The 268,939-nt window shown below is 37.9% G+C and overlaps 49 protein-coding genes and 1 long non-coding RNA gene across 88 annotated transcripts in view; 26 read left to right on the top strand and 24 right to left on the bottom strand.

The window, feature by feature from the left end:
• Positions 1-1,135, top strand: part of LOC18770258 (pentatricopeptide repeat-containing protein At4g30825, chloroplastic) — a 3,183-nt gene extending 2,048 nt beyond the window's left edge. Inside the window, exon 1 of the mRNA XM_007203646.2 lies at positions 1-1,135. This exon is cut by the window's left edge and continues 2,048 nt beyond it. Coding sequence (XP_007203708.2) covers positions 1-1,012 — 1,012 coding nt within the window. The 3' untranslated portion in view covers positions 1,013-1,135.
• Positions 3,595-13,139, bottom strand: LOC18771786 (DNA-directed RNA polymerase 3, chloroplastic). Its single transcript, XM_007203163.2, has 19 exons — positions 12,253-13,139; positions 11,310-11,513; positions 11,043-11,176; positions 10,672-10,741; positions 10,110-10,168; positions 9,781-9,898; positions 9,275-9,388; positions 8,801-8,932; positions 8,019-8,435; positions 7,770-7,820; positions 7,269-7,339; positions 6,474-6,558; positions 6,075-6,227; positions 5,818-5,892; positions 5,634-5,723; positions 5,398-5,445; positions 5,211-5,325; positions 4,753-4,856; positions 3,595-4,355 (listed from the first exon to the last, which is right to left on the bottom strand). The coding sequence occupies exons 1-19, from the start codon at positions 13,030-13,032 to the stop codon at positions 4,245-4,247; spliced, it is 2,931 nt and encodes a 976-aa protein (XP_007203225.1). The 5' UTR covers positions 13,033-13,139; the 3' UTR covers positions 3,595-4,244.
• Positions 15,008-18,259, top strand: LOC18769994 (putative leucine-rich repeat receptor-like serine/threonine-protein kinase At2g24130). Its single transcript, XM_007204724.2, has 2 exons — positions 15,008-17,561; positions 17,666-18,259. Exons 1-2 carry the CDS (start codon positions 15,008-15,010, stop codon positions 18,067-18,069), a joined length of 2,958 nt encoding a protein of 985 aa, XP_007204786.1. The 3' UTR covers positions 18,070-18,259.
• LOC18769702 (coiled-coil domain-containing protein 96) lies at positions 21,135-24,519 on the bottom strand. 4 transcript variants are annotated; one of them, XM_020568562.1, is made up of 5 exons: positions 24,089-24,519; positions 23,838-23,922; positions 23,415-23,497; positions 21,694-23,213; positions 21,135-21,451 (listed from the first exon to the last, which is right to left on the bottom strand). In XM_020568562.1, exons 2-5 carry the CDS (start codon positions 23,906-23,908, stop codon positions 21,428-21,430), a joined length of 1,698 nt encoding a protein of 565 aa, XP_020424151.1. In that variant the 5' UTR covers positions 23,909-23,922; positions 24,089-24,519; the 3' UTR covers positions 21,135-21,427. The 4 variants fall into 4 exon arrangements, with proteins under 4 accessions (XP_020424151.1, XP_020424153.1, XP_020424152.1 ...); XM_020568564.1 differs by having other exon boundaries at positions 23,415-23,479; XM_020568563.1 differs by lacking the exon at positions 24,089-24,519 and having other exon boundaries at positions 23,838-24,058.
• LOC18769828 (calcineurin subunit B) lies at positions 31,714-34,967 on the bottom strand. Its single transcript, XM_007202594.2, has 6 exons — positions 34,551-34,967; positions 34,317-34,441; positions 34,035-34,131; positions 33,810-33,919; positions 33,179-33,253; positions 31,714-32,208 (listed from the first exon to the last, which is right to left on the bottom strand). Exons 1-6 carry the CDS (start codon positions 34,618-34,620, stop codon positions 32,158-32,160), a joined length of 528 nt encoding a protein of 175 aa, XP_007202656.1. The 5' UTR covers positions 34,621-34,967; the 3' UTR covers positions 31,714-32,157.
• Positions 35,668-39,050, top strand: LOC18771261. Of its 4 annotated transcripts, none has more exons than XM_020569522.1 (5): positions 35,668-35,915; positions 36,963-37,022; positions 37,607-37,806; positions 37,969-38,008; positions 38,725-38,835. In XM_020569522.1, the coding sequence occupies exons 2-4, from the start codon at positions 37,020-37,022 to the stop codon at positions 37,994-37,996; spliced, it is 231 nt and encodes a 76-aa protein (XP_020425111.1). In that variant the 5' UTR covers positions 35,668-35,915; positions 36,963-37,019; the 3' UTR covers positions 37,997-38,008; positions 38,725-38,835. The 4 variants fall into 4 exon arrangements, with proteins under 4 accessions (XP_020425111.1, XP_020425109.1, XP_020425110.1 ...); XM_020569520.1 differs by having other exon boundaries at positions 35,674-35,915; positions 36,949-37,022; positions 37,607-37,792; positions 38,725-39,050; XM_020569521.1 differs by having other exon boundaries at positions 35,674-35,915; positions 36,935-37,022; positions 37,607-37,792; positions 38,725-39,050.
• Positions 39,435-44,382, top strand: LOC18771609 (uncharacterized protein Cbei_0202). Of its 3 annotated transcripts, none has more exons than XM_020569239.1 (13): positions 39,435-39,838; positions 39,946-40,008; positions 40,198-40,647; positions 40,794-40,865; positions 41,099-41,224; positions 41,337-41,546; positions 42,096-42,143; positions 42,261-42,416; positions 42,531-42,692; positions 42,926-43,019; positions 43,108-43,226; positions 43,317-43,377; positions 43,531-43,745. In XM_020569239.1, the coding sequence occupies exons 1-13, from the start codon at positions 39,500-39,502 to the stop codon at positions 43,533-43,535; spliced, it is 1,905 nt and encodes a 634-aa protein (XP_020424828.1). In that variant the 5' UTR covers positions 39,435-39,499; the 3' UTR covers positions 43,536-43,745. The 3 variants fall into 3 exon arrangements, with proteins under 3 accessions (XP_020424828.1, XP_020424827.1, XP_007204241.2); XM_007204179.2 differs by having other exon boundaries at positions 39,436-39,838; positions 43,333-43,377; positions 43,531-44,382; XM_020569238.1 differs by having other exon boundaries at positions 43,317-43,645.
• Positions 48,342-54,029, top strand: LOC18771610 (AUGMIN subunit 8). 3 transcript variants are annotated; one of them, XM_020568114.1, is made up of 8 exons: positions 48,348-48,650; positions 48,932-50,134; positions 50,237-51,697; positions 52,173-52,292; positions 52,849-52,965; positions 53,047-53,136; positions 53,342-53,449; positions 53,608-54,029. In XM_020568114.1, exons 3-8 carry the CDS (start codon positions 50,390-50,392, stop codon positions 53,710-53,712), a joined length of 1,848 nt encoding a protein of 615 aa, XP_020423703.1. In that variant the 5' UTR covers positions 48,348-48,650; positions 48,932-50,134; positions 50,237-50,389; the 3' UTR covers positions 53,713-54,029. The 3 variants fall into 3 exon arrangements, 2 of the variants coding, with proteins under 2 accessions (XP_020423703.1, XP_007204598.1); XM_007204536.2 differs by lacking the exon at positions 48,932-50,134; XR_002272481.1 differs by lacking the exons at positions 48,932-50,134; positions 52,849-52,965; positions 53,047-53,136; positions 53,342-53,449; positions 53,608-54,029 and adding an exon at positions 51,812-51,880 and having other exon boundaries at positions 48,342-48,650; positions 52,173-52,248.
• On the top strand, positions 54,031-57,391 carry LOC18771677 (pentatricopeptide repeat-containing protein At4g30700). The gene is made up of 2 exons (XM_007204537.2): positions 54,031-56,785; positions 56,913-57,391. The coding sequence occupies exon 1, from the start codon at positions 54,399-54,401 to the stop codon at positions 56,763-56,765; it is 2,367 nt and encodes a 788-aa protein (XP_007204599.2). The 5' UTR covers positions 54,031-54,398; the 3' UTR covers positions 56,766-56,785; positions 56,913-57,391.
• Positions 57,391-62,221, bottom strand: LOC18769490 (cellulose synthase A catalytic subunit 7 [UDP-forming]). Its single transcript, XM_007204608.2, has 12 exons — positions 62,003-62,221; positions 61,449-61,913; positions 61,276-61,372; positions 60,983-61,118; positions 60,641-60,907; positions 59,996-60,341; positions 59,591-59,854; positions 59,287-59,499; positions 58,984-59,197; positions 58,697-58,893; positions 58,251-58,604; positions 57,391-57,972 (listed from the first exon to the last, which is right to left on the bottom strand). Exons 1-12 carry the CDS (start codon positions 62,075-62,077, stop codon positions 57,391-57,393), a joined length of 3,210 nt encoding a protein of 1,069 aa, XP_007204670.1. The 5' UTR covers positions 62,078-62,221.
• LOC18770805 (translation initiation factor IF-3) lies at positions 63,614-66,746 on the bottom strand. Its single transcript, XM_007202362.2, has 9 exons — positions 66,395-66,746; positions 66,259-66,298; positions 66,044-66,103; positions 65,865-65,917; positions 65,430-65,485; positions 65,291-65,324; positions 64,432-64,504; positions 64,246-64,338; positions 63,614-64,035 (listed from the first exon to the last, which is right to left on the bottom strand). Exons 1-9 carry the CDS (start codon positions 66,670-66,672, stop codon positions 63,883-63,885), a joined length of 840 nt encoding a protein of 279 aa, XP_007202424.1. The 5' UTR covers positions 66,673-66,746; the 3' UTR covers positions 63,614-63,882.
• On the bottom strand, positions 67,080-69,414 carry LOC18770162 (heat shock 70 kDa protein). Its single transcript, XM_007203712.2, has one exon. The coding sequence runs from the start codon at positions 69,292-69,294 to the stop codon at positions 67,330-67,332; it is 1,965 nt and encodes a 654-aa protein (XP_007203774.1). The 5' UTR covers positions 69,295-69,414; the 3' UTR covers positions 67,080-67,329.
• LOC18769285 (eukaryotic translation initiation factor) lies at positions 71,603-77,344 on the top strand. The gene is made up of 9 exons (XM_007204216.2): positions 71,603-72,395; positions 73,377-73,448; positions 73,617-73,712; positions 73,950-74,159; positions 74,360-74,457; positions 74,755-74,842; positions 74,946-75,296; positions 75,387-75,629; positions 75,756-77,344. The coding sequence occupies exons 1-9, from the start codon at positions 72,201-72,203 to the stop codon at positions 76,812-76,814; spliced, it is 2,412 nt and encodes an 803-aa protein (XP_007204278.1). The 5' UTR covers positions 71,603-72,200; the 3' UTR covers positions 76,815-77,344.
• On the top strand, positions 77,743-81,721 carry LOC18771908 (protein MULTIPOLAR SPINDLE 1). The gene is made up of 10 exons (XM_007202144.2): positions 77,743-78,203; positions 78,299-78,356; positions 78,497-78,646; positions 78,757-78,816; positions 79,046-79,125; positions 79,230-79,284; positions 79,761-79,874; positions 80,113-80,305; positions 80,931-81,001; positions 81,333-81,721. The coding sequence occupies exons 1-10, from the start codon at positions 78,036-78,038 to the stop codon at positions 81,521-81,523; spliced, it is 1,140 nt and encodes a 379-aa protein (XP_007202206.1). The 5' UTR covers positions 77,743-78,035; the 3' UTR covers positions 81,524-81,721.
• Positions 84,130-84,833, top strand: LOC109950252. Its single transcript, XM_020568648.1, has 2 exons — positions 84,130-84,412; positions 84,494-84,833. The coding sequence occupies exons 1-2, from the start codon at positions 84,277-84,279 to the stop codon at positions 84,721-84,723; spliced, it is 366 nt and encodes a 121-aa protein (XP_020424237.1). The 5' UTR covers positions 84,130-84,276; the 3' UTR covers positions 84,724-84,833.
• Positions 85,036-87,827, bottom strand: LOC18769952 (F-box protein SKIP1). The gene is made up of 3 exons (XM_007202265.2): positions 87,805-87,827; positions 86,441-86,860; positions 85,036-85,881 (listed from the first exon to the last, which is right to left on the bottom strand). The coding sequence occupies exons 2-3, from the start codon at positions 86,782-86,784 to the stop codon at positions 85,308-85,310; spliced, it is 918 nt and encodes a 305-aa protein (XP_007202327.1). The 5' UTR covers positions 86,785-86,860; positions 87,805-87,827; the 3' UTR covers positions 85,036-85,307.
• LOC18769410 (UPF0057 membrane protein At4g30660) lies at positions 88,734-89,384 on the bottom strand. Its single transcript, XM_007202857.2, has 2 exons — positions 89,209-89,384; positions 88,734-89,093 (listed from the first exon to the last, which is right to left on the bottom strand). Exons 1-2 carry the CDS (start codon positions 89,296-89,298, stop codon positions 88,953-88,955), a joined length of 231 nt encoding a protein of 76 aa, XP_007202919.1. The 5' UTR covers positions 89,299-89,384; the 3' UTR covers positions 88,734-88,952.
• On the top strand, positions 89,782-92,417 carry LOC18771751. Of its 2 annotated transcripts, XM_020568646.1 has the most exons (3): positions 89,782-90,084; positions 90,247-90,512; positions 91,377-92,417. In XM_020568646.1, the coding sequence occupies exons 1-3, from the start codon at positions 89,991-89,993 to the stop codon at positions 92,163-92,165; spliced, it is 1,149 nt and encodes a 382-aa protein (XP_020424235.1). In that variant the 5' UTR covers positions 89,782-89,990; the 3' UTR covers positions 92,166-92,417. The 2 variants fall into 2 exon arrangements, with proteins under 2 accessions (XP_020424235.1, XP_020424234.1); XM_020568645.1 differs by having other exon boundaries at positions 89,783-90,512.
• On the bottom strand, positions 93,002-95,955 carry LOC18769660. 2 transcript variants are annotated; one of them, XM_020568647.1, is made up of 4 exons: positions 95,016-95,955; positions 94,096-94,166; positions 93,742-93,991; positions 93,002-93,499 (listed from the first exon to the last, which is right to left on the bottom strand). In XM_020568647.1, the coding sequence occupies exons 1-4, from the start codon at positions 95,130-95,132 to the stop codon at positions 93,302-93,304; spliced, it is 636 nt and encodes a 211-aa protein (XP_020424236.1). In that variant the 5' UTR covers positions 95,133-95,955; the 3' UTR covers positions 93,002-93,301. The 2 variants fall into 2 exon arrangements, with proteins under 2 accessions (XP_020424236.1, XP_007204750.2); XM_007204688.2 differs by having other exon boundaries at positions 93,598-93,991; positions 95,016-95,944.
• LOC18771517 (nucleoid-associated protein At4g30620, chloroplastic) lies at positions 97,067-100,394 on the top strand. 5 transcript variants are annotated; one of them, XR_002272652.1, is made up of 8 exons: positions 97,067-97,586; positions 98,074-98,219; positions 98,704-98,804; positions 98,898-98,937; positions 99,328-99,399; positions 99,625-99,782; positions 99,987-100,043; positions 100,144-100,394. XR_002272652.1 is itself a non-coding variant. In XM_007202550.2 (7 exons), the coding sequence occupies exons 1-7, from the start codon at positions 97,487-97,489 to the stop codon at positions 100,210-100,212; spliced, it is 585 nt and encodes a 194-aa protein (XP_007202612.1). In that variant the 5' UTR covers positions 97,277-97,486; the 3' UTR covers positions 100,213-100,393. The 5 variants fall into 5 exon arrangements, 3 of the variants coding, with proteins under 3 accessions (XP_007202612.1, XP_020424738.1, XP_020424739.1); XR_002272653.1 differs by having other exon boundaries at positions 97,263-97,586; positions 99,632-99,782; positions 100,144-100,198; XM_007202550.2 differs by lacking the exon at positions 99,625-99,782 and having other exon boundaries at positions 97,277-97,586; positions 100,144-100,393.
• On the bottom strand, positions 100,563-104,470 carry LOC18771612 (serine carboxypeptidase 24). The gene is made up of 9 exons (XM_007204443.2): positions 104,156-104,470; positions 102,788-102,895; positions 102,458-102,553; positions 102,274-102,366; positions 102,070-102,155; positions 101,545-101,945; positions 101,350-101,445; positions 101,119-101,224; positions 100,563-100,949 (listed from the first exon to the last, which is right to left on the bottom strand). Exons 1-9 carry the CDS (start codon positions 104,427-104,429, stop codon positions 100,803-100,805), a joined length of 1,407 nt encoding a protein of 468 aa, XP_007204505.2. The 5' UTR covers positions 104,430-104,470; the 3' UTR covers positions 100,563-100,802.
• Positions 108,333-112,506, top strand: LOC18771370 (signal recognition particle receptor subunit alpha homolog). The gene is made up of 10 exons (XM_007204539.2): positions 108,333-108,551; positions 109,251-110,256; positions 110,474-110,558; positions 110,731-110,826; positions 110,947-111,099; positions 111,177-111,284; positions 111,390-111,509; positions 111,775-111,900; positions 112,014-112,097; positions 112,218-112,506. Exons 2-10 carry the CDS (start codon positions 109,274-109,276, stop codon positions 112,341-112,343), a joined length of 1,881 nt encoding a protein of 626 aa, XP_007204601.1. The 5' UTR covers positions 108,333-108,551; positions 109,251-109,273; the 3' UTR covers positions 112,344-112,506.
• LOC18770318 (glycerate dehydrogenase) lies at positions 112,823-116,007 on the bottom strand. Its single transcript, XM_007204292.2, has 13 exons — positions 115,734-116,007; positions 115,553-115,636; positions 115,310-115,450; positions 114,999-115,120; positions 114,833-114,914; positions 114,250-114,322; positions 114,081-114,172; positions 113,914-113,988; positions 113,688-113,795; positions 113,514-113,591; positions 113,360-113,404; positions 113,131-113,245; positions 112,823-113,042 (listed from the first exon to the last, which is right to left on the bottom strand). Exons 1-13 carry the CDS (start codon positions 115,839-115,841, stop codon positions 113,020-113,022), a joined length of 1,146 nt encoding a protein of 381 aa, XP_007204354.1. The 5' UTR covers positions 115,842-116,007; the 3' UTR covers positions 112,823-113,019.
• On the bottom strand, positions 116,287-117,319 carry LOC18769584 (early nodulin-like protein 3). Its single transcript, XM_007203223.2, has 2 exons — positions 117,114-117,319; positions 116,287-116,751 (listed from the first exon to the last, which is right to left on the bottom strand). The coding sequence occupies exons 1-2, from the start codon at positions 117,286-117,288 to the stop codon at positions 116,396-116,398; spliced, it is 531 nt and encodes a 176-aa protein (XP_007203285.1). The 5' UTR covers positions 117,289-117,319; the 3' UTR covers positions 116,287-116,395.
• Positions 118,120-122,611, top strand: LOC18771371 (CDP-diacylglycerol--inositol 3-phosphatidyltransferase 1). 2 transcript variants are annotated; one of them, XM_020569171.1, is made up of 13 exons: positions 118,120-118,613; positions 118,768-118,850; positions 118,938-119,175; positions 119,341-119,476; positions 119,592-119,676; positions 120,063-120,112; positions 120,678-120,717; positions 121,016-121,060; positions 121,320-121,385; positions 121,487-121,601; positions 121,694-121,750; positions 121,823-121,921; positions 122,190-122,611. In XM_020569171.1, the coding sequence occupies exons 4-13, from the start codon at positions 119,404-119,406 to the stop codon at positions 122,247-122,249; spliced, it is 690 nt and encodes a 229-aa protein (XP_020424760.1). In that variant the 5' UTR covers positions 118,120-118,613; positions 118,768-118,850; positions 118,938-119,175; positions 119,341-119,403; the 3' UTR covers positions 122,250-122,611. The 2 variants fall into 2 exon arrangements, with proteins under 2 accessions (XP_020424760.1, XP_007202523.1); XM_007202461.2 differs by having other exon boundaries at positions 118,125-118,613; positions 119,076-119,175.
• On the bottom strand, positions 123,448-125,686 carry LOC18771363. The gene is made up of 2 exons (XM_007204293.2): positions 125,088-125,686; positions 123,448-124,462 (listed from the first exon to the last, which is right to left on the bottom strand). The coding sequence occupies exons 1-2, from the start codon at positions 125,391-125,393 to the stop codon at positions 123,626-123,628; spliced, it is 1,143 nt and encodes a 380-aa protein (XP_007204355.1). The 5' UTR covers positions 125,394-125,686; the 3' UTR covers positions 123,448-123,625.
• On the top strand, positions 126,139-128,100 carry LOC18771532 (APO protein 2, chloroplastic). The gene is made up of 3 exons (XM_007204285.2): positions 126,139-126,388; positions 126,476-126,816; positions 126,915-128,100. The coding sequence occupies exons 1-3, from the start codon at positions 126,215-126,217 to the stop codon at positions 127,747-127,749; spliced, it is 1,350 nt and encodes a 449-aa protein (XP_007204347.1). The 5' UTR covers positions 126,139-126,214; the 3' UTR covers positions 127,750-128,100.
• LOC18771275 (1-acyl-sn-glycerol-3-phosphate acyltransferase 1, chloroplastic) lies at positions 130,100-133,668 on the top strand. 2 transcript variants are annotated; one of them, XM_020568523.1, is made up of 8 exons: positions 130,100-130,495; positions 130,601-130,644; positions 131,022-131,094; positions 131,536-131,730; positions 131,827-132,233; positions 132,318-132,419; positions 132,520-132,820; positions 132,945-133,138. In XM_020568523.1, the coding sequence occupies exons 1-7, from the start codon at positions 130,459-130,461 to the stop codon at positions 132,733-132,735; spliced, it is 1,074 nt and encodes a 357-aa protein (XP_020424112.1). In that variant the 5' UTR covers positions 130,100-130,458; the 3' UTR covers positions 132,736-132,820; positions 132,945-133,138. The 2 variants fall into 2 exon arrangements, with proteins under 2 accessions (XP_020424112.1, XP_020424111.1); XM_020568522.1 differs by lacking the exon at positions 132,945-133,138 and adding an exon at positions 133,232-133,668 and having other exon boundaries at positions 130,101-130,495.
• LOC18771247 (probable cyclic nucleotide-gated ion channel 5) lies at positions 134,781-140,633 on the top strand. 3 transcript variants are annotated; one of them, XM_020569293.1, is made up of 8 exons: positions 134,781-135,361; positions 136,298-136,384; positions 136,815-137,388; positions 137,597-137,809; positions 138,231-138,535; positions 138,809-138,920; positions 139,386-139,622; positions 139,783-140,633. In XM_020569293.1, exons 2-8 carry the CDS (start codon positions 136,326-136,328, stop codon positions 140,479-140,481), a joined length of 2,199 nt encoding a protein of 732 aa, XP_020424882.1. In that variant the 5' UTR covers positions 134,781-135,361; positions 136,298-136,325; the 3' UTR covers positions 140,482-140,633. The 3 variants fall into 3 exon arrangements, with proteins under 3 accessions (XP_020424882.1, XP_007204256.1, XP_020424883.1); XM_007204194.2 differs by having other exon boundaries at positions 134,781-135,391; positions 139,783-140,612; XM_020569294.1 differs by having other exon boundaries at positions 135,131-135,391; positions 136,340-136,384; positions 139,783-140,612.
• On the bottom strand, positions 140,967-145,434 carry LOC18770689 (transmembrane 9 superfamily member 10). The gene is made up of 7 exons (XM_007204165.2): positions 144,333-145,434; positions 143,472-143,636; positions 143,266-143,375; positions 143,069-143,177; positions 142,847-142,959; positions 142,588-142,738; positions 140,967-142,478 (listed from the first exon to the last, which is right to left on the bottom strand). Exons 1-7 carry the CDS (start codon positions 144,441-144,443, stop codon positions 141,321-141,323), a joined length of 1,917 nt encoding a protein of 638 aa, XP_007204227.1. The 5' UTR covers positions 144,444-145,434; the 3' UTR covers positions 140,967-141,320.
• On the bottom strand, positions 145,453-148,650 carry LOC18771231. The gene is made up of 7 exons (XM_007203595.2): positions 148,247-148,650; positions 147,838-147,879; positions 147,151-147,233; positions 146,944-147,045; positions 146,623-146,837; positions 145,990-146,084; positions 145,453-145,913 (listed from the first exon to the last, which is right to left on the bottom strand). The coding sequence occupies exons 1-7, from the start codon at positions 148,386-148,388 to the stop codon at positions 145,660-145,662; spliced, it is 933 nt and encodes a 310-aa protein (XP_007203657.1). The 5' UTR covers positions 148,389-148,650; the 3' UTR covers positions 145,453-145,659.
• LOC18769601 (leucine aminopeptidase 1) lies at positions 149,145-153,877 on the bottom strand. Its single transcript, XM_007204144.2, has 10 exons — positions 153,586-153,877; positions 152,719-153,127; positions 152,424-152,618; positions 151,974-152,199; positions 151,433-151,559; positions 151,189-151,284; positions 150,818-150,895; positions 150,282-150,342; positions 149,773-149,960; positions 149,145-149,649 (listed from the first exon to the last, which is right to left on the bottom strand). Exons 1-10 carry the CDS (start codon positions 153,799-153,801, stop codon positions 149,521-149,523), a joined length of 1,725 nt encoding a protein of 574 aa, XP_007204206.1. The 5' UTR covers positions 153,802-153,877; the 3' UTR covers positions 149,145-149,520.
• On the top strand, positions 154,049-156,481 carry LOC18771814 (26S proteasome non-ATPase regulatory subunit 9). Its single transcript, XM_007202480.2, has 5 exons — positions 154,049-154,355; positions 154,468-154,528; positions 154,785-154,889; positions 155,216-155,558; positions 156,105-156,481. Exons 1-5 carry the CDS (start codon positions 154,215-154,217, stop codon positions 156,124-156,126), a joined length of 672 nt encoding a protein of 223 aa, XP_007202542.1. The 5' UTR covers positions 154,049-154,214; the 3' UTR covers positions 156,127-156,481.
• On the top strand, positions 157,405-161,744 carry LOC18771125 (probable GMP synthase [glutamine-hydrolyzing]). The gene is made up of 5 exons (XM_007204752.2): positions 157,405-158,941; positions 159,879-159,936; positions 160,041-160,124; positions 160,280-160,421; positions 161,099-161,744. Exons 1-5 carry the CDS (start codon positions 158,458-158,460, stop codon positions 161,465-161,467), a joined length of 1,137 nt encoding a protein of 378 aa, XP_007204814.1. The 5' UTR covers positions 157,405-158,457; the 3' UTR covers positions 161,468-161,744.
• LOC18769337 (probable WRKY transcription factor 32) lies at positions 162,352-166,762 on the bottom strand. Its single transcript, XM_007204037.2, has 5 exons — positions 166,376-166,762; positions 166,189-166,238; positions 164,128-164,924; positions 163,854-164,012; positions 162,352-162,990 (listed from the first exon to the last, which is right to left on the bottom strand). Exons 1-5 carry the CDS (start codon positions 166,611-166,613, stop codon positions 162,633-162,635), a joined length of 1,602 nt encoding a protein of 533 aa, XP_007204099.1. The 5' UTR covers positions 166,614-166,762; the 3' UTR covers positions 162,352-162,632.
• On the top strand, positions 167,661-170,664 carry LOC18769735 (probable purine permease 5). Of its 4 annotated transcripts, XM_020568202.1 has the most exons (3): positions 167,661-168,235; positions 168,929-169,057; positions 169,402-170,664. In XM_020568202.1, the coding sequence occupies exon 3, from the start codon at positions 169,410-169,412 to the stop codon at positions 170,469-170,471; it is 1,062 nt and encodes a 353-aa protein (XP_020423791.1). In that variant the 5' UTR covers positions 167,661-168,235; positions 168,929-169,057; positions 169,402-169,409; the 3' UTR covers positions 170,472-170,664. The 4 variants fall into 4 exon arrangements, with proteins under 4 accessions (XP_020423791.1, XP_007202258.2, XP_020423790.1 ...); XM_007202196.2 differs by lacking the exon at positions 168,929-169,057 and having other exon boundaries at positions 167,661-168,230; positions 169,397-170,664; XM_020568201.1 differs by lacking the exon at positions 168,929-169,057 and having other exon boundaries at positions 167,663-168,235.
• LOC18770737 (eukaryotic translation initiation factor 5A-2) lies at positions 170,904-173,372 on the bottom strand. Its single transcript, XM_007202630.2, has 5 exons — positions 173,050-173,372; positions 172,076-172,198; positions 171,912-171,968; positions 171,419-171,493; positions 170,904-171,322 (listed from the first exon to the last, which is right to left on the bottom strand). Exons 1-5 carry the CDS (start codon positions 173,170-173,172, stop codon positions 171,218-171,220), a joined length of 483 nt encoding a protein of 160 aa, XP_007202692.1. The 5' UTR covers positions 173,173-173,372; the 3' UTR covers positions 170,904-171,217.
• On the bottom strand, positions 175,842-180,812 carry LOC18771020 (probable LRR receptor-like serine/threonine-protein kinase At2g24230). The gene has a single exon (XM_020568697.1). It carries the CDS (start codon positions 178,671-178,673, stop codon positions 176,100-176,102), a length of 2,574 nt encoding a protein of 857 aa, XP_020424286.1. The 5' UTR covers positions 178,674-180,812; the 3' UTR covers positions 175,842-176,099.
• Positions 181,386-189,281, bottom strand: LOC18769206 (ubiquitin carboxyl-terminal hydrolase 23). The gene is made up of 11 exons (XM_007203931.2): positions 188,656-189,281; positions 187,909-188,023; positions 187,246-187,356; positions 186,695-186,867; positions 186,191-186,517; positions 185,449-185,574; positions 183,819-184,454; positions 183,586-183,708; positions 182,831-183,506; positions 182,460-182,553; positions 181,386-181,966 (listed from the first exon to the last, which is right to left on the bottom strand). The coding sequence occupies exons 1-11, from the start codon at positions 188,983-188,985 to the stop codon at positions 181,807-181,809; spliced, it is 2,871 nt and encodes a 956-aa protein (XP_007203993.1). The 5' UTR covers positions 188,986-189,281; the 3' UTR covers positions 181,386-181,806.
• Positions 189,978-196,788, bottom strand: LOC18771515 (choline/ethanolaminephosphotransferase 1). 7 transcript variants are annotated; one of them, XM_007202061.2, is made up of 21 exons: positions 196,609-196,788; positions 195,732-195,773; positions 194,863-195,064; positions 194,278-194,287; positions 194,142-194,192; positions 193,839-193,916; positions 193,613-193,688; positions 193,492-193,514; positions 193,310-193,410; positions 192,923-193,017; positions 192,699-192,767; positions 192,179-192,248; positions 191,944-192,007; positions 191,818-191,858; positions 191,654-191,738; positions 191,409-191,471; positions 191,102-191,160; positions 190,942-190,994; positions 190,604-190,676; positions 190,311-190,355; positions 189,978-190,211 (listed from the first exon to the last, which is right to left on the bottom strand). In XM_007202061.2, exons 3-20 carry the CDS (start codon positions 194,997-194,999, stop codon positions 190,334-190,336), a joined length of 1,170 nt encoding a protein of 389 aa, XP_007202123.1. In that variant the 5' UTR covers positions 195,000-195,064; positions 195,732-195,773; positions 196,609-196,788; the 3' UTR covers positions 189,978-190,211; positions 190,311-190,333. The 7 variants fall into 7 exon arrangements, 6 of the variants coding, with proteins under 6 accessions (XP_007202123.1, XP_020424399.1, XP_020424398.1 ...); XM_020568810.1 differs by having other exon boundaries at positions 194,863-195,061; XM_020568809.1 differs by lacking the exon at positions 196,609-196,788 and adding an exon at positions 195,927-196,167 and having other exon boundaries at positions 194,863-195,077.
• LOC18770288 (BTB/POZ domain-containing protein At2g24240) lies at positions 201,487-203,774 on the top strand. Its single transcript, XM_007204441.2, has 2 exons — positions 201,487-201,966; positions 202,133-203,774. The coding sequence occupies exon 2, from the start codon at positions 202,167-202,169 to the stop codon at positions 203,490-203,492; it is 1,326 nt and encodes a 441-aa protein (XP_007204503.1). The 5' UTR covers positions 201,487-201,966; positions 202,133-202,166; the 3' UTR covers positions 203,493-203,774.
• On the bottom strand, positions 204,835-208,341 carry LOC18771470 (omega-6 fatty acid desaturase, chloroplastic). The gene is made up of 10 exons (XM_007203193.2): positions 208,076-208,341; positions 207,889-207,943; positions 207,562-207,800; positions 207,021-207,164; positions 206,745-206,896; positions 206,224-206,346; positions 205,908-206,085; positions 205,644-205,762; positions 205,388-205,502; positions 204,835-205,265 (listed from the first exon to the last, which is right to left on the bottom strand). Exons 1-10 carry the CDS (start codon positions 208,112-208,114, stop codon positions 205,104-205,106), a joined length of 1,326 nt encoding a protein of 441 aa, XP_007203255.1. The 5' UTR covers positions 208,115-208,341; the 3' UTR covers positions 204,835-205,103.
• LOC18770536 (PTI1-like tyrosine-protein kinase At3g15890) lies at positions 210,289-213,507 on the top strand. Its single transcript, XM_020569049.1, has 8 exons — positions 210,289-210,610; positions 210,797-210,838; positions 211,159-211,293; positions 211,398-211,621; positions 211,705-211,842; positions 211,960-212,136; positions 212,217-212,372; positions 213,247-213,507. Exons 1-8 carry the CDS (start codon positions 210,289-210,291, stop codon positions 213,505-213,507), a joined length of 1,455 nt encoding a protein of 484 aa, XP_020424638.1.
• On the top strand, positions 218,710-227,786 carry LOC18771844 (formin-like protein 13). 2 transcript variants are annotated; one of them, XM_020567990.1, is made up of 17 exons: positions 218,786-219,308; positions 219,853-220,553; positions 221,478-221,699; positions 221,783-223,548; positions 223,633-223,756; positions 223,967-224,038; positions 224,827-224,925; positions 225,002-225,043; positions 225,343-225,423; positions 225,508-225,558; positions 225,652-225,733; positions 225,943-226,037; positions 226,251-226,322; positions 226,400-226,516; positions 226,600-226,668; positions 226,751-226,817; positions 227,175-227,786. In XM_020567990.1, exons 1-17 carry the CDS (start codon positions 219,236-219,238, stop codon positions 227,345-227,347), a joined length of 3,906 nt encoding a protein of 1,301 aa, XP_020423579.1. In that variant the 5' UTR covers positions 218,786-219,235; the 3' UTR covers positions 227,348-227,786. The 2 variants fall into 2 exon arrangements, 1 of the variants encoding a protein (XP_020423579.1); XR_002272475.1 differs by lacking the exons at positions 226,400-226,516; positions 226,600-226,668; positions 226,751-226,817; positions 227,175-227,786 and having other exon boundaries at positions 218,710-219,308; positions 225,657-225,733.
• On the top strand, positions 228,167-230,305 carry LOC18770804 (probable threonine--tRNA ligase, cytoplasmic). Its single transcript, XM_020569048.1, has 3 exons — positions 228,167-228,291; positions 228,960-229,209; positions 230,216-230,305. The coding sequence occupies exons 1-3, from the start codon at positions 228,167-228,169 to the stop codon at positions 230,303-230,305; spliced, it is 465 nt and encodes a 154-aa protein (XP_020424637.1).
• On the top strand, positions 233,137-237,646 carry LOC18771361 (reticulon-like protein B21). The gene is made up of 9 exons (XM_020567991.1): positions 233,137-234,849; positions 234,974-235,042; positions 235,141-235,243; positions 235,348-235,422; positions 235,530-235,674; positions 235,776-235,845; positions 236,214-236,279; positions 236,963-237,085; positions 237,201-237,646. Exons 1-9 carry the CDS (start codon positions 233,505-233,507, stop codon positions 237,407-237,409), a joined length of 2,205 nt encoding a protein of 734 aa, XP_020423580.1. The 5' UTR covers positions 233,137-233,504; the 3' UTR covers positions 237,410-237,646.
• LOC18771894 (RNA polymerase II C-terminal domain phosphatase-like 4) lies at positions 239,503-244,453 on the top strand. 3 transcript variants are annotated; one of them, XM_007204283.2, is made up of 9 exons: positions 239,503-239,764; positions 241,206-241,348; positions 241,469-241,554; positions 241,981-242,096; positions 242,397-242,577; positions 242,849-243,138; positions 243,258-243,443; positions 243,530-243,568; positions 243,741-244,453. In XM_007204283.2, the coding sequence occupies exons 2-9, from the start codon at positions 241,206-241,208 to the stop codon at positions 244,047-244,049; spliced, it is 1,350 nt and encodes a 449-aa protein (XP_007204345.1). In that variant the 5' UTR covers positions 239,503-239,764; the 3' UTR covers positions 244,050-244,453. The 3 variants fall into 3 exon arrangements, with proteins under 3 accessions (XP_007204345.1, XP_020424927.1, XP_020424926.1); XM_020569338.1 differs by having other exon boundaries at positions 239,546-239,764; positions 242,858-243,138; XM_020569337.1 differs by having other exon boundaries at positions 239,549-239,764; positions 241,194-241,348.
• On the top strand, positions 250,894-252,917 carry LOC18770476 (CBL-interacting serine/threonine-protein kinase 6). The gene has a single exon (XM_007204832.2). It carries the CDS (start codon positions 251,323-251,325, stop codon positions 252,619-252,621), a length of 1,299 nt encoding a protein of 432 aa, XP_007204894.1. The 5' UTR covers positions 250,894-251,322; the 3' UTR covers positions 252,622-252,917.
• On the bottom strand, positions 254,234-261,319 carry LOC109950447. Of its 6 annotated transcripts, none has more exons than XR_002272650.1 (7): positions 259,303-261,319; positions 258,816-258,941; positions 258,547-258,625; positions 257,163-257,262; positions 255,529-255,633; positions 255,152-255,344; positions 254,234-254,958 (listed from the first exon to the last, which is right to left on the bottom strand). It is a non-coding gene; the product is annotated as an uncharacterized LOC109950447 (long non-coding RNA). The 6 variants fall into 6 exon arrangements; XR_002272649.1 differs by having other exon boundaries at positions 257,151-257,262; positions 258,547-258,595; positions 259,303-261,318; XR_002272647.1 differs by having other exon boundaries at positions 258,547-258,595; positions 259,303-261,316.
• On the bottom strand, positions 264,163-267,550 carry LOC18770505 (AP2/ERF and B3 domain-containing transcription factor At1g50680). Of its 2 annotated transcripts, XM_020569437.1 has the most exons (4): positions 267,459-267,550; positions 267,124-267,290; positions 266,848-266,891; positions 264,163-265,497 (listed from the first exon to the last, which is right to left on the bottom strand). In XM_020569437.1, exons 2-4 carry the CDS (start codon positions 267,158-267,160, stop codon positions 264,376-264,378), a joined length of 1,203 nt encoding a protein of 400 aa, XP_020425026.1. In that variant the 5' UTR covers positions 267,161-267,290; positions 267,459-267,550; the 3' UTR covers positions 264,163-264,375. The 2 variants fall into 2 exon arrangements, with proteins under 2 accessions (XP_020425026.1, XP_007203443.1); XM_007203381.2 differs by lacking the exon at positions 267,459-267,550 and having other exon boundaries at positions 266,848-266,928; positions 267,124-267,328.

Raw genomic sequence — 268,939 nt, 5'->3', positions numbered from 1 at the left:
TATCATCATGGGTCTATTCACTGAAGCAGAGAAAATTTATGTTGAGTTGAAATCTTCTGGAGTCGCCTTGGACATGATTGCCTATAGCATTGCTGTAAGAATGTATGTAAAAGCTGGTGCTTTGGAAGATGCTTGCTCTGTTCTAGACACAATGGACAAACAGGAGGGCATTGTTCCAGACATTTATATGTTCCGAGATATGCTTCGTATTTATCAGCGATGTGGAAGGCTTGATAAGTTGAAAGATCTCTACTACAAACTCTTGAAGAGTGGAGTGACTTGGGATCAGGAAATGTACAATTGTGTCATAAACTGCTGTTCTCGTGCTTTGCCAGTTGATGAGATCTCGGAGATTTTTGATGAGATGCTTCAATGTGGGTTTGTTCCTAATACCATCACCTTCAATGTCATGCTCGATGTATATGGGAAAGCAAAGCTTCTGAAGAAGGCTAGGAAGTTGTTCTGGATGGCCCAAAAGTGGGGTTTGGTTGATATGATCTCTTACAATACTATTATAGCTGCTTATGGGCGAAATAAAGACTTAAGAAACATGTCTTCGACATTTGGAGAGATGCAGTTTAAAGGATTTTCAGTTTCCCTTGAAGCATACAATACTATGTTGGATGCTTATGGGAAAGAGAGCCAAATGGAGAGATTTAGAAGCGTTTTGCAGAGAATGAAGGAAACAAGCTGTGCTTCGGATCACTACACGTACAACATTATGATCAATATCTATGGAGAGCAAGGATGGATTGATGAAGTTGCTGACGTGCTGACTGAGTTGAAAGAATGTGGACTCGGACCTGATCTGTGCAGCTATAACACGTTGATTAAGGCATATGGAATTGCAGGAATGGTCGAAGATGCTGTTCATTTGGTCAAGGAAATGAGAGAAAATGGTATACAGCCTGATAAGATAACCTACATCAATCTCATTAATGCACTGCGAAAAAATGATGAATATTTGGAGGCTGTAAAGTGGTCCCTGTGGATGAAGCAGATGGGGTTGTAAAGTTTACATTGCTCATTGCTCATGTATATAATTTACGGCAATTTTCCTTTTATGCCTCTCAATAATACTGATAAGATGGCTTTGTGGTCTTATAAATAAATAAAATCCGTTTTGTTTTACTTATTTATTCGCTAGTTGAGCTAGCCATCGTGCCTTCTCTTACAAGATACGTCATTCTTGAATTAAGTTACGCGGTCCGAAACCACTGTCCTGCGATTATGTATTTTTCTGGCCTGAGCTGTCTTCCAAACTTGCCCTTGCAAAACAAGCTTGGAAGGAAACGGTGCCCGCTCATATACTAGCCCAAGATGTTCTGAATGAATGAGTAGATTTAAAGTGATTCACAACATTTGGATAATGATGCTTGGTAACTTTCAAGCAAACGGGAAGAGGCAGAGTTATCCGGAAATCAATGGAAATAAACAAACAGTTTAATTCAGGTCTACATATAAAATGTGTGTAAAGCAACTGTCTAAATGCAAGTTTTCAAAAGAGGTGCCACGTATAGCCGGGCGGCTATACTATTTATTTAAAACAAATAGGAGCCAAGTATGGCCTCGCGGCCAGACCATTTTTTAAAAAAGGTAACACGTATAGCCGGGCGGCTATACTACTTATTAAAAAAAAAGGTGCCAACTAAAACCGGGTGGCTATACCTTATCTATTTTTTTTTAAAAGAAAAGCACAGTATAGCCGCTCGATTATACTTTTTAGGGAAATTTGCATAAATACCACTTGAACTTTGAGGCATGTGCGTCATTGCCACATGAACTTTTAATTTTAATTTTTAACCACCTAAACTTTGTAGAGTGTTGCAATCCATCACCTACGTCTAATTCCGTTAAAATTTCCCTTAAATGTAAGAGCATTTTTCTCTGTCTCTATAATTAAAAATAATTATAAAACAACATAATTTAAAAAAATGAAAAAATAAAGTTAACCTAACTATCACGAATGTAAGGGCAGAATAGAGTTGCGCACATATTAGCATTAATGGCCAATTCGAGGGTGAAATGGAATTGATGGTGTGTCAACCCCCTCCCTCACTGGTCCAAGTTCTTTCTATTGATGGCCTTCTTGGCCCCCCCTAGTTTTTGTTCTATTGTGCCCTCAAGCATCTTCATAGGCTGGGAAGAGTGCTTTTTTCCCTACTGGTCTAGTCGAGGTGTTGATGCGTGAGGTGTTTTGATGTGTATCGGATGCTTTTATGGTTATCTGTTACGTATTTTGTTTGGCTTGTTTTAGCCTTTTGAATGATATTGATGGTGTATGCACAGCGTTGGGTGAGGGGGAGGGGGAGACAAATTCTCGTTGGTTTTTTTTTCTTCCAAGATCCATGAAAACCATATGAAGAATTTGCCTAACTTTTTTTTTAATTTCCCAAGATCTATGAAAACCATAGCTCTACCTTTTTCAAATCTTCCAAGAACTATGAAAATCATGTGAAAACTAAGGCCTGAATCTTTGTGTGTTTTATAACCTACCAAAATCTCATATTTCTTCCAATTTAGAGGGTTATATTCAATTGGGATTTTAATTTCACAAGTAATCTAACTTCTCATTATTGTTGGTGATTGATATTTCTATTTCTTTTTCTTTTTAAAATTTAGTTTTTATTTATTTATAATTCTCTTTAAGTGCGGTGAATTGACTGAAATACCTTTGCATTTAACAGAAACTTTAACGGCGTTAGACATAGGTGGTGGATGACAATACTTTATAAAGTTCAGGTGGTTAAAAATTAAAATTAAAAGTTCAGGTGGTAATGGTGCACATACCTAAAAGTTCAGGTGGGATTTATGCAAATTTCCCTACTTTTTATTTTAAAAAGGAGCAACGTAAAGCCACGCAGCTAAACTATTTAATTTTTTTTAAAATAGAAGCCCAGTATAGCCGAGTGGCCGTATGATTTATTTAAAAATAGAAGGTGCAAAGTATAGCCGACTATACTATTTATTATTTTAAAAAAAGGGCCCATATACAGCCGTTCGACTTTACGATTTTTTTAAAAAGGACCCAAGTATAGCCGATCGGCTATCCTATTTAACGGCTATACTCATATTTTTTTAAAAAGGAGCCACATATAGCCGATCGGCTATACTATTTATTTATAAAAAAGGTGCTAAGTCTAGCCGACCAGCTTTACTATTTATTTAAAAAAAATAACCAAACAGGTCTAGCCGCGCGGCTATACGATTTATTTTTTAAAAATAGGACCCAAGTCTAGCCGTGCGGCGATACTATTTATTTATTTTAAAAGGGAAACCAGTGCTATACTACTAATTTTTTTTTTAAAAATAGTATAGCCGGGCGGCTATACTATTTTTTTTAAGAGGACCAAAGTATAGCCGTGCGGCTATACGATTTATTTTTTAAAACGAAACAGGTATAGCCTACCGGCTATACGATTTATTTTTTTAAAAAAGGATCCAATGATAGCCGCGCGGCTGTGCAATTTATTTAATATAAACGAACCCAGTATAGCCGCGCGGCTATACTATGGCAAAAGAAGCTTGGAAGGAAAGGGTGCCCATGCTCATATACTAGCCCAAGATGTTCCGAATGAATGAGTAGATTTAAAGTGATTCACAACATTTTGATAGAACCATCAATGAAGTTCCTTCATTTCTTTACAGTTCTTGCCCAAAAATTTGCAAGAACTTTTCACTCACAATTTTACATGTATTTAGAGAGTGAGCTTTTCCCCCTTCTATAGATACAGCATATGTAATGCATCGGAATACATAGAAAGGAAACAATACATGATTTTTGCACCATTAAGATGAACTCCACAAAATTAGCTCCAACAGCCAGGACGCACTTGCCGCCTTGTGTCTGCCTCTCTTGCCTCCGAAAAAATTGTTCCACATTAAAGAACTTCTAAACAGCTTTGAATTTCAGTAGAAGCGTCTCCTTTACTGTACATGGGTCACTTCTAAAATAGAGCCAGATCATTAACATTTACGATGATCACCACCCCATCAGAATCAGACTTGCTGATCATGGGAATCAGAATTTGTTCTTTCACTTTTCAAAAAAGGAACCTTAGGCTTCTGTTTCCCAGCTCAACTTGCTGCCCCTATCCAAATGAACTTTTAACAAAGCTTCTTGGTCAATTTGGGGGTATCCAAATGTACTCTTAACAAAGCTTCTTGGTCAATTTGGGGGTGCATATGATACAAGTGACAATGCTTTCCACATACTGTTATCATCGCTGCTCATGACTGGAAATTCAGTTGAAAAAGTATGGAGATTCTAGAACCTGTAGCAAGTCAAAGTCGCCTCTTTCTGGGAGTGGAGGAAAAGTCAATGCTGGATATGATGCTTGGAAACTTTCAAGCAACTGGGAAGAGGCAGAGTTTTCAGGAAATCAATGGAAATAAACAAACAGTTTAATTCAGGTCTACATATAAAATGTGTGTAAAGCAACTTTCTAAATGCAAGTTCTCAAACAATTAGAAGCAGTTTGACCATTTCATTATATCATAAAGTAAAAATTAGGGAGAAGCTGAAAGGAGTCTTTCAATGCACAAGTTTTCTACAATGAAGACGCATTCGTAACTTCTTAAACTTCATCTTGAAACCTTGTGAGGAGACATCAAAACAAACTTAAGTAGCCTCGAGAAATCATTGTGTCAAATACAAGTCATTCCACTCAAGTTGCTTTTAAACAAGCCAGAGAAAGATCTGAATTTATGAGACCTAATTTTATGAAGAGAAACAGGACGTAGTTCACTTACACTTTCAAGTATTGGCATGCTATAAAGCTCCACAAATTTTTCCCGAAGTATCTCGTTCATTTGGTCCACATCACACGGATGAGTCCAGAAGGAATCATGCACCCCTGCAAGCACATTTTAACACATATGTGAGACTTCAAACATACTTCAATATGTAAGTGAGAACTTAAACCAATATAAAAAAGAGACTTTATTTTGATGAATCTATGCCCTCTAATCCTCTAAGTACAGATCACTTCAGCAGGATGTAAGTTCCAATATCTTCTGACAAAAGTTCAATGGTTTAGGAAAAATTATCTTCTTCCATTTTATTTTATTTTGGGTCAGTGTCTTATCCTCATATTTGAAAACCATTACACTGAGACTTTGGTTTTGAGCATGTATTTTACATCAATGACTAACAGTATATTTCAAGCCCAGTCTAATGCAGAGTTACAGACTACACTACTGAGACAAACCTGCAAAACGTAGGCCAGCGTCCCTGCAGGCAAGAGCTGTCATCATCATGTGTGAACCGTCAAGTGAGTGTACAAAATTTGGAGGAAATGCAGTTCTCTGTTTTCTAATATCTACCTGGAGTTGGAGAATATATCAAATCTATAGCAATTCATAAAAGATAAGGCAAGAGAAGATTTGTAAGCTTACTGAGTTACTCTCCCGTTGCAAGGCTAAAACCTGAAGAGATGTTCTTATCTGCAACTCCAGGGGAAGAATAGTTAATAAAAAAGAGGTACATGATCCCATTAGAGACAAGAAGACAAAGACCAGATGCAACCTATCCAGATATCGTGTACTAAACAATTTCATCTAAGAGGGAATTCAGCCAAATGCGGGTTTGCGTGTCAATGAAAATTAATTTTTAACTAAGCTGTCAAACTTACAAGATGCCTTTCACTTTTACAATAGGGTTGCACAACAGGAAGACCTAGAGGAGTAGTCCAGCGCACAGGTTGATTTTCTGAAGCAATTACCTGCAAAAGTTTCATAACGCAACTTAACTCTCAGATCTACCAGGCAGTCCAGCCTATCATTTAGTGTCTGAAACATGACCAAAAAATTGCATACCTTAGCACAATCACCAAGCCAGCTCATTATGCCACGGGCAGCTTGGAATATCTCTCCGAGGGCAGCCAGAGTAACCTGTTGCAAAGATGAAATTTAGTAAAGATAATCTAGATTTAATAACAAATGTTGCAGGACGTTTTTTAATTTTAGCTAATAATCCAAATGATAAAACCAAGAAATTTCTGCAGTTAATTCTTGATTCACATATATAAGGATGAAATTTGGTGGCTGGAACGCTTAGGAGGTTGTTCCCTTACTTTAGCAGCATAGCAAGCTGCAGTGAACAGTAGTCTGTCATCGGTAATAAGACCCTTCTCTTCTAATCTTCTTTTTATTTGTTCACGTGCCCCAACATAAGTAACACCATATACTGAAGTCATTACAGTCTGCTTCACCAATTTCCTATCAATCTGAAAGATTCCAAAACCATACCTTGTCAGATATACATATGCAATATGGACTTATTTATCTACAAATATTACCCATATTTAATTTTTGTTGTCTATGTGTATGTTTGTATGCATGTGTGTCTGTATGTACATGTATGAATGCATACATACTTGTACATGAAGTTTAAGTATCCACAGTTGACAAGTAAAAGTCCATTTTATAGTAAATTGGAACTCTGAACTCGAGAAGAATCCAGGAAGATCAACCTGATTGACTAAGATTCTGGCTAATAAAGCATTTGGACTCGTAGTTGGGTCTTTATTGCTGTCTCTTTTCATAATCTCATGTACCCTGACAACATATACATAGAGAAGATAAGCCTGAGTAAGAGGAGCTTGCAGAAGAAAAGACTAATAAACCGATCAGGAATGAAGCAGTTACATGGATGGAGTGCACTATGTGCACCTCTAAAAAAGAAATTATAAAATCAATGTGCAGTTCATACATCGTGTGCAGAACTAGTGAGGCACATGCATGCAAGAGTTTAGTACCAGGTGAATCTTTCTCACCTTTTTTATACCTTGGCTTGTAAGAAATGGTCTTTTGTTAAAACTATTTACTTCATGTAAAAGTACTGAAATGAAAAGTACTGAAATGTTCTTATTTCAGTACTTTTACATGAAGTTGTTGCTTTGGAAATTGGACCCATGGATTATAAATTGTATGTATAATAATGAATGAATTGTATGTATTGAAAATCTTCAAAACATGTTTCTCCTTTTCCCTTTTTCTGAATTAACATTTCTGTGTACAATCATTGCTTGATTCAATGTTATTTTTGTATTCTGTTATGCACTCTATCTGAAAGATATTTGTACATGCTTTCAAATCTTAGTAATTGAATTCTTACCAATGAAAACAAGTTAATGTAAACAAAGGAGTAAAATGCAATCAAATACAGTTCATATGACAGAACAACATTAAAATGAGTCATCAGATTAAATATTTCATCAGTTTCAATCCCATGATAGAAGATGACAGAATTTTTCTTTTTAATATACCTCGCAGCAATTTCTGAGTAAACATCAGCAGGTTTATCTCCATCAACTAAGTTGACTGCAGCTGCTTCCAACTGAGAAGCAATTCAAATCAATCAGCAGAGCAAGACATTTACATCATAATAAGAAATAAGGGGAACTTTGAAATATAACAAAACACGTTGAATTTTTTTACTACGGGAACAAAAAGAGTGTTAGGAAAATTTAAGAACGTCAGCACGTAACAAGCCCTATAGATCGAAAGTGCTATAATAAGCAAAACATATAACAGAGAGTTCTTGAACAGAAATAATATTTTCCCTCAAACAGTTAATGTTGAGGGTAACCAAAATAAAAATTTCCCCACTGTCTACTGCCAACCAAAGCACTAATATTGGCAGAGATTATAAAATTTTCTAATACAACTATAACAACATGATAAGTTCTTGAACTACTATTCCAGAAACATTGAAAAAAAAATCAAATTTAAAGTGCAATGACATTAACATGCACAAACCCACGTACGCTATCTCTTCCCAAGGCTGCATAGTGCTGTAAGCCATTGCATGAACCATCCTAAAAAGATTAAGCTCATTAGTAAGATAAACATGGACAAGGCAAGAGTTAGGAATTATGCTCATGGAAATTTAAAGACAGCCAATGAAAGGAGAACAATATAAAAATGAGTAACAGATCATCATCATGCATCATATATATATGGGTTTGAATATTAAATAAAAGAACAATCCTAACAAGCTTGAATAAGTAATTTACCTGATGGATGGGCAAATGAGAAATGACAGTATGTGGTGATGGGCTATTTAAGGCTTCTGAGAGATTGATACAAGCAGCTAGGCACTGTAAAGGATCTTCAGCTGTTAACCACCAACGGTTTCCATTAACCGGGTTTGTTGCTGAATCAAATATATCATCAATGTGATTATCCACAAATGCTAGTCGCCCCTCATATGAAAGCTTTTCAACACCGCCAGCATACAGGTTTGCTAAATGAATCTTCAGCCAACGTAATCCAGACTTCCCTAATGGTCGTCCTTCAGCAAATTCAAGGACTCCTCGACAGAGATCAGAACTCAAATGATTCAAATGTGGATGCATTGGGTATGCTCGGCCTCGGAAATCAAGATTGTGGGGATAATAAAAGCCTTCCTCATCTTTCATTTTGCGAGCAACCTATATTAAAATCAGTTCACTCGATATTATTTCTCACATAGTGAAATCTAAAGGTGGTGAACATATATATGTTCCAGAGATCGTCCGGAGGTGATATATTGTCAAATGTCATTACTGTGGTTATAGTTTCAGAAACCAAAAGACCCGTCAAAGTTATTAAACATATGTACGACCTGGTGGTTCACTAATATCTAATTGAACCTATATATCTTTTGTTCACTAGTGCACAAATATTAGGCAAGGGTCACAAGAACATTACTCTTGACTAGTTCAATGACTGGATCAAACAGCACTGCAAATTAACAGGGTACTAAAAAATTGCAACATTACGAAATAAATATTATATAATCAGAAGGAGACCTTACAGAGAGCTTAAGTTCAGTGTCACATCGTTGAGAATGCCTCTCTTGGTTAATCTTCTTTGCTTTTCTGACACTCCATTTCCATTCCTGAATTTCTTTTAAATCCTCAGATGGTGATTTATCCGGTACAGGAACCTACAAGCCCATGAGAATATTCAGGCCACATGATTTTTACAAGCAAAAGGTGAACATAATAATGTTAACAACCTAAAATAGTTAGCCGTAAAAGAAAACCCACCACAAAGGAAATTGACTAAATTATCCATAATCTAGGTTTTTTTTTTTTTTTTTTTTTTTTCTTTTCCATTTTCATCATTGTAACGTGAGGCAGGTATTTCAAGAGTAATATGTTACTTGGGAGAATGTTGTAGAGATCATTCAATTTAGTTACTCTTAAGAGCTATCTCTGGAGAAAGTAAGAAAAAGGTAGGACACAAACAATTTTTTATTAAATGTGAGAGATCATTATGTCCTCACGTCTTCACGATTAACCAGGCCTGCAATGTTGCCACCTCTAGCCCAGATGCTCTCCACCACACTAAGTACTTTCTTATTCACCCTCCATTTGGTGCTTCCAAGCATATCAAGGGCCTGCACACATGCCATATCAAAAGCGGATATCATTTTCATGATACAGGGAACAAAATATATGCTGAAGAACTAGAAATTAGAACCAAAGTATGCCTCTATGCATAAGAAAAAGTTCAGTTCATCATCTAAAATCCCATCACAGTCTCTATCTATAATAAAATATGATAGTTTCTAATGCAGCAGTGAACAAATACTAGTCAAATTGTAACTACTTTTGATTAATAGTTTTTGTTGTTGTTCATAACTGTATCCTGAAAAATCATAGTGATTATTCTATCAGAAAGGGAAGGGGAAGCAACAACGGTGCTCTCACCATGTGGAAAGCTCTGGCCTTGATCTATTCACAAGGAAAATATGAAATGGAACAATAAATGGAACTCTAATTAATGTACCTCAAATACTTTCTGCATCTGGTTTCTAGAAATGTTCCTCATTGCATCTACCTGCTTCCTAGATCCATGAGTACGCATGACATAAGAAGGTAAGAACAAATGCCCACCCTTGTCATACCTGGAAAGATTTTAAAAAAGATCTTTCAAAATTAAGTAGCACAGTATAACAAATGGGAAACTGAGTGCAGGCTTCTAATTTATTCAACATTTATTAGTCAGTCACCAACTTCAATACGATCTCATTTATTTGTCAACTTTTCTTTCATGTATTTAAAAAAAAAATGGAATGCAGAAAATGCTAAATAAATATCACATATTGTATCTCATACCCTTTCCATCTTTTGGGAGGCACCAACATTGGCACATAAGGAATCAACATATGTTTAGCCTGTAAAGATACAAGAACATAAAATAACCGTTAAGTAGCACAATCAGAGTAAAGACATGTACAACATACAAAACATACTCGGCATATACAATAAGTTATAAGGCCTGGTAAATTTAGCAGTAACCCAATGATAGTAGCAATCACAACCACACAAGAAAGCAGTGCAAAAACAAACAAAGTGAACAATGAATTATTCCACAAAAAACCTTCACCCCTCACCCCTAGAAACTCCTTTCTGGTAGGACTCCACAATTGAAGTCTCTTCATATTTGACATGATGTTCACAGAGAACAATGCAAAGCAAGAATATGTGGCCATTAAAATTACGCATAATGAGGTCTAATCACGGGGAACAAATAGGTGAGCTTTGAATTGATATGCATTCCTTTTTATATCATAACCCAGAAACTTGACAGCAGATTTGAATTTGTATTCACAATGCAAACTAATTTCAAGTGTATTGAACAGGTAAACTCAAACAGGAAAGAGATATCTCAACTTACAGTTTTATCAAGGCCAGTAAGAACCAGGGGATCACATTCTATAACTCCATAGTTCTTCACAATTTTCTGCCTATAAGGATCAAAAGAAATTATATTATCACAAAGGAAAAATACTAGAGTCAAAGCACATGATTTCCTATCCCTTAAAAACCTATGAAATATAGGGTTGCATACCACTACAAATATTCTATAATCAAAATATTTCAATTAGGTAGATCAAGATACACCAGGATAATTGAATAAACTAACCTGACATATCTAACTAAAGTAAACAACTCCTGCCCAAGAAAAGCCAATTAAACTGTGATCTATTTTCCCAACAGTGAATTTCTGAAGGAAATTTGGGGCTATAAAAGGTTTAAAAGTCTTACCCTGGACTTTTTGCCACGGCTTTAAATCTGTGCCTAAATGCAGGTCTAACATCAGGTGGACTATCTGCCAACTGGCTAAGTGGAGGTTGTACATAAGCTGTTTCGGTTAATAATTCTATCAGACGACTTCCCAGCTGCAAAATAACATGACATGAGAAGAAGAAAAAAAAAAATTAAACCCTTTATATACAATACAATCTAAAACAGAAAAGAAAAAAAAAACACTCTGCCATAGTGAAAGAATACAAAATACTCAAAGCAACAAACCTTAGCCTGTTTATCACGACCCCAGGGCTTCATTTCTTCCTTTATCAATAGCTTTTGCACCTCATTCAGCCTTTTCCTTCTAATTAAACCATTAACACGTTTCCGGAGTATCTCCTTCTCCTTGCTCAGACCATCTTCATCAGCAACACCAGTCTTCTTTTTCTGGAGATTTTTGGTTTTCTCCAAGAAACTATGGATCCTGACCTGAAATATCGAGAGGTAACAATATATAATTTCTCATTTTCAATTAAGTGATACTGGTGAAATGGAGTATAAACAGGGAAATGTTGACGTTAAGCTTGAATTGCACGGAAATTACAAAATATGAATAAAAATAAGTATAAGAATGTCCAATCAACAAGGTTGCTAATGGATAAGCTTTGGTCAGACCATGTCTAATGCACTCTACTCAAGTGGTAAAGGGGTCATTGGGATTATCATTTCAAGCAAGTGTTACAGCACAAAAAAGCTTGATCCTGAATCTTCACTCCAAAATTTACCATGAAGGACTGCTTTCTAAATTAAGCCTTTAGTATCATGATCCTCCCAAATCTGCAAAGTTTTCCTCTTTTAAAAAAAATAAATAAATCAAAGTTCCTAAATAACAATTCATATTATAGTAGTACTAGTATGATAGTATGATATATACACCAACTAAAGCGAAATGATTCTCTTTAGAACGAAATAAAAATAAATGAGCTAACCAGAATGATTAAAACTAGAAACTAGTACATACATATACCAATTAGAAGTTCCCAATTAACACACAATCCCCATCATCAAGGCATCACTTCAGGGATGAAATCTCCTTAAACCGTAGCTTTTATAATGCACATCATGTCGCATTGACTTAGTAACTATGAAAGGTCCATTTCAAAACCAATATGCAAACAATTATCTAAAACTCCAAACACACAAATGAAATTAGGACTTTAGAACTCACCTCCTGCTCTATGGCCATGCCAATATGAACAGCAGCTTGAACAACTTGAACACACCCATCTTGATTCCCCACCATAACCAACCCCATCATCTTATGCATAACAATAAGCGCCATCTTGTCAGCCGGCAACAAATCAATGTGGGGCGCAAACGCTGCCTTGTGTTTTTTCGTTTGCTGCGTCTTCTGTTCCCTCGCTATCGCCTCCCTCAACGGCTCAAACCAACCCAAAAACAAGGCCTTTACATAAGGCAAATTCGGAGCTAACTTCTTCTCACGCATTACTTTTTCCAAATCCTTATATTCGTCCACCATTCTCTCCCAAGCCTCGGTCTCGGCCTTTATCTGCCTCCTCCTAAGTACATTATAGTTCCTCCTCTCAATTTCCTTAGACTCCAATTTCAATTCTTGGTTGGCTCTTTTGTAAATACCCTTCAAAAAGAGTGAGGCAATCCATGGCGGGTCTTGGATAAAAATCCTCGGGGCCGATTCCTGAGGTGTAATTAGATGAAATTCGCTCATGGGTATCTGAAAATTCATCGAATTTTCGACGATATTGTCTTGTATTGAGTCTCTCAACGGGGGGATATGAACAGGTTCTGGAGGGGGTTTAAGGTTTAGCGGGAAATGAGTGGAGGAAGAGTGTGAGGGCTTGAAGAAGAGACTGTTGGAGGTTGAGCTGAAGAGAAACTTGTGGTTAAGCTTCGGAGCTTTACTCCATCTGGAACTGCATGTGTATGTTTGAGCTTGAGGGCTCGGAGAGAATGAGGCTGTGGAAGCCATTTCAGAGAGAGGCACAGCTCAATGAAGAAGAGATGAAACCTCGCTTAAACCTTTTTGGTTGTCCATTTTGAGGATATTTTCCCATGTACGTTAATAATTTTTTTTTTCTTTTGGGGAGAAAAATTTAAATAAAAAAACAAACAAACAAAGAGGCCTCCCCTACATTTAGAAAAGCCCACTTCTATTTGCAACACAGAAGTAAGGCCCATACTTAACACGTTAGAAGTGAGAAAGGGCAAACTTGCAAACTCTCGTGAAACTGAGCCCATTTTGATTGAACAAAATAAAATCTGAAAAACCTAAATTGTCCTTTCTGATTTCGTCGTTTGCTAGCTGGGGTAGATGTGACATTATCTATTTCTAGCTATTTATGGCGAGTTTCTATAACGAGGGACTATGTTGAGTAGTTACAATGAGAAATTTTAATCCAACAACTCCGCACTAGATTGGATGACGATTAAGACCCTCATTCTAGCCTCCTTGTTGGCGTCGAGGTCGATTAAGGACCCACTCATATATGAGTTGGTCTCAAGGCCGTTGCTATGAGATGCTGCCACGTGTAACAAAGGCAACATGTTAGTTTGATGACTGGATCTGATTATGCGTTGACAATAACGAAATATCCCTCTACCGCCGATCTGATGTTTGGTTCTCATCTCCACCGTGGCCGACGCCTCCTCCTCTAGTTCCTTATTCGTTTGGTGAAAAAGGGAGGGGATGATTGCGAGGTCTGTGACGAGACGAATATGAAGCTGTTCAAACTTTTGTTACTTTTTCTTTAAAGCAAAATCAGTTCAAGTTTTTTCCACAATTTAATGATTAGCCTTGGCATGTGACGTATGATCTTCTGATAACTACCGGCTCCTACAAGATTATTCAGTAATTGATGTCTTAATCAAATCTGGCTTTGTCCAAAACCAGACCTAACTCCATTTTCCGAACTTGTGTGCACAAATTTGATGATCATTGATGCTGCTCTCCGATCAGCTAAGTATAGAACTTTGGGCATATTTGGTGGCTCTCAGACTATTTCAATTAAATTAGGTAAGTATTTTGACAGCTGTTTGATGAATTTATAAATATTTAAAATCGAACTTATTACATCATACCCCAATTTAATATTCTTACAAGTTTTAACTTCAATCCAGTCCAATCTCGAGATACTTGAGTTTACAAGCTTGTCTAAAACTTCAGCTACAAATGCTTAAAAGAATGTACCTTAATTCTGGCCAACTAATAAGTAAACATTTCATTTATTTCTCATACAACACGTTAGAATTTATAATCAAAACTTTTTATTTGTTTATGTCGGTTGCATGTTATTGTGCTGCTGTACATTTCTTAATTACTCTTCTTAAATTAGTGCTACAATACCAATTGATGAACAGCGTGTGTATGCATGAGCTGAGGCGCTGGGCCGACAAATATACCGAAACCCAAACACCCACTTACCACATCAGCTTCCTCAAGCGTGCTTATTAACCAATATTATATCTTCCCCACAGCACACCATCCACTAATCTCTGCGCTCACATCTCTAAACCAACAACATAATACTAATATGATTAGATAAATTCATGAACAAAAAGCTGAGTATAAAATAAAATGGTTAGGCCTGCCGGTGCTGACATGTACTGCATTAACGTTGCTTACTTGGCATGTTACACGCACACAATTGTATGAACGCTATTGGTGGGATTTAAAGTCAAAGATCACAGGCGCCAAACGTACATCCACTCCATCAAACGGCAGTTAGGCACAAGATTTTCAAAATTTTCCAAGCATTGCTTTGCTTACTTATTGGCATTGGACATCTCCAAGCTTTCATTATCTTAATCTCAAGCTCATGCAGCTGGTGCATGCATTTCTCCTGTGCCATCCAGAACTACTCTTTTATATATATTTTTTCTTTTCTGATCACTTTGTTTTCATCAATTTCTTCAAAAAATTTAGCTCGGAGAAGATTGATATGATCATGATTGGTGTTCAAAGGGTTTCCTTGTTTAATTTGCTCTGTTTGATCATTTTCTCGGCTGTGGTTTTGGGCCAAGAAAATGCTCAAACAATGAGAGATAAGGCATCGTTGCTTTCTTTCAAGACAGCGATTGTTTCGGACCCCCAGCATGCTTTAGAGGACTGGAATTCTTTGGGTGTTCATGTTTGTAATTGGTCAGGCATCAGGTGCAACAAGGGTAGAGACCAAGTTGTAGAGCTTGATCTTAGTGGAAGGTCTCTCAGGGGCCCCATTTCTCCGGCTCTTGCTAATCTTTCTTCCTTGTCCATTCTTGACTTGTCAAGAAACTTTTTTGAAGGTCACATTCCAGGAGAATTAGGCTCTCTGTTTAACCTTAGACAGCTCAGCTTATCTTCCAATCTTCTAGAAGGAAACATTGCTGCTGAACTTGGTTTTCTTCACAAATTAGTATACATTGATTTGGGAAGCAACCGGCTCGAGGGTGAAATTCCAGTGACACTTTTCTGCAATCATTCTTCTTCTTCTTTGCAGTACATTGACCTCTCTAACAATTCTTTAAGCGGAAAAATCCCTTTAGCAGATGGCTGTAAGCTTAAACAGTTGAGGTTTCTTCTACTGTGGTCCAATCATCTTGTAGGTCAGGTTCCTGCAGCCCTTGCAAATTCCTCAAGACTGGAATGGCTTGATTTGGAGTCTAACATGCTAAGTGGGGAGTTGCCGTTGGAGATTATACAGAAAATGCCACAATTACAGTACCTCTACTTGTCCTACAATGGCTTTGTGAGCCATAATGGTAACACTAACCTTGAACCTTTTTTAACTTCTTTAGTTAATGCCTCTAACTTTCAAGAGCTTGAATTAGCTGGAAATAATCTTGGGGGAGAGATACCTCCTATTATTGGTAATCTTTCTACCAATCTTGTACAAATTCATTTAGATGCTAATCTTCTTTATGGTTCAATTCCTCCTCAAATTTCAAACCTTGTCAATCTCACCCTGCTAAACTTGTCTAGTAACCTTTTGAATGGAACCATCCCACCCAAACTGTGCCAAATGACAAAGCTAGAAAGGGTGTATTTGTCCAACAATTCAATCTCTGGTGAGATTCCACCCGCTCTTGGTGACATTCCCCATTTAGGCCTTCTAGATTTATCGAAAAACAAGCTTTCTGGTTCAATTCCAGATAGTTTCGCAAACCTTTCCCAGTTAAGAAGGCTCTTGCTCTATGAGAACCAACTCTCAGGAACCATACCACCAAGTCTGGGAAAGTGCATCAATTTAGAGATTCTAGACCTTTCTCACAATCAGATTTCAGGGGTAATTCCTAGTGAAGTTGCAGGACTGAGGAGCTTGAAACTATATTTGAACCTGTCTAGTAATCACTTACATGGACCATTACCAATGGAGTTGAGCAAAATGGACATGGTGCTAGCAGTTGACCTATCTTCCAATAATCTTTCTGGTACAATCCCATCACAACTTGGGAGCTGCATTGCCATTGAGTACCTCAACCTTTCGGTAAATTCCTTACAAGGACCTCTTCCGGTTTCAATAGGAAAGTTGCCTTATCTTCAAAAACTTGATGTATCTTCAAACCAATTGATTGGAGAAATACCAGAATCTCTGCAAGATTCTTTAACTCTGAAGAAAGTCAACTTCTCTTTCAACAACTTCTCTGGGAATGTGTCAAGCAAGGGGGCCTTTTCTTCACTCACCATAGATTCTTTCCTCGGAAATGTTGGTCTCTGTGGATCAATAAAAGGCCTGCCAAACTGCAGGAAAAAACATGCTCATCATTTGGCTATTCTGTCAATTCTCCTGTCATTACTTATCACTCCCATCTTTTGCATATTCGGGTACCCCCTCATGCACAGGTCAAATCTCCAAAGGCACTTGGAAATTTTCGACCATGGGGATTTGCGGGATGATGAAGAAGAAGAGAAGAAAGAACTCAAGTACCCAAGAATCTCATATGAGCAGCTCATTGAAGCCACTGGTGGTTTCAGTGCTTCAAGCTTGATTGGTGCAGGCCGGTTTGGGCATGTCTATAAGGGTGTCCTTCAAGATAACTCAGTAATTGCTGTGAAGGTATTGGATTTGAAGACAGATGGAGAGATTTTAGGAAGCTTTAAAAGGGAATGCCAAGTCCTGAAGAGGACTAGGCACAGAAATTTAATTAGAATCATCACAGCCTGCAGTAGGCCGGATTTTAAGGCTCTTGTTCTGCCGTTGATGTCAAACGGGAGCCTGGAGAGGCATCTTTACTCAAGCCATGGATTGAGCCATGGGTTGAACTTGATTCAGTTGGTGAGCATCTGCAATGATGTAGCTGAAGGAGTGGCCTATTTACACCATCATTCTCCTGTTAGAGTTGTACACTGTGATCTCAAACCAAGCAATATTCTACTAGATGATGACATGACGGCTTTGGTTACTGATTTTGGAATTGCAAGATTAGTGAAAGGTAGTGGTGAGAATATTCCAACGAATGACTCAACATCCTTCAGTTCAGCAGATGGCTTGTTATGCGGATCCATTGGCTATATTGCTCCTGGTATGTACTTTTTTTTTTCTGTCATATTTTAGTGTTACCGCTAAAATGGTGATTTACATTTCTAATATGTACCTATTTTCCTTCAATGACTTGACCAAATACAGAGTATGGGATGGGAAAATGCGCTTCTATTGAGGGAGACGTATTCAGTTTTGGGGTCCTTTTGTTAGAAATCGTTACAGGAAGGCGACCAACCGACGTCCTTCTTCATGAAGGTTCAAGCTTGCATGAATGGGTAAAAAGTCACTACCCCAGCAGGGTTGATTCTATAGTTCAACAAGCGATAGATAGGTGTGTCCCAGATTCAATGCCTAAGCAATATAACAAAATATGGTGGGATGTTGTTCTGGAGTTGATTGAGCTTGGCCTTATGTGCACACAGTACAATCCTTCAATGAGACCAAGTATGCAAGATGTAGCTCATGAAATGGGTCGGGTGAAGGAATATATCTCCAATCCTTCATCACTGTTGATTGAAGAAGTTGGCCTTAAAGTTGATGCACTCTGACTCTGGGATGGTGATGGAAGTGGTTTCATTGAATTTGAACTTTCATGTCTGATAATTGAATTCATTTGTTTGATTTTTATTTGTAATTTTTGGTTAAAGCAATTGGAAATTGTTTTCTTACTTGTTTTAACTTTTAACCATGTCTTGTACTTATTCGATCGTATCATTATGCAACTCAGACTACATTTCACTGCCTTCTCGTAACCTTTTGTCCAAGAGCTGACATGAAAATTCAGTAAAATGTTATACATAAGCTAACCATAAAGAAGAGTTTCTTTCACTAGTCAACAAACTAGTGCTTGCTTCATATCAGAACCATCCAAACACAGACTTTGTTGCTCATTATTTCAATAATAGAACTAATTCATGTAATAAGATTGATATCCACAGTCCAAAAAGGCATTTAGTTCTCTTTTTGGCCTACCCTACTACTAATGCTTTCATACTTTCTTTCATCTGTTCAAATATTTTATGTAAAAACTTTACTGAGTCTGATGATTCGATATCCACTACTTGCAGCCTCTTCAATTGGATCACGTACCTCTCCTCCTCCTTGGCATTTCTGCATCATATTCGTACATGTTAGAAATGCAGAACTTTTGTAGAACTGCAGGAACTCTTCACTTGATTGCAGATACTGTTGCAGAAAGTGAGAACTTCAGGCACTTTCGTTTAACTATGAATAAACGATGTGCTGGTCAGATAATAAAAGAAATGAAAAGAAGCTTTTGGGGTGGGTAGGTGCAAATGATGATAAAACACAGTGCTCGTTCCACTTGCAGTAAAGAATTACATGCCAAACTCTTCTTTGTGCATGAAAGGGGAAGGCCAATGTGACATGGTGCTCCAAGATGGTGACCTCCACAAGCAAATATTACTTCAAGCATCCATCTGTTTTTAGGTGATCTCCATAGAAAACTACCCCACTAATACTATGTGCAATGCAAGTGAAACTCCTGTCTCTTCATTATAAATTAACTCTTGAATCACTGCAAAATACTTATTTTATGCAATGCATAATCTAAACTTTTGGAACTCAGCAATCTTTCAGTGGAAGTTAATCAAATGATGTAATCCTCAAATGAAGAATCTTTATTTTACGTCTTGGATATGAAAGCGCTTGCGAAAAAAAGTTAGTTTTTTGGTAACAAGTTATTCAGTTCCATGCGAAGAATTCGAACAAGTTAAAGACTTACAAACCCGTTTGGGATTGTTTTTTTCCGCCAAAAACCTGCTTCACTTTAAAGTTAAGCAGTTTAAGGTGTTTGGTACAAATAAAATATCCCAATTATTTTAAAAGCAATGGCCTTTTGACATCAGATTTTAAAAGCAGACTCTAGGTTGCTTTTCAAAGCTGCTTTCAAAAGAAGTAAAGATGAACATTTAATGAATTTTTTTAATTCCCAAAATACTATCATTCATTTTTAAAAATGACACCACCTCCACTTCCACATCCAACTCTACCACTTGCACCACCACATTCACACCCTTCACAACCACCGCCTCCGCCGCCACCACCACCACCACCACCACCACCACATCCTTCTCCTCCTCATCCTCCCCCACCACCTCCCCCACCTCCACCACCACCATGCTGCCATACCACCACCTCCACAACCGCCATCCCCACCACCACCACTACCACAACAACCAACTCCACCTTCATCACCACCACCACCTCCACTCCATCACTACCACTACCACCATCACCATATGATTAGTACATAACACTTTTAACATCATGTCTATTTTAGTCATTATTCACAGTTACAACAATTTTATATTAAAATTTACCAAACGGTTTTGACACTGCTTTTTGTACTAACAGCACTTTAAAAATATTGTTTACCAAACATGGAGCTGCTTTACTTTACAGCTAATTATTTTCAAAGCACAACATAAGCAACTTTTTTAAAAAGTGACACCAATCCCAAACTGGGCCTTACAAATCCATAAATCCAATATGCAACCTTCACAACTTCAACTTCCCTTCATCAATGGTTGGAACGTTGTGAAGAAATCTGGAGTTTTAAAATGAAAGATCTATATATGACTACATGCCTAAGAAAGCATTGCAATAAAGGTCAACAATACTGAAAATAGAATTAGTCCTATCACTTATGTAATGTCCCGACACAAACTATTTTGGCAATATAAACACGGACCCTGTAAAGATAAGTCTCACTTTTTATTTTTTAACTTTTAAGTAATTGTTCTTTTCACCACGGTGAAATCCTTCTTATGATCAAACAAGGTGACAAGATGAAAACATGCAAAATAAATGATGTTCCTTGGAGCAGTTCTGCTTGTTCTATACTATCTTCCTCCAACATATCACCCACTTTCATTAGCCCATGTGAGCAAAGAGATGAATGTATGGGCATACCTGCAATTTAGATTGTCTCCCTTCTATACCTATCCTTGCTGTGCTAGGAATCCCAACGATCTTGAAGGCATAACTTCTAAGTTAGAACGTTCGTCGAGATACTTAATCATTTGGGAGGAAATGAGATAACAAATAGACTATGGAATAGCCTCCTTTTTCTGAGTTCTTCTTGATCCTCATAGGAAAGCACCTCTTGCATTAAATTTCTCCCAATATACTAAATTCCCACGCGTTTTGTTAATATCTTTCCACTATTAAAAGTTTATCACTCCAGTTTTCTGGAATTAAACATACATTAGATTTCCTGGGAAATACTCCAGGCCATGGCTTGCCTTGAAATCTGACATAGTGGTTATGCATGCTCAAAATGAGACACTGTCTTCTAAGACCTAATTGTGGTCACTATTACATTATTACTCTTTCATGGAAACACTCCCTATCGCAGAGTTGGTTTTAATCTCATGAAGATTGTATAGAAAACAAAAGGAGGTAGGGAGATTTCTGCCAGAAATTCTGATACACCAAGGGCACTCAACTGATTTCCGTTATGATCTAATGTTGAATGTATGCAGAAGCTTTCTTGCAGTTATGCTCAAAAGTTGAACGTGTCATGTAACTTTTTTTATATGGAGGGAAAATGTAAAACATGGTATCTATGTTGAGAAAGAACTCCTGATATCACTTAACAACCTGCATCTCAATTTCAAAATAATAAAATGTACATGGAAGCATTCCTTGTACAATCCTAATTCGAAAGAAAGATTTGTTTGTACTGTAGTAAGACTCAATGTACAGATTGAAAATTTTACAATGTATTAGGAGCTATACAAATCAAATCAAAGAATCTAATTTATTAGTTCACACCACCCACTGGAGAAGAAAAGGTCAAAGATATTCTTACGGAATCCTTTCTGCATAGCACCTTTAAAACTGATGATGCATGAAGTTCATCAGCGACACCGAATTGCTGGGTCAAAGCCAAAAGTGTAGCATTGCCTGTTCCATAAAATTGAGATTTGGGAATAAGTCATCAAACTTTGCATTTAACTTTGCATTCAAGGTGAACCAACATTCCAGCTTATACTTAGCAAGCCATGCTCAAAGACCCTCACAACTAAAAGTGTATGTGCATGTGTATCACAGTCCACAGCAGAGAGAGAGAGAGAGAGAGAGAGAGAGAGAGAGTGAGAGTGAGAGAGTGAGTAAATACCCTAAGGAAAAAAGCAAGAAGGTCATACCTCCATAACAGAGTGCAAGGGCTCGTCATCCTGCGGAGGGGGTTTCTTAGGCTTCCAACTACGCATTTCAGACTGTATTAAATTAAGATGCTCATGTATCTCCTGAAACAGCTTCAACTCCTCCTCTCCTGCATGACTAATTTCTTGCCTTATACTATTTCTCTCTCCCTCAAGCTGCTCTATTCTCCTCCACAGCTGTTGAAATTTGGCTTGCTGAGATTCAGTAACCCCAGCCAATCTCTCCCTCAAATTAGAGTCAGTAGTACTTATTCCATCTCTTGGTTTAAATATTTTATTCTCTTGCTTCTTGCAATGCAAAATTTTCCTTACCCTGTCTGTCTCATCTTTAGCATATATTTCACTGGTCTCATCCAACACCAAATCTGGCTTTCCCAGCCTGTTCTCGACTTCCACAGTCAACTTACTAAGTTCTTTCTTCTCACCTTCACAAGCTCTAGCATTCTCATAACTTTGTGGGACTTCAAAAACATCATGGACGCTTGAGGAGCATGAAGGACTAACAATTGCCTCCCTTTCCTGTAGAATCTCACTTTGCTTAAGCTTATCCAAACTGGCAATAATTTCTTCGCTTGTTGGGTTACGTGATGTGTTTACGCTTACTTTTGGAACTGAGGGTAATGAACAAGTCCTGGACAGACCCTTCAAGAGTAAAGATTTCTCCCTACCAAAATCTTTACAATCTGATATCTCTTTCACTCGTGCATCTAACTTCTTAATCTGCTCCCAGATTGTATTCATGTTCCCACCTGCATAATTTATTGATTTCTTCTCTACATCTAAGCTCTGGAAATTGACTTCCTGGTCCACCTTTTTCTCTGCTTTTTTTTTAACACATTCTGGCTTAGGGATCATGGGTCTGTCTCTTTCTCTCTCTCTGTCTCTTTCTCTTTCTCTTTCTCTTTCTCTGTCTCTGTCTCTGTCTCTGTCTCTGTCTCTGTCTCTGTCTTTATCCGTAGTGCTTTTTTTGTTGAGGAATTCCTTGAGTTCAAGTGGAGGCAGAGAGTTGATTCTCCTTATAGTCCCACTAACACCTGTTTCCGCATTGCCAAGATCACTTCTTTGAAACAACAAATTCTCTGGATATACATTTTCACCGGCACCTAATTCAGTGCTGCAACCCATGCTTAAAAGTTTGTACCTATAAGCCTGAAGTTGGAACTCAAGAGAAGCAATTTCCATTTCTTTCTGATAAATGAGATCTTCAAATATTGCAAGAGCTTCCTCAGCATGACATATCTTTTCCTCTGCCAATCTCTTATATTGACTTGCTTCCATCTTCATGGCAGACTTTTCTCCTTGCAGGCGCAGTATCATGGATAGAGCTTCATCAGCTGCAGTTGATGATGCTTCTCTTTCCTGATCCAATTCAGAGTAAAGCTTTTGCAGTAGTTGTTGTTGAGCATAAAGCGCTTCGGTTAGGGCAGTTATATCAGTTTCAGGCATCCCAGGCATACTACCCTCGGCCATCTCAGTTAACAGAGGAGAAATCAGACTGGATTCTAGGAACAAAACAAGTGCAAATTTATCAGCTATTCAGAATTACCATTATCTTCTTCAAGATTCACATAGCAAATGGCAAAATTGAATCAATCATATGCCACAGGAACAATGAGATAGACACTAGTGCCTAGAATAAAGTGAATACAACTCCAGTTAATTTTCCAAATCCAAGAACCTGATTTCCACACAAAAAACATTACCTGATGGTTGTGCAGAAGAAGGCCTAAACTTGATCCTCAGAACAAAACCCAGTTGAGAAAAATCACTGCAGAAAGAATCAAACCTGTCAAGTTTTTATTTTTTCTGCTACAACAACAACAACAACAACAACAAGAAAACAAATTACATGAAACTTGTTTCTCCGGACCAATGAATTAAGAAGATAACAGAAATGGACAATTCTATGGTTTACAAAATGGAATGAAACCCATTCATGCTTTTCCCTTATGGAAGAGGCATAAAAACAAATCCAACTTTTTCTGATGTGCACTCAATGACAAAATGGGAAGCAGCACAGAAACATCGCGAGTGCTTATAGCTTCCCAGGTTTTAAATTCTTCATTCATTTTTAAATTTTTAAATTTTGTTTATGGAAAGTACAGAAAAGGCTAAGGTATACATACCAAAAATGAATGTTTGTGTTTGCCAGCAACAACTTGGCGCTTGGTTTGGCTTCCTTATAAAGCAGCAGCATTCATTTTGAAATATCTGAAACAGAAAGGCATTGAATTGAATGAATAGGTTAAGAAACAAAACTGCCCCTTGCCTCCTTGTAACCACGAAGGTGGTGGATGATTGATACATGACATTGCCAAAGACAATCTCTTTTCTACCAACCAAATACTAAGATCAATCGAAACGAGGTCGTTCTTACCTTTTTGTCCCTATAAAAACATATCCAGTCCGATTAGAGCTCCAATTTGTCCACCAATCAATCACTGTCTCCTTAATGGACTAAAATCCAATTGTATTAAGGGATTCTTTGTATTAATCATAGCAAGGTGGGCCCCCACTTCTTCCTTTTGTCCCGCAACCGCCATTAAAAGGGTCCTTTTGTTCCGCAACGGCTACAAATTAGAATACATGGGCCAGCAGGCGAGGCAGAAGGTCTTCTTCTTCTTCTTCTTCTTCTTCTTCTTCTGCCGACTACACACCGACCATCTCATATCTGTGTTATATATATATATATATATATATGTTATAAAAGTCTTGAAATGGAGCCCACACATACTGTTCATTACTGTTCATTACTGTTCATTTGGCGGCTTTGATAGAGTTTGTCTGTCACGGGTGAACAGTGATGAATAGTGATGAATAGTGATTATTTCAGCCTATAAATAAGAAGAGAAACGGAAAGAAGAAGGGAAAGAAAAAAAGGAGAAAGGAAGAGAAGGAAGAAAGAGGAAAGAGAGAGCAGAGAGAAATTCTCCTAGAGAGAAAATTCAGTGAGCCACATATATTGTAAACACTAAACTTGTAGCTCTATCCTTTTACATAGTGGAAAAGTTACTGCTGCTGCTCTCCGAGGACGTAGGCATAGCCGAACCTCGTTAAATGCTGTGTCTCATCTACTTTACTTGCAGCTCAGAATTATCGCACATATCCCAGGTTATTTTTATAACACGTTATCAGCACGATAGTCTCTCCTTTTATTTCTGAAATTTTTCAACTAACACTTTACTTTATGTAATTACTAACCATTAACAAAAATGGACCCTTGGTAATACTAAACATATTATCAGTGGGAGACCGTTACTAATGCTAACACTTTACTTTATGTAATTACTAACCATTAACAAAAATGGACCCTTGGTAATACTAAACATATTATCAGTGGGAGACCGTTACTAATGCTAACACTTTAATTTATGTAATTACTAACCATTAACAAAAATGGACCCTTGGTAATACTAAACATATTATCAGTGGGAGACCGTTACTAATACTAACACTTTACTTTATGAATTTATTTTACCGCACATTTACATTTATTTTAAAGGGTGGTGCGGGTTTATCGTCCACGCCTTTGCTTTTATTTAAATGTATGGAGCAGAATTAGTGCCCATACAAGCACACTTACTTTACCGCACATTTAAGGTATGGTGCGGAATTAACGTCCATACAGCAAGCAATTTAATTCATGATTTTATTTTTATCATCAATTAATATACCTGAATAATGAAATTCCTATTAATAAGTGGCTTAATATCTCAGATCTCGAACCTAAAATTTTGGACAGCAAATTCATGACACTTTATCATCAATTAATATACCTGAATAATGAAATTCCTATTAATAAGTGGCTTAATGTTCCAGATCTCGAGCCTAAAGTTTCAGATGGCAAATTTGGCAAAACTGGAGTTTGCTGCCTTGGACCTTTCCGGGGACAACTTTTTATCATGGGTCCTGGATGCCAAAATTCATCTACGAGCCAATGGCCTCGGACAAACAATTGTAGATGAGAATGATGCTTCGCCTGAAGAGAATGCGAAGGCCATGATCTTTCTTCGCCGCCACATCCATGAAGCGCTGAAAAGCGAATATGTGGTGGTTGATGAACCGTTGGTTCTGTGGAAAGCTCTAGGTGAAAGATACGATCACCAGAAGACGATGACTCTCCCAAGAGCTAGATACGAATGGACCCACTTGAGATTTCAAGATTACAAGTCAGTGTCCGAGTATAACTCTGCTATGCATAGAATTACCTCATTAATGAGGCTATGTGGGGAAAATATATCTGAGGAGGATATGCTCGAAAAAACTCTGAGCACTTTTCATGCTTCAAATGTCCTCCTTCAACAGCAATACAGACATAGCGGTTTCAAGAGATACTCGGAACTTGTATCTTGCCTCTTGTTAGCTGAGCAGAATAATGAGCTCTTATTAAAGAATCACCAATCTCGCCCAACGGGCTCAGCACCACTTCCTGAAATAAATGCTGCATCTCAGGAAGTGAATGCCACTTCATCTCGTGGTAATATCCATAAACGTGGGCGATGGGGCAAGCGTGGCCACTGGCAAGGAAGTAGAAAAAATCATGGTGCTCGTTTAGAGGGTTTAGGACCAAGGAGTGGTCCATCCACGAATGGCAAATATGCATCCCGTAATAAGGGAAAGGCACAGATGAGTCATGTGCCTAGAAATGTTGAAAGCCCTTGCCACAGATGTGGAGCAAAGGGACATTGGGTGCGCACTTGTCGTACGCCCAGGCATTTGGCGGATCTCTATCAAGCTTCACTTAAGAACAGGAAAGTGGAGATAAATTACATTGATCATGCTCCGCCAGCCACAGATGGCTCATCAGAAATATCACGTCAGCAAAACAAGACGCATCTAGATGTTTCTGATTTTGTTACTAAAAGAGGGAATGAAGGTTATGAGTCCGAATTAGATTAAATCCCTTAATGTACTATTTGTATTAGCTGTACTATTTGTATTAGCTGAAGTGTTGTTTAAATTTCAATCCAATAAAAGTTGTAATGTTGTCTTCTTTTTGATCCCAGCTTATTTTACTTATTTGGTGGCATGGATGTAAATTATGGATGCCCTCAAAACAAAGGCTATAGCAGAGATATTTGTCTCGCAGACAGCGCAACTACTCATACGATCCTTCAAGATCGGAAGTATTTCTCAAAATTAATGCTTACAAAAGCAAAGGTAACAACCATATCAGGTCCTGCAAATCTGATTGAAGGTTCAGGAAGAGCCCAAATTATGTTACCAAATGGAACAATACTGTCCATTCCAGATGCTTTGTATTCATCTAACTCCAGAAGGAATCTGTTGAGTTTCAAAGATATACGTTTGAATGGCTACCATGTTGAAACAAAGATAGAGGAAAACATGGAATATCTTTGTATTACCTCCAGTGATACCCAAAAGCGTATACTGGAGAAGCTTTGTGAGCTCTCATCAGGGTTGTATTACACAACCATACGGACAATTGAGGCACATAGTGTCATGGACCAAGAGTCCACTGGCTCAAATGCTTTTAAGCTTTGGCATGACAGGTTGGGTCATCCTGGATCCACCATGATGCGCAGGATCATCACCAACTCTAAAGGACATCCCTTATTAACTAAACACATTATGTTATCAAGTGACATCTTTTGCCAAGCTTGTTCACAAGGGAAGTTGGTGATCAGACCATCACAACCAAAGGTTGATGTTGAGTCTCCATCATTTTTGCAAAGAATTCAAGGGGACATTTGTGGACCTATTCACCCCCCATGTGGACCATTTCGGTACTTTATGGTCTTGGTGGACGCATCTACCCGATGGTCACATGTTTGTCTTTTATCTACTCGGAACATGGCATTTGCTAGGCTTTTGGCTCAGATAATTAAATTACGAGCTCAATTCCCAGATTATCCCATTAAGTCAATCAGACTCGATAATGCTGGTGAATTTACATCTCAGACTTTTGATGACTACTGCATGTCACTAGGCATAGATATTGAACATCCTGTTCCCCATGTGCATACTCAAAATGGCTTGGCAGAAGCTTTAATTAAACGCCTTCAATTGATAGCACGCACTTTGCTAATGAAAACAAAGTTGCCAGTTTCTGCTTGGGGATATGCCATTTTACATGCAGCATCACTTGTGCGATTAAGGCCCGTTGCCAACAATCAATGTTCTCCCATACAACTCGTATTAGGAAATCAACCAAACATTTCACATTTAAGAATTTTTGGGTGTACAGTATATGTGCCCATTGCACCACCACAACGTACTAAGATGGGCCCTCAACGCAGATTGGGAATTTATGTTGGTTTTGATTCACCATCTATCATCAAATACTTAGAACCCCTGACGGGTGATATTTTTACCGCACGATTTGCGGATTGTGATTTTGATGAGACAATCTTCCCACCATTAGGGGGAGAAAAATCTGTGTCTAAAGAACAAGGCAAACTCATTCCTGAAAAACGATGTGAATTATCATGGAATGTATCCACATTGTCTCATCTCGATCCTCATACTGCTCAATGCGAAAACGAAGTAAGAAGGATTGTTCACCTCCAAAGTATTGCAAATCAGATGCCAGATGCATTTAATGATGCAGCAAAGGTGACAAAATCTCATATCCCAGCTGCAAATGCACCCGCACGGATTGATGTCCATAATGGACAAAGCAATGTGCCAGCAAACGGTTCATCTGCTGCACGCCTAAAACGTGGCAGACCACTAGGCTCAAAGGATTCAGTTCCTCGAAAGAGGAAGTTGATGGACAAAATGAATCCAAATGAAATAAATAGAGAGCCCACAATTCATAATTCAAATGCCCCTAAAGAGGGACATGTACTTCTTGACAAGGAAAACGTCATTGGTGAGACAAGTGCCCCTAAAGTGGCAACCGTACCTGAAAGTCAAGAAATCTCCATAAATTATACGTCCACTGATGAATTGTGGAGTAGAAATGAGATGATCATCGATGATATATTTGCATTCTCAGTGGCTGCTGAAATAATAAAAGATGATGATATTGAACCACGCTCTATTAATGAATGTACACAGAGGCAAGATTGGCCCAAGTGGAAGGATGCAATCCAGGCAGAATTAAATTCTTTGGAAAAAAGGAGTGTTTTTGGACATATTAGTCCAACTCCACCCAATGTGAACCCTGTAGGTTACAAGTGGGTATTTACAAGAAAGCGCAATGAGAAAAATGAGATCTCAAGGTATAAAGCGCGACTCGTTGCGCAAGGTTTTTCACAAAGGCCTGGAATTGATTATGTGGAAACGTACTCTCCAGTAATGGACACAATTACATTCCGTTACCTAATAAGTTTGGCGGTTTCAGAAAAACTTGAAATGAGACTCATGGATGTTATTACCGCATATTTGTATGGAGAATTGGATACAGATATATACATGAAAGTTCCAGAAGGATTCAGGTTGCCTGAAGCAGCCAGAAACACACCACGGGGCATGTTCTCAGTTAAATTGAGAAGATCATTATATGGGCTAAAACAATCTGGACGAATGTGGTACAATCGTCTCAGTAAGTATTTACTGAAGGAAGGATACACAAATGATCCTGTTTGCCCATGTGTGTTTATTAAGAAATCAAAGTCTGGATTTGCGATAGTGGCAGTATATGTCGACGACATGAATCTAATTGGAACTTCTGCAGAGCTTCAAAAGACTGTTGATTATCTCAAACGTGAGTTTGAGATGAAGGATCTTGGAAAGACAAAATATTGTCTTGGCTTGCAGATTGAGCACAGTGCTAATGGAATTTTGGTGCATCAATCAACTTATACTGAGAAAGTATTGAAACGGTTTGGCATGGATAAAGCCCATCCACTTAGCACTCCAATGGTCGTTCGATCGCTTGACACTAAGAAAGACCCATATCGTCCAAAAGGGAATGATGAAATGGTCCTTGGTCCAGAAGTACCATATCTTAGTGCAATAGGTGCTTTATTGTACCTCGCACAATGTACCAGACCAGACATATCATTCTCAGTAAATCTGTTAGCAAGGTACAGTTCTGCTCCAACAAGGCGACACTGGACCGGCATCAAACATGTTCTACGATACCTTCGTGGGACAACAGACATGGGGTTATTCTATTCCAGTGAATCGACCAACGCCCAGAGTATTATTGGTTATGCTGATGCAGGATATCTCTCTGATCCACATCAAGGACGATCACAGACTGGGTATGTATTTACATGTGGAGGAACTGCGATCTCATGGCGTTCAACAAAACAAACATTAGTGGCCACATCTTCCAATCACTCGGAAATACTTGCCCTCCATGAAGCCAGTCGTGAATGCGTTTGGTTAAGATCGGTAATCCATCACATCCGAAGCACATGTGCCCTACCCTCAATAACAGACACTCCAACAATTCTGAATGAGGACAATGCCGCTTGTATTGCTCAGATTACAGGAGGATATATCAAGGGTGACAGGACCAAACACATATCACCAAAGTTTTTCTATACACATGAGCTCCAGAAGAGTCAAGAAATCAAAGTCAGACAAATCCGCTCAAGTGATAACCTGGCAGATCTCTTCACTAAATCATTGCCGAAATATACATTCCAAAAGTTAGTACATGGCATCGGATTACGACAACTCTGCAAGCAATCAAGTTGGAGCATGCAAAATCAGGGGGAGCATTCAAGAGTCCTCTAACATAGGACATATGCACGTTGTACTCTTTTTCCTTTGCTTAGATTTTCCCACTGGGTTTTTCCAAGCAAGGTTTTAATGAGGCAACCAATCTAGGGTCATGTGGTCTCCAAGGGGGAGTGTTATAAAAGTCTTGAAATGGAGCCCACACATACTGTTCATTACTGTTCATTACTGTTCATTTGGCGGCTTTGATAGAGTTTGTCTGTCACGGGTGAACAGTGATGAATAGTGATGAATAGTGATTATTTCAGCCTATAAATAAGAAGAGAAACGGAAAGAAGAAGGGAAAGAAAAAAAGGAGAAAGGAAGAGAAGGAAGAAAGAGGAAAGAGAGAGCAGAGAGAAATTCTCCTAGAGAGAAAATTCAGTGAGCCACATATATTGTAAACACTAAACTTGTAGCTCTATCCTTTTACATAGTGGAAAAGTTACTGCTGCTGCTCTCCGAGGACGTAGGCATAGCCGAACCTCGTTAAATGCTGTGTCTCATCTACTTTACTTGCAGCTCAGAATTATCGCACATATCCCAGGTTATTTTTATAACAATATATATATATATACAAAAAATAGATGACTCAAATAGGTTGGTCTACTCAGTTTTCTTTCTTATTTTTTCCCCTTTTGGGTAAATCCTTATCTCCTTTCCCATCTGGATGGAATCTCGTGGGGGGGTCAACTATGCTATTTTAACAATCATGATTTATCAGAATCCAATGGGCACGATGGTAATAGTAAACACACCCTGGATCTTCATTTCACATTGTATCGATTCTTTTATCGCCCTGGAATTTTAGTACATGTGATGCGACACCTAAAATTTTAAATCTCAAGTTTAGTCTTGAGTCCATACAGGGAAAATAAATGATAAAAATAGCTTCTTGTACGTGGTACGTACGTTTTTTTTTCTTTCTTCTTCTCCGTTTTATTGGTTATGCACATGATACCTGCCCCTGCATCATATTCTTATTATGTAGGACATGTTACATTAAGGATGGCTGGATGGGATTAAAATCTCTTTTTTCATATTTAATTTACGCAAAAGTAATTAACAAAGAAAAGAAAGAAGCACAGGCGTGCTTGACATCCTCATTAATGGCCAACAAAGTATAAAGAAAAAAAGGGGAACAATAATTCAAGAATAAGCATGGCCCAGAAAAAATTCATCATGGCGGGCTTCAGTCCGATTCAGATTCCAGGCGGTCATACTTTAACCAACTCACTGATAAAAGTACTAGGATTTAGTACGAGAGGGAGACGTTACGCCAAAGACAATTTTCTTTATACAAGCGATATTGGGAGGGGGACTCGAACTGCGACCACAGACTCTTAACCACTTTGCTAAGCCTTGCTTAAGCCAAATCTTATTAAGGGAAGAAAAAGGATACACGAACAGAAATGATTCAAGAAGAAGAATATCTAATCACCATAGCTTTATCTGAATGGTGGACACGGACTTGAAAGCCAATGCCATGCATGATGATACATCTGAAAATTAAGGAACCATTTGTCCCTAAGTCCAACGGCAGAAAACTGTCCATAAATTACGTTATTCAACAAGCAGAAGAACTAGCAATCAACCATTTGCCATCTACCACGTAATTCTAAAGGCTCAAAGCTGTGTAATAGAAATACATTGTGTTACTGTTCTCTGAACTAGTAGGCAAAACAAGCAATGCCACTCCCGCATAAGTGCTTATACTGTTCTACAGACTTACAAGGAACACACAGTGGACGTTGTGCCTCTGGCTTTTAAGCCTGGCCAACTTTAACTTTGAGATTTGTCAGTCTCATTTCAATCCACAGGAACCTCAACATCCATCTTCAAATCAGAGTTCCAAAGAGTCTGTAAACAATGAGGAATAAATTTTTACATTGTTTACTTATTTTCAGCTAATATATATGCTTTCTACAAAATTTATTGCATAAATAGGAATTTAATGCAAGTATAATCATTTCATAGACAGATGAAGAAAAGTCCCTTCAGATGTGAATTGGAAATGATAAATCAGCTGATGCATACTTCAAATAATGTTTGCAAAAGTATTTACTAGTCTTATTAGAAAAGAAAAAGGTAAAAATAGAAAACTACGTTGCTTTACACTCTTTGGTACTTCCAAGACCATAACACATAGGAATATCAACAAAAGTTTAAAAAACGTTTACAGAAAAGCAAACCAGAGGGGAAAAAAAAACATCTCAACTTCTTGGGATATAAACCTTCAAATCATTCTAGCATGACACTAAGTTTTATCACATTTATGCTAGACCCAACAACAGTGTGACTTCAATGAGGATAACTTAATAACTTCAGAAAAAATTTAGAGGGACCTCCATCCCCAGCAACCCAGCCCCTCTCATACGTAAAGATATCTCTCTGTGTGTGAATAACCTAAGACCGTTGCAAAGGTAAGTGCAGCTATTACTTCTAGCCTTAATGAAAATCTGACAGGTTAATGCCATACCCATACCCTTGAACTCCATGCATGGCAATGAAATGAGAAATCGAAGTTCTCTTTCCTTTATTCAATCCATGGTTCCATGAACATTGTAAAAATTGCTTCCAAAAGCAACCCAAGTTATACTAATCAGAGCACATCTCATTGTCTTCTATGGCATGATTAGAAAGGGCAGCGTCAAACAGAGTGATACAAGTCAAGCGATTCAAATTTCATAACACAATCACTAAGATGAAACAAGCTAAGTGGAGTAATGAAAATCATACAAGTGAGGTCATGCAAGACAAAGACCAGACTAGCTATATATCTACAATAACATGCATTAATTACTAGACAGAACTTATAATGTTGTGGTACCTTCATAAAGTCAGATATGCTTAGCAAAGAATCCTTTGTATAGCCTGATTCCTCAAGGACATGGGTCAACACTTGCTGCAGAAAGATGTAAACGCATAAACACTATATCAAACACATAAATAGGCACCTTCTCAGACTTTGTAATGAAAAGTTTCAGAGCAGTATAAATGTATTAATCTTGTATGAAGAAAGATGAAAGTCATGTTTTCAACAGTTACTTCTTATTTTTTCTTGTATTCAGAAAACCAATACGTAGTATTTGGAAACTAGGTCTCAAAGAAGGTACTTTCATGAAGGTAGTCAGTCTTCTGATTTCTGATTATAATCATTTTCCCCTACTTTGCCCAAGAACCGAGTGTCACATCATCCCTGAAATGAAACCTGAATCCTAGATGGAAAACCAGAGTACTTTTGATTGATAACTTTAAAACAAATGGTGAACAGCTAATAACAGGTAACCTCAACATAGTCCAAATAAACATATTGGCGATGAGTAAAGATACTTCACAAAAAGAAATTTTTTGAACTATTGAATCATTGCATAAACTCAAGCGCCTCAAGCCTTGTTACCAAGCCCAAATCAGGCATAAGAGAAATAAAATATGGATACAAATTTGTGATAGAAACCAACCTCCCTCTGTTGCTCAGATATGAACTGCCCCGTCAAATCCCGTAAAACATCCAACATATCACTGAATGCGACTTTCCCATTGCAGTCTGAATCATATACCTTAAAAATAACTGCAAAACAGATAGACACCCCAAACTGCAACTCAGAAATAGAGAACAAAGCAAGCAAGGAAAGCTCATAGTAGCCACATACTTCTGAAGTGACACATTAATAAAGAAATATTACACTCAATTTTTTGCTGCAAGGTTGCACGAGAACTGAATGCTGACAAGAAAGCTACGAATTCCTTAAAGTTCAATCCATACAACATCTTCAGCAATCTCTGAAAGATTTACAGCACTTAATTGTTACTCATATAAAAGATTTGCATCGTTCGGCAATACATGATCACATGGTGTGCTCTATCAAAATAAAGCATCAATCTTTGAAATCTACTGCCCAAGTTTTCAGTCAATGATCTACGTCACATTATAAAAAGATTTAACCTTTAATCCTTTGTGTTTGTACCTGAGAAAGAGGATTGACGGCGAATTCAGGTACGGACAAGAACTCATCGGCGGAGATGAAACCTCCGCCACTGCGATCGAGCTGACAAAACCTCTGATACAGAGAAACTATCTCCTGCTGCGAAACTTCAAATCAAATCAAATCAAATCAAATTAAATCCAACAGCTCAGAAATACTAAGCTCCTTGATCCACAAGGGGGAACTAAGAAATTGGCGAATGCATTAGCAACTTACATGTGTGGTTACAGTGGTCCTGGACTTCTTCGATGTCGTACTGAGTGAGCATCGAGGATGTGTTGCCCATGGTAGCGAGGAAGAGGCGATTAGGTGCGGTGAAGTCTACAGAAAGCCGAGTGGAAAGCCCGAACGAGAAGCTGCTGAGCTGACAAGACAAGCACTTGTAAAGCCGCCGCCACCTTTGTAGGTACAACAGCCAGCCGGGCAGGTCACAGGTTGACCGGTGATGGAGTTAATGTGGTTTACTGGTTTTCTCTGGCTTGTTTGGATGGAAGTTTAGACTTAATCCAGCCGAGAACACCAGGCACCGATTGATATTTTTACTGTCTACCTAAACACCAACACGGAGAGATGCGAGATTTGCTTAAAAACAATTAATTAAAGAGAAACCGTTGTTTTAGATTAGGGAAGGTAGCTGGCTCCTATAATAAATAGGGAAATTTTATTGACATCCCATTATTTACTTTTTGCACTCCATACTAATTTTAACTATAAATTAAATTTACTTTTCAACAATTATCATGTTTAAAATCCATTTTTGTAAAACCAGATTTGAACCATACACCTACAAAATTGAAATTAAACTTTGGCTTTTCAAAATTGAAATCAAACCTTAGTTTTTCGGAGGATTTTAAAGTTAGATAAGATTGTGAAAACTGGACAAATCAACGATGGAGGTTTGCGATGGCTGAGGCGATGGTGGTTTGCGATGGGGTTAGTGATGGGGTGTGCGATGGGGGTTTGTGATGGGGTTGGGGTCTGCTGCGATGGGTTGTGCGATGACTTTGTTTCAAATGAAATGGGGTGTGTGATGGAGTTTATTGCAAATTGAATGGGGTGTGTCTGCAAGAGGAGGGAATTTTCAATGGGGTGTGTCTAAAAAAGGAGGGAGTTTTCAATGGGTGGGGTGAGATTTACATAGTAAGTTAGGGAATGGAATTTATGAGGGCAATTTAGAAAGAAAAAAAAAAGGAGTATAATGAGTATTTTTAAATTTTGGGAACATGGGATTTAAATAGCAAATAATGGGCTGTCAATAAAATCATCCTAATAAATAAGAGATTAGGGAAGGTAAGCTGGCTCCTATAATTAATAAATAAATAAATATTTTCTGTGTGACGGTGAAAAAATATACCCTTTTGTGTTTTCTCTAGCGTCTGAGATAACAACTCCAGACTCAAAAACGAGAGAAGAATCAACCTGACCGGTGGAGGGGTAAGTCTGAGTCAGCAGCCAAACACAAAAAATTCGTCAGACGTAGGAGAACCTAATTCGAGTGCAGCCAGGGACAGCGAAAGAAAGAGGCTGAAGTTGATTTCTGGCCGTAGACTTTGGCCAGCAAAACTAAGCCACCGCTTCGAGGTAGGAGAATCTTAACTCATTACTAGCAAACAATAAAAAGATTAATATTTCTCAAAATCGATCCTGTCGTCTCTCTCTTTCTATGTTCATAGTGGATACAAAATACCCAGATTCTTTTTTAATGTTTTAACTTCTTTTTTTTCAATTCAATAAAAAAATAAAACTTTGGTGGCGGAGCCACCATGGGGTCGCTGGGGTCAAGCGACCCCTTGGCAGCCATGAAAGTGGCTGAATGGCTGTGTAGGTCCTGGTGTGGTGTGACCCCTTGGACTTGCCCACCAGCGGTTCGACGGGAAGCTCCAAACCATGTTTCAGCAGCAGAGTGAAACATGTGCGAAAGAGTGAGAAAACGCGAGACAAATGCGGCAGAGTGAAAGAGTGAGAAAAAGTTATGCAAAAACAACAATTGAAACATATGCGGCTTTGTGTTATTGTGTTCGCCTGAATTCACTACTACCTGAATCCTTGTCTCTTTGGATTTCTGTAGTGGTTTGAATTTGATTTTGTTTCATGAATTTTTTTCAATCCTTTACTTTCTCTTTATTGGTGTTTGACTCTCACTTTTCGACGTGTCCACACTGCAAATTTAAGTTTGTATCTGTTGTGCACTGAGCAACTCTAGACTCTAGAGTAATGTTTGATTTTGTATGCTTGCTGATTGCTCTTGGGGTCTGTATCATCCTGAAAATACCAAGTTGAATCAATAATTTGTGTCTGTAATCTATGGAAATGGTTCAGTTACCAACAAATTTACCTTTCACAATGTACATGCTTCGGTTCCTTCATCCCTCCCTTCCATACGTAAGAGGTTGTATATGTTTGTTTAGTTATGAGTAATTAAGGAAAAGTATAAGGGATGGAATTAATTAATACTATGTTTTAACAATCCTGGATCTGCCACTATGTTGAAGTGAAAAATTATTAGGATACAATTGCAAGTGAAATAAATCAAATAGTTATCTTCTTGTTAGATTATTTGATTAATTTTGTGATGCATAACATCAACATGTCATATTTAGTTCTGATTTAACAGGATTTCCTTGGCAGTGTATTGAAGAGAGATTTCCTGAGTCCTCCTGCCCCTATTCAGTTCAGAGTTGAAGAATGGTGTGTACATGATTCTCTTTATCCCTTTCGTTTCGTTACATTGTTGGAACATAAGATAATTGATAAATTAATCCTGAAGTGAGTTAAGGGGATAGGGACTTTGTTTATTTATTTAATTGCTAATAAATCATTATATAGTAAGGAAATTGTGCTTAGAGAAAACTTGGGGGATCGTTTTGATCGTCTGATTGAAATTTTGGCGATCAAAGTTACATGATATATAATAGAGTAGGAATGTATTGAAATACAAGGTTAAAACCATTACAATGTGTGAACAACCTTCAAATATGGCTTTCATGTCTGACTTTATAGCAGATCCACGTCTTCCCCTATTGGAGGAAGCAAATGCTGCCAACTTGTGGAACATGATACAATGTGTCTTTGTTTAAGTAATTTCACATGTAAAGCAATGTTAGTCTTGCTTTTGGACTAAAATTGCTGTTGATTTTGGTCATTACTTCGGTTTGATTTTAGAGAAAGTTGTATGGAATATAAGACTAAAGGAAAAGCTTAGTGGTTTTCATTGATTATTAGTGGAAAAAAACTGTATGCTGATTTGTTTTGTCTCTTTTTTTCTTTTCCAGGCCATGTATATCCGTGTTAAGCGTAGTAAGACAACTTACTTTATCCAGTGTGAACCAACTGAGACAAGTTTAGATATTAAGCAAAAGTTGCATGATCTTATTGATCAACCGGTAAGTGATCAGCGCTTGATCCTAGTCAGTACTGGGGAAGTACTGGAGGATTCAAAGTCATTGGCAGATCAGAAGGTACAAAACAAAAAGTACAGTTCACCTCTCTCTCTCTCTCTCTCACACACACACACACTTGAACTTAGAGATTCACTACTACAACCAATTTTCATCACATCGACATTCTAAAATTTTATGTTCATTGAGCTCCAAAAGTGGATGATGTCTTCAATGATATCTTCATGTCTTTTCAGGTTGAGAATGATGCCGTTGTGGCACTGACCTTGAGAAAAGGTTGAATCTCTTATCCTTTTGGTTTTTTGGTCCCTCTAGTTTTATGCATCTTACTTGTATTATTCTCACTGCTGGCTCATCTAAGTTAGTATTTGAAAACAAGGATTAGAAGGTTGGATTATCTAATATAAAAGAAAAGTATAACTTTGCCTAGTTTCATGGGCAGAAGGCATCTTACCATGAGTTGAGTTATGTGACATCAAAGATTGAGGAGTTGCCTATTTTGATGGGAAAAAGTTTAGGGGGGGTGCTCTTTCTTAAGAGTTGGGTTATGGTCTGAAGTATTTCAGACACTGTTTGAGGACCATTTTCATTTAGTCATGTTTTTGTAATGTTCTGATGAAGTTGGCTTTTCCTAATTAATTAAGCTTTCATGCAATCATTATCGTATGAGAACGGCAATTGATGATGTGTGAAAATGACAAGGAGTAGGCAGTCTTTTCTCTTTTTTCTTTGCTATAGTTTGATTAATTTGTATACGATTTTTTGTACAGTTCTATCATTGCTTGAGCTTGGATTTATTCATAAGACACAGTTACAACGTCTTTAGACGGCTTGTTACTGATTTTTATTATCCGCCCTACTAGTTTTTATGCTTGAAAGTTTGATGGGAGCGACTGCTCTACTTTTATATTAGGTAGACCAGATTGTGTCTTGTCTTTTATCTTATGTTTGCTTGGGAGCAGCCTAATAAAACTTTTCTCCATTGCCTCCAGATGACAATGAGTTTGAAGAGGTCAACATTGTACGGGCAGACGACTTCTATCAATCTCGTGATGCAGATGCAGGCAATTGGTGAAGTCGGAAATCTTGCTCCGGAAAAAGCTTACGAGCTGCAATGCAAGCCTGCAACCTATCAATGGCCGCCATAGTCCATCTGCTTAGATTGTTTCCTGCTCGTGCTGGGATTTGTGGGACAATAATTTTGAAAAATGAGTTCTGTTAAAAGTCTGTAGATGAAACATTTCATCCATGAAATCGACAGCATGAAGTAGTATTTATATGAAATAAAAAAAGAATATTTGCAATGATACAAGAAAAACTTGCTCCCGCTCATTGGAAATAAGATAAATAGAGAAAAGTTGTTGGTCCAACTTTAAATAAACAATTAAGAAAAAAGTTGACTTTTTTTTTTGGGATATACAGAAAGATTCTGACTTTAAATGATGGAGAATAAATAATTAAAAATTAAAATTTGAGAGTCAAAAGTTCTTTAACCAATAAAAAGGAAGAATACTCTGTTCACAAACCCGCTAGGCGCTAGTCGGGTCCTTTTTATATAAATAGTATAGCCGCGCGGCTATACTCCCATTTTTTATTGTATAGCCGCTCGGCTGTGTTGTCTTTTCACTTCTCACGTGTGGGTCGTACTGTACGTGTGGCATATGGGATAAACGCCATGTCGTATTAATTCCTTATCCCAAACCATAGCTCACTACTCAGAAGCGCGAGACTTTCCGGTCTCCACAGAGCTCTGTGTAAACTAAAGCCATGTCCCTCCTTCCCTCCAACTCCAAGCTTGGCTCTGTCCACCTCCATGTCCAGTGTCTCCACCCTCCAAACCCTATCCCTATGCGTGCACTCCCTTATCATCGTCGCCAAACACTCCGAGTCCTTAGCGCCAAGAGGACCGGCAAACAGAGGTACCCATCAGAGAAGAAGGAACTTAAATTGAAGCACCAGGAAATCGTAGGGGAAGTGAAGAACAAGTTCGCGGGTATTTGGAGGCTTTCCAAGCTCGGAGTTCCCGTCCACAAGGACCCTGGAAAGGACTTTCTCGGCGTCTCCGAGGGCTTGCTTGAACAGATTGCCAAAGTGCTCGAGTTTCCGGTAAAAGCATTTGGGGCAGCACTTTTGTCTATGTGAAGAAGCATTTGTGCAAGTTGCTACATTTTTTTTTATATTCATCATATCTTGTTGCCACTCTTTCATTTCAGGTTGCTTCAATGCTGCCGACAGAGGCGTTCACGGTGGTTCGGAAATCTTTTGATGCAAGGAAGGTATGATATGTTGTGTGTCATGGAAATTTTTTTTATTGATGTTAGGAGGTTAGAGTCTTGCAGAGTGGCCATTTGCATCCTATCTGTCTGTGAAATTGTTTGGTAAAAGCATAGTTGGACTAGTTTCAATTTGGTTACCCATCAATCAAGTAATGCGCTTTTCTCTTCCTCTTATTATTTCTTATGTAGAGGCTGAAAGAACCCAAATTCGTGTACGTTGTGGAAATGGATGTCAACAAACTTCTGAGTCTAGAGCCTCGGGCTTGGGATTTCATTTCTGAGTTGCAGCCTAAAGTTGGGCTGGTAGAACACATGCCTGAAGTAAATAAATCTGGAGATTTGATCAGTATCATACATGGCTTTGAAAATGTACATCAAGGTACAGTTTCAAGAGAAAGTGCGCACAACATGAACAATGGGTCCCAAGGATTATACACACATCCGACGGCTAGAAAACCAAAAATTGCAGTGGTGGGTAGTGGACCATCAGGGTTGTTTGCCTCCCTTGTTCTTGCGGAATTTGGTGCAGATGTCACCTTAATAGAAAGAGGTCAGCCCGTTGAACAAAGGGGCCGCGATATTGGTGCTCTGGTTGTCCGCCGAATATTGCAAACAGAAAGCAATTTTTGCTTTGGGGAGGTTATACTTATAACTTGATTCACCTTGTGCTCTTACTTATCTCTGTTTTCCTGCCTCGATAAAAACATGCGCCTTTATGTTACACACAGACACGCGCATACACATGTTTACCATTGAGTCATTTATCGAGGACTTATTCATGGCAGGGTGGTGCAGGTACATGGAGTGATGGAAAGCTGGTGACTAGGATTGGAAGAAACAGTGGCAGTGTTTTGGCGGTCAGAACCATTCTCTATCCTTTTGATTGTCTTGTTTCGACAAAAAAAAAAAAAAAAAATCCTTTTGATTGTCTTCCCTTTTTGTAATTTGGACGGTGAAATACAGAGCTGTCAAGGCATAGATAATTGACAATGTAGCCTTTTCTCTCTCTCTCTCGTCTTTCTGTTGACTAGTATCACTTAGCCATTACCCATCCTTTATGTGGGTTGATTCAGATTTATTTACTTCTCAGGTTATGGAAACTTTAGTTCACTTCGGAGCTCCTGAGGGAATCTTGGTTGACGGAAAGCCTCATTTGGGGACAGATAGATTGATTCCATTACTTCGCAATTTTCGGCAACATCTACAAAATCTGGGTGTTAGTGACACTTTTTTTTCTTTCTAACTAAATCAAATGCATATTGTTAGATTTATGTTGCTTACGGCTTACATTTCTTATACTTTTAATAATGGTTTTTTGGCATGCTCAGGTGACTATCAAATTTGGGATGAGGGTAGATGATCTCCTTGTAGATAACGGACAAGTTGTGGGTGTCAAAGTTTCGGAATCAGTTGACAGACAGTCTAATACCCAGAAATGGGAATATGATGCTGTTGTTCTAGCTGTTGGGCATTCTGCACGCGATATATATCAAACTCTTCTATCTCATAACATAGACTTGGTCCTAAAAGATTTTGCTGTGAGTTCATTTTCTCCCCCTTTCATACAGATTTTTATTTATTTATAGTCAAAACCCCTTTCATAGAGATTATTCAAAGAAACTTTGTTGTTTATCTATTTATGAATCTATTGTGTGCATGAATCCTCCAAATCAACTGGCCACTGTAACCTATATTTATCCAATACTTTGTCTTCCAGAAGTTTCTGGCACTACTTTTGTGTCCAAAGATCACATGAGATAAGAGTGTAGGATTAAGGAAGTTGATGACATAATTATATCCATTAAATATAGCCGAACATGAGGGAAAGGCCATTTATACCGATACTGACATAGTGTAGTTGGAGGAGTAAATGCAACAAAGGAAAGCTGTTTTGCCCTCTCGATATGGTGTTCCTGCCAGAAGCTTGAGATGTCATATTTCCATATTTGTTCTTGGAATTATGTACACCATCCTTTTGGTGGCTAATTTGGCATGTATTAGTGGGAAGTCACTTTCCTTGGTATTAGTTGTAGTGCTTGGTTCAAAATATTTTGTTAGCTTAATAAAAACTTAAATTGGCTGAACAGGTTGGCTTGCGGATTGAGCATCCTCAAGAAGTAATAAACAGCTTACAGGTTGGTTGCATTGTCAGCTTCATTTGAAATTTTTGGATGTATTGTTATTAAGAGAAGCAAATTATTTTTCCCTTTGTAACTATTTATTGATTTTTCCTTATTACAACAAATATGCAGTATTCTGGATTGGCAACTGAGGTCCGCAGAGGACGTGGTAAAGTACCAGTGGCAGATTACAAGGTTGCCAAATATGCAAGTGGAAAGGATGGGGATGAACCTTTACAGGCAACAAGTCGTAGTTGCTATTCCTTCTGTATGTGTCCCGGTGGTCAGGTATGTTTTTCTGTTTTTGAATTTCTGGTGGTCAGAACCATATTTGCATTGCAAATGTCTGGTGAAGAATGATCATATATATTACTCTAGGAGTCACTGAGATGGTATTTGCAGGTTGTTCTCACTGGTACAAAGCCATCTGAAATCTGTATCAATGGCATGTCATTTTCTAGACGTGCGTCAAAGTGGGCAAATGCTGCACTTGTTGTAACCGTCTCAATGAAAGATTTTGATGCATTGAATCTCCATGGACCTCTTGCAGGGGTTGAGTTTCAGGTAACTTTTCCCTTAGTATTTCTGATGTTCTTTTGTCTGCAGTTTTGTATTCCTTTATTTACCTACCAGCTGTTATGACTAAATTTTTTTCTTCTGTATGATATGAAACAAACTCTTCTGAGTGCTGTGCTAATGTCATAGAACATGCAGAAAAGGGTCTTTCAGCCTGGTTGGACATTCATAATTTCAGCTGAAATGCATTATAACATGTTCTAATGTTGTAATTTTTTTAGAGGGAATTTGAGCAAAGAGCAGCTAGAATGGGAGGGGGAAATTTTGTGGTGCCTGTGCAGACAGTTACGGATTTTTTGGACAATAAGTTGTCAGGTAGGATTGCTATGCCATTTCTTATTAGTTTTGCATCAATTGTTCAGCAAGCTAAGCTTGGCTCTCTGGGTTTTTTTTTTGGTTCCAGTGACATCTGTGCCACCTTCAAGTTATCGACTAGGAGTGAAGGCAGCAAATCTCCACGAGATATTCCCCATTCATATAACAGAGACTTTGCAACATTCAATCTCAGCGTTTGACCAAGAGGTTTTACTTTACTTCTCTTGTAATTGCTAACTGCCTTTAATACTTTTGATGAATGCACAAAAGATTACTGATATACTTGGCTTGTTGCGGACTTTGGAGCCTTCAGTTACCAGGTTTTATCTCCAAAGAGGCCCTTCTTCATGGAGTGGAGGTAATCCCAGTTAATTATATTTGTTTTCCCCTTCTAGTTTCTTTTTATGTCAACAGGATGTAACATAATAAATAGTCTGTACCACCACCAAGGAATTATCGTTATTGATGTCAGTATCTTAATCAATTATAAAATCATTAAATCTGCTTCCAGACTAGGACTAGCTCTCCCATCCAGATTCCCCGTGGAATTGACACTTATGAGAGCACGTCGTTGAAAGGTCTTTACCCTGTCGGTGAAGGAGCGGGTTATGCTGGAGGGATTGTAAGTGCAGCTGTGGATGGCATGTATGCTGGTTTTGCAGTGGCAAAGAATTTTGGTCTGTGTAATGATGGCATAGAGTCAATTTTGGGCAAGGCTCGGACTGCTGGATATTTGGAGTACTAGAAACATATTTGGTGTTTCTTAAAGTTGGTTCCAAGTGCCCTGCAAAAGAAGCTCACTCATCTGCATCGAAGAGCTGAGGTAGATATTAACATTGGTTTCGCATTAACTCAGACTTCTATGGAAACTTGAGCTAGTATGCGCTTACATCTTTAGAAACAAGCCATGAAGGAATTAGTACGTTATTCAGCAGCTTGATAAGATTTATTGTTCCATCAGATATTCAAATTCGGTACTGTAGTAGAGCAATCTGGTTGATGCATTTGGAAGAAAAGTGATGGAAAAAATGTAATTTTGCTGCCCGCCAGAGACCGGTTTGTGTATGATGGGTTACTATATTTTGCATCGGATATAAAGCTGAAGTGGGATTTATGAGTTGTCACAGAAAAGCAGCTTAGAGGAGGTTGATTGCTAACATGACATGAACGTAGTTCTCTAGCCCTGTGTAAGGTGGTATAAGAAGAACATTTCAAGCAACATTAACTTGTTTGTACTTCCAGTGTGAGCTTTATTTCATAAATCTAACTCTTCGATTTGTTCGGTCGCCAAGAAAAGAAAAAAAACTCTCCGATTTGTAAGATGTGGTTCAAATGAATGAAAGAGAGATTTCCGTTTGGTGTATCTTTGTCAAATAAATGAAATCAACCAGTCTGAATTGACTCCGTCATGCATAGAGCCTGGAGGACATTATAACATGAACATGTTGGAGGAGAGGAGAAAAATATCCCATATCAAGTAGTGTTGCTGCCAAGGCATCCAATGTGAACCAGAAAGAAACCAAACAAAACTAGAATCGGTGCATATATAATAATATGAGAAACGACAAAATCATCCATGTGAATTATTTATATTCCAAAATAATAAACCTTTACTCGCATCGCATGTTATGCCTATAGAATAAATACTACTACTCTAACCACATGGGAACACAAATATATTCAATTAGCAGAGTTTTCTTTTTCTTCTTCTTAGACGCATAGCATTGATAGCAACACAACACTAGGGGAGGACATGACAAAGAGCATGGAAATGGAACATCATCATCATCATCATCATCATCATCATCATCATCATGGGTTTGATTCTCCTCCTTGATTTTATATTATTATAATTCCACCACACCTCACCACATGATCATGATTATGATTATGATCATGAATCATGATGAGAGTGAGCAACCATCATTTGGTTTGGTCTTTGTAAATTGTATTCATTATTCATAAAAAATGGCATCATATATATATATATATATATATCCATTAATTTGTTCTCATAATCCATGCATAATTAATTCTGTTTCCCGTCAAAGCAATTGTTTCTGAAGGGTATAAATCAATCAATAATCATAACGAAACAAAACAAGATCATTTCTTTCTGATTTTCATGCTCGATAATTATAGCAATAGGATTGCCTTGCTTGTGCAGCTGCATGCATGTTAAGAAATTATTGCTTTGGACGTATCCTCCTCAAAACATTGTCTCTGTTTCTGACCGGTTGTTCTCATTTGGAGGTGGAAAAGATAAGAACAATTAATATTAATTAATTCAGAAAATAAAAAAGAAACTAATTAAAGCAAAATGAGCCAAGAAGAAGACAGTCGACAATAAGGAGGAAATTTGGTAGACCCAAAAAGATATGGGACAAATGTTGATGGTTTTTAACTTTTTAGCAGACATGGTGTTGCATAGCATATGATGTGTCCAAATCATCACACGTCCCAGGCTCCCAGCTATCACAAGAAAATTCTGTGTGCTTTTGCTTCAGACTTCATAATTGTCAAGTTTATTGTTTTTGTTTTTCCATAGATTCGTCATACATTATGCATTGCAGATCAAATGGTTAGTCGTACTCTTACTGTTGAAGATTAATTAAGAACACAAAACCATTTGTGAGTGTCACAGTGTGGCTTCAGTATTCAATCAAGGGTGGTAAATTTTCTTTTGATTTTTTAATGGCCTTAAATGCAGTGCAGTGCATGCAGGCGAGTACATATATATATATATATATATATATATATGGAGATGATGAGCTTCCACTGCTTGAAATGATTTAAGTGGTTCTTCTGAGCTGTAAATGGAGGTCCCAGCTTTCGGCTAAAAGCAGCAGATATATATATATATACACATACTGGTTTGTGTTTACCTTAGACTTGTAAGGTAAAACAATATCATAATTTAATGATCTTGCTGCTGTCAATGTCATGGTCCCTGCTTGCTTGTAGACTTGGGTTTCTTTAGAAGCAAAAAGCAAATTAAGAAGAGACACAAAAAGCAAATTAAGAAGAAAATGAAGAACAAGCAGAAGTTGCTTTTACCTTTAATACAAATTTTCTGAACTGGAGGGAAAATAAAGATAAGGGTAGTTGTTGTAACTTGTAATCATCATCATCATCATCACTCTTTTTCTTTTTCCTTTTTCCTTTTCCTTTTTTCTTTTTCTTGATGCACGATGCATCTGCTGCACTACAGAAACAGATGATTGTCTTTCTATTTTAGGTTTGGCGTCAATTCTTCTATTTTTAAAAGTGAAATTAAGATTGAAACCTTCTTTTTTTTTCTGTTCTTTTTCTTGATTTCTGGCATGGAAGGTTACCCTTGATTTTGACTCTTAGAAGCTCTAATGTCCTAGTCGTCTTGTTGCCTGTTTGCCTTTTGGTAGGTTAAAAACATAAACCCAAGTATTAATTTCTTCCCAAAACGTAAGGAAGGAACCATACAAATTAGCAGAGGAGAGAATACAACAATAATATTCTTGCTCTTGGTCTGTATATATAAATGATGGTGACACAGAAGACAGCCGTCCCAAGTCTTATTTAGGTAGTGATTTGTTCTGGACGGTCAGCTCAACTGCTACGGTCTCGCACAACCTTGTACATTTCCAAATTAGATGGGACGGCATGCTTTCTTTTTTCTTTTTCTTTTTTTTCCAAATTATATTTATTGAGGAGCAAATTAGGTCATGAATTTTTACAAATATCATTAATGTTTAATAGACAAGATAGCAACACTTTTTCTATTTGTTGGTTTACTACCGCATGTAGCAGACTTGCGGTTGAGTGCTTTATTATATTTCGATTGCTTAATTTAGAGATGAAACATCTTAATCTAACTTCATCCTCTCCGGAAATTCAGAAATACCTATAGATTAAAGGTTTGAATGAATAGACTAAGCTCTGGCTCTAAAAGGAGTTACCTTAAATCAAGCTCTATTATATAATTAATTCCACAAGGCTTCCTTCCATTTCATTTTTCCATATCTAATAATTAATCTTTCTTTCACATAAGTCCTTGACCATTTCTAGCTATATAGAAATGTGAGACTCATAGTGTCACATAAGTAACTAACGGGGAGATCTGACAGAAATTCTAACGGTGGAATCACATTGTGACAAATTTTAAAGCCCACTGTGAGTAATCGTAAACATTGAGAAAATAGGAACTAACATGTCTTAAGAGTAACTACAGGGTACTAAACCGTCATTAACCATAGAAATAATATCTATACATATTTGCCCTTGGCATAACTCACTCATAAGTTTCTAGAGACAAGGTTATCTCATTGGCGCATTGAGGCCTTGGAATAACTAAGTAATGCTCTCTATGTCATCTCCCAAAAGAAGATTAGAGGGGGTTGGTTTTTCTTTTGCCAGCGTTGTTTTAGTTTTTTTCTTTTAGTTTAGTTTATTCAATAAAGTTCAGAAACTCTACGAGTTTTATGTGTTTTTCTCTCTCTTATGATTTTAGAAACTTAGTTGAGTTTGCTTAATGTTCTTAGTCTCTTTAGGAAAGTCATACCCCGATTAGTAGCTAGTTTTGTCCTTAATGTCATTAGACTAGATTCGAGAAAATTATGGTGGTTGAGAGGGGTTATAGAAAAGTTATTTTCGAGAGTGATTCTCTCCAGATCGTTTCAGCTTTTTGCTGGCTTAGGTCATTGGGGAAGTTTTACCCATTTCTACCATATTATTATTAGGATGACTCCCTTTATATTATGTGCCATTTGTACTATTATTCTATTGATCTAATAAAATTATATCGCCTTTTTATATAATTTTAAAAAAAAACCATTAGTTGGTGTTGGTGAGATAGATTAAGAGTTGCTAACTTGCTATTTAAAATATGCTTTTTTATTTTCACTCAAATTAATGTTTAATTTGCTTACCTAGCCATGCTAGGTGGCAGAAGTGTTAATATAAAATTATTAAAAAAATTATTTCTTATCATAAGAGCATTGATGAAAGGAAAAACTAATCAGTTACAGCATCACAATCTTGACCCGGACCTCTATCAAGTGTTCTTTTTAATTAATTAATTAATACAGTTGGGGCCAATACATATTTTTTTGTTGGAATTTAAAAATAAAAATAAAAGATCCAAAAGGAGTAATACACACATTTATCTCTCAAAATTTTGATTAAAAAACCATTTACATAAGAAGAAAAGAACACGTCTGCAATTCTTTGATTTGCGCCATGTGGTCCTGAGTCATGCATGATTACGTGGGACTGCACGCAGCAGATAGGGCCCCATGTAATATAATGAGTGCTTAAACTTAACTAAAAGCCTTATCAAAGTAGGTGGCGCGAAATCAACGACCTCTCACAGTCCCTCCCTCCAAACTATAACCGTCTCTTCGCAATTTTTTATTTTTTTTTCTTCACAAAACCCATTTTTTAAATACAAAAAAAGAAATAATAATATTTAATTATTGCCTCAAATACAGATTCCTTTCTCCCTCTCCTTCTCGGTATTTGCTTCAAACTCTGACCTCCCGCCGGAAAACTTTGAATCTCAATCATCTTCCGGCTAATTCCTCAGTTTCCGGCGACGCATCTCAGCCACTACCGTGGCCTTTCGATTCGAATTCTCAAAGAGATCAACAAAATTTGGTGAGTTTCCGATTTTTCTGGGGAGTGCCAATTTAGGGTTTTGATAATTTGAGGAAGTTTTGCAATTTCTTTTAATCTGAAAATTTAACTTTTTTTTTTCCTTTTCAGTTTTATGAAACTTAATGCCAAATTTTTTTATTTATTTGAATAAACGAAACAGAAAATTAAAAAAGAAAAGGAGAATATTTGCTTGTTTGATAACTCTTTGATTCATTTTGCTCTTTTTTTTATTGAGGGTTATATGAGATTCATTGAACTGTCTCTCTCTTCTCCATGTTCAGAAAGACTGAAACTTCGGTGTTGCGAGAGAGAGATGGCATGAGCAGTGAAACACTGAACGTGTCTTCCATATCAGGGACACGACTCTGTCGACTACAGACTTATGTCATGGATCCCTCGTTGCTTTCCATTTTCTCTTCCAATTTTAAATTTTTTAAAAACATTTCTGCATTTTATCGATTTTTTAGTTTCTATAAATCTTGAAAGAACTCCCATATTTTTATCGAATTCCTACATAACGATGTGTTTGCATTACCTCTTTTCTTTTAATGCATGTTTGCTTCTAAATTTGCTTCTAAATGTTGTCTTGTATTTTGATATTTTACACCAAAAATTCATGGGGATGGACAATGATCCTTCTTCCACGTGGACCTCCATGTCTTTTCTCATTTCCCAAAGAACATTAGCACCTGCAAGTTCAACCTTCGAATAAATGAAGATTTAAATATTGTGCATACAAACAAAATCCACAGAAGTAAAGGATTTTAGTATTATTTTTGCAAATTTATTTGTGAGACAGTGAGAGTAAGAAATGAAAAACCCATAAAACATTTTAGTAAAGTAAGTAAATGTGTGGCAGATGATCCCAGGATAACTATGTGTATTTTAGATTTTTTTCCTTTATTTTTGTTGGAAAAAGTTGGAGCGAGAGAGAAAGCCTGGCTTGTTTTTTTGCAAGTTTTGTGATCACTTTCATTGAATTCCCTTTCGTGAAAAAGAGTTGTGAGAGAAGAAAGGAAACTGTTCATAGTGGGGTTTTGTGAGAGTTGAGTTGACCCATTTCCAGCCCAACCGACCATGGCACTCCCGTGAGAGGGACCAGAGGAAAATTAAAAGGACACTTTATCCAGCACACATCCTTCTTTTCTCTTATCCTACACCCTCATCCCCACTGTCTACTCTCCCAATCTTCCCAATATTTTCTTAGGGATCACTACCCTACCCTACCAGGCTACCTTGCATTCAGTTTGTGGGTTATTCAAAACCAACCTCTAACCATAACCGTTTATGCCCGCTTTGACACTTCCCGCAGTTCTCTGTGACCCCATTTGCACCAGATGTTGTTTACCCCCTTCCTAATTTCATTGCCATGGCCTGATCTGCTTGGATTGCGGCTTCTTTCCATGAAAACACAATACCCTTTTGAGATTGTTTGTTGTAATTCTCAAATTCATTCTCAGTTAGATCTGAGTCTCTGTAAAGATGTATGCTTTTCAATGTTCCTTTTCCTTTTTTATGGGTTTATTCTATGCTTTTCTTAGCCATCTCTCAGCTGCCTCTTACTTTTGGTTGTGCGTTTGTGGCAGATTTATTGCAGAGAAAGGTATCTTCTTTTCAAGCAACAGGCGGTATTCCATTGATTATTGAATGTGGGATTAAATGAAAGCCTAGGCTGTCAAGTATGTAAATTTAGCTTAGATGAAAGAATCCATCAATGTGGTCTAATTCGGATAGTGTGGATGGATGCTCGTGAACCAGAGCTAGCAGCACTAAAGAAGCCAAGACCACCGTTGGTTCCGGCCGAAAAGAATAATGCAGTCACCACTCGCCGTCCTCGAACGAGGGAAATTAGTTCCAGGTATAAGTCACCCACTCCAACTCCCTCAACACCTTCTGGTACTCGGCGTTGCCCATCTCCAAACCTTACAAGAACATTGCGTCCATCCGCACAATTGGTGCCCAAGAGATCCCAATCTGTGGATAGGAAGCGTCCTTCCACACCCACTTCCCCGCCAAGTCCATCAACGCCGGTCCAGGATTCTTCTGTAGATGTGCAATTATCATCCAGAAGAACAGGGAATGGTCGGACGCCGGAGAGTTTATGGCCTTCCACTATGAGAAGTTTGAGTGTCTCCTTCCAGTCTGATACCATTTCGATTCCTGTCAGTAAGAAGGAAAAACCAGTTAGTAGTGCTCTGTCCGACCGCACTCTGAGGTCATCTTCGAATGTGGCACATAGACAGGCCGAAACACCTGCTCCTCGAAAGCTTACACCAGAGAGAAAAAGGAGCCCTCTTAAAGGGAAAAATGCTGCTGATCAATCGGAGAATTCTAAACCAGTCGATGGTTTGCATTCCCGATTGATAGATCACCATCGATGGCCAAGTAGAATAGGTGGGAAAGTATCTTCCAATTCCTTAAATAGAAGTGTGGATCTTGGTGCTAAGATTGTCAGGCTTGCTACACCGGTTCCAGGAGTCGGTTTGTCTGCGCTGAGGAGATTGCCCACGTCTGATGCTTTGGGTAATAAATCTTTACAAAAATCTTCTAGTGATGCTGCCGCGTTATTATCACTTAATGAAAGTGGTAGAGCAGGACTTCGAGCAAATTTAGTTGATGATAATTCCCTGCATGTATCTGGACCTCACAAGCTTGTCTTTAGTAGCTTATCAGACAGGTTATCATTAACAACTCCTGCAGTCAGATCTCAATCTTTGCCTGCTACTGCATCGCGACCATCCTCACCTAGTAAGAGCTCAATGTTTTCATCCTCTGTTACAAGAGGCCTTAGTCCTTCTCGAACAAGACCATCTACTCCTCCTTCTAGAGGAGTTAGTCCATCTAAGACAAGGTCGTCCAATAGTTGTAGTCAATCAAGCAGTTCAACTTCTGTGCTTAGTTTCGTTGCGGATTTTAAGGGGAAAAAGGGTGCAATTTACATTGAAGATGCTCATCATCTGCGCTTACTTTACAATAGATATTTACAATGGCGATTTGCTAATGCCAGGGCTGAGACTGTACTTTATATTCAGAAAGTAACTGCAGAGGTGGGCTTTTGTTCTCTTTAAAACTAGCAAGCTTTTAGGCATATGTCTCTGCCCTACTAATTTCTTTAACTATATCCTGGTATTGTTTATCATGTCCTGTGTTACTAATTTCAGTTAAATAAGTATTGATGACTTGAGAGCGGGAATGGACATACATACCCACGCATTTGACCACATAGTGAGGTCTTTGCAGTTCTCAACTACTATGGTTTTTTTTTTTTTTTTTTTTTTACATGATGCAGTTGAGGAATATCTTATTAGTTGCTCATGAGTGATAGTTAAGGTTACAAACTGAAAAATAATTATTGCATTATAGTATATTGCCCACTTTGTACAGAATACTAAATGGTTTATATATTATTTTCGATTTGTTGCATGGTCGAGGTTGTGCATACTGCATTCCCAGTGAAGAATATATCTTCTATTTTTTCACAGTACATGTCAAATTACATTGGAAATTTAATTGATGGTGCAGAGAACACTTTTGAATGTATGGAACACTACGCTGAGCTTGTGGGATTCAGTAATCAGGAAAAGAATCATTCTCCAGCAGTTGAACCTTGAGCTTAAGCTGAACTCAGTATTGAATGATCAAGTAATGCCTCTTTTGCACAACAGTGATATCATTTTATCGGCAATATTTTTATTGATTGCATTGATCCATTAAGGATTTCTCCAAGTCAAAGACTAGGTTATAATGTGGACTAAAATATATGACTAAGAATTAATGTGGCCTTCAGATTATTCTGCAACAGGAAGACGTGATGCATTCTAAGATTTTTTCCATGTGAACGTTTGAAATTGTTTGAAATAGCTCTTAAGTGGCCTTGTTATCAGGGAATAAATATTTTAAGCATCCATCTGTCAAATGGAAGAGGAGTTGATGATGAAGGAAGCCAAAATAATTATCATGTTGTGTTTTTAATCGTGTTCAGTCAGAAACTGATTGAAGCCAAACTCAATTGTGCTAAGAGTGACGTTTGTTGGAAATAATAAATCATGTTGGGCATATCTTAGTTCACAAACTTTCCTGTTAACTTGTGGTCCCATATTACATCTCTGTTATTTCTGAACTCACACCTTTACTGTCCGTGATATCAATTCTTATATAATACCGTTTCAATGTCCTTGCATGAACAATGATTGTTCAGATGGCCTACCTTGACGACTGGGCTGTACTTGAAAGCGATCATATTGCTGCTTTCTCAGGGGCTATGGAAGATTTGGAGGCAAGCACACTCCGTCTTCCAGTGACTGGAGGGGCAAGGGTATGTTGGTTTGTAAAAGATCATTAAATCTGATTTATGAAAGAGAGATTTTTGCATGACTATAAGTTTATGCTTTTACAGGCAGATATTGATTCTCTGAAGGTAGCTATCTGCTCAGCTGTTGATGTGATGCAGGCAATGGCATCCTCCATATGCTCTTTGCTCTCAAGGGTGAGATTCATGTTTCTATAGTTTTATGCTGATCATGTTGTCATAGCTTTCAACTGCCAACTGTTTCCTGCACTGTTCATGACATATGGAAAATGATCAATGATGTAGAGGTTGCATATCTTGTGCAAGCAAAGTTTGTGTTTTGAGGATTCTATCATTTGAAAGGATGTACCTAATTTTGCAGAACTTTATATTTATATGATAGGTGGAGGGCGTGAACAGTTTGGTTTCGGAACTTGCTGTTGTAGCAGCACAGGAGAAAGTCATGCTTGACGAGTGTGAAGCGCTATTGGCTTCAGCAGCAGCTATGCAGGTAAGACAATGAGACCATGAGTTATAATGAACAAAACGTAATCAGGAAAGTGCAAATCGATGAAATCTGATTTCATTTCAACTGATTTGATTTCGATTTATTTTTTTCTTTGAAGAGTTTTATTGTTTTAGTTTTTGATTACTGTTGGGTCAAAGCAGGTAGAGGAATACAGCCTCAGAACCCATCTCATACAAATGAAACAAGACTTGGGAAGCGTGAGCGTCCAATTTTGGCAACCAAGACAGCTTCTTGACCCTGACTAGTTTCTAAGGCAATAATAACATCATAAGTAAGCTTTGTCAATTCTGAAGGGTTAAAATACCTGGGCAGAGAGAGATAAATGTCTCTCCTCGGTTCTCTCTGTGAATGTAAATTGATTTTTTAGCCTTGGAATGTCATCTTGTTCCATTCCATTTTCCCCCTTCTTTTCTGAGCAAAGAGCCATTGGCTCCGTGCTTTCCCACTGTAATTTTTTTGTATTACGCAGATGAAAAGAAAATGCAAAGGAAGCAAAGGATTTGAATTCCATGTAGAAGCAAAAGTTTCACAGGAAATGAAATAGGAAAATACTCGTAACCAATGTTGCATCTATGTTGTCTTGGATTTGAGTTTTGCATGTTTTGGATGGAGGGGTACTTCTTAACAAATCATATCTTGTGTTGTCGATACTTTCTCTACTTTCTCTAGTTGCAGTTGAGAAAGACGAAGAAGATAAAAAATAAAGCCACCTCCAAAGACAACCTCAATTTCTACGCTTTCACTTCACGTGTTGTTTTCCAGAAAATAAAAATGCTAATGCTTTGGCTACAATAATTTGTTAAGAAGGAGAGAAGGATTCCCGCCATTTTTCGGAAGAAACAAACCAAACAGTTAAATATAACTGCGACGAGTGCCACCTAAATAAAAAAAACATCAAACTCTCCGAAAAGCAAAGCACAAAACACGACATATGATTTGCAGAAACATAAGCAGCTGCTATGCGCAACGTGATCGGAACTTCTTCCTTAGCCTCCTCAGCAAGGCTACCTCTCTCTCTCACCTCACTCAGACCCACGCCCAAATCATCCTCAACGGCTACCAAAACGACCTCGCCACCGTCACCAAGCTCACTCACAAGTTCTCCGACCTCAAGGCCATACGCCACTCACGTGACCTCTTCCTCTCCATCCCAAAACCAGACCTTTTCCTCTTCAACGTCCTCATCAGAGGCTTTGCCAGCAATGCCTCACCTTTATCTTCGCTTTCTTTGTATACCCATTTGAGGAAAAACACTAGTCTCAACCCTGACAAGTTCACTTACGCATTTGCTATATCAGCCGCTTCGGGTTTCAAGGACGAAAAATATGGTCTTTTGTTGCACGCGCATTCGATTATTGATGGGTTAGGATCAAATTTATATGTTGGATCCATTATTGTTGACTTTTACTTCAAGTTTTCTCGGGTTGAGTTAGCACAGAAGGTGTTTGATGGAATGCCGGAAAAGGACACGGTTTTGTGGAATACGATGATATCTGGGTTGGTGAGGAATTGTTACTATGCCGATTCAATGCGGATTTTTAGAGATATGGTGGTGGGTGGGACAGCTTTTGATTCGACGACATTGGCAACCGAATTGCCTGCACTGGCCGAGTTGCAGGAGTTGAAAGCAGGGATGGGGATTCATTGTTTGGCTCTGAAGGTCGGCTTTCATTCAGATGTTCATGTGCTTACTGGGTTGGTTTCGTTGTATTCAAAGTGCAAGGAGCTAGAGACGGCAAGGTTGTTATTTGGGCATATTACTCAGCCGGATTTGATATGTTATAATGCCATGATTGCTGGATATACTTGCAATAATGAGACCGTATCATCAGTTAGTCTTTTCAGGGAATTGCTTGCTTCTGGGGAGAAAGTCAACTCAAGCACAATTGTGGGGTTGATTCCTGTGTCTTCTCCTTTTGGTCATCTGCAACTCACTGGCTCTCTTCAAACTTTCTGTGTGAAATCTGGGATTGTTTCGCATCCTTCAGTCTCTACTGCCTTTGTTACCGTTTATTGTAGACTGAATGAAATTGAATTAGCACGGCAGCTTTTTGATGAGTCTCCAGAGAAAACTTTGGCATCTTGGAATGCCATGATCGCAGGTTATACCCAAAATGGGCTGACAGAGACTGCCATATCTCTTTTCCGAGAAATGATGTCTGAATTCAGTCCAAACCCTGTTACAGTTACAAGTATTCTTTCTGCCTGTGCTCAGCTTGGAGCTATAAGTCTTGGGAAATGGGTCCATGGTTTGATTAAGAGCAAAAATCTAGAGTCTAACATCTATGTATTGACTGCTCTAGTTGACATGTATGCGAAGTGTGGGAGCATTGTGGAAGCTCGGAAATTATTTGACTTGATGACAGAGAAAAATGTGGTTACTTGGAATGCCATGATATCTGCTTATGGTCTCCATGGTGACGGGCATGAAGCACTGAAGCTCTTTACTGAAATGTTGCATTCTGGGATTCAACCAAGTGGGGTTACTTTTCTCTCTGTTCTGTATGCTTGCAGCCATGCTGGCTTGGTGAGAGAAGGTGAAGAAGTTTTTCATTATATGGTTCATAACCATGGCTTTGAGCCCTTAGCTGAGCATTATGCCTGCATGGTTGACATCCTTGGCAGAGCTGGAAAGTTAGAGAAGGCCTTGGAGTTTATAAAAGAAATGCCGGTTGAGCCAGGTCCTGCTGTTTGGGGTGCCCTGCTTGGTGCTTGCATGATTCACAAAGAAACAGAACTGGCTTGTGTGGCTTCTGAAAGGCTATTTGAATTGGATCCAGAAAATACAGGATATTATGTCTTGCTCTCTAATATATACTCAGCTGACAGGAACTTTCCAAAGGCTGCTTCAGTACGACAGGTAGTCAAGAACAGAAATTTGGCAAAGACTCCTGGATGCACTCTTGTTGAGATTGGTGAGACCCCACATGTGTTTACATGCGGTGATCAATCTCATCCTCGAGCAACAGAAATCTATAGGATGCTAGACAAATTAACAGGAAAAATGATGGAGGCTGGATTTCAAACTGAAACTGTCACTGTTTTGCATGATGTGGAGGAGGAAGAGAAGGAATTAATGGTGAAGGTTCATAGTGAGAAGTTGGCCATTGCTTTTGCCCTTATCGAAACTGCACCTGGGACAGAAATTAGAATCTTTAAGAATCTCCGGGTTTGTTTAGATTGCCATAATGCAACTAAATTTATATCCAAGATCACGGAAAGAGTTATTGTAGTCAGGGATGCTAATAGATTCCATCATTTCAAAGACGGTGTGTGTTCTTGTGGAGACTATTGGTGACACCACAGTTTTATACACTGGTATGCAAGCACTTAGTTCTGCAATTTTGTACTGTTTAAGTGGAAACTAAAAGGTGGACGCCGGTTTGATACTATGGGATGGCATTCCATAACAACATTAATGTTATGTTTCCCAACTGCCTTGCAGGAAATACAGGAAACACTACTGTTTCAACACTCTTCTCCTAATATACACCCGGCAAGCTCCTGTAGCAAGTCCTTTTTGCAACTGTATTCTGATTCATCTGGCTATCCAATTCAATACAAGTCTCAATGATTTTCAAGATATTACGTTATTGATAAGCTGGATGTGAAGGTTCTGCAACATAAGTACACAATACAAAAAATATATATATATATATATATCTGCAGTTTTAAATGTATAATAAACTGAGAATCAATTCAGATCCATTGTCAGTTAGCACAAAGTATCACACCAACACTTTCCAATTCACTTACAAAACTGGGTACATTGCACTTAAGCTACGCAAAAATTTGTAGTCTGCCTTTATTCATTCTTGCATCTCCTTTTTGTTGTTTAGACATCATACTCTATAAAGACAAGAATGCAGCATATATTTTCAGGAGATGCACATTTGAAAAGGGTGAAGGGGATACAAGTATTTTCAGCAATTGATTCCGCATTGCTTCGTGTCAGGTCCCTTGGTTTTTAACACAAATGGATCAATTCGGACCCAGAGTAAGGAGAAGATAGAAGCCAGGAGCACTGACCAAATGACAACAATAGTTGGCGTCCGGTTCTGCCGCCCCATGAGACCTTTAAGGAATGGATAGAGATGGAGAATCACCCAAAATGAAAAGAATAGCTTTCCAAATAGAGGTCCCCATGATTGGTACCCATTGTTTATGGCGTCTGAAATCCCAGCAACTACTCCAACAAGGTTAATGACTAAGATAGTGGTTGGAGGGATTAGGAGGGTTGTCCATTTAAAGGCGTACAATTCTCCAAAATCCTCATCATCTGATGACTTAGCAGTCACAGTGAAGTTGGTGTCAATTCCAGCCAAAACCTTCAGAAGGCCTTGGATAACAGCAAAGAGGTGAGCTGACACACCACCAATCACCCAGAATTGCTCATTTCTCCACCATTCTTCGATGCTTACTCCACTCCATCGCAGCTCAAGAATGCCGGTGGCAAAGATTGAGAGGAACAGAGCTATGAAGAAGAGACTTGCAAAAGTGCTTATCTGGACTTTCAGAAAAAGCAAACAACTTATATCAGATGAAAAAGTATATATATTTGAAAGTCATTGTGGAAGAAGCACAGGGAAAAGCTGTTAGAACTAGCATAAGGTTCAACTTCTTTCTATGTTTTTCAGGTGATGATTACTATCAACGTACTCTTTCTTTGCCTGTAAATGCATGAAGAAGTGGAATTATTTCCATTTTCGTTTGTGTCTAATCATTTGTTATTTATCATCTTCTACCATCCAGTGTAATGTAAAAGATAACTAGAAATTGTTACCGATGGCATGATGAATTTATCGGTGAGCAAGCAGACGGCAGGTAGGATACAATAGGCAAGGAGAGGAAGGGAGGTGAAAGGGTAGACAGTAGTGTTGACATAAGCGAACCGCTCAAGCCACTTGAGCTTCCCTCCTTTGTAGCCATACCAGAGTGGACTGTGGCGACTGAAAAAGATCTCAATGGAACCAAGTGCCCAACGAAGCACCTGGTTGAGCCGATCTGACAAGTTAATGGGAGCTGTTCCCTTGAATGCAGGTCTCTCTGGCATACAGTAAATTGACCTCCAACCCCGGCAATGCATCTTGAAACCTGTTAGGATATCCTCTGTGATAGACCCGTAAATCCAACCCAGCTGCATTTGAAAATAGTAGCAATATATTCAATAATGAATCAAGAGAATCTACTCTATCTTGACCAATAAAAAGGAATTGTTACAAACTTTACCTCTAAACCCCATTCAGTTTTGTCTTCATAACCGCAACTGATTACGTGAATGGCTTCTTTAAGCATGGCCGCAGGGCTTGAGGAAGGAGGGACACCACCTTGTTCCATTAAAGTTGAAGTCACAAAAACTGCGGACTGTCCGAATTTCTTTTCGAAATTCATTTGGGACATCAATAGCTCTTTGTCATCATCCACTCCTGCACAATATGAATACAGGTTTAGTTTTTACTCAGGCAAGGTAGCAAATTGGTTAAGAAACAAAAAATCGTTTGATTATTGATACCCACCTTGTAGGTTTGCACCTTGTCCATTTGCAGCATGCTTGGAATACTTTGGAAGCTTCTTGCGGCGTCCAAAACATGGGCAGCAGTCACAGCTTACCATCTTTGGGCGCTTAGGACCCTTTGGAGGATTATAGCCATACAAAGCTTGCCTTCTGAACACACATCCTGTGCCCACATACACAGGACCTTGAATTCCATCAAGACCTTTCATGTTAATCTGAAAACCAAAGAGAAAGAGAACATAATTTCAATTCATACTGGCACAGTTTATTCAAAGAAACAATATCTAATATGTTTCATGCTTACATCGAAGAAGACTGTATTTCTGTTGGCATAACGATCGTTCCTGTCAATACCATCAAATCTTTGAGGGAACTGGACATAGCAAACCTTCCTTCCAATTTGGGGATCCATCAAGAAACACATGGCCTCTCTCGCAGCCTTGCTGTTGTTCACATAGTGGTCACAATCCAAGTTGAGCATGAAAGGAGCATTGGTAAGCACTCCAGAGACACGAACCTGTTACCAAGGATTCATGGCACAATTTTAATTGGCCAACCAAACCAAACAGAAGAAAAGGAACGCTTCAATTAAAATATCATATAATTACCAGGGCATTCATGGCACCGGCCTTCTTGTGATGTTGGAAACCAGGCCTCTTTTCACGAGACACGTAGACAAGACGAGGAAGCTCATTTCCTTCAGTATCAAGGCCTCCACTGTGACCAAGAAAGACTTGAATCATACCAGGGTGATCCTTTGTATTGTTTCCAGGCCATGGTGTCCCATCTTGCATAATCCACCCTTCTGGTGGAACCTTTGTGGCTTTGGCAACAAGCGCATTTACCCTAACCTTGAATTCTTCATATTCTCTCTGCATGCATTTGGCCATTCACCAAAAGAAAATTTATATATCTATAACTAACTACTTAATTAATCAGCCTTCATCATGCATCTTAATCAAGTAAGCAGGTCTGTTCTAGTATTGATAATATTCTGTAGCACATATACACACCTTCATAGCTCGACGCTCCTTCACAAATGTTGGCTGGACTTTGTCCTTGAGATAATCAATCTTCTCAGAGAAGTACATCTCGGGGGCTCGAGGCTCAATGGCAAATTTCTTGCAAAAAGGAACCCATTTGCGTGCAAATTCTGCAGTTTCTGACAAGGCTTCAAAGGTGAGCATGGAAGCTCCATCATCAGAGATGTAGCATGAGATCTTATCAACAGGGTAGTCCATAGACAAGATTGAAAGAACTGTATTGGCTGTATTAAGTGGAGGTTCCTTCATCGGATCCACAGTACTCACAAACACATCTACTGGGCAGAGCATATTTGGTTCGCCCTCTCTCTCATACCTGCATCCATGAATTGATTTTATAGAGGTTTAAGATACATCAGACATCATAGTACTTCATCTCAAGCATTATGTCATGTCATATTATTAACTGCCAAAATGAGAGACTAAGGAGGCAGAATATCAGGCTTCAAGTCCTTGAATATTTTTTGTAAAAACAAACATTTGATAGTTGACCTGTGTAGGCAGATGACATAGCTGAAATTATGTTCGCTTGCAGTAACATATGTTATATATTTATTAGTAAATTGTGTGTTAACCATTGTCAGCAGAGCTTATATATAATATATGTATGTATACCTGAGTGAAAGGCGATCAAGGTAGGTCTCACGATCAATGGGGTACCACTTTGGGAACTGATCAAGGATCCATGAAATCGCAAACCATATTTCACAGATGACAGAGGCTAACCAGAGACCAAATGCATCAAAGACTGGATTCAAAAGCCTATACCGAAGGAAGAAGGCCAAAATAAAAAGGCGAGCCACAATGATCATCCGATAAGGGTTGATCTTGCTTGATGCAATTGGTACTTTCCTTGAGAGTGGCTGCCTAGCTTCATCGCTCCTGCAGGCAGTACCATATTGTATGAGGTTCATAAATAAATGAAATTAAGGACTTATTGTATGTATATGTACGTACATGGACATGTCTGCATCATTCAAGTCATCAGGTTGATCAGGGCCCCCCAGGTTGCCTTGATGCTGCATTTTCCAGTCATCCATTCTTTCTTTCCACCCAGCTCCCTCTTTCTTCTCAGCATCCCATCTTTCACTTCCTGTATAAATTGCAAAACGTACATGTGATGGAAGTTTGGAATTACTATTTTAGGAATGAGTTTAATCCACAAACTAATACATCTTTCAAAAATTAACAAGATAGATAGATAGATAGATAAAATGAGTGAATGAATGAATATAGTATATATATCATACCTGGCTCAGAAACTGGGTAGGGATGCACTCGCTTATGCAATGAAGAAGATGGCATCTGCTGATCTCCATGAGATAAGAATGTGAGCTCGCCGCTAACCTGAATGCATATATGTACACATGAGTTAATTTATTCACAGAATGAATATGAATTAGTGGGGTTTGATTAAAAATACCGGGCGGGATCTGCCACCAGCGATTACAGATGGGAATTGGGAGTCTTGATCAGGATCGTCAGGGCCTCTGCCATAGCTCATCTTGCCATGGAGCATGGCTTCAGCCAGATGCTCATTATTAATATTGTGCTTATTATAAGTTGATGATCTGGTGTTGCCATTATTAAGTTGATCATCATCTTCTGGATGATGGTTACTATTAATGTTGAATTCATGTTCAATGTCATCCACGTCCTCTTCGTCATCATCTCCTTCGACGCGGGGGCTGCCTTTGAGACGCTTGTATCTGGTTTTGCACTGAGGGCAGTTCTGGGAGCCTTCTCTGCGCTCGTACTCATAGCAAGGCCTGCAAACGGGGAACCCACACTCATTGCACGCCACAAACAAATCTCCATCCACCGTCAACCCCACATCGTCCCCGCATATCTCACACACCTGCCCATCCAAGTTCCTCAATGGTTTGTGCTGCAGGCATCAAACATCAGAAAACATCAGAAAAACATCAAACACATACACTTATAGTTCATTCATTAATTATATGATTTATTAATTACCTCTTCATGGCCATGAATGACGACGAGTTCATTGCGGTTGTGAGAACCGGCAACAAGTCCGGCGCTGGCTTCCATGGTGTTTGGATGAGGATGTCTAGATGGTGAGGTTTCGTTTTTATGATGAAGAAGGGGTGGGGAAGTAGTAGGAGTACTAGTAGTAAGATAGCTGGCTAAGCTTAGAGGTTGGCATGAGATATTTGGTGCGGGCCGTCTCTCACCTCACCACCTAATATTCTCAAACAAGTTTCAAGGCCAGATGGATGTTTGTTGCAGGGTCCCCATTGCCATTGCCTTCAACCTAAGCTTCCGTCCATACCTTCAACTATACTCACCTTCTCTCCCGCCTTTTTATTCAACCCTCACTGTCACCTTCCCTTATTTTTCATTTTATTTATTTATTTTGTGTGCTATTAAATCATTGATGTACTAGTACCCAACGAAAACTGTTTCTCTAAAATTGTTTTTTTATTTTTTTTATTACCTACGAATTATGTAACAGGGAAGGTAATTAATTGGGCAATTAGGACATTTTTCCTACTTCCACTCCCACTTTGAAGATTATTCTGTTTGAGATTCACAGTAGAAATCAAAAGTTCCTTTTTCTTTTTCTTTTTTCCGATCTGCAATTTTCTGGTCCAAAAAATCTTTTATTCCGTTTGAGCTCATAACTTGTTTATCATTAGTGGGTGAGATAGCGGGATGGTTGACGATGTATTACAAGAAATCATTGGCATTTGGATCATTCACTTTTGTTGACTTCTTTCATAGACCGTGACATTGTAAATTTACACCCGAACAAAAAAAAAATGAAATTTGGTTACGTTGTCATCAATTTATTCATAAATCCAAGTAAGAATCAATATTCAGATTGGGCATTACAACATAAAATGTTGCACAAGACCACATTTCCCCTTTAAGAAAATACAGTTGAGTTTGTTGTTGATTGATATACCTGGGTCACAGTGGGCCCATATCTGATAAGAAACACAAATCCCCCAACAGCAAAATACTTAAACTAGTGCAAAAACATTGCTTTAAAAAACTCTAGTGGTTACCCAGTTATATATAAGAAAAATATGCAAACGAGAAGACTTGAGTTCTAAGAACTTAGAAGCTAAGCCAAGTTCAAATCGTTAGGTAGGTGAGTTGAAGCCTCCCCATCTGGGCACACAGAGAGAGTCAGATTAGCAAAACACCCCAACTTCTATATAATTAACCAGCAACCTATAACAACTCACTAGCACACGCTCTGGACGCTTTGCTTCACTGGGGTCGAATTAACATCATGCCAGTCTCTCCTACTTTCCATATGCAAAAGAACGGTAGATAATAATAATAAGCATTTAAATAACAATATGCATAACCAGCTTTGATCACTTAATCTGCTTCAACAGCAATCATCCAGCACCTGGCCAAATAAGCAATCAAGACTATCTGATGATGCAATCGCATATACTTTCCCCTGGCCATATTCCTTGTCTTCGAAAGCACGTGTCCCGAGAGAACAACTAGAAATAAGAGAATATATCTCAAACACAATCACTAAATTGTTTGATCAGACTGCCTACAAGACTAATTGTTGCTATGGAACTGTTAAATGTTCATCTAGGGTGGACCAGAAATGTTCGCTTCATATGAAAGCTTTACATTTTTGTTTTTTGTTTTTTTTTTTTTGAAGATTACAGTCTACAAAATTCTGCAAGTTTGTTAATTGAAAAGACAGTCTTGATATCAAAATCTATTATACATGTTCTTCCTCGTACAACACTATTACACTACTACTATACACAACCTCCGAGATTCCCAACCTAGTTGACAAACAAAATGAAAATCCAAATGATTTACCTACATGTAAAACCTGCTTCAAACTCTAAGTCCACTCAGACACCAGCTGATATTTCATTCACTGCAGGTGCAGAGTTTTCTTTCTTCTTCGGCGGTGGTTCTTGAGCTTTCTGTAGAATAGCCTTGTTGGGAACTAAAACTATAAACATGTTCTTGTCGCTGAAGCTTTTGGCTTCCTCTGTTGCCAGCTGCAACCCATGGAAACAAGCAAACAATTGTAGATTAAAAAATACCTGAACAGCTGACTTACTCCTAATGAAAATAACCAGAACTTAAAGGAGCTCTAGATTGTAAACTCCTTCCACCCCCCTCCAAAAAAAAAACTTCAGGCATTTGAAAAACAAGCACTTAGTATTTACTATCTGTTCATGATTCTAAACACAAAAATGCATCATTACCTCCCCAACATCATTCTGGAAGCGTTTGATAAGTGCAATAGCAATATTTCGGAAATCATTTTCACGGCCTTTCAAGTGGACAATAACCTTGACCTACCAAAATTCAATACAGAAAAACATAAGAACAATACAGGGAGTTTTAATATAGGAAGGCAAATCCTGACATTATTGAGAAATCTAAGCAACCTTATCACCATCTTTCAAAAACTTCTGGGCAGCTCTCAAACGCACAGAGTAATCATGTTGGTCAATGTTGTAACTGTACAGACAATAATAATTATCAAAAAATTTATACATACAAATAAAGTACAGCATCTAGTTCAAATTAGGAATCAAGGCCCTTTATTAAATAATAGAATTTAGAACATATAAGTAAATGCCACACGCATAAACATCTGAAAACCTAATTTATGTTACTGGTTTTACCACTCGCATATTCTAATTAATATGAACAGTCAACACCATTGCAACCAGAGCCAGTCACATGACAAAAGTACCAAGTCAGATATTGACAGCTAAAGATTCACTCAATTGCTTAACGTCTAGCAAAAATTTGAGAAAACTAACACTGAAAAACATTATTCATAAAGCACCATGGACAGATGACAAATAGTAGCTGCCAATGAGGCTTTGTTCGGTTGAGTTGACTATTTGTTGGAAACAATCCAGCCAAGTTCCATTTAAGATCCTCTCATGATAGCACAGATAAAGTTTTTTTTTTGTGCTTAGTTTGATGTTTTTTAAAATTAACTATGAGTGAGTTCGACTTTTGCTTCATACTTCAAACATACTCTCATTTTCTTTGGTGGAAGCCATATTAACACTACAATGTGCTAATACAAATTAGATAGCAAGCCTATCAAAGAAAATATTGTTTCAAATATAAAAGTTATATATGCAACTATCTATGTAATTCAACCTTTTTTTTTTCAATATCTATTTAATCAGCCATTAATGAACTCACACGTCAAACAAACATGTTATTATTCTGAGATTTGAAATAAGACTGAATGCCAAAAACCATATATATGATTCAGTGCTTTACCCCATTTTGAGCTCCTTCAAATCCATGCGGCTTGCTAACATATAAGACAAGACTCCAGTCAGTGTCTTTCTCAAATCGGAGGATTATGCATGAATGAGAAAGAAAAAGGAAACAGTCTCAAGACAGAGAAGACACTCACCTGCACTTTTCTTCTGCTGGCCTCTTTTCTTCTTTTGTTGTTCATACCTATATTTACTGACAAAAAGAAAAGGTATAGATAATTAGGTCTACCCGTTCTCTGATTGAAAAGAAAAGAACATATACTTAGGGCAATTGGTTCCCTGTAAACACATTTGTAAATTTGCTAACAGGATTTATAGGAAAAACACTGAGATCCCAATTTTGCATTTCCACTCAACAAACTGGTCAATGTGCTAACACAGTTTATCAGTAATGCATCAGTAGTTACACCTCTTGCTATCTATGTTCAATTACGTCATTATAATAACATAAAACTGTAAGAGGATCGATTTGAATAAGAACATTTTGAGCATTTATCACAAATAAGAACAGGAAACAGTCGAAATGAAGAGAATTATGGACTTGTTCTAAAATCATATGAAAGCTATCATACTTGTAATCCATTATCCTGAGAACTGGAGGATCTGCTTCTGGAGATAATATTACCTGCAACAATGCAGAAGAGATTAGTCTTCAAAACCATGTTATAAAAGCATCATTTCTAACTCAAATAAGAAGCTCAAATGATAAATCACAAAAAGGAAAAACAAAAATTAGTGGCAAAATGTATACCAAATCAAGATCAGCATCGTCAGCCAGTCGAATAGCCTCCCTTTTAGAGACCACTCCAACCTACGCAGAACAACAATAAACAACTTCAAGACTTTGATAATGCTTTTTTCCTTTTTTCCCCCCCACAATTCACCAGCAACCAAACTGAGCAGTTTAACATAAATTAAAGAAAAATTAAGACAAAATAAATAACAGAAGAAAAAGAAAACGCAAACCATGTTCTGCTTCGCATCAATTAGCCTCACGGTATCTGACCTATTTCAAAACAAACCACCAATTCAAAAATTCAATTTCGATTGACGAAAATTGATCACATGCATAAATTATTGATAAACTAATAAATTGATTAACCTGATAGAGGAGACATCAAGGGCCTCGTCCTCATCGGAGTCGCTCTTCCGTGAGCGCCTGGGATCATTGCCGGGAAAACGCGGCCCACCGCCGAAACGGGCGGTTATTGGGCTGCTGACGGTTGAGGAGAGACAGCCAAAACAGCTGGAGGAGTTATTAAAACGAAGGCCGAAGAGTTTGGACTCCACGGAGGAGAGTGAGAGTGGAGACGGCGTCGTTTTATATGTGGTTCGGTATAGCATAGCTTTGGATGCGCAGCTGGTGGTGATCCCAGCCATGGCTCAAAACACTCAACAACAGCTAGCTACTGCTTTCAGCAATTTCCTTCTCCTCCTTATCCATAATTTTTAGGCTGTTGAATTGGATGAAGAAGAATGCGAGTTGACTGGACTGCGATGGGCTTCGTTCCTTATTGGGGCATGGCTTGTCCAGGCCCATTTCAATAAGGCCCGGCTCAAGATTCTGACCTTCCATCCATTTCAACTTTTGGAGCCATTCAATTAGTTTGATTTTAAATTTCACTCTAGTCTGAAGGTAAGCAAGCATCAAATGCGGCATGGTTTCTTTTTCGTTCTTTTGTGAATTTATTTTGGTGAATTGCCAACCAATTTGCCAGAGACATTTTGAAAGCATTTTTTCTTTGGGTTCCCAGGATGAACTAAACTACTGGCTGCTGAATCGATGGTTGCACAAACATGAAACTTCTCCATTGTTGTTATCATTTTTTGATAAGACAAGTCTCACTATGAACCAAAAAAGTAAAAACAACTTCTTATATTAGATTGGTTGCTGACTCTCCTACTATTACATATAAACATACACTACTTAGGAACCTTTTTTTTTTTTAAAAAAAAAAAAACTCAAAAAACACATGTTTACAAGCTTAACCAAAAACAGAACAACAAAAACGAAAACAGAGCTCCACTTGAAGCAACTTAATCAACTTCTTCAATCTTAGGGCCAGGTCCAGTCGCAGAGCCAGTAGAAGCACCACCAGACATGTCATCATCCCCCATAGGCGGCATGCCTCCAGCACCACCACCGCCCTGGTACATCTTCGCAATAATTGGATTGCATAACCCCTCCAACTCCTTCAACTTATCCTCCAACTCATCAACCTCAGCCAACTGGTTCCCCTCCAGCCAATTAATGGCATCCTCCACTGCCTTCTCGATCTTCTCCTTGTCCGCAGGGTCCAGTTTCCCTGCAAACTTGTCGTCCTTCACCGTGTTCCTCATGTTATATGCGTAGTTTTCCAACGCATTCTTGGCGTCCACTTTCTTCTTCACCTCCTCGTCCTCTGCCTTGTACTTCTCTGCATCTTGCACCATCTTCTCTATTTCTTCCTTGCTCAGCCTTCCCTTGTCGTTGGTGATGGTGATCTTGTTCTTCACTCCAGCAGTCTTGTCCTCAGCAGACACATTCAAAATGCCATTCGCATCAATGTCAAAGCACACATTGATTTGGGGCACGCCTCTAGGAGCAGGAGGAATCCCAGTGAGCTCAAACTTCCCCAATAAATTGTTGTCCTTGGTTCGGGCGCGCTCTCCTTCGTAGACTTGGATCAAAACCCCGGGCTGATTATCGGAGTAAGTAGAGAAAATCTGCTCCTTCTTGGTTGGAATTGTTGTGTTCCTCGGGATGAGAGTAGTCATAACACCACCAGCAGTCTCAAGCCCAAGACTGAGAGGCGTGACATCGAGCAACAACAGGTCCTGCACTTTCTCATCTCCTTCGCCGCTCAAGATCGCAGCTTGAACCGCAGCACCATAGGCAACCGCTTCGTCAGGGTTTATGCTCTTGCACAGCTCTTTCCCATTGAAAAAATCCTGCAAAAGTTGCTGAACCTTGGGAATTCTAGTCGACCCACCAACCAGAACCACGTCGTGAACCTGACTCTTGTCAATCTTAGCATCCCTCAGACACTTTTCAACCGGCTCCATACACTTCCTGAACAAATCCATATTCAACTCCTCGAACCTGGCCCTTGTAATCGTCGCATAGAAATCGATCCCTTCGTACAAAGAATCAATCTCAATTGTGGTCTGAGAGGTCGAAGACAGGGTCCTCTTAGCCCTCTCACACGCCGTCCTCAACCTCCTCAAAGCTCTGGCATTTCCACTGATATCCTTCTTATGCTTCCTCCTGAACTCGGCCACAAAGTGATTCACCATTCTATTATCAAAATCTTCACCACCCAGATGAGTATCGCCGGCGGTGGCCTTCACCTCAAATATCCCCTCTTCAATAGTCAAAAGCGAGACATCAAAAGTGCCTCCGCCGAGATCGAAAATAAGGACGTTCTGCTCACCTTTTCTCGAGGCCTTCTTGTCCAGCCCATAGGCTATAGCGGCGGCGGTGGGCTCGTTGATAATTCGCATGACGTTGAGCCCAGAAATAGCGCCAGCGTCCTTGGTAGCCTGTCTCTGGGAGTCGTTGAAATAAGCAGGGACAGTCACCACAGCGTTCTTTATGGTCTGACCCAAATAAGCCTCAGCTATCTCCCTCATCTTCGTCAGCACCATGGAAGATATCTCCTCCGCAGAGAAGGTCTTTTCTTCGCCTTTGTACCTGACGACGATCATGGGTTTGTCGCCGGGACCAGGGATGACCTTGAAAGGCCAGAGCTTCATGTCGCTTTGGACTGATGGGTCGGAGAATCGCCGACCAATGAGACGCTTGGCGTCGAAGACGGTGTTCTGTGGATTCATGGCCACTTGGTTTTTGGCTGCATCGCCGATGAGCCGCTCGGTGTCTGTGAAGGCCACGTAAGAGGGAGTGGTGCGGTTGCCCTGGTCGTTGGCGATGATCTCAACGCGGTCGTTTTGCCACACACCGACGCAGCTATAGGTTGTGCCAAGGTCGATGCCTATGGCCTTGCCTTCAGTCTTGGTCGCCATTGAACTGCTTGACGCTCAAAATTTACACAGAATTCTAAGAAATTTTAGCAAATCTGGTTTCGAAAGCTCGGAAAGTTTTAAGGCTTTGTGATATCAAAATGTGAGACGGGATGGGTACAGGTACTCCAAATTTATAGTCATGTAAGAGATAATTCGAGAAAAGTGACGGATTGACGGTGAGAAACATATAGGACGTTTGAGGTTGTGCCAGATAGTTCTGGAACGTTTGAGTTGGGTTCTAGACGCGGGGAGGGAAGGAAAGATTGGGATGTGAAGCTGGGCCTCAATTATACGAAAATTACTTCCGTACCATCGTCTTGTTCGATGAAATTAGACCCTGCGTGGATGGTATGTTTGGAAAGGGAAGGAACTTTTTGGTCGTGACATCAGAACGGTGGTTTCCTTCGAGAATCAGTGGGGCCTGAATTGGGGCATCGACGTGGGCAAAACCAAGGGTAGACTGGTGATGAGGTGGCAGATTGATGGTGTGTTTGATTACACGTGGGCCGGTTTATAGTCTAAGTTGGTTCTACACAAGGGATTAGAAAAGGGTATGGAGGCCGTGGGATGGTATTCTAATCCCCAACCCTAACCGGTCTCATTTAGAATATATATATAAAATTTATTTATTTTTATATAAATATGTTATTAAGATATGTAATTATGGTGCTACTTCTATACTAATGATTATGTTTTGGAAATGTAGTGTCTAGATTTTAGTTAATAAAAATTAAATTGATACATATCATATGTTGAGCTCATATTGATAGTGCTTTTTTCTCGTTCTACAAAGTAATTTTTTATTCATTTTTTTTTCATAATGGGGTGGTTTAGAGAACCTATTCCCCAATAGAGCCGGTCCATTAATTTTAGAGGTCTTGGGAAGAAATCAAAATTGAGGCCTTTTATGTTCAATATTTATCTTAGTTTTAGCAAAACTTAAAATAAAAAGTTTGTTAGTTTATGTAAAAGAGATCCACTATATAAAAAGTAAAGAAATAAAGCCAAAAAAAGCGTCAAGACATTTTTTGCTACTATATCTCTTGGGCTCAAATGTGATATAGAAGGCCTCATTTTTTGTGGGTCCTATACTGTTGTCCAGCTCTCATAACTATGCGATGCGCCGAGCTTAAAAGCGGAGATGGAGAATTTCCAATTTGAATATTACGAGTATGAAAGCGAAGATAAGAAAAAAATACTTAATTGAGATACTCAACATAGAATTGAAAATGACATACCCAACTCGATTCAACCATTGCTAATAAATCTAAGAGAAAAAAATCCCATACAAGAACATAATCAATTTATGAACTTTTATAATTCTGAGCCATATGATATCAACAAAGGTCGTGGTTTGGCAAATTAACTCAAATTTGTAAGAGAAACCTAAATTAATTGTAGAGAAATCAACCAAATGGTCTCCTCTCCCAGTTGGTAAATATAAATTGAATGTTGATGTTGCTTTTATTCTCGAAACAGGTGCGGGTAGAATTGGCGTTGTTGTTAGAAATGACAAAGGGGAAGTGATGGCAGCTATGGCCCTTCCTCTTGCTAGTGCCACCTCATCTAAACATGCAGAGATCATGGCGTTTCTTTTCGGGATGAAATTTACTCGAGATGCTGGCTTTTCTTCTATTTTAATTGAGTCTGATTCACAGGGAGTGATAAATGATGTAAAGAAGGACGAGAAAGAGTCATGGGCATCTTATTGATGATATTAAGAGGAGTCTACAACAATTTGAAGATGTTATTATCTCTTTTAGTCCAAGAGGGAGTAACCAAGTAGCTCATTTTTTAGCAAGGCATGCTCTTAATTGTAATACTATGGTAACTTGGATTGAAGAGGTTCCCTTCTGACTGGAATCAATTATAAACGATGACATGGTTGTATCCTCTTAATTGTTATCAATGAGTTCTTCTTTCGCAAACCAAAAAAAAAAAAAAAAAAAAAACACTCAAATTTGTAAGATTTTGCCTTTCATAGTTGTCGGGGCTGTCTGTGTTTGGGCTCGTCTGTGGTTTGTTGTACTGGGCTCGTCTGATCTTGTGGGTATGAGCCAGCCCTTTATGTATTCTCATAAATTTTTTGACAAAATTACAAATTTAGACAGAAAATGCGTTGAAAGGGTGATTATATTTGTACAAAAAGTTTTTTTGTTCTCAGTAAAGTTCTTGGTTTTTTTGTTCTACCTGAAATTCAATACTTGAAAATAAAGATAAAACCACCACCATGGTTTTTGTATTTTGTATGAGCTTTGTTAAGTAATTTGTTTTTATTTAATTTTTGTGAATTATGCGTAATTTTGGTGGCTATACAAAAAATAAGCAAAGTATTCTAAGAACGAAAGTATAGTTTGGACAGAAGTCAGAGTAAGGCAAAGGGCACATTCGTCAAATTTAGAAGATTAGAAAAGTGTACACAACTCATCTCCTACCGACGACACGACAAGTGGACAACAACGTAATCACACTCACCCGACATACCAAACAAAAAAAAAAAAAACTCAAACCGAAAATCATGAGGAAACAAAAAAGAAAAGAAAAAAGGAAATCCAATTCGAACGCGGACACACTCTCTCTCACTTCACCAGGGAAAGGAAGGGTTTTTTAGCCTCTCCACCGCCCCACGGACCCCTCTCTCTCTCTCTTCTGAGCTTCCCCTCTTTTCTCTCTCTCTCTTTCCCTTTAGAAGAGAGAAAAACCGAACCAGACTCGGAATCGGAATCACCTTATCTCTATAAATCCAATTCAATAGGATTCAGTGTCTTGTGTCGCTGAGTCTATCGTTGTTGTTCTGCTCTCTCTCTCTCTCTCTCTCTCTCTCTCTCTCTCTCTCTCTCTCTCTCTCTCTCTCTCTCTTCTTTGATCGGACGGCGGAGATTCTTTCAGGAGATTAAGATCGAGGTATGCAGCAGGGTGATCAGACGGTGTTGAGCTTGAGACCTGGTGGCGGTCGTGGTAGACTCCTTGGTCCTCGCTTCGACTCCTCCGCTTCTTCTGGCCCATCTTCCTCGTCGTCTTCTTTAGCTTTCGGCTCCTTTTCTTCTGATCTCCCTCTCTTGCGTCCCCATGGTGGTGCTTCCTCTAATTTCTCAATCAAGGTATACCTATCAAATCTCACATCTTTCTTTGGATCTGGGTCTCCTTCTCCCGCCCCTATTTGTATTATATATGCATCCATCTAGATATGTGATTTGTTGTTGCTTTGCTTTGCTGTTATTCTGCTTCTCGATTTAATTTGTAATTTTTTTTTTGGTTTCTCTTACTTGGGTGAATAATAAGAAAGCTATAACGTTTGTTATTTGGATTGAATTATGTGCTAACAAGGATAGGTTCTCTGACATAATTGGTCCTTTAATGCTTTAATACGTGGTTTCGATGTTTCCCTACCAATTTTGAAAGTTATTTGAACAAACTGTTAATGTTTTTTGCATCATCCGCCTCTGAAAAACCACTGTTAAGTTGATGGAAACCTTTGTTTTTATAAAAAGAAGAGGTAGTGTTTTAAATATTGTCAATGTCCTAATTCTTGTTGGGGCGCTTAGTATGTGTACCTACTGTAAACATGGACGAACAGCTATATGTAGGCTTTAGGTGGGCAAGCAGCGAGTCTTAGATTGCCCATAAAGGACCTACAGACATCGGATTCATTGGGGTTCACAGTCAAATGAGCCATTCATCCATGGTGCATCATTGGGAGTTGGCTATTTTACAAGAGGGATCTTATGTTTGTATGCACTAAAGGCTGAAGTTCATTGAAGAGGGGCCTGGGATTATTTATAAATTCATCGTGGTAGTACATTTATATTTTTGGGTCACACACACGGTATTAGTAGTTGTGTTGCCATCGTTAGTTTGTTTCACCCATTCCAAATATCCTACGAAGTGCCAAATTGCCAAAAAAAAATTTCCCTTCTGTTCGTGTGTGTTTGGGGAGATGGTATCTATTTAATTATGATTATTATCTTTACATTTGAAATTATTTAGTTGAAGGAGATTTATAATCTCTTAAGCTGTGGTTCCTATTTTGCATTTTTGCCCCATTGAATGTGGTCAAACTCTCTAAACTCTTTCCATGACAGGCTGGGGACTCACGGTTTGAGGGTCGTGAGCGTGTGAAGTACACCAGAGACCAGATCTTACAGCTTAGAGAGGTATTCCATTTTTTAATGCACTTGATTTTGAAAAGTAGTAGTATTTTTTATTTATATGAATCGTCAGAAGATTGTATGATTCTTTAACTTTTTTGTTTAAACTAAAAAAGATTGTATATTCTCAAATGAACTTTAATGAACTTCGGATTGTTTATCTCTTCTTTATAGGCTGTCGAGGTCCCTGATGAAATTCTGAAAGTAAAACAAGAAATTGAAGCTGAATTTCTTGGTGAAGATCAGAGTTGGGGTCGTGCTGAAACCAATGTGAGCATTTGTCCAACTAATAACTTGTATTTCAATGCTTTAAGTGCTCAAGTTGATGGAGGGGTTCAAAATCATCAATTTCAAATATCTTTTGTTTCATTGCAATTCATCATGTTTGTTCTTATTGCTGATTATAATGATTAGTGATGTAGCCTTACAGAACTAATTGATCTTCATATTATATTATGGTATTCATTGGGTGCTTTATATAAGACTTTTTTTTTTTCTCCTCTTCAGCTGTCAACTCCACCTCAATCTCAAGGTCGTTATTCTGAGCCCGACAGTCGGGATTGGCGTGGCCGCTCTGCGCCTGTTCCTGCTTCTGGAGAGGAACGATCTTGGGAGACTCTTCGGGAGAATAAAGAGTCTGGTAATCGGTTTGATTACAGACAACAAGAAGCAAATCAACCTCAATTTGCAAGGACACATAACTCTTCCAACCAAGGGGTAAGGTTTTAGGATTTCAAATATGGTCAGTGTAATTATACATGTATTTTGGCATGATTTTATTGTTACTTTATTAATCATGTGATAAATTGTACATTTAACATCTGTCTCAGTTTTGCATGTGTACCTACTGTACTTGCATACAAGGACAGTGTCGACTGTGCTTCATTTCTGATGGCACTGTTTTCTCATTATTTCAGGGAGGGCCTGCTCCTGCTCTAACCAAAGCTGAGGTGCCATGGTCAGCTAGAAGGGGTACCCTATCTGATAAGGACCGTGTGTTGAAGACTGTGAAGGGGTAATATATCATGATAGTTCATCATATTGTATTATATCTTCATTATTTGCTTGCTCCCTGGATAACCTTGAGCCTTGAAAGCCTTTTTGTTATCTGTTTGATTGTGAGATTAAAACATGCAACTCGGAAAATGATAACGGATGCTGAAATAACTCTGTGTCATTATCTCCCAATAAAGACTGTCTAGGGGTCCTTTGCTTCCCAAGTTGCCATGGTTTGGTTATCTTTTTTCCTGTAGACTGAGTTGTCCTCAGAACATTGTGTTTAATCCCACTTGCTTTATGTTTATATATGTAGGATACTGAACAAGCTGACCCCAGAGAAGTTTGATCTCCTTAAAGGGCAACTTATTGACTCTGGCATTACTTCAGCTGATATCTTAAAGGTGGTGATTTTGATTTCTTTATTGATATGCCCTTCTAATGTTCTCTTTCGGTTCTGTTTTGTTACTGTGGCCAACTGTACTCACAGTTTTCTTTGCATTCCAGGGGGTTATTTCACTGATATTTGATAAGGCTGTGCTGGAACCTACATTTTGCCCCATGTATGCTCTTCTGTGCTCTGATCTTAATGAAAAGCTTCCCCGGTTCCCCTCAGATGAGCCAGATGGAAAAGAAATCACTTTCAAGCGTGTCCTCTTGAATAATTGCCAGGAGGCTTTTGATGGTGCTGACAAATTGAGGGAAGAAGTGAGGCAGATGACTTCCCCTGAACAAGAGATGGAGCGTAGGGATAAAGAAAGATTGGCCAAGATTCGTACACTGGGAAACATTCGTTTAATTGGAGAGCTTCTGAAGCAGAAGATGGTACCTGAAAAGATTGTACATCACATTGTTGCGGTTCGTCTTGTATTCCCTCTTTTCTAGCCCTTTCTTGATGAGCTCCGTTTCTTAAATATGTTATTCATGGTTATTTGTTATGTGAAACAGGAACTTTTAGGAGCTGATAACAGAACTTGTCCTGCTGAGGAAAATGTGGAGGCCATATGTCATTTTTTTAACACTATTGGTAAGCAGCTTGACGAGAGCCCAAAATCACGCCGTATAAATGATTTGTACTTCAGCCGATTGAAGGAACTGACAACGAACCCTCAATTGGCTCCAAGGTTGAGGTTCATGGTTCGTGATGTAATTGAGTTGCGGGCCAACAACTGGGTTCCCAGACGTGAAGAGGTAGGCTGTTGTAATATATGTATTTGACTGGCATGCTGAAATACATAAGTATTTGACTCTTGTAATATATGTGAAGAGGTGGCGTTATTTAACTATTAATCATCTTATTTTGAACTTTGGTTACAGGTAAAAGCCAAAACCATTTCTGAAATACATACGGAGGCAGAGAAAAATCTTGGATTGCGTCCGGGTGCTGCTGCAAGCATCAGAAGTGGTCGTAACAACGTTACTGGTGCTCAAGGGAATACCAGTCCTGGGGGTTTCCCAAACAACCGAACTGGTTTAGGGGGTATGATGCCTGGAATGCCTGGAATGCCTGGGATGTCAGGAACAAGGAAGATGCCTGGGATGCCTGGAATAGATAATGATGATTGGGAGGTCCCTAGGAATCGATCAATGCCACGAGGTGATGCTGCTGGACGTGGCCAGTTGCCATTCATTGGAAAATCAACATCAGCGAACACAAGACTGTTACCTCAGGGTAGTGGTGGCCTTACAAGTAATAGGCCTAGTGCCTTATTGCAGGGTAGTGGTGGTCCTCCTGCTCGTCCATCCAACTATGCTTTTGGTGCAGAGCCTGTAGCTCAAGCGCCTGTGTCTGCTAGACCTGTTGTTGCTCCATCTATATCACCACTTACTGAAAAGCCACAAGCTTCAGCTCCAGCTCCAAAGTTGAAACTGGATGAGCTTAAGAAAAAAACAGTCTCCCTTTTGGAGGAATATTTCAGTGTTGAACTCTTAGATGAAGCATTACTGTGTGTGGAGGAGCTAAGATCTCCAGCGTACCACCCTGAGGTTGTCAAGGAAGCTATCTCCTTTGCACTAGAGAAAAGTCGACCCTGTGTTGAATCACTTGTGAAGCTTCTGGAGTATTTGTTTTCTAAGAAGGTGTTTACAGCTAGTGACATAAGGAGTGGATGTTTATTGTATGCATCTATCCTGAATGATGTTGGCATTGATCTGCCAAAAGCACCGAGTAACTTTGGTGAAGTTATAGGGAAATTAATTTTGGTTGGAGGCTTGGATTTTAAGGTGGTGAAAGAGGTCCTGAAGGAGGTGGATGACGACTACTTCCAGAGAGCTATATTAGAGGCAGGACTGAAGGTTGTTAGTTCTAGTCCGTCTGGGCAAGGCGTGTTGGATTCTCAAGCATCTGATATTGATGCCTGCCGGAGTCTATTTTAGAAACCCTCGAACAGCTTCGCATGAACACATGAGTTTCTGTGGGGGTGCGAACTCCATGTGCTTGTGCTTCACCTCTTTGCAACGCCGTTACCCTGCACCCTCTCTTTTTTGGGTGAGTGATTTGTATTACAATAGATGTGATAAGGTGGAGATGCCAAGGACAGGACAGGTATTTTTTTTTTCTTTTTAATTTGAGTTGTATATTTCCCGAGGTCATAGTAGTGTGTTTATTGAGGAAAGAAATCAAATCATAATGCCATGGATTTTGCTCTGGAGATGTGGATGGCTAATCACGTGCTATATTTAAATTTGCTCAAGGTGGAGAGTGTCCCTTCAAAGGATCCAGTTGTTTTGTACTTGACTAGTTTTGTTTCGTCTTTTTTTCTTCTCTTCTTGACTAATTAAATTTAGTTCATTGTTAAACTTGGCCAGCTCATAAATGCCATGTCTTTATATTCCACTGTCAAAGGAAATTGGTTCCAAGCATATTTCGTTTGGATTTCAATGCTAATTTTTCTTTTTCTTTTCAATTTTTTCGTAGACATATGTTGTGTAACTGGATCTCATTGAACCTGCTCGCCCAACAATTAAAAAGTTAAATGTCACAAGTGTCACGGAGAGCTCACATGGTGATTTTTATATATTTTATTTTAGGCCTGACATCTCTAATAGAGCTGATTAAAATAGCATTGCATAGCTCCTTAAAATTGAGGAGTTTAATCACATAGGGTTTAAAGAAATTATCCAAGTATCAAAACAACATTGCTAGTAAAGAAGCATAAGGGGTCAAGTTTTTTCCAATATCTAATCAAATATCCGTCAAATTTAGGAATTAAGTAGATTAGATTCTAATTTCTTACTTATTCTTTTTTTAATATAAACGAGAGTCTAAACGATAACGCTGATCTACAAGTCAAGACACGTTCCACTAGTCTAGACTCTAATAGCTCTTACTTCCTTACTCTAAAGTTCTCTGATTCGACCGTTTCAATTTCTAGTAAGTAAACGTGCAGTAAAGTTATCCAAATACAAAACATAAAGAAGCATGGCCCTATACAATACAAAAAAAATATGGGCCTAGTCGGTAAATGTTTGGATTTGAATGTCATTTTAGTAATCCCACTAAAACAATGGCTTTTCAACAAATGGTTTAAAAAAAATAATAAATAGAAAGTAAAATAAGAGCGAATTTTCCCGCGAGATTGGGCCGAGTGAGAGAGAATGTCAGGCAGCGAACAAGAGCGAACAGCAAAGTCAGGGGCGGAGGAGCAGTCGCTGAGGGTAGCCGTAGCCATTTCTCTTCTCCGATCAAAGCTTCTTCAAAAGCAGCAAAAGCAGCCTCCTCCTCATCCTGTTGATCAATCCGACGCTCTCCGATGGAAGCGAAAGGTCTCTCTCGTCTCTTTCAACGCACATACCTTCCGATTCGATCACAATTTTTGTTAAATTGCTTTGGGAACCTAATTAACTGAGTTGTGCTTCAGGCCAAGGAGCGAAAGCAAGAGCTTTTGAGACTCCGACAAGATCTCAACGAAGCCGAAGGTCCTCCTAGCTTACGCCTCTCTCTCTCTCTCTCTCTCTCTCTCTCTCTCTCTCTCTCTCTCTCTCTCATTTTCTTCATGCGTGATTAATACTTAATTTACAGGTTTATGCATAAGCTTGTACTGTCTTTTCGGTTTCAGATGCTTCGCAGTGCGACTTGTTCCCGCAAAGCGCTTCTTGCAAGTGTTATTTCTTTGATAATTTGGGGAAACTAAGCCCTAATAAGCGGCTTCCAGATCCTTCTCAGTGCAGATTCAATGATGTCTTGCGACGCAGATTTCTCAGGCACGGTTGGTCCTCATCAACGCATCCTCTTTCTCGTATTCTGATCAACTCTGCATAATGTATGCACTTCTTTAATTCTAACTGCTTTTCTTCAAAAAATAAAATAAAATCGCAGTACGTTTTAAGGAAAGGAGAAGAAGAACAAGTAGTTCATCCCAGCGACGCCATTTTGCAGGTGAATACATAATTATGATCAACTCGTGTAACTCAAATTATACTCCTATTTGGCTTTAATTTAATTTTCTGGCTAATAATCCTAATATATGTTATACATACCCTTATTCTGGCATATAATTCATCCATTTTGTGAGGGAATATTAGGAGCTTAGCATTTAGGGGTTTTTTTGGAAATTTATTTGCTTTTGTATAATCTGGTTTGATGCATTTAGTAATTTCTAGTGCAGACATAAACAGTGAAGATGAAATGGAGCAACTTAGGGCCTCAGTCGATTTTCTTGTGGAGCTTTGTGAAACCGGTTCTCCTGTTAGATCCACATCTTACTTTTATTAATTTGCAGTTTAGTTACTTATTGCGGTGTTTATGTAATCATACATTTTCATTTTAACTTTGGTCTATTGGAATTTCAGGTGGAGGAGACCAATGTGGCAAATTGGTCACACCAAGCTGCAGACTTTATTTTAGGTAGCAAAATTTTTATTTCTTCCTTCTGATTATTTGAGTTTAATGGTATCTACATTATGAGAATTTTCCAAATTAATGCTATCTATAGAGTAGACTCACTGAAATACTTTTTTTAATTATTCCATAGTCAAAATAAAAAGATATATCTAGATAATAGGTTGACTATAAACGCAGGAAAACAAACTACAAATTAAGTATAAAGGTCTCAAGAATATTGCTGAAATTTTTGCGTAGATTCTGGAAGATACATTGAGCTTCATTTTGGGTTTGTTTAGCATCACCACATGGAACATCAGTGATTGTGGGTAATAATTTGGGCAGTGTGGGAATGCCCTGTTATCTCTTAAGTTTCTCTTTGCCTTTTCCAGGTTGCAGTGTTTCCATCCCCTGCCACCTTTACTTGTTGCAGTGTTTCCATCCCCTGCCACCTTTACTTGTATAAAATTTTTTAAATGCATTATGTCTATTTCTTGAAGCTTCATTGAAGAACCTGTTATCAGTGGCAATGAATGCGGAACTCATAGAAGGAATTATCAGCAGCTTAATCACGCGTTTGGTTGGAAGGATGTGTTGCCCCTTGCAAGGAAACGGTAAATGTTGTTTGTGGTTGGGTTCTGTTAATATTTTCAGCATTATATTCCTGCACATTTTAAAATTTATTCAAATTGTATATTTTTGTCACCCTATGATGGCATTCACCATTAATCATTTCGCATTATGGCTGGCTATAATTTCCTTTTTCAAGGATAATATGATCTTACATTTACGCTTTTTCTTTGATTGTTAATGTATCATTTCTCTAATTATGTTACTAATCATTTGTTCCAGCATCAAAACACTCTGAACCTGATGCTCAGTTTTTCATTCAGCACTTGATCCGAAAGCTTGGAAGTGAGCCCTACATTGGTCAGCGTGCATTATTCTTAGTATCTCAGAGAATCTCTGTTCTTGCAGAGAATTTCCTTTTCACAGATCCATTTGATGATGCTTTTACAAACATGCATCAATGCATGTTCATGCTGTAAGTATTCTACAAAATGCATTCATGACTGATCATCTCTCCAATTTTTTCATTGGTTTTGTAAAAATTGTTATCCACTAGGGCCTGAAACCCAACTTGCTTTTCAGTAACATTTAAACATGAGAACTGTTAATTAAATCCAGCATGCTCATATTCCTCAACAATTTGGGTATAAAACCTAGTTCGAGCATCTATAATCCCGATATTTCTTTTGAGTGGCCAAAATCTGTTAGAGATTCATTAGTTCCCTAGACAAGAAGGCATCCTACCCTCTTCACTTCTCTTCCATTGAGTCTGCAAAATTGTGGATGGTTACTGAGTCAGTTGCATAATTTTAACCTGCATTATCTTTGTAGTGGGTTGTTCTAACTTCTACCGGCCATTATTATTGCCAAGTTATAGAGTGGCTGGGGCCTTATGCGGAAAATTATATTTTCTGATGGTAAGCCACATGAAATTTTTATGCAATCTAATTGGCCACACTTCTCCAGAGGGTGTAGGGAACTTGTTTTAATAATCTTGAACTGTGACCACATAGATCTCTTCCCAGTGAAATGAGTTTCTGATATGACTTTCTTGTAATAAGTTTAAATTAGCCTCTCTCATCTGTTTATTGGTATGACAGGATCCAGCTTACAGAGTTTTTGGTATCCGATTACCTGTCAGAATGGTCAAAGGATGAAGGTTTTGACACCAGTGAGTTATTCTCTTAATTGCTACGCATTTCACAAGCCTTAAGAATCTTTTTGGTTTTGTTTTTGTTTTTGGGTCTCACGCCAGATTGAATTTGAACAATTTGAAGATCATTCCAAACCAAACAGAATTTCACAAACCCCTGTGAGATAGCATAAGCATGCATAGCACCCGTTTTTGCACAAAGAAATATAAGGAATATAATGCAGCTATGCAGATTACGTTGCAGACATGTTGCAAAACATTTTCTTTTACTAGATAGATGGTCTTAGATCAAGCATAGGCATATTGACTGACCTGAAAAATAATTTTGATGATGGTGGTGATATTGCAGTGGTCTTCGAAGAGTGGGTAGCATCAATGGTTCACGCACGCAAGGCATTACAAGTTTTGGAAAGCAGAAATGGGGTCTATGTGTTATACATGGAACGAGTCATAGGTGAGTTGGCAAGGCATGTCGGCCTAAATATGTCCCTGCACAAGCTCAAACGCGAAATTCTTGATAGCCTGTTGTTCCACCACTGACTGCCCCCAATTCTTCTTTCTTTCTTATACTCTTGAGTATGAGACTAATCATGATTTCCGATTTGACCGAATTTTTGTACATATCTTTTTTGGGTTTCCAAATCCTATTTTTTAATACAAATACAAACACTGTCTTTGGTTGAGGAGGATCTTATTAGCCAGCAATTCAAAGAAGATAAGAGCGATGTTTAGCTGATATCACAAATGACAATGCTAATTCTTTTCGTTTCTTGTCTATATAATAGATGCCGTGGGCCTATTTGTCACGCATAATTTACTGATGGGTTAAGTGAAGATAATATAGATTACTGGTATGTGGACAGAAATGATTCATTGTCGCTTGTGCGCCTAGTCCTTTTCTTCACTGGGATTCTTTCCTTCCTTGTGGCATGGTTCCGTGGCATCTTCCTTTTCTTCTCCTATATCAAAACCGCACTCAATTAAAATTCATTTGTTTAATTAATTGTCAAAGATATTTCAAGCTTTCGGCTGAATTACACTGGACACTTTTGCCCACATGAAGTGACCTAGCTATTCATGCAGCCCGTTCAACTTTGGCGTCTAATCTATAATATCCATATGTTATATAGTATTGGTGAAGTAGTAGAACTTATTTAGCATATTGCTTAACGCTTAACAGCAGCAGCAGCAGAGCAGGCCAGGGCAAAGCAAGAAGGCAGGCATGTTGAATGAGATGAAACCACGCTGCATACTCAGTCTCTCGCTCCTTCTTCTTCTTCTTCTAATATTCTGTCAATCGCTTCCAAGTTCAGCCCATGGAGATGGAAGTGGAGGTGGTACAACAACTACTAGTACTATTACTAGGGTGATGGTTGTTGGGGAGCAGCAAATGCAGAAGCAGCAGCAGCAGCCACCACTGCCAGCTGCAAATTACCATGTCAGTACTTTGCTTCACACAACTCGGAAGCTTAAGCTTGGGGTTCACATGAAAATAACCCGTAGCGTTCCAAAGGTTCCTCGTGTCAAAAAATCATCCGCCATTCCAACTCAGATGACACCTTCTCTTCCTGTCGCTTGTTTTCTTTCTTCATTATCCCTCCTTTCTTTCTTTATGTTATAGGATAGGAGGAGCTGGATATCATATATACCTGCTAGAAATATTTTGTTTGTTTCCAACAACAATCATCATCAATGTAAGCTTGAAATATTATGTTTGTTTCAATTCGCAACAAGTTACAAAATTACCATTATTCTTTTCTTTACACGTATGTATGTACGAATTGGCTGCCTACTTTAGATTTAGAAAGTTGAATTATGATTCCTAACCCAGTCCCGATAATCAATCTCCTTTTATTAAGGCATGTTTATTAATCAAGAATCAGCGTAACTATGAATCGGGTTAACCAAGAATCACAGTCATGCATTCCATTTGATCTATTTACCAAGTCATGAATCGGAATGAAAATAGAGTTCATTCTCATTAAAATGTTTACTATCCATCATGAATCGAAATGAAAAACAATTTGGTTAAGAAAATGCCCTTAAACAAAATATGTTTTTTTTTTTCAAAGATTACTACAAATTTTCATATGAAAAAAATAATTGTAAGGGGTATTTTTGGCATGAAAAACTTGATTCCCTTTCACCCTTCTCCAATCCCACCGCCCCTCTCTAAAATGAAATCTCTTTAATATCAGGAATCAAGAATCAAATTTGTTGTGTACCCCATGTTGTTGTTTCTTCCGCCAATGTAAGTAAACAAAGGAGTTATCCGGAATAACTACAAGGTGTTGTGCGGTTGGCAAACTGTCATCTCCAGCTAACAAGCTATCTAGTGCCTCAATAGCAGGGGTTCGAAATCCGTTGAAAGTACTCTATGGCCAGGGGTAAGCCGAACCCTAAGCAGGGATTAATCCCACCCTTTGGACATGAAGATGAGAATAAAATTTTCAGCCCCAACTTGCATATTTTTATCCCTTTGTGAAAGAAAAGGTCATTGTCACGTCTCTTTTTCTTAGAATAATACGAATGGTACATACATATATGGAGTCGGAGCTTAATCCACCATCCATGTATCAAGTAGGTCGTTCAAATAGTTATGACCTCTGAGACTGAGACTGAGTCTGATTGTTAAAACCCTTGAGGACAACATGACAATCTCTTCAAACTACAACAGTTAGTTTAACACATGGACCACCACCGACGCCCTCCTAATTACTAATTATTAGTTCTGGGTAGTATTTATTTACTGTATATTTAGACTTAGTCGGAGGAATTGCAGAGGTAGCTAGCTTCCTTGGTTTATGTATACATACTTTCCTTCCACCCATCGAATCACTTTGACTTTACAGACTTGAGAAAAGCAATTCCTCTGTTCTTTGAGTTGAGGCCTCTCCAACAAACAAGGCATCACATTCGCTTAAATTTTTCAAAGTGATTTCTTCATCTTGCTTTCAGAAAGAAAGGGTCTGTTTTATTCCTTTAAGAAAGGAGTGCTTGTATGGCTTTATACCTGCATTGTGAATCAATACTTAATCTCTGGAGAGTGCAAAACAACACATGCATCACGCATATGCCAATTTTATTTTACTACTGATGAATTAGAATCTGTTTTTATCCACCGGCCACGAAAACCCCATTCAACTTTTTTAATTTTCTTTTCCTTTTCCTTTCTGTTTTTGCTTAGTGCTTAATTCTAAACACAGAGAGTAACAAGTCTATTTAAGTGTGTCCCTCTTCCTCAGCTCCTAACTGTGGAACTTAGTTACAAATTAGAACCCAATTGAGAGGACATGAGGAGGAGAGAATTACTCATATGCTCCTTTTCCATTCTGTGCCTCCTGGCTCGGTCTACATGTGAAAGCGCTTTCACACCTACAACTGGAGATTCTGGACCTCTCAAGCAGCATGATCAACTTAAGGTTAAGGGTAAGCATAAAAATTCTGTCTTCATAGCTCAATTGATCCCGTCCTTCTTTTCCCTAATTAATATCGTTATAAGCTCTGCAGATATACATGAAATGACTACAAGATCAAGTAGAAAAAGCCTTGAAAGACCATATGGGAGAATGCATCAAGTTCATCATCTAAGGACTTCCCAGAAAGCAAGGGCAATCTATGGTGGTGCCTCTGACCTTAAGCGCCCCCGTACCAACCATAATGCAGCAAGCTCTGTACCTGTTAAACCCACCCTCGCTTTTTTCCTCTCGGCACTGGCCATGCTTATATTTTCTTTGTAGTAATTTTAATTGCTTGGGTGATTTCGCAAACACGATTTAGGACTCAACGTGGAAGTTTTGTGATAAAACTCATTCATGTTAAAGGCCTCTTTTTAAATCCATTGCCCTAACCTGCTTCTATCTACATCCTAGAACATCACTTATTGAAGAATTATTTCAGAAATTTCTTCCCTTCTTCCCCTGTTGTTCATGCAAAGCAAAGCAAAGAAAGAAGGGAAGAAATTTCTTTCTTCTCCAAAGTGCATATCAATACTACGGAAAAAATAGAAACAAAAAAGCAAGTGACAAGGCTATGTTAAAAAAGAAGGCAGAAACATGGTTAACATTTCTTCACCTTGTCTGCAAAATTAAAAGTATGATACAAACTACAAAGTGGAAGCATTCGTATTACTCGATGGTTGTTTATACATAAATTCCATAAAATCTGAATTATTAATACATGACAAGATTTTAGATAAGTAGAAGTCAAATAGATACATAACCTTTTTAAAGAGCTTCACACACCAGCATACAATATGTTTTCCGACAATTGATCAGATCACCATAGACTTGGTCATACATATTTTATTTCCAACCTTAGCAGTTTAGATTCTGAAAACATCTGTCTGGAATCTCTCGTCATACAGCCTCCAATGGCCATACCTCTCTGTATGGAACACTGACCTGGGGATGTAAAAATTTGGCTTTTTAATCTCCTTCAAATTCTTCAGATTAGATGTTGCATTCTCAATATCGCGACTGGTCAAGTTTACACACCCAAACAAATCCAAATACTCAAGATTTGGACATCCTACAGATATCAAAGCAAACCCTTTAGCCGATACCTTGGAGAACCGAAGTTCAAGGTGCTCCAAATTGGGCATAGATTTGCCAATTGCAGCAGCTTCTGAATTTCCATCCTGAGGGCAAGTTTTTAAGTACTCGTCAGGAACTACCCCAGTGTGCTCGGAAGGATCTAACCAATTCATTAAATTCCTTTTCAAGATTTTGAGATTTGGGCAATTCCTTCCAATCAACACCAGAGACTCATGAGATATTTCATGGCAATAGCTGATGTCAAGTTCCAGGATCATGGGGCACCGAAAAGCTATGTCAGCCATGGATGAATCAGTTACATTCGGGCAGCACTTGATTGAAAGAACCTCGAGGTTCGGGCACCTAAAAGCACATATCGATTTGGCAATTTAAATTACAACCAACCAGTAACAACCTATGGAAAGTTTAAGATGGCAACACGCCAAACTTCATGAATCAAATTAACAAATAAAAAGTAAGAACTGAAGCTTCAAAATGCAAATTTGGCAAAAACACACTTTCACCGTCCAGTCAGGCTCTAAGTCTTAACTCTAAAACAAAGAAATTTGAAACCAACCGTAGATGCTGAAAACATTGTTAATCAATTTAGGCTAGTCTCATCATAATTCATAATCCTAACCTTCCTGACGAAAAACTCCACATCTAACCTTAAGCTCACCATACACCAATCAAGAGCAGAACTTTAGGCCGAAAACACATAACCAAGAAAGAAGAAGAAAAAAATTTAGCACCCAACCCAACTAATTCCAGGCCACAGACAATCAAAACCCAAAATTGAACAACAATAACCAGCTTTGTCTAATTCAAAATAGATAAATAAATTTCATCTGGTTATAGATAAATAAATTTCATCTGGTTATAGAAATGATGGTATACATATTTATATAGGTTGTACGGGTACCTTTGAGCGACGAAAGAGAGAGAGTGATTAGAGCAGTGGGTGGTACGAATGTGTCGAAGCGAGCCAGCGCTCCAATCAACGACAGATTGGAGAATGGAATCAACCTTTCTCTCGAACTCCGGGGTCCACCAGCGAGCGGACTCGAAGTGAGGCTGGAGGTCGAAGGCGGAGTTGAGGCAAGGCTCCTTGCACGCCTGCAGCCATGACTTGCAGACCAGCATCGCCCCACGCCAGCGCTGCTCCAGGCTGACCCGACCCAGTATGTTGATCAGGCACTCCTGGGTCAACTCGGCCCAGTCCGATCCGGACTCGGGCACTGTTTCTTCCTCGTTGGTTGTGTCCATTAGTTACTTTTGCCGGTTGGGTGGGTTGCGTTGGGTTGGGGGAGAAGAATGAGAGAGAGAGAAGAGAGAGAGAGAGAATGTCACATGGACGGGCAAGTTATATAAATATGGACTAGGGGTATGGGTGTAGATGTCATTTTACGTCGAAGATAGTTCCAAAATTTACCACGTGTCGCTGTTGTGGCTCACTACTACTCTTCTGCCTATGCCTATTCCTATCCTATCCCAGGATCAAGGGCGGCTCCTCATCATGAATCATGATCCGCTTGTTTTTTGGTCTTTTTAGACGAATTTTTTTCATGAGCACACGATGATTCCATTCATGTAATAATGTAAGGACAATAGTTTGCGAAGAGGGAGAGATTGAAATTATATATAAGGGTAAATTACTCAAATGATTTTTAAATTTATACTCGATTTATATTTTGGTCTCTCAATTAAATTATTCGTTCAAATGGTCCATCAACTCTATATTATTCGCTCCATTGGTCCTACTGTTACATTCTATCAATATTTCTGTTAAATATGAAGGCAAATTGATCATTATTTACTCTACAATTGGGTTAAATCTAACAACAAATTAGACGGTAAGACCACTGGAGCGAATAATATAGAGTTGATGGACCATTTGAACGAATAATTTAGTTGGAAGACCAAAATGTAAATTATGTATAAGTTTGAGAATCATTTGAGTAATTTACCCTATATATAAAATTGTTCCATTCGATTAGAAAATAATAATTAAAAAAAGGTTTGTATAAACTTTGGTGTATGAAGAAATAATTTGATTTCCTTTCCCTTTTAAGTAAAGCGTGCTTAATTTAACCGGATGCATGTATATTCATATTTGCAGCTGCCAAGACAAGAGGAAGAGGAAGAGGAAGAGGAGCACTAGTAACAACTTGAACTTTTTTCTGGTCTGAAGTAACAACTTGAACTTGATGCATGCAGATTGCAATTCATCTCTCAACAAAAGGCTGCTGCTTTATGAACTCTACCCTGGAACAACAAGAGGGACACAGAGAGAGAGAGAGAGAGAGAGAGAGAGAGAGAGAGAGAGATGCTCTCATTTGGTTGTGTCAAAAAGGCAAGCAAATGAAAAAAAAAGTGCCTTATCATCATCACATCACATAGTAGTCTAGTCATGAAATTAGTCTCATCAATCAATCAATCAATCAGATAATCTGGTAGACTGGTAGACTGGTAGACTGATAGACTGGTAGACGGGTAGATGTTGTCTGGAATTAAATTCAAGGAAGTAGGTCAATATATCATATCTATCTGTTGGAGCCTCTCCTCCCTCCTCCTCCTCCTCCTCCTAGAGCTACAATACAAGTGATTTACAAATAGAAACCAACACAAGGGCTTGATGTTTGTTTTCTATCTAAATTCACAATCCTCCTCCCTTGTGATGGACAGACATTATGCATATCTCTGGGATGGGCTATATATCATCTTCAACCCTAAACACAATTACTTACTTGCTCTCCAAATTGGGATTGGCTTGCTCTTCCCGTTAGCAGCAGCAGCAACAACCAAGCAACTGAGTATAATCTAATGTGTAAGTTTACCCATACCATTACCATACATAAAGACTTGAACAAGGCAGCTTTCGATTTCGAGCCTATGATTTGCAGTCATCATGCACTCGTAAGTTGTACTCTTTACTCTACTCTACTCTAGGAGGGCACATTTGGTGCGTGTCTAGTGACTAAGATTTGGATTGAATTGGATAACTCAATAAATTTCTGTTGAAGGAAGATGTCGAGATTAATTCATTCCTTTCAACACCCACAAAACAAAATGCTAGGATTATCAGTCTAGCAAACATACATCTACCTACATAGAAAGTTGAGAAATAATCAATGAATGAATCATGTTGTGTGTGTTTATGTGCGTATCCAACAAATTCAGATTTCTGAGTGACTACTACTCTACTCACAAACAAATCATTCATTCATTCATTCCGTTTTCATTTTATTATTAGTCCTCTATAAACAAAGAAGGCTACAAAATATCAAATCAAAGATCCCTTTTGATAAAAACATAATAATGCGGAAACATGTTGTGTGTGTTGAATTCATAAGACAAAGACATAATAATAATAATAATAATAATAATAAAATTAAGGTAAGAGGGAGGGAAAATAACTGAATAACGGAAACAAGTTAAGCGGGGGAGGCATAGAGGGGACGGCGGTATTCATCAAAGTATTCGTCGCGATTCACGAACACGATGGCATAGAGAGCGTAGATGATTCCCGGAATGTAACCCAGCAAAGTCAACAGCAAACATATGCAAAACTCAATCTGCAAGCAAACCGAATTCACCATTTCATATCAAATAAAATCAGCCTCTCTGACACTTCTATTATCTATAATTTATGATGTGCAAGAAGGATAAGATGAAGATGATGAGGCTTACAGTGCAGCAACCGTGTCTTAGACAAACCCCCAAGGGAGGGATCAACACGGCGATCAGAATTTCACAGAAGATCTCACAGCGACTCGGCATCTTCCTTCCTTGTATCTTCTTCTTTCTTCTTGTTTGCTAAAAACCAAACCAAATCAAACCACACAACACCACAAACACAGAGAGTGTTTGAGTCTTGAATTGAGTTGCCTGGCCTCTGGGCTCTGGGTTCTGCCTTTGCCTGTTGGGCCTCAATTTAATTCTACTGGGCAACATTATATATTTTCAGGGCCAAAGCCCATCAAAATTGTTGCTTGATAGTTTTGAGGCAATGATTAAGAGCTAGACCTCCTCACTGTAGAATGCAACAACACTTAATTATAGGAAAGACTCAAAGATGCGTTTGCCAAGAAAAGGCTGCCGTGAAATAAACAAATAGCGTCATTGAATTGGACTGGATGAATGCAACAGTAGTCAGTAGTCAGTAGTCAGTTGTGAGTAGACATATACACATACACAAATGAAAGGGGTATGAGTGACTGTCTAAAACACAACAACAACGTATGTATCTATCCATTGATGGACAGACCGTTTCCATTTTCATGTCGTTGAAATGAGGCCATTCATTAATCGAACAATCGGTTCATCCGGTACGCTTACTATAAATGACAAACCAAAAACTCTCCTGGAAACCAAACACACACCTTTTGCTTTTGCTTTTGCTTTTGCTTTTGCCCAAAAAGTTCAATCTTTTTTAGGCTACTGACAGCCTCCTCCTCCTCCTCTTCCCTTCCATGGAATTCAACTTCCGATCTCTCGACAAAAGGTCGCCTCCGCCGTTGCCTTCCACCCTCGGCTACTTCTCCCAACATCCACACGCATTGCGAGGTTCACTGTTTTCTTTCTTGCTCAGACTCAGAAACCACAAGAAGAAGAAGAAGAAAACATTCTTCATTCTAATTTCTCCTCTTTTCTTTTCTCTCGTCCTTATTTTGTTTACAAATCCAATTCAATTCCATTTACTCCTCACTTTTCTCCACCTCTCAACAGCAACACAACAAACACAAACAGCTGCGATGATCGAGCGCCAGCTGGAGAAGGAGAAGATCAGGGAGGAGATCATGGCGGCCGAGAGACGGCGACTTCTCGAAGTCGAGGTCAGAAGAGAGCTCATGCTCGAGCGAGACATCGTTATGCGAAGAGCTGCCGCCGCCGACGGCCTCGCTTTTGATCACCACCCCCGACTCCTCCACCACTCTTTGGATCATGACCGCTTCGCAGCTTCTCTCATCAACAACCACAACTTACTCCCACTGGTCAGTGTCAGTCGCCGCATTTCTACTTGTTCTTTTTTTGGTTTATTTTAATTTTAATCTCTATTTATTTACACTGCATTTCTTTCTGGTGGTGGAATATTAAGACACAGTACAAGGTTTATATCGGTTTGCTAGGTCTGGTAGTTCTTTTGCTTGTGGATCGGCACTTTAAAAGTCAGTTCCAATGGAGCATCTTAGTCATTCATTACTTAGATTGTGTTTTCCTCCATAAGTTTACTATGACTTTTTGTTATAGTTGACAAACATCAATCAAATTGATCAAGGTACACAACAATCTCAATTAATGGCTCTGCTGATCCTTGCAAATTGATTTTTCATTTGTCGGTTCGCTTGGAGAAGCCTACCTTCCTTAATTATGTATTTGCAGCAATCCCTTCCCTTGTTCTAGTGTGGCCTAAGCCTTGTGTGAGGTACCATGTCTCTTGTTTTTTTCATTTTTTTGGTTTTGTCAGAACTTGGGAAACCTATATTCCTTTGCAATTAACTCAACACCTTGAAGATTACTTTTGGCCAAAAACAAAAGTGAGTATTTGTGCTTGCACAACAAATTTGGGAACTCCTGTTATCATATGTTGGCTGAGTTGTGCAACAACAACAATGTATGTATTTCAAAATTGCCAGTTGACATCTTGCGGATTTCGTAAACTGCATTTTATTGCGAATTTGATTTTTTCTATTTAAGATTACACAAGAAGTTGTTTTCTTTTGTTCATTCCATATTTGTGAAAGCAGCAGAGAGGGTGGTGCAGTTCACATTGGAAATACTGTTGAGGTTTTTACCATAAATCAGATATTTAATATCAAGACTCTTTTCATATACTGTGTATAAGTACTCTGTTGCAGGCTAAACCTGGCCCAATTCTTTCTGGAGTCAAGCGGAAAACACCACCAACAGCCAGTGCTAGTGAGCTGCCTCCAACTGGGTTGAAGAAGAAACACAAGGAGATATGGAGTTGCGCTATGTGCCAGGTTAGTGCAAGAAGTCAGAAAGTCTTCAATCAGCACCTTAATGGTAAGAAGCACAAGGCCAATGAAGCGAGACTGAGAGCTCAGAAACTGGGCAAGAGCTCCAGTAGCGCACCATTGTCAAAGCAAACTGCAAAGTTTTCTGAGCCCGAAGAAGTAACGGAATCGCTCGACCCCAGTGATGGTTTAGACGAGAAAATGCAGGATGCATGCACTTCAAAAGAGAAAAAAGAGGAACTGCCACAGAAAGACCAGTGTCGAGAGGATTTAAAGATCAAAGATGAGGTAGAAATGGTGCAGGGACCGGGGAGAAAAGAAGCAGTGAGAAAGAAGAAATTTAAGTTTTGGTGTGAAAGGTGTAAAGTTGGTGCTTACTCTCCAAAAGTGATGTTGGCTCATATGACAGGGAAGAAGCACATCGCGAGGCGTCAGGAGGTTACACAAAGTAATGTTCCAATTGCAAGTTCCCTGGCATCGTCAGTGGATGCTAGTAAGGAGGCAGAAGATGCTGATGCGGCCAAAGAAGCTCATGAGAAGATTCCAACAGAAACTGCCATGTCATCATCAGGGACTAATGCCAATGGGAAGGCAGAAAATGCTGATCTGACCAAAGAAGCAAACAACACTGCCAAAATTGTTGTTGCAGATACATTCCATGGTGAATAACTAGGTGTGGAGAGGGGCATGATTTGGAGATGAGTTTGGTATGTCAACTTTCTGTGTTTTATTCCAACTTCGGGTTGTAGCGGCACAGATTATTCTTTCTTTATAGTTCATGTGGTTGTGATGTATAATTTGATGAGGTACCGCCAAAACCAATTTAATTATTTGGAAAACCAATCTAATTTGATGCTTAAACAGATTTATGGGGATGTATGATTCCAGGAAATAAATTTGATGATATTGAAGGCTTGTGAATCAGAGGAATTTATTAAATTAAGAAACAAGTTGATCAATCAACAATCCTTTTTTCATTTTCTTATATTTTTGGCTCCACGAATCAGGTTTATACCAAAACAAATCCTCTTCTTCACCACAGACGACACACAAAGGGGCAACGAAGAAATGGAATTTGGGCCTACATTGCTATAAGAGGAAGCCGCCCATTGCTATAAATTATGGGCATAAATCAATAGAAAGGGAGATCTCGATCTGTCCATGAAGAAGACACAAAACACAACACAAACGCACCCGATGAGGTCATTTATTGAAACTTGAAAATTTTTTTGGGACTTAAAAAATCTAGTTTACCACTGTGAGGTCTGTCTAAAGCCACATCATGCAAACCTCTAAATGAGTAATATGCTCTGGACAATTACGTAAAACAGAACTTAAAAGCCCCATAGCTAAACACGCCTCTCCAACCAACCATTGCTTGATTTAACAAGGCAAACCAACCATGAAGCATTCTGTAAAAGAAAAGCATTAATCTTTCACCATCAGCTTCTCCTTTTCTCTTTGAATTCATCTACAGCCGGCTACATGGGATTTGGAACTGGACGGAGAAAAGAAACAAAATTTGGAATATCTTACAACCCGATGATTGCAATACATATGCGAATTCCATCTATATCCTCAGCAAACTTGCAACATTCATCAACACAGAGCAAAGATACAATTAATTCCATCATTTCATCTGTATACACTCGATATGTATTACTATCAGTCTCTCATTACTTTACAAAGATGAAAATCAAAGCAGCATAGCAGTTTAATTGTATCTTTGCCACATCAAGGCGAACTTTCCAACCCACCCCACTCCAACATCTATCATCTTCAATGGTAATTCTCTAAGAAAGAAATCAAACCCTTAAAGCCACCTGATCTTGCCAAGTAATCTTCCTCTTCCCTGATCGATTTGACCCATTCCCAATCGTCCTGCAAACCAGCAACTTCATATCAGTGTGCTGCTCATCATTTCCCCCTCTAAGTAAACTTTTGTTCGGCTCTTCTATCCTCAATGGCTCACAATTAGCTTGGAATTCCTCCTCCTCCTCTCTCTGTAACAAAATGAAACGAAGGAAACATCAAACCTCACAGCAAAGAAGCAGCACCAAGACTCAAAATACACTACTTAGAACATTTACTATTTGATTACCGAAATCTGGTTCAAGTCAAAAACTGGAGTACTCTTTCGCTTTGTCGATGATTCCTTCACTATCTGTATCCTTTCCTTCTGGTTTAAGTCAAAGTTTAGAGTTGGTTTTTGCAAAGTAGCTTCCTTCCCGCTAAGAGCCCTTACCTTCTGGTTTAAGTCAAATTTTGGAGCAGATTTTCGCAAGGTGTCTTCCATTCCATGATTAATCCGTTCCTTTTGGTTTAAGTCTAATGCATGATTAATCCGCAAAGCAGATTCCTTCTTACTGTAACTCCTTCCCTTCATAATTTTGGTGCGCTGGGTTTCAAAATTGTGTGTTCTCACCACAGCTTGCTTCTGTCGAGAGTTCATGGACTGGTTCCCCATTAAGTATTTGTATCTTCTACTCAAAAATCTGCAAAGTCAAGAGATAAACAACTACCAAGTCAAATTTTTTCCTCTTTTACTATAATCTATGCCATCTCACAAGTGTACGACGGCATGGACAATATGGTATACCTTACTTCGGCCAAGAGGGTAGACTTTTTCTGTTTCATCATTTGCAATTTCTTCTTCATGGCCTCTGCATCCTGCAGAAGGAATGATGCTTAAATTACATAAATCCAGCTCTGACTACCTCAATGTCATAAGCCAAAAGCATCACAATCAGCAAGAGAGAGAAAAGGCGAAGATGAAGCAAAGTAGTATCTGCTATGAAAAGTTTCACAAAATTAAGAAGAAAAGGGTACCAAATAATTGTAGAACCTTAGACAACAAGATAGTTAAAGACTCACCAAGCGATAGAAATTCAGACAAGTTAACTACTACATACAGGAGAGAGCCTACTTACTCTTAAACAGGAGGACTAAAATTATAATTAGAGAAAAACACCAAATGATCTTAAACCAAAAACAAAAGGCAGGAAAACAACCGAGTTAAAAAAACTACCTCACCCCCTCCAGGTAAAGAGTGAAAAGAACTCTTTGAGATGTGCCTAATAGTGCTAATTAGCTTAGTTTTGGAGGGTTGTTCATTATTCTACAAACAAAGGTTAACATAAACATAATTACAAAGTTCCATTTCCTGTTCCGTTTTCCAATTTTTCTCTGGCAAGTCACATAGACAGCAGGAAATGAAACAAAGGGAGATCAGAAACCTACTGAGACAATTAAGAAAAAAACTGAAATTTAGCTAAGCAATTCTTACTGGTTTGAGACCCAAAAGAAATAATACACATGAATAAGATCCAAAATATTTGATTTCTCCTTTCATTCTCAAATCGCTCAGCAGCCAAATAACCATAAATAATCCAAAGCTAGGTAAACCAGAAATCATAACCAAAACCCAAAAAATATAAAAAATTGAATACAACACACCAGATCTAATGAAACCCACAAAAGAAATTCGGCATATTATGAAAACCCACAGAAGATACATACCTTCTGCAGCTCTTCATAGTCTTGCATGAGACTCTGATGCTTGAATCTAGTCCTTGGATCCTCGTAACCAGCATATGAAGAAGGCTCCATAGCAAGAACCCCTTTCATCTTCTTCATCAGATCACAAAGAGATATAACAACCCACCAGCCAAAAACCAAGAATTATAGAGGGAGAGAAAGAGGGACACAAGGAGATGGGTATGAAAAAGAAAGAGAGAGTTGGACAGGAAATAATAAAAAGAGGGTAGAGAGAAACAAGAAGGACAAGGAAGAAAAGAAAAGGAGAGAGAGTGAAGGGAAGGGAGGAGAAGTTTCTTGCTTTCCTGTTTTCTCTGTGAAACTCTGACCAAGACAACAAAAACCCAAAAGAGCCCACATAACTCGGTGAAAAATAATGTTCTTTTGAAAGACAGTGATGAAGATGGGATTTTTTGGGGGGTTGCAGAAGGGTATTTCTGGCAACATGTTTTAAGAGAGAGTTTGTGAGGTGGGTTTGGTTGGAGGACATTTGAAGACATCTATCTTCTCTTTCCTTTCTTTCCCCTTCTTTCTTTCTTTTTTGTTTTTCTTCTACATAAATTTTGGTCCAGCTGGGCCATTGAAGAAAGAGAGAGAGAGAGAGAGAGAGTTGGGTGTGGTGTGGACTCTTCTTTGTTTTTGATGGGGAAGGGTGTGCGTGTAACTTCAATGTTCCTTCTTTCTTTGGATGTGCGTTTTTCTCTGTGATGAGAGAGAAAGATTGGTTTTTTAGAGAGAGAAAGAGTAGGCATTGAAGATGGGGCTGATGATGAAAAAAAAGGGCAGAAGATAAATGAGATGTTGCTGTTTTCTGATGTGCTGTTGCAGTTGTAGGTATTGGTAGTACCTTATTTTTAGGCTATGCATTAGGTTGGTTTGGGTAGTAGTGATGGTGGTGTGTGTGAAATAATGGAGGAGATGCTTTTCATTTTGCAAATATTTTAATTTATACTGGTTGGTCAATTGCTGCTTATTTACTAGAAACCCCCTCTGGTTTTCTTTGATTCAAAGGATGCTCTCTCTCTCTCTCTCTCATCTCATCTTTTCTGTTTTTACCCAAACAAAGCTTTTTGAAGATCTTGCAGATAAAAGAAGAACACCACCCAATTTTGGCTTCAAGCCAGTAACAAAGTTGCCAAAAAATCAAAATTCTATCATTCAATGGCTTTTTTTTCTATTGGAAGGGATTATTCGACGGCAGACGCACTCTCTCATACCGTACGAGGGTAAAGTGGTAATATCACGTCTTCAATGAATGGGAAAGATGCCATTTACACCATCACACTATAGACCTACGTTCTGGAGACTTTTTGTGTAACAGCAGCTGCCTACCTCCCTAAGCCATTTAGCCACTACAGTTGATGGAACTGCTTCATGGAGCCACAGAAGTTCTATTTCTAACTACTAATTTTCCCTTTTGTCCCTCAGAAACTTCACGGCAGACTGGGGACCATTTGGTAATTGCAAATCCTTCTCTTAAAGATTGGCTCTTTTTTGTGCAGAGAGCCCTTGGCTTGCAGGGCAGCTGAGGATTGAAGTGAAGACGACTTGAGAAAGTAACAAACTTTGTCGGCCTGCCTGCCCTTTTGTTTAAAAATTGAATTTTCAAGAATAAAGATAAATTTTTGGATGCATTTAACAGTTTGTTATGTTGAGAGAGAGAGAGAGAGAGAGAGAGAGAGAGGGTTTTTGCCTTTTGATCCGCTTTTCCCAATACTCGTATTAATTAATTCCAACAGAGAGGTGGATATTATGGGATGTGGACTTTTTGTTGTCGTTGTTGCTTCTTCTTCTTTCTTTAGCCCGGTCCTGGTAGAATTTCTGTACTGTACACACATAAATATACAGCAGGTCTAATCTGAGGGTTTTTAAGTAATTTGGTGGCAATTGCTTGCATTTAGGTTTAGCTGCAAAAGCCAAAAGGTCAAGGTGTGAAATCCAAACAGGAATCAAAGGGCATCGCGTGTTGTTGATTTATGACAAACAAACAGTATAAAGGAGAGAAATTTGAGAAACAGTCTTCACTTTATTATGCAGGAAAGAAGGAAACCACAAAAATTTAAAGAGGAAACTGCCGAAAACGTTCAACATGAGCATTACCATGCCCACGGACTTTTTGGGTTCGATTTGGACAAGTCAAGCCACCACCACCCGTTGACATCGTCATCTCCTTCAATGTTGATTTACAAGTTTCTGCTCGTTTGCGTGAAAAGTTAATGGTAAGATATTTTTATGGCAGATTGAAACAGCTGATGAAATGGATCAGACTGTTTAAGTAACAACTAAAAAGTTAAAAAGAAAATACCAGAGAGAAGCAAAAAGCCCTCCAATCCCACTACACGTGTTTTCCCTCCACTGGACCGTCATCAAAACCAGTTCAACTCGTCGTGAAGCCACATCAAGGAAATACCTCGACTTTATCTCTCTGTCGCTTGGTTGGTACCTGGCAAGCAATGGCGTCGACGATTTCTCTGATTGGCCAGATATCGAGCCCACATGGACTTGGACTTGACGTCTCCCAAAGACCCAGCACCCCCTTCTCACTCTCCCGCTGTAAGTATCTCTCTCTCTCTCTGTATATATAATTTATGTGTTTGGTTGCTAAGAAAAATAGGAGATTGATCAAGAAAATCTGTAGGATACGAAATGTTGTTGTTTATGTTTCCAAGTTACGTAGAAAAGGCAACTATTTAGAATTTTTGTTTTTTCAGTTTATCTCCCGCGGAAATTTGTCGACTTTATAAGCTCTGTGTGTGTGTGCAAGATGGGTAATTTATAATTTTTTTTTATTTTTTATTTATGGGTATTATAGTATGATGTTCATATTTTTACTCATGAGTGAAATGAAATGCATTTCACTGATTACACTGATTAGAAAAGCATTTGAAATTTTTTATTTCTTAGAATGTCGTTTCATAATTATTATAGGCCTAGAGAATTTTGGCATATGTTTCTTCGTTCTGTTGTCTGCTTGTTAGTAACTTGTTTATGATCTTACATCTGTTGGTTCTTACTCTTCTCCTCCTGGGAACTTTTACAGATAACTTAAGTTCAAAGACAAATTTACAGAGCTTATCTCATTCTGGTTACCGACACTTTGGGCATATTCAGAGATCTGTCCTTGTTAATGGTCTTTTTGGCGGAAAGAAAGAAAATAATGAGAACAGTGATGATGCGCCTTCAAAGGTTAGTCTTTGCTTTTTGTGTATATATAGTCAAGTAATCTGGGATCAAGTTCGCTTTTTGGTCTATCTAGTCAAAGTTGTATATATTTTTAACATAAAGGAAGGTTTTTTCGTAGCAACCTTTTAGCTCAACTAACTAAACATAACCTCCTATTTTAACTTACAACTTAGCCAACTTTTCTCAACCCCAAGCATACATGGAGGTTGATTACTGAACATATGGAATAAACTGCAAAGAACAGCCACTGTTTTCTTATGATTCTGATGCATCATCTTACCCCATAGAAGGCTGCACTTTATGCGTTTAATTCAATCAACATCTCTAGTTATACATGAGTGTAACATGTGGGTGTGCCTGTTAGTTGGTTCCAGTATTTTGGTTATATTTTCTGTAATTCTAAATATGTATGTAATTATGATTCCAGTTTCATACTCCCATCATCTGTTAATTAAAGATTAACTTTAATCATGCTAATTGATTTTAGGCAGGAGTTCTTGGAAACATGCAAAATCTATATGAGACTGTGAAGAAGGCACAAATGGTTGTCCAAGTTGAAGCAGTGCGGGTGCAAAAAGAACTTGCTGTGTATGACTAATTATGAAATACACTGTCAACATTCATTTTTCCTTGTGTATGAAATCCTCAGTTTTTTCCCCAATTTGTTGTGCTGTAATACAGAGAAGAGTTTGATGGTTACTGCGAAGGGGAGTTAATAAAGGTCTCTCTCCTTCTCTTCCCTTTGGGTATTTAATGGTGAAGATTCTTTTAAGCGAGCTCAAGTATTTGTATTAGCTTTATGAAAACTTTGCCTTGATGAAATGACATACAAATATGGAATTTTCACTTTACTTTGGGTTTAAGAAAAAGATATTTCTCCTCTGATAGTTTTCTTCTACAATGCTTTTGAGAGTGGCTAAAAAGGGGAAAGAGTGGTTCACTAAAGCTACCATTGGATGACTAATTGTTCATGGACCTCTCATTGCATATTTGTTTCTTCAGCTCTGTCTCAACTCTTGAAATTCCGCATGATTTGCTCGAGACTTTATTTGGGTCGCATAAGTTCCCAACTTAAGTTTTGCAAAGGTTTCTAACTGATGTTACTCTTTAGGTTACTCTGTCTGGGAACCAGCAACCCGTTCGCACGGAGATTACTGAGGCTGCAATGGAATTAGGACCAGAAGTGAGTAATACTTAACTCCGTCGCCTTTCTTCAATCAGATTATATGAAAACTATCTTTCCATCGTGCTTCTTATCTATGACAGATAATATTATAGTTCACTTTGAGACTAAATATTTCCATGATTTTTACATACACAAATTTTTGTCGGCACTTTCTCTTGATTTCCCATAATACTGCCCTTATCTGATGACCCACACATAACTGTCTTGTTGACAATTTGGAAGATATCAGGTGTGATTTGAGAAACCCTGGCTCGATAGATGAAAATTTTAGGGTATGAAAAAGTGGCTGAATTGACTGGAAATATGGCCTCTTTTGGGGAACATTGGGATGAAAGTTGGAAATTTAGATATCTGTTATTTGTGACGGAAGGATGCATCAGGTAAAAACTGGATAAATTGTAGTCTGAATAACTGTTTATTATGAAAGTATAGGGTCATTACTTGAGTGTGTACGTATTTTGAAACCAATGGTGGGAAATGTTTGCATATGCTATTTTTTCGGCTTAGTTGTAGTGATCCCACGAAACTGATATGAATGTTTGATAAGAAGACATTTATATGTTTAACTTTTCATTTTAATGCAGAAACTTTCGCTTTTAATTACTGAGGCATACAAGGATGCACACCAGAAGAGTGTCCAGGTGAGAAATCCTTTCTTTTTAGTATGTTTATTTTCCTCTAAGTTGCAGCACTTCATCCATTTTTGGGCATACCGAAATGAAATTCTTCTTTTGTCGTCAGGCTATGAAGGAAAGGATGAGCAATCTTGCCCAGAGTTTAGGAATGCCGCAAGGACTCACTCCTCAGTGAGGAATCTAAGTTATGTTACTTATATGCATACTAGTAAGTTGTGTAAGATGGACAATTTTGTTTACGAAGGCTCGTTTATCGTCATATGAAACTCTAATTAAAGTGAAGCTTTAGAATCTGTGGCCTTTGTGCTGGCTGTTTACTAAACAACCTGATGTTTATCTTCCTCTCACCTCTATAGTCAAAAAAAAAAAAAAAAAAAATTAGAGACTGAGGAGGATAAAATATGGTGATCTGTTTAACTGCTGTTCATAAGTTTCACTTTCACCTGAGCTGTGGCAAAATGCAAACAATGGGCAACATGAAAATGGATTCTTGAAGTAAAGTACTAGGAATCTGATATGCATGTTGCTGTCCAAAAAATAACTTCGATTTTATTTTGCTTTGCAGTGTAGAACTTAGAAGTAATATAACAGCAGCATGTTCAAAATATCATGATGTTAAATAAATTACAGTGCCATCAAAATACGAATGCTCCCTAATTTGAATGAATGCTTCCTAATCTAGCTGCCCCCTGATCATCACCCTTGATTTGTTTGTGTTGTGGGAACTTGGCAAATATATGTGCATGTATATTTCTGGTTAAGTTGTCAGTTACGTTTTGGCAACTTTTTTCCTGCTAAAAATGATTTGAAAATAATGAAAGCTCTGTTAGGCTGAAACAGGGGAACCTCATGTCCGGCTCCTCGTACAGTTGCAAAGGTCAAGCCATCGTACGCTTCTGTCCATCCTCCTACCTATGAAAAAAAAAAAAAAAAAAAACCTTTATTGACAATTTAATCTGCACAATAGAATAGAATGTGATTGTAAAAATTGTTGAGGATGTTGCTAAGTCATTGTTTAAGTAATTCATGGGATTAAGTTCGATTAGTGTGATAGTTCATGGGGTAAAATGGCTGAAAATACCTGGCCTCCGGTGTACCAAGGATACCACGGAGTTTTGATAGTAAGGTTGAGATGATTGAGGGCAAACCGTGTGGCAGTCACTGGAACGACTGAATCTGTGTCCCCACTGCATGAAAAGGTAAAAACTATCAATAGCATAAATTGCTATTTCTGTTTATTCATAAATTAAGAAATATTATTCCTCTTGTTATGCAAGCAATTGATTGAGAATGCAAAGAAGTTGAGAGTTACCTGAAAACCCAGATTTTCAGACCAGCTTTAATAAGCTGCTTGTATGTTGGCAGCATGGAATCTTCAGAATCCTTCCAATTCTTGATAAGAACATCACTGCCCCCCCCGAACAAAACTTAATTAGAAAATTTGTATCAGACAGACAGATGCTCTTAACAACTTTTCTTACTGAGATTGGATTGGGAACTTAAAAACCTGCAAGCAGTCCACTTGTAAGGAATTCGAGTAATGTTTGCATGCATTGCCTTCTGCACATCCGGACGGTTATAGTATTTCTCTGCATAATTCTCAGTGCATGGATCGTACCCGGAAACACGCCGGCGAAGAAGAGTGTTTTTGAGCCTCAGATGCCTGTTGGTGTTGTTGAGCATTGTCAAGCAAAATGGTGTATAAATGCTGTACTGATCAATATCTCCAAAATCATGGTTCATGGCATAATTTACAGCAGCATCGCATTGCTGTGATGCTCTTTCTGCTGTGAAATTGCAATGGTTGAGGATTGATCGGTACGTTTGATCCGATATCATGGCATGGCTCCACCAAAACGTGACAGTTCCAAGGCTATCATAGTAATTATCTGTTACAGCGTTACCCACCTGCACAGTTGTTGCGAATGAAAAAAGCTCAAATTATTCACAAACGATCACAGAATTAAATTATAATTATTCTAGTTGTGATTAAAAGTTGGAATTTTCGTTAGTGTTCTAGTTGTCAACTTACAATAAACCCCTTGAGATTAATGATGGAATGGGAATTCCCTTGGTTGTAAGTGACAATTTCCCTAGCCAACTGAGGAACATAATGGCCTGTACATGTAAAACTAGCCAAGTTGTAAATTATAGCTTTGTAGTTTTGTACAAAATGAAATGGGGATTTAACATTGGTGATGTAAAGAAAGAATTCCCTTTCCCTTCCATTGTCTACCTGCATAGCTCTCCCCAGCAATGTAGAATTCTCTGTATTTGTATTGAGGAAACCTTGACAGCCACTTAAGTAGAAATATTAGAGCATCCTGAGCTGTGTATCAAAAGTATATATGGCAGAAGGAGGTGATGATTCAGAGAATTGATTATAGGGTAATTAACGGTGCTGTTGTGATTCTTTTTACCTGTTCTTTTGTCCCCAGAATCTTCAAGGTCACTGCTTGTATTTGTATACGAGAAACCGACACCAGCAGGTGATTCAAGAAACAGAATATTCGCTTCTGCAATGACAGCAATGGAAATTTATACAAAAGTGGTAAAATAAGTCGGAAAATACTTCCCTCCTTATCATGTGTCAAACTCACAAAAAGGAGGCAAGCAGTATCGAAATAAGTATGTGATATATACGTCATACAACACAAAGAAACAGAGTATGGTTGATTTAAAGAAGAGAGTATTTGCCCACAACACAAGAAAAGGAAAGAAAAGAGAAACAGGGTATCTCGTTTATGTACCTCTGTTCCATGAATACTTGTTGAGATAAAGAGATGAGCCGGTTGTATTAATCCGAAATGGGCCAAGTTCCTCTGATGCTCCATATGCCACTGATGAGCAACCTGGTCCTGAACGGCAAGTATATGATTGATGATTGATTTTTCAAAACAATTTAATTTTCAATACTTTGCTAATCCAACTTACTAACTATTTTCCAATTTAAATTGGAGCTTGTATTAATTAAATTAAACCCAAGTTTGAGAACAGCAGAACTCAATCCACCACCACCACCACCACATATCATTATAATTAGTCGTCGTCACTTTCTCATGACATGAGCACGCGTGAAAGACAGAGAGACAGTGAGTCAGACAAAGATGCATTTCTTTCTCACATGGACAATCAGGAATTCGAGTAGTGTGTAGAGTTTAAGTGGAAAAGTTGGCTGGTTCACTTTGGTTTGTTGTGGCATTTGGTGTATGGTGCTTACCGAAACAACTAAACACGAACGACAAAGAACGAAAAGTGACAAAAGATTGCATAGGCAGAGGCTTTTTGAGTTACTGTCCATGGGACTATTTCAAAGAGAGAATGAAGGTCAGTTTGTAAAAGAATAAAACCCCAAAAAGGATAGAGACACAGAGAGATCACAAGGACCCATGTGGGTAAGGTGTGGATTTTTCTTTTGGTGCATGCGAATGGGATGCTGTGTCTCATGTAATGGATGAGATAGCTACCCAGTTGGTCTCGCTCTAGCTATGGCTCTCCAGAAACGCTTGTGTGAAACGGGGCTATCCCCAATTAATTACAAACTGCTAAATGAAAAAAGTTATTACACGTGACATGTCGTGATTGAAAGCGATATTCCCGATTCACACAATTACAAAAACTTATGAGCCTATTAATTAGAACTTAGTTGTAAGAGGAAGGCTATTGTTTGTTTGTTTGTTTTGTAGCAAATAAGTGTGGCAACACGTGTGAGAGCAGGTGGACTTTAAATTTATGAGTCTCCAGTCATTTATTAAGAAGCAAAAATAGTTTGCTCATCATTTTGGCATCAATGACCAACCCATATAAGTATAACACTCAATAGTGACACAATTTATGCTCTAATAAATTAAGTACACATCAAGGCGCCCTTTTTTGGTTTCTTAAGCACGGAAGTCTGCGGCATGCGCAGATACGGAAGAGAAATCACAATATTAAATGCTTTAATGAGGAGTTGATAGGCTGACAGTTTGTTAAATTTTCCAGTACAAATATAAATTTAAAAAAATTAAGAAAATGATAGATATACAATGTGAGTAATTCACTCGTGGTAAGTCAGAGATCTTGAGATGGATAGATATTGAAGATAGGAATTAAATAAATAATTTTATTAAACTGACCTCCGTTGAGCCAAAGAACGAGGGGTTTGTTGTGAGGAGAAACAGTAGCAGCTTCAGTCAACCAGTAAAAGAGAGCTCGGCCATGATGCTCGTTGACCGTCACATAACCAGAAAACTGCGAGAAAGACACTGGTGGTTGTCCCGGTAGTGCTGAGATTCGATCTAGCTCTTGCTGCTTTGGCACTGCCATTGTTGCAACTACAGTAGCTAGTGCTAAGCACAAAATTCCCACAAAGCTATGCAATAATATTGCCATTGAGCCTTGCATAACCATAAAGAAACAAAGGCCCGCCTGTGGATGGAGAGTATAGTTTTCTTTTCTATATATATCTCTCAGCTGCTGCAGGTGCAGATATTGAAGCCTTCAATTATGCTAGTAGCCTGCAATGCGTGTGGCCTCTTCCACTCTGATGATATATATGTTGTTTGCTGCATTACTACACAACTACTGCAACTTGGCCAGCTATGGTGGACCAGCTCTCTCTCTCTCTCTCTCTCTCTCTCTCTCTCTCTCTCCTTGTGCGGGCATGTGTGTCCAGATTTAAGAGAGAATAGAGAGAACAGCTAGCTAGCTGGTCCTACAAGACAATTGAAACCTAGATGATCAGTGTTTGGTTAATGGCCTAGAACACCATCATAAATGCATCACAAGACTCTCTCTGTCTCGGTCTTTTAGACACTTGTAATTAATTGTACTTGATGAGCTAGCCTATAATAAGCCGCTTGAGCTCCAGTCGACTATACACTAATCTTCTTTGGGCTCCCTCTCTAGACACTTAAATTCGGGACGAATTGAAAACACTCGATTACAATTATGCTCTTTATTTAACTCCCAAAATATAGAGACTCAAAAGATAGAGAAATGGACTCCTATCTAATATACATAAACTCTCGTTAATCATGAGTCATTGAAATTAAGGCTGCAGGCAGGCTGTTGTGTGCAAAATACTAATACAAGTTTAATTTTTGTTTGTTTGAAGCTAAGGCGAGCGAATGCAGCCGCTATTTGACTGAATTAACGTGATCAAGTCGAGTGTGTGAGTGTGTGGTCCTCCGATGTCCAAACAGTAAAGATACAAGCTTTGTACAGATGCGAAAATATAGATCTAGATATATGTGGGGTTGCATCGCTGCTCTTGTGACCTCTCTAACTCTATTTTCTATATAATATAATATAATATACATTTATAATTATAGGTATACATTGGCCTGCAGGCTGCATACGTCTTTGATTCGTTGGATATGGTATACGACAAGTGGGTCTGAAATTTTGGAGCCAAAAAGAGCTTCCTGAGCTCATCATCACAAACTAACACTACCAGTCCCTATCCCTCTCTCTCTCTCTCTTTATCTTCTTGGACCTAAAACCACTCTGGCTAGCTGCAAGTCAAAACACCTTACACTCATTTTCATTTTCATTTTCATGAGAAAAGGAATATATCAGCGTGCTTGTTTTCATTTTTATCACTCAACTGGCCTCGAATTAAGGATGTCAAAGTTGATCTGGGTGATTTGCTAATATCGACTTGCGATAATATAGTCAAACTTTCGCTCACCAAATCCTCCTCCCTCCTCCTCCTAAACCCACTACATAAATACAAACAAATGCTAGCTTCCTGTTTGTCATTACAAATTTAATTCATTGTTAGATTTGACTTATAGCCAAATCTCTGGAGGCCTTTTATTTTTATGCTTGAAAAAGTTGGAGAATAAAGCAGGCTCAACTCTCTCAAGTACCTGTCATTGTACTTGAACCTTGTTTTAGTTAATGGCGAAGAAGAAGATGCGTATGTATATTAGGATTCACTTGGCCATCAACAAAGATAATATTCCCCTTTTTCCTTTTCGCAAAGCCTAAAGACAGACATATACATACAGCCAGCATGCCTTGCAAAATTTGGTCCACTCCACTGTACATGTGTGTGTGTGTGTGTGAACTTCTGATTACTAGTGTAATTGTGTGCATGGATTGATAGGAACTGAGACAAATTGATAGGAGAATTTGCGTGCACCGTCCCTGAAGAATATGTATTCATTTCATGTTATTAGAGAGACAAACCCAATTGAAAATGACAAGGGGTGCTCTCATAATCTCATTTCATATATGATTAGGCTAATCATCAATTAATACATTGACTTCAACACTCAATTATAATAGTTATATATGCAGTGTGTCGCTGCCAAGGCCCAGCCGACACTTCACATGTTGACCAATATATATCTACATAATAGTTAGTTGACTTGATCATGTATACCTCCACATGGAGCAAAGGGAAGCAAGCAAGGGGAGGGGAAGTCGCATCCCAAGGCCCCAGGCCCCCAGCTGTATATAATATCACTCAGAGTCAGAGTCAGAATATATGAGCTAGCTAGCTCTACCTTACCCTAGTTGTAGTGTATATGTCGTTGAATTTCTTCTCGTTATATATTTAGACGATGAGATCGCGCTGTCCTTGATTTCCGATAGTTGGATTGAAGGCCACACGTGACCGACCCGTTGGATTTTATTTCATGAAGGATCCATATACGACCCATCAGGATCGATCCAGCTATGCAAACTTCAGGTCCCAACGGCTACGGCACCGGCTTTGACCCACCCAAATATATATATGTATGTATATTTCAATATTTGGCTGCTGCAACTTCTTCGTTTTTCTTCTTGTCCATATTCAATAAGTAGATGAGCATATGGACTGAAGAGGGCCAAGAGGCATGCATCATTTCAATATGAGCAGTTGGGCAGTTGTAACTTGTATGCTCTTGCCTTGTTTTAAATTCTGCTCACATTCACTCATCATGTCTCCGTGAACTTGTATTCCACTTTGCTTGCTGCACCTGCATACAGTCTTTTCATTATATATAAATATACAGTCTTGGTCAATGACCACTTTGAACCGGAAAGGTTGGGAACTAAGCTTGACTTTAAAAGCCTTAACAATATGAATGAACTACTTTTTTTTATAAGGGGACCTAATAAATCTAATAGGGCCCCCCCACCTCCACAAAAAATCAAAGTCATCGGGGATATTCCAAATCCAAAGCGATTGGTGTTAGGTGATCTGGTAGTATATTTGGTGCAAGGTTGGTTTGAAATAAGAAAAAAGGGTATTTTGGAGTGAGACAATATTAATCAATCATATGAGTATATTTAAGGAATTTTCTTCATTCATATATATATATATATATCATTTAGCCCATGATGTGGTTGGGTCTGCTTTTGTAGTGGATCCAAAGGAAAACGTGTGTATGGTTCCATAATTTGGGCCTCCCATTCGATGGACTTTGTCACACAAGATCACTTTAGCACCCAAATCCAATTAGAAAATAAAAGTACGCTGTCAGTGCGCTCAATTGACTGCCCAAGCCTGCAATCTGCCCTGATTTTCCAGCAAAGCAAGCACCATAATCATAATGGTAGGCCTTGCTTTTTATTATCGTGCGCATTTTTTACCATCATTCTTGTGTTTCCTCCATGTATACAATGACTTCTTTACGGTAATAACATTTCTATGTCTGTATAAGAGAATAAATTTAATTAATCGCTAATGAAAAACTATTGTCCATTATAAATCACAATGATCGTCCTTCTACTTTATGTTGTTGTCCTTTTGTTATCGTCCATTTTAGGCCCAAACAGTTATGTATTAAAGTTTGGGTCACCACCAAATTTTGTTCCCCTTCATGTATATATTGTGGTTCATTTCTTGTTGGCAAATGAGAAGTTGGGTTGCCTATTGACTTGGAGAAAAAATGGTTAGCATGATCATCAAGGCCAGCAATTGTTTTGCTGTTATAAGTTCTATTCTAATGCTAAAAGCGGCAACGTATTTCTTATTGTTACCGAATCATTAAAATTCAATTCAACAAACTGATGTACAGATTCAATTATTTATTTATTTTGTATAATATATTTAAAATTTTGGATGGGAATAAAAGGAAAAATATAAATACTATAAGATTGTAATAGATTTGTTATCAAATTCGGAAAATCACTGTATGCACGTTTTTATTCTTACAAAGGGCAAACAAGATTTGATATTCCCAAAAAAAAACCAAAAGTGCATAAAAAAATCGCCAGCGTTGTCCAAAATTGCTCCTTTCCATGCATGGTGGTTTTACTCGTCTTACCGTCCAAGAGTGAAGACCCTTGCCCAACTCAGAACTCAAAGTCCAATACGGCAAGAAGCAAGTCAAAATTGAAAACCTGAAAACACCCGACTTCCGATATTACCCTTGCTTTATACGATGCCCATATATAAACCGGACCTTTCACAAAATTCCTAATTTAATTCTCTTCTCTCTACGATCCATTTTTTCAATTTTTTTCCCTCATCTTTTGTATTTTAGATTTAATTTATCTTCTCATAGGGTGTTTCAGAGTTCCAAGAAGAGACAGGTATGTTTGTACTTTTGTTTTCTCTTTCTTTTTATTAGATTTCATTTTCTCTTTCTTTCCGTAGTTTTTCTGATTCGTAGATCCCTTGATCTTTCAGATTTCATGGTTTGGGTTTGTTCGATTTCGCGAATTGTATTACTGATCGAATTTCCCAATTATTGACCCTTCGATTTGAGAGTTCTTTATTATTATTATTATTATATTTATTTATTTATTTATATTTGAGGTTCTGTGTTTTCTGTATTTCGGTTGTATTGTATCCTATCAATCAAGAAACAGTTTTGTAAACAATTTACAATAAACTTAGAATTCATTCCAAAATTTTAAATTGTATCTTTGATTTTTTCGTTTTTGGAATTATGAACAAATGGGTTGTAACTATCTTTGTTCCTTCAATTCATAAATGTTTTCATTACTTGAATTTTTTAAAATCTAGATATGTTTAATATGTTTCATTGTTGGGAAAACTGTGGAAACTGAATTGAAAATGTGGGAATATCATAACAATTTTCTTGCGCAAGCCTTAGATTTTATGATTGTTTATGTGGAGTAGGTATTTGGATCCATAGCAATGAAGTTCTGAGATTTTTAGTTCTAACATTTTGGCTATTTGTACCGTTCTTTTATGTCTTTCAAATATTTGCTACTTGGAAGTTTCAGTCCTACAGTTGTTGAATTTTTTCATGGATTTGATTGCAGAGTGGCATTAGAGTTAATTGAAGATGTTAGAACAGTTACTCATATTTACTAGAGGAGGTTTAATCCTTTGGACATGCAAGGAGCTTGGAAATGCTCTTAAAGGATCTCCAATTGACACCTTGATCCGATCCTGTCTTCTAGAGGAACGGTCTGGTGCAGCTTCTTTCGATTACAACGCCCCTGGGGCCGCTTACACCCTCAAATGGACCTTCCATAACGAGCTTGGCCTTGTATTCGTCGCTGTTTATCAAAAGATCCTCCATCTATTGTATGTGGACGAATTGCTTGCAATGGTAAAGCATGAATTCTCAGGGATTTATGATCCGAAAAGAACAGTCTACTCTGATTTCGGCGAAACTTTTCGACAACTTAAGAAGGAGGCTGAGGCTCGTGCTGAGGAATTAAAGAAGTCAAAGCAGGTGGGTAAGCCTGTGAACAATAGTAAGAAGCAAGGTCAGGTGCAGAAGGCTGGACTTGGAGGAGACAAGAAAAAGAATGAAGGTGGTTTGGCAAGTGATGGTGGGGATGGTGATACTATGAAAGGCCGTAGATTGGAGAATGGGAACTCCAATGGTAATCATGTGGATATTAAAGAATCTAATGTGTTTGGTACTGCTAATGGAAAAGAAAATACGAGTTCCAATCTCGGGGCTTTTGATGTAAATAAGCTTCAGAAACTTAGATCTAAGGGTGGGAAGAAGGCAGAGAAAACAGTTACTGTTGATAGCAACGGCTCCAAGGCAGAGCCAAAAAAGAAGATAACAAAGAAGAATAGGGTTTGGGACGATTCACCTCCTGAGTCAAAACTGGATTTTACAGATCCTGTTGATGAGAATGGAGATAACAACACTGAGGTTGTAGCAGCAGATCATGGTGAAAGTATGATGGACAAAGAAGAGGATTTCAGTAGTGAAAGTGAGGCTGAAGAGGAAGAGGAAGGGGAAGTTGGGAAGGAAAGCAAGCCTGATAAGCAAAAGAAGGGATGGTTTTCATCTATGTTCCAGAGGTAGATCTGTTTACCTTAACTCTTCACCATCTTTTGTACTCTAACAGTGTTATTCAAGGTAGCTTGCGTTTTAGGAGATTGTATGCTGTTGGACTCCGTTGGGTGTTTGGATGTACCAATTTGATCTTTTGGAAACAATCTTCTTGCTTGAGACTGACAGGTTGTTACATCATTTTGTATTCTTTTTTTTTTTTTTTTTTTTTTTGCTTGTATTCAGTATTGCAGGAAAGGCAAACTTGGAGAGGTCTGACCTGGAACCAGCTTTGAAAGCTCTCAAGGATAGGCTCATGACCAAGAACGTGGTATGCTCTTGTACCGTTTCTTTTTCCATTATTATGCTGGAGTTTATTTTATCAGTAATATTCAATCCTTTCTATTTATGATACGGTACTTTTCAGCATCGTCTTCTGGTGCTACCATTATTTTAAATCTTATTGAGCCATATAATATGATTTTGTGTTGTTCCATGCCTAGGCTGAGGAGATAGCTGAGAAGCTTTGTGAATCAGTGGCAACTAGTCTTGAGGGTAAAAAGTTGGCTTCGTTCACAAGAATATCTTCTACTGTACAGGTTTGTCAATGTAGTCCTTTTCATTCCCCCAATATTTATCTACCAATTTGCCCTCCCATTATTATTTTTTAATGATGTTATGTTACAAGACTAATACCAGGCATGTAAAACTTACTGCAGGCAGCAATGGAAGAAGCTCTTGTTCGTATTTTAACTCCTAGGCGATCTATTGATATACTGAGGGATGTGCATGCTGCCAGGGAACAAAGGAAGCCATATGTCGTTGTTTTTGTTGGTGTCAATGGAGTTGGGAAATCTACCAATTTGGCTAAGGTTGGGCTGAATCCTTTTCTTGTACGTTAGGGCATGCCTCTCTACCTAGTGGTTTTATTTACCAATTCACCTTGCAGGTTGCTTATTGGCTTCAGCAGCATAATGTCAGTGTTATGATGGCTGCCTGTGATACATTTCGATCAGGAGCTGTTGAGCAGCTGCGTACCCATGCACGTAGACTTCAGGTATATTATTGTAGGATTTACATTTTCCTTCTGGTTCATTGGGTAAGAATAATTATTTTCCGTGCGGACATTAGTAATTAACTTGTGACCAACCTTCGATGTCAGATCCCTATTTTTGAGAAGGGCTATGAGAAAGATCCTGCAGTTGTGGCTAAGGAAGCAATCCAGGAGGCCACAAACAATGGTTCTGATGTGGTTCTTGTTGATACAGCTGGTCGAATGCAGGTACTGTGTTTCTATTTCCTAGCAGAATGGTTGAGCATCTACATAAACATTTACTGTTTGTATGATGTACATGTTAAACTACTGTTAGCAATTTTTGTTTCAATCTTACCACTGCTTTTGCTGTTACAGAAGGATAATAAGGCTGTTTACTTGTTAAAATTCCTTTTTTGGCAGATTGAGACCTATAAGTTATACAGCCTGGTTTTGCTGCTGTTATTATTATTATTTTTTCTTATGTGAAGATATACTGTATTATGCCTTTCAGGATAATGAACCGTTGATGAGGGCACTGTCAAAGCTGGTCAATCTTAACAATCCAGATCTTGTCTTGTTTGTTGGAGAGGCACTGGTTGGAAATGATGCTGTTGATCAGCTTTCAAAGTTTAATCAGGTTTGAGCTCCATATTCATGGTTTTTTTCTAGTATTGTCCAATTAGGGAGGGTTTGTTGTATCATTATTCTCTCAATGGCTGGTTTCTGAAGCCACCTTCCCTGTTCCTGCAGAAATTAGCGGACCTCTCAACTTCGTCTAACCCGAGATTGATAGATGGGATTTTGCTCACTAAGTTTGATACTATTGATGATAAGGTAGACAAACCTTTTAAACCACAAATACTTGTGAATATTGTATAAATGTGTGTGTTTGTTTTTCTTTTATTGATTAGATTAGAAGATTAGGTGAATAATTGAATTCACGCATGTATATAGGTTGGAGCTGCACTGTCGATGGTTTACATATCTGGAGCTCCGGTCATGTTTGTTGGGTGTGGGCAATCATACACAGACCTGAAGAAGCTGAATGTCAAATCAATTGTTAAGACACTCCTGAAATGAGCCTGCTTAATTTCATCGTTCAAACCATGTTGTTTGCTGCTTTACCTTTAATTTGTTGAATTCTCTTGTTTGACCTCGTATTATCAGTATCATGCTCTCTCTGTTGAACGCTTGTCCCTTCGGTCGTAATTTATAATACCAAATTTCTTGGACGTTGAAATTTCTTCTCTCGCGCTTTCTTTTCTGATTATATTCTGAAGCTTATAGAAGGAACAGGGGTGATTCTAGTCATGGAGATTCTGATCTCCAGCAGAGGTTTTGAGAGTCCAGGCTCAGAGAAAGCCAAAAACAAGTGTTGATCTTGAATGGCAATACAAATGCAAGAAGTAGAATGGAATGGTTTTGAAATTGCACAAAAAGCGGGCTCAGTCAGTCTCTCTAAACAAGTGGCTACCTAACAAAGTTGCTCGAGTCTTAAAAAGACCCAGATAATATAATAGCAGCTAATTCCAAGTTCAAATCCAAATTGTGCATGCAGATGAAAACCTTAATAAACAACCTCTCATCTCATATATATAACAGGATTTTGAAGCCAGTATTTTACAAGACAAGACAACATAGTTGATACATGTTTGTCCGCATTCTTCCTTAAAATATAACACTTTCGTTAACTTAGTACTCTTGAGAACTGTACTAGGGTATCTGTATCCATTCACATCACATCACATCAATGCTCTCACAGCCTTGAAACTGGTAAACCTGCAGTGAAAGTGAAACACAAGTTTCAGCAAAGAAAGAGAATGATATTGTTGAGAGAGTTTTAAAGAAGAAAGATATTATCACTTACCCAAGGATTTTGAATTAACAATGCTAGGACTGGCAGCTGGAGGTGGAACATTTTCGTTGAGGAATGGTTCTATCCGGTTTGGATCTGACCAAACTGGATATCCTTTAATTTTTCCCTAAATCATGATTCGTATCATAGTAATGCAAAGGGTGTCTGTCAGTTCCGTCGTGCCAAAGCTGGTGCATGCAGATATTCTTTTGAATGATATTAGTTGCGCTTAGTGACATACCAGAACATTGAGAGCAGCCAGTGTAGCCATTCCTTCACGAGTCCACTGCATAATAAAACCATTATGCGACACAGTTACTCTTTACGTTCTCCAAATCAGACAGCTCGGTTCTATAATAAACTGTTCAAACTAAAAAAAACAATAAAAAATTTACCTTGGAAGCAGAAGCAATGTGAGGTACCACAACAGCATTCTTCAAGTCAGCAAGCCCAGGTTTCATGTAAGGCTCATCCTGAAACATACAACACCATTCATGAACCACTCAAATGTCAGAGATGTTCCGTCTGAAAGAAGATCGGAATTTGACAGGGAAGGTGTGTTTGTTTACCTCAAACACATCCAGACCAACTCGAAACATAGGATTTTGTTTCAAATGCTCTACAAGAGCAACTTCATCAATCACAGGCCCTCTGCTACAGTTTACAAGGATTGCTTCCTGTAGATATATGGCATATTTGTTCAACTAGTAAATACATGCATACACTATGTACATACACGTGTATATTTCACTTCACATAGATTTATACAAATAAGAATGTTCTTTCGAACTTCACCTTCTTCATAATTGACAGTCTTTCTTTGTTGACCAGATGATAAGTGGTTTTATCCAGAATTGGGTGAAGGCTTATCTGGAAGCAGAATCAATAACCACACCATTAGAAACAGAGTAAGAAAACTTGGGAAGAAAAATAGGCGGGGTTGAGGGGAGTGAGAGTCATACGACATCTGCTTCTCGGAGCACCTCATCCATGCTTGCTGCTCTTTTCCAAGTCACGGGCTGTTCACCATTGGCTTTTAGGAACTCAGCATAAGCTGGAACATGGGAACATACATATACAGGTATCAGTAAAGGGTTGGGAAAGATTTATGCAATAAACTGACTGACATGCCTGTAACAAACTTTTCTAGCCGTGTAGCCTGGTAAAGGTCATAGTAAATCAGGTTCATCTTGAAACCTTCAACCTGTTAGAGATCAACAGTAATTTCAGCTCCATCAGGGGTATCTCACTAATTGGAATGAATCACTAATTAAGATCATGAGCAATAACTGAACCAGGTAAGTTTAAATAAATAAATAAAAGTGCAAAAACAGTTAAGCATAGTGCTGTGATTGGAACTGATTTAGCATGAAGTTGATTTAGGAGATTTAATCTGTTATACAATGGAAAGTATATAAATCATTTGTCCAAGCCTGCATTATAAAAGGGGAAACTGCAGTACAACTTGGACCGGTGGCAGCTGTTTATGAAATCTTCTTATGCTCCCTCTTGCTCCTGGTAAGTTATGTTATCACCCCATTCCAACTAAAATTTCTCTAAAATATGTCCATTAGTTTTGAGTAATTTCAGCCTCCAGGTGAATATAACAAACAAACAAACAAGTCCATGCATGCCAATCACTAGACTAAGCCATTATCATGAAACCAGGGTCAGAACCAAGCCTAGCATTTAACATTTTGGACAAGGAAAATACCATCATTCTGGCATATGCAGAACCTATACGACCAGCTCCAATCACTCCAACAGTCTGCCCTTTGAGCAAGTTTCCCACAAACCTGCCACGTTAAAACAGAAAAATCAAGCTGCAGGCGACACATGACATTTATAATTGATAGTAATTGTAAATATGATAGTCATACAGATTAGGAAGCCATCCGTCATATAAGCCAGCCCTCATAAATTCATCTGCTTCAACTATTCTTCGAGCAGCTGATAAAGAAAGTGAAGCTGCCAGCTCTGCTGTAGTTTCTGTAAGTACTCCCTAACCATATGAGCAATAAATTCATTTCAATATGCCCTATTTTCCCAAAATAAAAGAAAACTAGAATCCTGTATTTTTTTTTCCATGTACCATACAGAAATAGTAGATAGTCGCATTGAACTACTGATGCCATGAGGCTAAAAAGAAAAGAGAAAAAAGAAGAATGGAGAGAGAGAGTGCAACACTTACAGGAGTGTTTCCAACAGCAACCCCATACTTGTTAGCAGCATTGACATCAACATTGTTATAGCCAACAGCCATGTTACTGAAAGCTTTGCCTCCTGCTCTGCTCAGTGCTGAGAACAAAGTCTCTCCCCAGTCTTCAGTCAACTGAAAAACCGAAACATAAACACAACTCAACCACTTTAAATCCAAAATCTAAATTATAAACAATAAATAAATAAAAGAAGAAGAAAAGCAAACTCATTTTGCCTGTCCAATAACTCCATCACACTTATCCCCAATCAGAGCAATGATATCCTCGACAGACAGAATTGTTTTCTTCCGGGTACATATCTAAACACACAAAATAAACGTTATCTCATCAAACTCACATAGCTAATGGCTCAAAAAAAGAAAGATCAAAGAAGATGAGAAAGAACAAGAGAATTACTTCAACTCTGCAGTCTTGTTCAATTAAGAGATTGATCCAGCGAGTTCCAGGCATGGGTTTTGTGCTGACAACTCTGTATTTCCCATTTGGGTTCCACACCTGAACCATGAAAGCTTGTCAGCAGCTAACTGAGAGAGAATGCTGACTGTAGAAGCAGAGAGCTCTTTAAATTTCTGGTTTAACTGTGATGATATACTGGTGACTTTGTGATATAGTGGACTTATTGACTATATAGAGATGGAACGTTTTTAATTGAGAGGTGCAGGTGAGTTGCAGAGTGCTCTTCAATCTTCATGCTTTGGAGTTCTTGGACCTCTCATTAGGAATAAGATAATGATGACTTGGCGTCCTAGGTGGATGACACGTAACCCTTTTGTCAAGAGAGAAGGTGATTAGGAAAGTGATCCAATGCTTTTATTTTATGTAGTTGATCCAACAAATAAACATCAACACTAAAAGATAGACGAATTTGAAAAACTTCAAAAATCAAGGGAATTTTATAATGCAAATAAATTGGTACGTAAATAAAAGGTTATTTGAGAGCAATGAGCATACATATTGAAAACCCCTATAGCCAATTGAAACTTCAAAATTACCAATATTATACTAATCCAAGTTTACATCTCCCTTCCCCTCACTCTCTCAAATCAAATCAAATCAAATCAAATCAAAGCAATCCCAACTAGCCCAATTGCAAAGCCCAAAATCCCATTACTCAAACTGAACCCAGGGGCCGCTGCAGCATTGGTGGATGGTGGTGCAGCTGGCCCTGCAACTGGCCCTATAGGGGTAGCCGGTGATGGTGAGGGAGACACATGTACGGGAGGCTTAGCAATCGCAACGAGCTTGAGGCCCTTGTCACAATGCTCCTTAACCCCACTGATGAAGTAGAATGGCCCTGCCTGGTCCAACGTGATCTCCGTCACATTTGCTTTGACTGGCTTCGATGTCTCGCAGCTCTCGTAGTCTTCCTTTGTCACTTGCAGCACAGAGTCACTGTCCTTGTCCGATTTCCATTCTGTGTACCAAAATTAAAATTACATAAATACATAACAAGTGGTAAACTTAATTAGTGTTGCATATATATGATTTGGATCAGAAAATAATATGGAAAAAGTGAATTGAAAATACTAATGTACATGAAACGAACAAAAAAATGGAAACACAACATAACAAGTGGGGGTTATTGTAAGAAACTTATAAATGATTAAGAGTACTTATCTCTACACTTGAGGTTCTAAGTTCTGATTATGCTCCTAAATAAAAACTAGAATAACAATCCATAGGTGCTGGCAAAATACATGTTATACAATTATGATGAGTCGTGAATCATAAAAATTTAAAAGAAGCCAGAAGGGGGATTGAAAGGTATGAAATTACTGAGTTGATCGCCAACTCTGAAACGTTTATTCTGCACCCATTTATTCAGGGTCTTGGAAGAGTCAACGTTCCAAGAAATATCTTTTCCTCCAACGATAACTTCTTTGGCTTCAGAGAAGGCAAATGACAGAAAGACAAGGGACAATACTAGAATGCTGATTCTCAAGTAAGTCATTGCTATGCTCCTACGATTCAATTTTCAAACACGAGAGAGATAGATAGTTGTAGTTGTAGAGTTTTGGTTCCACTAGGGTTATTATATATAGCCGTTAGGTTTGGTATGGGCCTTGGGTTTGGAGGACCCGAAGCCATTCATGATCGCCACGTTTCAGCAGTGAAATGCCCATTGTCAGCTTTTGATTTTGAAGTTGGGGCTGTAAATGTGAAGAAATCAATTTATTTAAAGGAAAAAATCTAAAACGGCCATTCACTTTCCCAATGAGTGGTGTGGTGTGCATTTCAATTTTTGATGAGGAGTATTTTGACCACCCCAAAATGTTTTTCTTTCTATATACAATATATCTCATGCATCAATTTGGCCTGTTTTCCTTCTTTTACAGGTAAATAAAATCTGTGCTGATCTTTGCCAAATTGGAAGAAAACCAAGTCCTCCTTGTGTCTCTAATAGCCAGGGTCACTGCATCCATCCACATAATATTATTAATTGATTAAATTCATTTCACAAGCAAGTTAATACACAAATAGAATTGCCTTTCATTCCCCAAGTTGTGCATAAGGATAAGATTCTAAAATTTTAAATTTTGATTGTGCTTATTGTGTCTCTGAAGTATTTGAAATGGTAAAACAAAATTGAAAAACCAGAACTTTGTGTTAGACATATACTTTACTTGCATTTCATTCCATGCTTGATAAGTAAGGAATTGATTTTTCGTTGTGTGATTCGTAATTGTATGGCTACTTTTATTATAGAAGGTTCTAACTCAAATTGTTAAGAGTATTTAACTTTGATTTCTATATAAGCTTGCATGAAAAAAAATAAGGGCTCAAAGGAGTAATTGGGATGATGCCCTAGAGAAGTTCTTTCCAAAGAGTGTGATCAAAACCCTCGAGCTGGCCATGATCTAAGCTAATCCACCATCAATTTGCTCTCAGTGCGTTTGGTGTCCAGATAATATTAAACGTGCCGCTCATTCTATGCTGAATCCATGTATTATCATAGGGTTGTCCACACCCGAACGGTTCACTAAGCCTAACCGTAACATCTCTCCACGCAACCTCTCAGTCTCCACACTCGACACCCTTCCCATCCTTCTCGTTTCTCTCACTTTGTCCGGAACCGTAACATCCAAACGCCGGCGATTCTCTCCGTCCGCCCATCACCACCGCCGATCTCTCTCTTCTTCAGACACCCGATTCCTCCTAACACCTTGAATCCCTCCATTTCCTCGAATAATCTCTCCTCTCCCTCAGTCCCGATTTCTCTCTCACTCTCTGTTACAATTTTAGTCACGAATCGTCGAATCCTGTTCCATTTCCGAGGTGATTATTTATGGGTTTTGATTCAAATTTTCAAAGGAAGAAAAAATATTGATTTGCCCTAATTTAGCAGATTATTAGGTTTTTATTATATATTTTAAAATTTTAATTTTTTGTTCATTTGTTCAGTTTAACCCATTTTGTATCGAATGTGCAGATATTTAACTTCATTTTCGTCACCAATTGCCTCTGTTCTGGTGGTTTACTGGGCTACGAGCTGAAGATCAATCTATGGAAGAGGTATGATCTGATTTGTTTTGGTACTCTTTTTGTTACATGTGATTGAAAGCTCTGGTTCATGCTAATCGATGAAAGCTCTGGTTTTAGGGCTTGCAATGTAACCCTAAGACCCAGAAGGTGATTACATTGCGATCTCCGCCGTTGTGGGTCGCAATGTAACCCTATGCTAAGTTGATGTAAACAAGCTACGTATCTGAGTCATCGTGCTCCATCATTTCCAATCAGGGCTTGCAGAGAGAGAAAGGGGAATCAGAGTATTAGGGTTAGCGCCTGCAGTGATTGCATTGCGATCTCCGCTGTCGAGGTGAAAGGAGGACTCCAAAAGGTAGATTTGGTTCTTATTTTCCACTAATTGCCATCTTATGCCTCCATTAAGTTAATTTTGTGTGATTATTGTTTGTTTTATTTTTGTTTAGTGTTGCTTCTTCGTATAGACATGCAAGAGTATGGGTAATGGGTTATAGTAAGAAAAATTTGCATTTGTGTGCAGGGGCAACATTTATTGGCAAATTCAATGCATTTTATGTAATTCAAGTTTAAAAAGGAAGTTTCAATGGCCAAGAAATCTGTAACACAACGAAGGTTAACAAAACTTGATGTCTACCTATACATACCCAATATAATTGGTGAGTATTTCATTGTTTTGGTTATATGTTCTTAAAGCAAGTTACTTTAGAACTACAGTCAACTAAAGATGTCTTTGTTTTATTCAAAATGATTGTACGTTTACTGGGAATGCAGGGTACATAAGGGTTCTTATGAACTGTTTTGCGTTTGCTCAGTGCTTCTCCAACAAGCAGCTTTTCTCTATTCTCTATTTTGTCAGGTGAGAATTAATGCTTTTGAAAAATTCATTTATGTTGTTTGGACTTGTGGATTTAGAAGAAGAGATTTGCATTTACTGTAACATTTTATATGAGATTTTAAAAGTTTATTTTAGGGTTGATGGAGGGTTTCAAATGCGCAAGAAAATATGAGTATTCACCTCTTAACCACTTAAATAATAATAATAATCCACAACCAAAAGTGTGACAACTCTCTCTTTTTGAGTTTTTCTTTACTAAACATTTGATGCAAATAAACTTTAAACTAAATCGTGAAATCTAAATCTCTCATTTCAAATACGCAGTCCAAATGAAACCTTAGTTTTTGCACTGTATCTTTTTCAATGTCTATGTTGGGTATAATATATGATTAAGTTTGCTGTTCCAGCTTTGTCTGTGATGGCGTAGATGGTTGGTGTGCTCGTAAATTCAATCAAGGTATGAGAGTTTCTGTAGCTTGCACTTTTGTTTTTTGATAGGAAGATTGCGTTGTTTGTGCATATATACATTTATAGAAACAACTTGTTGTAAGTCGGTACAGATACCAAGTGTGATTTGTATAATGTCAAAATGATTATCATTAAAAGAATCCACTCAATACAAATGTATCAGTATCATTTGGTCTTCACCAACCCTTTTCCTTTCAGCTATATAAGTAGATACATTTCCTGACTCTCGTTCATACTTTTTCACTGTACATAGTGGGTGTGACTTGAATTATTTTCAAGTTGTACTTTCTGCAGAGCTAGATAATATAGGTATAAATACATTTAAAAAAAATTGATCTCCAAACATCATGAATTATTTATTAGTGTACTCCTTATTTAGAGATTGCAGTATAGTATTGGTAGAAGCCTCTGTATTGTATTGAGCTTTAAATAATTTCATTACTGAAGTGCTCTCCTTGTTTTCAGTTTCCTGATTGTAAAGTAATGAAGAATTTTGTGGTTTGCATATTTGATTCAATTATCTTAATACATCTTTGTTTCCCTTCCTGGCTCAGTTTCAACCTTTGGAGCTGTTTTGGACATGGTGACAGATAGGTAATCTCATAATGACTTTATTGCAATAGCCTAAACTATACACAGCAGTTACTGAAAATACATCTCAGTGGATCTGCAATAGATCCACATTGACAAACAGTGCCAACATTCGATCAGACAACACCAATCCTCAAAATTGAATAGCCTGAGTTAACCTACATCAGTCCTCTAATCCACAGTAAGATACATGTGCATGCGCACCCACGCAGGTGCATGCACGTGCACAAGAAACATAGTATTGCTGAAATGATTTAGCTAGATTGGTAATCACCGTATTGATTAATGTCTTGTATCTCAGGATAAGCACTGCGTGTCTCTTGGTAGTTCTTTCACAAGTATACCGGTAAGACATTTTATTTAGGGAGCTGATTTTTCCACTCTGCTTTTGTCCACTTACACTCCCTTTGTTGGAAATTGTATGTTCCCACTCTTTTGTTCACTTACACTCCCTTTTTTGTTATAGTTAAAAGTATTAAAAAACAGAATGGAGTGTATGTGGACAAAAGGGGAGTGGAAAAATCACCACCCTTTATTTATGGTCTACAAGTTGCTATAACTATACATGCATGTTTGTCTTAGCTTGTGGTGGGATTTTAATGCAGGCCTGGCTTTGTTTTCCTTTCATTGCTTGCCTTAGATATTGCCAGCCACTGGCTGCAGATGTACAGGTTATTTTCTTTTTCTTTTTAATTAATTTATGTATGGGATGAATTGGGTTATTTTTTGAGAAAGTTTTATTTTGTTAACACTTTAGTTCATTTATTTGCAGTACTTTCCTGTTAGGCAAGGCTAGTCACAAGGATGTGAAAGACAGCACTAATTGGCTTTTTAAAGCATACTACGGGAATCGGATGTTTATGGCTTACTGTTGTGTAGCTTGTGAGGTAAGTGTAAATTGGTTTGCCTATCTACGTACGGAAATCTTTCAATAGTGGTAGTTGTGACTCTTCTCTAAATTTGAGTATTTACTCTGCAGGTGCTTTATATAATTCTATTTCTTCTTGCAAAGAACGAAACCGAGAGCTTGATTGATGTAAGTGCTGTTTTTTAAGATATAAAGAGGAAGTACCCAGATTATTTTTGTTTCTGAATTTCCCTGTTTCAGGTCTTAACTGGACTTGCAAAGCATATTACACCTCTTTCTGTTCTTGTTGGTTTGAGTTTATTTGGATGGGCCGTCAAGCAAGCAGTCAATCTTATACAGGTAGACTATGGCTATCTGTTTACTGTCTGAAAATGAAGAATTACTTTGTGTTGACAAATAGTTGAGGTTCCCCTAAAAGAAATTGATAGTTTAGTCAGTCCTACCCAAGTTTTCTTGGTAGTTTGTCGTCCAAATGTTCTTTTAAATTTAATCTAGCTAATCAACTTTTTCAAGTTTAAGTCATCTAATTCCTCCTACCTGTTCGACCAAAGAAAAAAAAAAAAATCTTCTTATCTGGATTGTTTTGAAATTCATTTCATGATTTCAGTTGAAGACAGCAGCAGATGTGTGCGTGCTTCATGATATCAACAAAAAGCAGAGCCCCTAATGCAAATCAACTTCGATGACCTGAGTTGCATTCAACATTCAGCTTTGCTGCCCAGTTCTTCATGTTCAAATGTGTAACCCGCGAGTGGGATTGCTTTATTTTAGCGAGACATAAAATGAAGAAAGAATTGTAATGCCTTTTCTTTCATTGATTTATTTTTAATTTTTAATTTTTTTGAGTGAACCATAGCACAAAATTTGACACTTTGACATCTTTTCTTAACCTTAAAAGGAAGAAAGAAAAAAAAACGGCATGCTCTAATTCCCGAGCTTCTTTCTTCTAGTTAGTTGTGTATGATGTGAATCCAAACTCCCCAAAAGATTTGTCAATTGGAATGATAATGATGATTATTTGAATTCTCATATGCATTGTCAGCACGTTGCACTGACTGACTAGTGGCCGGAAAACATCGGATTCAACCAGACTCTCATCAATATTAAACCATGCATCCCCGGAAATTGTTATCTTTTCGAATTTGGATTCTGTCGTTCTCTTGGCTATTTTCTTTTTATTTCTAATTGAAATGGTGGATTCTTAAGGTTCACACATGTTAAAGTATCATTCCAAAATCCGTTTGTTTGTATATTAAAGAGAAAAAAACAGTACAAATTTCACGGTAGACACTTGGAAATCGGTAAAAGGTTGAGCACTTCCAACTATGGATCAGCATGGTTTGGATGCAGAATTTACATTCCCCTGGTTGATAACTGCTATGAACAGCTGGAGCAACAACATAGAACGACTTGGCTGGATAAAGATTAAACATGAAATATAAAGCAAATCGTTAAACCAATCTTGATTTCTACCGTAAAAATATTACATTTGTGGAAGGGTTGCCTGAAGAAAGTTGAGGTTCCACTCCAAAACCAATTGACAATGGGGGGAGTAGCCCAACTCCTTATAAGCCCAGGCTAGGTCCCTTAACATTTCAATGTGAGACAAACACTCTCAACATGCTCCCGCACGTGTGGCGAACTTTCAAGCCTAACACGTGGACAACACATATTGGGTGACGTGGGAGCACGTGTGGCCGTTGGGCCCAACACGTGAAGCCTTGCTCTGATACCATGAAGAAAGTTGAGGTTCCACCCCAAAACCAATTGGCAATGGGGGGAGTAGCCCAACTCCTTATAAGCCCAGGCTAGGTCCCTTAACATTTCAATGTGGGACAAACACTCTCAACAATACTAAAACTGTAAAAACTGTAAAAAGCTTCAATTAAAAAAGAGAAGAAAAAAGAAGATGGTACTCTCACTGAGAAAAGGTGCTGAGCAGATGAACTTTTGCTCTAAACAAATCGAATAATCCTTCTAAGATCTTTTATCTAACACTCGTGGAGAAGCCTGGAAATGTCAATCTTTACTCGCTCAAAAATACTAATACAGGCTATACCCGAATAACTGGCTGATGATTATGGCAGATCCAAGGGCAATTGCAACCAGGGAAGAAGCCCATGTCAGTTTCTCTGTTATTCTGGGAACTCTATCCTTTAGTGCCTGACTACATGAGCCAAGAAAGACTGTATAGCTTCCCATTGCAACTACGGTCCCAACTAAAAACATAACCAGAAATGCGGCACCAGCAACGCGAGATGGCAAAGCAAGAGTGGGCAAGACCATCATCAATGCATCTGGCTGCAGCCCATGGACAATTCCAGTGGCAAAAGTAGCAAAACCAATCTTCTTCTTCCCAACGGCAGGGTTTTCTAGAGATTCATATACACTAGCATCACACTCTCCATTCTCTAAGGCAACACAAGGACTTGAGACTTCTGAAGCTTCCTTAATGCCCATGGCACCAATAACTAGTAGAGTAATGCCCACAACTCTTGTGCCCCATGTTCGGATAATTTCAATGTGAAGCCGATCCTTTAGTAGTAGAAATATTAAGCCAAAGATAACCTGGCCAGCGTCATGGCCACATCCCCAAAGGGCTCCAACTAAAGCACTTTCAATGCGGGTGCGCCCAATTGAGAGTGGAGCCAAAGCAGCTAAGTGGTCAGGACCTGATAATGTGTGTAAGCAACCGGCTAAGAACCCAGTCCATGCACTACTCAGTAATTCAGTCTGGATCAGTCTTCCCCCGATAGCAGCAGCTGGGCTACCTGTCTTTGTTGCAGTTTGAAAGGATGCATAAGCCGCTGGTGCACAAGCTGGTTGTATTAAGATCAAAACAAGGGCAGAAAGCACAACAAATGCCCTGGTGATCAGGCCCTGATCACCAAAAGAATATAACAAGTAAGTTATCTGGTCAAAACAAATGGATTAATGGTCGCATATAAAAGGTGAAACTGTAGCTGGGAATTTGCAGACGCCCCATCTATCTCATTTTGATAGTGGTCGTTGTGGATATAGTAGTCAAGAACCAAATACGAAACTTAGATGGAAATAACGGAAACTTGTGTACACAGTATAACCTATGTTCCTACTTCAATCCATGATTACCACAGTGACTCTCTGTTAACATTCCGCAGTTCTCTTTTAAAGATTAGATCTAAACCTCCTTTGAGGGTGCTACCAAGTAGACAAGCAGTTGCTAACACAGAGTCCACGTTGAGACGTTACAATCTGGTATGAATAAACTGCATATTCTAAACTACAAAACTATGCAAGTTTTAGAGGGCAAAATAAACTACATTTTGGATCAGACAACGACAACATTTCGGATCAGAAAGTACTCCGTGGAAAATAACCAAACATTTCATCACTCATCAAACCAATTGTTTACATTTCAACACATGATTGTAGCAATAACAACGAAGAAACCCCACAACATAAAATTAATCAAAGTCATATCTTTTATCAATTTCTGTCATTTAAAACAAGAGATGTCCATTACCTTGCGTTGGGTAGAAGCCCCATTTGCAATCTTCTTGATAATCTGCGGATTTGGCAACTCCGGCCTGTTCGGCGAGAGAGCCGGTAAAATGTTGGACGGCGCTGATGAAGAAGGAGAAGAAGAAAAAATTGGAGATGGGTTTTGATGTTTGCAGGAAACCAAGCTGACCCGTCTGAGATTGGGCAGTTGGGAAGCGGGAAAGTTGAGTTTGGCCGAGGCAATACGAGCGAGTGGAGGGAGAAAAGGTGAGGGTTTTACATGGAGTTTCAAAGGGGTTGGGGAGGAAGAGAACAGAAGCCTTTCCATGGCTTCTCTCTCCCTCTCTATCTGCCTCTCCTTTGTGTTCTGTCCTGTGTCTCTGATAAAGGTTTAGATTTGGAGGCAATGAACTTGCAGAGAGAGAGAGATGGGTTTAGCAAAAATCACTCCTTTTTGTCCTATAAAAAAGTTAATTTTTCTTTATTTTAGTAGTAGCCTTCACCTTCACGATACTATTTTGTTCCCTTCCCTTTCCACTTCCTTCCTGGTCTTGAAAGGACGCAGCAAATCCATTATCATTATTGTTAAGGTCCAATACTTTGTTTTGCTTAGTGATCCACGGTCCACCTATGAATTTGGTTCATCTTCTCCATTATCTACCATTCTCCGGTTAGTGCAGGTTAGAATATTTAAAGCGTATAGTCGTGCGGCTCTACTTTAAAATATATTAATATTTAAAGAGTATGGCCGCGCGGCTATACTCTGTAAATGTATACGAATATTTTAGTCATATAGCCGAGCGGCTATACCTTAAAAATATATTAATATTTAAAGAGCATCGCCGCGCGGCTATACGCTGTAAATGTATACGAAAATTTAAACGTATAGCCGCGCGGCTATACGGTTTTAATATATTCGAATATTTTAATAGTACAGCCGCACGGCTATACTATTTAAATGTATTCGAATATTTAATTGGATAGCCGTTCGGCTATACTGTACAAAATGGTTTTTCTTTTTTGACGAAACGGTGTCGCATTATTTTGGTTTGTGACTTGCAGAAGAGGAAGGAACCATATCACAAACAAAGCGATGGTCGAAACACTCTTCGGCTGTCATGTTTGCTGCGAAAGCACTTGGTCTCAGAGATGAATAGCAGCTCTCATTATTTCTCACATGGCACTGTAGCTTTGTTCTGTGGTAAAGGAATGGACTTTCGTCCCAAAGTTGGGACCTTGCAGGCTTCCTTCAATGGAAAATCAGAATTTCTGAATCTCCACGTTTACCCTGCTCTTACTTCCATTGATTCTTTTCGATTTCAGGTATGCTGGCAGTCATTCTCACTACTATTCAATTGAAGATTGCGTAAATTTAGTATTGTGATTTTAATTGATTAAATTTATTTGTAGGAGCATGGTTGCAATGTACTGAAGCTTTCATTGAAGTCAAGAACTTCCCAATCGCAAGCATTGGTGGTGAGGAGCGATCATCCTCAAAATTCTGACTTTCCGAAATACTATTCGAAAAAGGAGAAGAAGCCCTTTCCAGTCCCCATTGTGGACTTGAGGCGGGCTGCCAGGGAAAGGCTTAAGAGCAGGAAGGGCAAGCCTAAAACACCAGTTCCTCCTCCCAAGAATGGCTTGCTTGTCAAGACCCTTATCCCAGTTGCCTATGACGTCTTCAATGCAAGAATTACATTGATCAATAATTTGAAGAAGCTGTTAAAGGTGGTGCCTGTGCAAGCTTGCAGGTTGGTGTTACCTTTAGGAACTTTGTTGGAAAGGAACTTGCATAATTAAATGGAAATTAAATTTTGCTCCTTCCATTAATCACTGAACTCGTGTGCAGGTTCTGTAATGAAATTCATGTGGGGCCTGTTGGGCATCCGTTCAAATCATGTAAAGGTGCAAATGCTAACATTCGTAAGGGTGTTCATGAGTGGATAACAAATGCGACCGTTGATGACGTATTCTTACCAGTTGAAGCTTTCCATCTCTATGATCGCCTTGGAAGACGCATTCCTCATGAGGAGAGATTCTCAATTCCTAGAATTCCAGCAATAGTTGAGCTTTGCATCCAAGCTGGGGTTGATGTCGCAGAATATCCCACTAAAAGGAGAAGAAAGCCAATCATCCGCATTTCAAAAAGTGAATTTGTTGATGCAGATGAAAGTGAGCTACCAGACACTGACACTGAAGGACCCAAGAGACCCGTCTTGACTGAAATACCCGATTCAGAGATAGTAGCCCCATCAGATGAAGAAGAAACAACCTTGCTTGCTGAGGAAACACTACGAGCATGGGACCAGATGAGGAGAGGAGCCAAGAGGCTAATGAAGATGTATCTGGTGAGGGTTTGTGGGTATTGCCCTGAGGTTCATGTGGGTCCCAGTGGGCACAAGGCTCAGAACTGTGGAGCCTTCAAACACCAACAACGAAATGGGCAACATGGTTGGCAGGCGGCAGTGCTCAATGACTTGATACCACCAAGATATGTGTGGCATGTTCCAGATGTAAATGGACCACCAATGGAAAGGGAGCTCAGGAACTTCTATGGGCAAGCCCCTGCTGTTGTTGAAATGTGCATTCAGGCGGGTGCTGCTGTGCCAGAAGAATACAGACCAACCATGAGGTTGGATGTTGGAATTCCCTCAACCATTAAAGAAGCTGAAATGGTAGTTTGATGAGATGAGTTGATCTTTGCCCCCTCTTCTTTTCAGTACAATGTAAATTGTACGTAGAATATTGGAATTGAGTGCTGGGAAAAATTATTGCAGATAATTTGTTTGTACATATTACCTTGCTTTTTTCTATCCCAAAACAATGAAAATTGATCTAAAACATCCTTTTATCACCTAACCATTTTTTGAGACCTCCAAAGAAGAGTAATTCAGTCACCTTTGAGTAATTCAGTCACCCTTCCTCTTTGACCTGAGGAAAAATCTCATCAAATGTAACAATCACCATCTTACCATGTCGCTTGAACAAAAAGCTAGAATCAGGTCTTTGCAGTTAAAGTTCAATCTTGCATTTTTCATGGAGTGGAGTTTTGCTCTGCTTGATTGTCTGTCTGGCTTTACAATTTTTTTGGGGTGCTCGGTTCTCTTCAGTTGCTGCGTACCGCGCCCTTGCAGTGTGTTTTCTATACTTGTGGGGTTTTTTTAATTTATAATTTTATGCTGCTCCTCTCAGCGGTTCTCCATCCGGGGGCATTTTCTGGTTTCCTCGTATGATTGTCTGTTTGTCTGTGCAATTTTGCAGTTCTTCATGGAGTGGAGTTTTGCTCTGCTTGATTGTCTGTTTGGCTTTACAATTTTTTTGGGGTGCTCAGTTCTCTTCAGTTGCTGCATACCGTGCCTTTGCAGTGTGTTTTCGATACTTGTGTTTTAATTTATAATTTTATGCTGCTCCTCTCAGCGGTTCTCCATCCGGGGGCATTTGCTGGTTTCCTCGTATGTATGGCTGATGTGTTACTTTATACTTCTGTGCTGCTATGCAGCTTCTTTATAATTTGGTTTTGTTATGTGTTGTTCTGTCTTTTGGATCTTAGTTTAGTGTTTCGCTGTGCTTTGGTCGCCTTGAGTATAGATGACTCACAGCCTGCAGGATCATGCAGCAAGTGCTACACTCGTGTGCTATCCTACTTTCAGGGAAGGCCATACTCCACACTGCTCAATTCTCTAAACCTCTGGCTCACACTCAAATGAGACCGCAAGAGGTTGGCATGGAGGCCATTTGGATTGGACTATCTGTTCAATTAATCTGTTGGCCTTGATTCTTCCACATGAATTGATAGGTGAGGTGCTTCAAAAGCTAGGAAAATGCACCTAACTGAGAATGCAGATAAGCAGCATTGCTTGCCCCTTTGAGCTCCGAATATGGATTGAAAATTTTGATATATTTAACATTTTCGTTTCGCTGGAAGGGTCAATTTGTTGACCCTTAAAAAGTGGTTATTGGGTAATTAAGGCCACATGCATAGAGCAATCCTATTGCTGCTGCATGGAACAAGTCCTAATGGGTTAACGCCATAACTTCTTACACTTGTATGCATTCTATTTCTTTCAGCAACCTCAGATCCCACTTTATTCTGCCCACAAGCGTTCATAACCACCTCAGCACACAGACACACACCCGCAAAAGAAAAAGACATACGTCCGGATAAACAAAGAGACAGAGAAAGGAAGGGACATAGTTTTACTTCGCAAGAGGCACACTCAAGCTAGAGAGAATTCAAAGCAATGGCAGGACCACAACAAGTGAAGGCTGCTGCAGGCGCACAGGGGATGAAGGGTCCGTCACCTGCGCAGCATTCAACGGAGGTACTCCATCAGACGTCAAAGGTGTCTTTCTGCCCAATGAGAATGGCTCTTGGTGGCTTTGCCGTAATTGTCACCATTGGTTATTTCACCTTATACACCAAGAAGAAGCCGGAGGCATCTGCTTTAGACGTTGCCAAAGTTGCCACCGGATTTTCCCATCCAGAAAACACTCACCCCCGCAAATAGATTAACAATTAACTTCATAAATATCAACTTCAGCTTACTCTGTTTTAACAACAAAAAGAACAAATTGTCATGCCTTATATCATTATTACATTATATTTGTGGAGGTAATTTTTTTTTTTTTAAAATGAAAAATTGTTGGGGTTCTCTTTTTACTTGTAATGCTTTTATATGACTGGCTGAAGAGCAAATAAGATGTTGGTCATGCTCCTGTAACTTGTTGGTCTCCAATATATTTACGAAGGATTGTCAAATGTATTCATGTGCATGAGCAACTACTGGCATCAAGTCCATTTGTAGTCATCATCAACCTGCAAATAATAATTTCATTCTGAGAACAAGTTTGTGAAATAAGGCATTTGGAAAACAAAATTGCATAATGAAAATAAAAACAAACCAGAAATACAAAATTGCCTAATAAAAACGAAAAGCAAAACAGAAATGTGAAAGAAAAAGGAAAAAACCCCAAGTTTTCAAGTATCCACTGATTTTTCCCGGAACGTGTTAACAGATGGGGCATAATGTAAATATTCCTTCTTCTGTTTTTTACCTGTCTAACTGGATTTTAGCAGTAGATTAGATTTAGAGCGGAAAGGAGCAAAGAAGGAAAGAAAAGCTTGTGGCTTTGGCGGTCTCACCCTATCACAAGCAGACCCACCCCGATACATCCAACACCAACAAAGACAATCGCTTTCGTTTTGCAAATTCATAAGCACAAGAACACCCAGAAAAACCCAATATTAGAATAATAAACTAATCAAGGATAAGGGATATGCCTTCAATTTCTCACTGCACGTGACTGATGTGCTCCCATCCCAGGACTATAAACCCTAATCCCCGTACAATTCACCCTGACTCAATTCTCAAAAATCTTTTCTTTGAACCTCCATGGAAGTCACTTTTCAACCTTCCCATGCTGTACTCTGTATATATCATCCTTTTCTCGTTTTGTTTCTTTTTTTTTTTTTTAAATTATGGACAAGAATTAAAATTTGGGCTGACACTCTCTGTGGTTACTTCAACGTATCAGATCACAGGCAATCGAGGTTTGCTTCAACATCGTCTTTGTTGCCGGTAGTTCTTCTATACCTTTTTTATTTATTTATAATTTATCCCATTTTCTCTAGCTGTCTTCCTTTGATTCAAATCTGTTTGACTTACGGGAAAAGAAAAGTTTTCATTTTTAATCAAGTTGAGGAATTTGTAGTTTGATGTCTATATAATATAATGCATTTTGAATTATGGGCAATGAACACCAATTCAGCAGGCTACACACACTTAGCATCATCACAACTTTGGTAAAGGCTTTGGTGTATTTATGTGGCAGTAGCCCTTTATGTTTTTTAATTTGATCCCTTCGCCTACCATCGTTGGTAGAAGAAGCACCAAACCCACTGCCCTCTTCCCTCCATTGCTGGTGTAATTGCTTTGACATTTTCTTCATAATGCAGCCATTCACTTACAAGGGACTCTCGATTCGGTGCTCTCCATGCAGATGGCCCATTTGGGCAAATTTAAGTAAATGTAAGTATAGGCATTCTTAGCTTAGTATCTCACGTGATTTTTGCTCCGAGTCCAAGTACATGCATGATTGAGTGCTGTCTTGTAATATATTTACCTTTACAATCTTATGCAAAATTCTTGGTTTTTGCCTATTAGCCATGAGGATTATGTATGATCTACACATCTATTTCAAAGAAATCCAAGACAATATGAGATAGTGTGTGGATTGTGGAATCGTCTTGTATGGCTAATATTTGTGACAAATCTATTTATTTTTGTTATTCATTCTATTGTATCAACATCAAACCACGTATATATAGCTGATGTCTGGATTTGAAGGCACATGTTTTGAGATGGATGTTTGAATGGACTGTATGAGCTTCTTCCTCCTCCCTTGCAGATTCATTTACTCTTTTGTCCTGTCTTTTAGATCTGGTTATGATGCCTCTTTTTTCCCCTCAGCTGCTTGTCGTAGTGTTTTATGCATTCAAAGGAAGCATGGTGGCATATCACGGTGCAACATTGATGCAAAAGAGGACTTTGGAAGACCAAATTATGATATTAGATTGCACACCCACCATAGGTTGTCCAGGTATGCAGTTGGACGATCTGGACTTACTGAAGCTGGGACCACTAGTGCTGACTATCCATTGCCAGGTTTCTCTAACTACTGTTATTCTGTTGTTACTTCCTTCTGTTAGCAGCCTTATAAATCTAATTGACTGACCTGTTGTTATTTTTTTTGAAGTGCAGAAGTAAATACGGTCTCAAAATTTAGGGGAATAGGCTTCTATGCCATTACTGCTTTCAATGCCATTTATCTCTTTGTGCTGATGCTGGTAGCCCATCCTTTTGTTCTGTTGTTGGATCAATACAAAAGAAAAGCTCATATGTTTATTGCCAAAGTTTGGGCCACTGTTACTGTTACACCATTTGTTAAGATCAAGTTTGAGGGACTGGAGAATTTGCCACCTCCAGATGCTCCTGCTGTATATGTTTCCAACCACCAGAGCTTTTTAGACATATATGTTCTTCTTACAATTGGGAGACCCTTTAAGTTTATCAGCAAGACTAGCATATTTCTCTATCCCATTGTTGGGTGGGCCATGTTTCTGATGGGTGTAATTCCTTTAAAGCGCATGGACAGCAAAAGTCAATTGGTATTCCATTTCTTTTGTTCCGTGTATATAAATGCAATCATTATCTAAACTATGGTTTTAAAATATGTTGGCTTCTGTATATAGGAGTGTCTTAAGCGTTGCATAGATCTTATCAAGAAGGGGGCCTCTGTCTTTTTCTTTCCTGAGGGAACACGCAGTAAAGATGGAAAATTAGGCTCTTTCAAGGTGAGATATTTTCTATTCTTTGTCCTTGTTTGCTGATATGTGTAGTTCTCTTTAAATAAAGATAATTAGGAAATTTCTGAACTGTGTTGTTGACATGCAGAAAGGTGCCTTCAGTATTGCAGCAAAAACCAAGGTACCAGTAGTGCCCATTACCCTTATAGGAACTGGAAAAATCATGCCTCCAGGAAGGGAGGCTATCTTGAATACTGGATCTGTGAAAGTTGTGATTCATAAGCCTATACAAGGAAATGATACAGAAGTACTGTGTAGTGAAAGTAGAAACATAATCGCAGATGCACTCAATCGTCAAGGCTGAGATATCTACTGCCACATGTTCTGATTGGTTTCTATGGTTCATGCTTAAATCCTTTGCTGTGGATTGACGAAACAGGTTCAGAAAGGTATGAATCATTTGTTGAATTTCCTCTCTGCTTACTAATTGCTGCCAATTTTGCTCATGCTAAAGTTTATAAGAGCTATTTGAAACTATATGCTCATGCTAATCTCGATCATGCACCTGTTTAGACTTGTAGCCGTGGTGCAGTAGAGATAAAGTTGTGTATCACAAGGTTAAACTGTAACATGTGGATGGTTCCCTCCTCCTCCTTAGGCGGATAGTTTCTTCTAATTTGCTTCTTGTTCATATTGCAAGTAATGTTTTAATGGTTTTAAACTGAATGCCGTATAGGCTTATATACTGAGAACATGTTTGTTTGGTCTCTTCTCTTGTACAAATGTGCTGCTGCATTAGTTGGCAAGTAAATCGTGTTCGCTGTGAAGGTAACTAAACATGTTTTGCCACTTATTTTTAGGTTGTGGTTGTGGATAGATCATATCATAGCTGATACAGATACAGAGCAAATGAGTCACGTCTGTCTGAATCTGTAACGTCTCCTTGGCCGTGCCAGACTTACAAACTTGCAAGCGCCGCTGCGGCCTAATAAAGTAAATGTCTTCATCCCAATATCCACAGAGAGAAGCCAAGGGTTTGCAGGGCCCGGGTCCAGGAGTCTTGACCAATGTTGCCTTCCAATGTTTAGAGATAATAAATAAAGGGGAGGCCTTTTTGTTTTGTCACCAAGATTATACCCTTGTTTTTCTTATCAGTCTTTTGTTTATTATATTTTAATAGAAATATGCCCCCACGTCTCAAATCCAATCTCATATTGCGATGGATGGATAATAATGTGGAGCGCCTCCACTTATAATTACTCGCTAAGCAAATTAAATATTTTATTTTAAGGTGACAGTGAATGACGATACGCTTTGAGCTTTGGCCATGAAATTTTACGGAGCAATCCTGGTTTGACTTTTTAATCGCAAGATCATGAAATTAAAAACTAAAAATTAAAATGGTGATTCATTTTCCATCAAATTATATTATATCTCTTTGATTTTGGAAAGGCTTCGTGCATGCTGCTAACACTAGAATTGGAATTTGGAAGGAAAAATAAAAATAGTGTCTTTCTTCACATATAACTTTTGAAACATTGAAGGGGTCATTTGCACCTGTAAATCTAATCCGGCCAACCAAAGTTAGACTAGTTAATTTGATAATCAACCGATATTATGGTTAATTACAAACAAGTTACAACAGCTGGAATAAATCTATTTATCTAAAGGGTTATTTACTCAAATGGTCCTTATTGCCTAGTTGCATTTTAGTCCCTCACTAAATTATTCATTCAAATGATCCACCAACTCTTTATTAATCGACAAATTGGTCATACCGTTACATTTTATGTTAAATTGAGCAGCACATGCTATATTTGTAACAGATAAATACGATTTTTGATAGTTAATATGCGATTAAAAATTAATACAATAAAAAAAAATTTAATTAATAACTACTAGCCTCGCTGCACGCGCTTCCGCGCATGCGAGAGGTTTTTTTTAAAAAAAATTTAAATTTATTTTAGAATTAAAAAAGATAATGGATATTTGTGTTTCATAAAAATAGGATCCATTATCTGAATTTTCTTTTAATTTTAATTTTTTTAATACGAAAAATTGTGAATTTACCATATTATCCTCATTTAATTAATAATTTCAATTCTTAATGTTTGCATTAAACAATGGCATTTTTTGATATTTTGAATGTTTCACCATTCTCTGCCTTTTGCTTTATATATATAGATAAAAGAATAAAACAACAACGAAAAAAAAACCACCCCACTGAACCTCTCTCTCCCAGCCTCTTTGTTTCTTCGTCCCTCTTTTCCTCTCTCTTCCCTCCGCTTTCAGTTTCCTAAATATAGAGAGGCTACGGATGTGCCTACAGGGATATGGGTTTGTATGAAGAGAGAGAGAGAGAGAGAGAGAGAGAGAGAGAGAGAGAGAGAGATTGAGAGAGGAGGTAGGGACAAGGAGGGAGGGGAAGAGAGGGTGGGGAATGGGGAGGAGGAGATGGGGCGATGGGGTGATGGTTATCGGGCTAGGGGTTGTGAGGTGGGAGAGGGAGAAAGGTTTTTATATTTTGTTTTTAGTTTTTAATTTATTTAGTATTTTATTTAACTGAAGTGTTTTACTTTTATATTTGACTCCGATATTAAACGGTAGGACTAATTTGTTGATTAATATAAAATTGATGGACCGTTTGAACAATTAATTTAATTAAAGAACTAAAATGCAACTTAGGTATAAGTTTGATGACTATTTGAGTAAATAACCTTTATCTGAACAATCAATAATCCTAGATAACGCAGTGGTGAGAGACACGCAATAACAAAGAAAAAGAAAAAGGACTTTTTGCAAGTTGAGCTCTGTTGTCATCTCATCAGTGTTGTGAAAACATTTCGGAAACCATTGACTTATTTTCTTCTTTTTCAATTTATTTCGGAATTCATTCATTCTCTCTCGTGACATCGTCCTTTCCTTTGATTGTTCTCGACACGCTGTTGTATAACTACAATCTCTCTGTCTGTTAAGGCACAAGGAACGGAGTAAGAATCTAAAGACCTACGGATTTTACTGTGAGTTGCTTTTATCTATATTTTCCAATCCCGCGTGCTTGATCATTTCTGCATAGATACTCATTTATACAATATGGGTTCTTCCGTAAATTGCAGGAAATCTCTGTCATAGATTGAAATTACTGTAATTTTATTGCATGTATTTGTGCGGTTTTGTGGTTTGAACTACTCTACCCTTCATCTACCACCACACAGCTTTTCCTTGAACTCAGTCATGTTCCTTGCTTTTTTTTTTTTTTTTTTTTTGGAGGAGGTTCTTAAATTGATGATCAACGCCAGGAAACAGCGGTTCTGGTAATTTATGGTTGTCTTGGATTATGCTAGAAATGAAAGGAATTGGCTTTACATGAGCATTATTTGGAGATCCGATGGTTGACAAAAAAAGGCCTAAATCATACCGTACAATTAGAGAATATGGGAAAGAAAAAAAGAAAAAAGAGCGGAGAAAATTGAAGAGTTTGTATCTGAACTGCGGAAATGGTTAGCTAGATGTTGTTCTTAGTGAATAAGTTAATAAAATTGAAAACTCATAAGTAGGTCACTAACACAATGGTTTCGACTGCTTTGTGTATGCACTATTGACTATCCTGGGGATCTGAGCTATATAATTTCAGGTTATAGCAATAGATGCCAGTTTGTTTACTATAAATTTAGCCTTCGTTGGTTACGTCAAAGTGTTAAAAACATTTAGTGTACTATAAATCAGGTCATTATATTTCTAAGTTATGAGTAAAGCACTATCATTGGAACTTAGGGTTTTCTAGATTCATACTTCCTTGGTGGTTGGTTGGGGTTTATGAGGCCAATCTTTTCAGATGTGAGATAGCTCAGCCACGTAGACCTGAATATGATGACTTTGATGCCCACTATTTTGCACTTAATTGGATATGCTTTTTTTATATGCAGGTGGCATTGATGTGTTTGATTGAGTAAAATGTTTGATTGCAGTTACAAGTCACAGTACTTGGGAGGGCAGAGAGAGAAGTTTGTCAGGTATGAGATGTAACTTTTGTTTGGTTGCAAATTTTTTAGGGGCATCATTACCCAATATGAAGATCTGGATCAACTAGTCAACTAGTCGTACCAACATTTGTACATGTTGGAATGACTAGTTGAGATATCATGCCTGCTTAAAAGTTTAGGATTCTGGTGTTTCCATATCCAATAAAAAGATAGCAAATTACCTAACTAGCAAATGTGTTGTGATTTATGGTTGGAAAATTGTTTATGCAACTGTTTTACCTTCTAGATTGTTTTCTTTATAATTATTTCAAAATATTAATATTTGATTCATGTTGCATCGTGTATTGATTAATTGAGATATTATAGTTCCTGGTTATTGGACCCGTTTATTTAGATTTGGGTCATTTGCTAAAATGGCATCGAATGTCGTGCTTATTGGCGCTTTTTATTTATTTTCCAGGCTCGATGACTTGGACTCTAGGTTATCATCACCTTCTGATAGTGGGGCAAGAAGATGTGGATTTAATATTGAGGGACTAAGCCGAACTGGTCCTGCCAGGGATACATCTTTTAAGAGAGGAATGAGAAAGGGGTCTGAAGGACTCAAGTCGATCGGTCGATCACTTGGATTTGGGATTTCTCGTGCAGTGTTCCCTGAAGATCTTAAAGGGTCAGACAAGAAGATATTTGATCCTCAGGACAAATTTCTCCTGTTGTGGAATAGACTTTTCGTCATATCCTGTATTCTGGCAGTGTCTGTGGACCCTCTGTTTTTCTATCTTCCAGTCATCAATAATTCATCAAGTTGTCTTGGTATAGATCGAAGGTTGGCTATCATAGCGACCACATTGCGGATGATTGTTGATGCTTTCTATCTTATTCACATGGCTCTCCAGTTTAGGACAGCTTACATTGCTCCATCATCTCGGGTTTTTGGACGAGGTGAACTGGTGATTGATCCGGCACGAATAGCCAAGCGATACTTACGGAGATATTTCATTATTGATTTTCTTGCTGTGCTACCACTACCACAGGTAAGAGTGTGTTACCTTAAATTATTCCGCATTGCTCTACCTCTTTCCTATAGTTTTGGCTTCTAATTTGTTCTTTCCTTTTGTTTCTAAATTAGCATATTTTATTTTGTAGTAGAATATCTAAAAGATACTTTGAGCTGGATGTAACCAATATCAACTAAGTGTTAGTCCTATGCGCTTAAAACTAAAAGGCTGTAAATTGGTGCAGATTATAGTTTGGAGGTTTCTTCAGAGGTCCAAAGGTTCAGATGTGCTTGCTACAAAACAGGCTTTGCTTTTCATAGTTTTGCTTCAGTATATTCCCAGACTTGTTCGAGTCTTACCTTTGACTTCAGAACTGAAAAGAACAGCTGGCGTCTTTGCTGAAACTGCTTGGGCAGGTGCTGCATGTTACTTGCTATTATACATGCTCGCTAGTCATGTGAGTACCTTATTTGGTATCTTCTCTTTATTGTTTTATGCCTTGTTCACTTGCTGTATGTTATTCAATTTCCCTAATCTCCCTGTTAGGTTATTAGTCATAAACTTTTCCTAAGACCTTTTGTCCTTATATTTTTCACATGCAATATAATTTTGAAGTGTAGTTGTATCTTTGCCTTTATAACTAGTTGTCTGTTTCTTCATTATGTAGATGCCATGCAGTCTGTAATACATATATAATTATCCTCATATAAGTTGCAAACATGCTGGACGTTTTCTTGGTAAAAAATGTCTCCTCCTTCTCACTCATGGTCATGTCTAATTCTATCAAGTACTTAATTTTTCTTTTAAGCTTCATATGTTACCATGGGAGTTATATGTTTCTTTTGGGCAATTAATATCTGTTGGATGAATATTTGCAGATAGTTGGGGCATTTTGGTATTTATTAGCTTTAGAACGTAATGATACATGCTGGCAGAGGGCTTGTACTGATATTGGAAAACCATGTGATAAAAATTTCTTGTACTGCGGGAACCAAAACATATTAGATGCTGGGACTTGGTCCAATGTTACTGGAAACATCCAGTCAAAATGCTCAACAGATGACCAGAATGCCTACTTTGATTTTGGAATCTACAAATCAGCTTTATCATCTGGTGTTGTTTCATCCAAGAAGTTCCTCCCCAAATACTGTTACTGCTTATGGTGGGGACTACAGAATTTAAGGTAATGATATTTTCTTTTATGTGGTGGTTTTACTTGAAGTACAAAATATAAAAAAATACATTAATTGTTGTTGGTTAACTTTAGTTTCTCAGTGTAAAGATATCTTTTACTTCTTGGTTATTTGTTTAGCATGCCAACATACTCTAACACTCCTTTCACAAACTAACTTCTTGCATCTCCAATGATTTTCACTTATAGTTATTCCTATCTGTTGTCTCTTGTGGGCTTGAAAGTTTTAGCTTTTAACAGCGTTTCTATGACTTTTGTGTATAGTACACTTGGCCAGGGGCTTGCAACCAGTACCTATCCTGGAGAGGTTATATTTTCCATATCACTAGCTATATTCGGACTGATCCTCTTTGCACTTCTAATAGGAAACATGCAGGTAAACTTGCAAATAACAGTTGATGCTTATAACATCCATTTAGCACCTTTGTGTATAATACTTTGTCTGATGGAGACTCTTGAAGCTTTTGGTGGTGACTCATTTTGGTGCACGATATAAGATTGTGGCATCCTGATTTTGGTCGGGCTTATTCTTGCTTTGGATGCTCTTTTGATTAAATGATGAAATAAATCTGAAGAGGTTGTTTTGGTTTCATATTAAAGTCATATTGGCTGCTTCCGTTTCATAGTCTTTAAGAGTCAGAGTGAGGCAAAGATACAGAAAGGAAATTGTACCTTTCCGTTGTGTATTTTTTTTGCGATTATCTTTAGGTTTAATTGGGTTTCAATTTTTACTAAATATATGCTTGTTGCTCAAATCTTACCATTGTAAAAATAATGCAGCATGAAAAGCAGAATATGATCTGATAGTGCTAATATTCTGGTTGTTATGGTATTGTGACAGACCTACCTTCAATCTCTTACTATTCGACTTGAGGAGATGAGGGTCAAAAGACGCGATTCAGAGCAGTGGATGCATCACCGCTTGCTCCCACAAGACCTAAGGGAACGTGTTAGGCGATATGATCAATATAAGTGGTTGGAAACACGTGGGGTGGACGAGCAGAGTTTGGTTCAGAGTCTACCAAAGGATCTTAGGAGAGATATTAAACGGCACCTCTGTTTGGCGTTAGTGAGGAGGGTATGATTAGTAATTCTTTCATGCTTTGTGTATATTTCTAGTGGTAATTGCTTGCACATTTGTTGGTTGCTCCTTTATATGAAGTTAGCTTTGCTTATTTGTAAATTTATTTCGGTTTCCTTTCTATTGTATTGACCTTTTACTTTGCTGGTTATTGCAGGTTCCTCTGTTTGAGAATATGGATGAGAGGTTGCTTGATGCTATTTGTGAGAGACTGAAACCAAGTTTATTCACAGAGAGTACTTACATAGTTCGAGAAGGAGATCCAGTTGACGAGATGCTTTTCATCATTCGTGGTCGCCTGGAGAGTGTAACAACAGATGGGGGTAGGAGTGGGTTTTTTAACCGCAGTTTACTGAAAGAAGGTGATTTCTGTGGGGAGGAACTTCTAACTTGGGCGCTGGATCCAAAATCTGGTTCTAACCTACCGTCATCTACTAGGACGGTAAGGGCTTTGACAGAGGTTGAGGCTTTTGCCCTTGTGGCTGAAGAGTTGAAATTTGTTGCCAGTCAGTTTAGGCGCCTTCACAGTAGGCAGGTTCAGCACACCTTCCGTTTCTACTCGCAGCAGTGGCGGACATGGGCTGCTTGCTTTATTCAAGCAGCATGGCGTCGTTCTTCCAAGAGGAAAAACATGGAGCTTCGCCGGAAGGAAGAGGAAGGAGAAACAGAAGTGTTTGGAGGTGTACGAAGCAATGCTGGAGGTTCATATAGCATTGGTGCCACGTTTTTAGCTTCCAGGTTCGCTGCCAATGCACTTCGTGGTGTTCACCGAAATAGGAATGCAAAGAGTGCTCGAGAATTGGTCAAATTACAAAAGCCTCCAGAACCTGATTTTAGTGCTGAAAGTGCTGATTAATTTGTAATATATTATGACTCGTTCAACTGATTAGTTTCTATTTTCTAGGTGGTCAGAAACAATGTATTATACACAAATTCCAGCTGGAAACGTGAAGAATGTTAAAACTGATGTTTCATACTTGTTTTCCATTGAGCGAATGTTTTTTTTTTGTTTTTGTTTTTTTTTTTAAAGTGTTACCTTATTATTATCATTTGACACAGATACGTTGAAAAACCTACAGAATGCCTGAAATTGCTTGCAAATTTTTTCTTTGTGCAGGAAGTTGTTTACGATTTCATATTTAAAGAACCGAAATAAACTAGTCAGGGAATTGTACTTTATTCTTTTTTCACAAAACAAATTAGCTAAATCTCTTAAGGAGAATGCTGCCAATGCCATCCGTGGAGCATTCTCAACCATTGATGAGCGTGGGCCCATATCAATGGCTGAAAAGCCTTCACGCACCCACTAGCCACTGTAGGCCTCAGATCTCCAAAGATATATTTGACACGACAAAGAACAAATGAAGCAGTAGCAGTGTTAGGTACAACAGGAATTCCATTTTCATTCCTAGAATAGGCATTGAGCCATTCACGACAGGAAGATTGACAATTCTCTCAAGTGTTACCGTATGGAACAGAAATAAGACATGATAAAGAACAAATAAACAAAAAGAACTACAACTGACAAAGAACCTGTATAGAGAAAGGCTAAGAATAAGAATTTCTATGACTCAAGATTCAAAATTGAACCCAGTTGGTAGCTCCACGAGGACATTCTACAAGTACCATCAAGGTGAATTCCGTGCTTACTCGTGCAGAACAAATGAACCGTTTCATTCATAGTAGGACTACTAATCAGTCGATCTTCACTGATGAATAGATGAGCCTAGTAAACCAGAAGCATGCATAGAAACCGATAGTACCAGTCAGCACAAAGAAAGAATAAGAAGCAATCAGCATATACCCAAAATATAAGGCTCCAGATACTGGCTTCTTAATGTCAAGCTTAGTGAAGAAGTAGAAGGCAGCATAGAGAAAAAGGTAGAGTGCGGAGGAGCCTGAGGTCAAATATGACCTCCACCACCATAGGTAGTCTTCACTGCACAGCTGGAAGTAGCATAGCACAATTGTGATCTCAGCACAAGTGATGATGAGGATAATGAAGACGATGAAAAGGAACCCAAATATGTAATAGAATTGATGCAACCAGATCGATGTAAGGATGAAGAAGAGCTCAATAAAGACGGCCCCAAATGGGAGTATGCCTCCAATTAGGATAGAGAAGGCTGAATTCATGTACCATGCCTGTTCCGGGACCTGCCTAGGGATCTTGTTGGTTTTCACAGGATCCTCAATTGCTGGCTTCCTAAATCCCACATATGCACCAACGAATATAAGTGGAACTGAAATGCCAAACCACAAGAATACCAGAGCAAACATGGTTCCAAATGGCACTGCCCCAGAGGATTTCTCTCCCCAGATAAGAGCATTTAAGACAAAGAAAATGGCAAAGACAGTTGCAGGAAACATGAAAGCTGTTTTGAGAGTGATTTTCTTCCATTCTGTTCCCTTAAACATCTTATAGAGACGGGCTGAAGAGTACCCAGCAAAGAGACCCATAAAGACCCAGAGGAGGAGCATGACAGTCATCAACCCACCTCGGTTTGAAGGGGATAGAAATCCAAGGACTGCAAAGAGCATGGTGACAAGAATCATCCCAAAGAACTGCACACCTGTCCCAACATACACACACAGTAGATCTGAGTTTGATGGAGGTCTGAATACATCACCATGAACCAGTTTCCATCCCGTCTCCTCTTGGGCTTCTTCTTGGGTCTCTAGTTGGTTGTACTTGGAAATATCCCGGTAAAGTGTCCGCAACATGATCATAGCCACCATGCCCGATAGGAAAAGAACAATCATCAAAGAATTAACAATTGAAAACCAGTGGATTTGATCATCAGCCATCAGAAGATATGTGTCCCACCGAGATGCCCACTTCACATCGCTCTCCTACAAGGTTAAATAAAAGGCAAAAATATCAAAGAGGGGCAATCTCTGAAACCCAACTCAAAAAGGCAAACAAAGAAGTCTTTTCTTAGGGATGGGCAAGGTCACCAACCTGGAACTCAACATCGTAGGTGAATATAATTTCCTTTTTATCTTCAACCTCCTGAGGAGATTCAGAGCTGGTAACTGTGCGCTTTGCATGGGGATCACAAGTTGTTAATCGTGTCTTCTTACTCCACTCACCTTCATATTCATGCTTAACACTGCATTCATCAATATTCACTATCATCACACAGGTATGAACTTGCATTGCAGAGAAAAAATAGAACAAACTAATTAGACTATGATAGAAAAGAATCATAAATACATACCTGAATGGTTTCACCTCAAATCCCACAATCCTGGCAGATTCTGTCATTGGATCTTTATGATACTTGACTGTAAATGTTAAGTGATTGTTGATAAAATGCTTTTCATCCTTGTTCTGTACATGTTTTAAGGAAAAAAAAAAGGAAAAAATCAGAACTCTTCTATAAGAACATCACCAAAAGAATTAAGATCATATATAGAACGCTAATTGGTCCAACAGCTACCCCAGCATATTGCCCTCTGAGACCAACATGAAAGCCATGTTGATACACTAAGGAATTTTCCTGATCAGGCCTTGGTACAGGAACAACCAGAGGGAGATTATCCAGAATCCTGTCATTTGACAAAAAATATCAGAATGAAGTCAACTTTTTATCACAGAGGACCATCATATGTATAATCTTCATAATTAGTGCCTCACATGTTCACCCGATACTCATCATCTATCTTTTCCTTAAATTCCTTTGCAGTTTTTGCATTAAGAGTTACATGACATACAACATTGCACATCTGGGGTTCTCTCATTTTGAACTGCAACAAGAAATAAAATAAAATTCTTAGCAGGTCAATAACCAAAGTGAAGGACAACACAAGCATAACAGTAATACTCTTTAAAAGCTACTTTACCTCGTAAGGAGAGTTTTCAATACGATCACCACGAAGAACTTCCCCAAGATTCTCTGCACTGTCAACTATATGCTCTGGACGACAGTATGGGAGGGAATAGTATGAATAAGGAAGTTGAGTTTTTGTAGATGTCACTTTGTTCACTTTCGGATTCAATGGATCTCCCTGCACATATGAAGGTCCGAACAGCATGAATACAATTGTAGATTAACATAATCCATACAATTTCAGGTCACCAGAGTCAGTGGTCATCCTAGGTGAGCATAATTCCTTACTATCACACAAAAGGAAGTCCATTGAATGATTCCTTTCAAACGCTTTTATTCGTTACTAATATCCATACTCTATCGTTTCTTTTCCAATTGCAAAATTGAGAAAATATTTCAGTTTATCAAAGCTATTCAACACATCATAGCGTTCTATTTTCCTCAAATATTGCATATCCTTTATCATTTGGATAACAAGACAAGCTCTGAGACTTACTAAACGAATCAGAAAAATAAAATTTTGACAAATTAGGACTGTACTTATAAATGTGCATCTATATATTGGCATTGCTGTAATCGAAAACATATATGTCAATCTAAAGTTCACGCAATATAAGAAACCAACAGAGATTAACAACGTTCCAAGCCAAAAACATACAGAAAAGCAGCAAATTGAACTTAGATCTCAATGAACAGCGTCATAAAATCGCAGATTTATAAAAGGTTTCACGAAATGACCCGAAAATGTAAACACCCAAATGTTTAACTTCAAACGGATCCGAGTGTAACTAAGAAACAAGCGCCAAAAACCATCATGGTATATATTTAATTAAACACAGAGGTTCATTACAAATAGAGAGTTAAAGATTCTTACATTTTGAAAATCTTGAGGGGCAACACCAGGGAGATAGAAGCAGCGAGCACGAAAGAAGAGCAAAAGACACACAGAGATCCATAGCTGAAAAGCGAGAGGTCCTCTCGCCATGGCTTCTTCGCACAAGATCTAGATCCACTTGCACTTTCTTTCTCTCTCTCCGACTCTGGGACTCTGTATGCTGGTGTGATTGTATCAATGTATCACCCAGTGGTTGGTTTTTTGTTACTTATAAAACACGAGAAGAACGAGACAGCGCTCCAAATGGTTGGGTTGGGAATTGGGGGATTTACAAGACGAGGCTGACCATTTGAAATCTCGTTATCGCCGTTGGATCTGTTGCGTGGCTCTGATGTGCGGTGGAGATTGGCTTGGACTTCACAGACGGACTGACGGACTGACGGTGATTACAAGTTTTCTCATAAACAACGTGCTTATCTCTCTCTCCTAGTCAAAGTTCTATTCTTTGCATATTGCTTGTGAATTAAAACGATGCACTTTGAGTGTTGGCAAAAAAATCATTGGTTTGAGTTCTTGTAACTCAAGTCGTTCTGCGCTGACTTTTTGTGTTTGATTCCCTACTCTTTAACATCATTGGCATTTCAAAAAAAGACTTTGTTTAAGTTTAATTTTTATTATCATATTTCACTGATAATTCGCTATGTTTCGAATATAAATCCTAAATAGTAGACTCTGACCTCCTTGGAGCTTCTGTAGTTTTCATTTTTGCTTCTTTTGTAAACAAAGCGTATAAGTTTCTGTATGAAAACCTAAAATTCTACGTTGCTTTGTTAATGGTTTTAACTTTTGATAATGTAATTTGATGAAGCCAAAAGCAAGAACCAACCTTGACCTGATCTTTTGCTTGAAATGTAAAATATCAGGTACTAACCCTGCTTAATTTTAACCACCGCAATAAACTTCTTTGCTTTTTTCATTAAACGAAAACGAAGAGGGGGAATTTTCTCACTGTCCAAACAATTCATAGTGCGGCACAAGGGCATTTCCAAAAGAATTGTTCAATGAGCATTTACAAAGGCTTAGAAAGAAGACTCCACTAGGAGTAAATCAAATTCCACTCTATTAAACTCGAGGGTAAAAGCGATAGTACGTAAGGTCATACACTTGAAAATGAAAATGAAATTACATCCACAACCTCTTTTGATGCACCTTAGAGGAAATTGAAGATCTCTGTAGACTGTATAACAATTAAAAGTTGAAAAAATTGTACACAGAATAACACTATTTAAATCCCATCAATTATGAACAAGATCTTCAATGCTCAGAGCAGAAAAATAGGGAGGTGGTGGTTCAAAACAGATGCATATCAAATTTCTTCACGAGCAGGTGGGTCAAGCACTCTCACAGTACGAGGAAGCAGAAACTCAGCAAATATGGGATAGTGGGAGGATGGATAATATCCATCAATGTTATCATTCACCACTTCACACAGAACAGGAATAAGAGATCTACCTCTAAAAAGAATCCAATCTATGTGCAGATCCTGTGTTTGGCGATCCCAACAAAGGCAGAGGGCTCTGAAAATCAACTTGAGGAATTCAAGAGCTCCTTGTTTGTCACCTGATAGCATCACGTGCTACAGAGTTAGGTCATGCTCAATGAGCAGCATTGAGAGTACTAGTCGCGTAGTAGGTACCTTTAAATCCATGAAAAGTGCGAATAAGAGAGACATTTTTCCTCACACGGGCATTAGGCCATGTATCCCTCATATCCCCAACTGCACCGTGCTCTCTGCAGGCAAGCCAAGAGAAAGAATTACTAAAGAAGAACAAAGATTTTAGACAAAAGCCACCAGTTATCTGGTGAGTTTCCTACCAGAAAGAGACTAGCATATAAATTTTTCTCACAATATATCTAAGTAGGATGAATTCGGTACTACCAATTCTTAATGAAAATCATATCCACCAAACATAAAGCCAGGGGTTAAAAAACAAAACGGGTCTAGTGGGTTTGCAACAGTGAGAGGGGATCAGAAAGAGGACAATAGAATGAGGTGTCTTAAGATTTCTGCCATGATGAAGTACTACTTTAACTAGAGTAGCAAATGAAGTATGCTCCTTTCAAAAATATGGCAGCTCACAAAAGCATCAAAGTGTCATATCTGTTTTCCATAATCCCTAACCTTTATTTTTTTATGGTTTACTTTACACTCTTCAGTTTCCTATGCATATGGGCTCTTAATTATTATTTTAAATGGCAACTTGTAATAAATATGGAATTAACAGCTGGTGCATATAGAAACAGTTGAATATCCTCATGTTAACGGAACCTTGATCTCCCCAAAAGAAATCGCCCGGCTGTTGATTCCTTTTGTGTGTTGAATCCTCCACAATATACAACTGGCAGGCTAGGTGGTAAGGATGCGATGTGCTGCCATGTGAGCAAAGCACTTCGCCTACGGGCACGAGGACTGAACTCATCCATGTTTGTATTTACTATCTGGAATGAAAACCCAGGTGGCTCAACTCCTTTCAGTTGAAATGTGTGGACATCATGTCAAGAAAACAAATGATATAGCACTCTTCCATAGAAAGGTTAAAGCACTTAGTGAAGATTATTAAAGTTTGAGAAAGTAATATGGTAAGGATATCACCCATGTTGCAATACATGGAACTACGGAGCCCCATGACATGCTTCCAGGCACAGAAGGTGATTCAGACAACCAAAATGTTCCACCTTCAAGCAGCTCCACCTTCAATTTATAAAGGAATGGCATAAAGAGGTCCCACTTTGCAAATTATTCTGACAAATGAAAACAGTAGAAAGTTATTCTAGCTCGCAAGAAAAGGAATTATACCTTCTCCTTGTCATAGAAGATGGTGCAATGTTCATCAGAAGTGTCTTCAGGTCCTTTTCTTGATATTCCAAATTGATCATAACCTATCGAATAAGATTCAAAAGTCCAATCAGAAGTGGAAAATTCAGGCTTAGGATAACGATGAGGAGAGATCGGATAATGACAAATGGATGCCAGCAAACCGTTCTTGAAAATGGATGAGTATGAAACACTGAAATAATCTTGTTTGTGAGAACATGAACAACACAATATAGAACAAACAATGACGAGCATTTTTCATTTTATGCATGGTTAAGTTATAAGTAAACAAACTGGCTGACACCGTTATGTGTGTGCATAGAATACATAAATAATAACGCTCTCTTGTCAAACTGTCAAGAAAGAGGTCATTATATAAATGTGAAATAAGGCGAAGCTTCACCCAAAAAAAAAAATTGCAATCCTTTTCCTAATTAAGCAAAAAGAAACATGACCTTTAGGCCTTATGAACCACTCTCCAGAAGAAACAATCAATTGAAGCATGCATTCAAGAAAGCCAGCAGTAAAATGTTCGGTCATCTGGTCATTTTTTAAACACTGCATTAAAGCGCAGGGCTAAACCCCCCGTTCCTCAGCCATATGAAAAAAAAAACAATACCGATGCTAACTTAAGGAAATGAAAATTTAACTTATTGGAGAGCAAGTTACCTGGCAAACACTGGCGAAGATAATCCAATTGTGATTTAACTCCTGAAACAGAAACCGATACAAAAAACATTCAGAAGCAAGAAACATACCAAATATTATATTAACATCTAAATTACAGTATAATAATCAGGCATTTTGAACAATTAAAAACGTAATCCAAGACACCAATTATATTCCCCAATTCAATCATCCTGCGAAAGAATGAACATGACCAAGTAAAATAAGAAGCCTTCAACCCACATAAGATAACTCATGTCTCAACTGTGAAACTAAGCTAACTCCTAAAAGAACAAAAACCCGCCTCCAAAGCACAAATGAAAAGAGACCCAGATGACCAATCCAAGCAAATCACAACGACAAAGTACGATCCATACGCAAACAGCAGCTATGAAAGCAGAGGCAAAGATACCTTGTTGGGTACATAGAATCATTGGAGAATAACTAGTAATGACGCTTATACACAAATCCCTTCTCTTTTCCCATGAGTAAGGACTATCTTCCGTCTGATCTTCATGAAGATTGAAGGTCATCACAGTCAAAGAAACACTCATTTTGTTCCTTCTGGTGCAAATATCTGCCTGCCCCTTGTGTGTCCTACATGATCACTACAATATTGTTCCACTTCCACTTCCACAAAGAAGAAAGCTAGCAGGTTTAGGTGGTCTATTCCATTCTTGTGAGCTCAGGGAGCAGATTCTGCGAACAGAGAAAGATATGACGCAGCTCAAATATTAAAATGCAAAAGAAGCAGAGAGAGAGAGAGAGATTCAATTATGTCTGAACCGAGAGGATTTTGTCAAATGTTTTAAAGTGGGTTTTGACCGCTGGTAACCAGGTCATAAAACACGACGCCTGCTACCACGTGTACAGCTCAGTAACTAGCAAACCAGTAGCAAGTCATGGTTAATTAATTATTTTTCCAATTTTTTTATGGGTTTATAATTATATCCGGAAAAAAAAATTATGGCAGATTTGAAATTGAGCAAAGTTTGATAAACGTTGGAGTTTTCCTTTTAATAAGGTTTCGGAAAACACAGACTTCTAAGTTTCATTTCAATGGCAACTTAGTAAGTAATTTACCTTACACATATTTAGGACGAGAGTTTTAAGTCTCATCTTTTTTAGGCTTTGCTTAGAAAAATAAGAACGCTATAATTTCATTTTCATTGTACTTTGTAAAGCAATATGTTGTTGATGGGAGACATTTGGACGATGAGAATCCCCCACAACACTTCCGCACACATGCATTATTTTAGCAGTGGCGTGAGATCTGCTTTATACCAAATATCATGGTCCAGGAATAAAACTTGTCTTTCAAAAAGTAACCAAGAGCACTTCTTTTCATTTTTATTCTAGGATAAGGGGAATAAATTACATCTTTACTCACCAAGCTTTCTTCTTCTTTTTTTTTTTTGGGTGTTCTAGGGATAGGAAAACAAATAATCATACAGTCCGTGAAATTAAATACACCCTTCCAAGAAAGATATCAAGGAGCTGCAACCCATCTCAGTAAAACTGGAAAAAGATCATGCCTGGATCCATAACCTTTCCTTTTTTTTTTTGCACATTTTATTCATGAACGGAAGTTGTGGCACCAAGGAACCCCATCACAATGCCTCTGTTCCCTCAGCTGGTGATCCTGATGTAATATTTCTCCCGATGGATGCTTCAGGCTTCAGCCACCTAAGCAGAGTTTTTCAGAACCCACTCCACCAGAGTGGAAACACCAAACCCTGTAGCAGTGCGCTTCTTGTCACTCCAAACAGGCCCAGCCATGTCAATATGCATCCACTCAACCTTTTCATCAACAAACTACAAAAGCATAGTCGAAAACGTTATCATTAGGAAGTGACACAACAGAACACAAACATGATCAAACTAAGGAAGTGACACAACAGGCACAAACCGAGACAATAAAATTATGAAATCATATACCTGTTTCAAGAAGAGAGCAGCACTTATTGAACCACCTGGACGACCACCCGTGTTGACCATATCAGCTATTCCCGATTTCATCGACTCCCAATAACTCTCCTCCAATGGCAACCTCCAAAATTTCTCCCCACTGAGCTCCGAAGCTGCAAATACCTCTTTTGCCAGGTCATCACTAGGTGTAAAGACACCTAGAAGGAAAAGATTTAACATCGCATAAACAATTAGCAATCCATCAAGTTGTTGAAGAGTTTCAAAGCGTATTAACATATTAAATACAAATTAAAGGGCCCCCATGACAATGATACAAGAGATTGCAAACATAATCTTTGATGCTTAAACCTTGTTATGTGCGGAACCAGTAATGTGAATCTTATTTATTTTATCAATTTAACTTCATTTTAATGCGTAGTTTACTCCAATAAGCATCACTTAGAAGACCACTCTAAGCATCATCACATTTTCCTGATTCATTCAATAATATAACACTGCTTCAAAGAATAGGCATACACCTGCTATTGAGGGTCCAAGAGCAACTACACAGGCACCAGTTAAGGTTGCCAGGTCAACAATCTGCATAATATGATGGTGTTAGCACTAGCAGTACCAGAAATCAGTATTATACATCTAAGCAGCATGTAGGCATCAAACAATTCTAATGATAAATTAATTACAAAGAGCAGCGTGCATATGTGCTCTTCATAAAATTCAATGTGCCGCAAATACAAAATTCACATATAATGCAGAATGAAATGAAAAATGTGGAATATAACAAAACTACCATTTTACTATAGTGAATCCTAGTCAGTAAATTAGATTATTCACCTAATTTGCAGCAAGAAAAATCAGTGAAAAGCTAAACTCTTTTTCCTATGTAAAGCCAAATGAGCACATTAAGGAACCTCAACAATATCAAACATTAGGAAAGTGTAAAAAAATTAACTTTGGCTAGAATTTCACAATTTTAAATCCAATTAACACAAGATACAATTAACACCTACATTACAGATACAAAATGCATAGCCAAGATGCATCACCACAGTAATACCTTCTCAACACCTTGGTTACAAGCATATACCAATGCATCTGCCAGAGTAAGTCTACCTTCAGCATCAGTGTTATTGACCTGTGACGGAAATTGAAGCAAATAGAACTTTAGTTTATAAGAACATGGATGCACAGCTTAGTACACAAAATTATATATGTATGATCCTTAATGTTATGGAGCACTTTTAGAATTAAGATCCAATGAGCCTATTAGACATCTTGTCAATTGAAAAAATATTTACTCACCTTGAAGATAATGTGTAATATATTCCTTCATGTTATGTTTAGCACATTTAGAATTATGATCCAATTAGTCAGTTAACCTCTCATCATTGAGAAGGTGTGCATTTCTGACAACCACAAAAACCATACCTCAATTGTCTTTCCATTTGATGCCGTCACAATGTCTCCAGGCCTCACACCTGTTCCACTTATCATGTTCTCACAAGCTGCAACAATGAAATGAACCTGCATACACAAGATCCATTATTGATCCATACTGGTGTACATCACCAATTCAATCACTAAAAAACTGAAACCTGAGGATTAAAAAGTCACAAATGGGTCAATCGTGCATCTTTCTCCACAACAAAACATGGAAAACACAATGGCTCACCTCTACACCAGGAGGTTTGATTTGGCCAATGGCTTTTGCTGCACCTAATACAGCTGCGGAACCTCCCATATCAAATTTCATGAGTTCAATTGAACAGCCAGGCCCTGTCTTGATGTTGTAGCCACCACTGATAACATAAAAAGATAAAATCAATAACCATAAAAGACTAGTGTCAGCACGTTGATATATAGAAAAGAGTATTGTCATTTTTTATTTCAAAAGAACACCAACTCACTTCCATCAGTGTGACATGGAAATGAGAGAAGCAATAGCATTAGGAAAGAGAGAAATATAAATCATTCAGGGAAATGGTATAGGCAATATGAGAGGAGTACAAAGACTGGCTTAACACTTTATTCTTGGATAATTAAAAGACATCATACAACCATGATATGAACCATTAAACTCAGTCATTACTCCCGTTACCACAGACACATTGTAACCACGAAAATTTACAGGCATCTAAAGCAAAGCTGCTCTATATTTGCAAGAGCAAAAAGAACTAGGTACAAGAAGTTCATTCTAAATAATCTGCAATCACCTGTCAAAGGTCAGCCCTTTACCAACCAACCCTAATTTGACCTTAGCAGGTCCACCCGGGGGTTTGTAAATCAAGTGAATAAAATGTGGAGGATTTGCTGAGGCTGCAGCAACAGCCAAATAAGAACCCATTTTCAGTTCTTTGCATTGCTCTTCATTTAATATTTTTGCAGATAGAACATCACTGTACGTGGAAGCAATCTTTGAGGCCTCTTCAGCAAGTTTCCCTGAGACACAATAATCATCACTTACAGTCAACAATAGGAAATACCTCGATGAACATGGACGGATGAAACAAAATGGGAAACTACAAGTATAGGCCAGGAAAATGGCAACACTAAGGAGAATACAGAATTTTTTTTTCTTGGTTAATGAACTAAATGCAAAAAGTGCCTGACAACTAAAAGCGACATTAAAGGATAACAACTGCAAGAAATTAGATCATACAAACCAGGTGTAAGAACATTGGCGGGTGAGTTAACTAGTTCTTTCCCAAAAATTATTCCAGAAGTAACATCTTCGGCATACTTGAGCTTCTTCTCTACTTCAGGTCCAGTTCCAAGACCAAGAATGTCCACAGATTTTAGAGCTGATTTCTTTGACTCTGATTTATACCTACTATCTTCATAAATCCCCAACACAGTTCCTACAACAAGTCAAAGCCATTTCAACATGTTTAGCACAACTATTACCATATCAGAAAACTAAATACCAATTAAGAATAAAAGAATAATGGATCAAAGTACCAGATGCTATTGCAGAAGCTGTGTTAGATTTTGCAGAAAGCCCCTCGGAAGAGGCAAGCACAATAGCAAGGTCACTTGCTTGAGTAGCCTTTGCTGCTGTTGCTGCAGCCTCCCCGAGACCTCGGAAAGCTGCTGTAGATGAAGCAGATTGTCCAAGCCCAAACAAGCCAATCCTCTTTGACCCAAGACCTGGAAGCCTTACAACTGTTGACTGGCCAGACTTTCCTGTGAAGTCTTCCTCAGAAGAGGCTTCAGCCAAGAGACCACCCAAACGGGAATCTAGATTCTTCAAGATTGAATTTTGAAACTTGGAGTTCTCATCTTTTGCCAAATCTTTCTCTGTGACGCCAACTGCAAGTAGGTCTCCTTTCCATTCCGTTACATCGATGTCTTTTACAGCGAAAGAGATCTTCAGGAATTGACACAAACACACAAGTGATATTTCAGTTCAACAGAAATTAAGTTCTTGCTCAATTTAACCCATAATAATCAATCAAATTGTACACGAATTATGTATCTATAAAACATAACAGCCAAATAATTACTTGATCCATACAACAAAATCAAAAATCCAAAAACAAAAATCAATCATTTACTGCTTTGATCTCATAAAATCAATCAAGTAAACAAAAAAAATATAATCCCCGCATATACAGAGATCGAAACTTTACAGATATAAAAGCCCACCAAATCCATCAAATTTCATCAAAACTAATAAGAACAACAATCAACAGCTCTAAGTAGTCACGAACTCACATAACAAAAATCAATTTTCATAAAGTAACCCCAAACAACAATCAAAATGACAATCTTTCAGTGGCGAACATAGATATACTGAAATTTGAAGAAAAGCGACGAGAAATAGACCTTTGGGGCGTCAAGGCCAGAAGGGAAAGTGAGGCCGAGAGTGGCCCGAGCAAGAGTGTGAGCCATGAGCTTCCCTCTGCGAGAACACAGGGGTGTAACTGCTAAAGAAAGTCGCAGACTTGGGGAAGACCGTAATTTCGTCAAGAACGAGGAAGAATATGAAGGTGAAGTAACAGCAATAAGCGTAGACGCCAGGGACACAACAATAGCCACCATTTTTCCAGTGGTGCGAGTCCTGCGTATTTATATTGAGCCAGCGTCTAGATAATAATAGTCAGGGCCAACGTTTTTAAATTTTATTTTTTTACTTTTAGGGTATTTTCTTTATTTATTTAGTTTATTATTTGGGTTCAGATAGTTCACCGAGTCCAATGAGCCTACCCGAAGCCCATGGGGTTTATCCAACCTCCAGCCCAATCCTCATCTTGTAATAGTCCAGAATGATGCACGTGCGCTTCACGTGCACCGTACTTTGATTTTACGCCCAAACGACCCTTAACCGCATCGCTTTGCTTTCTGGTTTCTCTCTCCTCCAGTCTCGTATCAGTAGTGACTAGTGAGAACAGAAGAAAGAAGGCGGCGTTCGTAAAATTACCCAAAATACTGAAAAGAAAAGAAAAAGAAGAAAAATGGTGGGGACGAATCTGAAAGCGGAGTCGATGGGTCTGATGGAGAAGAGGAGTGCTCTAGAGGCGGAGATGAATGCCGTCATCGAGAGTCTTACGCAACCCGGTGGCCCTGGAATCTCCGGCAACCTCCTTGACTCCGAGGTCGACCTTTTTTATATATTATTATTTTCCTTTTTTAATATGGCATTATTTTAATCAATAAAATTGGGGATTTAGGGTTTTTGGTGTTTCCTTTTCTTCTTCTAATCTGTAGGGTTTTCCCCGTCACGATATTGACATCCCAACCGTGCGAGCGGAAAGGCGTCGTCTTGCTGGTATACTAGAATATTTTAGTCGTGTATTTGCTTTGAGTTACATTTATTAAATTATTCGCAATAAATAATGCATTCTTTCACTGCGAATTTTGGTACAAACTGAGATTGTGGAGCTTTGCATACCCTTGCTCAGTTTCAGTTGTGTATTGATTGTGGAGCTTTGTTTACTGCTTCTAATGGTGCTGATGTGGGTATTTGTTAGTAGTTGTCCAATTCATACTCATATTTTTATTTGTGGTCTTTATTGTAATTGTAGAATTGCGAAATGATCACAAAGAGATTACAGAGAAACTGAACGAAAATATACAAGTTCTGCACTCAGCAAGGCTTGCTCCTAAATCATCATCCCTCAGAGATTCAGGTAGGTGGTTGGAACCTGCAATGCATATTATCATACCTATAGATTTATTGGGAGAATCGGGTAGGAAAGGAAAAATTGTATATGGTTTTATCTGTTGTCGGATTTGAAATGTATTGAGGATCTGTGTGGGTCCCTGTGCATGGTGAGAAGTTTGAGATTCATTGGCGTTCAGTGATGCATACATACACATTTCTTATTTTTTAAGTTTAGCATTAAATTTTATTATTACAAGCTGGAGCTGGTAGCTAAATATTGATTATACTGTGTATCAAGATATGTGAAAACTGCATTTTTGTCTAATTTTTCTGGTAATGATGAGATGTCAGATGCCCAAAGCGCATCAGTTGTCGACGTTGTTGCTTCTGCATCCTCAACTAATGTTCATAGTGATTCTACCAATGCCATGGATGTGGACGTGATTGTGAGAGTACCCTTTGTGTTGGTTGATGAGATAGCTGATGCATCGCCAGCAGGAGAAGATGGTTTACAGCTTGGAGATCAGATTGTTAAATTCGGCAATGTGGAAATTGGTGATAATTTGCTGCAGAGACTTGCTTCTGAGGCGCAAACTAATCAGGGCCATGGGATACCTGTAATACTTGTAAGGCAAGGTGCTCAAGTCAACTTAACGGTGACACCTAGAACATGGGAAGGCAGGGGTCTGCTGGGGTATGACTCATTTCTTTTCTTTTTCTTTTTTGATGAATTAACTAATTGTTATAATTCCTTTGTTAGGGCATTTGTTAAAATTTCTTAACAGTGCCTTTGAGGGACATAAGATACCAGGGATAAGTTTAAACTTCTGTGATGTCCATCTTTCAATGGATATATGCTTGAAGGAAGAACGTGATTTTTCCCAGAATACATATTTGATAGCTTTTTGCAGTAAATTGACATTATTCGTCAACTTACATTGAATTACTCTTAATCTTTCTTCTGAATCTAACATCCAACCTAGAATGATATTATAGAAAACCTTTATGCCATCATATTCTTGGTAAGAATGAAGGTAAAAAAATATAAAAGGTAGATAGTTTGTCAAGTTTGGTTGGTGAGAAATGGTCTGAGATTCTGTTTTCATTTTGTCCCCAGCCTAAAGCTTCCCATGCTAATCAAAATAACACATGCTCAACCCACCTCTTTTGTTCTTTTTCATCTTTTAACAGTGCATAGTATTTTATGTCACTTACTGCTGGTTTATGTGGGTACTTGCAGTTGCCATTTCCGGATCCTGTGAGCAGTTGGTTTTCCAGTTCTTCACAAGCCACCAGAAGATTCAAGTCAAGACAGTTTAGTTGCTCTTGATAGTGTCAAATTCCAAAACATAGGGCACTTTATTATAAATACACTGAGATCCTGAGATTATTTGCTTTATTTTTGCGAATGTTGGATGAGAAACACATGGGATTTCTATCGCAATCTTGAAGACTACATTTGGTTCTAATGCGCTCCCATGTCATTGTTGTTTCTCGTTTTCTACATTTATGTTGTAACCACCTTAGGTTTAGTCAATCGGAACAGCTCTCACAGGAGCTGAAGCTGATCTGATGATCTCCGTCTGGTGGACATTATTAAACGAGTCCATATTTGTGGATTGAATCGCATGCTAACCAAGTTGCTTTTTAAAAAAAAAAAAAATTAAATATTGGGTTGAAGTATTAAACTAGCAATGCTTCCAGACCAAGGTAATCCATCAATGGCGTCAAAATGATAAGAGACTCAACGAAATGCAGGCTTGTAACTAAACTGAGGCATAGCTAGGTGCCCGATATTAGCATATGAGATGGGATCGTTTGGAAGGCAAAGAGACAAAGGGAGTGCAGTAATTAAGATCTTTTTTGTCTTTGTGCGTTTGCATGCCAAATGAGACATGAAAGGCTACCAGAAGAGTCGCAGTGGTCCATTGATGTGATCAGATTAAACAGTAAAAGCCTCAGCCTGTTGTGTAAAATGTACCCGAATTTGGAGAAAAATTAGCTGCAACGGGAATAGTACTAAGTTTGTTATTCCCATCTAATAATGTTATGCTATATGAAAGTGATATCACACATATAGCATTGTGGACTATACATTTTCATCCAGCTAAAAACTCAATGATTGTAACCACAATGTGTAGTGCGGTTGGCAAACTGCCACCTCCAGTTGGAGATCTACCTGGTGCCTCAATGGCAAAGGTTCGAAATCCATTAGAAGCACTTTATGACTAAGGATAAGCCGAATCCGAACTGGAATTAATCCTACCTTTCAAGTGTGGGACACCTCGTAGTATTTAGCCAAAAAATAAAAAATAAAAAATAAATTCAATGATTGCTTTGCTTGCTTACTGCTTCCGCCTAATCAATATTAGTTTTAGGTAGAATAACAATTCATTTTCATCCAGCTCAAAACTCAACGTTTTGAATGTCAAGTGTTTTATTTAATATAAGAAATGGTTTAATTTCATAATCTTTTTCTTCAAATCACAAGAGCTGAAATGTTCTACTTTGGTGTGCAGCGCGGCAGGCAATCAAAAATAACCGGGCTACAGCCGGTAAAAATGTTACTTCACACCGGCTCTCTAGGTCACCCCACGATAAATAAAACAGGACAACCTTTCACTCTCTCTCTGTCTTCTGCTCATTCTGTCTCCCTCTGTCCAAATTCAGGGAGAGAAATTTCAATTCCTTAAGATCGAAACCATTTTCTCTTCAATTCTCACAAAACCCGCTTTCCCGCATTTTCTCGGAAACTTTCCGTCGGGTCATTTTTCTCGGAAAAAGTATGGGAATTGCAAAGAGTTCATTTCCTTTGTGTCAGCTTTACTCTTTCCATGTGCTGTAGTGAGCGAACGACACAGTTCGTTTGAAAAACCTCTGCTTTTCTCTCTTTTAGATATTTTCAGTCGCTCTGTTTTCCACGAAAGTGCAGAATGGGAATCTCTGGGTTTCGAGGCGCTTTGAAAGCTCATTTATCTTTTTTGGGGAATTAGTCGAGCTGTGTATGTAAAGCCCTAGTTTTTTGGTACCTAAAGGTTAAGCTATTTTTCTTTCACTTATTTTCTGTGGAATTCTGAGTGGGTCTTGACTTTCTTAGGGGTTTTGGGCAAGTTAGAGTCTGGGCATTGGAAAAATGGGGGTTTTAGGGGTTTCTGCAAGGCGGTGTTTCGAAGGGGTTGAGTATTGGCTTGGTGAATTTTGAATGTGAATGGACCCAAGGGTTGGTAGGAGTATAACTTTGAGGGGCTCGTGTGGTTGAAAAGTTCCCCTCAAAGTTGAGATCTGTTTTGGGAACTTGAAGAGCAAGGTCAATGAATGTGCATAGTGGAAGTGTAAAATCCATATGCTTTTGGGTCTCTGGGGGTCTTCCTGGTTGTTTGAGCTTTTGAAAGTAAAAGAAGAATCTGGGTTTTACTGAATTTTCTAGATGGGTTTTTGATGATTTGAGGGTTTGTTGGATCATATTAGCTGCTCGGGCAAACCCATATTCTGGTTGAATTCGAAGTGTGTATTTTATTTTTCTTTTGATTCTGAGTGGGGAAAAAGGCTGAGATCCTTGGAGAAGTTGGTGTTCAGTCAAAGGAGTGATACTAATGTCAGGAGCTCCGAGAGTAAGGTCTATCAATGTGGCTGATTCAGAGTCAAGGCCAGTGCTTGGACCTGCTGGGAACAAGGCAGGGACGTTCAGTGCACGAAAACCAGTTTCAAAACCACTGAGAAAGGCTGAGAAATTGGCTGAGAAGGTTGCCTCAGCTGAAGAGAAGAAAACTCGTCAATCTTCAATGCTAACTACCTCTCCTCAGCTGCATTCTCCCAGTGTTCCGTCAGTGCTTCGTCGGCACGAGCAGTTATTGCACTCAAATTTTTCACTAAATGCTTCATGTTCATCGGATGCCTCTACGGATTCGTTTCATAGTAGAGCATCTACTGGTAGGCTGACTAGGTCGAATAGTGCAGGCAGTAGGAGGAAGCAGTATGTTTCGAAGCCAAGAAGTGTTGTTTCTGATGGTGGATTGGACTCTCCTCCTGATGGTTCGCAGTCTAAGAAGAGGTGTGCTTGGGTGACGCCTAATACTGGTTCGTTCTTATTTCTTTGATCCTGGTGAAAATATATGCTTCTGGAGCGATTGGTTATTTCTTTCTAGTTAGTAATGTGCCTTTCGTATAATTATTCTCATGATATATTCTTTGCCGGTAATAAGTACCATAAAGATTTGTAGAATATATTCCCCTCCCGGTATTGTTATATGATTATCTTGTGACACGTTTCTTGTGACACGTTTCAGACTAGCAGTAGACTGGCATGATTTAATTCACAATTCACCAGAGTATAGGCAAATTAATTTTTACACCGCATGCCCCTCGTAATCTATAATATACTTGACAATGAAGACATAAGTTAATGACAGTTCAAAACCAAGATGAGTAGCATTGCAGTTCATATTTCCCCAACAAAATCAAAGAATTCTGTACCTTTGAGTGAAGAGCTTCAAGTTAAGGGAGAATAAGGTTCTTATTAGGGTTTAACAGGCAATTTCAAATACGCTGCTGATGGAACTAGTCATGTTTAAGGCTTAATTGGATTAGAACTTACTCTCCTCAAAGCTGTTGTATAAGTTAACAAATGAGTATAAATGCACTGTTCTTCAGATGTCCAAGCAGGAAATTCTACACTCGGCCCTTCGCCATTATATTGATTTTGTCTCATTGTCAATTTGTTATGAATAATTTATTGCACACTTGTTTGGGTCATGGATGATAGAAAACGGATATATAACTCCAGAAGGCAACAATTTGAAAGATTTTCATTTCCATTTAGGGAGAGGGTGGAGGGGTTTCTTTCTTTTGATGGGTGCTAGCCTTATAACCATGCAAAGTCTTGTGGAAGTAGAACTACATGTATCTTAGCCAGAGAAACATCTTGGATAGTTGAACCAAATATAATTTTCTACATGACTTGATATTCTTCTTTCATAGATTTATATTCTGATCGAGATTGATATGTTGTAAGCAGATCCATGTTATGCTGCTTTTCATGATGAAGAATGGGGGCTTCCAGTACATGATGACAAGTATGTCATAGCAACACTTTTTGCATCTATGTTGATTGAAATGAAGATTACTTTGTAAAACTCTACTTAACAGTCATTTTCCTGATCTGCTTGACCACATACAGGAAACTGTTTGAGCTTCTTGTCTTATCTGGTGCTTTGGCTGAACTTTCATGGCCGGCCATTCTAAGCAAAAAGCACATCTTTAGGTACTGTTTCTGTGAAGGTTCTCTTTTTTAAATAGTAACCGACTTACCCTAAATTATGTTCTGTATAAAGAGGTTGGGGCCTTTTAGTGATGGCCCCTTCCCTGTTGCATGGCCTTTCCACTCTATGTGATTAATTTACAAGCTTCTTTTTGCAGGGAAGTGTTTGCAGACTTTGATCCCGTTGCCATCTCAAAGTTGAATGAGAAGAAGCTAATAGCACCCGGAAGCAATGCAAGTTCCCTATTGTCGGAACTAAAGTTGCGTGCTATTATTGAGAATGCACGTCAAATGACCAAGGTAAATGTTCATTTCCTCCTCCAGTTGTATGAGATTGACTAGCAGAAGAAGCACACATGTGCAGACTTAGTAAATTACTACTAGCTCATATATGGGAAGTACTAAGAAACCATATGCATGTAAGCATCCAGTATAATGTACTTTTTCAATGATACCTAATTTTAGCCAAAACTAATGTGGCACGTTGTTAGTATAATTGTACTAGTGGAATTATTTTATGCATCACTTTCTACAAACAAAATAGCCTCATTCACTCAATTTTACACAAATAAACTGGGGACCACATGTTTTCTCTTGTTTGTGCAAGCAATTAAATGGCATATAATGGGTGCTTAGTGATCATTTGATCAGGTAGGTTAGGTGAAAAAAGTAGTTGAATGGTGGTCCTCACCTCTCTGTAATTTGTATCACACATATAGGGCAAATTGTAATTCTATCATCCATAGAGCAGCCTGACCTTCTATCTTACCTCAAGAATTGCTCATGCAACCTAATTATTCCCTTTCTTCAACATGCCAGCTTGCTTCATTACTTAATCCTGAATCACGTATTTGACTTGATAAGTTCCAACCATTAACCACTATCCAATAACCCTTTTACTGTATCCATGATTGCACATTTTTTAATTGCTATGATTATCGTTGCCACTAACTTTTTGCAGGTTTTGCTGATGCCAGGTCATAGAAGAGTTTGGATCATTTGACAAGTATATTTGGAGCTTTGTGAATAACAAGCCTATAGTTAGCAGATTCCGGTATCCTCGGCAGGTTCCGGCAAAAACTCCAAAAGCAGATGTGATAAGCAAAGACCTCATGAGAAGGGGATTTCGAAGTGTGGGGCCAACTGTTATTTATTCTTTCATGCAGGTCGCTGGAATTACTAATGACCATCTCGTTAGTTGCTTCAGATTTCAGGAGTGCCTAAACGCAGCGGAAGGGAAGGAAGAGTATGGAATCAAGGATGAGGCTGAAAAGAAAACAGAAAATGGGATAGAATCGGACTTATCTGTTGCCATGGATGAATTGAGTTTCTCCTCAGACTTGTAAAGAAAATGCCTTGGTCAGCCGGTTTCAATCATCAGTTTGCCACATTGACTGATTCAGAGCTACTCTTGTATTGGGTAGTAGTGAAGAGGGTTTTGTGTGTAATTAATGAATTCTGAAGCATTATGGATTCTCGCTCTGTAGATTACTGAAGTGGATTAAAATGAAAACTGGTGATTGTGCCGTTGGTGCGGCTTCTCTAGTCTTGAGACCTTTCAAAAACTAATATACAATTTTTTGTACAGTTAAGATATTAGTAATTAGAATCTCTTTAGAACCAGATTTGGGCATTAAAAAGAAGAGAAGAAAAAACACTGCAATGCTTCTCTATCTGATTCATTCTAGGTTTAGCTTTTGCCTGACAATTGTGGGGTGGGGCCGGTTGATATCCCAGATGGTATGCCTTAAGCAATGTGCTGGACTGGACAACTGCAAGCTACAACTCTACATCTGATGAGTCATTTTGGTGACAAATTGACAATGAAGGATGTGTAGCACAATATCTCTCTGTCTTTGTCCCCATATGACCGGCGACGGGGAACTGCTAGTTGATTGATGGACATGTTTGCACTCTTGCCTCAACAAGTTCACCAAAAAATGTGGGCCACCACTCTTTCAAGCGTGAATTTAATTGCTGACTATTGCCTAGGAAACCCTTCTGCCTTCTGCCTCAAGCATTTTATTTTGTCCAATCCAGCCAGGTGGGTTAATTGAGATAACGACTGATGGATTGTCTTGGAGACTTGTGTACTGTTAGCAACAGCACAATCCCAACTTTTCCAGAAGAGAGAAACTTCTCTCCAATCTATTCAAGTTTTCTAACCAAAGTAAATTGACCATTTAAATTTTGCTTTATCTACTTGATCTGAAAGAAATAACTGCAAACATCAGGAGGAAAAGAATGCCACCCATTTCTATACTGTTTCACTGCGATTAACCTATTCAACACAAGATATGCAAAGGTGTACAAATACCAAATCTACACAACTGTGAACTATAAGACTACAGCTGAAAGGTGAAAGCGACCCACAACAAAATAAAAAAAATAATAAAAAAAATCAAACCTGCCAATGTGATAACTTATCAAATTTTATATAGATACACTGCTTGCTTTTCTAAGGCCCGTCGATGATGGTCTTTATCAGTACTTGGGCCAGCTAAGGAACTTTCAGCAAGGCTTGATTTCAAATCCAATGCTCAAAAGAGTTCGAGCTGATTCCATTGCCTTCTCGCCTCCAAGGTCCAAGGCCTCACCAGTCAATTCTCCCCCGGTGTCCACTGACCACTGGGTTGAAGAAATCTGGTTTTGGTGTGTATCGGTCTTCTTGATATGCAAATTGTTCATGGAAGCAGGAGCAGCGGCAGCAACAAGAGGAGCACTCGGAGGGCCATGTCGTTTCTTTGGAACAGGCATGTCATGGTCATGTATCCCCTTGTATGTTATAATCACAGCACTTGTGTTATCTATGGCTGTTTCAATGTGCTTCCGGACTGGACACCCAGCAGAAGTGCATCTGTAGTAGTTCCTAAAAAATTTAAATACAATTATCAAAACATAAGGAAAGGAATACATGTAGTAGTTCCCAAGTGGGGTTTCAACAGCTCACATGATAAGCAACGGAGATTTATGCAATATGCAAACTTTTTTAAGTCTAAAGGCAACTGCATGCATAGCATACCCAACAATTATTCTCTATTATTTGCATCATTTGAAACTGTCGATAACCATTTTGCTGGCAATTCTGCAGCTCAAGATTACTGTGTAGAGAAAAGACACTTTCTGACTTAAAGCTACGAATAGCTTAATATTCATATCCCCAGATACATAATACCAAAGAGACAAATTACAACCAAAGGGAGAGGTTCATATGTCATGATTAACAATAATAAACAATAACGCTCTCTAAACACTCTGCATCAATTCCATTCACTTTCTATTTCTTGTCAATTGATACTCTAAACAACTGGCAGATATTATATCAAAAGCTTCATTTGATTATAGATGCCACCAGACAAAATACAAAACGAGTAAAAGGCATTCTTTGGTCAATGTCATTTCTGCTGAATGAATGAAAATGGAAACAGTTAACATTGCTTAAGAATCAAAAGCAAATTGGAACATTTAAGTTGTTCTTTTGAAAATTCATAACTGAGGCTCTGCATCATTGAAATTTCCAGTTAGTCCAATTGCATCTTTCAAAAATTAAGCGCACTATGAAGTTTTGGAGTAGATAAGTCTAGCACAAAGGCAGGGATGAAGTTTATGTAAAGAGAACATATGCCTAACATCTTTTAATAACATAAAATACTGAATCTGAACCCCAGATGCTGATTAATTAGGTCAATATATCAAGCTACAAAGAAAAAAATATGAAGGAAATGGGCATACCTGGGATGCGGATTTCCTTTCACCATCTTCTGTCCGTATTTGCGCCATCTGTATCCATCACCTGATATTCCAACATCCCCCGCCGCATGCACAACAAATTTAGGTTTCTTGCCAGGTTTTAGGAGAGAAGTTGAATACTCTAAGTTGCTTTTCTTCACTCTGGTTATCAATAAGCAGAGAGTATATGAAAACCAGGTAAATTTCTACTCCTTTGAACAAGTATGTTACAAAATACAGCATGGGAAGAGGAAACAAAAGCTACGAGTAAACTTGCCTTCGTTTGGGTTCTGGTTCATCACCATCACCATGCTCCTCCTTGATCTTAACATCACCATTACCATCAGAGTCACTTGGGCTTTGCCGCTTTCTTTCAGGAATTGAGGGTGTTTCTTGAATACGTTCTTTTGAGGATGTGGACGGCTCTGAATCATTAACTGTTCTGCAAGGATGTTCTGTAACACTATTCCTTACACACTCAGCAGATAATGCAAGTTTACTTTCCTTTGTGCAGTTACTTTTTCGAGGGGGCTCATGAGTATGTTGGCTTTTGTAAACAATCTCTGTTACATAGCCCGAGTGGTCACAGCATTCAATCTTCTTGGCATAACACTCAGAATATGTGCACCTATAATAACTTCGAGAACCTTGAGGACTCTTCACTTGCTTCTGACCATATTTTCTCCAGTTGTAACCATCAGAAGCAGATGTCTTCACCAGAGGAACAGAAGATATAAATTTATGGTCAGAAGAATTTTGCTTGTCCACCTCTGGTGTACATAAAGTATTAACCTTTTCTGGTGGCAGTTTTTGTTCTAGCAGAATCGGGCTGGGAGCAGATGAAATGGATTGCGTAACAGAAGTTGGTGATAGTTCTGACAACGGAGTTGGATAAACAGTCAACTGAAGCGGACTTTGTGTCTGAGTCTGAATGGATTGTGTAACAGAAGTTGGTGATAGTTCTGACAACGGAGTTGGATAAACAGCCAACTGAACCGGACTTTGTGTCTGCATCTGAGCATCCTGGTGTGTTACAATTGCCAAAATTTCTTGGTGGCTCACCCCAAGTTGCTCCTGAGAGAGAACAAGGAAAATAATTATACAAGTGAAACACAAGGAACCAGATATTTGACTTATGATAATGAGAGGTATAACATTCTGGAGTTGCACATGATTCAAATTACGTGATACAAGATGCATCCAAGACCCATTCAGATTGCCATGAATGTGCATCTAGAATTTGTCATAAGGAAGACCCGCGCCTCAAGTTACGCTGTAAGAGGTCTAAATGACATGATGTAAGGTCAATTAAGTTGGCCTGTTCCTCACACATATAGACTGAAAGTTTTTATTGTTAAATGTATTGGCCTGTTCCATCAGTCATAAAATCCAATCATTTTGTCTTCTGATATTATCTGATCACTAAGTGGTCAAGTTTTCTAACTTCCAGCCAATCCTCTGAAAAATGATACTTTTTTTGAATTGTTGCGTTTGAGTTTAATATTGCCTGTCGTAGGATCTCATCCCACATATGATGTAGGGTACCTGGGGTGTTGTATTAAAGTGAATTTTTTTTCCATGTTGGACTTGTTTTATTACAAGTCCAAGAACCAGAAACCTTGAAAGTGGACACTTTAGCTGACAAGGTTGCCTCTTTCGAGTGATTAATAGCTAAGTACTAGCTTTCATTAATGCAGATTTTATGCTTCTTACTGTCTCTTCTATGACTTTCTTTCCTATTACTAAAACATTCTCTTCATTTTGACATATAATCCACCTCTCCAGAAAGCAAACAGTATGTGAGATAATATCTCTTTATTTTTTATTTTTTTCCTTTTTGACACATAAGTTCAAAAGGAAAGAGGAAAAGATTTTACTTTGGTTATCACTACTCCAAAAGCGATACAGGCTAAGAATTATTTTGCAACCTGACACTCCTCTTCACTTGTGGCTCTCTCCCTACTTTGTACCTAGAGGGCTTCACAAAAACTGCGAGGCTACAATCACAAGGATTTCGGATTCATGATTTCAACCCTCAAACAAGAACTTTAACAAACATTTTTGCTCTGTCCCCATGAAAAGGCACTCATAGATTTCAATTCCAAGGAAAATTCATAAACAAAAAACTGCAAGAATGCAAAACAATTTCCACCAGCACCCTTGCACACGACTTCTCCCAATCCGTGATATATTTATACGTCCCCCCTCACTCCGGCCCAAAAAACAAAAGTCAAGCAAACAGAAATTCACAAAAGTAATATCACGCAAATAAAAGTGCTCACAATTCACTTAGCCAAAGATCAAAAGTTTAGAAATTGGATGTGAATGAGCTTCTAACCTGTAATTGAGCTCCATCAATCGACTGTGACGTGGAGTTAACCTGAAAACCTGTGGGATCAACCACACAAGATCACCCCGTTCACTATAATCCCACCAAGCACTAAAGCTATATAAAATATAAAAACAAAAAAACATTTTTTTTTCTTCCAAAAACTAACACACCGTTTCCGAAGAACAAAGCTTACCTGCACACTGATCGTTCTCTGATGATTCCAACGTAGAAGGCACCGCTAGGGTTTCTAATTGCGTCTCTCTTGACTCTGGTGCAGAGTTCTGTAACTCGCCCAGCTGAATTTCACCGAGTCGCTTTCCTTCTTCGTCCTCGTCTTCATCTTCATCCCCTTCTTCATCTTCTTCTTCTTCTTGTTCGTTTGGCTTTAGCTTTTCTACTTGGAGAGCATCGAAGCTCTCGTGCTCAGCCATGGCCGATTGTCACTCTAAGAGAGTAAAGTTTTTCGCAACTGTTGGTACTGTGACTTTTATAGTGTCCAAAATCGACCCCGAAAATGAGACCGAAACCGAAAAATGTTTTGGATTCTGTGTACCGGCTTATAGATTAAGGGGAGAGAGAGAGAGAGAGAGAGAGAGATGTTGTGGGGATATATGTGTCTTTGACTGGCGTTGACTCAGGTGGTTTTTATGACGGTGTAACCGAAGCCGTTAATATCTGCGTTACATCAGATGCGGGGATCACCGTTGTTTTGTTGACTTGACGGTTTCCTTTCGGCCGCCGTTTGGACTCGGACATAGTGACCCATTTTCTGTAATTTGTGTGTTTAAATAAAAATCTTGTATTAATTTAGTCAGATGTTATAAGCACCTAAAAAGTGATATTCTACTCATTCTCTTCCCTTATTTATTGGCTCATCACTTTAGGAGTTCAACCTCGAATTTTGCTTTTAATTTTTAACCTCAATTTGTATGACAATATTTTATTTATCAACATTATTTCATATCATTTACAACCTTATTCTTTTTTATATAACAATTATTTTTTAAAAAATTTGAATTCATGTGAACACTTAAGATTTGAATTCGTGTGAAATCTTAAAATTTGAATTCGCGATCTCTCAAAAATAAATTCATGTCTTTAGACCAAATAATTACGAACCGCTTATCTTGCATATACACAAAGGTAAAAAATAAAATTCGCTTATCAATTTTTTATATCAATATCAAAATTAGAATGTATTCTTATTTAAGTTGTGGCTGTGGTCTTATATAAAATAAAATAAAAAGTGTAGTTTATTGAGAATATTAATTGTTGGAAGAAGAGTTTGTGGTTATAGTGGAAAACCCTTTTCGTAAGTGAGAACGCAATTACCACTTTGCCGTTTTTGTTATGGATTGGAAGGCTCCTAATTAAACTGCTTTCTTTGTTAAAGATTAAAGGGAGATTCTTGCGAGAAAGTTAATACGACTACCAAGAACAGAAACGCAAACGCTGATGGTAGAACTCTGAGCACGTGGCCGTTTGTTGTCCAATCAAGATATAGAGCAGAAGACAAAGTTCTTTTCCAAAATCATTTCGATTCGCATAGACGACGAGGAAGATATATGTACATATTTATGATGAGTTTTATATATTTAAAGGGTTGAAAATTGAGTTACGAAAAAAAAAAAAAAAAAAAAAGGGTTGAAAATTGAAATTAATGAGGCCGTCTCCGTCATCATCCTCCAGACTTGGGAATACAGTCCTGAATAAATAAATAAATAAACATTCCTTTACACAGAGTCCAGTCCATCCAGATATCCCGAAAAGTAGTCACCCAAATTTACCCAACCCAACCCCGTTGGAGTTGAGAAAGAACACGTTCACAACAACAACTAATACAAGTAGATCAATGAATTCACAACCTATCTAAACCCAACCCCAGAACAAAAACTATGTGACTTGTACTTGCATGCTCCGGATTACGCAAACGCATCCTTTTCACTTCAATTCGCTTCCGTCTTGTCTTCACCTCCAAAATACTCTATAGCTATTCTCTACCCTATAGGCTCTCACTGCCATCCTCATTTAATGCAGCCGCTGCTGGAGTCAGGTTAGCCTTTTCTTTACTCAATTTCACTTCTTTTTATTGATTTCTGTTTTTCTTTTTCTTTTCATTTTGATGCTGATTGGTTGGTTGGTTGCTTGAGAGAGAAAATTCAATCGAAATTCCTGCTGGTGTGTGATGGGTGGATAATCTGTGTCGCTGTATGGAAAATTAGAATTGAAAAGTATGCACTGTTCACTTTTTCTGTTCGCTTGTCCAATGCATTGCTCTTCAGTAGCAGTACTGATATTGAGCTGTTTTCTTTTTAACTTTTAACTTTTTCTGTTTGCTTGTTATTTTGTTCTTCAAAGTTCAAATCTTTAAGCTTAATGGCTTTTATGGCCTCAGCTGTTTTCTTCTGTATACAGCAAACTGCCTTAGTTGTAGTAGACTAAAAGAGCTATTAGGAGACAGATAGAAGAAGAGAAGTTGCAGTTATTTTATGCATCCAAATAAGCTTAGAAATTGGGTTTATTCATGTAGATTTTAGTTAGTTTCCTTTGAAGTTGTGTGTAGTGATTTTATTTGATTTAGGGATTGTATTTGGTTTCTTTTACTGTAGAGATGCTGGTTAGCTGTAGTTTGCTTCTGGTTTGGTTCCTACTTCTTTTTTATTTTGCCTCTGTCTTGTTCTTCTTCTTCTCTCCTCCCCTATCCTATGTTCCCCTCCACTCTAATTCTCTTCTTGTTCTACATCAGTATAGTTTCATGGTGGGTTCAATACTGTGCATTTACTGCTTATACTTATCACATCAAGTGCTCTTCCTCTTCATGGGAAAAAGAAAAAGAAAAATGTGGTTAATTTGAAGCCATGATTTTGCACGGCAGGTATCTAAGTCAGGGTACTAAGATCCAAAAAAAATTAGTTTGGATTTCTTTCCCTCCTTTCCCTTCTTTCCCTCAATTATCATCCATTTTAAGCTCATTTAACCAGAATTCAATGAATTTATCTTGACTGAGTGGTGGATAACTTCAGAAAATGAAAAAAAATCTAGAATTTTTGGTCGAGAGGATGAGAAAAATAACTGTTGGATTCTGTTTAAATGGAGTTAAATGGGTAAGATTTGAATTTTGAGGAAATGAGATAAAAGGAGAGGATGAATAAGATCGATTGCTATTTTATGGGCTTGTTAATATTGATATTTTCTCATGATCATATATATTCATGTCAGGGAGGAGAATGGAGGAGGAACCATCAAATCTCCCAGTTTCGTTATGGGGCCGGGTTTCTGCCTTTGAGGCGAGGGCTAGGGAAGCATACAAAAGAAAGCCAATCTCACATTGGATTCTTCTTGTTCTAAGCAGTGCGGCAATGCTCGTAGCGTTCCCTGCATCAAGCCTTCTGTCTCGTGTCTATTATGCCAATGGTGGCACTAGCAAGTGGATCATTTCATGGGTGGCAGTTGCAGGGTGGCCTCTGACTGCTTTGATCTTGTTCCCTACATACTTGGTCTGCAAAACCTCTCCTACTCCCCTCACTTTAAAACTTACTTTTTCTTATATTGTGCTTGGTCTCTTAAGTGCTGCTGACAACCTCATGTATGCTTATGCATATGCTTACCTCCCAGCATCTACTGCTTCTCTTCTCGCATCATCATCTCTAGTATTTTCTGCATTGTTTGGATATCTACTTGTGAAGAACAAGCTAAACGCCGCAATAGTAAACGCTGTTGTTGTCATTACTGCTGCTATGACCATCATTGCTTTGGATTCAGATTCAGACAGATATGGAAATGTCACTGATAAGCAATACATTTGGGGTTTTATATGGGATATTTTAGGGTCTGCTCTCCACGGACTCATATTTGCTCTTTCGGAGCTAGTTTTCGTGAAGCTAGTTGGTAGAAGGTCCTTCCATGTTGTGTTGGAGCAGCAAGTGATGGTCTCTTTGTTTGCGTTTGTATTTACCACGATTGGAGTAATTGTGAACAACGATTTTCAGAGAATGAAATATGAGGCCAGAAGTTTCGAGGGTGGTAAATCTTCTTATTACCTTGTTCTCATTTGGAGCACCATCAGTTTCCAGTTGGGGGTATTAGGGAGTGTTGCTGTGCTTTTTTTGTCGTCCACTGTTCTTGCGGGTGTCCTGAATGCAATAAGGGTACCCCTCACAAGCATTGCGGCGGTCATTTTGTTAAAAGACCCAATGAGCGGCTTGAAGATCCTCTCTCTGGTCGTCACATTTTGGGGCTTTGGCTGCTACATCTATGGCAGTTCCTCGTCAAGTAAAGATTCCTCGTGATATTTTCTTGTCTGCTTTCTCTTTGTTTTCAATCTTTTGGGGTTATGTGTTTCGTTTATCATATCTTATTATTATACTGGAGCTCTTCGTTGTCAAGACATTTTTCTTCCCCAAGATATCAAGATGTATTATAAGCAAGATATATGTAATATTTGTTCTATTTCAAAGGAAAGAGCTGCAATTCCCAAGTGCACCCGCGTGTGCATGTGTAAACGTTTTTTTTCTCGTCTGGTTTTTGAGGATATAGCAGAGACAACATCATCGCATACGAACATGGAATCTAGGTTAAACTAACAAAAAAGCCTTTTGAGGGCAAATTACATCCAGAAAGACCACAGCAACGTCATCAAACCTAATGCCAACAGATTCATAGATTTATTCAAAGAGACCCAAAAGTAAAGCCATTAACAAGATTGATGAGTAACATCAATAAGGATCCCGAAACATGCGACATCACAAAACGAGCATTAATTGAAAAATTAAACAGAAATATTTTTCTTTTGCTGGAAAAAGCCAAGAAAAATAGTTTAATAGATATGCAGCAAGCTCCCTTTGCAAGGGATCAGCAGCCTTAAATTTGCGTCATCACTTTTACAAGCTTGGCAAGCTAAAATACCATTTAAAATAACGGTTCATTGCACAGAAATATGGTTGATAAACCTCCCTGTTAGCAACAGTTCCACAAGAAAAAATAAAAAACGAAGAAAGTCTTGCCATCGGCTACAGCTACTGCTACAGCATCATACTTAGTTCTTAGGACCAATATCCTTGAGAGCACAGATCTGCTCCTCTCCCATTGCAGACATGACAGTCACCACAAGATCCTTTCCATCAGCAAACCCATCTTTAATCTATAAAGGAGAATACGAAAGAAAGATTTTAGTCTACAAAGAAAACAGATACAATCAAGCAACTTTGACTATAGGAAAACTTTGTCAATGACATACCTGGCTAAGCAGACTTTCATCGGTGGGAAGCCTCAGATCATCCTTGGTGTTTCCATTTTCAGTTAAAAGACTCACCTACAAGACACCCAACTCCAGTTAGTTTATATAAAACGGAAGGCAGGCAACTACTTGTCTCATCATGCCCTTCCATCTCACAGGTGAAATTTCTGTTTTAACTTTTAGGTAGTCAAGTTTCCAGTTTTGCACATATGTATATTGTGTATCTGTTATCGGTATGTATTAAACAGGTAAATGCATGTTACAAGAAACTTATTACATTTTTTTAACATAACACAAACAGGGGAAAATATTTTGTTTAACTCCAAAACATAAATCCCTGCTGCAAAATCTAAAGAGACGCATCTCACGTTTTGCAAATGAACGCAAGTTTGTCTCCCTTGGTATCATCATTATCATCAAAATGGACATAAATTCGCATAGCAATCAAAATTTCTGATGCCATGTTTTGGTACTAATTGGTCAGAGGACTTACAAAACCATCTTCAGAGATATCAATCAGCTGGTAGTCAGTACGGTTGACATGAGGAACCTGAACGGTAAGTATATGGAAGAACGGATGAGTTAACTTGCAACCAAGAAATACAGCACATACACGGAAATCAGAGACGCAAAATTCAAGTTTAGAGAAAGCATTACATCACAGTTGTGGGATGAAGGAACAATATCTTCAAGTTTCTTTCCATTAAAAATATCAATTGCAACAAAGTGGCACTTTGCATGACCGTGCTTGCCAGTTTTTGAAGTGGAGACTTCAACAACCTGTTCAGCGAGCAAACAGGATATTAACGAATAAATTGGATGACTAACTCGAGACTGCAAAACTACAACAAAATAAGGAAATTAATCTATAAAACGAAATGAATTACGCATAAGGAGGAAAACGTATTCACAAAAACATATTTACAGGGAAAATATAAGTTGGGTAGGCCATGGAAACTCAGTATTGTGAAATTTCTTGAGTCACGTTGTACTGATTTTATAAGGATGCGAAGCAATAACACTTCAGTTTAATCAAGTTTTGAAAAATGAAAACTGGAATTTATGGTTAATGAGTAGATTTACAGCAGAACAAATTTAGATCCTAATTCCCACACTGTAACAACCAAGTTTACACCGGCACAGGAATGTCATGGATTTCAATGCGAATCCTAATGAGAACATCTGGGAATTGAGTAAGGGAAAGTGTGATACCCAGTTCTATTTGTATATGGATGCATGAAGTGTGCTAAGCAGCAAAACCTCATCCGCAAAGCCCCGTAATTACCAACAAAAGGAGATATTAAAACATAACTTCCAACAAATAAACTCTCATCCTGTACGCAACCCCACATGACAAATCTTTTGACAACATCATTAACAACTTCAAGTAGTTATCATCCTCAAGAATAAACATAGCAACCTTGTAACTAACAAAGATAGATTAATTTCCTCCAAGCACGAATAAGTTAAGTAAACCCCAAAAACAAACCAGTAAAAGCAGCAAATTTCAATTAAAATCAAGGAACCGGTAGAGATCTGGCGAAATCGTACAAACCCAGATGAATTCTCACCCAAAAAAAAATCTAAAACATGCATCATTCGAAAAACAAAGGAGAGAGAATAGAAGAAACCTTGCAAGGCCTGGCCTTGATGACTATGTAACCATTCTTGCGAATGGTACCAGCCTGCTGAGGGTAGGTCTTGGAAGCCCCAGCATCGGCCTTGGATTCGAACTGGTGCTCCTCGTCAGACATCTTTCTCTCTCTGTCGAGCTTAGTAAGCTTCTCTGTTCCTCTTCTTTTTCTTTTCTACCAAAATAACGAAGAGGACGACTTCTGGTTCAAGAGGTGTGACGGGCTCTATATTCAAAGCCTTCTAGGTCATATCGTAACCCTAGTTAAGGAGATCAAATCTCCACCGTTAGATCAATGGTTAGTGTTTAGCCCCTCTTCATTCGCTCCCTTGTCTCCTATAAACTTATCCAAAAAGAATAGGAAAGGGAATTATCCATCCCCTTTTTTTTTGGTTTTTTTTCCCCTATCATTTTCAATTTTTTATTATCATCATGTGCCTAAAAACCATTGATTTTACTTCGATGAGTATTTTTAAAGACTGATTTTTAATATAGAAAAAAGAAAGCCTTTTTTTATTTTTGATTTTAAATTATATTATTCCAGAAATTTGTGGTATGTTTAAAAAATTGTTACACATTTGAAACGATACACGTCTCCCCTCACCTCTTGTAAAGATGTTGCGTTGGACTTGGACCGAACCAAAGAATCCGATGCCCGATGCATACAAAACGCTATACGGGCCCATCCAATTATTCCCTAACAAAACCAAATTCTTGGATACAAAAATGCTTATATTATTAGCTTACATCTTATAAATTAAACACTTGATGAAGAATTTTGTTTATATGCCCCAGACATTACATACCCACAACTTGTGACTGAATGAAGAAATAATTTCACTTCACAACACACCGTGAGCTAAAGAAACTGGCAAGCCCAAATTTGAGGACAGGGAAAATTTCACCTTCATTCTGAATTCTGAATTCTTCCACTTCTGGTGGTTGGCTGAAAAACTATCATACTTTGAGCTGCCCCATACCCACACTATGTAAAAGTAGGAAAATGATCCAAAGGGTAAAAGTTATGGTTAACAAATTACCAGAACATAATTAGATTTGGCTGAGACATGATAAAGCTGTAATAATCATGGTAAATATGTGTGGAACAGATTGTGAATTAAACAGAAAAATAAAATAGTGACATAAAGCTGAAGAGATACAGATAATCTTCAGCTCAGCTTCATGTTCATTCCATAAATTGATTCACCCACCAGGCAGGCAGGCACCAAACCAAAAAGCTAAAGCAAGCCGAAGCAATCATATATGCATATGCTTGCTGAAAACAAAAAATCAAGAAATTAGTTTTAGAAACAAGACATGAATCAATGTGATGTATCCAAAAATGCTCTCTCTCTCTCTCTCTCTCTCTCTCTCTCTCTCTCTCTCTCTCTCTCTCTCAGGACCAGTGCTTAAATAAGCTGCTGGTAATGGTAATATAATACTGATGCTCCATGTGGAGTGACTGACTGTGAGGACAACAAAATAAAAGCCCTTCAGACTTTTGCCTTCAATTTTTGCACGCATGCAAATAAGAGGAGGTTATCTACACTACACACCTACGTACACGAGCAACAATGTCTTCTTCTTTCTTGCGCATGTCAAAAGATAAGTGAGACATGACATGAGGTAGATATATGAAAACATGAAATCATTGACATTTGGGTTGGGTGGTCACACACACTCACACTCACTCACACACATTGACACTCATGATAAGTATGCAATATGCTCACTTTTTCTTTCGGCTATTGTTTTTCTACGCTTGGCCAGATTGAACTTTAAAAACTCGAAAATGCTTCACAACCAAACCAACTATATTATATATTATAACCCATATTGAAAAGTACGATGATGACCATTCCAATTTCCATTCGGCTAGATATGATGCTGCTCTTCAATATATTGTTATTTATTATGAAAAGGTTATGCGTCTTCATTAACATATATAGCCTAATCAGTATTAATATTAAACCGTCGCTCGCATCAACTAATCAAACTCTGACTCTCAGAAGAAACATGCGCTTGCAAGTTATCATATCATGTATGCCTATATCTTTTAAATGATGAAGTTGGTATGCATGGCATGCTGCTTCCATTTCTTCCTTCCTAGTGTCCATACCCCCTTTGTAAATTATAGTGAACATGCAAATTGCAATCAACATTAACAATCTAGGCCCATGTTATTTTCAATTATGCAGGAATCTCTCTCTCTCTCTCTCTCTCTCTCTCTCTCTCTCTCTCTCTCTCTCTCTCTCTCTCTCTCTCTCTCTCCACCCCCATACACATTCTACATCAGGAAGGACCATTAATATGAAATGAATACCACTCATCAATAGTTTGCCTCAACACAATAAAGAGACTTACAACAGCTAGCTAGCTGTCAGTAACAAATTCACTAGGTTGTACTTTGGCATGGAAGGAAGTAGCTAGGGGAGAGGGGACGCCTCCAATTTTCCTGAACATGGGTTTCATTTCATATATGTTAATGGACATCCCGTGTTCACAATCACAGCCACAAGCACATGTACTCGTAAAATTTCTGAGGTCGTATATACATACAGAGCCACACATTTTGTTTTTGGTAGAAGCAAGCGTGCATGCATGGTTGACGGTGCAAAAAGGTGGTCCAGGGCTCATGCCAAAGCTCTTCAGCCTCTGTGACTCACCACTATGCATGCATATGCGTATTTGCACAAATTTATGCTCTAAGAAAAGAATGCATCTACAAAGTTTTGACACATTGAACTAGTTTTGCTTTTAGACTAGATCAGCCTTCTCATTGAACCCAAGTAAATGAGATTGTAAGAAAGAAACTACATCTCAAATCAAACTCCTTTGTATAGATAAATTCCAACTTTATTGTCACAAAACAATGACAACACAAAGAGAACCGACATCAAAAGTCCAAACTGAATTTCCAGGGCTACTGTACAATTTCCCATGGAAGCAAAAAAAGAATCCATAACAGCCAACAAGAACAAAAATAAATAGGAAAGAAAAGCTAAAGAATAAACTCCCACATTTTCCTTTTTCAGCTTAATTTGTTCTTCATTGGTTACCTGTTTGTTCCATATCTTTAAGAAGACCAACTATCTGATGCATGCTCGGTCGCTTTAAGGGAAGGTCAGCTGTGCACAGATATCCAATCTTGAGGGCCTCCTCCATTTGGTCATCAGGTCCTGTATCACGAATTTTTGGGTCAATAGCGCTTGCTCCTCTGTTCTTTTTAACCAATCCTCTAACCCAGCTCACCAAAGTTGCATCTTTCTCCTCAGGATAATCATCACCAATTGGCTTTTTCCCAGTAATCAGCTCAAAGAGAACAACTCCAAAGCAATATACATCAGATTTTGGTGTTGGAGTATCATATTCTGGCTGAGAAAACTCAGGCGGCAGGTACCCTGGTGACCCTCGAGAGATCTCTTCATCTAAACCATTGCCAAAAATCTTAGCCAGTCCAAAATCAGATAATCTTGGCTCCAAGTTATAATCCAGATAAACACTACTAGCTTTAACGTCTCTATGAATAATTGGAGGTGAGCAACCATGGTGTAGAAATGCTAATGCTCTCGCAGTGCCAAGTGCAATTTTGTGACGGAATCTCCAAGTTGTTAACAACCCTTCAGAACCAACATTTTGAATGCCATTGTTATCATCTTCTTCCCATGTATCTGTGCTCCAATCCTCTGTTGTCTGAACCCCAAGTGGCAAGTCATAAAGCAAATTCTGAAGGTTCCCATTCTCCATGTAATCATAGATAGCAATCCTTTGGTCCCCAGCTAAACAATATCCAGTTAATGGAACAAGATTGGGGTGTTTGATTCGACCAAGATATTCAAACTCTCTTGCAGTTTCCTGGTCTGTCAATGTAGAACCATGGACCAAAACTTTCACTGCTACATGAATTCCACCCGGAAGAAATCCTCTATAAACAGGCCCAAATTTCCCTTCAGCCAAAAGGGTTCCCCGGTCAAAATTTGAAGTTGCAGATAAGAGATCTGAAAATGTGAAATTCAGCAATGGCTTCTCGAAAATTACTACAGGGACCGAAGTTGCTTGCTTAACATCCGCAACCCATGTAGTTGAATCAGTCTGGAATGAAAAAGGGCCTGATATATTTTGCTCTTCCTTGTATGAGGGTTGTTTTACTTCCCACATTCTGGTTTTCCTTCTGCAACCAAATGCTAGAAATAGCAAACCAGCAAGCAAGCATACCATTGAGAAGGTCAAAACCAAAGCAAGCTTTAGTCCCTTGTGGTTGTCCTTAGTGGCTCGTCTTCTTAAAAGTACCGGGTTCGCTGCAATGGGGCAGCTGTTTGATGAACCAAAGAAAGATGTTTGGAGGGTTTCAGGGGAGATTTCAGAAGCACAAAGTGTCAAATTATTGTAAGAGAAGTTGAACCTCTCCATCCAAGGGAGTTTCTCCAAGAGTGATGCAGGGATTTCTCCACTCAAGTTGTTGAATGAAACATCAAAAACTTGGAGATTTCTTATACTGAGTAATGGAATGTGGCCTATAAGATGGTTCTGAGAAAGATCAAGTGTATTCAAGTTACTCAATTTGGAAACCTCAGCAGGAATGCGACCCGTAAGACTAGTTTTAGACAAATTAAGGTATTCCAAACCCAAAAGCATTTCCATATTTCTTGGGAATTCCTGCCTTGTAAATCTATTGTCTGCTAGGTTAAGGTGTTTGAGATTCTGGGCTTGATTCCAATTATGTAAAATTTCTCCGCCAAGCTGATTCTCAGAAAGGTCTAAATAAACCAAATGAGACCAATTGTAGCTAGTATTGAATTGTACCTGAGAAATGTGACCTTGAAACTGGTTCCTGCTCAGGTCAACCACCTCCAACAGCTCCTTAAAGACACCTACTACCGAACCCTGAAACATATTCCCAGAAATATTAAGAGAAGTAATGGATTTCATCTCTGAGAAATCGGAGTCCCGGCCAGAAATCTCATTTCCAGCAAGATTCAACATTTGGAGCTTAGGAAATGCAGCAACAAAACCATCTGGAAGAGACCCATTTAACCGATTCGATGAGAGATCAATCCAAAACAAAGATTGGCAACTCACAATTCCTGATGGGATGCTATTTTCAAACAAGTTTTGGCTGAGTTTAAGAACTCGCAGACTGACGAGGGAGCTTATAGCAGCAGGAATTTCACCAGAGAAATTGTTGCTGGAAAGGTCGAAGCTTTCAAGTAGACCAAAGTTGCCAATGTTGTTTGGCAAGGACCCAGAAATCTGGTTATGGGAGAGATTAAGGTACTTGAGTGAGCCTAGACTCCACAAATCTGAAGGAAGACCAGTGATTTTGTTGTTGCTAAGGTCCAAAGTCTGGAGCTTGGTGAGCTTTCCAATAGTGGTATCAGGGATAGAACCAGAGAGTTCCAAACGAGAAACCTCTAAGCCAAAAACATATTCCTTTTTTGCATCACAGAATACTCCTTTCCATGAGCAAACAGGAGCAGAGAAGTTGTAGAGCTGAGAAGAGGATAAGCCCATCTTTTGCAAGAACTGAGAGACAAAGAACCCATCTGTATTGGGTTGTTGACAAGCCAAAGGCTTCAAGAAAAGTGAAAGCACCAGTAGAGAAACAAAGAAACCGAAACCCATTTGGAAAAAGAAAAAAAAGAGTAGTGCAACAGGAGAAAAGGTGCTTCAAAGTTTAACCCAAACCAGCACTAAACTCCTCAAACAACCCCCTCCCTCTCTCTCTCTCAGAGCTTCAAAAGCAGCATTGTAGTATCATAAATGGTCTTGGGTCCATCTCAGAAGTACTTGCTTGGCCTCTGCAGCTCCATTAAATCCCACACGACCACTACTGCACAGTGTAAAGTGGTTTCGGGTTTCAAGAAAACATGATTGTTAGGCTAAAACTCTCCAAAAACAAGAAGTTACATGCAGAATTGGTTGGTTTGTGGTCCTTTTCTTGATAAGAAAACCCCAAAACTGAATGACGGCAAATAACCAATAGGTGAAGTAGCACATGCATATAACAAACGGGTTCTCAAGAGCTAAGGATTTCTGGTGTTTTCAGATGGAATGTGAGCTCATCTTGTGTGGCTTTGCAGGTCGATGAAAGCAACAGAAACAAACAACACAAAAGAGGAAGCACTTTTGTCTCTGTGTAGAAGTAGAATATGAGAAGGGGAAGCTCTAGTTTTGTTGCATATATTTTTTTCTGAAAAACAAACATAAAAAAACTGTCATATGTATTCTAAAGGAAAACAGCGGGGTTTTGTCTGATGGGAGTGTCAAGAAAACCGTGAGAGAGGCATTTAACAGAGGAGGGGTATATTGGGAAGGAGAGAACAAAGAGGCCAGACCGGAGTAGACAGAGGTTGGGCTTCATAAATGAGCAAGGTTTAATGGACATATCTATTTGGGTTGGTGACCTTTTTCTTGGTGGGGGAATTCAATAATTCTTCATTGAGTGTGTGTTGATAATTGATTCTTTTTCTATAATTGGAAGTTGGTTGATTTTTTTTTTTACTCCGATTGAATTGAAATCCAATTGGAAATTGGCAATTTGTTATTCAAAATGCTAATCACCGTCTTTTAAAGATCAAATATAATACTACCAATTAAATTATATAGTGTTCAGATGGAGGAGACTGGTTTAGTGAGGAGCTTTTAATTCATATGTAGCCCCGGGGGTATTAATTCCTTTTCCCTTTTGATAAAGTACTCTACCGAAACAGGATTATGATTCAAACTTTGGTGCAAAACGACAGAATCACTCATGCTCAAAATATCAATTTAAAAAATAATAATAATAAATCAAAAGAGATTGTTTTTTTTTTTTCGTTTTAGTGAAAGAGAATTTCAAAAGGTGTGGTGCGGTTGGCAAACTGTCACTTCCAGTTGGCGAGCTACTTAGTGCCTCAATAGCAGGGATTTGAAATTCGTTAGAAGCACTTTGTGTCCAGAAACAAGCCGAACTCCGAGTAGCTATTAATCTCACTCTTCGAACGTAGAGACACCTAATGTATTTACCAAAAAAAGGAGAATTTCTAGTATTGCCCTGCCCTTAGATGTTTACAGTTGATTAAATGATGGGAAGTTTTTTTTATTTTTTATTTGGTCAAGGATGATGGGAAGTATTACAATCAAAACGAGTTCATGCTGCTCGTTTTGTCAATACAATTGATGGCAATTTTCTCAATCAACAGTAGTAATGGGACTGCTTTTTTCAATGGATTAGCTAGAAACCTAGAATTGCTAGTGTGAGGTGTGGTAAGGGCAGCGTTTTGTTGACTTCAACAGTTGAAAAAGGTTCTTCCAAGCAACCCATTTTCTTAGACAACTGAAATATGATTTATCCACTAACCCACCTATGATTTCACCATTAATTAGTAGATGGTGTGGGTGGGTCTAGGTGGGCCATCACAGATTTTTTATTTTATTTTTATTTATATTTTTTTTGGAGGAGAAGCCATCACAGATTATAATTATAAATAAAAAATGGAATTATTTATTCGTACAGCTACAGTCTACAGAAGTAATTAGCACAGTCCAGAGCAAGTTGAGAGCATAATAATGTGAATTTGAAGCTACTCTATTTACTAATGGAGTTGATGATTGAGAAAAAATCCAGGCTCTGTTTCTCCGTATCTCCTTCCATGATGCACTTTTGTGGTTGTGAACTTGTGCTTGCATCATGGAAGTTCATCATGATTAATAATCTTGTCATGCCCCTGATTTGGACACCTGGCAGGCATTAAAGAATTAATTAAACTTAAGGCACATGACATGAGGGCCTTGACAATTTTAGACGACCCTTGTTCTAACTTGTGAGTTGCAGTGGACAAAGAAAATCCAAATTTAAAACAAAACAAATACTAGAGATAGATTGATAGAGATATGGTGTTTGTTTGCACATGGGCAACTTGGCAAGCGTCTCCCTTTGTTAAGACCCGACAAGAAGGAAAGTGGAGGAAGATGCTTCAAGTCGTAATGATTTGCATTAATTGAGGGCTTAAGGAGATAATCATGCATCCTCCCTTCAGCTGCAAGCTTATTCCTTTTAGACAAAGTTCAATCAATCAAATCTAATGCTTTTGACCACACCAAAAAAAATAATTATATCAAATCTACGTTTGCCAGATAACATTTTTATTTCATTTTTAAACATCTGTTCTACAATATCAATCAAAATCAAACGGACTCGTTTACTCAGCTCACACACGTCCGTGACAAGGAAAGTTACAACCCTTACCCATCCTCATGAACTCAAGTAAACATAAAGTTAAAAGTCAAAACCTTGTAATTTATTTTTAAGTATCTTTTCTGCATCATCAAACATTGAAATGTTTTGCTCAACACTGAAAAAATGTGGACAAAGCTTTATTATTATATTAATAACCAAAATTTCATACGCTAACAGTACCAACACAACACACTCTTTTATAAGTAGTCCAAAAGTACTGCTTATCGATTGTAGGAGCCCAAAAACATTTTCTAAAAAAAAAAAAAAATTTATTGGTGTCTCTGAAAGACTGAAACACATGAGCCTTCAGCAAATGCAGCAACTATCCTTCCATGAGAAATGCTCCCACAGGAATAAGATACAATCCCCTGCTCTGAGCTCTCTTCCTCTCCAACAAAAATAACCCAAACACAACACATAAAATAATCCTAATGCTCTCTTCCCCCCTCTTCTCTTGCTTACAATTTCTCTCAACTGCTATAGAAAACAAAACAGCAGGCAGACCAACAATCTGTCTGCACAAGTATTCTACTTCCATCATATCCTGACTGGGTGATTTCCAGAATCAAACCTCTCTATCCTTGCCTTCTTCAACTGTGATCTCTGGGTTGCAATCCTTTGGAATGGATTTGGCCCTCCAGAGGGGAGCTTGGATTGCCTTACCTTCTTTCTCTTTCCCCTATCATATTCTTCATCCCTGCACCAAATTGAAATCCATAACTCGTCAGAGACTTTATATACGTAGTGATTTATCTAGTGAAAGTAATGCTGATATCACTGATAGTTATTAGTTTCACAGTCCTCAGCTCGATTCAATAAACAATTCAAAAATGATCACAAGTTGATTATTTTTTAATGCGAAACAGAAGATCATGTTCCACTCACTGAACTAATGCGAGCCAGCCAAATATTTCTAATTCTACATGCCTATTGACATATTATTTAAGGATTAATATTTTCGGTAATTGGTAATCAGGACTCGTAAAGCTGAACCTATCTGTTTATATGATCTAATCTAGGTAAGGAATAAAGAATCACCGTAGGGAAGATAATGAAGGGTAGCAAACTATTAACCCAACCCCTGTTCTACTGCAATAGAATTAATGATTTCCAATTTACTTTTCAACTAAAGCTCAAGATTCAAGGTCATTTCCAATGTACCTTGGAAATAACCCCACAAAGAAACTCACCAATCATCTGGTATATAACCGATGCTGACACTCTTTGCATGGCTTGATTCTACAACATGAGAAGGAAGCAACTCTATTCCATCCCAACGTTCAACTGCAATCAACAAATTATAACCATATAACGTTAGGTAAGCAATAGTCAGTTTCAATGGGCTTCAATTCCATATTTATAAAACAGAAGGAAAACAAAAAACAAAATAAGTAACCAAGAACTTGGAAACTACAAGGTCTATCCAGCATTCACGACTAACGGACCAACTGGCAAAAGTGAAGCTCAATTTGCCAATCAGAACCATGGCCTTAATGTATAAAATATCCACTTTGCTCAAATATAAGGTCAGGAGGGAATAGTTACTAGATGATCTACTCACCAACTGTCTCATGGAGACCTCGGGTCAGCGCACCAGTCCATCCATTTTGCATTTTGTCTGTTTTACAATTGCTTGGGCTATCAGTTCCCCCCATCTCCCGCTGGTTTTCCATTGAGCAGGGGCTAGATCCACAACCATTTTCTAGTCGTTTATCACTTGCAAGCACTGTACCATTCTGATGAAGACTCTCCCTAGACTCTCCATTTTCTGCAGTTCCATCTGCATCCTTTTTCAAGCCAGATTTGGTTCTCTTTCTCTTAGACTTTCGTTTAGAGAGGGTAGAAACCAAGGAAATTGATTGGGTTTTCTCAGATGTCGATGGCCCCAGATCAGATAAGAAGCGAGAACTGTCCATTAAGTGTTCCTTACTAAGGGTCTGGGTATCTGAAGTTGGGTGCTTACTCCTTTTGTGTTTCTTCTTCTTCTGTACACGTAAGACTGCTCTGGAGAGTAAGCTTGGCCGTAAATGCACGCATGCCACCTTAGACTTCATCTGCTTCTTTTTCAATTTTCTATGGCTTCTGCAATCAGGAGCTTTCACATGTAACAATCCATTTGTCACAATTGATGAGCCAGACAATTTTACTGACCCATCAACAACCACTTTTTGGCCACAACTAATAGTCTTCTCACCCAAGAAATGACCAGCAGCACCTTCATTGTTAAGACTTCCAATCTAGAATAGAAAGGGAGTCAAATCATGACAACACAACCCAGCATAAAGGCAAGGATACTCAAATAACACAAATGAATACCTGACTGATTTTCGAGCTTGGTTGATCTGAAGATTTGGAAGTCTGAATTCCCTCAATTTTCTTACCACTACGAACCCCAGATGAACCCGTACATGAATCCCCCGCAGAGGGAATAATATTATTCTGGATGCAAAAACAAGTTTAGAAACTCCAAGCACGAAACAAAAGTAAAATCTTAAGGAGGTAAAACTAGAGACACTAAAGTGCACAGAAGATATGTAGCATCCACTTACATCCGGAGAGGCCTCATCTGGAACGGGTTTAGCAGCCTCAAGGCTTTCAGGGTCCTTGACATTGGTTGCTATGACAATGGAAACACCACTGTTTTCAATTGAACTTCCTCTCTTATTAAGATCATTTTTATTGGCATCAGTTGTTGCAGCAGTGGCATTTTCAGGATCAGAAGCACCACCATTGCTGCTTGGAAAGGAAGATGATTGTAGCATGTCTTTTCCCAATTTTGGGTTTGGAAGGGAAAGTTCTTTCAGCGGGTCCTTTGATAACGACACTTTTGGAATAGATTCTGAAACAGATTCCTTCATAGGCACCATCTTTTCTGCTGTAATCTGGGATTTAACTGATGCTCCCTTCAAAAGGGGCACCATAGGTGGAACAATATTTGATTCATCTTTTTGTATCGCAACAACAGAAGAGGCTAAACCACTTGATCTTCCCTCAACAGAAACATTTTGAACCAGTTCTTTGGAACCTTGGTTGGAGGTGGAACGATTTTTAAATCCAGCACTATTGAAATTCTCTTTTCGAGCAACTTCAACAGGCTTCCTTGGTATTATGTTTCTTCTATCCCGAACATAAAACAACATGTAAGCCTTCTGCTCTAAAACAATCCTCTCACTAACTTGGAATACCTGTTGCATCATAAAGCAAGCTTGTAAGCAACCTTTATATATCTTCATTTGATATGGAATTTTAAGATCGTGGATTTACCACTGATAAAAAGTTTAAAAACTTCATTTGGTATTATGGGTATCATAGTATGCATGCCCATCCACGTGGGGTCGTTCAAAGATAAAACCCGGTGGGAGTGTTTGGCTGAGTGACTTGGAGGTAGGATTTGCAATTCTATATTACAAAAGTGCTTTGTTCGGGAACCATAGAAATGTTTGTGTGGGATTTGAAAATCAGAATTTAGAATCCAGAATCCCACTCTTAAGGTATGCCTAAATATGTATTACTTCAAAATTCCATTACAAAAGAACTTAGTCCAACACTGAACCATAGACCCAGGACCCAGAACTCCAAACATACTGGATTCGGGACCTAAGACCCAAATCCAAACTTGTGGGCCCAGAACCCTGGACACTCAGGACTCGGGATACCAAATCTAGTGCCTGAGACGGGAGATCCGTGATCTGATACCCAAGACCCTGGGCCTGGGAACCCAAACCTGAGAACCAGGACTACAGATCCGTAATCCAGACCACACACTCAGAACGTCGGGCCCAGGCTGAGAACCTGAAACCCTGGATCCTCACTGGCCAAACATGTTGTATAAGTTCCTCAAATGAACCCCTTCACACTTGATAGGAACAAACAAACAAGTAAATTTACATTTCTTGGGACACAATCTCATCTTTTCAAATCTCACCATTTCAAAATTCTTTGTTACCTCCAAATACCTCATCCAAACGCAAGATTTGGGAACTTTCATTGGCAATTGATGATAATAAGTTTGATATAACATGGCATGTCTAAAATCCTTAAATTTCTCTTACGCAACTCAGACTATCGGGTTATGATAAGACAATCCATCCAAATCTGAAAGTGCTATCCATACTCAATCAGGAGATAATATGTGGAAGACTATATATAGGCCGCTGGGATCTTAAATTATTAACTTACCTGGTTGTCATCAAGGGAGTACCACATGCCACTTGATGTGCGAACATAACAATAATAGTGGCCAGAATAGGTGCTAGCCCCGCAATGAACTAAAACCCCATAAAGAGTATATTTCAAATCTCCTTCCTACCAAATAGAAGATAAACTCAGATTAGAAAACAAAACCATGATGTGGAAATAAGTACAATGCATGGAATCCAATCAATTCAGCTACAAATGAATTGTGGGTTTCTCTAATCTGTTCTGTCAGCCATAAACCTAATGGTCCAGATTTTAATTCCTATTTTAAACTTTGTTTTACAGGAAAAAAAAAAAAGATAGTGTAAAAAGGACTGTAGAGGAGTCCTAAATCAAAAAGTACTGTTTAAGCTGAATTGATTAGGACAGTAGGAGACATTTCAAGGGAAAGCCAGCTTCTACGGTACTTTTTTCTTATAATTTTCCCACCAGTTTGGCCTCCCAGTTTAGCCTTACGACCTCAATGTTTCTCATTCAACCCCATTTCCCTTGTTACATTTTTTGCATGCACTACACTCGGAACTACATTTCAAGGAAAATGCAAAATAAAATACCGTTTAGAAATCAGCATTGGGCAACATTATGAAATATGAAATATAATAAGTAACAGAATCAGTGACTTGAACAATCAAATGCTGCAAGTCGTATTTCAATTAGATTACTTCAATTGTGAATTGAAGAAATCTAGGACTAAAGCTTGCATAGCAGCTAAGTTAATACTTACATAGGAACCACTAACAAAGGGCCTCAAATCCAAGGTACGACCAAATTTAACATGTCTGTCAATTTTTCGTCCAGGATCGTGTGCACGAAACCGCTTTAAATGGATGGTAAGAACATAAGGAGGCTTGTGAACAGTCATCTGCTTGAGAGCCCGAACTTTCTGCTTGCACTGTTGGCACTGATATTGCCTTTCCCCTCCATCTAACTGTTCTGCGGCAGTAAAATTTCCAAGTGCTTTTTGCAAGGAATCTGCCTTGAATATTTCAAGGCTCAAATCTAAGAATGGGTCAAATTTGTTGGAGCAACAGGAGCATTGCAAACATTTGACCTGAAGAAATAACACACACCCGGATTAAAAAATATCAGAAAAATATTTCAAATTCTTGCCTATTTAGACAATATTCATACACTCATTCAGTAAAGCATCTACAAACACAGAAAGTTTACCATTATAACTTACAATTTGGTACCATAAAAAGGAAACAGAACAAAACAAAAAATCTACCTGACTTCGAAGACGACCACCAAAGATCTTGTGTACCAAGCTCTTCTCATAGGCACTAGAGGATTCGCTTGGCACTCCAGAAGGTAAACAGCATTTATGCATGGATTCCAGCAAGTTTACCATGTATTCATGTGCATCCTCCTGTCTAGACTTAGTGAAGTTTCGAGAAATGCCTTATTATGTTGTCAAGGATTCCAACATCCAAAGCATAGAAATACAAGAAAACAAGCCAACTACAACACTCAAGAACCGACCACTGATTAGACTTAATAAAATGCAAATCGGAACCACATGCAAAAATAGAAAACCTTTTTTTTTTAAACTCCATTAGACTTGTTACTGTTTACTAGTACTACAAAAAAATTACAAGAAAAAGGAAATTGAGAAAAGGATAATAGCAAAGGCAACTTGTTATGAATCTGTACTAATGGAACAGCTACACATAATTTGGGTGGTCCATAAGATTGTTTTGTTGTTGCTTATAAAAGAACAAAGTTGACTGTACATTATAAAGAAATCATTTATGTCACCATAAAACATTTCAAGGATACACCGTAAGTTAATGACAAGATCCTTTGGTACCAAACTCCTCCCAGTTGATTGTAGCGCAAGACTAACATGCTTCTGGATGGCGCATAAAGCACAAAACCCAGCAATATGGCCTTCAAAAATAAACCAATCAAATTAGCTATGCAAATAAGTTCAAAATTCTTCATACATGCACATGTATGCATACATGCTCACCCCACTTTCCAAGCGGTACAAGCAGACTAGTAAACAGAAAATTACCCAAACATCATTTAGAATGACATGTGATTTTATCCATAAATTATTCTCTAAACTCAACAAAAACCCATGTACTTCTATGCCTCAATGTATGTCAAACAAACTTCCACAGAAGTTGAATCTTGAAAGTGGGAACTTCTAATTGTATTTCTTAATCCCCTTTAATGTTTTTCAATATCTAAATGTTGCTCATCAACCCCGATTGCGTCAAACAGCCCCAGATGGAGACCGTACTCGTGTTGCCAAAACATGTTGAAAAAAGCTAGTGATGCTAGAGGAACTACCATTATGGGCACCTGCTGAAAATCTGGGGAAAAAAATGGATCTTGATATTATATGCCAACACTATGACATTTTTTGTTTATATTAACTTGTTGCATGCACATCCACACTAGGGGGCAAGGGAGGTTTGTGGGATGAGTCCTCACAAGAATTTCGATGCTTTCCACTTTGCAGGTATGCTGCTAAAGGCTCAGTATATGTCAGACACTGCAACACTGAATTGAGATAACAAGTATTCCCCATATTCATCAAACCGGCACCCTGAGAATTTTCCAAACCATTTTCACTGTCAAGCTACTGGGGAACAATAATCAGAGAACAAATATAGCAAGAGTATTACCAGAAAAGCATTATATAACAGAAGACTGACTATTTAAGGAAAAGCCAATTCAGCCAAATTAATTGGACATATCAAGCCAAGCAACAAAACTCTGAAGCCACATAAAATTACAAATATGATTCATAAAAATCGAAAAGAAAAACAAGAGTATGTGCGTCCAATTGAACTCAAAAGCATATGACTCCATTTGAAACAAAATCAAATCCAAGCAACTTGAAATTAATAAAAACTATGATGCTAAAGGCAAACACGCAGCGCACAGCAGTGGTTAATGCATTTGAAAACTAAACACACCTACTAACTAATCCATCAAAAGCCTAAAACCAAACATGATCACAATAAATAAATAAAACAAAGTAAGGGACACATTGAAAAAATGAAACACGGCGAAGATAAACTCGGAAAACATAGAAGAAGCCAAATTGAAAATGAGAAATGCTGAATTAAACTAAGCAAAGAGAGAAAAAAATCTTCTAGACCAGCCAAAAATAAAGAATACAAAACTTTTGGGTGGAGAGAGAAGAAAGCGATCAAAGGCAAAACATTAGCTTACAATTCTCCGAAAGGTGATGCCAAAGCTAAGCTCCGGATCCAACCCATTCTCCAAAAATTCGGACCCATCCGTTTTCTTCGCACTCAAACCCGACTGACCCTGATTAGAGGTCACAAGTTTACGGGAATCCGAGCTGCTGGTTCCGGGGTTCAGTGTCTCGAGCCGAAAGTCGCCGCCGCCATTGTTAAGGCCATTGAAGGGCTTCCTCGCTAGGTGGAACTCGATGCGCCTCTGAGGCACAGACGAGCCAGTTTCCGATTCAGGCATTAGATCCGAGTACCCATCCGATGGGCTTTGGAGCTCCGCTTTCTGTATCAAAGCGTCGGCCATTGTGGAAGCCCAAAAAGTCGGGATTTTGTGGAGAAAGCTAGGAGTTTTCTTCTATGTATTTTGTTTTCTGTCTTTCAAGAATTAGGGTTTTTATCCGTCAAATTTTTGTGGGTTTGGAGAGGCAGATAGCTTTTTGAGGCTTCTGCGAAAGAGAGAAGACATTGAGGCAATGGAGGCAGTATTAAACCCTACACAGACCACCCCAAGATTTTTGGTTCAGTGTGGGCCTACACAGACCACGGTGGGGGAGATGCAGGCGATTATATCCACGAAATTACTAACGGAAGGATTTACATGATTTTATTTTTCTTTTTAGTATACGGAGATATAAAATCTACCGAATGTAAACTTGGATTTGATGATTTATTTGGTAATTTTAATATTTTGTATAATTTAAACTGTACTTAAAATGTTAAATAACATATTATTTAAATATACTTTTAAAATAATCGTGAGCTCATCATGAGAAAATATTAAAATATATCAAATACAAGTTACTATCATTTTTCACTAAGCTAGAACTTGTTGGCATAAGCCGAGAATCCTTAATCTAAACACAATTTTTTTTCCCCAAAAAACACGTAGCCTTTATACAAGCATGCTGCATGTTGCCCGATAAAGCATGAGTAGATAGATACCGTGTGTTAGCATACCTCTCACTCATATTCCGATCCTTGAACTAGTTGGCCTGTCTCGTCTGTCTACTATCATAAAGTCAGGCTAACGTAACTTACGGAGCCTTTTAAGACGTCCGCCTAATCTCTCATCTCATATTATAAAGTCATGTCAGCCTAACTTGTGGAGTCGTTCAATATTTGCTTGGTGTTTTTTCCCTTCTGCCTTGAATTCATTAAATCTGTTTGCAGCTGTGGTTGTCTTGTCCCAAGCTAGTTTTAAAAATTTAGTGATGGAAAAAATTCATTGTATAATATATGCAGGATCACTGGGTTCTGTAGGGCATTATTTTACCCTAAACAGCGCAAGCAACGCAATGCTCAAACTCACTTGTATTTTTATAAAATTCAAATGATGCATTAAGTGAAGAGGAACATGCCTAAATGGTCTAGTTCTACTCTAAGTCTAAAAGTGGGAACAACAAAAAAATCTAATACAACGGTGAGAATGAATTAAATTGGATCTTCATCACTCTCAACTCATCTTATACAAAATTTATATTGACGAAAAACTTCAAATCTAGCTGCATCTTTCTTAACTTGCCAGCATGGCTGAAAAAATAAATTGAATACTCAGAAATTGAATGTAAAGTGAATACTTCTACTTTGGTACCAAAAAGATACATTATGCACTGGGTTAAAAAAAGGTACCCAGTAGTAAACACCGGCAAAATTCAAGCTTCCTTCCTAGTTATCCTGTAATTCAACATGAAACTGAAAGTTAGGATCTCAAGTATAGTAAGAATTGGCACTCGCCAATGAGATGGAACAGAAGTACATGAAGGGAAGAACACTGTCGTCTGGGTGAAAGAATGAACACATAATACCACCTTCATTTATATTTCAGACAGTTGGTCTAAAAATTATTTGAACCTGGTAGGCCGTGAAAACAAAATGCCAAATTCTGCAAGATTGGTGGCTAATATGCTTTGAATGTAGCTCACCTAAAGCAATAAATTCCCAAGGCTGTCGTGATTTCATGAACAACTGAAGTTGCATAGTGAAGATAGAGTGTCGCTGTGTTCAGAGAAAGATAAACATCAGCCAAAAGACATGATAACATGAAATGAGATTATTAAGTACATATTCAATCCCTATTAAGACTGCATTTGCAACTGCCTAGTTGTTTTCCAAAAAACTAAAAAGTTTCTCAACAAAAGAAGAATAAATTGGAAATGGGAAGCAGCTGGAGGCCAAAAAAGGCACTTCAAATCTGTCTTGATAAAATGGTAATTGTGCCGTGTATTTCCAATACGTGCACCAAAGGAACAAATTACAGTACCTGTAAATGCACAGTAACCAAGAAGAACCAAGCTCTCGTCAACCAATGGAACTCTGCAACAAAAGGTGCACAGGAAGTTCACGAGAAGAGAAACATCAGGACTATCAAGAACAGACGAATAATATTCAGACCTCAAAAGGTAATATCAAATATAACATACCCATCATTCAATCTAGCCGTGAGTGCATTTGCAATGGCAAATGGGAGATACAACAGTGACTGTACAAAATAATAAATATTGAAATTAGTAATCTAATCTGGTCTTTAATAAATAAAAAATTCATACAAAAGTTATTGATAATAATAACTGGATAATAATTTAATGTTCAATTCTCCCACATAATTAAAAATTCATAACTGAAACCTTCTTTCCCAGGAGAAAAGTATCATGCTGCTACTAAAATGTTTCGAAAAAATAGACCCTCAACAGACTGTAAAACTCCAATAGCTTTGGGATTGTTACATACCATGCACATTCCAGTTTTCAAACCCTTTGGCTCATCACACAAGTGCGCAAGAATCAGTCTTCCCTGCCAAAACAAAGCTTTCTTCAACAATGGTATAATGAAGAATTTGATTGTCTACCAGCCCCTTAAAATGACATTGTTCGAAGTCTAGGACACTCACAGAACCAATTGCAAGCAGTTACATTCAAGATGGACGACTGGGAAACTTTAACAGATTTGGTTATAAAGAAACACAGATATCCTACCACAAGGTACCCAAAAGCAAGTCCAGTTCCCACTACGACTAAATGTGGATAGTTCCCCATAATGTCAGCTGGTGACAAGTAACCCCTGCATATAAATAATTTGATTTTTTACTTTCATAAAGAAGAAAACAGGTAAAGTGTGGACACAAAGAATATAGACATACCATGCCAAAACTCCTCCCAAAAGAACAGCAAAAGGGTAAAGCTGGGATGGAACAATATGAAACACCCATTAGGCCAATGAAATACCGAGAATTAACATACAAAACTCCAAAAGATAATAGTATTACCATTGCCAGTGCCAATAGCATGCTTCCTTTCTTTGTCTGAACAACCTTATAAACATTGCACACACTGCACACAAAAATCCGAAAGATAATAGCATTACCATTCAACTGACTATTTACACATGAGGTCCACCAAATCACATGAATTGTTTGGGGAGGAGACAAACTATGTTGAGTCACTCACAAAATAAAGGGAGATGACTCAAATTCAAAATTCAGGGAACAAGGAATTACATACTTGAACGTGAGCGTTGGGATAACAGCAAAAGCTACCATTAGAAACAACACAGCTTTGTATGTTGTAATTTCTGAAGTCAAAAACAGAAAGGAATTAAATTCAGACCAATTGCAATGGAAGTAGGAATTTCTCATGAAGCAGCGGAAGGAAAAGTAGTTTTCCGAAATTGATAAAAACAAGGAAGTAAGGATGCATAAATGTTAAAGAGACTTTGAGCTATATATAAAGATGTATTGGAAATAAATATGCAAAATGTCTAGCAGGCTTATTCTATTAGCTTGCATATAAAGCGAACAAGAAGCAGCAGCAACCAACACTTACAACTCGATAGTAACTCATTGGGATAAATAAAACAATATAAAATATCAGTCAGGTAATGGAAGGTGTGCCAACTACCAAGTATTCTTAAAAGGGTATTTAAATCAAAGCACGCAATCAAGTCTTGCAAAATGTAGATTCTGTACACGGATTCAATGCCAAATAGAATTTGTAGGCTCAACTAAAACAGGCATAGCCTTACCGTGAATAAATGGGACCCAACTAAGAAAAGGCAGAGACTTTCCAAATGGTTGAGCCCACCACTCAGAACCTGAAAAAGTTAAGCAATTTCAAATCAATTTAAATGTAATTAGAGAAAAGAAAAAGTAAAACCCAAGCAAAAGAAAAAAAAATTAGTGTATCAGTATAAAAATAAACTTTCAAGCTCTACATACAAAGAATAGCAGGAGGAGATTACAAGCTTACCAACAATAGCTGTGAAAAAATGGGCGAAATATATCAGCATTAGACCTTCTGTGGGCCCATTAACGGCAGGAAGGATCAGGGTATTGGTAAAGTAACTGAATCAATCAAGTAATATATCAGTGCTGCTAACAAAACATTCAAGTTTCATATAAAGTATTCTATGCAGGGTCATAGAGTAAACAACCCTCTATGCAAGCATTGTGAATCAACACTCCCCAATTATAAAGTGGAAAATTTCAGAAACATTATAACTTCAGAGTCCAAAATATCCAGCCTTGTACATATTATGGATTGTTCTTTTGGAGGGAAGGAGGGAGGGAGGGGGTAGTATAAAGGTCAGACATACATAATGACTAATAACAAATCAAACTAGGTTGGGCAACTTACTGCTCCCATGTTGCACAATAAAAAGGAACAGCTGAAATCACCCAAAACCAGAAGGTAGTTCTTCCACACATCGCAGTACTCCCAAAAGCCAATCCTTCAAACTAAATAAACACATACGGAACATGAAAAAATCATTTGAATTTCAGGGCTACAAAATCACCAGAAAAGATGAAGACACATACCGCACATGCAAGGGCATCACAACCTGCAATACATTGAGATTGCCCAGAATATAATCCATCAATAATCAACTCTTGTTTTACATATAGGATAGAAGAAAAACACATGATAACATTGCATTACCGTGGTCAAAAAGTTCCCCCAGTGGACTTGAGGAATTTGTCCGTCTTGCTTGCTTCCCATCAACAGCATCAAAGGTCTAAGATATTTTTGAAAAGGTCAAACAAGCAAGTGATTGAAAATGGGAAATACCCATGAAAACAAAATACGAATGCATTACAGTAAATAGGGGCACCACGAAATAAAAATATATCGTAGGCAACACTGCTTAAATAGTATTTAAGCCAACCTGATATAAGAAAAGTAGCAATCCATGAGCAAAATTAACCCATCTAGGAGGAGCTGAATCTAATCTTGGTGAATATATCTGGGGAAAAAATCAGAAAGCAAATTCAATGGGAGCTTACTAAATAACAACATTTCTACTTTACACATTATACACAAAACAGCCAGTGGATATATTTTCACATACATAAAAAATTACAAATAAATGTGTAAGTTAAAGTAAAATATTAGCATTATAAAAATGAAATTGAAAAAAGGAAAACTAACAAACACAAAACTAAAAAGATGATAAGAAAAATTCACTCACATATCCAAGCAGTGCAGATGTGAGCAAGAACATGAATCCAGTTAGTGTTATCTGGCCAAAAATAAAGCAAAACCATCAATTAATAGGCAACGGTATCAAAATGATTAAACATAGTTGGGAGTAAATGTCATTATACCATATTGGGCCTGAAAAAGAACGCAGAAACCCAAACGTGCACATAGACCAAAGAAAAAGAGAAAGTTAGTAAACAGCAGGAAAAATAACCCTAAACCAGCACTGTTAAATCATAAGCAAGTTATAAAGGCGAGACATAAACAAATCTCAAGAAAAGTACTAAAACTCTTCATTCTTGTAAATTCAAAATAACAATAAGCGCATACTTAACCAATCTCCTTAGCTAATAGCTGCATTTGCGATAAACAGACAAGTTCTTGGCGTCTTGGCATTGTAACTTTACAATAAGTAGTTCTATCTAGAACTAGACATGCAATCTACAAATCCCACCCATTTGGATGTTTTCTTAACATAAATGTATCAGATGTAGGCTACCAAATAACCTAATTCAAGATTTTACCCAACACAAACTAATCATACAGACCTTCAGCACAAAAATTCAAAAATAGACATGCTCATGCACATGTACACTAATAAAACAATGATCTTACCAACCAATTAAACCCTGAGAGAACAGAACGTAATAAGATAATAAAGTTACTCTGGCTCTCATAATTAATAAAAGATAAAAGAATAAGAAACTTACGGCATCCAAAGGGGAAATATTTTAACAAAACGACTCCAAAAGGGTTGCAATACATATTTTGCAGTGTACGAGTGATCCACACCACTATACTTGTATTTATGCAAAGCAGCCACACCATGTGCCCCAATGTACCCCATCTCTTCCAAATCAAGCTTTGGTTTTTTGTTTCGAAGAAGATCCAAATAAGCCTCAGTACAACCTGCTAACCAATTGAACTGAAATAACTCAATACAAGCACCTGAATAAAACCCATCATTGAACACATGCTTGCCAACTTGTACACGATGATTGGAAGAACATCATGCGAATGAATCATTATAATACTGAAATATTGAATAATTGAACATCAGAAGACCAATGAAACTTATGATCACTTAAGCAATCAAGATTAATATGGACAGTTAGCAAACACGTAAAGAGAGATTTGCCCTTTTATTATAATTTAGTTTCAGACTATCAGTTGTCCAAGGTTAGAAGTTCTTACATGTTCAGAGCAAATACCACAATCTAAGCTTCCAAAACAATTAGTTATAAGAAAAGGAAAAAAATAAAACCACATGTATCAATTGCATGAAGAAAATGCAAGAAAAATAAAACCCCAATAGTAACTGTATACTACCAGATCATTTTGCAACCTACAGGGAATGCTAAAAGAAACAAACCTAAATCAAACCCATTCCATCTCAGAACTCAAAACACCCATCCATATTTTTTTTTTTTAATTTAACAAAACCAAAAACCCCCAAAATTGGAGCAATCCATGCCAAAAAGATAAAACAAAAAATTGCAGTAAGATTCAGATTCGTTAAAAATTAAAGAAACTTAAACCAAAAAATTACTAGAAATAAATAATAGAGAAAGGGTAATACAAAGGCAGCAAGGTGCTAAACCGATACCCCAGAAATTGGAACCTGCAAAAAGAAAACCCACAAAAGAATTAAACCGAAAATGCAAAATAGAAAAGAAGCCAAAAATTATTTTTTAAAAAGGAAGAGCACACAGGAGCGACAAAGAGGTGGGTTGTGAGTTTACTTCCACCAGGAAAACTGAAGAGAAAAGCTTACGAAATGGAAAGAAGACTAAGGATGAGATCTCGCAGAGGACCCAAGTAGTGTCTAGGGCTTAGTGGAAAACGGAAACACCCAACCACATTCCGGCTCAAATATTTGATCCTCCAAAAGATAGAGAAAGCTAGCTTTGCTCTGTTGTTGGGTTCGTTCGTTCTTCCAACGCTAAAAGACACCAGAAAGGCGAATAAAAATTGAAATTGGGGGAATCAAATAAAGTTCACAAGTTCGAGGAGATCACGCGGTGGTAAGTTAACGTGTGGGAGTGAAGTGAACAAAAGTTTCTTTCCTTAGTAGCTGCTACGCCAGGTGTCGTTTTGTAATTGTTCCCTACTACCAGCTGTTTCTGCCAAGTGGCAGTACAGTATCACTGTATAATTCTCCGTCGACTTCCACTAGGGGTTATGTGACATTTCCATCCAAATATTTAGGAATTGATTTCAGACTCCCAAATCTAACGAGTTTACTAAAAAGATGTCAACTTCAACAGAACTAAGGTTTAACCAAAATGCAAAAGCAAAACAAACAGGTGAACAGGAGAGTTATGAAAGGTTTAACAAAGAAAAAACATCATCTACGTAAATTAGAGACTTATTCAGGCAAACCCAACTTCAAGAAATCAAAAGGTAACAGAAAAAATCATTCAGAAGATTGAAAAAGACCCAGTAGAGAAAATCACCTCAGGTGCTCAGAGAAAGAAAGAAAGGGAGGTTCTTGGCTTGTTGCCGGTGAAGAGAAACTATGGCCTTTGGACTTTGGAGAAGACAATAGAAGAGATTAGAAATAGGAAGCAATATTTGGGTTTTGTGAATTAATGTGAAAATGTGATTGGGAAGGTAGTCAGTCTCGGCGAAGTCTACACTGGTTGCGTTGCGTACGCCCCCTTTGAATTTGCTTTCTTTCTGAGAGAGTCACTTCAAAAACCGAGCCAAAGGCCACCATCTAAACAATTATGCGTAATTTAGGGTGTGTTTTATTTACGAATAGAACTTGAAATCAAATAGAACAAGTGGCCCACTTTGTCATCAGTCATCATACAAATGAAACGCGTAAAAAGCACAGATTTTATTTTAAAGAGACAAATGGGTGTAATTTCAGTGGTTAAAAGCCTCTGTTGCACTGATACGGTACTTTTTGGGGTATGTGCGTATCAGATACCGTATTGATACAATATCAATACGTATCTAAGGGCTTCGATACTCCATTTATATGCACCGTATACGTCAAAGGGTAAAAGTGAAATTATATTGAATTTTTTTAGGTGATTTTGACAGCAACCAAAAAAGAAGAAGAAAATAACTTACTTACGCTTGCAGCTACTGCAAATCTTCAGTTGCAGTTGCTGTGCGAAGAAGAGGCGGCTAAGTGAAGAAGATGATGTTAGGTGCCCTAATTACAATACTCACCGTTTTAGTTGCATGTTAGCTGGCCGATGTTTAAAAAAGTATTTTATACCATTTTATGTCTGATGCATTCATATGGCCTAGAAAAACACAAGGAACCATGAAAATAAAAAAACGCAAAATGCTAATTTTACATATGTAATATATGTTTATATATTTACAATTTTTATATATATTATTTTAATCACTATATCGATGTTGTACTCGTATTCTAATTTTGGAAATTTGTCATATTAGCGTATTGTATTGTATTTATATCGACGTCTTTGTACCCGTATCAATACAGCATAGTTAAAAACATTTATCCTTGTACTCGAAGTACTAGTTTCAATCTTCCCCAAATATTGTTGATCAATATATATATATATATATATATTCTCGTAAAATAATAATTTATTAAAATATAGATAATTAAAAAGTAAAATAATTTAAAAAAAATCCAAATTCAACAATAGTTCTAGGGTTAAATACTTTTTTTTTAATTTGGTCACTAAGAAAAAAATTTAGTCAAATTGGTCGGTATGTTTCCTAAAGTTTACAATTTATAGACATTCTGTTATATTCCGTTAAGTGAAGTTTTTCTTTGTATTTTTTTAGGAATCACCTTCAATCTTCTTCCCAAGGAAAATAAAAAACCTAAACCAAATTAAAATGAAATCAACAACTTATCGATATATTTTGGTGCTTTAACATCTTGATTACATATCCTTATCATTTGAAGTCGCCATCCGGCTTTCACTTAATTGAGTCAGGCTTCAATATAGAGCACCAAAATATAATAGACGAACAAGATTGAACATGCTTCCTAGAAAACTAAAAATAAAAACTGCACTTAATGAAAGATAATGAAATGTGTATAAATTGTAAACTTTGAAAAATACAATGACTAATTTGGCTAATTTTTTTTTCTCAGTTACCAATTTGGTTCAACAAAATTCTCAATAACCAAATTAATTTTTTGTGTAAAACTCAATGACCAAAAATACATTTAATCCATAATTCTATATAAACAAGAGTTAAAACAAAATAAAAACATTTTAACACGTACGAGCTAGTAAAGAACCATAGAGAAAGCGAATAAATGAAAGGATAATAAGCCCATAACTTTAAATTATGCAACCATGTATCTGATAATAAACGTATGCTCTGGGGGTATATGCCCCTGTGATTTAATGATACTCATAATCATATATATATTTATGGAGTTTATTTTCTTACTCTTATTTTCTTTATTTAGAGCATCTCCAACAAACTCTTTATCCTCTCATCTCTATCTACGTTGGCTAAAAATAAGGAAAATTCTCCTATAGCAGACTCCATACTTGACTCTTTATTTTGGAGACCAACTTTTGGCTCTCTACATCTAGCAATGAAGAGAGAGAATTTGGTTAGACGGAGAAAGAGATAGGAACATTTGGGAGGTTAGTGGGGTTGGGTTTCTACTTTTTATTTTATAATATATTGGATTTGCAAGAGAAAGAGGGAGAAAGAGAAAGAGAAAATAAAAAATTAAGATTAGCCAAAATAGAGAATATTCCTGGAGGAAACACCCTTTAAAGTGGTTTGCTATAATAGGTTTTTAGCTAAAATTTGGAAACTCTCCTGGAAATGCTCTTACACTCCTTTTTGTTTTTAATAATTTTTAATATATATATATTTTTTGTTCTTTCTCTTTCCTATTCTACCCTTACCCTACATTAAAGTTTTCATAACTGAAATTAAGAAAAGTTAACATAAAATAACAACATAAGATTTTAGACATTTAAGTGAAATGACAGAGTTTAGTAATCCTTTTAATTCTCAATATATTTTGCATGATACGTTTAATTTCTTACTAAGATATTATGCTTAATAGGCGTTTTTCCAGACAGTAGTGGAACTTTGGGTTGTCATATATGAATGGGAAATTTCCTAAGAGTTTATGATCTTTATGATCATGTTTTATTTTTTTCTTTGGGTCAGTTTCTGTGTAGGGTAATGGGCAATGATGAAGCCACCATGAGGTCTTGGAAGCCATGGAAATGGCTCTAGAGGTCGTACAACTTTGACAACTCCTGTTGTGATGGTTTAAGCGGAATGATACAATTTGGTTAAATTAAATCCTCTTTTATATATGTTGTTGAAGTTGTGATTTAATTTGAGCTTTGGTATTGAGTATATGAGGATTTTGTTCAGTTTAGTTACTCTTTCTTTGTTTTATGTTTATTAGTGGCCATGTATTTTATTGTCTTTTGCATTAAAATTTATTTCCTAAAAAAACCTATGGTTGCAAGATATATTCATGGGGCATACGTTTTTGCAGTAGGTGGACCATATAATTTTGCCTAGACAAATATACAATGTTAATTATTTATTACTCGATTAAAGGAAAAAATATTAAAAATTGAATGCAAGTTGGAAAATTAAGTATAAAGAAAAAGAAATAATATAAAAGTGAAATAAAAATACAAAATAATGTAGAGTAATGGTAGAATAGGAAAAATTTAAAAACAAAAAATAAAAAATAATTTAAATAATTTAAAAAACAAAAGGGAGTGTAAATAAAGAAAAGAAGAACGGGAAATCAACTCCCATATTTATTTATGCTATTTAAAACTTGATAACAAAACTTAGGGCTTCACTACCAATCCAATCCGCCATTTGGAGTTACAAAATAGAGTACTAAAATAATCAAATCACCCTCACCCCACAAAACAAAAGAAAAAGATCTTCTTATTCTTCTTAATTTTGTTGGTTTGTCTTCTTAACTGGAATAATTTTGGGTAATCTTCTGATTTTCACTTTGAACTTGTAGGCAACTATCAATTTACCCCATGACATTTTCCTTTAGAAAATTAAGAAAATGAACTTGTCGTTTTCACCAATTTTCCAATTGCTGTCTAAATCCTCAATACTCCATCCAATTTTTTGTTCAATCATTTAAAAAACAAAAAAAAAACCCTAGCCTATCCCCACCCTCTCTCTGTTTTTTTCTCCGCCGACCTGACCAACAGCTTCCCCGCCCGCAACTCACTCCAAGCAGAAAGAGCCATTTGAAGTAGAGCTAGCTAGCGTCTAAAAGTGACATGACTTGTGTCACCAAAAAAGTAAGATGATGTGCGATGATGATAAGCGGAATATACAAAAGAAGATAAGAAAAAAATAATAATATCAGAAGTCTCTTTAAGTCTAAGTAAACCAATAATGTCCTCACAAGACAAGATAATAAGACCCAACTTAAAGTTGGATATTTTGTTTTCTTCCATACAAGTCTCCTCCAAGACAAGATGGCTCCAGTGATTATTAATCATAAATCACAACCTCATTAACAATCCACTCAAACTCTCTTATGATGAGTTTATTCTTTTTATTTCTTGTCCTGAGATAGAGTGCTAAATTATTTATTAATAGCAAATTTGTTTTTTTTGAACAAATATTATGAGTAATAATGTGGAGACGTAGAGTAGAAGTTAGCTGCATGGTCCACCATTTGGAGTTTATCCTCTGCCTTACCCAATATAACCCAAAAGAATATAAAAAAAGTAAAAACCTCTGTGGATTGCCCTTTGAAGGTTGGCTATGGCAAACATGAAACACACAAGCTGCTCATTACGCACCGCTACCCACCCAGTGGAATATATCTCACTACTTTAAAGTTTAAACAAACCAAAGTGTAATGATGTGCCGTCTATGACCCGCAATCTCTAGTTGCAGGTTTGGTTGATGTTTGGTCTTGTAAATTAGCAGCCGAGGGTCTCGACACAGGACTTCAGATACAAGATAATTGCTCTTAATTTCTTTCATTTAAGCGGAAGTTTAAAAATCCAACCATTCATCATAGAAAGAAAATAATAGAAAAGGGAAATAAATTCCATCATAAATGAATTTAATTTATTTATAAATATGATGGGAACGGACCAATAAATTACATGATTGGAAGAGCTCGGATAGGAAGGGAGCCACTCTCATCAAATAAAAGTCTCAATTTCTGTGTCATTTTCCTTTGGATGGACGAGGAATTGTTCAAATTTACATAAATAAAACGAAGAGAACATTTAAAAACACAGCCCACAAGACACGGTTTCTTTGGGTTGGAGCTGACTTAATGGAAAGCCTTGGACTATTAATTCAGCTAGGAAATTTCTTGCACCATAAATGTCCCCAACATTTGCCCCAAAAAAAAGTCCCCAACTTTGATGATGATTGGATTTCAAATAACCATCCAGCGGTGGAGATCTAAGGATGGCCCAGAGCCAAAGTTGACCCCACCACAGAGTATTTAATTCACGAAAAGTTCAACTGTGTCCGGACCAAAGGCAAACCAAAGAAAGGCAGAGAGAGAGAGAGAGAGAGAGAGAGAGAGAGAGAGAGAAACATGGACAAAGCAAAGTAGGAAAGACAGGAGAGAGCCAGAAAAGAAAAGAGTCAATATTTGAAATCCAACCGCTCCAATTCATCAATTCCTCTTCCACCTAATTCTACAAATTCTAAAACCCAACCCTCTGAACCTCGGTTCTTCAATACCCAGATCTCCATTTCTCAGAGTTTGATAAATTTCCCATCAGCTTGATCAAACTCCCCTGTTTTTCAGGGTGTTCTGTTTCCTCTCCTGCAACGAACGCATCCTATCTCAAACCCCTCAGATCAAATACCGGGTATTTATTGTTTGGCTTACTTTCTTTCTCTCTGAACACTGAAATCTGAACTCTGTTTCTTCATTATCATTGTTCCTTAATTTTTCATTTTATCAAAATTTCAAATTATCCAAACAATCCCATAATTTTCTTCAACATAAACTGATATCTTTCCTTGGTCTCCCAGCTCCAAACCCCATCTGGGATTCTGAAATTCAATCATGGGAATTCAGAAAGACAGGGTGAGGTTCAATGTTGGAGGCAGAATCTTTGAAACAACCGCCACAACTCTCGCCAATGCCGGCCGTAATTCCATGTTTGGAGCGATGTTTGACGAGAACTGGAATCTGCAATCCGATAATTCCAATGAATACTTCATTGATCGCAACCCGGATTGCTTTGCGGTCCTCCTTGATCTTCTAAGAACCCAAGAGCTTCATATCCGAGCCAATATGTCTGAAAAGCTTCTTTATAGAGAGGCTTTGTATTATGGCCTTCTCGACCACGTTCGATCAGCCAAATGGGGTCCCTTTGATGGCAACAGGTTGTGGCTTTCGAAGACAGTAGCAGGCCAAGCTCCGGGTGATGGCACAGCAATTCGTGCTGGCCCCGATGGTGGTTGCTGCGTTGCTCATGGTTGCATGGTCCATGTCTACGACTGGATGCTAGATGAGCACCCTCCAATCAATCTTGATTATCAGAGAGTCAATGATGTTGGTTGGGTTGATTCGGAGAACATAGTGATCAGCGTTTGCGAGCGGTTAGGCCGAGGAGACGGAGGAATGGGGCTGTTCAGCTCATCAAATGGGGAGCTCAGGTACAAATTTCAAGTTAGTCATGAGAATCAAGTTAAGAGCTTTACTGCTGGAGCTTTGTGTTTTGGGTCAGATTACAAGATATTCTCTAGTTGCAAAGGTAGGAGCAATGAGTATGGCGTTGGTGTTTGGGACCAAATAACAGGAAAGCAGACTGATTTTTTCTATGAACCATCTGGTTGGTCACTTGGTGATGCTGACAAGCTGCAATGGTTGCAGGGGAGCAACTGTCTGTTAGTTGCAACCTTGTTCCCTAGGAAAGACAACTGTTACATCAGTTTGTTGGACTTGAGGGAGAAGAAAATGGTCTGGTCTTGGTCTGATATTGGAGCTCCTATAACTGTGGATGAGAAGAGGGTCAGAGATGCAATAGCAATGGAGGAGAGTAACTCCATTTGTGTGGTAAATGAGTATGAGGATTTGGGTTTTATTGATCTCAGGAGCTCTGGTGGAAGTGTTAGATGGAGCTCAAGGAGCAGGCTGATGAAGGGAAAAATGCCTGATGAGCCTTGCTACCCCAAACTGGCATTGCATGAGGGGCAACTCTTTTCATCCATGAATGATTCCATTTCAGTGTTCTGTGGTCCTGATTGGGTTTTAACGTCCAGGCTTCGACGAAGTTATGGAGGTTCAATCTGCGATTTTTCGATAGGTGGGGATCGGCTTTTTGCACTTCATAGCGAGGAAAATGTGTTTGATATATGGGAGACTCCACCTCCTCCAATTATATGATTCTGCTTCAGATTATGGTTGGGTTATTTTTTAAGATTGTGTTTTCTTTCATTTCTGACATACATGATACATGGTTTTCCTGTCTTTTTTAGATCCTAGGAGATAGAGTTGCAGCAATACTATCTAGGTTTAGGAAATTTAGAGATACTTCAGACAGAGTTCTAAAGATTGTACTGTACAGGGTTGGCTCACTACAGATAAGAATGAAACCGTTTGCTTTGCCTTTCTATAAAGCCTGGAGAGATATAAATGAAATCGATTGCTATAACTAGAAATTTGGTACCTTTGCACATCCATTAATCATGGGAACTGGTCCTGTTTTTCAAATTATGTTTATCTTTTATGTTTGAACAGCCAACAAGGAATCGCTCTTTTGATTTTCGCTTTTGCGCAGAGACCCTCTCTTTTTTTCTTTTCTGCTTTGCCAAAGTTGATCTCCTGCACAAATTTCCATGCATCTTAAGACCATTGGCAAAGATTCCAGATTTGGAGAGAGATGCTCTTTGGCATGTGAGCAGTTCCAACTGCCAACTCTTTGCAGGATTTATGAATTGCGTAACTTTGGACAAAGTGGTTAGGTTGGTGCAGCCTTTGTTTTCATTTCGCGTTTCTAAATGATTAGTACTTTGAATCTGTGACAACCACAATAGCAAACAACTATGGCCCCTTCACCTTGCCTTTTAGCCTTTGCATTTTATGAACCTTTGACCAGTTCGTATGCTTTTGTTTTTTCAATTCATATACTTCTATGATGCTTATCACACACGACGTCTTCTGTTTCTGCTCAATCTTCAAGTATTAATCTAATTAAACAGCTCAGGAGTTTGGTTCTAAATGCCCGAACATGAAGTAGGAAGAAATCCCATTTTACTAGAACCCTACGTAGGGATATAGAATACTTAATTCAATTTGACTTTCTTGTTGTGTGTGCCTCGTTGCTGTATTTTAATGTCTTCGAACTAATTCATTACGATATAAGGTAACTGACACGACTTCAATTAAGTTTCAGATCAGTTTAAGTTTAATTTTTACAAATTGTTTAACCGCACCTCTGAGGAGAAATCATTGTCAGCCATTTTTAATAATGATCAACACTAATTCCAACCAACATTACCCTTATCGCCATCTAGTTTAATTCATGAGTTCAGTGGGTTCTGACTCATCTCGTCAATTTCAGTGCAACTACACGTTATAGTAAAAGAAGAACTTGTATACGGGTATAGCATTGTTTTGCTATTCACAATTAATTATATGGAAAAGTTATTATGTGTGTGGTGAAATGTCATTGGTTGAGAATAGATAAGTTTTTCTCCAGTGGAGTGAAGAATCATCACCAAGGAAGTTTCGGTCATCCAAGAACAATTCAAAGTCCAGAGGACTACTAGTGCATGATTATCAACCATCTTTTACGGTGAAGTTCTAGGAAATTTCCCTCAGTTATTCCCTCTATTTATAGTCAAAAACTTTGAAAAATGGTTGTGTAAACACAAGCAATAACAACATCAACATGTAAAAGAAAATGGGATAGCATACCTATCTTGACCCAAAAAGAAGTGTGTAACAGACAAGGACCTAAATGACTGTGACCCCACCACAAGGCACACAAGTTGATCAAGCATAATCAGGCATCACTTTTTTAAGGAACTTGATTGGATGAGACTCTCCAGGGGCAAGTTGGTCAAAGGCAACGTAATTCTGCTCCTTGTCGTAAACGTGGCACACTGTCAGTATCGTCTTCATCAAACGCCAATTCCATGTAGCCTCGTTCAGATACTGTTCATGACATGGAAAAAAAAAAACCAATGAAATAACTCCTTTTTCTTATGTCTTTTTTGAACATTTTGATTTTACATCTGCAGCTCAAGACTAATCACAACATTGTAAAAGATATCTACCTTTCCCCAGTTTTCTTGAAGCGACTTGTGAGCCGCTCGTAGGTTATAACTTGGAATCCTGGGAGATATATGGTGGGGTATATGGACATTGATATCATGGCAGAGGGTCTCAATCCTGTTGAGAAAATAGCCTCCAATATATAAAAACACACACCCTAAAGAAGAAGAAGAGCGCTAGGTTCTTGTGAAGCAGTTATGGCAAAGAACAAAGATACAAAAAAATATAGAAGATAGCTAAAGCACAAAGATACAGTACCATTGAGGGTAATCACAATGAACTGTTCCATTAAGTTGAGCCTGAGCAGCATTCCACTCATCTGCAGATTTGAATGGTATATGAGGTGCCGTATGGTGCACCATCGTGAATGTACTCATCTGCAGATTCATGTAAAATTGAAAAACAGAATTGACAGTAAACTCTACAACTATAGAATTCCCAAAGGCAAGTCGGCTATGTTCACCAATACATGTTAAGTACTGCAGTCAAAATAAAGCATAGGAGACCAGGGAGTAGTATTACCCAAAAGTGATAGCCCAAAAATGGCATCAACCAAAACTTTACCCATCCCAATATCCCAGTCTTGAACACAATCAATGGCCATCCAATCCCCATAAACGCAAAAACACAAGCCAAACTTATCTTCACCCTTTTCACTTCACTTGGTCTGAACGTCTTCAAATCGAAGTGGACTAGCAACCTATTTGGATACCAAGTAATATTTATTTATGTCTATTGGATATTCACACATTAAGAATCATGAATAAAAATCACCATTGTTGATATAACGGCCACAAAACAAAACAGAGAGAGTGATTCTTCTTTTATAGTTACCTACCAATGAGCTATTGACATCCAGGGCCGAAATGGGCCATATCCATACATGATTGCCTGGCGAAAAAGAGGAGATGAATCAAACTCTTCTTTAGCAATAGGCTGCCAAGCTGTATCCTCAATCAACCTATATAGATGATGAGGTAAAAAGGAAAAGCCAAGAAGTTATGAATTAGAAATATAATTAAACCAAGGAAGTAGTATGCCTATAATTCAAAAATCAACAAAAAAATTTTCTAAGACCACATTCAGTAATATTAGTGGCTTTCATTCACAAGTCAAACATTATTTTCACTTAAAAGTCTAACATGATCGTTCATTCTAATGCTCTTTAATTTTAGAATGACTGTTTCTGTATTTTTTCCAGCCCTTCTTATCACGCTGCACCATTGGGAAGAGTATGAATTGAATATAGAATATACTCGTTTTCAAGACATGTGATGTGCTAAAATGAAGCCATTAATAAACACATAAATTAATTAACATAAAATAAATAAATATAGGCGTCGGGGAAACCATACAGACATGTTTGTTTTTGCATGATGTCGATCATGCTTAAACCGCCATGGTTCGTATGGGTATATCAACGGCAAAAAGGCCAGTGTTCCAACAATGTCTTCTACTAATTTGTTTCTTGAGAATGATTTGTGCGCACAATCATGACCTATAACAAAAAACTTCACAATTGGGAAGGGAAAAAAAGGAATGAGTTGGCTTATATATACCACAATAAATGAAAAAAGGAGAGCGAAGTAAGTTACTAGAACCAATATAAGATGAAGAGATGGGTTTTGAACAAACCCCAGTAACTGCAGTCCCTGTCCATGCCCAAGCCAGAGGAAGTAGATACCATGGGGCTTTTGAAATCATGTAGAGCCCGAATGCATAGGAAGTGGCAGATATTAGAACTGACTTCCATGCTTTCACATCATCAATCTCAAAAACCTTATAATAGAAAAACAAAAAGAAAGTAGTTACATTCGAGATTGTTTACATTTCTCAACTGTATTGTAAGCCAGAATTATTAGTTACATTGCGCTTATATTTTATCTTCCCCAGGTACTATTCAAAAAGGAATTTTTATTTTTATGTTTAAGAGAGGTAAAAGAATGAAGCTTCCAATGATACCAGCCAGGAAAAATAGAAAGATTTGCCACAATGCAATATGATGCTTCTCAGATGAAATTCAACCTACTAAATTTACTCAATTGAACAAACTATTAACTCAAACTCAGATCCCCAGCTGAATTGTCAACAATAAAAAACAGAAGCATCAGATACGAATTCAAACAATAAGAATAAGTAGCATTGACGGTATGGCTCTGAGAATGAAAAACAATACCTTTTTCGGAAGGGTATCAATGACATGCTTCAGCGTAACATTATCTGGGAGTGGTTCTCCAATTTGTTTGAAACCATAACTTTCAGATAATTGTTTTCTATACTCAGCATTGTCTGGTGAAGATGGTGCAACTGGAATGGCAACCGCTTTTGCAACCGTCGTCCAATTTCTACGAGTTAAAAACCGTTGACGTTTGATGCCCTTTTGGGGAAGGCTGTCCCATTTCAAATAGCAGATTCCTGAACCTCACAATAAGCATTGTAAGTTGCCATTCACATTGATAATATTAATATGTCACAAATAATGATGACAGTCTAAAAAATACACCTGAAGAATAATGGGTTCCAATTCTTTGGCTTCGAATTGGATTTTGATGGGGGCCCTGCAACTCAGACCAAGAAGAGAGAGTAAGAATTTAAGAACACAACCCACCATTCAAATCTAAAAAGGAAGAGCAAAATGAGAAAAAATAAGCAATTGGGTACGATATAGAAGAGCAAATGGCATAGCTTACCAAGGAGAGGAACATAGAATCTGCAAGTCTGCAAGCCATTTTGAGCAGAAATTGCAGAAATCCCAGTTCGCAGGGACCCCCACTTCAGAACCTCTTTAAAGCTTTGAACTTCGAGATTGTTGAATGAATTGTCAAAAAGATAGGCTTTTATGGGTGGAGAGTCTTAAAAAGGAAGTACCAACTACTCGTGCCGCTCGCTTGCCTTGTGTTGGAATTTTTTAGACTTTGTCACCGACCGCCTCACTCGTGTGGATAGATTTTCTCAACTCACCATAGCCGCTTATTGTTTTCACTCGTCTTCTCGTCAAGTTGTAAGCACAAAACAAAACTACGAAGAAAAAAGTTCACATAAATATATGAAAGGTCTATTTTCCTATACAGAAACAGTTATATTTAATTCCATTGAGTTTACCCTAACACTTCAAAACAAAATTATTTTAAATTACATTCGATTTTGGAATTGAGTTTTCATAGGAATAATGATAATTTAAGTGAAAACGTCGAGATTCTGTTTGGTGGGCTGAATTGGATGAGACTCTTTCAATTAAAATTAGTCTATTGTTTGGTACATAAATGAATAGGATTGGACTCCAATCAAGCCAATCCAAGCCAACCCAATGTAATAATTCAAAATCCACAAACAAGGCCAGAGTCTATACAAAAAACAGAGTAAACTCGGACTAATGTTAAGTTGAGTTGAATGCATGAATTGGCCATAAAATTTGTCAAACCCTACACACAATTTTGTGGATGTGAATGAATAACTGTTGTTATAGTGAGACCACACCACTTTCATAATTTGAACGGATCCATCCACACTTTCACGAATCCAACTTACTTCTATAGGTCCCTAGGGCCTAGGAGAAAACATGGTAAACGACTTTCATATGTCCTAGGAGACTCGGAGCATTGCCTTTGCTAGGATATTGATTACCTTTTACTTCTAATGAAACGATTTCAGAATAATCATTCTTAGACTTGTTGATAATGGACTTACATGTCGGGCCTTCTTATTTATGTACATCAGGCCTCGGGCTTAGTTGACAATGTATGTCATGAAAGGAAGCCTTTAACGGATTCAAAAGCCCAAACTTCTACCCATAGGGCCCGGCTAGTGGTTTCTTTCTTGTAGTCATATAGTATTTTGGACTGCAACATAGTACATAATTAAGATTATAAGATTATAATGTTTTTGTTGGCGAGTTTTTACTTAGTTAGAATTTTAATTTCTTATCAGTTAATTTAGTCATATTGTAATTAAGATTTATTTCATGTTTATTTAGAGTTGTACTACTACTTCCTTATAAATATCTTCATATTAAAAAAAATAAAAAATAAAAAATTTGAGCATATATGAAAATTTGCCCTACTTTATTTGACTCTTTCAAATGAATACAAGAACAAACAACAAAATCAGATGACATATATATTACATATTGGCAAGAAAGTAACAAATCGATTATATCTTTCTCTTTGCATGATTGGTCAAAGGTCAAGAAACCTTTTCAAATTTTCATTCTCTCTTCAATTCTTTTTGTTTGGACTGAAGCCTTTCAACCCTTTCAAAGATGAATTTATGAGCTCACACACGGCCACACTTTACAAACTTACTCCCATCCATCCAGCCGGCTGAGGACACGATCTTCCAAGAAACAAAATGCCATTCTCAAAGAATTCTCAGACTGAGTCAAAGTACTTGTCTACACCTCAAAGGATTATCCATCTTTTAGGCCATAACATTGAGATGCTCTGCTGATATATAATCAATATACTTCAAATATCAATTCGAGGGGTCATATTTATCACATTAATTCCTAGAGGATTCTAAATATCATTTTCCCTCAAGTTTCTGTGGTACAAAAAAGGTTCAGCCCAGAAACCTCAAAGCAGTGCTCACATCACAACACAATGGCCACTCCCTTTATTTTCCTATTCTTATTCACACTTCTTTGCAAGCCCCACATGATTAGTTCAAGTAAGCATATGCAAAACCAATACCAATAACAACATAGATACATGGGATATATACAATTTCTTAATATCACTTAGTTTTTTTTATTTTTTCTGTTTTTCCACCAGGTACTTGCACATTGGATTTTACCAGATTCCCTTATGAAGCCCAAAGCCAGTGCTTTGACCTAGCAGAAGGTTCTTTCACACCTTTAGTAATGCAGTCATGTTGCAGCTCTGCGCTTCAATCTCTATACCAAGCAATGACTATAAAAGCTAGTCAATCTAGATCCATATTCCTTGAGTTTGCTGAAGCTCAGAATTGCACCAACATATTCCAAAACCTTCACCACAGAACCAATATTAACAACTGTGATCTCCAAGATTTTATCTCTTCTTCAACACCAAACCTGTGCTCAAACAATGTTGATTCAGTCATTGGTCTTCTTGGGGTTGACATGTACAACGCTTTACGGTCCAATTGTAAAGGCTTATCCAGCAGTAATCATAGCGATGAAGCATGTTTCGATTGTGTTGTTTCTTATAAGCAATCATTGCAAGCTCTAAAAGAAAGAAATAGATCAGGTAACAGGTGCGCTGAAGCTCTACTTGTTAGTCTTGCTAGCTCAGATGCTCAATCCCCAAACTTGGTTCGCGGAACTTTTTCTTGTTTGTGGAATGAAATAAGTAAGATATGATCCATATCCTGGTATGTGAAGCATTAATTATGTTGTTTCACAGATTGTTAATTTTATTCCTGTGTTTCTGCAGAGTCTCCATGGCCTATAGGCCCTACACCGAATCAAAACAAAGGTAGCATAAAAGAGGTTACCTTCAATGTTGTTCTTTTTGTTTCTATAGTTGCATGTCATCCTATTTAGTTCTAACACAACTAATAACAAATGTATAAAAGCTCATATCCTGGGTTCCAAGAAGCTTCTTGCCATAGTAATCCTGGCGGCAGCACTGGTGATTATAACTCCAATTCTTTATAAGATAACCAGGAAGCAACTGCAATATGCAAGCAAAAAAGATATCGAAATCCTATCTGGTGAGCATTCTTTTAATTAGCCTCTTCCGAAGATCGAAAATTAAGAAGAAAGACTCATATATGTTTGTTGTTGCGGTTTTAGTCTCCAAGAAGACGGTAGAGGAAGAATCCAGGAGTTTCTTTAACTGCTCTGGTCTTTACCTATTCTCACAAGATGAAGTGTTGAAAGCTACCAACCATTTTGATGATTCAAACTTGATTGGAGAGGCAACACTTGGTATGAATTATGAACCATATGATGCTGACTGATCAATATATATATATGATTTAATTCAGAACACTCAAAATTGGGTTACAGCTGAAACACACAGATTCTTTCAGGGAAATTCTATGTTGGGATAATGCCTAGTGGAATGCCAACAACAATTAAGAGACTTAATCAGGGGATCATTAAAGTTCAAAATTTCGGCGAAGAGGTAATAAGGAAAGCCAAGATAAGGCATCCTAATGTGGTGACCACTTTGGGATATTGTGATACAGGAGAGCACTGTCTTGTTTATGAGTATTGCGTAAATGGTAACCTAGCAGGCTGGCTTCTTGGTAAGGTTTAACCTACAATCAAATGATTGCCTCTTGTGTTGATAATTTGATGATTCTACTCTTGTGCCATTTATGTGCATTTATGCAGTCACATTTTCTAGCAGGTAATGGGAAGACACTAATCTTGACATGGGAACATCGAATGCAGATATCGATTGGCATTGCTCGGGGTTTATGTTTTCTCCATGCCAATGCCTTGGCTAAAATGGTTCATGGAGATTTAAAGGTAATTTAATTTGATTTAGTACTTAATATTCAAATGATATGGTCTCTAGTCTTTTGAGTTTGAGAGGTTATTACTAACCAATGACCATGCACTTGCATTGCTTGGCTGATGGCTCAGTTATCAAACATATTTCTGAATGAGAAACTTGAAGCCAAGATTTTAGACTCCAACTTCTCAAACTGCAAGCCTAATGAAACAAAAGGGCTACAAACCATAAAAAACGACGTCTTCGATTTCGGGGTTGTTCTGCTTCAAGTTTTGACAGGAAAGAAATCAAAATCTGTGGTTGAGGAGGTTTGCTCTAAATCCCAAATATAGTCTATCAGTGATGAAATAATGTAGCTAGCCTAATTGATGTGTTGCAATTCGTACAGGCAAGGGAAGCAATACTAAAAGGAGCAAGTATAAGTGGCATGGCGGATCCACGTTTAAATGGGGCTTATGTTTCCTCTGAATTTCGAAATGTATTGTCCATAGCTGTTAGATGTACAGCTCCAAGTGAACGGGAAAGGCCATACATGGAAGAAATTGTACGAAAACTTGAAGAAACACAAAGTTTAGTCTGAGACAAAACGAGATTGAACCAAAAATAAATAAATTGTTCTAACCACTAGACAATTGTGTATACGTGGAATTGCATTTTTCTTGTTATGTATTCAAAATGTTGACATGGAACTTCTTATTTATCTATCAAGGAGGTTTTGGGTTAAGATCTTAGGCGGCGAACCGGGTGAAAGAATCACTGAGTAATTCTTCCACTTCCTTAGGAAACATGACTTGATTCCATTAACGGTCAGGAAATCTTAGGCGGTGATATTGGAGGAAGGGGTTTTGAACACACAAACTCAGATGCAGTGGTAACTATGCTTAACCACTTAGGCTGCTTTTGGTTCATCCATGCATGAGAAATAATTTTCTGGCTCATGCGAAATAAAATGAAACCCTCCCCATGAAAGGCCCTTAGCACCAATCCAATCACTTCAAATTCAAAATCCCATTAATGGGTTTGCGATTAACATCAAAATCACGAAAACCAGCGCCCAAAGACTTCGAATTTCGTCAGAAACTCCCAATTCCAATTGAAACAGAAGAAAGCTGGCTGCACTTTAAAATCGGAAGTCCTTATTTAAAGCGTATAGCCGAGCGGCTATACTTTTTAAATATTCGAATATATTTAAAGCATATAGCCGGACGGCTATGCTATTTAAATATAATATTTTAGGGGTATCGCGATCTCTTTGAATATGATATTACGGCCGCGTGGCTATACATTTAAAATATTCGAATATATTCCTAGCGTATAGCCCGGCGGCTATACCATTTAAATATAATATTTAAGCAGTACAGCCGTGCGGCTATAAAATTGAGGAAAACCGTAATGGTACTGTAAATGTGGATTTGCAGCGCCAAGATGAAGATGGTGATGTAGATAGGAAGTTGGATTCTAAGCCTAGTTTCAAAAGGAGCTCGTCAAGCAATAAGAAGGATGAGTGTCAGGCTTTAGGGATGAAACAAAAATACGAGTGGATTGATTTGTCACCAGATGCAAGACCCTTGTTAGTTTTTATCAACAAGAGGAGTGGAGCTCAGCGTGGGAATTCACTGAGGCAACGATTAAATATTCTTCTCAATCCTGTTCAGGGTTTGATTTCTCTACCATCTTGATTACTTGGAAAAATATATTTGCCTTCATTTGTTTAGCCAAGTGAGGTCTTTTAAGTAAGGTTTAAGATTTAAATGTCTGTGGTGGAAAAAATATTTGCCTTCTTTTCTTTTCAAATGAGCCAAGTATGGTTATTACTGAGGCTTAAGGTTTAAATCTCCGGGGGGTTGAAAAATTAAGATTTGCTAGTTTAGCCCCTTAGTGAAACAGGAAGTCTTAACAGTACATTCTAATTGATTTCTATGGAGTTTGGTGAACCTATGCTCTATTTATATTTGTGATATATCATAGCATCTTTTTGTGTTTTTGCCCGGACTCAAAACTTAATGGTCTGTGTTGGAGTTTCTTCTGCGGTTATTCGAAAACAGTCTATCTGCTAGGAAGACTGCAGATTCAGGAATTATATAAAGCTTATGAAAATGTCAAAAATTTGTCTGGGGTCCACTATGGAGCTTTCTATAGCCGACCTGGGAGGTAAACAGCAAAAATATGAGTGGTATTTGAAGCACAAGGACACCCAGCCATTCAGGCAAAAACCAAGATGATTGTCTTTTAAGCAATGCACTTCTTACAACATCCCCATCAGCAAAACAAACCATTTGTAAGCAAAGGCATAGTGCTTATTATATTCCCTTTCTTCTTGTACGGATTGCATGCAGTTTCTTGAAAACAGTTTCCACAGAATGGAAATCACCATCAAAACCATAACTCTGCCCTCAATACTACACATAAAGGTACTCTTTTGGAGATGAGGATGGGGGCGGAATCTGTAAGATTTCAGGTATGTCTGATGTTGGGGGTGAAGGCATGTCTTTCTTCTTCAAAGAATAGTAAACATCAGCTATAAAAAGCCAAATAATATCAGGGTCGATGAATGCATCACGGAGACTTTGAAGGGCTTCAAATATATTTTCACATTGCACCAACAAAAAAAATATAGATTTTTTTGTAGGCCTATCTTTTGAGGTGCCCTTTGTGAAAATCCCACATTGAAAAACCACACTCTTACAAAGGTGTTTATAACCAAAGCACTATGATGAATTAGTAAATGTGGTTAACATTGGAGAGTTGGGCCAATGGCCTGGGCTTTGGAATTGGCTTTCATTAATAATAATTATATTAATCAAAGACTTGGGCCTTGGGACTTGGGGCTCTTGGGGTGTACGGAGAAATTGAAAAAAGACACCCAAACGATTTCACAACAGACTTAATAAATAGAAATGAATTACTTTGTGTTCTTTTTCTTCAATCCTTTTATATTAAATAATAATTACCCGCATAAAGATTTTAGCCGCATAAAGATTTTTCCTTTTCCAAAGTTATTACCCGCATAAAGATTTTAGCACTTTCACGTTTAATAATATATTATACATGTACGCACGTATTTCTCATGTTTAATACACGTATTATTAAAAAAAAAATTAAGTAGGACATACAAAATTCACGTATTATACACGTATTACTGAATAAGAATAATATATACCCAAAAAAAAAGGTATAGCCGTGCGGCTACACTCTTTTTTGCATAAAAATAGTATAGCCGCACGGCTATACTCCTTGGCACGTGGGCTTAGGCCATGGGCCTCCTTGGAACGTGGGCTTAGCCTTGGGGCGGTCTTATTTAATACAAATATATGTATATATACATAAAATAGTATAGCCGCGCGGCTATACTATTTTTTAAATTGTTTTTTAAAAAAGTTATAGCCGTTGGGCCTCTTGGACACGTGGGCTGAAGCCATGGGCCTCTCTGACCCGTGGGCTTAGGCCTTGGGCGGGTCTTTATATATACAAATACATAAAATAGTATAGCCGCACGGCTATACTATTTTTAAAAATGTTTTTAAAAAAAAGTATAGCCGTTGGGCCTCTTTGACACGTGGGCTTACTCCATGGGCCTCTCTGACACGTGGGCTTAGGCCTTGGCCGGGTCTTTATATATATATATATATATATATATTGTATCAGTCCCCTTCTATTGAGGGATCCCTCAAATAAAATTATTTGAGGGACGCCCTTTAGGGTACCCTACAATTTTTTTCTTAATGATCCAAACCATCTATTTTTTAGGTCTTCATTCATAGATCATTCAAAAAAAAAATTAGACAAATCGGAAACCGTTTCGACAGCCAATTGTGTCTTACAAAATCAATGAACACGGTACTTCAAGAAAATGCTAAAATTTCAATAACTTAATTGAGTGGTCAAATGATATCGGATTCAAGTGATTTTTTGCAGGGATGATCTTTGAATGAGTATCTACAAAATAGACGGTTTGGATTAGTGAAATACAATCCGGAGTGGGGCCTACAAGGGGTGTCCCTAAAATAAGCTTATTTGAGGGATCCCTCAATGGAAGCTCTCTGTATATTGTATATATACATCAAATAGTGTAGAATATATATACATAAAACAGTATAGCCGCTCGGCTATACTATTTTTAAAATGTTTTTTAAAAAAAAGTATAGCCGTTCGGCCTCTTTGACACGCGCGCTCAGGCCATGGGCCTCTCTGAAACGTGGGCTTAGGCCTTGGGCGGGTCTTTTTATATGTATATTATATATATACATAAAATAGTATAGCCGCGCAGCTATACTTGTTTTTTTAAAAAAGTATAGCCGTCTGGCCTCTTTGACACGTGGGATTAGGCCATTGGCCTCTCTGACACGTGGGCTGAGGCCTCGGGCGGTTCTTTATATATGAATATAGTATAGCCATGCGGCTATACTATTTTTTGAATTAAAAAAGGAGTATCGCCGCGCGGCTGTACTGGTGTTCCCATATTTTTTAAAAATTTAGGCTTTGCTCTTCTGACACGTGTAACCTAGGGGCTGGGAGGCTCCTTTTTTCCAAAGATACACATAGTATAGCCGCACGGCTATAATCTTTTTTATTTTTAATATTTTGAAATTATTAAATGGCATTCTTTACTTTTGTTCTTTGGCCTACTTCTTTAATTTACTATACGTAATCAAGTGATATCTTACCCTCTTTTAATCACTTTGCATAGTGATTATATTTTAATTGTTATTTAATATAAAAGAACTGAAGAAAATGGACACAAAGTTATTCATTTCTATTTATTAAGTCTTTTGTTAAATCGTTTGGGTTTCTTTTTTCAATTTCTCCATACTCCAAGAGCCGTATCCGTCACTATTATGCCATTGCTCGAGTATCTATCTTCCCTTTTTGATTTTTTACTTTTCCAAAGTAATTACCCGCATAAAGATTTTAGCACTTTCACGTTTAATAATATATTATACCCGTACGCACGTATTTCTCATGTTTAATACACGTATTTTTTTAAAAAAATTAAGTAGGACACACAAAATTCAGGTATTATACGCGTATTACTGAATAAGAATAATATATACCCAAAAAAATGGTATAGCCGTGCGGCTACACTCTTTTTGGCATAAAAATAGTATAGCCGCACGGCTATACTCCTTGACACGTGGGCTTAGGCCATGGGCCTCTTTGGCACGTGGGCTTAGCCTTGGGCCGGTCTTTTTTAATATATATATATATATATAAATAAAATAGTATAGCCGTGCGGCTATACTATTTTTAAAATTGTTTTTTTTTAAAAAGTATAGCCGTTGGGCCTCTTTGACACGTGGGCTGAAGCCATGGGCCTCTCTGACCCGTGGGCTTAGGCCTTGATCGGGTCTTTATATATATAAATACATAAAATAGTATAGCCGCACGGCTATACTATTTTTAAAATATATTTTTTAAAAAGTATAGCCGTTGGGCCTCTTTGACACGTGGGATTAGGCCATTGGCCTCTCTGACACATGGGCTGAGGCCTCTGGCGGTTCTTTATATATGAATATAGTATAGCCATGCGGCTATACTATTTTTTGAATTAAAAAAGGTGTATAGCCGCCCGGCTGTACTGGTGTTTCCATATTTTTAAAAAAATTTGGCTTTGCTCTTCTGACACGTGTAACCTAGGGGCTGGGATGCTCCTTTTTTCCGAAGATACACATAGTATAGCCGCACGGCTATACTCTTTTTTATTTTTAATATTTTGAAATTATTAAATGGCATTCTTTACTTTTGTTCTTTGGCCTACTTCTTTAATTTACTATACGTAATCAAGTGATATCTTACCCTCTTTTAATCACTTTGCATAGTGATTACATTTTAATTGTTATTTAATATAAAAGGACTGAAGAAAAGGGACACAAAATTATTCATTTCTATTTATTAAGTCTTTTGTGAAATCGTTTGGGTTTCTTTTTTCAATTTCTCCATACCCCAAGAGCCGTATCCGTCACTATTATGCCATTGCTCGAGTATCTATCTTCCCTTTTTGATTTTTTACTTTTTCAAAGTTATTACCCGCATAAAGATTTTAGCACTTTCACGTTTAATAATATATTATACCCGTACGCACGTATTTCTCATATTTAATACACGTTTTTTTTTTAAATTAAGAGTATACCCGAGCGGCTATATTGTTAAAATATTCGGCTTTACCTTTATCAAATATTTTAACAAATATATTTTAAACCAATATAGCCGCGCGGCTATACTATTAAAATTGTTACAGTATTAAAATATTAGTGCTATAGTATTAAAATTGTTTTTTAACAAATATATGCAAGTCGTATAGCCGCGCGGCTATACTGTTCAAATATTCCAACATATTCATAGAGTATAGCCGCCCGGCCATACAATTTAAATATAATATTTTACACGTACAGCCGCGCGGCTATACGTTAAATAGCAAAATCTGGATTTCTATTTTTAAATTACTCTAATTATTATTTACTTAGTGAATAATTAGAATTTAAATATTTTATTAAAGAAAAAAAATTAAAAAAATTAACAACTATTTATCAAGTAATATAATTTATGGAGTTAATTAAAATATTTAATACTAATTATTCACTAAATAAATACCAATGAAATTAAGTAAATAAGGCTAAGATATTATTTAATTATGGAAAGAAAAATTGAAAAAAAAATTATTGAGCTGAAGATACTAAATTTTGAAAATAAACATCTCTCGACGAATTTCGTCAGCGCAGAGCTATCCCGGCTAAGCATTCACTTGGATCTAACAACAAAAACTGATTTGTTCAGTCCAGCTTCCAAAATGCTAATATGAAGTCCGCATGCCTTGGGCTATGGGTCAGCTCCGTACTCAGGCCCATATTTAGAATTATTATTATTTTTTGTCGACAGAAAAACTATTGTATAAAAGGTTTAAAATGTCAACAAAAGACAAAAATAAGGGAAGGAAAAGTAGAAGGAGCCACGTCGAGGATAATATGACATACACGTCGAGCAGTGATGGTGTCCACGTCATCTGGAGCTGACAGTGCCAAGTCGATTGGTGAAATCCCACAGCTGAGAGGAAAATGGTACCAAACAGACCCCCCCCCCCCCCCTCCCCAAAAAAAAAGTGTAACAAACCAAATTATCTATCACACTCTTCGTCGTCGTCTTCTTCTTCGACAATCTAATCCACAGACAGAAATTCTAACCCAGCCAAAACAGCAAAAAAATCCGAAATTCTTTTCCTCAGAAGCCAACTAAATACTGTACCGAATTCCTTTTGCTCTACCAAATTCCTCATTTCGACTTTTACAAATTTCATTCAAACATTACATTTTTATATATGCATATGTGTACATATAAGTGATTGATCGGCAATTGTAGGCAGGGTGATTTTGATTTTGATAGGAGGGAGAGTTTGGGAATAATTGGACAGCAGAGATGGCGTTGCTGCGCAAATTGTTCTATCGGAAGCCGCCTGATGGGCTTTTCGAGATCTCTGAACGAGTTTACGGTGCGTTTCGAATTCGATATTTCTTTTTTCTTCTTTCTTCTGTGATGGCTGTCGAAACATTTACACACACACACATGAATCATGATATATATATATATATATATATATATATATATAGTCCGGTTTGGCAGTGGCTACATTGTGTGATTAATTGAATGGTACCAATCCGAATTTAACTATGCTTACAGTTAATTAAGCAATGTTTTCTGTTAATTTAAATAATGAACACTTGCGTATTTTTATGTCTACTCAACAAAAATAAAATAATAAAAAAGAAGCAGCAGCAGCTCGTCTATAAAACTTTTGAAATACATGTACTGTTTTGCATTTGTTGAAAGAGGGATGATTAAGGAACAGTCTTGAATGTAGATGGGTGTGTTCGGATTGCTTTAACACTTGCTAATTGCATAAGACTCTCACAGTGATGATGCCATCTTATGTGAAGGGGAAATGTATGTTGGAATTCCTTTTGAATAGTTGTGGTTTTGGCCTAGGCGTATAGTATGACCTGACCGTAAGCGGCTGTTTCTTTGTCTACATATAGTTTTTGATTGCTGCTTCACTACCGATGCTTGGAAGGAAGAAAACTATAAAGTTTACATAGGTGGGATAGTTGGTCAACTCCAAGATCACCTACCTGATGCTTCATTCTTGGTGTTCAATTTTCATGATGGAGTGGCACAAAGCCAGATGGCCAGCATCTTGTCTGAGTACGATATGACCATAATGGATTACCCACGACACTTTGAAGGTTGTCCGGTTCTCACACTTGAGTTGATCCATCACTTTCTTAGATCAAGTGAAAGTTGGCTAGCACTTGGGCAGCATAATGTGCTCTTGATGCACTGTGAACGTGGAGGTTGGCCTGTTTTAGCTTTCATGCTAGCTGCGCTCTTGATTTATCGGAAACAGTATAGTGGAGAGCAGAGGACGTTGGACATGGTTTATAGGCAAGCTCCCCATGAGCTTTTGCATTTTTTATCACCGCTAAATCCAATCCCTTCTCAACTGAGGTATCTACAGTATGTTTCGAGGAGGAATGTAGCCTTGGAATGGCCTCCTCTGGATCGAGCGCTTACCTTGGACTGCGTCATCTTTAGATTTATTCCTAATTTTGATGGGGAGGGTGGTTGCCGTCCTCTATTTCGCATTTATGGACAGGATCCTTTTGTTGTTACTGATCGAACTGCCAGAGTCTTATACTCAACTCCAAAAAGAAGCAATACCATCCGGGCTTACAAGCAGGTGATGTTATCTCTCTTTATTTACTAAGACATAATCATATACTCATTTAAATGGATGTTGACTATACGTTCATATGTGATTAGGTTCATCATTCCCTTATAATCAGTCAAACGTGATTAGGTTCATTTTCCTTGTCCGTATTTTGCTTTTCATTAATGTAAAAATGTCTACCTTGAGATGACTTACCTAGCTTTAAAATGTCTGTTCTCAATTGTTTTGAAATGGTGTAATTTGGGATCTGACTTAGGTCAAACCTGTGCTGATTTTGAGGGAAGATACCTTGCATTGAAGGGGCAAGGCTTAGAGCCTTATATTGCCTACTTATCTGAACTGATGCCGAATTGTATTTCAACTAGGAGATCTCTTACCTGTCAGGTTTGCAGCCCTAGGCCAATGGAACCATTAATCCAACGACCACCTACTGTGCACTCATAAGACAAAAAAAACAATGAAAGAAAAAAGCCACCAGTTCTTCCTGAAGCAAACTTTTGTACTTTCCTTGTCAGAAGTTTAAGAAGAATTAGTAAATGTTATCCAAACTATGACATTGGTTACATTTGGTTCCTGACGTACTTTTTTTTGGAGATTTAACAATTAGTGGGTAATGTTTAAGTTTTAACTTGTCTTGATCTTGACTGGGATCCTAATAGGTCTAATATTGGTCAACTAAAACTTAATTTGATGTAATTAACTCACAAGATTAGATCAAAGAGGTATTTGTTGTGCAAGTTGGGTGACGGACCAGGCTTGGTTTCATGGAGCTTTGATTGGTAGTGAGTTTGAGAAGCAAAAACTTCCAGTCTTATTTTCTTAGCTTTGATCTGTGCGGAACTTCACTTTCCTTATATGTTTTTTCCCATTTATTTTTCATATATAATGCAACTAAGATGTGGTCTAATCTTTAAATGTTCAAAACCAATGCAGGCAGAATGTGAACTGGTTAAAATTGACATTAATTGCCATATTCAAGGTGATGTTGTGGTAGAGTGCATTAGCTTACATGATGACACAGAACGTGAAGAGATGATGTTCCGCATCATGTTTAATACAGCTTTTATTAGGTCTAATATTTTGATGCTCAACCGTGATGAAATTGACATGTTGTGGGATGCTAAGGAACAATTTCCAAAGAAATTCAGAGTAGAGGTGTGTCTCTGCTTCTTCTGATTGCCTTTGATTCTTTTGTTGTTTTTTTCCTGACAAATTGTTTGGCTACCATATGGTTTAAGATTCTTTTTTCAGAGATGGATGCTGTCAAGACTGCATCCATTATTCTGGGTGGTATTTCATGCTTTGAGGATAAAGAGGGCCTTCCAATGGAAGCGTTTGCTCAAGTACAGGAGATCTTTAACTATGTGGATTGGTTAGATCCCAAGGTCGATGCCACACTAAATGCGCTACAACAAATGGGTGTATCAAACATCGCCCATGAAAAGTTGGACAATGATTCTTCCCAAAGTACTGGAAATGACACTTCCTTGCAGGAATCAAGTCCAAGAAATATCCAAAGGAAAAAGAAACAGTTAAATCTTGAAAATAATTCTAAGAACCTTCTCTCCTCTGCTGAGGTGCATCCAGTGGCCTCACCTTTGCAATCTCCAGATACCACTGTGAGTAAACAGGAAGCCAAACCCCAAGACATTCATACTGCACTTCAGCTACCCGGTCAATGTGATTCAGTATCCCAGCATATACCCCAACCTTCTCAGTCAACCCCAATGGAAGCATTCGCTCAAGTTCAAGAGATCTTTAACCATGTGGCCTCACCTGCGCAGTCTCCAAGTACCACTGCGAGTAAACAGGAAGCTAAACCTCAAGACATTCATACCGCACTTCAGCCACCCAACAAATGTGATTCAGTATGCCAGCAGATGCCCCGACCTTCTCAGTCAACCCCAATGGAAGCATTCACTCAAGTTCAGGAGATATTTAGCCACGTCGCCTCACCTATGCAGTCTCCAGATGCTGCTGTGAGTAAACCGGATGGTAAACCTGAAGACATTCATACTGCACTACAGTCACCCAATCAACATGATTCGGTGTGCCAGAAGATGCCCCAACCTTCTCAATCAACCCCTGTTTCCTCTAATTCCAGGAAAGATTTACCTGATCCCACGCCAAAATATCAAAACACCTGCCAAGCAAGTGGCATAAAACCTCTGTTAAATGATCATGACTTTTCTGGGAGACAGGAAGTCTCCCATTCAGTCACTGCATATCCTGGTGTCCCAGATGCAACCTTGAACGTTTCACGTGTACCCGAATCTGCAGAAGTCAAAAGTGTCTCAATTACAGCACCAACACCTTCATCACCTCCTCCACTGAGACCTTCCATGACTACTTCTACTATAAAAACTGTTTCTTCTCCTCCCCGACAGCAAGTGCCGCCATCAGTTTCAAAACCTGAGGACTCATCACTTTCCAAAGACTCTGAAACCTATACACAGGATGGAACCCATCCATCTATTACTAGTCATCCAGGTGCCCATGGGATGCCAATCTCAGGTACCATTTCTGGCAGTGTTTTACCTGATCCACCATCCGCTCCTCCACATTCTCAAATTACTACGTCTGCTCGGCCTCCTCCAACTCCTCCACCACCTCCTCCAACGCTGCCTTTGAAAGAGAACCTTGCTGATGGTTCTGGACCTCCTCCACCTCCACCTCCACCTCCTCCTACTCACTCAGGGCAAGCTGGAGGCACTACAAATTCATCTCCAGTGCCACCACCACCACCACCACCTACTGCTGCCACGGCATCAGTTCCTTCTGCCCCCCCTGCTCCACCTCCTATTGGTAAAGGAGGCTCGAAGACAGGGAATCCTCCACCGCCACCAATTATTTCCCCGGGTAATGCGAAAGGACGTCTATCACGTACCATAAGTTCAAAGAATAATAATGCAAAGAAACTGAAGCCATTGCACTGGTTGAAACTATCAAGAGCAGTTCAGGGAAGCTTATGGGCTGAGGCACAAAAATCTGGTGAAGCCTCCAAGTATGAACTAACTTGCTACAAGAGAAGACTTATGACATGTAAATCTTGCAGCGTCTGACATTCTTATTTATTTTATTGAGACAGAGCTCCAGAGATTGACATATCAGAGCTTGAGAATCTTTTCTCAGCGGCACTTCCAACTTCAGATCATGGCAGGAAATCAACTACACAGGGTTCAGTTGCCCCTAAATCTGATAAAGTTCAACTGGTAAATTTCTTTCAACCTTCAGTTGATGAAGAACATGTTCCCTATATGGATTTTTGTTATTGACGTGGTTTGTGTTCATCCTTATACTTCATAGCGGTCATGTCATGAATGAGCTTTATGTGTTTTGTTTTCTGGCTTGCATCTCAGCCTGGTTCGCTATATTATCATGAAAATCGTATCTATATCTAGCTTTTTATTTGTTTAATGCAGATTGACCACAGACGGGCATATAACTGTGAAATCATGCTTTCAAAGGTGAAGGTTCCATTGAATGAGTTAATGGTAAGCTTGATCGTACTTTACAAATTTGTACACAAATAATTTGTAGTTAAGATTTACTCCAGGCTAATTTACAACCACTATAGAACTCAACTCTATGGATGCTTGATGTAATCGATACTGTCCAAAACACATGAACACACACAGTGTGTGTGCATCGTGAAGTTTATAAAAAAATTGAAAAAGACTCTTAACTACTGAATTGTAAATTCATTATGGGCACGATACCTGACCAAATATTTGAAGTAGTTGAATGATCGCCAACAAAGGCATGGGTAATGGCTTTAAATGATGGCAGTCTTAAGAACCGCCATGGTTTTTTTCTTATAAATATTTTATTTTATTCCACTCCTTTATTGTGGTGTCATTATGTAGCTATATTTTTCACATTAGTTGGTACTTGAACTTTTTTCTGTTTAAGTTGCAACATAAAACATCTTATTCCGTACAGAGGCATTTTATGGTCTGTGTATTGTTATATTTGTCTTTTCCAACTTTAGTAAACTTCTCCCCATTTGCTGCCGGAATGGTTGCATTCAACTCTTCAGTTCTCTACTAGTGATGATTGAGGTGCCATTGCAAACTACTGTAGCATGTATCACCTCTTATCACTAAGCAATGGTGTCTAATTCACAGACAGTGCTGTAATTCTAAGCAACCTTCTTTCAGCATTAAAGCAATATTTTTCAATATCTGAATTGTATGGTCTTAGAAGCATCACACAGTAGTGGATTCTTTCATCAGATTATTGGTTATCCTTGTCAATGTGCCTTCTTCTGTAACATTGACAGAAATCAGTGCTTGCCCTGGAAGATACAGCATTGGATGCTGACCAGGTTGAGAACCTCATAAAGTTCTGTCCAACAAAAGAGGAGATGGAACTGCTTAAGGTACATCAAAACTGTTTCTCAAGATAAAAGGTTCGCTAATTCATTTCAAGGTTGTAATCTATAATTCTGTTTTCAGGGCTATACTGGAGAAAAGGAGAAGTTAGGAAAATGTGAACAGGTTTGCAGGATATCACTGTTGCATTATGCTAGTTAATCATGGCCTCGTAAACAGGATGAATAATCATCCATACACTACTTGATATACAACATTACATATCATGTTCATGGGTTATTCTGAGGTTTAATTTGTTGTCTGTTTTCTTAGATGTAGTTGATGGTGGATATGGGGTTCTTAGAATTGTAAACACATTTAGAGTCATCTTCAAATTGATGATCGAGTTATTATCTGGTGTACTTTTTATGCATTAATACATGTGGACGTGGACTCCTTTACTGATTTTTAAATGTTGATGGCAGTTCCTCTTAGAGTTAATGAAAGTACCTCGAGTCGAATCAAAGCTCAGAGTTTTTTCATTCAAAATACAATTCTCTTCTCAGGTAAACTAACATTTTTATCATCTTAATAGTATATTGTTTGGGTTTTATATTAAGACTTAACGATGGTACATAACTGCCATGTAGGTCTCTGACCTTAGAAATAGCTTGAATGTTGTGAACTCTGCATCAGAAGAGGCAAGTTCATCCTTCTTTTTCCTCAACCATAGATGGTAATCATTCAAAGATTATTGAAGTCTCATTTTTCTTGCTACATGTGGTCTTTATCAGATCAGGAATTCTGTCAAATTGAAAAGAATTATGCAGACAATTCTTTCACTAGGAAATGCTCTGAACCAGGGGACAGCTCGGGGTAGGTTGAAATTAATTTGAATTGTCATCTTAGCATTATACAATATCAAAAGATCAAGCACATATTTCAATACTTTATCTGAATCCAGGCTCATATTCGTTCATATTTCACGGGTTCGGTCGGAATTACACATGCAACAGTTTTTATGCTGCTGATTTGTACTACCAATTTCATTCCTTCTGAGTGTAATAGTTGATGTTATATTTTAGGCTCTGCTATCGGATTTAGGTTGGATAGCCTTCTTAAACTCATTGAGACTCGCGCAAGGAACCACAAGATGACTCTTATGCACTATCTTTGTAAGGTAGATTCTTATGGACTATCTTTGTTGGACCGTGTGTTTTAATTATGGTTTTCTCATTACATTCTTTTCTGAGTGCTACTGCAGTTGTATGTTTGTTAAAGTATATTCTCAACTGTGTTGTAGTTTGGTGGAATGCAAAATCTTGTTTGTGTGTATTTCTTTGAATTTACTTTTTAATATGCATTTTTCTGGTTTGTTTGGTCTTGCCTCTAGGTACTCATTGACCAACTACCAGAGGTTCTAGATTTCTCTAAAGACCTAGCCAGCTTAGAACCTGCGTCAAAGGTATTCTTTTTGTGTCTGGTCCATAATTTTCGGGATTTTTTTGGGTATCTATTGACCGACTTTTCTATGCGTTATAGATACAATTGAAATTTTTGGCAGAGGAAATGCAAGCTGTAAGTAAAGGATTAGAGAAAGTTGTGCAGGAACTATCCACCTCAGAAAATGATGGTCCTATATCAGAAAATTTCCGTAAGGTAATTTTGTGGCAGTAATAACGGTCACAGATATTATGCTTGACGTTCAGGCTTTGACTTGTAGTTTTTCTCATAACCTTCAGATTCTAAAGGAGTTCCTCCGTTTTGCTGAAGCGGAAGTGAGGACTTTGGCTTCACTATATTCTACTGTGGTAAGTCTTTGCTTGATGAGCACTGATTCAAGGTTTTATAATGTTTGATATAGTATTCTTGACTTGGAGCTGAACGTCGCAGGGTAGAAATGTGGATGCACTGATTCTTTATTTTGGAGAGGATCCTGCTCGCTGCCCTTTCGAACAAGGTATTCACCAAGAGTTCTAGACCTTCCATTCCACTAGGGACTTGTTTATGATATGGACCTGGACCGTTTATAAAGAGACTGACCATCTTCCTTGATCATGTGATATTAAAATATTGGCGCCATTTTACTTTCTAAACATAAGAGTACTGTTGTCTTCTCTGCCGACAAAAGTCAAGACTGCTATCCTTTTTTTTTTTTTCCTTGGGTCACTGATGGCCATGTATGTGGTGGTTTGTCAATTCTTGAAAAATCGACCATGAGTATATGGTGGTGTGCTTAATAGAATGTAGTCAGCATTAAACTATAATCACTGTAATCACGTGCTACCTTTCTAACCATTTCAATTTACTGCTGCAGTTGTCTCAACTTTGCTGAACTTTGTTAGAATGTTCATCAAAGCCCATGACGAAAACTGCAAGCAGAGTGAGATTGAAAAGAAGAAAGCAGCAGAAAGCGAGAAGCCCAAGATGGGTGCTTCAAAGGAGTCTGAACGATTGTCGCGTAATCCAATCAAGAGTGGCAATGCATAATGATCCAGTTTCTAATCCGCCGTGCTCCTCATCTCAGACAAAAATTATAATATGAGCATTAGATTGAGCAGAAATAGTTTCTTTTTCCTTTTCTCATTTTCCCACTTGCATTGCCAAGAAGGCATAGATTTTGATCGATATTGGGAATAGAATGTAAATTAGCTAGAGTCTCGGATGTAGGTATAGAGCTGTGATGAAGTGACAGAATATGATGCTGCAATGCAAGGCTGATTTTGTCCTCCGAGAGGCGCCTTTTATTGTTCATATTGGACCAGGTACGTATAGGACAGTTTCAATAATGCAGATTTTGAGTAGGCGATTTGTACAATATATAGATGATGCGCCAGTTTCTTTTATTGCTGTAAATAAAACGAAGGGATTTTTGACATAGTTCCCATCCCACAGCTTTCTATAAATTTATTATGTTTTGATTTGCTGACTTTTATTTTTGTTTTTTTCATTGATAATTTGGTATGCTTTAGAGGGGCTCTATTTGGTTTCGTTACCCTCTATTCCAGTACGCCCAAGGAGCCAAGCCTGAGACGTGGGACTGCAAATTCGTAACTAATTAAATAAACATAAATTATACAATTAAAAATATATGGATAAAAACACACAAGTATATAATAAATTCCAATGGCTGGTTTGGTTTGGTTTGGATTGCTAGGCTGTTCTGCTCTATAAAAATAGAATTGGGTTTACCCGTAAATCCTAAATTATAATTACGTGCCGGTAACTCCTCTCTCTCTCTCTGCTCCTCCTCCTCATTGTTCAAAACTAAACTGCTCTGTCGTCCTCCTTCAAAACTAAACTGCTGCCATGGTGATGGTGGTCCACGCCAAAGATGATGCCTACCTCGATGCCGTCATTCCCAAGGGCATCCAACTCTTTGAATCCATAGAGGCCCAGCAACATGCTGCTCGACTCCCCTCCGATCCTATCAAGTAAACCCTAAAACCTCTAAACCTCTTTTTGAATTATATATTCAATGGAATGCTATGAAGAAGGCACTCACTTGTAACCCTAAAGTCATTCTTGCTCGTCAAGTATATATGGAAGAAATATATGCTCAAATATAAAAGCAAATACATGAAGAAATATATTATACAGTGATATTGCGTGAAGTTTGAAATATATATATAGTTTTAATTTAAAAGTTTGACTGAACAGACCAACATGTAGACCGGGGCCTATGGTCATTTGGGTTATTACATGTGAAAAAGCTGTTGCGTGACACTTGTTGACGTGCATATTGTGTTACTAAGAGCATCTTGTTTTCTTACGTCTTCTTTCTTTTCTACCCAATAATTGGCGTTACTTTTGGTACTGTCTGCGCTGGTCTTTTTTTTATTTATTATTTTATATTTCTTATCCCTATTGTTCCCATAATACTAATAGTAATACTAAGATTTTCGCGTGTTTCACGAGAAAATGAAAATCTGTTGAATACAATTATATTCTTGTTTTTCTCCTTTTGTGATTAGTCCCTTGACTCCTCATGAATACAAGTATAACCACTGCACCAATCTCTGTTTCATGATCTGATAATTCATTAGGGCCTATACGAGTTGGAGGGAAATTATTACTAATTGATTCTATTGGTGTTTTTCAGGATTACATTGCCCGACGGGAAGGTGGAGGAGGGCAAAAAGTGGATAACTTCCCCTTTTGACATTGCAAGTGAGATTTCAAAGAGTTTGGCTTCCAACGCTTTGATTTCTGAGGTCAATGGGGTTCTATGGGACATCAACAGGCCTTTGGAGGGCGATGCTGAGCTTAAGATCTTCACATTGGACTCATTCGACGACAATGTGGATGTCCGGCATACCTTCTGGCACTCCAGCGCCCACATTATTGGGCAGGTAAGTACCAAAAGTTCTCATTGAGAATTTTCTTTGGTTTGATTTACTGTATTGATTTGGATTGGATTGGATACATAACAAGTTTTCATATGATGCAGGCACTTGAGGTGCATGTGGGAGCATATATTTTCGTCTCCAATCAGGGCACGCCACGTGGAAAAGAAGATTATCTCTTTAATTAATTAATTAAATCAGTTTATCTGGCTAATTAATTAATTGGGATAAATATCTTAATTAATATGATATTATCTTTATTTAAAGAGATAATATCATTAATTAAGATATTATCACAATAAAGAGAAGATAATATCATTTAAATCAGATATTATCTTCTTAAGAGATAATGTCTATTTAATTCAGATATTATCAGGCCCATTCCTACGAAACCCTAGCCCCGAGGCTCCTATAAATAGACGACCTCATTCATCATTCAAGGTACATCTAAACCTACATCTAAACCTACTCCTTATACCCGAGAAATACCCGAAGCTCTCTCTCCCTCTCCACTCTCCATATTTTCTCCCCACGGCTCCGGCCACCACACACGGCTCCGGCCACCCGGTTTACACCCTACATAAAACTCCGTACCCTTTGCTTAGCTATTGTTTTCCTACAAACACTCGAACTAACTTAGGCATCGGAGGGCCTTTGGCCAACACCCCCCCGGGTGTGGTCTATTTACTCCAGTCTTTTTTACAGGAATCGAGGAAGAGAGAGAAGGAAGATCGAAGGTTGAAGGATCTAGAAGCGAATATTCTCCCGTGAGATTATTTGCACAAACAGTGCAGTATGGATGCAAGCTCTGCATCGGTCCGTGAGCCAGAATCGACACCAAAGTGGATATGCGTTCAATCTAGCAAAGAGGTTTTTGAATAATCGTACTAGTTGTAGGTAACTGTTTATTATTTGATTTCCTTTGTTCTTCTGCCTTCATTCAGGGAAGTTCATGTTTGAATTGATCCTCCTGTGAAGTTATGTTATTGTGTTGATTTATTGATTGATTTAGGTGAGCGTAAGGGTTAGAGTCCTACTTTTAAGAATTCTGATATCTATGTTGGTTCATCCACTCCACTCCACCTATGTGAATGAATTGTAATGTATTAAATTAAACTAACCAACACTTAAAGACAGACTTGTGTTGTTGGAGTTGGGCGGTGTCTTTTTGTTACATCTAAAACTAAATTTGTCAAATTCAGCTGAGACATCGAGATTGGTTTTCAAACTTGAAACTTGAATATGAAATTAGGGATTGGAATCCGAACTATAAGTATATATGTCACTTTGTTTGTTTATGGTCTAAGCTTTATAGCAATAGCAAACGTGGAAGATATGCTTGATTAATATTTACAACACTTTGGTATGGTAGTTTAAGGTAGATATGTTATTGCTCATCAACAAAAACAAAATGCGACTTTGATTGACTTGTGGGCTGGGTTTGTTGTGAGTTAGTTTTTTATATTTGGGCTTTGCCACCCACTCTCCCAAAACCTAAATATTAAAACGTTTGGTCGGGTCAAAACTATAAATAAATAGTATTAATTTATGTCATTGGATCGGGGTCGTTGTCACGTGCGTTTTAGGTGGTGCACTGGTGCGTGCGATTACTAGGTCGTCAACACCAACAAACAGTACTGGTAAATCACGTGCCCGCAACGTTACAAATTCTGCCTACTGCGCAGACTTCCATATAGAGAGAGACTTTTATGTAAGGAGAACATAATTTTTTGCTCTCTTTGATCAATAGCGCAATAACACGCATAATAATTTTTTAACATATTATAACAAATAAGTACTATTTTTATTACGAGAAAGTTTTTCTAATCCATATAGCTATACGATTCTCTCATCTCATCAATGTCTTAAATATATAAAATATTTGTTTATAGACAGCTCAGCTGTATATGTATATGATTTGATTCCCTTCTCTTTCAATCCCAACACCATATGATACCATAGCATTATGGAAATTAACAAGCATTTGTTTTTTTTTTCCTTTGTTGGTGATTTGCTGCAAATACCAAAGCAATGCAAAGCAAATCCCCATAGACTGAACAACGTCCAGCCCCCTCCTCAAACAATATAAATATTAGGGTTTTTCACAAGTAACGGTGTGCACAAAACCAAAATAAAACATTGGTCCTTCATTTCCTGCCAGGTTATCATTATTTTTTCCTTATTAAAAACAGAAGAAATAGTTTAAAAAAAAATAAATTAATTGGGTATGTGTCGGTGGGTTTTGGAGCCAGCGGTAGCCGGTGAGAGTTGGGCTGAAAATCATATTACAATTTACATGTCGGGGTATGATACTATGATGTTAGTGCTGCAGTGTTACGAATTATTTGGCCACGTATGCCGATTCCAAAATCTGGTGGCCCCACGCTAATTTATTTATTTATAAGTGAATCAAATCAAATGAAATGATAAATACTTGTGCTGTATTATTTTTAACAATCTTGCGATTCATAAAATGAATGATTAAAGTGCGATTCTGTGAAGAATTTTCAACATCGACATTACATTTTAATACAAAGTTAAGGAGTATGATTGAAGTCCTTAATATAATTTTAATACTTGATAGTTTTATTTTATACACAACAAATAAATTTATTAATTCATAATTGTGTAACGTAAACAATGTTGTTGGTGTTGGATTCCATATCAGCATCAATCAGTTCGTCAAACATCACTCCCATGGCCTTGTCTTTTCACAAGTATACTTTTATTTTATTTTTTGTGTGGGAGAAATTGATTTGCATCCCGGTAGTTGTCCTTATCCATTGTGGATTTCCTACTAAATGCTAAATACATAAATGCATGCACTGCAGCATTTTAATTTTTCATTTGGATTTACTTGCTCCTAAATGATTATGGATTCAAATCTTTATAATATCTGTATGCGTGAGTTTCTTTTCCCCTCTTAACTTTGGTAAAAAAGTTTCCATCCCATCAATATTTCAGCGCGCACTCACTAAAAAATCATGTTCAAGGCAAAAGGGCGAGCAAAGGCAAAAAGCAATAATAATCAAAGCAGTAAAATTGCTTTTTTTCTTTTCTATTTAGATGGGGTGGGTGGGTGGGTGAAATAATTAGGTTGTTTAGCTAGCTGCCAATGCCTGCATTAAATGGATCGCCGATTAGCTTATGCATCATAATGCACAGCTCTGTGGATTTGAAATGCAATGAAATTATGAAAGGGGTCATCCTCGCAGCGCTCTCTCTCTTTTTTTAAAGATATTTATTTAAAGATTATTTTTATAAAAAATTATTTGAATTCGATATCATTTGATCACTCAATCAAATTATTAAAATTTTAGTAATTTCTTGAAGTACCGTGTTCATTAATTTGTAGGACACAATTAGATGTCTAAACAGTTTCGATTTGTTTAATTTTTTGCAAGGATGATCTATAAATGAAAACCTAAAAAATAAATGATTTGGGTCATTAAAAAAAAATCATAGAATACCTTAAATAATGTTTCTTATATAAAATTATTTGAAGAATTCATCAATAAAAAGAGACTGTAAAATGATGTCACGAGAAAATGTATGAAATGAAGCTTCCTCACGTCAGCTGTTGCTGTTGGCATCCCCTTTTGGCCTTTTTATTTATCCAAATTAGAGCAAAAAGCAATAAAAGGAAAATAAACAAACTGTGCCATAATTTACTAGGCAGGCACAAATCAATAAAGCATCAAGTTAACATCTCCAATACAAAAGTAAAAGAAAAGCTTGTGTCCCTTTGTCTGCATTAGATTGGATGTGTGGAGGAGAAGGAGGAGGAGGAGCTTGGACATATTAGATTAAATGAAACTATTGCCTCGTTCTACATTTTAAACGACTCTAATGCACTATTGCCATTGCCAACACCACAAATCACCATATACTTCCAAAGTCCACCTCTCTCATCCCTCTCTAAAATTAGGAAGCAAGCAAGGTTCTCCATTTGCATGTGAGGGATGACTTTTGGTTGCCTCGGTCACAGTGTTCATAGAGATCCTCCGATACAAAAGCTATAAGCAGGCTTAAGAGAAGGAATCAATACCCCCAAAAAAGAAGCAAAATAGATCATCGTTAATCATTCAACCCCTAAACCATTATTTATCTCTCACTTTTTGTTCACTTTACTTTATAAAACTCACACTCGCACATCATCAATCCACAAAATTTTTTATGAAAAAAAACAGACACACACACAGGGTAAAAGAAGAAGAAACCCAGTGGGTCGGTGACCCAGTGCCTTACAAGATACGACTATTAACAACACAATCTAGCTAGTAGAAGACCGGTACTCTTTCATGCTCTCTCGCTTGCTTTCCTTTCCAAAGGCAGAGAGAGAGAGAGAGAGATCCCAATGTTTCACGCCCCACCAACTGCCATTTCTTCTGCTTAAAGCTTTCTTCTTATCCAGTCATGACCGGTGCCATCTACATGTCCTATTCTACTATTCATTGCTAAAGAGAGATTACCAAGATATATATATATATAAAAGGGCAATGGATGTGGGTAGAAGGAGAGACGGGGTAAGGAGTGGTGTGGTTGCAGGGTCTGTGTGGGAGAGCAGAATGAAGATTGATGAAGTCAAAGGTGGGATTAAGGTCTTCAATGGCGATCAGGAGAATTCTGAAGATCAGAGTAATACTAGCAATGGGGTTGCTGGAAGTCGTACAAGGTCGAAGAGAGGTCAAGCTGGTGGTGCACTGACTGCTGCTGGCAAGAGAAAGACTTGGAAATCTGACACCTCTGAAGGTTTTGAGAAGAACCCAATTCAGACATCCAAAGCAAAAACAGAGTCTTTGAAGAATTCTGACCAACAGTGCAAGGAACTGAGTGTGTCTGTTGATGGGATCAAGAAGAGCCCAACTCAGCTGAGAAGGCTTAGATCTGAGGCAAGCAAGGAGATTGGTGCTGCTGCTTCTGATAAAAATGAGAGAAGCCCAGTTGGGATTAGGAAACCAAGGAATGAATTACTGAAAAGTGCTAGTGATTTGGGTGAAGCTAGTGTGGGAATTGAGAAAAATTCAGCTCAGTTAAGGAAGGTAAAATCAGAGTGTAATAAGGGACTTGATGCTTCTGGTAATGCAATTCAATTGGGAAAAGCGAAATCTGAGTCCAATAAGGCCTTGGATGAATCTGATAAGGAAATTGATACGCCTGTTGAGGTAATTGAGAAAAGCCCAGTTGAGACTGAAAACAGCGGATCTGATGAGAATTGCAAGGAGTTCGGTGTGTGCCAAGAAATGGTCATTTCAAGCGGCGAGAGCAATGTGGATGTGCTCAAATCTGATCCAAAAGCATCGGTGCATGATGGTGATGATCAAGAGGGTGATGAAGAAGATGATGGAGATGAATTGGAGGAAGAGGTGGATGAGGAAATTGATGTTGAGGTTGAAAAGAAAAGCGTTGATATTAAGGAAGTCAATGCAACAGAAGAGAAATTGACCACCAAGGTTGTGAATGAAGAGAAGGTAGTGAAAGTGAATGAGGTCAAGAAGCTTCTTCACCTTGACCGCAAAGAAGTGAAAAAGCTTTATCAAGTTCATCAAAATCAGAAGCCAGAACCCATCTCCTTAAACTTGACAAAACCACTTCCTGTTATAAAACGTGCAACAGTTCATTCAAACATCCCCAAACAAACTTCGTGTAAGTTCTTCTTTTCTTTCAAATTCTAATGTAGCATTGTTTTTTTTTTTTTAGGAATTTGAGTTTCTTGGGATTGTTCCTTTGTGTTAAGTCTGGACTGTTTCTGTTTTTACCAATGAATTAGTTGCAGCTTCAAATGAGTACCATAACCATACCAGCTTCCAAGAAACACATAGCAGATTGCAAAGTTTAGGTGAGTTTTCATATTCCTGACATGTTGAATTGCAATTTCTACTGCAAATGGTTTCAATTATAACATTCCCTTTTTTAACTTCTTGTTATTTTTCTCAGTGGATTTAATTATGTGGAAAGATATATCAAGATCGGTTTTTGTATTTGGAATGGGAACATTTGTGATACTGTCATCCTCCTACACCAAGGATCTTAATATCAGGTCAGGAAAGTTCTCAATAAAAGAGATCAACCAACACCTTGAATTCTGCATTTCCTTGGAAGCATAGCATTAATCTAAATCTGTTTTATCTTTTTCTCCTGCAGCTTTATTTCTGTCATATCCTATCTGGGGCTTCTTTATCTAGCTGTCATCTTCCTCTTTAAGTCCATTATCTGCAGGTAAAGCTTTTTAAATTTTTATCAACATATTAGTGCTATAGTATGTTACCGAATTCCTCTTTTATCAACATGCTTTTTTTAAATTTATTTTGGAAATTGAATGGCAGGGGAGCTGTTGAAGTAGATAATGCAAACTATGTGGTGGGCGAAGAAGAAGCAATGTGGTTGCTAAAACTGGTTCTCCCTTACTTGAATGAGCTCCTTCTAAAGATGAAAGCTTTATTTTCTGGGGATCCTGCTACCACAATTAAGGTAACTTTCTTTCTTGTCCTTCTTTTATGTTTATTTCTTTTTAGCAATGTTGCAGTGAGAGGAAGGAAAGATAATAGGCTAAATTGTAATAACGTTTGCAGTTGGCAGTGCTGCTCTTTGTTCTGGCCAGGTGTGGCAGCTCCATAACCATTTGGACGATGTCCAAAGTGGGTAAGTTCACTCGCATTCATAATCAGAGTCTTTTGCTTCTTCTTTTTTCTTGTTATTCTTCTTTTTAAAAGAAAAAGAATGGATTATTATTATTATTATTATTAATAGCATGTAAAACCAATTTGATTAGTGGAAAACTGAGAGAGAAGAGTAAAGTAAAGAAGAGTGAAACAGTATCTGTCTGCTGCTTTTATTTATTTAATTTTAATTTTATTATAAAATGGCAAGCAGCCAAAGCAGCAGAGAGAGAGAGAGAGAGAGAGAGAGAGAGAGAGACAACTGTCAAATTCTCTGCAACTCGAAGTCTGAGTGAGGAGATGTTGTTTTAACTTTTTCACTGACGCTCGCTTGGTTGTGCTAATTGACAGGCTTTTTCGGAGTCTTCACCCTGCCAAAAGTCTGCTCTTTGTACTCAGCCCAGTTAACCGTTTACGGTAAATCATTCCTCCAATAACCACACTTGTTTTTAATGCATGGGATGGGATCATTATGTCATTCAATTCTTCCACAATTTTGACGCCGGCAAAGCGATTTCCGTTCATTTTTAATCTCCTCCACCCACATTGCCTACACATAATTTCTGTCGGTCCAATAAATTTCAAGTAGGCATTTTCACAACCAAAACTCACCTAACCTTATTTACTTACCACTAGGCTCTACCTCTACCTCATCATGTACTGTAACGGCTCTATGATGGGATAGAGACTTTCGTAGCATGCTATTCCTGTTACGAGTAAGTTTTTTTTATTATGACGGACCAATGGTCCCACATTTTATATAAGCAATTTACCGTTAGGCCTCCTTTTCTCCTCCGGCGATTATACTGCTTAATATTGGTTGGGGCCCACAACAAAATAATAGTTGTTAGGGTCCACTTTACTATGGCTAGGCTCTTGTAATTTTCAGCTCCCTCAATGGCTTTTCGTTTTGGGTTCATTGAAAATTTTATTGGAGTTGGGGGTGTTGGAGAGGCCTCAATCCTTATGGGCCCACATGTGTTGGGTTAGTGTTCTAGCCCAATGGGGTAATTTAGGACATTTCAATTCTTCATATCGTGACACGTGGATAACAACAATGAGAGATGACCTAACGTACACCGGAATTTATTTATGTGAAGCTAAATTTTGGATTCGACGGTTTCGGGATGCTTGGGAATCATGCACTCACAAGAAGGCCTTGACCGTTGCCATCTTTCTACTGGTTTGGAACCTGTCTTCCGTCGTGGCTCGAATATGGGCTGGTAAACAAACAAACCCAAACTATTTTTTGCTACTAATTTCAAACAATACAATATGTATATTGGTGGGGATGTTTTGTTCTTATAATATTCAAAGTCATTGGGGGTTGTTTTGCAGCGTTTATATTGGTGGTGGCCTTCCGATACTATCAGCAGAAATTGGTGACGGAAGAGTGGGTGGAAGAAGAAGAAGAGGAAGCTGATGATGATGGTGATGCAGGGGGTGAAGAAAAGTGGGAAGAAGCACTAGGAGCAGAAAGACTAAGACAAAGGCATGTGCAATCTCAAGTGGATAATAATATTACCAAACCAAAGAAAGGATTCTAGATAAAGCCTGTGCTTATGTTAATCTTCTTCCAACTTTTTAAAATTTTACAGTATTTCTTTTGTTTTTTTAAAAAAAATCTTCTTTCCCTCCTTTTACTGTAAATAACTAAATATGTTTAATTACGGACATTTATTGGTCCTACTAACAAGTCTAGGAGGAGATTGTGAGTTTGTGACCAATAATTATTTCAGTACAAATATAAAGGGAAATAATTACAACCAAAAAAAATTATATGTTGTTTTGTCTTGTGGATGTAAACAAATTGCAACTTATATATTACACTAGTAGCACTACTTGTTAAGCACAGCACAGGATCGGGTAAGTCACAAAATAACATTTCCAAATTTGCTGTTTATGATTGAGTTCAAGTTAAGTTTGGATTTGCAATAATGAGTTAGGCCCGAAATAATATGTCGCTTGCATCTAAGTTTGATCTGCCTCTATGATTTCGAATATTTTAAATTACCGTATGTAAAAAATTATAAGAAAAAATCCAAACTTAAATCGAGTTAAATGTAATTTTCAACGAATACTATAGTTTTTTGATATTTTAAATATTTTGTCATTCTCTCCTTTTTGCTATATATTAGATAAATGAATATATGTGTTTTATGTTTGAAATACATGAACTCTTACCGACCCGAATAAAGCTTCCGTCTTTGAAAGAGGTGAAATAAAAGAAACAAACAACAAAAAAGTAGTAGCTGAGATCCAAAAGCAAACACAGCGCGGGCGGTGGACTCAAACCCAACATCAGCGAACATTTGAATCAATGCGAAGAACAAGAACAACAAGTAACTACTGAGTCCTCGCAATCGGTGGACAGCTTATGTAATTTGGACTTCAGAATTTCATCTCGCGCTACTTGCTTCTTTAAATCTCAATTTATCGTTTTAATAGAGAAAAAAGATAAAATAAAATAAATAAAAGCAACCATGCTATTTGGCAGGCGCGCGGTAAGGCCCTGTTTGGCATGCCTCACTAAGCCTCACTGGACTGGACTGGGTTAAATAGTCCTTAAAACCTATGTTTGGTAAGGGAAGGGATTAAGTTAAATGAGATTATATAGTCCAATGGGAAAAAAAACGTTGGACTCGCTTGTTTAATATAGCGAGCCCAAAACTGGGTTCGCAAAATAGCGAGGATGCTATTTTGAACACACAGTCCGGCTGAATACCACCTCTACCATCAAACACACGAGCCCGAAACATCAAACATACCACCATCACCACGATGCCACAACCATCAGACCACCACCATCAAACACATAACCAGCCACCACATACCCAATCGAACCATCACCATCACCCAATTAGTCAATCAAACCATCATCACCAGCCACCACATACCCAGTTAAACCACCAGCACTACCCAATCGAACCACCACAACTATTAATTAGTGGAACTAGAAAGAGAGAGAGAGAGAGAGAGAGAGAGAGAGAGGGTGAGTTGATGGTTGAATCTGTAGTGGCATGAAGAGAGAGTCAGAAGGAGGGAAGGAAGAAGAAAAGATAAAGGAAAGAATAGGAAGAATGAAACAAAGAAAAACAGAAATGGCATGGGAATGGAAAGAAGAAGAGAGGATGAAGGAAGGAAAAAAAAAAGAAACGGGCCTGGGAAGAAAATACAGAGGAGTGAAGATGAAGGAAGAAATGGGGGAAAAAAGGGGCAGAGAAGAAAAGAAATAAGAAAAGACAAAGAAGAAAAGAAATCAGAAAAGATAAAGAAGAAAAGAAATCAGAAAAGATAAAGAAGAAAAGACAAAGGAGAGAAGAGTATGGATGAAGAAAAATAAAAAGAAATGTGACAGTTTTAGTCTTTCAAAAATATTAGAATTTTATTTATTTTTACGCTAAAATTCTTAATTAAAATTAAAAAAATTAAAAAATTATTATTTTTATCCAACACAACACCAAACATAAGTCTTCACTATTTTCACAATCCAGTTTTTTAGTCCGACGCAACACCAAACGTAGGTCAGTACTTAATCCAGCTTAATCCAATCCGAGCTAATCCAAGACAGTCCTAGGATTTAGTCCGGTCCATAACAGTCCGCCGTACCAAACGACCCTAAGAGTACTAAATTTACAAGGGTCGGATTAAATACCAATAATACCATTGCTCATCTCTTCATATTACACCCTCTGTCTGTCTTTGTCAAACCCTCTCTCTCTCTCTCTCTCTCTCCTCTTTTCTCTCTTCTCCAATGTTCAAAATTTTGACGAGGCTTTCTTTTATCACTCTGCAACCCTAACCCCACCAACGCATCCATTCCAACACTGTCGGAACCCATCCGCACCCGAAAGCTTTTCTTCTTGGTCAACTCTCAAATCTCCTGTAAATTCTTGGTCGCGGTATGTTCACTACTTCTTTTTCTTCATGTGTCTTTAAATTTTCTCTGTCATATGATTTTCTGGTAAATACTTTAGCTTTCTTATTATCACTTGTTAAATCAATATCTTTTGTTGCTGCCCATTTGATTACTGATTATTCGGTTATTTATAATGTGGTTACTACTTGCCGTGATTCTTGTTGAGTATTTGCTCTCTCTCTCTCTCTCTCTGTGTATATGAGAGATTAGAATTGCAAGTTATGCTTTTTAATGATTTGTACAATGTGAGTATGTAGTTGATTATCAGTGAAGTGAATAGATCCCTTTGCTTTCGCTAGATTGTCTTCTGATAGAAAGGTTTGGAGTTTGCAGAAGATCTTCACTGATCAAAATACAAAATGGGGAGAAACATATTTATGAAATTGGTTTTTCCTTACTCTAGACTTTCAGTAACTACATTTCTCTCTACCTAGGCTTAGCTGTGGGGGACAACTGCGGTAATACCCTCCTCCATAAGTTTTCTTTTTTCTTGAAGAAATTATTGAGGAACAGTAGTAAATGTGCTATTTATATACTCTTCTCGAGTAATATTGCTAGAACAGGCAATTTATTGATCAATGATGACGTGTTTGAGAACACTCTTAAATATTTGACAAACCTTCATAATTTCCAATCCTCAGATATTTTCACCGTCATCAATCTTTGATAATCATGATACTAACATTGTAATCGTGATATGAAGAATTTAGATTCTTCTTGGTGGATTCATCGGCGTTGCCTCTCTGAGGCACGTTAACTACAGAGAGGCCTGAGGCATATTTACTACAGAGCGTTAGAATTGAGGATTAGAATGATAGTTAACTAGGCTGACATATTGTTAACGGGCTCTGAATCTCCATAAGAACAATTACTCTCACTTCCAAAGTTGTTGCAATTGATGAGGTTTGTGTATACCACAATAAATTTTTATGTAGCGTGGCCTTCTTGCCCTCTAGCTATGCCCTTTCCAATCTTGCTGCAGTCGAATAAGCTATTTTGCACATTATCATTCTATGAACAAGTACATACTGAAACACTTCATTTCCAAATAAAAAAAGCATATTGCTTGAAACTCTGGAACATGCCAGTAGCTTAGTCTTGGTGCAAGTTGTTGAGACCATGTTTTCCTAGATAGGTGGGACTGGATTGCCAATGCATATTATATTTTGCCTTTAAATAACTGAGAAATCACTGTCTGTACTTAACCTATACAATTTTGAAGGATGCAAATTAGCTATAACGTTCTGAGCTTAGCTTAAATTGCTTCACTGGTTAAGTCACCAGTATTACTGCATGTGAGTTTTCATCATTTTCAGTGATTAATATCTTTGTAAAGTTGTCTCTATGTGCATCTTCTGTTGCATGCATTATTTCCCCTCATCAAATCCATCTGGAGATTAACATATGTGAAGGGTTTTATTTAGATGAGTCTTGCCGAATCTCCGGTACATTCGTCTAGCAGTGATGACTTTACTGGGTTTCTTGAGAGAGCACTGGGTTCTGGTTCTTCGCATTCCTCACCAGATGAAGAAGCTGATTACGAGAGCGATGATGGAAGTGAGAGGAGGTGTTTAAATTTTCTCTCTTTAATGATTAATGTAGTATGAGTTTTCTGTAAAACTGCAGGTTAAAGTTTATTTAGCGTTTGAAAATTTTACTTGGATGCAACTTATGAATTACCTTGCAGTACAAAAAGGCGCAAGGTAGAGAATCTTGGAAGCATAGATGAAACTCAAGGGTCCACTTCACAAATATTTGTAGAAGAAAACTCAGGTAACTTTTTCAACTCAGTTGGATAGCTTTTTGATATGTTCTATGTTGTGTACCCTTTCAACTCCTTGCACTGCAAGAAGGGTTTCTAATAATGGGTGAAATGCTGTGAACTGTCTTAAACAACAAATCCCTGCCTGGTCTAAGACCAACTTAAAATTGCTGTTCAGAAACTAAAGGGAATACTCATTTTTTCTTGTTTCTACTCAAACAAACATGAGAACAAGTTTCAAATGGAAAAAGCTTTGCAGAAATGCTTTTATTTATTTAATTTTAATGTAGAAACAAGTGGAGTCTTTAGAAGAAGTATGGTTTGAATAAGAATGTTGCAATTATTATGTGCTGAAGGATTCTCAGAGGATAGATGTGAGCATCCTGTTTTTGCCTTTTAGGTACATAATATTGTATTCATCATGTTATTATGTGCAGAAGCATCCCCAAAGAAGGATATCTGCACTCATCCCGGTTCAGTAAAAGATTTGTGTATAGTTTGTGGCCAGAGGGTGGATGAGAAGTCTGGTGTTCCACTTGGGTACATACACAAGGTACTCTTTTAGATGGCAAATTGGCAGATAGAAGAATTTTGGATGTTTTTGCTAAAATATTGGTAGTGTACATGCATATGGTTTTCTATTAATTTGTTTTGTAGAGGCATTATTAAGTTCCTGTCAGTTCTTTCTTTTAATTTTTGAATTACCTATCCCTTATGTAAAAGATAAACTTACCGTTAGGAAAGAAACATAAATTTTCCATGTATTCATTTTCAGTTATATGTAGAATGACTACTCAATCTGTTGCTATCTTCTTTTACATTGATATAAATTGGAATTTATATGTTTCTGCAGGACTTCTGGCTTAATAATGATGAAATTGACCGGGTACGCAGCACAGACATTAAGAAATCGTTACACCTTAAGAAACTTTACTTGGTACTTGATCTAGATCACACGCTGCTAAATTCCACCCATCTGAATCATATGACGGCAGAAGAAGAATATTTACACAGCCAAACAGATTCTCTGCAAGGTATCCAATGTTTTCCCTTCTTGTGTTTTTGCTTTTGTAACACAATTAATGTATACACCTTTCTTTGTGGGGTGTTTCTTGTACCTGTTGGACTTTGCAAACTATAGAGAGGTTCTCTGGTTTTATTTTCCGTAGCACGCTTCTGACATAAAACAAGGTTGATGAGGTGTTATTTGATTTGATTCATTTACCGTAGTATCGTGTGCACATGGATGTGCATACTCTTATGTTTTTCCCCAACTTAATTGTCACTCCACTGTGCTACATGTAGATGTTTCAGACGGTAGCCTCTTCAGAGTGGACGTTATGCATATGATGACCAAGTTGAGGCCCTTTGTTAGGAAATTTTTAAAGGAGGCCAGTGAAATGTTCGAGATGTACATATACACAATGGGTGAACGAGCCTATGCACTGGAAATGGCTAAACTGCTTGATCCCAGGAAAGAGTACTTCGGTGATAGAGTGATATCACGTGATGATGGCACCCAAAAACATCAAAAGGGTCTAGATGTTGTGCTCGGGCATGAAAGTGCTGCTTTGATCCTTGATGATACAGAAAATGTAAGTACCTGACGTCCTTGACTCCTTTATGTCTGGATACACTGGCTATGAATTTAATGGTCTTTGAATCTGTTGTTTATCTTTTGAAGGGTTATCAATGTTGCTCTCCGTTATTGTAGGCATGGACAAAGCACAAGGACAATTTAATATTGATGGAAAGATATCATTTCTTTAGATCGAGTTGTCACCAATTTGGGTTCCATTGCAAGTCTCTTTCAGAGTTGAAGAGTGATGAAAGTGAGCCTGAAGGAGCTCTCGCAACTGTTCTTGAAGTTCTTAAGCGAATCCACAATATGTTCTTTTATGTAAGTACCGCTGCTGCCTGTCTCTATAATGAAAAAAAATTTCATTTTGTTATGAGCTGATCAGTTGTTGTTGAACCATTTGGTAGGAATCGAAGGACAATCTTATTGACAGAGATGTGAGGCAGGTGAAGAATTTTATTCTGGAACCACTAAAACTTGACACTCTTTTCTTGTCTGCTTATTTGGAATATATCTTTGTTGGAGTGATTTGTTTCTGGTGCTTTCACCGCAATCCAACTTTGATGCAGGAGGTCTGCAAGGATTATTAATGTGGATTCATCTGAATGTTATTTGTAGGTGTTGAAAACTCTTCGGAAGGAAATCTTAAAGGGGTGTAAAATTGTTTTCAGCCGTGTTTTTCCTTCAAAATTCCAGGCCGAGAATCATCAGCTGTGGAAGATGGCAGAGCAGTTGGGAGCCACTTGTTCAACAGAATTGGACCTGTCGGTGACACATGTGGTTTCAACAGACGCTGGAACAGAGAAGTCTCGTTGGGCAGTGAAAGAGAAGAAGTTTTTGGTCCATCCACAGTGGATTGAAGCTTCAAATTATATGTGGTTAAAGCAAGCTGAAGACAAGTTCCCTGTCAACCAAACGAAAACCTAATGATCTCCTTTCCGTGCTAACAGTGTCTTTTGTTGTGCATAGTCAGTCTCGAATATTTTACTACTCTCGTTCAGTGTAGACCAGTTGCTCCATTGATCTCGCTTAATCAGCTCTCTCAAGTGAAGAGTACATGGAGCCAGCCACCACTTGATAGGGCATCATGATCCCAGAAGTTCGTTCAAGTTGTTTAATTTTCGTTGTTGAATTGTTATTACACTACATAGAAAAGATGTTCGCTGACTAGGTGGGGCAATTTGATAGTGGATCTTTTGACTCTTGTTGTACGAAATTTTGACGTGCTCGAAATTAGGGTTCCAAAAGTGTCAAATTTGCTTAATAACACCGCGAGATAGAGCCCAGTGGGCTTCTGATTGCCTTGCAGCCTAACAACGATTAGGATGCTACATGACATGGGTCAGAAACCTTACTACGGTTTTTAATAGAAATTTTGTCATGCTCGAAATTAGGGTTCCAAAAGTGTCAAATTTGCTGAATAACACCGCGAGATAGAGCCCAGTGGGCTTCTGAATGCCTTGCAGGCCTAACAACGATTAGGATGCTACGTGGCATGGGTCCGAAACATTACTACGGTTTTTGATTCTTTTATTTTTAAATTTTGGTCCGGGTTTTTTTAATTCTTTATTGACCTAGTGGCTTAAGGCCTTTATTTAGCTAGCACGACCGAGAAAGCGACAGACTAACCGAAAGGAATAATATAATGGAAGATGGGACTTATATTTGTTTGTTTGTTTTAAACTTGCATATGAAAATAATGCTCCCTAATCACAGTTAGTATGTTAGTACGGCGGTAATTACTTGTTTTGACCAATTTCACAATTTTTAGTATGATCTTATTAGGTCCCTACACAAAGACCGTTCATGTCAAGATTTTCAAAGATGGAAAAACATTTAGATATGTAATTGTGAGCCGTGACCAAATAAACAGACGAGCAAAATATTATAGAGAAACAATAAAAGCAACTGGCATGCCAAGACTGGTGGTTTTGGATGAGCATGACATTTTTGGGGTTGGAACTTGGAATGTATAGTTTGTGAATTAATTAGGTCAACAACATAATGCAGAAGAAGGGGACTGGTGAATCAAAAAGGGAGAGAGAGAGAGAGAGAGAGAGAGAGAGAGAGAGAGAGAGAGAGACAGGGCCCATACTGTTAATATTATTGAAGAAACCTCATATCAGATGAGTTGCGTGAGAGATTTCTTCAATTTGTTGTTGGAGTGGCAATACCTTTCGATCGATAATGCCAGTGAAGGGAAAAAACGGGATTCTTAAAGTTGGCCCATGCAATGTTTTAAAATGAAGAAGCTAACATCAAAGTCTCACAATTGTTAATGATAAGCTGGATATGATAATGGATGAAATCATGTTCATAAGTCGAATGAAAATGATGTAAAACCACCATCACCATTTAAGGAAGAAGGATAATCCTTATCCTTGTATCTTTCTTAAACCCTGCCTGTCTCTGTGTGGTTTGCAGCAGCTCAGCTGGCCCCTCTTCATTTACATATGAACGGAACCAAAATTTCAATATTGAGTGATGAGTTTTCAGCCATTTTGAGTCTTGCTTTGCTTGCTGCAGAGTCCTGTGTGCCACTGTGCCACTGTGCCAGCAAAGCAAGAATCAACATTCACGTTTGAATTTTCAAGTAAGAAGACGTCAGACATGGCATGCTGTAGCAGTCATCATCAAACATTTGAGACGTGGCAAATATAATTCAGAAGCGACAATATGAAGTTTAGGCTAGGCCCCTCCTAAATCCTAATTAATTAGTACTAATTAGTCAATGACCTCCCTGATGGTAATAATTGTGAGGTGAGGTGGTGGCTTTCTATGGAATTGATTGGATTGATGATGGGGTGGCTGCCATATGTAATTTCAAGATTTGAAGTTTGATGAGGTGGTAAGTGGGGGCTTTTATCATCATATCATATTATTATTATTAACTATTGTTAATAATGGTTGAGGGAATTGGAATTGGAATTGGGTGGCCAAATTTGATAGCTTATCTGGTCTCCACCACTTGGAGGTTGGAACAGGAAGGATATATTGATTGATTGAAGATAAGGTAATGTTAGCGCTAGCTAGGCAGCATATCATGACAAACTTTCTCCATTTCCACTTGTGCCTGTCCTGTTCTAGTCTCTTCCACCACGGGCTACACGAATTATTAGTCTTCCCAAATAATAATATGATGCATACGGAATTCTCATGACCAAGTGATTTTAATTTCACTTTCATTTATATACGTGGTGGTGGTGGTAGATATATGGTTTTGTAATTGTAGGCTTGTGGCTTTCAGTTTCAGCTTTTACTAATGTCAGTGTCACGCCCTCATCAAACAGAAGAAACAGCAACAGAAGAAACAGAAGAAACAGAAGAAACATAAATTTCTCAATTTCCAGTTGGACCACTTCCCTTATGAATACATCTTTCCATTCCACCTGATGAGTGATGAGTGCTTGTTGAATCTTTTCACCTCCCAGTCCCAACCTGATTATAAAAATGAATATATTTCGTAAGCAGCAGGAATTGGGTTTATACTCAGTATCTGAAGGAATTGCTTTCATTATTAATTGCATTCATATGCCAAAGGAACAAAACAAATAGTGACGCGGTGTAAATGATATCAAATACTCTTGTATTCCAAACAAAACACAAGCTAGCGTCGGGCATCAAAGGGTCTAGATGTATCTTTTCACATGGTGGCATATGAGCTCTCATGTTCATGTGACCCGTGAGGTTGTAAATATATCTCTCTCTGATTCTGATGGATGGATGGATGCAGCTTTTCATTTAAAAATCACCGGTGGAAAACAAAAACAAAATCATTATTCAACTTAAACTTCATCTCCTTGACATAAACCTCCCTTAATAATAATTAGGAGAGAATCTGTGTTGCACAGCGCGTACGTCATCACTGTTTTGATACAAAATAAGTAGAAATATATAATATACCTGTACAGTACGTAGGAGAATGAATTTGATAGTTTATAGCTTTGGTGCATGTATTTGCATCTAACTTATAAGCGACAGTTAAACCGCTGGCCGGCCGATAAATTTATTTTATAACAAATAATTGTTGTAATTTGGTTTACTATATGAAATCGTCAGTATATATTGAGATCGATAGATAATCATGGGGTGGGGTTGGGTGGGGGTGAGAAAAGAAAAGAATCCCAACGTTGAGATGAGATGAGAGTGGAGAGAGCTGCATTAATAATAATATTCCTGCTAGCTTCTGGGATTTCAAATAGAAATAGTTTAAGAGTTTTTTTATTTAAATTCCACACTTTTTTTTGTTCACCTCAATACTTAAATTATTAAATTTTATTAATGTATAAAAAGATAAATTCAACTTAATACTTAACCATAGTATATTTATACACACATCTATACACCCTATTGTTATATTACTCTTCTCTTTCAATTTAAGAAATATACTACACTCTCATCTTCTCTTCACAAACCCTAAATAGTGGTTTGTGGGTCGTCAATTGAGTTTGACAACAATGTTTTTATCTCTTTAAGTAATGTGAGATTGAGATAAACTTAGAGTGGTGTGGAGTGTGAGGTTGATGATTTTTTTATTTTTTTTATTTTTTTGGGTCTACTGCGTGTGTATTTAGGAATAATTTGGAAAGATAATAGAGTTTCCTTAGAAATTATGAAAATTTGAACTAAAAATTAGGGTGAACTTAAAAAAAAGATGAACAAAGAGAAGTGCGAGATTTAAATAAAAAAAACTCTAATTTAATTAGCAAGCAATAATTTTGAAACTTTTGTCGTGTTGTTCATTTGTTATACATCGCGTCTTATGACTTGTGTGTCGGTCCAACCAAACGTATAACAATCACTCAGAAGAAAGAAAAAGAAGCCAAAAATTGTTGTATGATTGCAATGATGTTTCATCAGATGACATAATTATTCAATCTAATCTTAGGCAACATCTGGGGAGGGGATCCCTCCTCCTCACCCAAACCAACATGCCTTTTCTTTTCCTTCAGCGGCGATCGCTCAATATTTACATGCAAATGATTATAAATTGCAATTTGCAATGCATTAATAATACCAAATTGTTCCAAGCCTTGGCCAACGCATCAAAACCTGAATTTAACTTTTGTTTTTTTTTGGGGGGGGGGGGGAAGCAAAAAACAAGCTTGTTGTGCATGTGGGGCCAGCCTTACATTTTGAAAGCAACAAGTAATTAACTAATGAAACTGGACCATCTGCAGTAGCAGCAATGCCAACAACCTGTTTCTTAATTAGGCACATGCATCACACCCCAAATCAACACTTTAATACTACATACAAAATGTAAATGTGGGATTAGTCTACGCCTAATCAATAATTATATTCACTAAGCCCAATTGTTCGTGGATAGTGATCTGCGTTGCCATTCAACGACGGCAGACTCGACTGGAAGGTTCATGCTAATTGCACTGACCCAAGACATTGAATATTATCGGATGCGCGCACGTCTCTGCAACCAAACCTAGTCTGACTCTCTCTCTCTCTCTCTCTCTCTCTCTCTCTCTCAATTTTGCAATGAGTTTTCCGTGAAGTAAATGGGCATCGTGCTTGTATTGTATATATAAATTAATTGCACTTATATATTCAAAGTTTGAGGGGGATATATGCTTATGCACTGCATATGCAGCCATATGGGCCATATGGTCTATAGCTATTTTGAGTAAAGGACAGAAAAACAGGCATACAACACAAGCATATATGTTTATGTGTTGTTGCGGGACACTCCCACTCAACCACACAGTCGAGAAGGTGGCCTGAACGGTGAACCAGAAAACTCCCCCACCACCTTCTTTTTTATTTTCTCATTTCTTTTTGTCATTTTTTAATATTCCTGTTTACTCCTTGCTTACTTAAGTATATATTCAATACCGTGCGTAAAGGATTTGTGTATATTATTAACATTAAACATGATGGAATTAGAGTTCATTTAAAAGTGATTTTGAATAGACTAATAATGAAGAATCAATTTTTCATAAAACTACTTTACAGAAAAGCACGTGAATATACATCTCTCTAGAAGAGATTATGGTATATTCCTTGAATGAAGCCCATGATTAGTGCTTGACAAATTGTCATTACTTAAATCGAGTGACACTACTTTTCAATTAAAAAAAAAGAAACTGTGGGTGCCTGCTCAGAATCCAATTAAAAATAAAAAATAAAAACTGTGGGTGGGAAATTATGCTTGGCCGTCATAACGAAGATGCAAGGGCCTGGTCAGCAGTTTCTCTGAGTGACAGACCAAAAGGATGCAGGTGCAGTGCAGGCTGCAGCCGTCCAAACCCAATTTGCAGTTCCTAGTAGCAATTTCTCAGCAGCCAGTGATCAGTGAGGTGAGGGTGGTCTCTGTGATGTATTATATATATTGCACACCACACAAGACTCAAACAGATTTTCTGAGACTTGACAGTTTGTTCACAGAATTAAGCTGAAGCTGCCAATGCCATATGAATTTCATATCAGTTTCTTTCCTCTTTATAATAGATTATATTTACTTTTATGAGTGGAAAGATAACTCACTCACTGTAATTATTGGTGGTGGGGGACAAGCTAAGATATTTATGAGAAATTATATATTTTTATATACAAGTTGGTGGTGTTGGTCTCTTAAGACAAAGAAAGCAACATGTCCATCCCATTGGAAAGCTATCTTGTTCTTGTTTGTTTAGCGGCTACAAGTTAAGTCACCATTACAATTTGCAAACATCTGTAGAGACTGTAGACTGTAGACTGTATATGTGGTCATAAATCAAAATGCATTGCCACAACACCTATTAGTAATAGTATTAGCCGCAAATATTATTATCTCACCGACTCTTACCCTTACACAATATACCGACTTAAGTTTACAGATAATAATATTTATTGCCTTGTAAAAAATAATCAACTTTCGGGGTCAAACTTCACAAACCAATCATCCATTATGAAAAATAAAAATAAAACACTTCATCTCTTTTAGTAGTGTTTTTTTATTTGTAAGAAAATGATTAATTAATTTAAAACTTCCAATTGCCGTCGTGTTTCCTCCATCTGAGATTGGATTATGAATTTATAATTTACCATATACATAAAACAAAATTCAAGGTTCGGTAGTGACACTGGCACCCTGCATGCACGAGGTCCTCGAATTCGTCCTCTCAAGTCTTGACTTACCAACTGACAACGGGAAATCGAGGAGGGCCCACCTTCAATAATGGATACACGCGTCGGTTCTGGAATGGGTAGCTTTGAAATGCATTTCACCTTTGAATATACTCGCACGTACATGAATCCAACCCAACTATGCTATTATTAAGGAATCAACACGACATTCTTCTTTTCACGGTTAAATCACCACCACTCATTCTTCAGCCTTATTTATTTTATTTTTAACAACGTGATATTTTAAATTACTCTAATGTATATAAAAAAATTCAATTCAGCACTAAAAAGAAGGATATATATATAATATATACTGTTTTAATCAATTAGCTTAACACATACATACCTAAGTAAATAAAATTAGGCCCCAATCCAACTCTCGTGATTTTACTACTACTTATCTCATGTGGCATTTACCCATCACATATCATCGTTACCAAATTCGGGGAATGCTTATCACAAAGTAAGCCTGTGGCCCACAGAATTAAAAGAAAAACGGCTTAATACGGCAAAAATACACGCAAGGACAGAAACGTAATAACATTCCTTTGCCCTGCTGTCCGCTGCTGTGACCAAAACCGAACGGAAAGCCTAACACGTGTCAGTAATCCATTACGTCAAAACCACTACCAGGCAGTACAGCTGTGACACGTACCCACCTTGAAGTGGCCTCAAGCCGGTCCGATCCACGAAACCCCGTAGGCGTGTCAAGATCGTAATTTTGCACACCAACACCATTATATAACCAGACGCCATGAAACGGGGAAAAAGAAAATACAGAAAAAGAGATTTGAGGTTAAAAGAGCTCTGCTGCGCGGTGGTCCTTTTACAAACCCTCAAATTTAAGCAATCTTAGCAAGCTGAAGGTGGTTAGGGAATGCAGAGAGATGAGAGGAGCATCGCTGCACAAGCCTGAGCTATCTGTACGTGCCAAGCGCTGCATCGGCGGCAGGAATTGCCACCGAAAACACGTAGAAGACGGGTGACCCATTCGCCCCAGTTGTTTTTCGTAACTGTTAAATTTTCATCGAACACCTCAGCTTCATTTTTTTAGTTAGTTTTATTTTAGTTACTGTTATCAATGGCGGATGAAAAAGGCAGAGATGGCTCCTCGTTGCTCCACGGCAAGTACGAGCTGGGCCGTCTTCTGGGTCACGGTACTTTCGCCAAGGTCTACCATGCCAGGAATTTGAAGAGCGGGAAAAGTGTGGCCATGAAAGTGGTGGGCAAAGAGAAGGTAATCAAAGTTGGGATGATGGAGCAGATCAAGAGAGAGATCTCCGTGATGAGGATGGTCAAGCACCCCAACATCGTCGAGCTCCATGAGGTCATGGCCAGCAAGTCCAAGATCTATTTCGCCATGGATCTGGTCCGCGGCGGCGAGCTCTTTGCCAAAATCGCCAAAGGCCGGCTTAAAGAAGACGTGGCCAGAGTCTATTTCCAGCAGCTGATCTCAGCCATCGATTTCTGCCACAGCCGCGGCGTCTACCACCGGGATCTGAAGCCGGAGAACCTCCTCCTGGACGAGGATGGCAACTTGAAAGTCACTGATTTTGGGTTAAGTGCTTTTTCCGAGCACTTGAAGCAAGACGGGCTTTTGCACACCACTTGTGGCACGCCGGCTTATGTTGCTCCGGAGGTGATAGGCAAGAAAGGGTACGATGGAGCCAAGGCCGACCTCTGGTCCTGTGGGGTCGTTCTCTATGTTCTTCTCGCCGGATTTTTGCCGTTTCAGGACGATAATCTCGTGGCCATGTATCGGAAGATTTACAGAGGAGATTTCAAATGCCCGCCCTGGTTTTCATCGGAGGCCCGAAGGCTCGTGACGAAGCTTCTGGACCCCAATCCCAGTACGAGAATCACCATATCCAAGGTCATGGACTCATCATGGTTCAAGAAATCGGTGCCGAAGATCGTGCGGACGAAACAAGAGCAGGAATTCGACGAGACGAGCGAGAAGATAACGTGGAAGCAGACGGAGACGTTAAACGCGTTTCATATCATATCGTTGTCGGAGGGGTTCGATTTGTCGCCGTTGTTCGAGGAGAAGAAGAGGGAGGAGAAGGAGGAGCTGCGTTTCGCTACGACGCTGCCGGCGAGCAGCGTGATATCGACGCTGGAGGAGGTAGCCAAGGCTGGCAAGTTCAGGATCAAGAAGAGCGACTCTATGGTGAGGCTGCAGGGGGAGGAGAGCGGACGGAAGGGGAAACTGGCGATTGCGGCGGAGATATTCGCGATGACGCCGTCGTTTGTGGTGGTGGAGGTGAAGAAGGACAATGGTGATACGTTGGAGTACAACCAGTTCTGCAGCAAGGAGCTGAGACCGGCGCTGAAGGACATCGTGTGGACCTCCCCAGAGGACAGTTCGACGGCTGCTTGATTTGATATAAGAATTAAGATTATAATTTGTTGTGATTATTTTGTTGTTATTATTGTTATTATTATTGTTGTTGTTTCAATTAATTAAGTTGAAATTGAAACTGGGTCTGGGCTTTGGGGCTTTGTTGGGGCAAGCCACCCATTAAGCAAGCAAAGCCAGCTCCCTGTGGTTTGTTTTTGTTATGGTTGTGTCTCTTCTGTTTGTGAGGGTGGAAGAAGTAAACTGTGGATTGATTTGTGAAATTAGCGAAACTCTTTTACGTAATTAAGTAGGCGGCGCTGCCTACGCTTATCCTCTCTCTCTCTCTCTCTCTCTTTTTTATCCTACTTTACTTTTAGCTTGATATGGATGGAGCAGTCATAATTGACCAAAATAATGAAATTTTGTCATTATTTCTCGTCATCTTATCAAGAAATTCAATGCATCCATTCAAGTTCTTATTTTTTTCTTTTTGTTTCCATGGATAGAATTACAGATTTGGTATTGAATATTACTTGTCCATGAGCAAAATTAAAATCGGTGGTTGGATTAGAATTTGGAATTGAGTTTATTCCATAAGCAGTTGTTAAAAGAAGCCTGCCTACTCATCATCCTATGAATAATTTAAGTCTAAATATTAATTTAGAATAATTTAAATTAACATTTGTATGAAAATTAAAAAAAATTAAAAAATTAAAAAGAGATGTGGACTGTGGATGATCAAGTGTCCCTAGGGTAGGGCCAGCTTCTATCTCCTCAGCCTCAACTCAATCAACAACAACTAGGACCTTTAACCTTTGTTGTTGTTGTTGTTGTAGGCGCCCATCGGTAATTGTAATTTAGGAACAACGTACAGAAAAATAATACGAAAACATTGGATAGACAGACAGGACTCAGGAGGATGGGTTCTTGTGTCTGTTGGTGTTGCTGATGATCATACTGGGGAAGGCCACTTGCTCTTCTTTTTAACATTTTTTTTATCTTTTATTCCACTCAAATCATCTATCTATTCTTCTATCAATCAATAATTGTAATTAATAGCTAGCTTCTTAATTAATTCACGCTAATAACAACATAATAATGATGATTGCTCGACTTATATATGCAGCAGCAGTCGCACACTTGAAATAATCCCTCTGTCCAAGGAATCTGAGGAGAGGACAACATCTACCGATGATGCACCAACACCTACCCTAGTTAAGCATGATCATAATTACAAAGCTGGGGTCCACTCTTTGATTAATTACTACTAAACTGCTTAATTATGAAAACAATAAGGTGATGAATCACTGCTACTGATTAATTAGCAGTGCAGCTCTGCTCTTCATATTCATAATTAACTGTGTCTTGTGTGTACGCAGCAGTGTGTGTATCTCTATCTCCTTGCGTCAGAGCCAACTAGGAAAGGATGCTTGCTCTTGCTTGGTGAGATTATTATTGTAGACTTGTCACTGTCCGAACAAATAAGGTGAAGTGGATGGATAGTTGCCTTTGAGTTGGTGGATCATCAATATGCCATCATGGCATGTGCCACCACAGTGTTATGTTTCTGCTATGAAATAATGACATAAATATATCGCAACTCAATCATGTTATATCATATTCATCAAGAATCCAGACAACACAATAAGTTAAAAGACAACGTATGTCACCAATGAGGGTTAATTAAGTTGGTAAAGATCGTTATTTTTGTTATCAAGGCTTAAATTCGAGTTTTGTTGTCGATAATCTATATGTGAGTAATTTATAAAAACCCAAAAAAAGGCTAAACCCCTTCCGTAAGTCCTCAAAGAAACCTTTGTATGCCCTAGTCTTGGGATAGGATAGCCTCCCTCCTTCTAAACTTTCCTTTACCAAAAACAGAGACAACTTACGTCTCTTAAGAGGATTTTGTCATCAATATATATGTCTATATATGATTCTTTCTGTCTCCAATGAAAAGATTATCTCCTTCCTTGGATTGGATATAATAATTATCACAAGAAGAGAGCCAAATTCTGATTCATAGCAGTAGAGAGTTGGCCTTTTCATCAACCTAAAAGTCTCCTTTCTGACTCTTCAAGAACAGGCAGAGACACAGGCAAGCCACATGGCTGGCTGGCTTTCAGAAATTTGACTTGTCCTTTGGGCCTAATATTTGGATAATGAACCACAGATGGGCCTATTTCCCACCAACTTTCCAATAAGCCCAAATCCACCTTAGACCCTTCGAGTTTGGGCCTTCTTTTTGGGGTTAAAAAGGGTTCTCAGACAGATCTTCCACCATAGTCTGTTGTTTTGATTCAATCTTCCAATGTCCTCCCAACCCAATAGACCCAAATCCAATCCACCTTAGAATACATCCTCCGTTCGCCCCAACTACACCAAGAATTAAGAAAACATCAAGATAGTCTTCCACTCGCAGAAGATTTCAAATTCGACTCACTCAAATCAAATGCAAGGATAATATATTGTCTGTAAAATATCTTATCGTTTGGATAAGAATTAGGAAAAAGAAAAGATACACAAACAGAAACCATCTGTAAATTTTTAGTCTTAGAAAGGCCCAGACCTTGAATTCCCCACCAAAGCTTTTTGCAGAGCAATGCTCATACGATCAATGATATCGATCATAAAGCTTTGATATTGCAGCTTCCTCTCATCTCAGGAATTCTAAGTGCCAAGCTAAAACCCTTTTGCTGATCCCAAACCCTTTGAACTTTGAAGAGACTGATATTCTGTTTCCCACCAACAAAGAGTAATTTCTGCACTATACAAAGGAAGGTAAAGTCAATAATATTACATTCTATACAAAGACTGCCAGGACATTAATTTTTAAACCAACACAAAATGATGGCGAGTTCTAGGTATAAATCGGCCAATTACAGTATTACGCCATGATCAACATCACTTCCAAGCGAAAAAAAGATAAAAGAAAAGCATTTTTACCATTTGCTTCATCAGTGCTAAGCCAAAAGACGAAAGGTAAATTGGAAGCTGGCAATTCAGCGCAGAAGCCATCACTTTAAGGTGGCTTGATAGTAAATCTCAAACCTGAGTGTTCAAGTCAGAAGGGGAACAAAAAGTACACATGAGTCAAAAACTGATACCCATCCTCTCTATATCTTCGAAACTAGAAACCAAACAACACAACAATCAGGTTTTGAGTGGTACATAAAACAGGATTTGATAGGTAACCCTAAAATGTTGCATATACGGTACAGAGAGTACTGGTTTTGCAAACTTTCCAAATTCAAAACATAATTTACTCTAGCTAAAGCAACAAGAACCAAAATCATCAAGTTGTCCTTGCTTGGGAACAAAAGCAGATTGCAATTTGTGGTCATGACCTAGACAGTTTTCGAAATGAAGATCTGTTTCTATTATGATTAGGGTTGATACTCTAAATTTAAACACTTTCAGCTCATTTCTGCACAGTTGCCATCATAGAACCCATAAAACTTTTCAGGGACTAGAATGCATAGCATTTAATAGGAAGCAATTAAACCCGCCAATGATTGAGAATCGTGTAGTGAGAGATATAGAATGAAAATAAAAAAAGAAGCATTAAGCCTTCGTTGCGAATAAGGTGCTAGAAAGTGATAGATAAACGCAATTGAGAATAGTGTGCAAAGGATATAAATAAAACAGAAAAGCAAGATCAAACCTTCTCCAACACTAGATATAGAGAAGATGAGGAAAAGATAAAGGAAAACAACGGATGATGATTGTTCAGGTTATATGGCCTACATCCGCAGAATAAAGGGCCCAAGGGGTGACATGCATGTTAATATCTATGGAGAACAGTACAGTAGAACCCAAACTTGAGAGTTAAATACAAGTAACATTGTAATATTAATGTGAGGCAGAATAAAACTTTCAAATCATACAAATTCCATGACCCTACAGAAGGTATATTCCGATTGGATCAGAAAAAAGAAAAGAAAAAAGGTATATCCAGATGCAATATCCAAGCCATTTAACTCTGGCCAAACAAGACCAACATGATGGAGCACCAGATGTTGGTGGTGCTCAAACCTAGTATAGGCCTCGAGACAAACGTCAAGTATACCATCACAACTAAAAATCATCATTCACATGGAAGCAGGCCTAAAAACCAAAAAAGAGACTACTGTATTCCTATTCGATTACAATGTTATAAGCACCGAATATCCCACAAGGTTAATCAAACCATTTGATTTCAATATATAAATTATGACCAATCATGATAAAATTGACCAAGGCTAGGACTAGGAGTACTTTTACTTGGATGTCATAATCGTTACTACCTTTGTTTCCCACAACTGTTAAATTACTTGCAGTCATTCTATTTGCATCCTTCCTTTGATAAAAACATACTATTATTCAAGATTCTTTCAAGATAACCACAAAGCTTAAAATAATTTTGCATTATTCATATTTGGACTCTAAAGGAAAAATATAACAAAGAAAAGCAAGTCAAGCATTCTTCAAATTTTATCAAATCAAGCTTTCATCATCTACGGAATGTATTGGATCTCAAAACCAACATAGAACTTCTAAAAAACAACAGAAACATAGAATGCAATTACCTTCGTTTTTACCTGAAAGTTCTATATTGTCAGTGCTTATTCAAGCGTCATTAATTCCTGTCCTATGTGGCAAGAAACCATCTTACAAAAGTTTTGAATTTACACAATGTGCCTACAAAAATGCTCAAGAGTATAGTGGACTATAATCTCCAATAATTAGCAAATACCAATAAGATAGAATCAATAGAAACAGCAAGAACATGTATTAAATGAGCCTCTCAATACTAGTTTCTCCCAAAAAACAAAAAGGGTGGCTGTGCAGAGCTTCATATTAAACGTATAACATAAAAATATATGTAAGAAACAGTACCCGAGATGAAAAAATTAATTTGTGAAGAACAGAAAGTTAATGTTATTCAAATCAAGTCCAGAGAAAGGGTATCTCATGTCATGCTTACTACTAATATGTAATCAATGTATTAAACCAACTTCTCATTCCCATTATTAAAAATAAAATGAAAAGTATTTTCCACCCCTTGTCCTATTTCCCCACCCATCTTATCTTTCCACCCACTATGTAAATTTGAAAACAACATGATCCTATCTTTCCACCCAAAATTATTCCTAAAATATCCTTTAATTATTAATTCAAGCAAACTCTCTTTGCTAATCATTAGTAGTTGAGATATGGAGAGGATCAAGTTTTCTTTGACAAACTAGATAAATGTTTTAGTCTGTGATGAAAAACACTACGATTTCCTTGCCTTTTCGCTGGAATTGTTATCTTTAACATCCATTCTCTTCTTGTTTTCTTCTTCATAAACAATTTGATTGAAATAACAGAAGAGAGAAGAAAATTGTATGTCAAACGGTAGAATTGGCGGGTTACTTGAGTTCACTTTTTTTCCCGAAGTCCATAGAAATCATTTTACAAAGGGGTAAATTTGTCTTTAAAATTTTGAAGATAAGGTTGATGGGGTGGAATAGGATAGGGGTGGAAATAACAGCACTCAAAAAAATATCTCAACTAGTCACCCATTCTAAAAACTAAACCAACATAGTTAACCAAGGAAAACGCCTAGCAACTCGTTTTTGGTCTAGTGGTAGTTGTCTCCACTTGGTTAGTGTAGGTCTCAAGTTCAACATCACATGGATGCAAATGCAATATAATCCTCTGCTGGGTTTGACGCTAAGTTTTGGCTTAGCTTTGTTGTGAGTGTGTTGGACCATTGTGAAGGTATCTTTGAAAATATATTTAGTTTTGTGAAAAATAAACAATAAACAAACACACACAACAGGTTGGACTTAATGAATTTCTTCAACAACTAAAAAAAGGATTTAAAATCAAATTTAGAGATTACAAACCCACATATATGAAAACAGAAGAAAGAAAAGTGATAGAAAATAAATCAATAAACTAAAGTATCATGAGTACTAAGGAGATTACAAGTGTTACCTTGATGATTAACATTCTGCAAATGAATGGAAGCATAAATCTGCTGCCCCTGAAGCCAAAACAACAACAAAAATACTTCCTGTCAAATATAATTTCAAAACATAATCAATACCGTAAGAAAAATTAAAAACCTGATTTGAGTTTAGACAACTGAAACCCTATTCTTCCTGTAAAAACAAGCCCTACTAATTTCATTCACCTTGGTTGGTACCGAAGGAAAGATCTTCGGAGAAAGGGAAATAAATTTGAAATTAGGAAAATAAACTGACCTGTATAAGGAAATTCATCCCATCTTCGAAATGTAATTTCTGACACAAGAAAAGCTGTGATCTGGGCATATGAGGAAAGAATGAGATGTTGTATTCCATATTTAGCAGTTCCCTGAGGACTGACGGCTGGGTTTATGTTTCCGATTTGGGAACAAGAGCGAAAAATGGACATATGGCCCATATGGGTATGAAATCAACAAAAAGGAAAATAAAAAATCATCAGAATTTAATATGAGTAAAATTTAGTTTGCTTCTATTTGGAAGAAAGTACCCACTCCACTGGTATTTCTCCCCCAAAAAAAAAAAAAAAAAAAAAAAAAAAACCAACTAGTCGTTAAGAAAAAACAGATCCAATATTGATTTTTAACTTTAAAAAAAAGTTATATATGACATGAGTGCATAGAAAAAGGCTGCTGGCATGGAAGAAGAAGAAGAAAGATAAGAAATTCCGTTATAATGTGAAAAGTAGTGACGAAGGAAGGCGTACCTTGATTGTATATTCAAAACCCAATTCGTCCTCTTCAACTGCTCAAGAAGATCTAGCAAGGACCATCAAAAGTCACGCTTTCAAACTCCAGTCACAACTTAAAATAACTAATAATAACTATTACTATTAAATAATTTCAATAACATATGTTGAATAATTGATTTAATACTAATAATTGTTATAAATACATAAAAGAAAAGAAAAAACAAATTATATGTAACAGGGAGAGGGAAGAGGGAACAAAAAGGGAGTGTGTATATATGGATGAAGATCTAGTTGTGCACGGGTAGCAAAAATTATATATAAATAAAATAGCCAAAAATAACATTTGGTTGTGAACTCCAGGAGCCACGTAGATCCATCCAGTAAGCTTGAATCACAAACAGAAAGACAACTGTGAGAGTGAGAAAGAGATGAGAAGAATATACATCCATATAAAAGACGATAGAGGAGATATATGATACTAAATCCTGCAAGAAATGTGTCATACTCATATCCATGATCCATCTATCAGGTCAGCTGGGATGGAAAAAGAAAATATTTATAACAATAAAAAATTGAGTAAATGGAGAGAGAGAAAGAGAAATAGAGAGAAGTGTGATGGACATATGGATGAGGACATAAAAAAATGTTCTGGAGAGAAAGACACCTGGAAGAAGGAGAATTGAAAGAGAAGAGGGGGCCCTGGCCCCTGGCTTTACTTTCCTTCCTTTTTCCTGGGCCGCTGATGAGAAAGCATCTGTGAACAGTGCCCTTCTCTGTGAATTTAAGTGAGATCAAAGACTGGAAGGGCAAGGGCGGCAGCAGCAGCTGACAGAGAGAGAAGTGAGCACGCACCGCACCAAGGTATATGCTTTTATACAATTGCCTGCGTTTGTGTGCTCACTCTCTTCTGTCAGTAGCTTCAAGCTTGAGCTTCCCCTATTTTACTTTACTATATTCCACATCCACAGAGAGAGAGAGAGAGAGAGAGAGAGAGAGAGAGAGAGAGAGAGTCAGATCTGAAACCTAGCTATCCGCTCACATTCACATCCATACATATTACATACACCCCCACCCCTTCACTTAATTTTCTTTGCAAACTATACATGTAAACCACATACCAACATTTCACATCGATCCCTTGATTGAATGAATAAGATCTAGGGTTTCTTTTATATATCGACCTAACGCCGCATAAATAGTTAACCCTTTTTACATTTCTGTCAAAATTAAACAAAAAGTATGCATCTGCGATTTTTCTATAAGAAGAAGTAACTCCTTTTAAAGTAGAGAGCCAAGTTATCCTTTGTTTTTAACAATTTGTTCCTTCCTAACTAGCAGCAGCCTAGCTCACTCATTAAATGTTTTGTTGTTGGTTGCACACACTTGCACTAGGTAGCGGGTTTGCAGGTATGATGAGCGCAGCGCGAACACATACACACACACACACACACCACCTGCAGGGCCTTTCATCGATCGTATTTGATGGTATGACAGCATATATTAATTAAAAAGATGAGATGAGAGCATAAATAAATTAATTAACAGATAAACAAATCAATATAATCGACGGTGGAGAGGAGGGGATGAGGGAGATGAGGGACAGATCGATGGTGATAAATGAAGGAAAGAAGAGAAGACAGATGTAGGTTTGTTCTGGGTTTTTTTAAAGCTTTTTTGACAAGACCTATTTGTTTGGTGGGAGAGTCGATGGAGCAATCTATCTCAGATCCTCGTCTCGTTATATATCCATCCAATCCTCCGACAACTAAGTACCATTAGTAATTATGCATATATCTACAGTAATTCAATTCCTAAACCCGACCCCCGAACACACAGTTCAATTCTCTCAGATGATGTTGAAGGAGAAGAAGAGGGAGGGAGGGAGAGAGAGGTTAGAGATGGAGGGCGACGTATCGAATTGTACTGCCTTTGGTAAATCAATGGCAAGTAACAAGACTTGCTAGCAGTAGTTTGATGATGGAATTGATCAACTAAATGCACTTTAATGAAAAAGTGATAAATTACGTTTACAGACCAAAAGTGATTTTTTGCCGTTTATTTTCAAGTTATTGATGATGTAATCTTTACCTTCTTTTAACTAAAAAATTTATATCTATTAATTCTTATATAATGATCTTGTTGATCTAAAAATATTTTCGGTCACGTGTCAATTACTTAATAATAAAACAATGGAGTAGGCCGAGCAGATTTGGTAACACATACTTGTGCGTGGCGTGCCAGTACCACGGTCGGACTTGGTCGTGGATACGAATGAGTGATGGGTGTTGTATTGATCTTGATTTCTTTTTGAGTGACCGTGGCCGAAATAGGAATATATTCTCGGTTGTAAGGAGTCATTATGAGTGCTATGAGTGCTTTCTCTCTCCTCATATTTAGGAGCTTTTAGAGGTCGATCTACCTATTTTAGGATGTAGTTATGGAAAATAGTTGAAGTTGTATTTTTCCAATTCCTCTTTAAAATTTGTCTAAAGAGGTGGTTTAGGGAGCTCATTATAGATGTTCTTAGTTTGTAAAATGCATTTTATTTAAGTTTTTTTTTTTCCATAAACAACTTTTCACTATAATCAGAATTATGAATATGTATGACTGCCTATGTTTGTAACCAAATTTTTATCTGTCAACTTCTTTTTTAATATAATTGATATTGAGAGAAGTGGAGTTTTGCCTGGGCTGGGAGAATTTCCACCAGCTAACTTAACTTTATTGTGATCGTGTCAATAGGTTAAAAAAGCCAGTCGTGTCTTAGAAGATCTGAAAACGAAAAACGAGCGTTCGCCAATGCCAGAGAGTAATTGGTATTTGACCAATATTTTTGGTGGGGTCTGGTTTTCCATGTTGATGTGAGGGAAAGAGAATGGAAGGGAAGCACATCCTGCAAAATGCAAATGGGATTGCGTCAGGCGAGGGAAGACATGATAAAGACGTGGATTAAAAATCTCCCTCCCATTTTCATCATGTCATCATATCATCTTTGCATATGCAGATGCTACTGTATCTGTATCCATATATCCATATATCCATTCCCATAAATTACTATTTACCTAATCACTAGTCACGACAACTCTACTTCACTTATATAAGAGTTGCTGGAGAAACGAAAACAACGTTGTGAAAACACATATACACACGACATGAAATATAACCTAAAACCCTGCACTCGTATTTCCTTTATATTGTTAATTTTGTTTGTTTTCTTTTCTAGGCATGTAAACTAGCTATATTCAAATTATTGTTTAAATTACAACCCAACCACCATCCGTCACAACCACTTCTACCACAACTTTGCCATGACCACCACCATTGTACCCTCCCACCATCGCCGCCTCCACCACAACTAACCCTTTGTCACTATCTTACCACACCATCAACATCGGCCATGATGACATTCACCTTATTCATCTCCATCGTTAACAAATTTATCAACTACCACTTTTTAAACAATGAACTTTATAAATTTTATAACGTAACTTTTCGTCATTATTGAATTTCATAGTATATTTTAAACTTATTTATCCATGTAGAGTTATAAGTGTTTTGTGATGAAGTGCTTCCAAACTCACTGTTGCCCCGACATTCCAAAATCCATTTCCGTAGGGTTCAATATTAATTATAAGGAAAATGCTATGGAGACCAACTTTAGATACCAATTTGTGTACCAACTCTCTAATAGAGTGTGAGACCTATTGTATTGGTGGGCTCCACCTCTATTAGAGAATTGGTACACAAATTAGTATCTAAAGTTGATCTCCCTAGCATGACCCATTAATTTCACCTCAAGAATTATCTCTAGCATAATACCGCTTGTACCACTTCACGATTATTATCTCTTCATCCACCACCACTGACCCACAACTTTAAAGCGTGATGTGATGGACAACCTTTTGTAGCTAGCATTTACTTGCGTGTAGTTGATTTTGCCACATTCCACGTGGAACTGCTAAACCCCTAATATTTCGAATAAATTAAGATAAATTTTTAACAATTGTTTATTTCTAAAAATAAAGAAGAAGAAGAAAAAGGCAATTGTTAAATTGAATGATCGCTAGTTCAAATCGACGTCAACAACATAATAATCATAACAACCAACAACACATAGCCGATTAATAATCACGAATATACTAATTAGTAGTGACAATTAAATTATCTAATAAAGTTAGTACGCGCGGTCACTTCCATCAAGGATCAAGTTCCAATTCATTGAGGATTAAAATCCGACATTAACTCTTGGTTATTGTTCACCAATATCCAGCATCCAGATGATGTAGATTGGGTTTAAAAAATAACTTCTCATGAATTTCATAGGCCCAACCCAACCCAACTGGCTATTTAAGAAAGAAAACAACAAAACACAACAACAGAATTTAAGCTTGTCTGGAAGTGATTCTGGATAAATCAAAAAGCAATTCTATGGAGAATTACTTCTCCAAATAATCACTTTAATCGGTTTTAAGTGATTTTATGAAGAAGCACATAGGAGGTGTTTCTGCTCAGAATCACTTAAAATCACTTAGAGTGAATCACTTAAAATCACAAGGGAGATAAGTAATTATGGCCTATGTAAAATCACTCACAAACGAGTCTAGACCCATGTTTCATTGTTCGCTTGCAAAACGTACTTGCAACTCATAAAATCTAAGAAAGCCGCAACGAAACAGCAACTGCATCCAATTCAAATTAATACACATGCCTGAAATACAAAATCGCTTTCTTTCAGAATCAGAACGAAAATAAACGTAAACACAACACAACACAACTCAAAACTGTACAAAGGGCACCAAAGACAGCTCAAAAATTACGGTAACACAGCCCTAGCTAGCCGCAGGCAATCATCATCCATCCTTAACAAAAAAAATATCAGACAGACAGATGCAAACATATGCATGCATAATGTTATAGTAAAAATTTAAAGTTCCATGACATCAATTTCAATTAAGAATTGATCAGTTAGCTTGATCTCACATCCTTAAATTTCAAAGGATGCATGTTTAGTATACCAGATGAGAACCTACTTAACCCTATTCCCTGCAAAAGCTCAAACAAAAACTTCTGAACCATTTGAAGGGTGAACTATACTATGATCGAATGCGAAGAAAGCACATCGACATCACTGATTTCCACTCCAAAGAGCCTGAAACATTTCTTCTCATCTGCCAGGAGGATTCCATCTTCATCTTCATGAATATTTGGGCTTACAGCTTCAACTTTAAACTTATAATCCGAATCCATCATGCCTCCATCATTCCTAACACCATCATATTGGTAACTATTAGCATTATTCTCAACCAAACAGCTCACATCATTGCTTCGACCACCATCCTTTTTAACTTGAATCATGCAGAATGAGTGAGGCTGCTCCTTATAATTACCGTCCCCGGATTGCTTGTACTGGCATTGCAAGAATCTGATAGTGTCTTTGGCCTGCAAATCGTGTGTCCTAACAAACCTACTCCAACCCTTGGTGAATACAAAACTCTTGCTGCTCTTCCAAAAACAGAACCGGAATGTCCATGACCTCATCATCCTATCATAAAACGTCAGCTGGCTGGAGCAACTCTCCACCTTTCCCCTTATGGCTTCAGAAACAGTGGGAAAGTAGGTACACGCATACTTACTTGGTATCACAAGTCTATTGAGCTTACCCACATCGCTTGGCGTCAGCTCTTTTTGGAAAAGAAAGTCTTCCAACAGCTCTCCCTTTCCGTTGCTGCTTTGTACCCTAGCTAAGCTGCCAAATTGAACATCAGCCCCCACACTCTCAATTCCAGACCGGCTTCTTCGAAATTCCGAGAACTTGGTCTGGTAGGAACCATCCTTGATCATGATGAGCACAACTTCTGTGGCGTACTGATTCTGAAAGTGCTGCTCTTCAAAGGTGGTTTCTGTCCACGGAAAGTTGCGATGGCAGTCTCTACCCCTAAGCTTGAGTGCAGCACTGTCATAACCCATGGCTGCATCAATCTCAGAATTGAAAGTGCCAAGCCAAACCCTTTCGTGATTGGCATATATTTGGGCACCCCAATGCCCGTTTGGCTGCTCAACAACTCCTTTGAACTTCTTAGACACACGCTTACAAGCACCGTCTGTTGAGTCATTAGCAGCCAGGCTTGAATCTGATACTCCTCCTACAGTATTCATTTTCATCCCACTGTTTGAAACCGTGCTTGACATGCCCTCTTCCATAATATGCTTCTGCAGTAAAATAGGAACTTTATGTAATTCAACCAAATCAAGATAAATAAATAATTAAAATAAAAGTATATATATTCTACAACATGAAGAATATCAACTAATATACATATATACTACAGGATACCAAAAATTGTCTTCGCAAGCCAGCCAATTATTATTCAGATGGAAAGATGGAAATATCTACTACAACTGTACGGAAGATAATAAGGTCAAGCAGATGCTAAGATGCATGATATCACGAACAGTTTAGCATGCTAAGTCAAAAGTTAAACAATGATACTGATGCACTACTTTTCCAAATTCATGACCAATCAACTAGCAGTCTATTGTGATTAGGGTTTAACACAATTTTAAACTTTTCAGGGTTATAATCCATGTATCCCATTCTCTTCCTAATTTCTCAACTCTCCTCATCATCATAAAACCCAAAAATATATATCAGACCACCATTTAGTTTTCACCAATCAAAACCAATTGAAAGAGTACCACTTGTTCCAAAACATTTGTCTTTCTGCCAAGGTAACTTATTAAGGGATTTTGGTGGGTCTCAAACCTAAGATAGGCCTTGAGGAAAGGTGAAATTGACCACGACCACTCCGAAGACATAAAACTCATATGAAGCAAGACCAATATTGTGATACGAAACACATATACATGGAAAGCATCCTTCCAACACAGCCAACCTAAAACCCAAAAGAGAGAATAACTAAAACGAAATTCTATCATTTTTATTTGTTACAAAAATGAAAGCCTTTCTATTTTCTTCTTGCTTGTATTGCATCAGCAAGATCATGTATTGAATGAGCATCTCATTATTCAATTTCTGAAACAGATTAGCAGATCTTGTGACTTTCATCTTAAATACATTATTAGTTTAAAGATATAAAAACAGTACCTGCAAATTTATTTTATGTAGAATAGTATTGAGTAGAAACAAGTATATAATGGTAAAGAAGAGATGGTTAATGTTCATCCATAACAAGCCGAGAAAAAGGCATGTCATGATTACTAATCCGTAATCAATTTCTGAAACCTTCTTCAATGACTCAAAGTTCACTACCAAATCAACTTCTCATGTTCCGATAATAACAAATATTCAAAAACTAGAAGAAAAAAAGAGAGATCATCATCATCTACTAGTAACCAGGCCGTGCTGCAAACTAAAGGAAAATTTCTCCACCCCATCCCCCAAAAATCAAGGAGAAAAAGAAAAAGAAAAAGGGATTTACAACGAAAAAACTTAAAAGAAGAGCAATAAACGAAGCCATAAAAACAGAAGGCAACAGTGATAGAAAATAAATCAATAAACTGAGAGAGTATCATGAATATTAAGGAGATTACAACCGTTACCTTGTTGATTAACCTGCTGCAAATAAATGGAAGCAGCAAATAATCTGTTGCCCTTGAAGCCAAAACAACAATAAGTACTTCCTATCAAAGTAAAAAAATTAAAACCAACAACATATATGTATAGGAGTAGTGTAAAGAAGAATCAAAAACTCTATTTGGGCCAGCTTATACAACTGAAACCCTAAATATTCACCTTGTTACCGAAGCAAAGATCTTACGAAAAAGGGCAATAAAATCAGAATCCAGGAAAATCTGGTAATTGAATAAAGAAGTGACCTGAATAAGGAAATTTCTTCAACTTTGAAAGTGTCATGAATGACACAAGAAAAGTTGAGATCTGGCCAGAAGGGGAAACAATGAATTCTCTCCATTTTTGGCACCGCGCTGATGAGTGAACCACAAGGGTTTATGTTTCTTCTTTTGAAACCGAGCGTCCACCGCCGCTTTGAGAGACGACGAAAACCAGAAATATACACAACAACAAAATCGCCATAAATATACATTAAAGAAATTATTAGACCCCAAGAAGAAAATCAAATCGCAAAAATTACCATAAATATATATATATATATATACGAAAGAATTTATGGTCTGGGTTTTTGAGAAAGTACCCTTTTGAAGTCGTAGATAATGGTTTCTCTCCAGTTTTCAGAAGGCACCGTTGGAAAAGAATATCACAGCCAAATATGCCCTGACATTTATCAATTCTTGTATTTAAAAACAAAAGATAAAATTCAATAAAAAAATTATGAGACATATATGGGCTTGCATTGCATGGTCTAAAGACAGTGGGGGGGAAGAAGAATAAGAAAGAAGAAGAGGAAGGGTTTTGATTTTTGATATTATTCATAATACGTGAGTGAGGCATGAACAATGAACAATGAACAATGAACAATGAACAATGAACATGGGTTTCCGTTAAAATGTGAACAGTATTAGATAGAGTAGATAGGGAGGAGGAATTAGTTCATTAGTTTGAAGTTTGATTAGCAAAGGACAATCAAAAGTCACGCTAATTTCAAACTCCATCATTACATCTTATCATAATAATCATGATAATGGTACATAAGATAATTATTGGGATTAAATATATTTATTATTATAATGTAAGAGGAAAAGAAAAGAAAATACGTACATATGAGTGAAATACCTAAAAGATAGACGATTTAGATTTTTAAAATGTAATGTAATAAAGTAGGTCGAAGTTGTTATTCAAATAATCTTATTATTATAATAAATATACCGAATACCGTCTGGATGTTTCACGATATTGTTATTGTGTTATCTATTGTAATACTTGAAAATATATTTTTATTCCTCAAAAGAATAAAAAATAAAAAATAAACATATGTAGGTGTGTGTGGGTTTTCTTTCCCTTCATTGTCGCTTTTTGTATGGTAGTCCCTTCACCATATCATCTTGCAAAAGATAAAGAGGTACCCTAAATTGATTCAAGGGTACGAAGGAGGGGCTCTTTGCCTGGGAAAATGAATGAAAAATAAATATAAATAAAAAGCAGACAGACGAAGAGAGAGAGAGGCATAATACATATAAATGAAATTCGATTATCTTATCTTCTTGAAAGAAAGAAAGAGTAGACCTGGAAGAAGGTGGAAGGGGAATAAGATGGGCGAGAGAGAGAGAGAGAGAGAGAGAGAGAGAGAGAGAGAGAGAGAGGATGGAGGAAGAAGATAGACACAGAGAAGAGAAGGAAAAATGAATGAAAATGGAGGGCTGACAGAAAGAGAAGTGAGCACGCAGCACGCAAAGGTATAACTTTATACAATTGCCTGAGTGTGCTCACTCTCTTCTGTCAGTCATTCTACTGTCTCATCACCTCTTCCTGCTCTCTCTCTCTCTCTCTCTCTCTCTCTCTCTCTGCTGCATAGCTTCTTCTTTAGGCAGGAGGGGTCTTTCATGGCCGATCTTATGATCTTTTTTTCTTTGGTCGAAGGTCTTATGATCTTATATGGTCTTTGGCAGGTGGGTATGGTGTGGCAACGACTGTGCTTTTGCCAGCGAAAAAGGGCAAAAGAAAGGAGGAAAGTGACAGCACTGGTAATAATATTAAATTATATAAGAAATAATGCTA

The sequence above is a fragment of the Prunus persica genome, chromosome G7 (genome assembly GCF_000346465.2).
Source record: "Prunus persica cultivar Lovell chromosome G7, Prunus_persica_NCBIv2, whole genome shotgun sequence".
In the NCBI taxonomy this organism is placed as follows: domain Eukaryota; kingdom Viridiplantae; phylum Streptophyta; class Magnoliopsida; order Rosales; family Rosaceae; genus Prunus; species Prunus persica.
This window is presented reverse-complemented; position numbering and strand designations above follow the sequence as displayed.

Coding starts and splice junctions, on each gene's coding strand:
- LOC18771363 (XM_007204293.2), bottom strand. CDS start 125,393: ATGGAAAGGCTTCTGTTCTCTTCCTCCCCAACCCCTTTGAAACTCCAT. Junction 124,463..125,087: donor GGGCTTCTACCCAACGCAAG/GTAATGGACATC, acceptor TTTGGTGATCAG/GGCCTGATCACCAGGGCATT.
- LOC18769994 (XM_007204724.2), top strand. CDS start 15,008: ATGATTGGTGTTCAAAGGGTTTCCTTGTTTAATTTGCTCTGTTTGATC. Junction 17,562..17,665: donor CATTGGCTATATTGCTCCTG/GTATGTACTTTT, acceptor GACCAAATACAG/AGTATGGGATGGGAAAATGC.
- LOC18771532 (XM_007204285.2), top strand. CDS start 126,215: ATGAATAGCAGCTCTCATTATTTCTCACATGGCACTGTAGCTTTGTTC. Junction 126,389..126,475: donor TTGATTCTTTTCGATTTCAG/GTATGCTGGCAG, acceptor ATTTATTTGTAG/GAGCATGGTTGCAATGTACT. Junction 126,817..126,914: donor GTGCCTGTGCAAGCTTGCAG/GTTGGTGTTACC, acceptor ACTCGTGTGCAG/GTTCTGTAATGAAATTCATG.
- LOC18771231 (XM_007203595.2), bottom strand. CDS start 148,388: ATGAGTGTTTCTTTGACTGTGATGACCTTCAATCTTCATGAAGATCAG. Junction 146,838..146,943: donor CATGTATTGCAACATGGGTG/ATATCCTTACCA, acceptor CATGATGTCCAC/ACATTTCAACTGAAAGGAGT. Junction 145,914..145,989: donor CACTTTTCATGGATTTAAAG/GTACCTACTACG, acceptor TGATGCTATCAG/GTGACAAACAAGGAGCTCTT.
- LOC18771894 (XM_007204283.2), top strand. CDS start 241,206: ATGAGTCTTGCCGAATCTCCGGTACATTCGTCTAGCAGTGATGACTTT. Junction 241,555..241,980: donor ATTTGTAGAAGAAAACTCAG/GTAACTTTTTCA, acceptor TATTATGTGCAG/AAGCATCCCCAAAGAAGGAT. Junction 243,139..243,257: donor TCCTTGATGATACAGAAAAT/GTAAGTACCTGA, acceptor CCGTTATTGTAG/GCATGGACAAAGCACAAGGA.
- LOC18770318 (XM_007204292.2), bottom strand. CDS start 115,841: ATGGTTCAGGTGTGGAACCCAAATGGGAAATACAGAGTTGTCAGCACA. Junction 113,796..113,913: donor GACTGTCAATTATGAAGAAG/GTGAAGTTCGAA, acceptor ATATATCTACAG/GAAGCAATCCTTGTAAACTG. Junction 113,246..113,359: donor TGGCTGCTCTCAATGTTCTG/GTATGTCACTAA, acceptor ATCATGATTTAG/GGAAAAATTAAAGGATATCC.
- LOC18770288 (XM_007204441.2), top strand. CDS start 202,167: ATGGGAATTCAGAAAGACAGGGTGAGGTTCAATGTTGGAGGCAGAATC.
- LOC18771371 (XM_020569171.1), top strand. CDS start 119,404: ATGGCCAAGAAATCTGTAACACAACGAAGGTTAACAAAACTTGATGTC. Junction 121,386..121,486: donor CACTGGCTGCAGATGTACAG/GTTATTTTCTTT, acceptor ATTTATTTGCAG/TACTTTCCTGTTAGGCAAGG. Junction 121,751..121,822: donor AAACCGAGAGCTTGATTGAT/GTAAGTGCTGTT, acceptor TCCCTGTTTCAG/GTCTTAACTGGACTTGCAAA.
- LOC18769828 (XM_007202594.2), bottom strand. CDS start 34,620: ATGGGCAACACATCCTCGATGCTCACTCAGTACGACATCGAAGAAGTC. Junction 34,442..34,550: donor GGACCACTGTAACCACACAT/GTAAGTTGCTAA, acceptor TTTGATTTGAAG/TTTCGCAGCAGGAGATAGTT. Junction 34,132..34,316: donor CCGTCAATCCTCTTTCTCAG/GTACAAACACAA, acceptor TAAATCTTTCAG/AGATTGCTGAAGATGTTGTA.
- LOC18770476 (XM_007204832.2), top strand. CDS start 251,323: ATGGCGGATGAAAAAGGCAGAGATGGCTCCTCGTTGCTCCACGGCAAG.
- LOC18770805 (XM_007202362.2), bottom strand. CDS start 66,672: ATGGCTGGGATCACCACCAGCTGCGCATCCAAAGCTATGCTATACCGA. Junction 66,299..66,394: donor CTTGATGTCTCCTCTATCAG/GTTAATCAATTT, acceptor GTTTTGAAATAG/GTCAGATACCGTGAGGCTAA. Junction 66,104..66,258: donor TTGATGCGAAGCAGAACATG/GTTTGCGTTTTC, acceptor TGTTCTGCGTAG/GTTGGAGTGGTCTCTAAAAG.
- LOC18771786 (XM_007203163.2), bottom strand. CDS start 13,032: ATGGCTTCCACAGCCTCATTCTCTCCGAGCCCTCAAGCTCAAACATAC. Junction 11,514..12,252: donor GCATGGCCATAGAGCAGGAG/GTGAGTTCTAAA, acceptor TCGATATTTCAG/GTCAGGATCCATAGTTTCTT. Junction 5,446..5,633: donor GTAAAAGTGAAAGGCATCTT/GTAAGTTTGACA, acceptor CTGGAGTTGCAG/ATAAGAACATCTCTTCAGGT.
- LOC18771844 (XM_020567990.1), top strand. CDS start 219,236: ATGGCGTTGCTGCGCAAATTGTTCTATCGGAAGCCGCCTGATGGGCTT. Junction 224,039..224,826: donor TTCCATTGAATGAGTTAATG/GTAAGCTTGATC, acceptor TAACATTGACAG/AAATCAGTGCTTGCCCTGGA. Junction 226,818..227,174: donor TCGCTGCCCTTTCGAACAAG/GTATTCACCAAG, acceptor TTACTGCTGCAG/TTGTCTCAACTTTGCTGAAC.
- LOC18769584 (XM_007203223.2), bottom strand. CDS start 117,288: ATGACTTACTTGAGAATCAGCATTCTAGTATTGTCCCTTGTCTTTCTG. Junction 116,752..117,113: donor CAGAGTTGGCGATCAACTCA/GTAATTTCATAC, acceptor TTTGGTACACAG/AATGGAAATCGGACAAGGAC.
- LOC18769410 (XM_007202857.2), bottom strand. CDS start 89,298: ATGCCGAGTCGCTGTGAGATCTTCTGTGAAATTCTGATCGCCGTGTTG. Junction 89,094..89,208: donor TAAGACACGGTTGCTGCACT/GTAAGCCTCATC, acceptor GTTTGCTTGCAG/ATTGAGTTTTGCATATGTTT.
- LOC18771612 (XM_007204443.2), bottom strand. CDS start 104,429: ATGGTTATGCAAGGCTCAATGGCAATATTATTGCATAGCTTTGTGGGA. Junction 102,896..104,155: donor CGTTCTTTGGCTCAACGGAG/GTCAGTTTAATA, acceptor CTTGCCGTTCAG/GACCAGGTTGCTCATCAGTG. Junction 102,156..102,273: donor TGCTGGGGAGAGCTATGCAG/GTAGACAATGGA, acceptor TTACATGTACAG/GCCATTATGTTCCTCAGTTG.
- LOC18771517 (XM_007202550.2), top strand. CDS start 97,487: ATGGCGTCGACGATTTCTCTGATTGGCCAGATATCGAGCCCACATGGA. Junction 97,587..98,073: donor CCCCTTCTCACTCTCCCGCT/GTAAGTATCTCT, acceptor GAACTTTTACAG/ATAACTTAAGTTCAAAGACA. Junction 98,938..99,327: donor GCGAAGGGGAGTTAATAAAG/GTCTCTCTCCTT, acceptor GTTACTCTTTAG/GTTACTCTGTCTGGGAACCA.
- LOC18769660 (XM_007204688.2), bottom strand. CDS start 95,132: ATGAAGAAGATGAAAGGGGTTCTTGCTATGGAGCCTTCTTCATATGCT. Junction 93,992..94,095: donor ACCCTCTTGGCCGAAGTAAG/GTATACCATATT, acceptor TTGACTTTGCAG/ATTTTTGAGTAGAAGATACA. Junction 93,500..93,597: donor TTGACTTGAACCAGATTTCG/GTAATCAAATAG, acceptor ATTTTGTTACAG/AGAGAGGAGGAGGAGGAATT.
- LOC18770536 (XM_020569049.1), top strand. CDS start 210,289: ATGACTATAAAAGCTAGTCAATCTAGATCCATATTCCTTGAGTTTGCT. Junction 210,839..211,158: donor TACACCGAATCAAAACAAAG/GTAGCATAAAAG, acceptor TTGCGGTTTTAG/TCTCCAAGAAGACGGTAGAG. Junction 212,373..213,246: donor GGCCATACATGGAAGAAATT/GTACGAAAACTT, acceptor GTGGATTTGCAG/CGCCAAGATGAAGATGGTGA.
- LOC18771814 (XM_007202480.2), top strand. CDS start 154,215: ATGGTGGGGACGAATCTGAAAGCGGAGTCGATGGGTCTGATGGAGAAG. Junction 154,356..154,467: donor GCAACCTCCTTGACTCCGAG/GTCGACCTTTTT, acceptor TCTAATCTGTAG/GGTTTTCCCCGTCACGATAT. Junction 154,890..155,215: donor ATCATCCCTCAGAGATTCAG/GTAGGTGGTTGG, acceptor ATGAGATGTCAG/ATGCCCAAAGCGCATCAGTT.
- LOC18771470 (XM_007203193.2), bottom strand. CDS start 208,114: ATGGCTTGCAGACTTGCAGATTCTATGTTCCTCTCCTTG. Junction 207,944..208,075: donor ATTCTATGTTCCTCTCCTTG/GTAAGCTATGCC, acceptor TCTGAGTTGCAG/GGCCCCCATCAAAATCCAAT. Junction 205,503..205,643: donor CATTGTGATTACCCTCAATG/GTACTGTATCTT, acceptor TTTTCTCAACAG/GATTGAGACCCTCTGCCATG.
- LOC18771609 (XM_007204179.2), top strand. CDS start 39,500: ATGTCCCTCCTTCCCTCCAACTCCAAGCTTGGCTCTGTCCACCTCCAT. Junction 40,009..40,197: donor AATCTTTTGATGCAAGGAAG/GTATGATATGTT, acceptor TTTCTTATGTAG/AGGCTGAAAGAACCCAAATT. Junction 43,020..43,107: donor TTTGGACAATAAGTTGTCAG/GTAGGATTGCTA, acceptor TTTTGGTTCCAG/TGACATCTGTGCCACCTTCA.
- LOC18769206 (XM_007203931.2), bottom strand. CDS start 188,985: ATGGCCGACGCTTTGATACAGAAAGCGGAGCTCCAAAGCCCATCGGAT. Junction 188,024..188,655: donor GCATCACCTTTCGGAGAATT/GTAAGCTAATGT, acceptor GAAAATTCTCAG/GGTGCCGGTTTGATGAATAT. Junction 181,967..182,459: donor GGTTATATACCAGATGATTG/GTGAGTTTCTTT, acceptor AATTTGGTGCAG/GGATGAAGAATATGATAGGG.
- LOC18770162 (XM_007203712.2), bottom strand. CDS start 69,294: ATGGCGACCAAGACTGAAGGCAAGGCCATAGGCATCGACCTTGGCACA.
- LOC18769952 (XM_007202265.2), bottom strand. CDS start 86,784: ATGGACACAACCAACGAGGAAGAAACAGTGCCCGAGTCCGGATCGGAC. Junction 85,882..86,440: donor CTCTCTTTCGTCGCTCAAAG/GTACCCGTACAA, acceptor ATGTGCTTTTAG/GTGCCCGAACCTCGAGGTTC.
- LOC18771247 (XM_020569293.1), top strand. CDS start 136,326: ATGTTTGATTGCAGTTACAAGTCACAGTACTTGGGAGGGCAGAGAGAG. Junction 137,389..137,596: donor CTGTGCTACCACTACCACAG/GTAAGAGTGTGT, acceptor AAATTGGTGCAG/ATTATAGTTTGGAGGTTTCT. Junction 138,921..139,385: donor TTCTAATAGGAAACATGCAG/GTAAACTTGCAA, acceptor GTATTGTGACAG/ACCTACCTTCAATCTCTTAC.
- LOC18771370 (XM_007204539.2), top strand. CDS start 109,274: ATGTTAGAACAGTTACTCATATTTACTAGAGGAGGTTTAATCCTTTGG. Junction 110,827..110,946: donor GAATATCTTCTACTGTACAG/GTTTGTCAATGT, acceptor AACTTACTGCAG/GCAGCAATGGAAGAAGCTCT. Junction 111,901..112,013: donor AGCTTTCAAAGTTTAATCAG/GTTTGAGCTCCA, acceptor CTGTTCCTGCAG/AAATTAGCGGACCTCTCAAC.
- LOC18771908 (XM_007202144.2), top strand. CDS start 78,036: ATGTCAGGCAGCGAACAAGAGCGAACAGCAAAGTCAGGGGCGGAGGAG. Junction 78,817..79,045: donor CCAGCGACGCCATTTTGCAG/GTGAATACATAA, acceptor TTTCTAGTGCAG/ACATAAACAGTGAAGATGAA. Junction 79,875..80,112: donor TTGCCCCTTGCAAGGAAACG/GTAAATGTTGTT, acceptor CATTTGTTCCAG/CATCAAAACACTCTGAACCT.
- LOC18771125 (XM_007204752.2), top strand. CDS start 158,458: ATGTCAGGAGCTCCGAGAGTAAGGTCTATCAATGTGGCTGATTCAGAG. Junction 158,942..159,878: donor TTGGGTGACGCCTAATACTG/GTTCGTTCTTAT, acceptor TGTTGTAAGCAG/ATCCATGTTATGCTGCTTTT. Junction 160,125..160,279: donor AGCAAAAAGCACATCTTTAG/GTACTGTTTCTG, acceptor TTCTTTTTGCAG/GGAAGTGTTTGCAGACTTTG.
- LOC18771275 (XM_020568522.1), top strand. CDS start 130,459: ATGGAAGTCACTTTTCAACCTTCCCATGCTGTACTCT. Junction 131,095..131,535: donor TTGGGCAAATTTAAGTAAAT/GTAAGTATAGGC, acceptor TTTTCCCCTCAG/CTGCTTGTCGTAGTGTTTTA. Junction 132,234..132,317: donor TGGACAGCAAAAGTCAATTG/GTATTCCATTTC, acceptor TTCTGTATATAG/GAGTGTCTTAAGCGTTGCAT.
- LOC18769702 (XM_020568562.1), bottom strand. CDS start 23,908: ATGCTGCTGCTTTATAAGGAAGCCAAACCAAGCGCCAAGTTGTTGCTG. Junction 23,214..23,414: donor TTCTTCTGCACAACCATCAG/GTAATGTTTTTT, acceptor TTTTGTTCCTAG/AATCCAGTCTGATTTCTCCT. Junction 21,452..21,693: donor CCTTGCACTCTGTTATGGAG/GTATGACCTTCT, acceptor TTTATGGAACAG/GCAATGCTACACTTTTGGCT.
- LOC18771677 (XM_007204537.2), top strand. CDS start 54,399: ATGATTTGCAGAAACATAAGCAGCTGCTATGCGCAACGTGATCGGAAC.
- LOC18770689 (XM_007204165.2), bottom strand. CDS start 144,443: ATGGCGAGAGGACCTCTCGCTTTTCAGCTATGGATCTCTGTGTGTCTT. Junction 142,739..142,846: donor TTTGAGGTGAAACCATTCAG/GTATGTATTTAT, acceptor TGATGAATGCAG/TGTTAAGCATGAATATGAAG. Junction 142,479..142,587: donor CCTACGATGTTGAGTTCCAG/GTTGGTGACCTT, acceptor TTAACCTTGTAG/GAGAGCGATGTGAAGTGGGC.
- LOC18771261 (XM_020569520.1), top strand. Junction 37,793..37,968: donor AGTCATTGGCAGATCAGAAG/GTACAAAACAAA, acceptor ATGTCTTTTCAG/GTTGAGAATGATGCCGTTGT. Junction 38,009..38,724: donor GGCACTGACCTTGAGAAAAG/GTTGAATCTCTT, acceptor CATTGCCTCCAG/ATGACAATGAGTTTGAAGAG.
- LOC18770505 (XM_020569437.1), bottom strand. CDS start 267,160: ATGACACTTTCAAAGTTGAAGAAATTTCCTTATTCAG. Junction 266,892..267,123: donor GAAGAAATTTCCTTATTCAG/GTCACTTCTTTA, acceptor CAAGGGCAACAG/ATTATTTGCTGCTTCCATTT. Junction 265,498..266,847: donor GCAGCAGGTTAATCAACAAG/GTAACGGTTGTA, acceptor ATTTTACTGCAG/AAGCATATTATGGAAGAGGG.
- LOC18769337 (XM_007204037.2), bottom strand. CDS start 166,613: ATGGCTGAGCACGAGAGCTTCGATGCTCTCCAAGTAGAAAAGCTAAAG. Junction 164,925..166,188: donor TTGATGGAGCTCAATTACAG/GTTAGAAGCTCA, acceptor GTTCTCTCTCAG/GAGCAACTTGGGGTGAGCCA. Junction 162,991..163,853: donor AAAGGAAATCCGCATCCCAG/GTATGCCCATTT, acceptor TAAATTTTTTAG/GAACTACTACAGATGCACTT.
- LOC18770737 (XM_007202630.2), bottom strand. CDS start 173,172: ATGTCTGACGAGGAGCACCAGTTCGAATCCAAGGCCGATGCTGGGGCT. Junction 171,494..171,911: donor ATATCTCTGAAGATGGTTTT/GTAAGTCCTCTG, acceptor GGTGTCTTGTAG/GTGAGTCTTTTAACTGAAAA. Junction 171,323..171,418: donor ATGAAAGTCTGCTTAGCCAG/GTATGTCATTGA, acceptor TCTCCTTTATAG/ATTAAAGATGGGTTTGCTGA.
- LOC18770804 (XM_020569048.1), top strand. CDS start 228,167: ATGGTGATGGTGGTCCACGCCAAAGATGATGCCTACCTCGATGCCGTC. Junction 228,292..228,959: donor CTCCCCTCCGATCCTATCAA/GTAAACCCTAAA, acceptor GGTGTTTTTCAG/GATTACATTGCCCGACGGGA. Junction 229,210..230,215: donor GCGCCCACATTATTGGGCAG/GTAAGTACCAAA, acceptor TGATTGATTTAG/GTGAGCGTAAGGGTTAGAGT.
- LOC18769285 (XM_007204216.2), top strand. CDS start 72,201: ATGCAGCAGGGTGATCAGACGGTGTTGAGCTTGAGACCTGGTGGCGGT. Junction 72,396..73,376: donor CCTCTAATTTCTCAATCAAG/GTATACCTATCA, acceptor TTTCCATGACAG/GCTGGGGACTCACGGTTTGA. Junction 75,297..75,386: donor TTGTACATCACATTGTTGCG/GTTCGTCTTGTA, acceptor TATGTGAAACAG/GAACTTTTAGGAGCTGATAA.
- LOC18771361 (XM_020567991.1), top strand. CDS start 233,505: ATGCTCTCTCGCTTGCTTTCCTTTCCAAAGGCAGAGAGAGAGAGAGAG. Junction 234,850..234,973: donor CATCCCCAAACAAACTTCGT/GTAAGTTCTTCT, acceptor CCAATGAATTAG/TTGCAGCTTCAAATGAGTAC. Junction 236,280..236,962: donor AGCCCAGTTAACCGTTTACG/GTAAATCATTCC, acceptor ATTTATGTGAAG/CTAAATTTTGGATTCGACGG.
- LOC18769601 (XM_007204144.2), bottom strand. CDS start 153,801: ATGGTGGCTATTGTTGTGTCCCTGGCGTCTACGCTTATTGCTGTTACT. Junction 152,200..152,423: donor CGCCAATGTTCTTACACCTG/GTTTGTATGATC, acceptor ATTGTGTCTCAG/GGAAACTTGCTGAAGAGGCC. Junction 151,285..151,432: donor TCAAACCTCCTGGTGTAGAG/GTGAGCCATTGT, acceptor TTGTGTATGCAG/GTTCATTTCATTGTTGCAGC.
- LOC109950252 (XM_020568648.1), top strand. CDS start 84,277: ATGAGGAGGAGAGAATTACTCATATGCTCCTTTTCCATTCTGTGCCTC. Junction 84,413..84,493: donor TGATCAACTTAAGGTTAAGG/GTAAGCATAAAA, acceptor TAAGCTCTGCAG/ATATACATGAAATGACTACA.
- LOC18769490 (XM_007204608.2), bottom strand. CDS start 62,077: ATGGAAGCCAGCGCCGGACTTGTTGCCGGTTCTCACAACCGCAATGAA. Junction 59,198..59,286: donor GAAATACAGTCTTCTTCGAT/GTAAGCATGAAA, acceptor TTTGGTTTTCAG/ATTAACATGAAAGGTCTTGA. Junction 58,605..58,696: donor AAACTGAATGGGGTTTAGAG/GTAAAGTTTGTA, acceptor TTTCAAATGCAG/CTGGGTTGGATTTACGGGTC.
- LOC18771610 (XM_007204536.2), top strand. CDS start 50,390: ATGGATGCTCGTGAACCAGAGCTAGCAGCACTAAAGAAGCCAAGACCA. Junction 52,293..52,848: donor ACTCAGTATTGAATGATCAA/GTAATGCCTCTT, acceptor ATGATTGTTCAG/ATGGCCTACCTTGACGACTG. Junction 53,137..53,341: donor TATGCTCTTTGCTCTCAAGG/GTGAGATTCATG, acceptor TTTATATGATAG/GTGGAGGGCGTGAACAGTTT.
- LOC18771020 (XM_020568697.1), bottom strand. CDS start 178,673: ATGGGTTTCGGTTTCTTTGTTTCTCTACTGGTGCTTTCACTTTTCTTG.
- LOC18771751 (XM_020568645.1), top strand. CDS start 89,991: ATGGAATTCAACTTCCGATCTCTCGACAAAAGGTCGCCTCCGCCGTTG. Junction 90,513..91,376: donor ACCACAACTTACTCCCACTG/GTCAGTGTCAGT, acceptor ACTCTGTTGCAG/GCTAAACCTGGCCCAATTCT.
- LOC18771515 (XM_007202061.2), bottom strand. CDS start 194,999: ATGGGGTACATTGGGGCACATGGTGTGGCTGCTTTGCATAAATACAAG. Junction 193,917..194,141: donor CATCTGCACTGCTTGGATAT/GTGAGTGAATTT, acceptor TTTTTTCCCCAG/ATATATTCACCAAGATTAGA. Junction 192,768..192,922: donor TTTTTTCACAGCTATTGTTG/GTAAGCTTGTAA, acceptor TAACTTTTTCAG/GTTCTGAGTGGTGGGCTCAA.